At 44.5% G+C, this 288,358-nt stretch overlaps 2 protein-coding genes, 1 long non-coding RNA gene and 3 pseudogenes across 4 annotated transcripts; 5 read left to right on the top strand and 1 right to left on the bottom strand.

The window, feature by feature from the left end:
- Positions 1-67,980: 67,980 nt before the first annotated feature.
- LOC119533506 lies at positions 67,981-68,988 on the bottom strand. The gene is made up of 2 exons (XR_005216641.1): positions 68,842-68,988; positions 67,981-68,492 (listed from the first exon to the last, which is right to left on the bottom strand). It is a non-coding gene; the product is annotated as an uncharacterized LOC119533506 (long non-coding RNA).
- A 3,488-nt stretch (positions 68,989-72,476) lies between these two features.
- On the top strand, positions 72,477-123,190 carry ALDH1A3 (aldehyde dehydrogenase 1 family member A3). The gene is made up of 13 exons (XM_037832895.1): positions 72,477-72,635; positions 77,668-77,772; positions 79,722-79,862; positions 88,123-88,252; positions 88,583-88,644; positions 91,566-91,694; positions 93,576-93,689; positions 95,820-95,922; positions 98,428-98,612; positions 113,831-113,995; positions 115,089-115,246; positions 116,510-116,584; positions 121,269-123,190. Exons 1-13 carry the CDS (start codon positions 72,537-72,539, stop codon positions 121,339-121,341), a joined length of 1,539 nt encoding a protein of 512 aa, XP_037688823.1. The 5' UTR covers positions 72,477-72,536; the 3' UTR covers positions 121,342-123,190.
- Positions 123,191-125,115: 1,925 nt separating this feature from the next.
- LRRK1 (leucine rich repeat kinase 1) lies at positions 125,116-287,139 on the top strand. Of its 2 annotated transcripts, XM_037832893.1 has the most exons (34): positions 125,116-125,505; positions 130,170-130,389; positions 183,721-183,884; positions 202,944-203,115; positions 205,787-205,966; positions 206,382-206,530; positions 228,766-228,992; positions 230,075-230,202; positions 230,291-230,454; positions 231,995-232,132; positions 234,829-234,941; positions 235,604-235,680; positions 240,380-240,509; positions 241,338-241,450; positions 241,880-242,094; positions 244,673-244,837; positions 247,190-247,362; positions 248,408-248,528; positions 248,790-248,949; positions 249,530-249,806; positions 259,191-259,362; positions 261,538-261,701; positions 262,678-262,817; positions 264,641-264,890; positions 266,632-266,798; positions 267,654-267,851; positions 269,298-269,575; positions 271,416-271,610; positions 272,328-272,479; positions 277,450-277,567; positions 278,814-278,930; positions 282,173-283,014; positions 283,460-283,561; positions 285,554-285,731. In XM_037832893.1, the coding sequence occupies exons 2-34, from the start codon at positions 130,293-130,295 to the stop codon at positions 285,729-285,731; spliced, it is 6,036 nt and encodes a 2,011-aa protein (XP_037688821.1). In that variant the 5' UTR covers positions 125,116-125,505; positions 130,170-130,292. The 2 variants fall into 2 exon arrangements, with proteins under 2 accessions (XP_037688821.1, XP_037688822.1); XM_037832894.1 differs by lacking the exon at positions 125,116-125,505 and having other exon boundaries at positions 130,293-130,389; positions 285,554-287,139.
- Positions 140,288-141,263, top strand: LOC119530884 (annotated as a pseudogene).
- Positions 167,408-168,014, top strand: LOC119531553 (annotated as a pseudogene).
- Positions 168,687-170,618, top strand: LOC119531552 (annotated as a pseudogene).
- Positions 287,140-288,358: the final 1,219 nt, after the last annotated feature.

Raw genomic sequence — 288,358 nt, 5'->3', positions numbered from 1 at the left:
CAGGACAGAGAGACTTGGAGAAAGGTTCAGTACTAAAGAGATTCGGTATGGGTACAATAAAGGATATTAATAGAGAGAGGGAAAAATATGGCAAACATAATCCAAAGGATAAGATGGCCGATTCAAGAAATGCCTTCACGGTTTTAACGTTGAATGTAAATGGATTAAACTCCCCAATTAAAAGATATAGATTCGCAGAATGGATCAAAAAAAATGAACCATCAATATGTTGCATACAAGAGACTCATCTTAGACACAGGGACACAAAGAAATTGAAAGTGAAAGGATGGAAAAAAATATTTCATGCAAGCTACAGCCAAAAGAAAGCAGGTGTAGCAATATTAATCTCAGATAAAATGGACTTCAAATGCAGGGATGTTTTGAGAGACAAAGAAGGCCACTACATACTAATAAAAGGGGCAATTCAGCAAGAAGAAATAACAATCGTAAATGTCTATGCACCCAATCAAGGTGCCACAAAATACATGAGAGAAACATTGGCAAAACTAAAGGAAGCAATTGATGTTTCCACAATAATTGTGGGAGACTTCAACACATCACTCTCTCCTATAGATAGATCAACCAGACAGACGACCAATAAGGAAATTGAAAACCTAAACAATCTGATAAATGAATTAGATTTAACAGACATCTACAGGACATTACATCCCAAATCACCAGGATACACATACTTTTCTAGTGCTCACGGAACTTTCTCCAGAATAGATCATATGCTGGGACATAAAACAAGCCTCAATAAATTTAAAAAGATTGAAATCATTCAAAGCACATTCTCGGACCACAATGGAATACAATTAGAAGTCAATAACCATCAGAGACTTAGAAAATTCACAAATACCTGGAGGTTAAACAACACACTCCTAAACAATCAGTGGGTTAAAGAAGAAATAGCAAGAGAAATTGCTAAATATATACAGACGAATGAAAATGAGAACACAACATACCAAAACCTATGGGATGCAGCAAAAGCAGTGCTAAGGGGGAAATTTATAGCACTAAACGCATATATTAAAAAGGAAGAAAGAGCCAAAATCAAAGAACTAATGGATCAACTGAAGAAGCTAGAAAATGAACAGCAAACCAATCCTAAACCAAGTAGAAGAAAAGAAATAACAAGGATTAAAGCAGAAATAAATGACATAGAGAACAAAAAAACAATAGAAAGGATAAATATCACCAAAAGTTGGTTCTTTGAGAAGATCAACAAGATTGACAAGCCCCTAGCTAGACTGACAAAATCAAAAAGAGAGAAGACCCATATAAACAAAATAATGAATGAAAAAGGTGACATAACTGCAGATCCTGAAGAAATTAAAAAAATTATAAGAGGATATTATGAACAACTGTATGGCAACAAACTGGATAATGTAGAAGAAATGGACAATTTCCTGGAAACATATGAACAACCTAGACTGACCAGAGAAGAAATAGAAGACCTCAACCAACCCATCACAAGCAAAGAGATCCAATCAGTCATCAAAAATCTTCCCACAAATAAATGCCCAGGGCCAGATGGCTTCACAGGGGAATTCTACCAAACTTTCCAGAAAGAACTGACACCAATCTTACTCAAACTCTTTCAAAACATTGAAAAAAATGGAACACTACCTAACTCATTTTATGAAGCTAACATCAATCTAATACCAAAACCAGGCAAAGATGCTACAAAAAAGGAAAACTACCGGCCAATCTCCCTAATGAATATAGATGCAAAAATCCTCAACAAAATACTTGCAAATCGAATCCAAAGACACATTAAAAAAATCATACACCATGACCAAGTGGGGTTCATTCCAGGCATGCAAGGATGGTTCAACATCAGAAAAACAATCAATGTATTACAACACATTAAAAACTCGAAAGGGAAAAATCAATTGATCATCTCAATAGATGCTGAAAAAGCATTTGACAAAATCCAACATCCCTTTTTGATAAAAACACTTCAAAAGGTAGGAATTGAAGGAAACTTCCTCAACATGATAAAGAGCATATATGAAAAACCCACAGCCAGCATAGTACTCAATGGTGAGAGACTGAAAGCCTTCCCTCTAAGATCAGGAACAAGACAAGGATGCCCGCTGTCACCACTGTTATTCAACATTGTGCTGGAAGTGCTAGCCAGGGCAGTCCGGCAAGACAAAGAAATAAAAGGCATCCAAATTGGAAAAGAAGAAGTAAAACTGTCATTGTTTGCAGATGATATGATCTTATATCTAGAAAACCCTGAGAAATCAACGATACACCTACTAGAGCTAATAAACAAATTTAGCAAAGTAGCGGGATACAAGATTAATGCACATAAGTCAGTAATGTTTCTATATGCTAGAAATGAACAAAATGAAGAGACACTCAAGAAAAAGATACCATTTTCAATAGCAACTAAAAAAATCAAGTATCTAGGAATCAACTTAACCAAAGATGTAAAAGACCTATACAAAGAAAACTACATAACTCTACTAAAAGAAATAGAAGGGGACCTTAAAAGATGGAAAAATATTCCATGTTCATGGATAGGAAGGCTAAATGTCATTAAGATGTCAATTCTACCCAAACTCATCTACAGATTCAATGCAATCCCAATCAAAATTCCAACAACCTACTTTGCAGACTTGGAAAAGCTAGTTATCAAATTTATTTGGAAAGGGAAGATGCCTCGAATTGCTAATGACACTCTAAAAAAGAAAAACGAAGTGGGAGGACTTACACTCCCTGACTTTGAAGCTTATTATAAAGCCACAGTTGCCAAGACAGCATGGTACTGGCACAAAGATAGACATATAGATCAATGGAATCGAATTGAGAATTCAGAGATAGACCCTCAGATCTATGGCCGACTGATCTTTGATAAGGCCCCCAAAGTCACCGAACTGAGCCATAATGGTCTTTTCAACAAATGGGGCTGGGAGAGTTGGATATCCATATCCAAAAGAATGAAAGAGGACCCCTACCTCACCCCCTACACAAAAATTAACTCAAAATGGACCAAAGATCTCAATATAAAAGAAAGTACCATAAAACTCCTAGAAGATAATGTAGGAAAACATCTTCAAGACCTTGTATTAGGAGGCCACTTCCTAGACTTTACAACCCAAAGCACAAGCAACAAAAGAGAAAATAGATAAATGGGAACTCCTCAAGCTTAGAAGTTTCTGCACCTCAAAGGAATTTCTCAAAAAGGTAAAGAGGCAGCCAACTCAATGGGAAAAAATTTTTGGAAACCATGTATCTGACAAAAGACTGATATCTTGCATATACAAAGAAATCCTACAACTCAATGACAATAGTACAGACAGCCCAATTATAAAATGGGCAAAGGATATGAAAAGACAGTTCTCTGAAGAGGAAATACAAATGACCAAGAAACACATGAAAAAATGTTCAGCTTCACTAGCTATTAGAGAGATGCAAATTAAGACCACAATGAGATACCATCTAACACCGGTTAGAATGGCTGCCATTAAACAAACAGGAAACTACAAATGCTGGAGGGGATGTGGAGAAATTGGAACTCTTATTCATTGTTGGTGGGACTGTATAATGGTTCAGCCACTCTGGAAGTCAGTCTGGCAGTTCCTTAGAAAACTAGATATAGAGTTAACATTCGATCCAGCGATTGCACTCCTCGGTATATACCCGGAAGATCGGAAAGCAGTGACACGAACAGATATCTGCACGCCAATGTTCATAGCAGCATTATTCACAATTGCCAAGAGATGGAAACAACCCAAATGTCCTTCAACAGATGAGTGGATAAATAAAATGTGGTATATACACACGATGGAATACTACGCGGCAGTAAGAAGGAACGATCTGGTGAAACATATGACAACATGGATGAACCTTGAAGACATAATGCTGAGCGAAATAAGCCAGGCACAAAAAGAGAAATATTATATGCTACCACTAATGTGAACTTTGAAAAATGTAAAACAAATGGTTTATAATGTAGAATGTAGGGGAACTAGCAGTAGAGAGCAATTAAGGAAGGGGGAACAATAATCCAGGAAGAACAGATAAGCTATTTAACGTTCTGGGGATGCCCAGAAATGACTATGGTCTGTTAATTTCTGATGGTTGTAGTAGGAACAAGTTCACTGAAATGCTGCTATATTATGTAACTTTCTTGGGGTAAAGTAGGAACATGTTGGAAGTTAAGCAGTTATCTTAGGTTAGTTGTCTTTTTCTTACTCCCTTGCTATGGTCTCTTTGAAATGCTCTTTTATTGTATGTTTGTTTTCTTTTTAACTTTTTTTTTCATACAGGTGATTTGAAAAAAGAAGGGAAAGTTAAAAAAAAAAAAAAAAAAAGAAAAAAGACAAACAAGGGGAAAAAAAAAAAAAAAAAAAAGATGTAGTGCCCCATTGAGGAGCCTGTGGAGAATGCAGGGGTATTCGCCTACCCCACCTCCATGGTTGCTAACATGACCACAGACATAGGGGACTGGTGGTTTGATGGGTTGAGCCCTCTACCATAAGTTTTACCCTTGGGAAGACGGTTGCTGCAAAGGAGAGGCTAGGCCTCCCTGTATTTGTGCCTAAGAGTCTCCTCCTGAATGCCTCTTTGTTGCTCAGATGTGGCCCTCTCTCTCTGGCTAAGCCAACTTGAAAGGTGAAATCACTGCCCTCCCCCCTACGTGGGATCAGACACCCAGGGAAGTGAATCTCCCTGGCAACGTGGAATATGACTCCCAGGGAGGAATGTAGACCTGGCACCGTGGACGGAGAACATCTTCTTGACCAAAAGGGGGATGTGAAAGGAAATGAAATAAGCTTCAGTGGCAGAGAGATTCCAAAAGGAGCCGAGAGGTCACTCTGGTGGGCACTCTTATGCACACTTTAGACAACCCTTTTTAGGTTCTAAAGAATTGGGGTAGCTGGTGGTGGATACCTGAAACTATCAAACTACAACCCAGAACCCATGAATCTCGAAGACAGTTGTATAAAAATGTAGCTTATGAGGGGTGACAATGGGATTGGGAAAGCCATAAGGACCAAACACCACTTTGTCTAGTTTATGGATGGATGTATAGAAAAGTAGGGGAGGGAAACAGACAGACAAAGGTACCCAGTGTTCTTTTTTACTTCAATTGCTCTTTTTCACTCTAATTATTATTCTTGTTATTTTTGTGTGTGTGCTAATGAAGGTGTCAGGGATTGATTTAGGTGATGAATGTACAACTATGTAATGGTACTGTAAACAATCGAAAGTACAATTTGTTTTGTATGACTGCGTGGTATGTGAATATATCTCAATAAAATGATGATTTAAAAAAAAAAAAAAAACAGATTGGGGTTATGAATGTATAATTATATGATGATACTATGAACAGTTGATTGTACAGCATGGATGATTGCATGGTATGTGAATATATTTCAATAAAACTGAATTTAATTTAAAATAAGGTTATATATTGGATGTTCTTATTCATAGGACATTCTGTAAATGGCAAAACTATAGGGATGGAGAACAGATCAGTGGTTTCCAGGGATTAAGGGTGGACAGAGGGTGTGTCTATAAAGGGCTGGCACAGGGGAATTCTTTGGGGTTGTAGAATTTTTCTGTATCCTGATTGTGGTGGTTTGTCACAAGAACCTATACATATGTAAAAACTCATAGAACTGTATGCCAAAAAGTTAATTTTATTGTATGTAAATTAAAATGCTATGTATATGCCTGTACAAATTAAAATGTGCATATTAAATTATATGTGTATATATAATATTTTAATATACACACATATAGATACATTTAAAATTCCTAAAATTCATTATGTATTTTGAAACATTTTATCAATTGACTAGAAATTAAATATGTATATGAAAATTGTCATTTTAGAATACTTAATTGTACATAATTTATCGATGAATAGAGTCTGTAAGATTTATAGATATTTTTGTGGGTATTTGATGCCTAAAATTACAGTTGTCACATTTGTTGGATATAATTAGACATGGAACAGCATTTTACATTGCTTAGAGTAGGGGAGCAGGGAGGAAATGTCAGAGCTTTTCTATCTGGCTTAGAGTATAGGTCAAGCTGAGTGAAATCGCTATAGTTTTGTAAACTGCTGTTTGGGCCCAGGTTGTCCAATTATCTGGGCCATCAGGCCTCAGGTCTGGGTTGTCCATGGCGATAGTTTCTAGGGCCAAGGTCACGGCCTCGGCCAGTAAAGCCTGCACTGGTGTCAGGAGGCTGAAGCTGGAGAGGGAGGGAGGACAGGACCCTCCCCAGATATGCAGCTGCCTGCAAGGAGTTATTTGACCCATCCTGTTCAGGATATGCAATTTTTCCTTTCCTGAATGAGTTCACTACAACGTGGCATGAAGGAGATCAGTCTGAAATCCCAGCACATACTTCAGAATGAGCCCAGAATTTTGTAGCTGGAAGGCTCCTGTCCTGTCCTCTTCCCAACAGCATCTCCCTTCTCCAACAGAGTCCACAAAGAGGCCCCTCCCCAAACTGCTAGCACCTCGGGGCCAAGTCCAGTCGTATCCAGAGATGGTGGTTAGCCCAGGAGACTCCAGTTTTCTCACAGAGACGGCCGTATTCCTTAAAAGAGGATAAGACTCTTATCTTCATCAAGCCTTCATCAACTAGTTGGAGATGACTTGCCAATGTTTTCCCCTGTCCCCAGCAATTTACTGGGTGATTTGTAACTTGAACATAGTCCTGGCTTCTTCTGAGGACTGATAGAAAGGGCTCTGAAAAGGAGCTCCACTCCAAAACATCTTCTCTGTTAGGCTCCAAAAGTGCCCCAAATGCCCACAATATTTACCCTTTGGGACAAGTTAATGAAAATGCAGATGTTAGCTGGGATGGAATGACCCATTAAGCTATCCCACTAAGTGGAGGAGAGCCCTGTGGATATGAGACGGATACATTTTAACGTCAAGGAAGAAAACATATTGAGCTGAGGACTTTGGGGAGGTTCTAGCGAGGAGGTAGCACCCTGTACTGGGTGCCTGAATGAAGAGAAAGCAAGGGGTAGATGAGTGCACACCCCAGACTCCACCATTTTCACTATTGCTGTTACAAAGGTGGCCCTTCTCTCCCAAAGCATCTGTCAAGTCCCTGACTGCTGGTTTTGCACAGATTGAGTTGGGAAAACTGGTGTGGTTCCTGCTTCCTGGCAGCTAGCACATCAGCACAGACCACACCATGTCAGATAGAAATATTAGAAACAGACATCAATTAATAAACTGAGGGTTTACGTTTTTACATTAATAAAAAGCAAATGGGTCAGTGTGTTTGGTGGAGGAATGTGTGAGGAAGGAATTGTGGTGGGAAATCAACACCCCTTATCTAAACAATTAGAGGGAATTTCTTGGCGGGTATGTATCTCAGAAAAGGATTTCAGAACTGGGAGGAAGACCGCTTGAGTGAGCTGGCAAAGAGGAGGCATTCCAGCATGGACATGGCCTTGGGAAAAGGGTGGAACAGGAACAGAATGTGAAAAGATAAAGGGCTTGAACGTATGTGCCAGGTGGATACAGGCATGATGGGAGATAAAGGGAAAAACTAGAAAATATTTTTGCCCAGGGTGAAACAGGCTTCTGTCTTGGGCCTTGGACGTCCACTTGGTTTGTGATGCCCATCTCAGGTCTCCAGTTCCTCAAAGGGAATGCCTTCACGGAGGAACTGCCTCCAGGAGGCACAGCTCTCCTTGGACCTGGGATTCCAAGTCCTAGCAACAGTGGGTGGGGAAACTTTGCTGATTCATGCCCAGAAACATCCAAAATTCACACACATGGAGTCGACCGATGAAAGCATCCCTCCTGCACTAACACCGCCCAATCCTGTGGGAAGCTAGCCTGTCTTCCCTTCCTCCCTCAGGCACATGATTCTTCTTTCCTTTCCAGGTTATCTTTGGGGAACATTTTGAAGAATATGTTATTATGGAAATTTTCAAGTATAAGCACAAGTGGAGACACTAGATAAACCCACGTGTACCAATCACCAGCTTCAACAATTGATAAGTCACGGAAAATCTTGTTTCATCTACATCTTCCATGATTTCCCCATACAGAGTAGATTATTTCAGAGCAAATCCCAGGCATCATACCATTTTGTCTATAAATATTTAAATATTATATAAATGTATATCAAAAAAGTTAAGGACTTAAAAATAGTAGGTAAGTACAGTATCATGAGCACATCTCTATGTTTTAACAAAAGCTCTCAGAACCATCAAATACTTGGGCTTTCTCCTGAATCGTGAGGGCTGGAGCAGGTGAAGCAATAGCTGTGGGTCAGAGCTCAGGTTCAGAGTTCCAGGATGGGGCCATTCCAGAAATCTGACAGCCTTGCACGAATTCACTGTTTCAACTTTCAAGTCCCCTTCCTTTATCTACTCTTCTTGCTTTCCATCTCTAAGTCTAGCCAACAGAAAAAATCTGTCTATGGATATCCCGGATCCTTTACTTATTATCTGCCTGGGCTCAGGCAAGTCCTGGGTTAAGATTTTGAATGACAATTTTCTCATCCATGGAATGTCATAATAGAACAATCTTGTGGGGCAGTCTCAATCACTGAGGACAATATTTTCAAGCACCTGTTCAGAGTGGGAGCTCAGAATTGTGCCTCTGACTTTCATTCTGAACTTGATGGCATCTCTGGATTGTTGACTTAACATCTGACCTCAGCTCGTCCTCTGCTTACCGAAGACATGGCTATTTCACCTCCTATTGTTTTACTTTCAATCTTCCTATATCATTATATTTGAGGTATGTTTCTTGTAGACACCACATTTGGGTTATGTTTTTTAATCCATCCTACCAATTTCTGTCTTTTAATGGGTATATTTAGACCATTTACATTTAATGTACTAATTGGTATGTTCGAGTTTAAGTCTGCCACTTTATTATTTGTTTAGTTTGTTCCTCTGTTTTCCTTTTTAGCCTTCCTGTGAGTTACTGGAACATTTTCTGGGATTCCTTTATTATTCATAGGTAGTATTTTTGAGTGTATCTTTTTGTATAGTGTTTTTATGGTTGTTTTAGGTATTAAAATATACATACTAATCACAGTCTACTGGTGTCAACATTTTTTTTCACTTTGAGTGACTCTGTTTAGGTCCCTTTACACCCCCTCTTTTGTAATATAATTACCTTAAATATTTTCTATACATACATTGAACACTATATCAGATGATGTTATAATTTTTGCTTCAATCATCAAACGTAATTTCACAAACTCAACAGGAGGGTCATCTATTTTATTTTACCTTGTTTTAACCCAATTCAAGGTTACTTCTTCCTTCCTCATTGTCCAACTTTCCTTCTGTTACCATTGCCTCTCTGTTTGAAAAGCTTTCTTTAGTCATTCTTCTATGGCAGATCTGCTGGTAACAAATTCTATTCATTCTCTTTCAGCTTAGTATGTCTTTATTTTCTTTTCCTTCCTGAAGATATTTTTATTGGCTGTAGAATTCTGGGTTGACAGTTCTTTCTTCCAACTCTTGAAAAATGTGCCACTTCTTTCTAGACACCATGGTTTCTGTTGAGAAATTCACTATTATTTGACTTGTTGTTCCCCTATAGGTAACGCATCAGTTCTCTCTAGGTGCTTTTTCCTTGTCCTTAGCTTTCTGAAGTTTGATGATGATGTATCTTGGCATGCATATCTTTTAGTTTATCCTGTTTGGAATTCACTCAACTTCTCGAATCTGTGGGTTTATGCCTCTTGACAAATTTGTAAAGTTTTCAGCCATTATTTCTTGAAATATTTTCCAGGCTTTCCTTCTGTGGCTCTGATGACATAAATGTTAGATCTTTTGCTAGAGTTTCACAGGTTTTAGAGGCTCAGTTGATCTTTTTTTTTTTTTCTGTTTTCTCTCTGTTATTAGAATTGGGTAATTTCTATTTATCTGTCTTCAAGTTCACAGATTCTTTACTCCATTATCTCTTTTTGCCATTAAGCCCATATGATGCATTTTAATTTCAGTTATTGTATTTTCCAGTTCTGTATTTTCCATTTAGTTCTTTGATGTATCTTCCCTTTGTTGAGATTTACTATTTTTAAGATGTGTTTCAAGATTTTTTGTAATTACTTATTGGAGCATTTTATGATGGCTGCTTTAAGATCCCTGTCAACAAATTCCAAGATCTGAATCACCTCAGTGTTGGTGTCTGTTGACTGTTTTTTGTTTTTTGTCTTTTTTTTTTAAGTTCCATGCAATCATGTTATTTAAATAAACTGACCATACAGTTTATATTAGAAAGCGTGCTACAGGGAATATAAATTTTGTACCAAAGAAGCATCTCTTAAATAACAGTCAAAACTCAGGAATAGATGTGACTGCCGTAAAAGCTTACAATCTACGAATCTTTATCACAAGCCTCATTAAACACTCCACATTCCTGCATTGTCAATTGCCCAGTCTCTGTCCACATTCTATCCCCTAATATCTATGCTCTTGAATCCAATTCTCAACATTTGCTCATTATAGTTAGTTTATATTAGTGAGGACTTACAATATGTGTCCTTTCTTTTCTGGCTTATTTCACTCAACATAGCGTCCCCAAGTTTCACTCATTCCTTCTTGCAGCCACTCAGTATTCCATTGTATGTATATACCACAGTTCACCTTTCAGTTCATCCACTGATGTACCCTTAGGCCACCTCCATTCATTGAAAATTGTGCACACTTCTTTTTTTTTTTTTTTAATTAAATTCAGTTTTATTGAAATACATTCACACACCATACACTCATCCATGATATACAATCCACTGTCCACAGTATGATACCATAGTTATGCGTTCATCACCACAATCTATCTCTGAACATTTTCCTTACATCAGAAAGAACCAGAACAAGAATAAAAAATAAAAGTGAAAAAAGAACACCCAAATCATCCCCCCATCCCACCCCATTTGTCCTTTAGTTTTTATCCCCATTCCTCCATTCATCCATACACTAGATAAAGGGGGTGTGATCCACAAGGACTTCACAATCACACTGTCACCCCTTGTAATCTACATTATTATATAATTGTCTTCAGGAGTCCAGACTGCTGTGTTGGAGTTTGGTAGGTTCAGGTATTTACTTCTAGCTATTCCAATACATTAAAGCCTAAGAGGTGTTATCTATATAGTGCATAAGAATGTCCACCAGAGTGACCTCTCGACTCCATTTGGAATCTCTCAGCCACTGAAACTACTTCGTCTCATTTTGCATCCCCCTTTTGGTCAAGAAGATACTCTCAGTCCCACGATGCCGGGTCCACATTCATCCCCGGGAGTCATACTCTGCATTGTCAGGGAGATTTACATCCCTGGGAGTTGGGTCCCACGTAGGGGGGAGGGCAGCGAGTTCACCTGTCGAGATGGCTCAGTTAGAGAGAGAGAGGGCCACATCTGAGCAACAAAGAGGTACTCAGGGGGAGACTCTTAGGCACCATTACATACAACTTTAGACTCTCCTTTGTGGTAATGAGCTTCATAAGGGCAAGTCCCATGCTCAAGGGCACAGCACATCAAACCGCCAGTCCCAATGTTTGTGACAACATCAACACCACTCCAGGTGAGGATGTCCAACACATCCGCGCCTTCCCCCAGATCCTCGGGGCTGGGGAGGGGGAGGCTGTAAATATATTTTTTATTATCTGCCCAAATTACTCTGGGATGTGTCACTATTTCACTCCAGCCTATACTAACCTACCGTATCTCACTTCCTATTCAAAGTTCCATGCAATTGTGGTGTTTGAACAAATCGACTGTAGAGTTGTACCGTTGAGAAAATTTAGATCCTGTACCAAATAGATATCTATTCCCTTGGTCTCGTATGAAAGTTGAAGTTTTAAAACGCAATCAGTTTCAACCTTTACCCTTGGCCTGGCTTGCCCTGGTCTTAACCACACCTGCTTCATTCATATCACTAATTGAAGTCTGCGCTCTTTTTCAGCTTTTTTTTTTTTTTTTGACAGTGGCTGTATGCACTAATACTGACATTCATATCTGCTGAGCTCTAGCTTTGAGTTTCAGGTGTCTCAGATATATGCATTGTTCCAGAGACCAATCAGGTGATATGCTAGGGGATCAGCATCTCAAAGTTTAGAGATAGGCCATACAATTCAGGGATAGAGTTAACTGCTGTAAGAGCTTACAATCTAGGGACTATTACAATTATTGTGTCCATGTTAGGCTATGTTCTAAGATTCAATTCTGAGTTTACACATTGTAGTTAGTCCATATTGGTGAGGCATCATCCCTCTCACCATGTTTTCTCCATCACTTTTACTCCTATATATATATTTTCCTACAATTTTATAGAGTTATGTTCACATACCATACATTTATCCACAGTGTACAATCAGTTGTTCATGGTATCATCATAAAGTTGTACATTTATCACCACAATCAGCACTTGAACATATTGATTACTACAAGAAAAATTGTTTTTTTTTTTTTTAGCAATAAGAAAAAATGATAAAAAGAAAAATAACATGTCATACAATACAATATACTACTAAGGACAGCAAATAACACCACTACCAAGAATCCCATATTCCTCCCCTATATCCCCCTCTCATATACATTTAGCATTGGCATATTGCCTTTGTTACATTTAATGGAGGTATATTACAATGTTACTGTTGACCATAGACTCCAGTTTGCTTTGATTATGTTTTTTCCTGAATACCATCCCTTTTTCAAATTTCTACATGGTTGACATTCATTTGCTTTCCCACATGCAAAAACATTTTTATATTTGTATATTTAGTAACAGTCATTGGCCACTCCAGTTTTTACCACATTGTACAGTCCCAGTCTTTATCATCTATCTTTACCTCTGGTGTCATACATTCTCCTGTCCCACCTCTTTCAGCTTTACTCACAGACATCTTTGTTCAGTGTACTTACAATACCGTGCTACCATCACACAGTATTATGCTATCTATTTCTGGATCTATGCAATCAATCCTAAACATTCTGTAGTCCTTCAGCATCAAATGGCTGATCTCTGCCCTCTTTCTATCTCCTGGTCACCTGTGTTGTCAGCTTTTAACTCCCAATTTTGTTCATTAATGTCTGCTCATATTAGTGAGACCATACAGAATCTGTCCTTTTGCTTCTGGCTAACTTCACTCAACATAATGTCCTCAAGGTTCATCCACATTATTACATGATCCATGTCTTTGTTCCGTCTTACAGCTGCATAACATTCCATCATGTGTATATACCACAGTTCGTTTATCCACTCGTCCTTTGATGGACATTTGGACTGTTTCCATCTCTTGGCAATTGTGAATAATGCTGCAATAAACATTGGTTTACAAATGTCTGTTTGTGTCTTAAGTTTCAGTTCCTCTGAGTATATACCCAGCAATGGAATAGCTGGGTCATATGGCAAACCTATATTTAGCTTTCTGAGGAACCTCCATACTGTCTTCCAGAGTGGTTGCACCATTCTACATTCCCACCAACAATGAATAAGTGTGCCTCTTTCTCCACATCCTCTCCAGCACTTGTCATTTTCTGTTTTTTGGATAATGGCCATTCTGGTAGGTGTGAGATGATATCTCATTGTGGTTTTGATTTGCATTTCCTTAATAGCCAGTGAAGTTGAGCACTTTTTCATATGCTTTTGAGCCATTTGTATTTCCTCTTCAGAAAAATGTCTGTTCATGTCTTTTGCCCATTTTTTAATTGGATTGTTTGTCTTTCTGTTATTGAGATGCAGGATTCCTTTGTATATTTGGGATATTAAACCCTCATCTGATATGTGGTTTCCAAATATCATCTCCCATTGTGTAGGTTGCCTTTTTACTTTTCTGACAAAGTCCTTTGATGTACAAAAGTGTTTAATTTTGAGGAGGTCCCATTTGTCTATTTGTTCTTTGGTTGCTTGTGCCTTGGGTGTGAGGTCTAAGAAACCACCTCCTTTCACAAGATCTTTAAGATATTGCCCTACATTTTCTTCTAAGAGTTTTATGGTCTTGGTGCTAATGTTTAGGTCTTTGATCCATTTTGAGTTAATTTTGGTATAAGGTGTGAGATGGACATCCTCTTTCATTCTTTTGGAAATGGATATCCAGTTCTCCAAACACCATTTATTGAACAGGCTGCTCTTTCCCAGTTGCTTCAGCTTCACTGCCTTATCAAAGATCAGTTGTCCATAGATGTGAGGGTCTACTTCTGAACACTCAATTCGATTCCATTGATCAGTATATCTGTCCTTATGCCAGTACCATGCTGTTTTGAGCACTGTAGCTTTGTAATATGCTTCAAAGTCAGGTAGTGTGAGACCTCCCACTTCATTCCTCTTTCTCAAGACATTTTTGGCTATTCGGGGCACCTTACCCTTCCAAATAAATTTAGTTATTGGTTTTTCTATTTCTGTAAAGTAAGTTGTTGGGATTTGAATTGGTATTGCATTGAATCTGTAGATCAGTTTAGGTAAAATTGCCATTTTAACTATATTTAGTCTTCCAATCTATGAACATGGTATGTTCTTCCATTTCTTCAGGTCTTGTTCAATTTCTTTTAGCAGGTTCTTATAGTTTTCTATGTAAAGGTCTTTTGTGTCCTTGGTTAAGTTTATTCCTAAATAATTGATTCTTTTGGTTGCTATTGTAAATGGGATTTTTTTCTTGATTTCCTCCTCTTGTTGCACATTACTTGTGTATAGGAACACTACAGATTTTTGCATGTTGATCTTGTAGCCTGCTACTTTGCTGTATTCATTGACTAGTTCTAGTAGCTTTGCTGTAGATTTTTCTGGATTTCCTACATATAGAATCATATCATCTGCAAATAGTGAAAGTTTTACTTCTTCCTCTCCAATTTGGATGCCTTTTATTTCTTTTTCTTGCCTAATTGCTCTAGCTAGAACTTCCAGCACAATGTTGAATAACAATGGTGATAGTAGGCATCCCTGCCTTGTTCCTGATCTTAGAGGAAAAGCTTTCAGTCTCTCCCCATTGAGTATGATGTTAGCTGTGGGTTTTTCATATATTGCCTTTATCATATTGAAAAATTTCCCTTCTATTCCTATCCTTTGAAGTGTTTTCATCAGGAAAGGATGTTGAATTTTGTCAAATGCCTTTTCTGCATCAATCAAGATGATCATGTGGTTCTTCTGCTTTGATTTATTGATGTGGTGTATTATATTAATTGATTCTCTTGTGTTGAACCAGCCTTGCATACTTGGAATAAATCCCACCTGGTTGTGGTGTATAATTCTTTTAATGTGCTGCTGGATTTGATTTGTGAGTATTTTGTTGAGGATTTTTGCGTCTATATTCATTAAAGAAATTGGTCTATAATTTTCTTTTTTTGTAGTATCTTTGCCTGGTTTTGGTATTAGGGTGATGATGGCTTCATAGAAAGAGTTAGGTAGCTTTCCCTCTTCTTCAATTTTTTTGAAGAGATTGAGCAGGATTGGTACTAATTCATTCTTGAATGCTTGGTAGAATTCACATGTGAAACCATCTGGTCCTGGGCTTTTCCTTTTTGGGAGCTTTTTGATGACTGACTCAATCTCTTTACTTGTGATTGGTTTGTTGAGGTCATCTATTTCTTCTTGAGTTATTGTTGGTTGTTTATGCTTTTCTAGGAAGTTGTCCATTTCATCTAAGTTGTCTAGTTTATTAGCATATAGTTGCTCATAGTATCTTCTCATTATCTCCTTAATTTCTGCAGGGTCAGTAGTTATATTTCCTTTCCCATTTCTGATTGCATTTATTTGCATCTGCTTTCTCTTTTTTTTTTGTTAGCCTAGCCAGTGGTCCATCGATTTTATTGATTTTCTCAAAGAACCAACTTCTGGTTTTGTTGATTCTCTCTATTGTTTTCCTGTTCTCAATTGCATTTATTTCTGCTCTAATCTTTGTTATTTCTTCTCTTCTGCTTGCTTTGGGGTTAGTTTGCTGTTCTTTCTCTAATTCCTCCAGGTGAGCAGTTAACTCTTCAATTTTTGCTCTCTCTTCTCTTTTAATATAGGCATTTAGGGCAATAAATTTCCCTCTCAGCACTGCCTTTGCTGCATCCCATAAGTTTTGATAAGTTGTGTTTTCATTGTCATTTGCCTAGAGGTATTTACTAATTTCTCATGTAATTTCTTCCTTTACCCACTGGTTTTCTAAGAGGGTGTTGTTTAGCCTCCATATGTTTGTGAATTTTATGACCTTCTGCCTTTTATTTATTTCCAACTTCATTCCATTGTGGTCTGAGAAAGTGTTTTGTATAATATCAATATTTTTAAATTTGTTGAGACTTGCTTTGTGACCCAGCATGTGGTCTATCCTAGAGAATGTTCCATGAGCACTTGAGAAAAAAGTGTATCCTGTTGTTGTTGGATGTAGTGTTCTATAAATGTCCGTGAATTCTAGTTCATTTATCATATAATTCAACATCTCTGTTTCTTTAGTGATACTCTGTCTAGATGTTCTATCCATTGATGAGAGTGGTATATTGAAGTCTCCAACTATTATTGTAGAGGTGTCTATTTCTCCTTTCAGTGATCGCAGTGTTTGCCTTATGAATTTTGGGGCATTCTGGTTTGGTGCATAAATATTTATGACTGTTATGTTTTCTTGATGAATTGACCCTTTTATTAATATATAGTGTCCTTCTTTGTCTCTTTTAATTGTTTCGCTTTTGAAGTCTAACTTGTCTGATAATATAGCTACTCCCGCTTTTTTCTGGTTGTTGTTTGCATGAGATATCTTTTTCCAACCTTTCACTTTCAGTCTATTTTTGTCCTTGTGTCTAAAGTGAGTTTCTTGTAGACAGCATATAGATGGGTCCTGTTTTTTAATCCATTCTGCCAGTCTGTGTCTTTTTATTGGGGAGTTTAATCCATTTACATTTAGTGTTATTACTGTAAGGACAGTACTTTCTACTACCATTTTGTTTTTTGGAATTTATTTGTCATATCTTATTTTTTCCTCTCCTTTTACCTTTCCTGATAATCTTCATTTCTGCACTCTTCTCCAACTCTCTCTCTCTCCTGTCTTTTCCTATCAGCCTGGAGCACTCCCTTTAGTATTTCTTGTAGTGCCGGTCTCTTATTCACAAACTCTCTCAGTGTCTGTTTGTCTGAAAATGTTTTAATCTCTCCCTCATTTTTGAAGGAATGTTTTGCTGGGTATAGAATTCTTGGTTGGCAGTTTTTCTCTTTCAGAATCTTAAATATATCATGCCACTGTCTTCTTGCCTCCATGGTTTCTGCAGAGAAATCTGTACATAGTCTTATCGACCTTCCCTTGTATGTGATGGATCGCTTTTCTCTTGCTGCTTTCAGAATCCTCTCTTTGTCTTTGACATTGGACAATCTGACCAGTAAGTGTCTTGGAGTAGGTCTATTGGGATCTATTCTATTTGGGGTATGTTGTACTTCTTGAATCTCTAATTTTCTGTCTTTTATAAGTGTCTGCCCCTTTTCCCTTCTCTTCTCCTTCTGGGATACCCATAACACATATATTTGTGCGTTTCATGTTGTCACTCAGCTCCCTAAGACCCTGCTCATATTTTTCCATTTTTTTCACCATCTGTTCTTTTGTGTGTATGAATTCAAATGATCTGTCTTCCAGTTCACTGATCCTTTCTTCTGCCTGTTCAAATCTACTGTTGTGTCCCTCCATTGTGTTTTTCATCTCCTCCATTGTGGCCTTCATTCCCATGAGTTCTGCCATTTGTTTTTTTAAGTTTCTGAATTCTTCTTTCTGGTCAGCCAGTGTCTTCTTTATATCCTTCAGCTCTTTTGCTATATCTTCCTTCATATCATCAAATTTATTTAGCATTAGTTGCCTCCACTCCTGTGTCTCAGCTGAGCTATTAGTTTGTTCCTTTGGCTGGTCCATGTTTTCGTGTTTCCTGGTATGGCTTGTTATCTTAAGTTGTCTAGGCATCTGATTTTCTTGATTAGTTTATTTTGGAGCTTGTTTTCTGTCTTTTACCTAGTGGTTTTCTTGTTGGTTGGCTTTGTTCTCTGGCCTCTGTTATTCAGTTCAACTTATTCTAGACCTCTAACTTAGGTTCTATTTAGTTGATCAGAATTTTTCCCCTCTTGTTTTTTCTGTTTCTTGCTCTGCCTCTATGTAACCTTTTTGTGTGTGGGTCTCCTCAGATATGGTCGACCCTAGTCAGATTTTCCCAGTCTAGTGAGGCCCAAGTCTCATTGGGAGGGTGTGGAGTTTTCCTGAGAATGAGACCCTCCTATGAGGCCTTTAGAATTGGTGCTTTTCCTCTCCTGTCCAGCAGGTGGCACTGGCCAGCCTGCAGCTCCCCCACCAGTGTAAGGAGGTATGTAGACTTTAGTTCTCCTGGTGACTCTGATCCTGTCAGGGGCGTGGCTGACTGAAGCCGGAATCTGAATTCCAGCCCCTGGGGTCTGAATTCCCAGAAGGAGGACTGCCAGTTGAGCTGGACCTCCCTCCACTCTCCTAATCCTCAGAACTCCAGTTGTCTCTCAGGGGCACTATTCCCTTCTCCCCTCTCCTCTTTGGGGCCTCTCCAGGTAGATTCCTTGGTCAGCCTGAGTTGCCAATTAAAGACGGGGGTGGAGGCCTTCAGTAGTGAATACGGAATTCAAAGACACTGTGGGTACTCTGTCTTCCCCAAGCCCAGCCTAGACCCTCAACCTGGGCTTTCCGATGGAAAATAACCACATATATTACTTTTAGATTTAAAAAAAAAAAAAATAGAAAAGAAATCAAGAAAAAGAAAAAAGGAAAAAAAAAAAAAAAAAGAGTCTGTTTTAAAAGTCTTTCCCCAGCCTGGAAGTTTTGTCAGTGTCAGAATAGAGCATTTAAAGATATGCTTTGGGCTATTGTCTGATAATTACTCTCCAACCCCTTCAGTTCCACCCCTGCCGGGAGCTATTGAAATGCAAAAAGATAAGGGATCAGTGAGAAGCCAGAAGGGACAAAATGTAGGAAAAAAAAATGGCTTTTTTGGAGTCTGGGAATGGGTGCCTGCTTTTACGTGCTCCCACTTCTCAGAGCCCAGCCCTTCTTTAGCACCCCAGCTCCCAAAGTTAGTTAATTAATTTGTTAATTAATTCTGCAGTTGAGGCTGGGTTGAGCCTCCCTTCTTGCCCTCAGCAGATTGCTGTTTTTTGGTCCCCCCCCCCCCTTTCAGGGAGCCGGCAGCAAGACAGTCTGTGAGGTCTGGGTGGGGAGGGGCGCCAGACCCCTGGTCCAGGGAACTTACAGTGTTCGCTGCGATCTCAGCTTTTCCTCCAATTCCAAACTTGTGTCCAATGTGTGACTGGTTACTGGAGACCCCGAAAACACTGTTTCATATAGTTCTTGGGTAATTGCCAGCTGCTCTAGGGGAGAGACGAAATTCTGCTCCTCACCACTCCGCCATCTTGCCCCGCCCTCTGTGCACACTTCTGCCATAAGCATGTCTACTCATGTCCCTGCTTTCAGTGCTCCCAAGCATATACCAAATAACGAGGCTGCAGGATCACATGGCAACCCCATACTTAGCTTCCTGTGGAACCACCACACTGCCCTTCAGAGGGGCTGCACCATTCTACTTTCCTATCAACAGTGAATAGGGATATCTCTCTCTCCACCTCTTCTCCAGCACTTATATCTTTCTGTTTATCTTTCAAACAGTTTTATTCACACACCATGCAACCTATCTTAGTGATTTTCCAGTTGTGATTTTCCTAGTTCTTGGTATAATGAATGATTTTTCACTGCATCCTGAACACTTGCTTATTATGTTATGAGACTCAGGGTCCTATTTAAATCTTCTATTTTAGCAGACACTCACCCTTTTAAGTTTAGGTCAGCTCTGCTCAATTTGTGTGCTACCCAAAGGCCAATCTGAAAACTGAAGAGGTATTCCACACAGCAGTTCAATTCTCAAACTTTTCTTCATGTTCATTCTGGTCAGTTTCCCAAGTGGGTCACTTAGGGTTCTGCTCGGGGCTTCATACACAGGTTTAAAGAAATGTTTTCTCCAGCTCCCTCCTCTCTGAAGTCATCCCCTGACTCTCTAGTTGAGAGGGAGAAGAGCAGTACTTGCCACTTCTGGGTGTTGGGCCAGGAGTCCAGGCTCCCCACTCTGTCCCAGCTGACCATGTGGAGGATAGAGTGGACATCACCAGAATGGTTTCTGTTCTACAGAAAGTCCTTCTCCTGGTCTTTTGGCTAAAGAGAAAAAGCTTTTGCGGGGGCTTTTAAAAATCTGTACCTGACATTTCTGGGCTGCTCCAGTGCCCAATCCAGAACATATGGGAGGCCAAAGAAAGCCCAGGGAACTCTTCCTGCTGTCCTTCAAGTCCCAAGAGCCCTAACCAGTTGTCTTCTTCTTTCTACTCCTCAGAGTCCTCTTATGTGTGTTTGTTTATTATGTCCGGGGCTTTTAGTCATCTTTAAGAGGAATAATAGGGAGAAGTTAGCCTACTCCCTCTTGTCTGGCTCACTACCTATTGAGGACTTTCAGGAACAAGTCTAGGTTGAGCATCACTTGAGTGAGGGGGCCCCAACTCCTGCCTCAGATGCATTTTCCCTGCATTTTCCAGAGTCAGCAAACTGCTTCCTGACTTGGGAAGGCCCCTGGGAGTCTTGGAGCAATCCCAGTATACTTTCTAGATTCTACAGTCATGGCTGGAAACGACTCTGCTTGCCTGTCTGCACTCTGCCTGCCCCACGGTGTCCTGGGGAGGTGAGGGATTACGACATTGGCTCAACAGCTGCAGGACCATTGTCCCTTCCCCAGGGAGTGGAATTTTGTAGAAATGCCTCTCCATTCTCCCCTTGATTCCTAGAGTCTGCAGGAGCCAAAAATTAGGGAAATAAATCAGTCCCAGAGCTGCCATTTCAACCCTGTGAGCAGTTACTAACTTAAAAAAATCCCCCAAATCATTCTAAATACAAGTACCTCTACCTCTGACCCTAGAGGAGAAAAACCACACAGGTAAGTAGTAAAGGATTCATTGTAAGAGGGAAGGATCCTTTGAGATAATTATATCTTCTCACAGAGGAAACAATTGCCCAATTACCACAGATAATCTTTTGTCACCTTGTCTTTTTTTTTTTTTTTTTTTTTTTTAAGGTTTTGGATTTAGAAGTGAATTTCCCTAATATTCCATTTGGGACATCCAAAAATCTGCAGAACTTAAATCCTATAATTCGTAGATCATAGATGCATTTACCTCCAGGTTGACCTACCAGGAAACTGGAAGCTTCCACTGGGGAAAGTGCCCTCAGCTTCCTCAGCTGACAAGTCTCCCTTGAGGACAGTGACTCCCAGCTCACTTCCTCCACAGCTGCCTCTTTCGATACTGGCACTTGTGGGAATTCATTTTCTTTGACTCTGTCCATTCCCCAGGATTTCTCAAAAGTAACCACCCTAGGATTAGTGGTTACACAAGATCTTCCTGTTTGTGGCTTCGATTTATGAGACTGCATAAGATTTCATATCCTCTACACACTTAAAAAAAAAGTTAGGAGGTTACAGAAGGCAGCAGTAGAAAATGTGCCCTTTTTGGTGCAGATTAAAATCAAGATAGGAATCTTTTAAAAAATTACCAAAAAATACAATATAATTTCTAATCATCTCTTCAGCCCTTCAAGTTCTCCTTCATTCCTGGAATTTTATTCTTGCATTTGAAAGGAGATGGGAGGGGGTGGGCTTTCACCACCCTCATTTTAGGAGCATAACTGGTTTTCAGACTCTTGCTGGTGAACAATACCTCTCATAAACAACCTTGTGTTCCCTTCATAATCGATGTGAAACGGCACAGTTTCCAGTAACAGAAGAGTGAATTCCAGCACCAGGCTGGCAATACAGACAATTTGCCTTTGTAATGACATAAAATATGTAATCAGAGGGTAAACCTGGGCATGGGTAAACCTGGGCAGCTCAATCATGGAAATGTCCTGATTTCTGATTGTGCTATTTCGGGGGTTGTTACCTGGGGCTGTGGAGACAAGACAGGGGGCTCCAGACCACCAGTGACCCCCCTCTTCTCTCCTGGCCAGGCAGAAGGAGCAGATGCAGCAATAACCTGGCACTTCAATCTCTCCACCAGGCCACGGGGCACACGCCAAGGAAACTTGGGCACAGTTGCACGTGGACCCTGGGGACCCTGGGATGAGCTGGGAGCCTAGCCCCCGATGAGGCCAAGACCATCTGTTGAGGCGTGAAATGGGCATAGCAGCACCAGCTCTTAGAGATAAACCTTTGGGTAGAGGCCCCTCACAGAGCCGGGAGCTTTCCATGTGGTGGATGGCCCAGCCCTTCCCCTTCCCCTTCCCCTTCAGGCATCGGAGGGCTGTGCAAGGAGCTAAGACCTCCACGTGGGAACACTTATATGAAAACCAGAGGCCCACGTGATGGCTCAAAGCAACCGTAGGCACCAAGAGAATGGTAGAAATCACCACACGATTATACAGATCAGTACCTGCCAAAGAGCCCACGACAGAAAGTACACACCTGGAGGTGGAGGAAGCATAAGTGTGTGAGTGTGTGAGAGTGTGAGTGTGTATGAGTGTGTGTATATGAGCACGAGTGTGTTTGTGTGAGCATGGGTGAGTGTGTATGAGTACAAGTGTGTGTGAGTGCAAGTGTGTGTGTATGAGCATGAGTGTGAGCATGGGTGAGTATGTATGAGTGTATGTATGAGCATGTGTGTGTGAGTGTGTGAGTGTGTGTATGAGCATAAGTGTGTGTGAGAATGTGTGTGTGAGTGTGCGTATAAGATCGTGAATGTGTGTGAGTGTATGTGTACGAGTGTGTGTATGAGCATAACTATGTGTGTGTGTGAGCGTGTGTTGGGGCGGAGAGCAGACACAGGATTCTGGCTCCCAGCATTTCCCCAAACCCTCCTTGGTATGCACTCAGCTCCTTCCTTTGTGGGAGCCCTTTCTGGAGAAAGTTAGGTCAACTTTCAAGCAACAAGTGCAATAATTTTATGACCCTGATTTTCAGGGGGGGGGGGTCGAGCCCCCAAGGAACCTTTCCCTGGGTGCCCTGAGCACAGGCATTGTCCCTACAGCCCTGGACCGTTTAGCCGGGTGGCTCGCCCATGCATTTGGAAGAGGACATGGTGGCTAGGGCCATCTCAGCCCAGGCATGGCACCTCTTATGCTCACTCCGTCCTGGAGCCAGCTCAGGACCCAAGGACATGCTACACTCCTCTGCTTTGGACCTTCAGCCCTCCTGGCCCCACCCACTCCTGGCCGTTCTGGGGGCCTCCCCACCCTCTTCTGCATGGGATCCCTTGTGGCAGCTCCCACTCTCTGCCCCTGGTTCCATGCTTAGCTTCAGGAGAGGCAGCAGGAACCCAGGAGTGCCTACAGCTGAGCCTTAACTGCTTTGGAGAAGCGACAAGGAGCAGGGGAAAGGAGAGGGGAAATGTGGGACCCCCTCCTTGGACATCGCAACCACCGTCAGCAGGTGCCCCAGAGGTATCCAGCCTCAGACCGATTCAGGCACAGCTATCCCTATGGGTCTCATCTGAGAGCCAGTAGGGATGATGATGCAGGGCCAGGAATATCCCCAGGGGCCAAGAAGGAGGATGAGAGAAGTACCACCTGGGTGCCACCATCCTGGAGTGGGTGGAGATATCCTGACTGCTGTGGAATGGGGTGAGAAGAGGTCAGGCAGGGGCTGATGGTTGGTTCTATGGGAAGAGAATAGGGTGGAAGGGATGAAGTTGCAGGGAACCACCAATTTTCAGGTCTTCTCCCCACCCACCCCCCAACCCCAACCATGGGCCAGCTTCATGGGGCACAGAGAATTCTCAAGGAATTCATCTGCCCCTACCTGGCTTCTTTCCCAGAATTGGTACCAATCCTGAGAAGCAGAGGAAGCCCACACAGAGATCCCTGGGAAGTTTCAATAGCTCTGGGATACTCCCTAAGAATGATCTCCAACGATGCTGACATTTCAAAGGCTTCCCATGGATCTTGGATCCCCAACATGTAACTCAGGAAATGAACATATCTCAGACCCAAGCTGGATTTTTTCAATGTAGAATTTTGGAAAGTTCACAAAAATTATTTAAGCTTGTTTCAGAACATAAAGGTTTGAGTGCATTCTTTCCTTTTATATACCCAGATCAAGCAACTGGCTTTTAATGATCTTTCCTCCTACCTCCACTTCCTCTTCTGCTCTGCTCTGCTCTCCTCTCCTCTCCTCTCTTTTCTTCTCCTCTCCTCTCCTCTTCTCTCCTATTCTCTCTCTTCCCTCTCTCACTCCCTCTCTGGAGATTTCTCTCTCCCTCTCCCTCCCTCTCTTTCCCTCTTTCTTCATCATCCTCTCAGATTTACCTGTATAAAGTCTTGCAAAAATTATTCATGCAACAAAATTCTAGAAATTTAGGGTGTAAAGTTCTTAGATATGTCACCAAGTCCTGTGCCTGCATTTTAAGGGGTAAATAAATTTAGGCACAAATCAATAGTACTGAGCAAATAAATAATGCTTTGTCTCAGCTAAACACATTTCAGAAACCACAACACAAACCACCTACAAAGTGAGACTTAATCATTGTCTTACAGATGTTATCACATTGATGGCAAATTATACTAAGTGGCGTGTGGAGTGTAGCATTTTAGAAGGAACAAGAAAGAACATGAAATTGAACAAGTCTTGAATGACTGCTGTTTGATGATGGAATTTGCAAGGTAAAAATATCAAAGCCAAAGAGTTGGAAAGCGTAATATTCCAGATGAAAGACTTCAGTAGCAAAAAAATGTTCATTACTATAGCAAAGACGGTAACAAAGTACCATAGTAGATTGTCAGTGTTTGTTGAAAAATGATCAGAAATGCAAGAGTGAGTGATGGTTTCTAACTAATTATGATAATGAAGCATATATTGACGAAATGGTTAGCACCTGAAACAAATGATGTTTCATTCAACACGTGTCCACATGACTTGATGAGAAGAATCCTTTTCTCAGGGAGCTACTAGAGGATGTGTTCCAGAAAAACAAAGGAGAAAGTCAAGAAAGAGGAAGGCGTGGGTTCATAAAATGGGATCCAGTGCAGGAGAAGGAAAAGGGAGTTTGTAGGCTAAGGATGAAGGGAAAGCTGAGGCCAACAGTTGTGCAGCAGACCTAGGGAACTATCCACAAAGAACGGGGGCGAGGATGGGGGATTCCAGGAGCGAGCACTCCATCATGCAGTGATGTCCTGCAGCTGGGTGGTGCCAGCACCTGGGAGCCAATTGTTAAATATTTAGGGATTTTGCAAATCTGTGGTCATTTGAAAAAATAAATTATAATTTAATTATATAATTAATTAAATACATTATATTATGAATCAGAGGTAATAAATATTCCAAGTTCATTTCTTCCTAATTGTTTTGCTATGTTTTATTATTACCTATGTATTTTAGGTTCCTTATGTTTACTGTATCTGTATGGTAGAAATACACAATATGTGCTACTGAACATCTCTTCCCAACTCCATGTTCGTTGATGTCACATTGAGAGCTTGAAATTGGCCATGGAATTTCATCAGAATTGGCAAAAGCTAAAAATCAGGACTTGGTTTATTATTTTGTTGATTGTCTATACTTAAGAAAATAATGAAGCTATCAGTAATGCATATTAAACGTTAAAGTGTGTCATGTATGAAACCATTTCATAATGAATAGCATGAAAACAATGAGGAAATATTATTCCAGTATTCAAAAGCTAACATTTGTTAGAGACTATAGATAGCTGAATTAAATTAATATGAAGAGTACTTTCTATGATTATCTTAAAATTTATTTATCAATAAATGTAGAGAAAATTCAGATTAAAAATTAATGCAATATGAAACACAGGTAACAAATATGAGAAATTCTTCTAACATGTAGAAGTTAATTATGATTTTAAAAAATTTTCAGATCATACCAAGTGCCAGAATGAATTAGGAGGAAGAGATAAATTTTGAAAAGAAATAATGAATGAGCTTTTGGATTTTTGATAATCCAATTCATGAAGGAGAGTAAATCATATGAACACATTGAAAAAAATTATGTAAATTGCTTGCTGATTTGACAGAAAGTATCAACATTAATTAACATAACAAAAGTCATTATTTGCTACTAAGAAGGGAAACATTGATAGCAAACTGGGTAATGAGTCTTGTCAATGCAAGAATATTTGAAATTGGTCACTGCTCAAGTAAAATGGAAGTACCCTGAAATCTTACAGTTCACATGTTAATGACGCATGAGTTTTCCTAAACTTGATAAGAACCTAAATATTACATGGTATTACCATTGATGAACTGCAAAACCAAAAGAAAAATTTCCAAACTCCCAACAGTGATATTTTTTTTAGCCGTCCTAGAGGAAAGACTAATTACACTCTCCATTTTGCTATTAGAAAATAATATTATAAAATGATTTGTCATTTTATATAAAGAAGTAACCAAAGAGTATGCAGCCAAAAATAGTAGGAAAGTATGATTAGGGGGTTGCCTCCAGCAGTTTATTAATTTGAAAAGTTATATAACTTTTCTGGATTTTGTGATGTTTTGGGTATATGTCAACTTTATGAAGTTTGTAATTTGTTGTGATTTTTTTCTCATTCTAAATAAATATTCATCGTCGTAGCTAAAAAAAAAAAAAAAAGCCTAACCTATGTTTCAGCAAAGAAGTTGCTCGATCATTGGTTAGCAAATTATGTTCCAAAAAATTTCTTTGTTATTTCTTTTTTTTGTCTGGCTTATTAACATAAATGAAAATATCAACTAACAATCATGTAAAAACTATACTCATTCATTATGGATGCAAGAGTTCAGCAAAAACCAATGAAAGTGTTCTGTAAGAATCAATTGGCTATATGAAATCTACAATAAAGACTACTACAAATTTTATTATTAATTGGAAATTTGGGCCACATGTCATTTATATCAGTAACACTTATAATAAACTTGTATACATATATTTACACTGTATATATGTACACACACTGTTATTTCCAGAGAGCCAGTTGTTAAGCATTTACTAGCCCACCATAAGCCCTGGTGAAAAAATTATAAAGCTGGCAACTCACCTAGTATGTTTGCACTGAAAGGAGTTACATATTCTTTTGGAAGATTTGAGGAAGAATTAGTTTAGGTATATATGAAACTACGCAAATGATGAAACAAAAGAATTCATAATAATTCTCAACTCAAAGAAAAAACAAAAGTTGCCACAAGAAAGGAAATGTGATCCTGTCAGCTCCATGGTTTCACCTTGAATTTTTATATAGTCAGAAAAAAAAAGCATTGTTTACCTAAAATTTGAGGTGTAACTGTATGTTATTGATTGAAAGATGCACCATAATGAAAGAAAAAGTGCTGCCAATTGAGCTGTGACATGCTGTCCTTTCCCACGTTCTATTCTCAGAAATGTTAAAACCTGAAAAAAGTTCATGACCTGGAATCAATGAGAGGATAGGAGACAAAGAAAGGAAATGACTGTGTAACAGGAGGGATAAGAGAGCTGGAAAATCATTAGATGATGTTTACAACCAAAAATAAAAGATATTTTAATCATTATAAACATATTTCTTAAAAATATTGAGATAACTACTAAGCTGGGAATTGATGTGTTCTTTATAAGCTTTGTGGTATTAATTGTTTTAAATGTTTTGATTAAATAAGAAAATTAGATTTTTGAAATTACATGTTAAGTATCATCGTAACATCAATATTAGAAGAAAATCATGCCAAGCCCTCACTCCTTCTAACCACTTCATGGTTGTGGCTGGAGCTAGAACCTGACAAAACTAATAGATATTGGAAGTTGTCTTAGATTCCTAAGGCTACTGTAACCAAGTATCACAAACCGGGTGGCTTAAAACAACAGAAATTTACTGTCTCATGGTTCTGAAGGCTGACATCTGAATCAAGGTGCCAGCAGAGCCATGCTCCCTTCAAAGGTTCTAGGGAAGGATCCTTCCTTGCCTCTCCCTAGCATCTGGAGTTGGTCGGCAATCCCCAGCACTCCTTGGCTTGTAGACGCAGCATTTCAATCTCTGCTCCTGTTGTCACATGACCTTCTCCCTTGTGTGTGTCTCTGTCTCTGTGTGCAAATTTCTCTCCTCTTTAAGGACATCAGTCATATTGGATCTAGCCCCCCCCCCCCCATTCCAACTTGCCCTTGTGATGGTTTGGAGCTGTATGCACCCCAGAAAAACATGTTCTTAAAGCTAATCTATTCCTGTGTTGTAGACCCCTTGTGGGTGGGATCTTTTGACTCAGTTATTTCAGTTGAGGTGTGCACCAGGTGGGTCTTAAACCTCTTACTGGAGTCCTGTATAAGAGGATGAAAGACAGAGAAACACACAGAAGTTTAGAGAGGACACAAGCAGAAGCTCAGAAAGAAAGACACAGCAGCCAGAAGCTGAAAGCAACAAAATCCAGGAGAGAAGGACCAGCAGACGCCACCATGTGCCTTCCCATGTGACAGAGGAGTCCTGGATGCCAGCAGCTTTTCTTCAGGGAAGATATCATCCTGTTGATGCCTTCATTTGGACATTTTCACAGCCTCAGAACTGTAAGCTTATAAGCTAATAAATCCCCATTGTTAAAAACCAGCCCTTTTCTGGTATATTGCATTTTGGCAACTTTAGCAAACTAAAACAGATTTTGGTACCAGAAGAGTGGGGTGCTGAGATTGCAAATGCCAAAAATGCTGGAATAGCTTTATAAGTGGGTAAAGGGAAGATTCTGGAAGAATTGTGAGATGCTTGATGGAAAAGGCCTAGATGCCTAGATGCTTCAAAGAGACTGTTAGTAGAAATATGGACTCTAAAGATACCTCCAATGAAGCTTTAGACAGACATGATGGATATATCATTGCAAATTAGAAAAAAAGGCAATCCTTGTTTTAAAGTGGCAGAGAATTTGGCAAAATTGAGGACTGGGATGTCAGGGGGAAGGCAGAATTTGAAAGTGATGAGCTTGGCTAATAACCAAACTAAATGTGGGAAGTGCAGTCCAGCTTCTCCTTACAGTTTATAGTCCAATGTAAGAGGAAAGAGATAAGCTGAGAACTGAACTCCTGGGCACAAGGAAATCAGAAATTTATGGTTTGGAAAATTCTGAGTATCCAGGGAGCAAGTTGCTAGAGAGTGATGCTCCATGTGAGGGTTTAACCAGTCAGCCATTTCAGTGTGAGTCAGGATTGGAAATGCAGCTATCCAGAAATGATTGTCTGATGGTTGGGACCTCTGTGTGCTGCATGCAAAACTGACACGTTTTTTTGTGAGACCTGTATGAACTAATCACATCTTCAAAGACCCTGTTTCCAAATAAAGTCACATTCCCATGACCAGGGATGTGGACTTGAACATCTTTTGGGGGGGGAGAGGGGTGCAATTCAACCCACAAAAGATGCATTCTCTTCAATCTGGGTCCTCTTGAGCTCTGGATGTGGCCAAGAGTGCAGGCAGCCTGCCCCCACCAGAATGCTCTGTTCACCTAATGACATCATCTTCTGCTCCTTATTATCTCAGTAATTCTATCCACTCTATCTGCGCTTTCACTGAGAAAATAAATGAAAGCAAGGCCCTCTCAGTCCCCAATCCACTTAATTGTCCTGCCTTCACATTCTTTGGTGAAGACATAGTCCCCACATCTTAAACCTTTCCAGCGTGCATCTGTCTTTGGGTGGTTACTTCTGGAACGCAGGCCTTTGGAATTCCACTCCATTTATAAGACATATTTTATATGTTTCATATACTTCACTCCATTTGACCCCCACACAGTTGTTTTTCCACCCAAATGAGGAGCTTCCAGCCTGTCTCCTGAGAGGCCAACCTGGGCCTTCCCCCACACCCATGAGAGCCACTAGCTTCCTGGCCAACTGGGGAGGCTTGCAGAATGCCAAAGGAGGTGTGGGATGTACAAACAACATGCTGGTCAAATATGCAGTGATGATTTGGGGGAAGGACAGATGGGACAGGCTCACGGACATCTGATTGCCCTCAGGATCAGATGATACAGTCAGCAATTGGACGCTTTCCAGAAACTCGGAAGGGAGTCACCTGCAGTCACAAATCAACTCCAGAACCTTCCCTGGATCACATGAAGGCTCTGAAATAAACTTCTGACTCCAGCCAGATAAAGCCCCCTCCTCCACCATTTGCAGGGAGAATTACGGACTTTGTGTGGCATGCTTTTCATTTTGATTTATGACGGGGCCGTGCCCTTCTAACTGAGCCCTAACTTGGGGAATGACTAGTTCCTGGGCACTCTGGGCAGTCCTGTTCCAGGAACTCCCTCCAGGGTACCAAGGTGGCCTTTTCCATCCAACGTGTGTCAAGAATCAGATTTTAATGCTTCCTGTGCCTGGTAGCCCAGATTACTGGGGATGGCCACCATTTCAGCCTCCTGAAGCACGCAGGGTTCAGCCTGAGGGAAACTTGCAGTTACCAGCCAGCCTTTTCTCCCATCCAACAGGGAAAGCCAGGTCTTGCAGTGGAAGATGAAATCCTGTGCACCAATTTGTGATGCCAAAGCCATTCTGGGGTCTTGGAGTTTATACCAGCATTGCTGAAAGGCCTGTAGCTGAGGTGTGGAAATTGACACTCTGTGCCATGCACATTGGGTTACAAGGATCTTGGGCTAAGTGCACTGAGAACAGGGCTTGGTGCATAATAATTGCACCAATTGCAGTGTTAGTCTATATTTTAGCTTAATTACTTGTTTTTTAATTATTTGTGTTTTTTTTAAGTTACCTACAGTAAAATAGACTTTTGCTTAGTGTCCAGTTCCGCTACCCCCCACAATTCAGTTATAGAAGGGTTCCATCACCTCAACTCCCCCATGCTGCCCCTTTGTAATCAAACTCTCCCCACCCCCATCCTCTGGCAACCACTGATATGTTCTCTATCCCTCTAGTTCTCTCATCTCTAGAATGTCCTAGAAATGGATTCATACAGTATGAAACCTTTTGAGACTGGCTTCTTTCACTCACCGTAATGTCTTCGAGATTTAACCAAGTCATTGTGTGTGTCATCGCTGAATAGTATTGCAATATGTGGATATACAATGGTTTGTTTGTCTATTCACCCATTGGAGGACATTGAAGTTGTTTCCACTTTTTTGGCAATTATAAATAATGCTGATTTAAACAGTCATGGCCAAGTTTTTGTGTGAATGTAAGTTTTCATTTCTCTAGAGTAAATACTTAGGAATGTAACTATGGCTCATGTGGTAAGTATATGGTGAACTTTACAAGAAATTGACAAGCTTTTCCAAAGTGTCTACACCACTTTGCATTCCCAGCATTGTATGAGAGTGCCAGTTGTTCAGCATTCTCACCAGCACTTGGTATTGTCAGCATTTTTAATTTTAGCTATTTAATAGAGGTGTAGTGGTCTTTCCTCCTGGTTTTAATTTGCATTTTCCTAATGACTAATGATGCTGAACTTCTTTTTATGTGCCTATTTGCTATCCATGTATCTATTTTTGGTGACTTATCTGTTCAAATATTCTGCGCATTTTAAAAATTGGGTTGTTTGTTTTCTTTGTTGAGTTTTGAGAGTTCTTCATATATTCTAGATATAAGTCCTTTATCTAATATATGATCTGTAAATATTTTCTCCCAGTCTGTGGCTTGTCATTTCATTCCCGTATGAGTGTTTTTTGCATAGCAAAAGTTTTTAATTTTGATGAAACCCAATTTATGAATTTTTCTTTTCTTAATCATGCTTTTGATGTCATAGCTAAGAAATGTATGGCTAACTCAAGGTCATGAACATTTTCTCCTAAGCTTTTCATAGTCTTATATGGTCTATTTTGAGTTAATTTTTAAATAAGGTATGAGGCTTGGGTCAAAAGTTCGTGGTGGTTTTTTTTTCTTTTTTCTTTCTTTTTTTACTATGGTGTCCAATTGTTCCCATTGCTAGCCAATATTAATATTATTGTTTTAACCCTCTCTTTGTGTCAGTTTTTCTTTCTGAAGAGTACTTTTCTAAAACAAGAAAACCTATGTAAGATGGCCTACCCCTGTGTCTGGCATAGGGTTCATGGAAAAATAAGTAAATAAGCATTGGTTTAAAACCCACAGACTCATAGAAAAAACTGAAAAACAAAGCTAAATTCTAGACGAAGATCCATCACCTGAAATTAAACTCTGGAATCACAAGATGAAGTTTGCAACACTGATTTACAGCCACTGAAGAATAGCAATCACTGCCTTCCAAGCGGCCCCTCTCAAAACCCTTTTGGATAAGAAACCTCTTTGTCCTTATAGAAGCAAGGTTGGCCCCTCCACTCGTTCCAATCAGTGATCAGATTAGTCATAGTAACATGAATTGACTTCAGCAGAATTTCAAAATGGTCCTCCTCAGCAGTGGCGGCTAACTTGCGTGGGCGTGCGTGTAGACGTGTGTGCAAAAACAGGATGTGTGTAAAACACACACCTACCAGTCTTCAGCTGTGCTATTCCTCTCTGAGCTGCAGTCATGTGTACAATTTACCCTGGTGCTTTCGGGAACACAGAAACCCATCCAACAAAGAAACTCATTTACTTTCTGACATGCTTAATGTCCTCATTTAATGACCCTCTCCTATCACACTCAGCACCTAAATTATAGGGCAACCCAGGCAATTAAACTGTAGGATTTCAGACTGCACTCCTCTCAGGAGCTGGAGCCCAGGTCGCCATACAGCTGCCCTCCAGTGCTCACATGAGAACCAGCCTCGGAGGGAAGCTTTCATCCCCCGTGCAAGCTGCGAGCCCAGGCTTTCAATTAAAATAACTGTCTGCGCCACCTTGTTGTCCCAGATCACTGTCTCCTGGGACTTTCAGCAACAGGAAATATTATTCTGAACGTATGATTGCTCATGTTGAAGGCAAAAAATGTCTCTGAAGTGTTTATGTCATATAGGATCATTTTCCATAGTGGTCCATCGGGATGAAAGTAGTTAGGACCAGGATTTCACAAATGGGTCCCCAAACTTGCTCCTAGGCACAACTGGGCTCAGAGTGCAGTAGACTAGGCAGGTGAGCTTCTGTGATGGTTATGTTCCTGTGTCACCTTGGCCAGGTGATGGTGCCCAGGTGTCTGGTCAAGCAAGCACTGGCCTAACCATTACTTCAAGGACATTTCATGGCTAGTTAATAAACCAGAAGGCTGGTTTATTAAATCATCAGTTAATTGATTGCATCTGTGGCTGATTACATCAATGAAGGGTGTGACTCTTGCAATGAGAGAATTCAATCAGCTGGATTTAATCCAATCAGTTGAAGACTTTTAAGGGAGAAAGAGAGAGACAGCCTTCTCTTCTTAGGCTAGCCAGCGAAGCGTTTGCTGAGGATTTCATTGAACACCTTTATCGGAGTTGCCAGTTTGCTGCCTGTCCTATGGAATTTGGAACCATGCATCCCCACAGGTGTGTGAGACACTTTTATAAAATCTCCTATTTACACATAACTCCTGTTGGTTCTGTTTCCCTAGAGAACCCTGACTAATACAGCATGTAAGGAAAAGTGTGACATTACATCCAGGCATTAATTACAAATTAATTAAAGGCAAAAGCAAAATGCTGATGTCCAGAGCCTGCAGGCAAGACATCCAAGGAAAGAGTTATCACTTGATAACTTTCTAGGAAGCATTTCATAGCTTTGATCCAGTGTGTATTCAGTAAATAAAGAATGATCCCTGAATAAACAAGACAGTTGAAAATACAAATTTTTGACAAAATGAAACGTAATGTCACATTCTAAGACTGAGATCCCAGTTTGTAAATGTGGGAAACAAAAAAATAGATGTTTCAATGAGACAAAATAGAGAAAAACAGGTTATAAAAATTAGCACTCATAACAAGACAATATAGTTTAAAATCTTGTAATCTCATAATTTGATTTTCTAAAAATACATCAGAGTGAAAAGGAGAGCCTTCCTGGGAAAGCAGAAAAACTGGCAGGTAGCAAGAGTTCTGTATTTCCTGCTCCAAACTTTGCCTGATTTTATTCTGAATCCTCAAACTCTTTACCTGACTCTAAAAAGGGTAAGGTTGCTACTTTGGGGAAAAAGACTCTTCAGAAGCTATAGAAAAGCTTTAGTAATGATAGCCGTGATTTCCTTGTGGAATTATGGCCATCATTTGTCATATGATCTGGTCTTGCATGAATTAGTTACTCTTGAGCCTTAGTTTCCTCTTGTATGAAATGGGAATAAAAATTCCTGTCTTATATAGTTGTTGTGAGGTCTGAGATAACATATGTAAAGCATTTAGCAAAGGGTGCCTTGGCATACTGTGAAGAGTCAACAAAATTTAGCTAGTATTATTGTTATTATTTGATGCTACCTTGAAAACTTCAAATTGGGAAATGGTGTATTATCTTGTGAGCTGATGACTGATCTAATAAATGCCAACTCTAATTCCTTCTCTTTCCCTTTCTCTTTCTTACACACACACACACACACACAAATACACACACAATGCATAGAACTGACTTTGATTACAAGTCCTTAAGCACTAGAACACCTGATTTCTTTTGGCCAATACTTGCAAAATAATAGTAATCACTGTAAAATGATTATTAGTATTATCATTTCACACTGAACTTAAGTACTGATGGAATTTACAAGGGACATGAACAAGATGACCTGAAGTTCATACACAGCTGTGTTTGCTCTAAACAAAGAAGCAGGGGTGAAAAGAGAGAAAATAAAAAGATGCTACAGGGTTAAGGACAAGGGGGGGAAATAGGCAATGGACTCTACCCCTACATTTTGAGCTGACTTGTCTGAGGGAAACTCAGGCCATTTCCTCCACCAAGTGCTGGGAGAAACGCCATCAGCTGCCTGGCTCACAAGGCAATTTAGAGATCTTAATGGAAAACAACCCTCTGCCTGGTGCAATGGCAGCCTGCCGTAGTTGATAGCATGTAATACAAAACACATTTGTCATTTTTCCTTATACCTAAAAAAATAAATATCCAGGGGGCCGGGGAAGCTCCACTACAGTAATCTGCTTTGGTGATGTGTCTCGAGAAAGAATGCACACCCAAGGGCTGGCGTGAAAGATGTATAAAGCAATCAGCCAAGTGAAACAGCTAGAAAAGACCCACCACATTGGAATGGGTTGGAAAATGGCAAGTGGTATGGGTGAAGGAACCAAATGAAACCCTTGAGAATCATATCGTTTTATTCAGATTGAGTCATTGTGGCAAGATGGGGCGGGGTAGGGGGACAAGTCAAAATCCATTACGTAGGAAGCACACACAGCTATAGTCACCGTTTTATAGGTTTCATGAGAATGTGCATAAAAGCCACATTTCTGAATGATTTGAAGCAACACCTTACCCTTCACATCTTTGGCAGAGGAGGGAGGCATCTCCGATCGTAGAACTGCTGGAAGGCTCTTGGCCACTGTGGAAAACACAAGGGATCAAGTGGGGCCACTGTGATGGTCAAAGGATGGGGCAGGGGGCGGGGAGATTCACTGCCGTCTGTGGTGCCCCAGGGAATGCCAAGCTTGTCTCTCTTGAAGTTGTTGCCTGGATTCTCCATTTCCCTGGCTGGAAAACGAGGCTGAAAATGCTGCCTTTCCACTTAATGATTGAAGGGATGCTCTTGGGCATTCTTCCAAAGGGCCCATGTTAGTTCTGACCGGGACTCCAAGGGAAGCAGTGGGGACTGGGGGGAGGGGAGACAGTACTTGGCTTCTTCAAATACGAAATTCACAGGTTTAGGAGTGTATTTCATTACTCCCTTCTCCCCTTTATGATCTATATGTCTCTTTCATTAAACATCCCCCTCTCAAAAATCTTCATTGAACCTAAAATTCTAACCTATACAACCTTTCAAAATGACATGATCTAAATGTGCGCTTCCTTTCATTTAACTGAAAGCCTAGTCCTACCCCTGTAAATTGTGAAAGTAAAATAAAATAAGCCTGAAAAAGGAATTTCAGCTTTTTGAAGTGCAGGGAAGTATGATATGACCAAAAATAAAGAGTTTTGCTAAATCTGCTTTTGATTTAGCATGAATACTAATAGATCTACTAAGAATATTAATAGAGAAAAAATTAATGGTTTTTCAACTATAAAGGTGTGTTCATGTAATAAAGTAATTCTAATAGGAGTTGTTTATAGAAGCAAAAGATTCCAGAAGTTTTAAAAACTTTCTCTTAAACAAAGCTCAAGTCCAAAATGAAATAGAAAACAAAACTACAGAATATTACAAAATAAAAGAGAAAAATATATGTATCAGAGACTGTGGTACAGCTAAAACAATACTCTGAGGAAAATTCATAACCTTACATACTTAAATTAATTATATATGCACACAACTCAAAAAATTAGAGAGCAGTAAAATAAATCTGAGGAATAATAGGGAAAGAGTGATCAAGAAGAAAGAAGAAAACAGAAAAATTTTTAAATAGCCAAATAAAGAGAAAAAATAATTTGGTGTTTTTTTTTCAGAAAATAAGAGTAAATTTAATAAACCTTAATTAAACTAGTCAAGGAAGAAAGAGGAAAAAAATCACAAAAAGAAGGAAAAAATTGGAAATGGGAAAAAATCTTAGCTATAAAGGAAATTTTTTTAAATAATGAATGCTGATGCCACTCCACTCTACAAAAGTAAATGTGAAAACCTAAATGATTTTCTAAGAAAATGTAATTCCTGAAAATAAGCATCAAAAGAGATAGAAATAGAAATAAAACCATTTGCATAATATAAGTTTTTAAAATTATCAAAAAGTTATTTTCCCTGCTGATTTTGTAGATTAATTGTGCCAAGCATCTAAGTACAGATACCTTCACTATTGTTAAAACTACTATGTTTAAGGCTATGAATTTTTCTCCATAAAGAAAGAAGGAAATCTTTCAAATTGTATTTTATTTAAAAATTTTTATTTTGGAATACTTTTAGATTTACAAAAGAATTGCAGAGAGAGTGCAGAGTGTTCCAATATATCCTTCTCTTAGCGTCCCCTAATGTGAACATCTTATATAACCAGAGTACATTTGTCAAAACAAGAAATTAACATTGGTACAAAACCATTAACTACGCCACAAACTTTATTCAGATTTCACCAGTGTTTTCTCTAATGTCCTCTTTCTGTTCCAGATACAATCCAGGATACCACATTGCATTTAGAAAATTATTTTTATGGAGCAAAAAGTCATATATTTATAACAAAATTTGACAACAGCTCCCCAAAGAAAAAATAGAAGTCAATCTAACTCATGACTATAGTTCCAAAAGGTTCAATTAATCCAGCCATGCTATGAAAGAAAAATATACTATAGCCAACTGGAATTGAATCCAAGATGTGAGAAGGCTCCAACTTAGGAAATCTGTTAGTTTAACAGAGAGTAGGTCAAAGGAGAAAAACTAAATTATATTTTCCAAATATATTATATTTTATATAATTTCCAAATAAATTATATTTTCCAAATATATTTTCCAAAGATATAGAAAAGGCATTTATTAAATTCAACATAATTCATGATTTCATATCTTAAAAAAACAGAAACAGGTAATCACTTAAGATGATTTTTCACACACACACACCAGCATATTCTTAATAACAAAACACTGGAAGTACTTCTAAAGTCAGGAAAAAGGCAAGGATGCTCAGAATTACTACAATTATTTAAAATTATACTGGAATTACTAGCTAATGTAATTAGGCAAGAGAAATAAAGTGCATAAAATTGGGAAGAAAGTGTTTCATTATTTACATATAACACAATTGTATGCCTCAAGCACACACACACACAAGAATCAACTGAAAATGATTATAAGGGAATTTAGTAAGATTGTTGCTTACAAGATTACACAAAAATCCATAATTTTCTTGTATGCAAGCAAAAACTCACTGGAAAATATAATGAAAGAAAAGAATTTTAAAAAAATAGATACCAAGGAACGTAAGTGAAGACCAAAATAAGGGAAAATCTGATTCATTATTGGGTAGAGAAACTCAATGTTGTTTGATGGCTATTTTTCTCTAAATGAATGTGATCTCAAGAAAAATACCCTTGTTTAAAACAATACGAGTGACTGCTAACTTCACAGGGGAAAAATAAACATTTAAATCATCTACAGAAAAATTATGAAAATTCAATAAGAGAAGATCAGCCCTACCACATATTAGAATACCCTAAATCTGTAGTTTGATTTTAGTACACAAATAGTCAAAGACATTAGTGGACCTATGTAGTGAGTACAGAAGCAGATCAAATGCATATGGGACTTTAATATATGTTAAAAGCAATATTTCAAATCAGGGCAAAGGGGGGAGATTATTTAAAAATAAGCTGGGGAAAAAATACAGACCAAAAAAAAGAAAAACAAAAAAACAAAAAAACACCAGCAGACAAATAAATGAGTTGGGGCATCAGGGTGGCAAAATATAATGTAGCTTTCCTGATCTCATTCCACTTAACCAAAACCTAATGGATGATGGATCTTGCTGAAAATGCTTTGCTGTGGTCAGAGCTTGCAAGATGTCCTAAATGTCTGTGCTGTCTGAGTTGTATGACGGGAGCAGTGACCTGCAGATGGATGTGATGCCTGGCAAGAGTGACCTTCCTCAGATGGACAATAGAAGAGAATAGGGGAGTGACTGCACAGTTGGAAGAACAGGAAAAAGTTTCTGCAGACTGTTAAAGCCTCTTTTCAGGAACGTCCTGAAACATGTATGCCTTTGACTTTGTTTCTAATCCAGATTATTCTCCCTGCATTGGGGAAGATCTTTCATATCTGCTTCACAGTAAGGAATGGTTTTGCAAGAGTAAGTCATGACCCAGATAAACTGCCAACAAAAAGCCCACTGATATTATCTGTGTATTGAGAAAAAAAAAAAAAAAAAGCAAAATGTCCACCTTAGGACACAAGGTGTCTTTGAGTTATTTGGGCTGGAAGCCTATTGAGAAAAATTTGAAAATGCCAACTTTGTGAATCTATTCAAGCTATAGTTATCAAGCACTAATTATTTGTGTAAGATGGAGTTTTCATTATCTCAATAGGATGAACAAATGCCCCCAAAAATATATATCACAAATACTATATCTTAAAATGTGTTTCCAAGAACATCTGAAATTTTGTTTGTACATGTATCTTGATCATTTATAAAGCTACTATGATCTACAATTCAAAAGAATCCATGGTCATGAACATTTTAAAAATTAAGACCAATTTAAAAATAAGATGCCTTTAACAATGTTTCAAGTGTAAACACTAAAATGTATGTGAAAACACAAAGAAAAGAAACTATTTCTAACACCCTTATGTATTAGGGAAATTTTCTGTTTTGCTCCCTATTTTTCATTTAACTTGTCAGGCAAAAGATTAGTTGAACTTCATATTATGAGAACTCATAGTGAAAATTGTCAGTAAAAGGAAAGCTGTACATCTTGAACTAAAAAAAAAGACTTTATGAACAATTTTGCCATCCACTATTAAATGTTTTAAACTTGCAGAAATCCACTTAGGTATCTGATGTGTCCCTCTTCTCCTCTAATTAAAGCTTGTTATTCCAGCATTTGAGATAATAAAATTCCTTGTTCTGTGAAAAAAAAAAAAAAAGCTGATAGATGATGAGAGATTCAAACACACTTAAAAGATGGAACTGCCAAAATGCTAGACAAAAACTTGGAAACATTTTTAAAAATCCTCTGAATGTTTTCAAAAGGACCTTCTTCACAAGACCCAAAATCCTGACAAAATAAATAAGAGTTATGACTCTGCTCACATAAAAATCAATAATTTCTGTTTAGAAAAAAGTATCATAAAGAGAGTCCAGAAATAAATGTCAATCTGGAAGGGAATATTTGTCACAGATAGGATAAAGGATTGACTTCCATAAAATGAAATGATCCATTGAAATTCCATAAGAGAAGACAAATAGCAGAGGAAAATAAGTAATTTGTTATGTAAAAAGGAATACAAGTGCAGCCAAAACGCAATAATAATTAAATAAATTTGATTTAATGCAAAAGAATAAAACATAACCTTTCAAATTGGTGATGAAAAAGACAAGTTTGGTTTTGCATATCAGTTGATGAAACAGGATTTCATTCAACAACTGTGAAGGGCACAACTTCTTGGGAGGGAAATTTGGCAGTATTGATGGTTTGACCCAGTTGACCTGGGATTTTATCCTTCTGGATACTCCCAGAGATGTGGAAAGACATTAGGTAGAAAAGGGTTTTCTGCAACAATGATTCTAAGAGAAAAATGACCCAAACAATCTAAGTGGCCACCGGTTTAAGAGACTGGGTAAGTAAACTGTGGTACGTCCAGACAATGGGAAATGACATGGTAGTGAAAATGAATGAGGGAATGACACCATTTTTATAAAGGGGGGAAAAAAAGCAAAAGGAAACAAAATATTGTTTAGAGATTATTACATATGGAGGAAAATGATTTTTATAAAGCAAGAGGATCTACAGGAACCACTATGATTTGGGGCAGGGTTTGGTTCTGAGCTGGGTTGGTAGGGACAGTCAACAGTTTAGGTTTTATTACTGGGTCGATAATGACGGACTCCCTATATATTCTGTTGTATCTATCAAATACTATGTAGTAATTATTTTAGGAACAAGGCTGACAGCATTGGCAGTGGCCACGCACTTTCTCTGGGGTTGGAATCCTGGGTTGACATCTACAGGCTGGTAAGTCATTCTTCTTATGGGTTTTTATTTCTGCATCTGTAAAATGGACATAATAATTGTATCCACCTCATATGATTGTGGAGAGAATTAAAAATATATGTACAAGCATGGAGCATGGTATCTTGCATGAATAAGACCACAATAAGGCTCAGTCATTATTGCAGTTAAGGAATGACCTGCAAACTACGCCATGTGCAACATGCTCCATCTCTCCCTTTTCTGTAGAAGGTGGGGGAGCTCAGTGCAATATGAGCTCCTGGAATATTTGTGCCCACCCGAATCTGGCAGTAATGACCCTTCCAGAAAGGGGGACTCGACTGGGAAGTGAGGATGGGAAGGAGTCTTGGTTTTCATTGTACAGTTTGACATTTTTTTTCACCCTGTGTATATGAATTACTTTTTTAATTAAAACAAAATCTAGCGTTAAGGGCAGTTACAAGCTGAAAGAGTTCCTGCTCAGGCTAGGAGGAATTCTGCATGCTCACAGCCTTTCTCTCTGCCCAGTGATGCTTAAGCTATCATAATCACACCGCTTGATGTCATGCCAGTTCCCTGGTGTTGACAGACTTCAACTCAAAAGTCCCTTTATTAGACCTCGTCCCCCGGCAAAGCTTGCAAATTGCTCTGATCTTAGCAGACAAAGCCATCCCTCATTCTCGGGATCTCCAGAGTATCCTACACAATAATGTAAGAATTGGTGAAAATTACCTGAGATAAAATGTCCTTTAGAACATCAAAGTCCCTGATTTCCAGGCTGTAGGCTGCAGGTATGTGACAGGCTTGACAGGCCAGATGGACGGCACAGATAAAGCAAAAAGTGAAACTGTCCAGCCGCAGTGCCTCGTTGGATCTGGCACTAGGGTTTCTGTGACAGGGGATTAATGTTATTCTCGGAGGCGTGAGCACGGCATTTTGCTTTTACCTTTAAACCCAGGTAATCAGCAGCAGACACAAATCAGAGAAGGGGGCCCTTAAGCCCTCTGCAAGCTGGAAAGCCTCTCTCCTGCTGGGTTTGTTTAATTCTGAATGGGGTCGTTTCACACGAAAGCACAGATTTTTCCAGATACTTTGGCTAAGTTCTTTATTGCTGATTTTATTTAGGATGTGAGCCTTTTTCCCTTCTCACCATCAATCATCCTTGCACATTCAGGAACAATTGTGGCCTTACCTGTGTGGTTGTAAAGTCACCACTTTCCTCAACTGACGTAAGGATCATATATAAATAGCATAGCCCAGATGGAAACTTGCAGGCGTTATCCAAATAGCATACACACACAATCGGCAACAGACATTGGAAGTTTGAATATCCTCTTAGAGGGAAATGGTGGTCTCTTAGAATTCACAGAGACATTAACGCGCCAGTTTGACTGTTTTATATTTTATCATATAACAAAAATAAATGTGAAACATTTTATAATTAATCACTGGACAAAAAAAGATAGAGTTTATTTATTTATTTATTTATTTATTTATTTATTTATTTATTATTGAATCCAAAGGAATCTTGATGTGAGAATAATCTGTAAATGCCTCTGACCCCCCAATAGCCCTGGGAATTCTTTTTCAGGGCAATCAAGGAATAAAATCGACTGGTTCCCAAACAGTCAAATCCAAACCTGTACATTCAAGACGATGCTGGATGCCCTTTACAGTGACGAAGTTTTCTGATATTCTTGGAATTGCAAGTCCAGAAAACTCATTCAAAAAGGAATCTGATTACTTTTTTCATGGTGCCAAGACTCCTCTTCACTAAAAATGGTATTACCAAAGATGATTAATTTTTTGCCAGACCTGAAGATTTAGCATGGTTTTCAAGCATGAAACCCACCCTCAAAGAACAAAGATTTGCCACCTTGGAGGAAAGTTAAAAGAATGTGCCAATCATCCTGAGCCACAAAACGATCTGTTTTTCAACTTAGAAGACACATATTTAACGTTCATGAACTAGCCTCTCTCAGAAAGATCTTCTCTCTTTTCGTCACCTCCGTTAAGATTCAGCCAGGGCTAAATCTCTGGAGTAGAACCTCCATCTCAGAAGAGCCCTCCTAGCAGGACGACGTTCATGTTTTACATGAGGGCTGTGTGTTTCTCAGCATTGGTCTCCTGACTTAGGGGGACACTTGGGAGATAAGTGGTCCACAGTGCAAACAGCATGTTCCTCTGTTTTGGGGGCTCTGGAATCAAATCCAGCAAAAGGCTGAGCGGTGCTGGGATCTGGAAAGAGCTTAGTAAACTGCCTTGCCTCAGCCAAGCCACACTTAGCCATTGTCCCAAGGTCCTATGGAGTCACTTTAGAGGGTTCGAGTGACCAAAAGTTGTCCTGGTCCCCCATGCCTGACTCTGGCAGCCCAGGGAGGCCCTTAGACATCACCAAGGGAAGCAGGAGAGAGAGCCGTGCCAGAGAGGCGGGAGGAAGAAGGGCCTGGAAAGTCATAACTTCCAAAGTATGATTTAACAAGTAGCTAGAGAGCAAATTTCAAAGTGTTATATGTGACAGTTCCATGTCTAGAAACTAAAAAAAAAAAAAAAAAATTATGTAACAATTCAGTAGTCATAATCCTTTTTTTTTAATCCTATCTTGTCTGTTGCTACCCATCCCTGTCATTTCATCACTGTCTCAATCTTCAGGGATATCTGGGCAGTGACCACCCTCACTTGTTCATATCAAAAAGGGGTGTCAACGTTATGGGGAATGGGGAATGGGGATGCATCTGGTTGATGTTCTTGAAGAGGCTCCTGCCTCTGGGTTTTGGGACTTATCTGGCATAGGAGGATTTAAGTTTCTAAAAATTAAACTTAGTGAGTGAAACTTTCAAACAGTCTCAGATAGGGACCTGGGTTTTCTTTAATATTTTCGGGACTACTGTTGATTAGGGCTTGGCATAGTGAGCATTTGGAATGTCTAGATGGAGCTTGCATAACAGAAACCTCCAGGATAGCCTCTCGACTCTATTTTAAACTCACAACCTTTAAAGGAGCAAAAGTTGGGCATGCCAGAACCCACCCCTCAGCCCCCACCCCAACTGTGTATTTCAGAAGGACAGCAGGGCCTCAGGAATTACAAGACTGCTCTAGTTTTTGGTTCATGGTCAGGTTCACTTCTAAGACCCCAATTGGAATAACAGTTTACTTACCAAATGTAACTCTGAACCCAAAGCATCAGCAGCAAAATGCTGTCTTTTCCAACTTGGAAGCTGTTTACTTTACTTTCATGTTTCTTTCTTTCTATTGCCTCCAAATCACTCAGTTTCAGGAACTTGCATTTCAGAATGTTTAGCAATGTCTTCCTAAATAACTGAGGCACATGTACGCTTCTGATTCTAAACCTGTTTTAACAAAGAGAAGAGAATGATTATCTGGGGATGGGGTGGGGAGTGGAGGGACAGTGGCTGTGCCATCGAGTGGTCAATTATTATGCTTTACAAGTAACCCATGCTTCGTAGAATTTTCTTGATGTATCAAATATAGTTTTCAAAAGAGAATAAAGGGGAAAAAAAGAAATGCTCTTGATTCCTCTAAAATAAAAGCTGTTCTGTGACCACTGCCTGCACCCATTGCACAGATGAGGTAATTGAAGCACAAGGCCAAGCAGGCCACATGGCTGAGAACGGTCTGTGTGAGCCTGGGACTTGTTGCTGGCTGACGCAAAGCTGATATGCTTGCAGCTCAGCTGAACTCGCTTTGAGGGAACCAAGTATTGGAAAAACAGACCCGCTTCCTTTCAGTCAGTGACACAGTCTGTTTGTTTCTGTTTTTGTTTTTAGGCTCCCATTGCGGACAATTTCGAAAAGGTAAGTAACCTGTCAAACAGAACAGGATTGTGAACCAAACCTGGGACAAATCTTCATAATTAAAAAAAAATTTTTTTAAACAAAAAGGGTAAAGAATATAGGGGAGAAAACTGCACCTGCAATTTCGCTATTATACCTTAACAATTTTCTATTTTTGCAAGCTCTTTTACATTTTTTCACCTTTATTCTACTACACATGTAATGACAATGTATATATAATTTTACTGTCTTCTCTTTTAAAAAATGTTATGTCATGAATATTCTCCCCCATTTCTAGCATTTACTTGATGCTTCTTTTCTGAATACAAGTCTGTCAATTTGATCTATCGGCATTTGGCTTATTTTCTGCATTGCCACAATTACATGATACACTCTGATCAACAACTTTACACATAACTGTCTCTCTCCTATGATAGCTTAGGATAAATTCCCAAGGCGGACATTAATCAAACAGTATGGAACATGTCATGATCCCCAGTACATAGCACCAAATTACTTTTTCAAAGTTATTTGAAAAAGCGCCACCACCAAAATATCCTTTTTATCACCAGCTTGCCAACCCTGAGGGGTCTGGCTCCCAAATAATAGTAACTGGTTTGCCTGATCACTCACTTTTCAACATGTTACGTATTTTCTAAAAATGATTAAAGTGAAAAACAATAAAGCATCAAAAAATAACACGGAACTTAGATATGATTCTAGTTCTAGAACTTTCAAGCTCAGAAAGACCCAGGGGAGGAGGGAAAGGAGGAGGCTCTTCACCCTCATCCTTTGTTTAACACAAGAAAATTCTGAGACTCATTTGCCCGAGTCACACATCAGCTAGTAACAAAACACAGTGGACAAACTCCCCAGACCTGCCGATGCTGTCTCCCTGATGGGAAGCCCAGAGCACACGGGAGGCTCAAGACCTATTTATTTCCTTATCAGGCAAAAGCCCCTGAGTGAGTGGACCCCCGCTGCCCACCCCCTCACAAAGAGAAATCCACGCACAGTGATTTCCGGCCACTGGAATTAGAGTGTTAAAAAAGACTTTTGAAAGTTGCTGCAGACAGCTGCAAGTTCCTGGACCCCACTCCACTTGGAGCCTTCTCTCCTTCCTCCTCCAGTCCTGCCTTCTGGTTTTAATTAAGACCTTGGAACTCCCTAGCACAGATACAAGTCATTTAAAGAATGGCTTTCAAGTCAAATCTCGTAAGAAAAATGACTCTTGGTTTCCAGCCGCTAACTGTCATTAGACCCGCATTCGTCCCTGGGAAATTAGCAACCTAATTCTTTCCCCGGCTGTCATTTCAAAATGAAAAAGCATTCTTATTTGCCATTCAAGAAAAAGTACAGCAAGCCCAGCAGCAGGTGGATAAGCTAATGAAATATAATTAATGGTGTTCAACAGACTCTGGTTTCATATTTACTTGCATGTCTCTAGATGAGGCAGCTGGGTGATGAGTATCCTGCCATTCGCAACTGCACTGCCCATGCAACATGCAGGTGGGTCTGTGGTCTGCATATGATGCAGAGAGACGTGTGTCTCAAAAATGACCTCAGTGTCCCCAGGGTTGCTCAGGGCTGCCTTCCTGCTGAATACACTGAACTAGTACAAGATATCCATTCCACATAGGGCTCAGAGGAAACCTACTCTGTATATATCTGGGTCTCCTAACAGAAACTGAGAGCCCACATTTTCTGATAAGTGAGGCAGTTTACAGGTATTAATGTAACAAATCCTCTGCTACTCTCCCTGATAAGGAAACTGAGGCTGAGAGTGGTATGCAGCCCACCCGAAGTTGATGGGGGAGCTGAGGTTTGTATACGCTGCTTTTAGGGGGGTTGTCATTCCGGCTCAGCTTCTCAGGCCCCTCCAAGAGCTCCTGCCAATGGCATTTAACCTGAATCCAATCGAGGATGCCATGAGAATAACAGGCAGACATTCTACAAGGTAGCTGGCTGCATCTGTTTAAAAAAAAAAAAAACAGCCAAAGCTATGGGGAAAAGTGTACGAGTGGGGAGGGGGAGCAGGATGGCTGCTTTAGATTAAAGAGGCTGAATAGATGTTACCTATCTCCTTAGATGATACTATAGTACAGCAGATATTATAGTTCAATAATAATACTGTACTGTTAGTTTTAAGTGTGATGACCATGCTGTGTCATGTATAAGAATGTCCTTAATTTCAGGGAATGCGCGTTGAGGTCTAAAGACCTTATGAGAGAAGGATCATGGAATCTGCAACTTGTTTCCAAATGGTTTGGCAAGAAGGCACACCCATGCAGAGATAAAGCAAATATGGAGTACTGTTAACTAATAGTTGAATCTTGGTGGTGAGTACACACTGGTTCATTGTATTACCTTCACCTTTTCTGTATGTTTAAAATATTTTCTTAATTAGTTGGGGAGAAAATAGATGTGGCTGGTAATTATTTTGGAATGTGCTGACTAAAAAGAGACACACAACCACAAACTTAGAATTTTAGGACCAGAAGGAACAGGAGATATCCTAGAGTTCAGCATCATTCATTTTAAAGATGAGACAAGTAAACATATTTAATAACAGTTTAAAGCAACATAGTGTTAGAAATATTTCCACAAAGAGCTTATTTATCCTATGAATGGTCTTGATCATTTTGATAAAGTTGAAAAAAATAAAATTTAGATGATCCAAATATTTTACCAATCATTTTCTAAATGTTTAACAATGGAATAATACTAATGGATTATCGAACAGGAAAAAGGGGATTTGTGGATTCGACACATGTTACAAATGAAAGTGAAGGGCTGGAAGAAAGTGGGAGCATTCAGCTCCCACAGATTCGAGTTTCATTCTTCATGATTCTTGCGGTGGGAAGGCAGAACATGTTCCAAAGCCAGGAAAAGGAGACGGAGCCAGGGTGGGATGTGACGGTTTTAAAGAGTACTTCTGCTTTCTTTCCATCAATGCCTCAAGCTGGGGTAAGGAGCTCTGGGAGGCAGGCTCCAACGAGGATGGGCCAAGGCGCCTTCTCCGCAGTCATCAGCTGGGCATTCCTGGCTGCCAGCCTTTTCCACCTGCCGGATGTGCTCGTGGGGTCTGTGCAGCATCCAGGGCTCATGCCCACCTCGAGGACCAGGGTGGACAGAGGAATGAGCGGCAGGGATCTGCAAGTCATCTATAATGCCACGTCCCCCGTCCATCTCTCCATCATGCTCCTGAGCGCTCCCTAAGCCACCTCCCCAAGCCCCCTTCCCCCCCACTCCAATGACTGCCAGTCACCAGAAGGCGCCCAGCTTGGCAGCTCTGGTCCCCAACAGATGCACTCCAAGGAACGGGGAAGCCAGACATAATGGCTAGAACTGTTAGCTCACCCCATAGTCGTCACTCAGATATTTTAAAGCTCCCCGGATGCTGTCCCAATTATGCCTCTGAGAAATTGCCCAGGGGCATCTCCTGGAACGGGGGCAAGAGCCAAGCTGACGGCTTGTAGAGTCTGCTCCCCAAAGTTTCTCATTCCTTCCACGTTTCACTGCTTGGCCTTTGGGCAGCTAGAACCAGCACTTCAAGAGTGTGTACATGAATTCCTCGTCAGATCTAACCACTCTCACAGTATATTTTTGTGTTTCCTAATGCTCTTTATCTTAGATACGATCTAAGCCAATAAATTAGGTTTTAAGCCATTCATGCACATCATAAGCTAGATATTCAATTATAAATTTGCATTCATGTTAAGTGACATCCCTTTATTAATTTATATTAAAATATAAAAATTTATATTAAAATTAGCTAATTTATATTAAAATTGATATTAAAATATAGATTTATTTAATTGATACAGATGCGATATAAATAAAAATTCCTGGAAAGATGTGAATTAGTAAGAGATGTTTACAAAAACCGACAGGTATTCTTTCAGTCACCACGGATACATCATAATATTATTTTCTGCAGGTACCAAATACTATAGCAACCACCACCAACAAATTTGTAGCAATTAACCTTGGGCACTTAAATATTGAATCTAGTTCTGTTACTTAATGGTCTTTCTTCAGGCTTTAGAGGTGCACATTAGGAATCTCCGGAAAGATGAAGTCGGATGGAATAAGGCTTTCTACATTTGGGGCATTTTACTTAGTAAGGCCAGCAAAACTTCCAGGGCTGAACCTGACCTTAGGAGGTGTCAGGGCCCGGGACGCCTCTCCTTCCACATTCTTTCTGCTCAGAGGGCTGAATGCGGACCCTGGGAAACGGGCTCTCACTGCTGCAATAACCAGCTGGGGTCTCCATCCCCATCCCCCTGTCCCCACCCCCTGCTTTGAGTTTTCCCAGTTACTATATGAATCAAATTACGGGCACCTCTGATGGGTTTCCTGTGAAATAACAGATCTAACTGTAACCAAATATTACCATCTCGGAAAAACCTTATGCAACCAGCGAGGACTCTTCGTTCTCAGGCAACAGAGAAAAAAGCCTCTTTGTTTTGAAGCTGAACACCTGGAACACGTTATCCCGGGAGGCCTTCCCCGGCCCACGGTGGAGCGGGGCTCCGGACGACCGGGTCTCACCCCCGTTTGCAGAAGGCCATCCCGCCCAAAATGCTGCCTCCTGGTTTATCAGACCCCTGTCCTTCATCAGACCACTGACCTTGCAGGCTCCTGGATACAAGGGGCAGAGGGTGTCCTTGACCAGCATGGACAGATGACACTTGCGAGAACCACAGAAGATTCCTCCCCTCCCTTAAGGAGACCAAAAGAGAAAGGGATAAGGGTCCTGGGAGATAGGAGCCTTGAAATCTACCCTCTTGTCCTTGCCTGCTGTCTTGGAGCAGTTAGTACTGGATAAGAATGTGGCCGTGTTTCTGTGGGAATAGCGGGCATTTGGCATGGGACCAATCAGTGCACACGTCTGTGGATGGCTTCTTTTGGAACCCAGTGAAATTCCACATTTCCACCTCTGCTACAAAACATTTACTTTCCAGAAGAAATTCTTGCATTATTTCTTTTATCTGTACACCAAGGCTAATCTGGGCAATCCCAGGGAATGCAATGCGGAACATTTTGGAAACACATCTCAAGGCTGTGTTAAGGGGCCCAGGAACCTGTCGTTCCTTCAGGTCAGGGATGTGGACCCAGGATCTAAGTTCTTGCCAGAGGAAGGAGAACAGGAGCAGCTCACTGTCAGACAGGACCAGGGAGAGCCTTGAGACAACTGTGGACTTTGGTTCTCAGCATCTGTGTTCGTAAGATCCAAATGCCAATACAGCTTTTCAAAGATAATATCCCATCTTTGTTCATCTTTTTCAGTCTTATCTTAATAAAGTATAAGGTCCTTGCTGGAAGGGACCAGCCCTTGGGCATCTGTGGGCCTCTCCAACAGGGGTCAATCCATACACTTATCACATGGTGTGTGCACTCGCTGAGTCCCCGGGGATCTTGAGGAGATGCAGATGGTCACTCAGTAACCGGCTGAGGGCTGAGGTACCACTTTTCTAACAAGGTCCCAGCAGAGGCTGATGCTGCTGGTCCAGACCACACTCTGAAATACAAATGGATGACATGATGATCGTTATTTACCTGCAGAGCAGGTGATTGCCATATCCAATAAAATTCCCCATTTTTGACTCTTGAGTATCAAAAACAATTGCATGAACATAGCTTTTTTTTTTTTTCCACCAAGTCACAATTGAGGGGAAAGAAGTACAGTTGTATCCATGCCCTAATTCTTGTTTCATCCATTGGGTCAGCTACATGTGAATATTTACAAATAAACCTAAGTGACTAATCAGCCATCAAGCTGTCACAGACCTTAGATGGTGATTTGGGAAATCAAAACTGAGAAATGCACACTATTGACAGAAAGGCAGAAACAGCATTAGCAATGAGCTACGGATATTTTAAATAATTTTTAGAATAAATTTTAACGATAAATATTACGTCTTGCTAGATACACAGATGTGCTTTGAGAGGGACAGAAAACCAGCTAAAGCCACGCTGAAGGTTGTATCCTCTGTACGAAAGCAATTGGGAGTCTATGCCTGGTTGCCCCTTTGGAAATGCATGCACTTACTTCTGATCTGTCAATAAAGGGCTCTATCTGTGAGCAGAATGTTTCCTTAAAATCATAGGAGTGCTGCTGATGATCTCCTGTCCAGTTTCCCGTTTCAGGGAACTTAGTATGTTTTTACTCACGTAAGCCAATTTCTCTAGCAATATGCAATTCAATTGCTTCCTCTGGCTTTCAAGCAAGTTTAATTTACTTGATTAAAAGTATGCCTATGTTCATTCACTGTGTCTTACAAGAGCCAGGGAGAGACGTGAATGAAGAGTTTTCCTTTGAAATAAAATAGACAGATTTTGTTTCCCGGTGTTTCCATATCTACCTTCCTTGCTTTCTTGGTTTTCATGTAGTATCCGATATCATAGAAGCTGGCAGCAGAGCTATGTGGAAATGCTTTTGACGGGGACTCATTCTCTGGGGCTGGAGGCGTAACATATATTTTACAAGAACAATGAGAAATCAGTTAGGGATTCACTGTTCACCGTCCCCTTGGAGAAGTGCTCTCTGGCATAGAAGTGGAAGTGGCAGGTAGATGACTAATCCATAAAGCCCTCAAAAGAAAGAAAAGCAACTCCCGTTTCTTGGGATTTTCTGTCACTAGGATCTCTTTCACAAAAAGAGACTTTCATAAAAAGTCAGCAAAGAAAAATGAATCCAATTGCCCATACTCTTACACAAGAATTAAACATTTCATATTTATTTCGTATTTATATCTTTCTGAATAAAATATATGCTGGGGATTATTTTTACCACGAAGTGCCAAAGTTCCGTAAGCAAATACATAATTAGATATTTTTAAAATATGAAAGGTATTTATAACTTACATCCACATATTTAGTTTTATTTATCCAAAAGATTGAAACTACATTTTCTTGGATTTGTTCTTTCTTTGGTTTCTGGTTAAAATATATAATTAGGCATATTTTTAACATACATAATACTCCTGAGAAGACAGAGAAGCTATCTTCTTGAAACTTTAAAAATATTGCTAGGAAGCTGTCTTCTTCTTTTCTTTTTTTTTTTCCCCAAGTTCAATAGCTTAGCTATTCGCTTCCTGTTTCCAATAGCCAAGGTAATTAGACCATAATGAGATCTCTTTGCTTGGAAAATGACATCTGAAAGTTGAAACTATTTGAATACTGCACAAAACCGCAACTCAGAGGAGAGGGGGCAGGGATGGCCTTCTCTGGAAGGGGACGGGGGAGGATGCAGGCTCTATGACCGAAATGTCATTTCCCCCTAAAATTATTTCTTCCTGGAGAGGCTCTAAAGCCCAGACGGTGAAGTGACAATTTGTACTGTTTTCCATAGAATGATCAGTAGTTCTTCATTGTTCAGGAAACATCTCTGAAAGTTCAAAAAGAGCCAGAGCTTCCAGGAAACCTGTGTACCCCTTATTTTTAAAGACATAATGCATGCAGTAAAGTGCACACATCTTAAATGTATATTTTAATGAATTCGTTTTGTTGTTTTGTTTTTGCTTCTGCTGCCTTTTAAAAAAAAATATTTTAATGCAATTTTATTGAGGTATACTCACATACCATACAGTCCATCCAAAGTATACAATCAGTGGCTCATAGGATTGATGAATTTTTCACCTGTGTATATACCTTTGTAACCACCACCCAATTCAATAAATAAAACATTTCCAGCCCCTTGAAGATCCCCTTGGGCCGTATCCTCTCAACACCTCTCCAAGGGCAGCCACTTATCCTGACTTCTGTCCCAACAGGCTAGTTTTGCCTGTTCTTGGGTTTCACATAAATGGAAACATGAATTAGTCAGTATTTCCTGCTGGTCTTCATCCCTCGAGGTTATGTGTCTTGACATATCCATCCATGCTGCCATGTGTTGCTGGGCCCCTGCATTTTCTGGATAGACAACAGTTTATTTACCCAGTCTACCTTTCTTGGCTACTTAGGTGTTTCCCATTTGAGGCTATTGGAAATGAAGCTGCAATGAACAACCATCTTGCCTATGGCTTCGGGTGGACATAGCATTTGCTTTTCTTGGGCATAAATTTAGGAGTGCAATTCCTGGGACATCGCATATGTGCAGTTTCAACTTTGGTGGATCCTGCCAAATGGTTTTCTAGCATGGTTGTACCGACTATCACTCTCAACAGAACTCCACTCACCTGTTTGCAGATGGTAACAAGGGGTCAGTCTCATCACGGGGAGCAAATTCTCAGCTGTTTCCAAAAGGCAGGACACAGAGATTAAACAGCAGGAAAGGTCAGAAAAAAGAATTGAAAAAGAAAAGAAAAGAAAGCTACCCCCACCCTCCCAAGGGAAAGAACTGGTCCAGGCCAAAGGGCTCTGGCCAGGGTCCTGGAGCTTCTCTGGCTGAAGGGTTTTGACCCAAGTCGGTTGGGGAGTGGGCAGCGGTGACACTGGCTGGTCACCTCATGCCATCAGGACTTTGAGCCACGTTGCCCAGTAAAGGGTCTCCCTGGACAAAGCCAGACTTTCTTGGGGCCAGGCTCTCGCCAGTGTCCTCCAGCCTGGTTCTCAGCCCAGTTAAACATCACTTATGGGACTTGCCTTCTTGATCCAGTAAGACCCCCGCAAGTCCTTCTGGTTTGGGCCAAATTCCATACGCTCTCCTTTTCCATTACTTTTTCTAATTATTAAGCAAAAAGTAAATACTGGCTCCAGCTCCAAGGAAGCCTGCTGCCTTGTGGCTAGCACTCCCCAACCTGCAGTGTGGCCTGCTGCTATCTGTGCATCCTGCCTGCCTGCTGGGAACAGAACTTCCCTTACTCTTCCCGCTGCATCCAGACCATCTAAGGAACCCAGAAGGACTTGGGGACCCAACACCATCCCTCCCCCCAGCAATACCAGAAAGAAGGAGATGGAGGTTGGTAACGGGACCATAGTCCTAACCAACAACTTTCCTGAACAACCAGTGCAACATCATTTTTAAAATTTTAATATTCTTGCTGCCGCCTCTCCAAACTGAGACTCCACCACTGATAGGTGCCATGTGGACCATTAAAGGTGAGTTTGGGTGCCCTCCCACCATGGGAGGCAACCCTTGCCCATTTCATGCCCAGCCTCGTGGCTCCCTTTGTTGACTTCCTGCTTGTTTTCTCTTCAGAACTTCAGCTTCTTCCTCTCCATCCCCACCACTGACTGGTTGTGTTTACGTGAGCCAAGATGCTCAGAAGACTATTGGCTCTGAATATTCAACTCAAAACTCAAAGACATGCATAATCTTTTGTCACTTCCCTGAAACACAAAGTTGTTTCCTGCCCTGGAAAGCTTATATGCAACCACTCAGCTCTTGAGAGAACACAGCTGTTGGCTCACCTTCTGCACGAAGCCAACAGAGCAAACCCGCCAGGGACAGGGAGGAGCTGGGTTAAGCCAGAGGAGAGGTTAGGCAGACTTCTGGGGCTTACATGCTTCCCTCTTTCTCTCTCTTTGTCCCTCTTTATCCTGAGACTGTTTTGGAAGATTGCACTCTCCTCCTCTCATCCTCCTCCCAGTTGGAGAGGGACAGGGACTGAGAGAGAGGCCGGAGCTACAATTCAGGGGTTGGACTAACTAGGCTTGCAAGCCTACAAATCAGTTCCCAATATCCTGACAGTTAGGTGGGGAGCCTGGGGAGGTTTGGTGGTTTCAAGGTATGACCCTAGATTCTTCAACAATTAGGTAGAGCCTAATTCCCCTCTGTTTCACTGGGAGCTGGACTTAGCGATTTGCTTTCCATGAGTAGAGTGATGCCGATGTAAAGGTGTGTGGCTTCAAAGGCTGGGTCATAAGAGGTGCTGCTTGTTGTTTCTCGCTCTCTCTGTCCCTCTCTTGGATCACTCGTTTTGGGAAAAACCAGCTGTCACACTGTGAGTACACTTGGAGAAGTCCACATAGTGAAGGACCGAGGCCCCTAGCCCCAGTCAGGCCTTCAGATGAGACTGCAGCCCTGGCCAACATCTTGACTGGTGACTTCCCAGGAGACTCTGATCCTGAATCAACAAACAAAGCCACTCTCAGGTGAATGAACCTCAGAAACTGAGCAAGAAAATGAATGTGCATTGCCTTAAGCCACTAAGTTTTGGGTAATTTGTCACATGGCATTAAATAACTGAAACAGGAGGTTATTAGTGCTATTTACCAAATACTTCTAGTTCTACAGTCCAGAAACATGCTGGGATGACATCTCTCTCCTCCTTGGGAGGTAGGTATGTATATATAACTTGCTTTGGTTAATGAGATGTGAACAAGACGGATGCCTGTCACCTCTGAGAAGGCTCCTCAGGAACTAGCACACTGGTCACCTTCTCTCTTTCTCCCTCTAGCAAACTAATGCGTGGTGTTGCCGATAATAAGACAATGCTCTGTTGACTCAGGGCCCGGAGTGAGGGTGACGTGGTGCAGAGCTCCTAGCTGACCCACCATGGACATGTAGCAGAAAATCTTTGTTGTCTGAAGCACCTGCATTGTGGGTGTTTGTTACTGAGGCATGACCTAAACTCGACTGACTGCTACAGGCTAGGATTCACGAGGATCTTCCTGTCCTCCACCCCCATCTCTTCTTGCTCCATCAGCCCAAGAAAGCCCACATCTCCACCAAGCTCAGCAAGATTGCACCCTTAATGTGGGATCCTTGTCGTCTACTCAGGGAACGGCATACAACCCCCCCACATCCAAACCCAGGGAAAGAGTCTAGAAACTGGTGGCAGGACTGGGCTTGGTGCCACATTGTCACCATGTTCCTGTCATTTAAAAGCTTACATGTGAGCTAGAGGAGTGTAAGGTGTTAACAGCCCACGCGAGCCAGTTCTGAAAATCTCACAGTAAACACTGATTGATCCTCTGCTTTCTTTTCTGCAACCATAGAGAATTTGGGGAAATTACTGTCTGGCCACCCAGAAAACAAAGGCCGGCTAGGATTTGTTTTATTTTATTTTCTTCCCAGATCCATCCACAGCTCCCCAAGGATCCGGTGTGGTTTTGTGCTTCCTCCACGCCTGTTCTGGGCTCCCACACACACCCCGCCCCTTCCCCCGGCCCCTCTTGGCCCCCTCAACTGTCCTTCTCTTCCCCCCAGTCTCTAGCTCCAGCCTTCTCATTAGGAAGTGTTAGAAAGTCACTGGAGTGAGAAATGAGCCTGCGAAAGCTCCTTGTCCTAATTAAACTTCAACAACGAGAGTGACAAGAGGCGACGGGGAGGAAACTGGGTGCCACCAAGGTCTTAGCCCCTGCCCAGGCCAGGGGGACAGGCCTTTGTCCTGCAGAACAAAAGCCACTGTTTGCATGTGCTAAACCTCATCAAACCTCATCAGGCCCAGGTGCAAAAGCCCACAGCCCGGATGCCACGCAGGCTTCTGCCACCTTCCCGTGCACTGGCAGGCCCCCCAGCCGTCAGCCCTAACCCGGGCAGAGGCCCCACATCAAAGCCGCACCTCCGCCACTGCCAGATTTGGCTCTAAAATGCATTGTTGTCCCAACTTCCTAGGCTCAGCCCTGGCCTGATCAACTAGGACGCAGAGTCCCCCGGTGGCACAGTGGGTCCTGGCCACTGTCGTTAATGAGGTAGGAAGGCTGAACTCGCCACTCGGCCGGGACTCACATAAGCACATCAAGCCGCTGCTTTGGAACAGAGCAAGCTGCCCCAGAGCCCATTTCCCTGGAAGCAACCCAAAGCACAGCTTCCTGGAAGAAGGCAGAATGGTGCCCAGTGATCCTGCCCTTTCCCAGAGCTAAAGCAGCTGCTCCAGGAGCCATGGCCCTGTGCGAAAGTGGTTTGCTGATGGCCGACAATGGTTTCCACCAGCCACGAAAGAAGCATTTTCTCTCCAGCATCATTGTTTCCAGACTGGCCAAGCCAGCTAGGGAGGAGAAGCCAGACATGGGAGATTGTCTCCCCCATCGTATATGGCCAGGCTAGCAGTACAGGACCCCCCGGCAGCTCCTGGGGTCTCTGGTTATCTGGGAGGTAGTGGACATGGGTCCTGCTTGATGCACCCCTGCATCTGGGCAGGGGCCACATCCCTGGAGCAGGGAGAGGACCCAGGAGGCAGCTTCCTGGGGCACCCACTACCCCAGATGAGGACAAAGAGCAAATCAACTCTGAATGTTCCCGGGAAACTCTACCTCAGTGCCCCTGAAGATAATAAGCTTGCTGCCTACCTGGGGCGCTAGGTAACCACCTCTGTCTCTGATACCCACTTCTTTCTAGTCATTGCATGGTCCCAAGGTTGTGGGGTAGTTCCCCAGAGGGGGCTGAGACTGGAAGGAAGCACCCTGCTCACCCACCACATTTCCCCACATTTGTCTCTACACACTCTCTGTGTGCTGAAGACCTGAGTCAAGGGACAATGGGCCCAGGGAGCCCAGCGGTGAGCGGAAGGAGGGCCTGGAGGGAGAGTGGAGTCAAGTATGCAGTGAGAGAGAGCGGGAGCCTGGAAGGTTCTGTGCTGGTCTGTGGCTGGTGTGCTCCATGCTGGGGGTGGAATGGGAGGTGGGAACGTCTCAACGGAAGCTGCATTCTCTCCATCTTCCTGGGCTGTGTGTTTGGGGGCTCCTGCTGCATTCACTGGGCCACCAAAAGATGGAAAAGGTCCCAAGATTCCTGAATGACCAAGGCATGGCCCCCATCACCAGCGAGGAGACCTACAAGGAGCCCCCAACCATCAGCCCAGGTGGGGTTGACCAAGGGCTCCTTCAGAGGTTCAGAAGATGGCCCAAGGGAGAGGCAGAGGGGAAGGCTGGAAGCAGGAGGAAGGGGAAAATTCCTGAAAGGGGTGCCCTCCCTCGGGCCTCCAAGGTGAGTAGGATTTTGTAGAGAGTGGAATGGAGAATATTCAAGGCAAAGGCTTTGCTCAAACTTTGCTTATAAAAGGGGCACATGCACTTTCTCTCTCCCCTGCAGTGAGTTAGCCCATCTGCCAGCTCTCCAAGCCTTGGAATCCCGGAAAACCAGGATTTTTCCCCGTCTCTGAGCAGACCAACCACCACCACCACCACCCATTTTGCCATCTCAAATAATACATGCTGATGCTGAAAATGAAGACTTCCTGTAGTGGAAACCAAAAGGTCCCACTTCTGCAGATGACTCTTGGACACTGGCAAGCATGAAATCACTGGATAGGTATTTTGTTGTGTGTTTCTTTTTAACTGTATTTTTTTTTAAGTGGGGTGGGGGGCCAGAGGGTGGATGCACTAATCCCATCCAAGAAATACCTTGGCTTGGGCTCAACTAGCTGCAACTTGCAAAAATGATTTAATGTCATGTCCGACTGTTGCCTATTAAAGCAACGCAGTGCCTTAGAGGAGACGAGAATCAGCCCCGATACCGATGACTCAGACAAATGTAAAGACTCACGGCTCACTTTCCAAAGGAGCAATAAGAAACACGTCGCTCCATCTGCAGAGCCACCCGGACCTCTAATGAAAGTGTATAAATAACCTTTCCTTCCCAGATTATGATTCTACCACCCTCCGCTTCCCTTCCTGAGCCACATGTTTCTACACAGCAGCTGTGGGAGGGAAGGGAGCTCGTGGGAGAAGGAAGTCTTTCGGAAGGTGCAGCGGGGCTGCGTGGTAACCGCGTTGTAGAGTCAAATTGCTTCCCAGTAAACCCGAGTTTCCGATGCTCCCTGGTCAGGGCTGGTGGGGAGGATTTGGGGAGTGTGTGTGCACTGGGTGCATTGCATCCTGAGCTGTGTGGCTGTGCAGACCTTTCTGGTGGACAGTGATCGGGCACTCGGCCCACGGCAGATGTGCTGGTGTCTGGAGCCAGGACGGAGGGGGCCACGGAGGGCCTGAGAAACCTCGCAAGGTAACCACAGGCGGAAACCAGAAAAATGAAGCCCTTCTCGCCAGTTCCAGAAGACGGAGCTGACTTAAAATGCAGCTCCATTCCTTGAAGTGGGTTTGGCAGGCCCACGTGTTGAAAGGACAAAAGAAAAAAAAACCGTCATGTTTTACATCTGTCTGGCCTGTATATCTAGCTGAGTTCCCCACAGACCCTTTCACAGGCTGAATTGGTGTGTGGGAATAAGAAAAGGAATGTAGAGTTAAAATATGGGCCCAGAGTGAAAGAGGTCCTCATTTTAAAGTGTCGTTTCATGCATTTATGATGCTAAATCAGCCAACAGGTGGTAGTGAGCTGGTTCCTCTAAGAAGCTGCCAGAAATCTCACGGCAGTAGCCTCTTGGGTCGTTGCTTTGGAGGGTCACTGTACCCCTCACCCCAATAGAGGAAGAGGAAGAATATTCCAGAAACTCAGCTCCTCCACTTTCCTTGGTACTCTACTCTGCTCTTGGGCAAAGAGTAAAAACTCGCTCAAACCCAAACATGAATGGGGAGACCAGCTTTCATTGCCAGGTGGATGGGGAGTTTTTAACAAGTTTTAACAAGTCTTAAGCTAAATAAATCTCCTGCTAAGCAGATGAGGGAATTATATTTAGGACAGGCCCCAAACTGGACTCCTGTCAGTTTCTTGGAGGCTGCATGAGATTTCTTACCTCTGGGCTCTATGTACAGGCTACATCTGCTCACTGCTTAATTGACTTCCACTTTTTTTTTTCTGCTTAGAAGTGTCACTTTCCTGGGGTGGCCTTCTGTAATCAGGAGTGGTCCCTGTGAGAGAAGCCACTAGTTGCCGACCAATATTTATTCCCTCCTCCTTCTTTCCTAACGGGACCCTGTATTGTCAGAGGCAGCAATAAATCCAGCCACAAAACCACATTTCCCAGCTGTGCAGACATCTGTGGCCAACGAGACGTAAGCAGAGGACATTGGGGAGCTTCAGAGAAGGTTCTTCAAAAAAGGGATAATTAAGCCAGGAGGCAGACTTTTTTCTCTTTCCTCTTGGAATGTGGCCATGATGGCCAGCACTCCAGCTGCCATTTTGGGTCCAACAGGAGGATGGAAGTTACAGGTTAAGATGGCCGAGTGGAAAGAAAGACAGATGGTGTCAGGCTTTCTGACGAATGACTGAGGAGTGGTCATGCCATCCCTGGACTTCCATCTCCATACTTCTTTTAGGTGAAAATAAAATAAACATCTCTCTTCTTTTAGTGACTGTAGTTTCCAGTCTTTGTTATAAACCTAACTGACCACTCTCCTCTCTGGACTTTTCCTTACCATTTTCTTCCCACTTGCAATTTCTCAGCCTTTGTCTGTATTTTCCCCAGCTCTGTAAGAGCTGAGAGATCAGCAATGTGCCTGCTCTGTTCACCACTCGAGTCTTTCGATGCCCAACTTGGAGTCTAGTACATAGTAGCAGCCTCATAAATGATGTTAAACAAGATACCTCTGAAATACAGCTCTGCTTGTGAGTAGGCAGACTTGGAGCCCCTTTCGACAGATCTAAACAAGATTCCAGGATAGAGGAAGCCAAGGCCCACAAAAGGTCGGCATCTAGAATGATTTGGGCTCAAGTGGGGCAAGCCACCTATTTATATTTTTACAACAATAACTGCTATTTCTAAGCTCAACAGATGCTTTTTCCCATTCTCCAGGTGCTGTATAGGCAGCTGCCATTTGACAGTTTGCTACATGACAAACTGCCCCCAAACTCAGCAGTTTAAAATACCAGGCATTTTTATTATTTTTCACAATTCTAAGGGTTAATGGAGGCTCAGCTAGAGAGGGATCTTCAGCTGGTCTCGTTTGGAGCTCCTCATGCAGCTACAGAAAGATGGCGGCCGGGGCTGGAACATCCAAGATGGCTCCACTTCCTGCCTGGCGCCTCGGCAGCCATGGCTGGGAGGCTGGGCTCAGCTGAGACATTGGGACAACTGGGCATCTTTCTCCCTGGGGTCCCAGGGACTCTCCCTCTCCAATGCCTCTCCACATGGTCTTTCCTGAGGGACAAGTGGACCTCTTACGTGGTGGCTCAGGGCCACCGAAGTACAAAAGTGGTAGCTGCCTGGTCTTCTCGAGAGTTAGGCCCAGAACTGGCCCAGTCGCTTCTGCCTTGTTCTGTAGTTGAAGCAGCAGCTGGGCCAGCCTGTGTGGATGGGGACCATGTGAGGGTGTGAGCACAAAGAGGCAGGGCTGTGGGGGCCCTCTTTGGGGACTGGCTGCCACACCCCACGAGCAGCCACGATCATCCCTATTTCACAGGTGACGAGGAGGTATTAGTTCCCTGGGGCTGCTGTAACAAAGGAGCACAAACTGGGTGGCTTAAAGCAACACAAATTCATTCGTTCACAGCTCTGGAGACTGGAAGTCTGGAATCAGGGTGTTGGTCGAGGCATGCTCCTCTGAAACTTGTACAGACGATGCTCTCCTGGCCTCTTCCAGCTGCTGGTGGTTTGCTGCAGCACTGCAGTCTCAGGCTCCATAGCCACATGGCCTTCTCCCTCATCTGTCTGTCTCTCTGTCTGTGTGTCCAAATGTCCCTCTTCCTATAAGGACACCAGTCCTATTGGATTAGGGCTATCCTAATCCGATTTGACCTCATTTTAACTAATATCTTCAAAGACCCTTTTTCCAAATAAGGTTGCATTCATGCACCAGGGGTTAAAACTTGACCATGAGTTTGGGTGGGTGGCAGTGCATAATTCAACCCCTAACAGAGGCTGAGGCTGAGAGAGGCAAGAAGGATCTCCCGAGGTCACACACGCCACCGAGGGCAGGGTTGGTGCCCAGGCAGCTCCTCCAGCCCACCCAGCCTCAGACCAAGGTGTTGGAGGGCAGAACTCAGTCCAAAGTGCCCATTGTCGAGGGCTGCATGTGCCCTGAGTTTTGTACCTGCCGGTTACAGAAGAGAGGAGGCCCTGGGGAAAATGTTGCCAAGATGTTGCGTGACTTGACAGGGCAGCCAACACGAGGGGCAAGTCCACCCACAACCCCGTCCACCCACAACTGCTGGCTCTGTCTGTACACTCCCTCGCATTCTTTCAAGGGTTCTGCTCCGTGTCATTGACACAGATCCAAACTTATTCTACCCACTCCTTACCCACCTCACCCTCTCCTTCCTCAACCAGGAATTTCCCAACTGAATCTCTGCAGGTGCAACCGGAACCAGGGGTCCTGAGGAGGTGATGAAACTTGGGAGGGAGGAACTTGAAGGAGCCCCTCAAATAGGCCCCCACAAACTTGAGCCTTTGTCCACTGGACACCCTTTTTTTTTAATTTGTTGATGTTGAAATTTGTATGTATTTATTTAATTTTATTTTCACAAACACTTTCCTTCCCCTTCCCCACCTCCCCCAGTAACCTCTAATCTGCTTTCTATCTCTGCCAATTTGCTATTTCTAGACATCTCTTACATGCAACATCATATAATATTTGTCCTTAGGGGCCTCACTTATTTCACTGAGTATAGTGTTTTCCAGGTTCTTCCATGTTGCAGCCTGGCTCAGAACTTCTTTCTTTCTCATGGCTGGATGATCTTCCATGGTGTGCATGGACCCCATTTTGTTTCTCCATTCATCTGCGGATGGACACTTGGGTTGTGTTCACATTTAGGCTACTGCAAATAATCCTGTTGTAAACATCGGTGTACAAGGATCAGTGTGAGACCCTGTTTTCACTTTCTTCAGGTGTATACCTAAGAAGTGGGATTGCCCCTACATCTATTTTGCCAAATATGTGCTGGTTTGAATGTATTGCGTCCCCCAAATGCCATTATCTTTGTGGTCTTGTGGGACAGACCTTTTGGTGCTGGTTAGATTTGCTTGGAATGTGCCCCACCCAGCTGTGGGTGGTGACTCTGGTGGGATACTCCCATGGAGGCGTGACCCCACCCATTCAGGGTGGGCCTTGATCAGTGGAGCCATATAAAACATGCTGACTCAAAGAGACTGGACGGAGTGCAGCTGTGAGTGACGTTTTGAAGAGAAGCAAGCTTGCTAGAGAGGAACGTCCTGGGAGAAAGCCATTTTGAAACCAGAACTTTGGAGCAGACGCCAGCCACGTGCCTTCCCAGCTGACAGAGGTTTTCCGGACACTATTTGCCATCCTCCAGTGAAGGTACCTGATTACTGATGAGTTACCTTGGACACTTTATGGCCTTAAGACTGTAACTGTATAGCCAAATAAACCCCCTTTTTATAAAAGCCGATCCATCTCTGGTGTTTTGCATTCTGCAGCATTAGCAAACTAGGACAATTATTTTGGGGACACAGTTCTCAGAGAATGGGCCTAATAGCTCAGCCTTCAGGGTAGGGCAGGAGGGAGAACATAATCAGAGTGATGGCTTAAGGAAGTAACCTGTGATCGTCATAAAAACGTAGTTTGGGATTTGGTTTGTTTTCTTGTACAAGCCGGTACTTTCAACAGCAACTGGTGTTAGGGTTGAGCTTAAACTTTTTCATGCCACCAACAAAAACACAGTAATGCTATTGTTTTTTGCTGTACTTTTCCCCCCTACGAATGGGATTGTTTTTGTTGGATGGGAAAGTTACCAAAAATAAGCTCCTTCAATCACAAACCTTAACAGAAAGGAAGTTGCTAGAACATTTTCAGGATGAGACAGAACTGTAGATAAGTAGTAGCTGTTACAGATAATGGTACACTACACTCAAGTTTTTATTTGTATTTAATGCATAAAATAGAAAATAAATCCAGCAAACTTGAGGAGAAAGGGTCAGTTTTTCTATTGGTCTCTCTGAATAGAGTCTAAGCAGAAATAAGATATTATAGCCCATAGCTGGATGCTGGCTTTAAGGAAAGCAATAGTTAAAAAATATTTTCCCTCTTGAGAATCAGCATTGCAAATGCATTACGCCCTAAGTGACAGAGCCACAGGGCTTCCTAAGGGTAGGAAAGATGGAGGGAGGCAGGTTGGGAACTGGGGACAACTTTCTAAAGCACCTTGGAAAGGGAGCGCTGCTATTTGCTGACGGCTTTTATTTTGCAACCAACCCATAAGCAAGACACTACCTGTTAGTAGCTGAAGGCATGCCTATTTTCAGCTATGGAGTCTGGAGCCATTTGGTCTTGTCCCAAGGAGTCGTTTATCTTTAAAGCACCTGCTAAAAATGCCTTTCCTGTTTGCTGCTGGGGGACTAGGAGAAAGGGCAGATCCAAGGAGGACCATGTGCCTTTGCGACGTGTTCAGGGCCAAACCTCGCCAGTCCTTCAGCCCCAGCGCAGTGTGCAAAGGCCTTGCACAGCCGGGAAGCCAGGACTTACCGGTGCCTTCAGTACACTTGCGCCAGTGTTGCCTGCTTTTATTTTGCCAAAGTGGGGTGACAACACAGAAGCCCAAGCATTTATCCTTGGGTTTTTCCCCTTTTAAAAAAAATATTCCCCAGACCCAGGAATACCACTTCTCGCCTCTGTCCCTTTCTCTCCAGGTTGGTATAATATCTTGAATGGATCACTAATTATTCTACATGGACATAATTATTTTCCCATCTAAGTTACAAACTCCTTCAGAGTATATACCATGTCCTATGTTTCTGCAGCCATGGTACCTAGCTCATAAAATATTTTTTAACAGAGTTGGACAGTTAGTTCAGGAATGGCCTTCACTTGTGGAAACGAGCGTCTCCAGGTTAGGGAACCCAGTCACTCTTCTCCCCAACAAGGGGGGTGGGATGGGGTCCTAATGTTACTTTCTGGTCAAGGTCAGGGGCCTTTTGCTCAATATGGAATGGAATGGAATGGAATGGAATGGAAGGGAAGGGCAGAGAAATTCTTCCAGGAAACCTGAACACAAGCTGGAATAGAAATAACTATTGTCTCAAGTGGAAACTGAAGTATGAGGAATGAACAAGAAAAGTAAGGAATATAGCATAGTGCCATGTCGCCCTTTCGCTGAACCCCTTCCAACGGCCTCCCCACCCACTTTGAATCAATTCCACCCACCCTACATGGCATCAGGAGCCACCACATCCAGGGCCATTTTGCCTGCTCACCAGGACATGCAATAATCTTGTTTCTACCTCAGGGCCATGGCAATTGCATCTGCCTCTGCCTGGAAAATTTCTCCACCAGATCTTGGCATGAATGAGCTCTTCTCCTCTTGAGAAACTCCTTATGAGAGGCCTTCCTGACCAGACGGTCTAAAGTAGCATCCCATTTCTCCATCAAAACCTCCCTTTCTTTTGTCTTTACAGCACTTACCATCCCTTCTCTCTTTATTTGGGACCTTCTCTCTTATTCACACTGAGCTCCCAGTGCCTGACTTCCAGTAGGCAGTCAGTAAATATTTGCAGAATGAATGAATGAAGGAATGAATCTCATTGAGGGGAAGATGTTTGCACCAGCCCCTGTCTGTCATCACTGACCCAAGGCAGTTTGGTACCAGGTATCCCCAGTGACCCCCAAATTATTCAAAATACAAACAACCATTATTATATTTGGTGCATTCACCCACTGGGAGTTGGATAATTTATTACTGGGTCTGCAGTAGATGCATCAAGACGAATGCACTTTTTAAAACAAATTCAAACGTGGCCTTGGGTTGGTGCAATAAGAATGAGTGCTATTTGCTTTACTATCCATGCCTAGGACAGTTGGAGATGAAATAACATTTTCAGCAGTTAGCCTCACATTTTAGACCTGGAAGAGACCTTATAGATCATCAAAACCTATTTCTTTATTTACCAGGTAAATCCACTCTGGAATAGGAGGGCTAGAACCAAAGAGTTTGTTCCAGAACCGAGTTAATGGTGGTTGAGCCAGGACACGGTCTCCCATCCTGGGATGAGCTTCTTCCACACTGGGTGAAAATGCACGAGCTTTGGAATATGCCACCACACCCTCTTGGTTTGTCTCCTGCAAGAAGAAGTGAAGGTCATTCCGTGTCTACGCTAAAAAGAGAGACAGAGGAAAACCAGCTCTAACATATGACTCATGAAACAGGAGGGAGAGAAAACAGTCAGGGCAAGGCCCAGCTTTCAGGAGCCCCAAGCCAGAAAGGTTTCTAGAAGGAGCCAAGGAGATGCCTATAATGTTCGGGTGAAGCATAAATATAGGTGAGGGGCATTTGTGTGTGTGTGTCGGGTGGGGAGGGTGGTCCTGGAGTCAGTGAGAGAAGGGTCTGGAGCAGCTGAAAGCCCCTTCTGGAACAGATCAGGGAGAAGACCAATGAGCAGGTTTCAGAAGGGCACAGAAAATGCCCACCTTGGCCAGGTGGAGGAGCCTGTCCCCCTAGCAGGAGGGTCCCAGGCAACATCAAAGGGGCACCCACCATACACCAGGTAAGGACTGACCCTGTCACATCAGTGATCTTATCCAGGTTTCTCAACCTGTGGGGAAGTGCAGATGGGGAAACTGAGGCCAGGGGAGTTTAGATTTGGAGCTGGAGCCCTACCCAGTCTGTTTGCACCAACCCAAGGCCACATTTGAATTTGTTTTAAAAAGTGTATTAGTCTTGATGCATTCACTGCAGACCCAGTAATAAATTATCCAACTCCCAGTGGGTGAATGCACCAAATATAAACAAGTATAAATTATACTTGTTTATACTTTGGCATAAATAGAAATCTATTTCCTGTGGTCTCTTGGCAAATGCCCACCAGAGGGTCCCTGGCCTGGGCAAGGGGGCAGGAAGGGATGAGAGTCAGTGTGGGCACCTAGGGATGCCCCAGCTGGTGGGTGTCTGACCAGACCCCCAGGGGCAGGCAGGACGGGACTTCAGGAAGGTGCTTTTCTCAGCTGAAGTACGAGTTGGGCAGCGGCGGTATCTTCTTCTGTCTCATTGCCAATATGCTTGGTGTATCACATCTGCAAGATCATTCATCCTCAACACCCTCAACTCAACACCCACAAAGGTCAGGCCCAAGTTCTCCCTGGGCTGAGATTCGCACCCCAATCTGCCTGGCCTCCACACAGGTAGACCCTTTGGGCTCATTAAGAAGAGACAGAGCGTTTGTGGGCTGGCCTGGGCACACGTCACCCATTCTAGCATTGTATCCACGGCTTGACTGAAGTATGGGGCAACCAGCCTCAATAAACTTTTACAATGGCATTTCTCTGTAAGTTGGGGAATGCCACAAAGTTCAGTGGCAACTTCCTACTCAACTTTGTCCCCTGACATCTAGCGGTACACCACAGAAGTGCAAGGTGCAAGCAGGTACAAAGGCTGCTGCTTTATAGGATAAAAGAAGGGCCAAAGTTAATACTAGCTGAAGAATGCACGGGATTTAGAAGATGGACATTTAAGTTATTAAAGTCTATAATTCTATGTTTTACTGCTAGTATGTATGCTTACTTACTATCACTGGTGGGAAATACACTATATCCAATCCATTGTCCCTTAATTGATGTAAACTACATTTGATAATATAATGCAATACAATATAATACAATACAATATGACGTAAACTACATTTGATAATAATATATGATATAACACAATATAATACAATATAATTTAAAAAATAAAATATAATATAACTCAATGCTTGCACACATGTTCAATAATGAAAAGCATTATAAATTTGAAAATACTGCAGGTCATGAATGATTCCATTCCCCTGGGGATAGGGGTTACGTTTTAGGATTATCATAGTGCCATATAAAAAACTAGATGAAAATGTACATAAATATGTTTCCCATCTGTTATGCCTAAATATATGACAAGATGTGCTTTTTAGAGACTTTCTGGTTACAGGGAAAACTCGGGAGTGTTTCCTGAGTAGCTTTCACAACACAAAGGCACAACTACAAAAGGAACCCCAGACCATCTCATGAAAACACATATTTTAACCACTTCCCTACCCTGCCCGTCTCCACCCCACGGTTCAAGTAACAGTAAAAATTCAAGGGGAGATTCTTCAATAATTGATGTTCTTTGACAGCAAGTCCAGCCGAAGGGCAGGGAAAGCTTGAAACTGTGGGGCTCAGCAAGATGAATCCAGCAATGGCTCACCAAACTTGAACATACTCAAATTATTTTTCAAACACTTGGGGTTTGGCAAAATGCATCTTGTTAAGCCCCCTTTCCCGACATTTTTATACCCATGTGGATTTCAACGAAAATTTAATATGTATGTTTCTGATTCACTGAGGCTTCACTCAGCACAATTGTTTAGTGAGAGCCACTTGGTGTCCAAGGGTCTTCCGGAACTCTTTCTTTCACAAGCCCCTTTCAATGATTTTCTTTCTAACCAGGAAGTGTGTTTTGCCTGGAGTAAACTGAACTCAAACCCCCAAATGATTCAAGTTTGGTTCAAAGAGGCTTGGAAAGTTTGCAAACAACTTCTCATGTCACTGAGTATGCCCGGTGGCGGTATTGAGAAGAGTGGCATGTTACAGGCAAGATGCAGTGATTATATAGGGTGACATGTGGCATATGTCAAACAGAAAGTCTGGTGTCTTGCTGCTTGGATTGAAGGACAGCCGGTGCAAGCATTCTCCAGGTCTGAGTGGTCCCGGGACCTGTGCAACCACATCAGCCCTCTGAGTGCTGGCACTTTCCTCCATAGACTCAAAGGCACAGCACTGACAGCTTACCCATGTGAGCAGCTCAGAAAGGCACACCACCTGCCCAAAAGGGCCTTGGTTCCCAAGGGACTCTCATCCTTGGGTTGAACCTCACTACCCAACATAGGCCATGGAAGTCGTGGAGCCAGCATCATGCATCCCATCCCAGGGTGAGTTTTTTCCTTGATTTTTTATTCACTACAAAACTGAGCACGTGTTCAGAGCACTTAATTAAGGTCAAAATAACAGAGGTGGTGACAAGAAGTTTTTGTTATATTTTTTAATGTCCTGCCCTTTTTGTACAAAGATGACATAATTATGCCTCTTGAGTTTAGAAGTTTGTTTTTCTAGTCATGGTGATGGGGCAGGGTTTAAACAGCCAGCTGTATCACTTAGGATTAGGTTCAGTTGCACATTACAGAAAGCCCAAACAGCAGGCTTAAATAACAAGGGATTTTGTTTGCCCTCTGTTTACATGAGACGAAGCCAGGGAAGGAAATTTGGGGCTGAAAGGGTGGTCCAGAGTCAGCAGGGACCCAGACTCTTTCTATGTCTCTGTTTCAACTTCCTTACCATATACCTTCCATTCTCAGAGTTACTTCATAGTTGCAAGAAGGCTGCTGGAGCCCCAGTCCTCATGGCCATGTTCCAGGCAGCAGGAAGGAGAAAGAGAGGAAGGGTGACAGCATGTTTGCCTCTCAGCTGACTCTGCCTCGTTGAAAGAGCTTCTTTGGAAGTCCAAAGCAAAGACTTCTGCTTATATCTCAATAGCCACCTCTGTTTGAAAGAGAAGCTGGGAAATAAATTATATTTGAGACACATTGCTCTTTTCAATAATATGGGGTTCCCCTGGCAAGAAATAAGTGAAGAATTGGGTGGTCAACCAGCTGTCTCTACCTCGCACGCCATGCTTTTTCCTGGCCTTGCCACAACTCTCCAACTCTAGGAATTATTGGGGGAAGGCAGAGCCCGCAGGAAACACTGGGCAGCCGTGAACCATCTGGCCATGTGTGTGCGGCCTTGTCAAGACCCAATACACAAATAACTGGATTAACTGGATGTCTACCTCTTTGCTTTGATGTATTGAGTTCTCTATGTGCTTCTGCCTGGTCTGAATCTGATTTACCTCAGATGAAAACTGCATGTGGAAGATCTTCCCTCAGGGCCAGAAAGGACCAGGGGCTGAAGAAAAGCAGCTGAAAGAAGCAGTGGGGCAGCCACATTCTCTCTGCCTTTGTTGGATGTCCGTGGGCTCGTCTTCCTCAGGCTTGGGGTGTTTCTGCAGCAAAGCAGGTCCATCTATACGTAGCCTGAGGACAGAACAGTGCAGGAGCAGGGAGGTGCTGGACAGATCTGCACGTAGAGTGAGGCTGGCTGTTTCCCTATTCAAGTCAAGTCTGGGAAACTTTGGACCATTCACATGAAACACAGGTTGTCCTTTATTGATCCTGGCTGGGGAGGTAGTCACTGTGAAGTCAGTCTTCCCTCGCCTCAGGGGTGCCCATCACCCCCATTTTATAGTTGAGGAAATAGAGGTTAGGCCACCCGCCCTGAGTCACCCAAGAGCCCACATCAGAGCCGCAGGATGGGGCAAGCCTCACGGGCCTCCCTCACCTCAGAGAACCCCCTCACTTGACGAGCTCTCTGTGGACAGGCTCAGCACATCCAGGCCCCAGAGCCAGGCCTCAACTGCTGGACGCTGGGAGCAGCCTGTGGAGGGGCAGCTCCTACTGGGCCTTGGCCTGATCCTGCCATGACAGAGAGGGGAGTCCAGGAAGGTTAGCTGGCCCCAGGGACTAGGGGACCGTAGGCCCACACCAGGCCCAGGTTCCTCTCAGCTGGGCCTAGGTACCAAGCTTGGAATAAAGTGAAACAAAGTGGGGGCTCCATTTCTCATCATCATCAGCATTGTCAACATCATTAATGACATTTGCTACAGGCCTCAGCATCTCCCACATATATTTGTAGATTTAAAAATGGATTTAGTTTGAACTTTGGGTGTGTGTGCGTGGGGGGGGCGGGCCGGTGTATGTGGCTTCTATTCTTTGTCTTTTATTCATGCTTATTTTTTATTGAGTTTAATAAACAAACAAGCCCTCAAGATGAAATCTTTTGCACACAGATAATTTAGCATGCCAAGAAGCCAAGCAACAGGCAGCAGCAGTACCACAGAGCTGAATACAAGATCAAACTAATTTTTCACAATGACATTAGCAAGAGTAACCATCGCCCAGGGAGGGCTCCCACGAACCTGAGAAAAGCCAGGGAAATTTGCTGGTTTCCAAGAAGAAATGCCCACTGAGGGGAGCCAGTCTCCAGGGCTAATAGGTACAGGGCTTTACAGTTTAGAAAGCACACGTTCACACCTTGCTTGAACCTCCCCCAACACTGTAAAGTAGAAGTAAGATTATCTTGCAGAAAAGGAAACCGAAGCTCAAAGAGATCAAGTGAATAAGCCACAGGCGTGGAGCTAGGATGGAGGTCAAGGTTGTGGTAGAATGGGGCTAGGTCCTCCAACACCTTAGATGCTCAGACAGCCTCAGGCCACCCCAACACCCAGTGACCCACTGTGGGCAAGAATGAGTCCTTCCCCCTTCCCCAGCTCCTGTGGGATGCTACCACCCTTTTGCACCCCTCAAGCCTTTTGTACCATCACGGTGTTCCACGCTGCTGGACGAATTTGGGGCCACAGGACCCCTAGGCACTCACCTTGGTGAAAGCAAGATGCACTACTCACCGCCACACAGTTGCTTCCTCCACGGGCAGTGATTCTGGGGCAAGTATCCACATGCCTCTGTTTACTCACCTGTGAAATGGGGAGAAGAGCATCTTATCTTCATCCCTCCCTGTGAGCCAGGGGGCCTGCCGAGCAACCAGATGGTGGGGATCCAAGGCAGCTGACTGGTCTAGACAAGCCTGGAGCCAGGCACCGCCTCCTGCCCCACTCTCTGGGGCCTCCTCCCCTGACAAGGGCTAAGGCTGAGTGTCTCGCTCTGACCTCAAGCGCCTGGTATCACGTAGGTGTCAACAGGAGGAGCTGTAGGTGAGGGGGACAGAGTCACTGCAACAGCCCCCAAAGCGAGATGCCAGGGTTCCACGAGGGTGTCTGTGGGGTGAGGGGAGGTGGCCTCCGTTCCCACTTCAGAGCCAGGCAGGTGGCAGAGGCTGTCCAACTTTGAGCAAAGGGGCTTTGCTCTCTTACTCTCCAAGGGCAGAGTTCTAACCCCACCCCATTTATCCCACCATCAACCCAGCGACTATTTAATTAAACAACACAGTTCCCTCTAAAGCTTTTTTTTTTTCCTTTTAAATCCCTGACGTATGTTCAGCCCCAGGATCCCATATAAACACTTTAGATGGGAGTTCCATTTGAAAAGCTTTTCTAGGTGCAGCTTTTTGGTGCCTCACCAGCTTTGGGACCCTGACTGCAGGGAAAATCTGCTGCCAGGCCCCGCAGGTCCTCTCGCTCCCAGGCATCAGGACGCTGGGGCTCCGCGTCCAGCCAGGAGTGCTGGCGTGAAACATCTGCCCAGGTGTTTCCAGGAGACCCAAAAGGAGGTCATGGGGCAGGGCAGCATTGCTGCTGGGTGTCTCTCCCAAACCCCGAAGAGACACCCAGCAGCAATGCAGTGAGGACAGAGAAGACAGACATCCAAGCCCCCAGGAAAATAAGTAGTGCCCGCCTTCCCCCCAGTTGCCCATCACTTGGGCATTACTCACAAAAAGAGATGTCTTCCATTAAGGGGACTGAAGGGGCCGCTCCTTGCTGGGGATTAAACCACCCTTGTCGGGAGAGTTCATGCGCCAGGTCGTTGTTCCTGGGACCTGAGCCGGCTTGGGACCTGGGGCAAGTCCCTGGGTGGTGGTGGAGCCTGGGCAGTTGCTGGTTCGTGCCTCTGGGAATCTATGAGCAACCAATGCGCCAAGAGCCTCAAGTCTTAAAAACAATTAGCTGCCAAGATGGCATGCACTTTTTGTTGTTGTTGTTGCATTTTTAATTGCGGTATAATGTATGCATTTCCTAAATCAAAATAATTGCATTCCAGGGGCCCAGGCTTGGAGGGCGGTGTGCGCCTGTGAAGGCCAAAGGCCCAGCCCCGCCGGGGCTCCAGAGCCGGATGAAGGAAGGAGCCGGCACTTTTCTTTCGTCTTTTGCCCCGCTGCGTGTTAAGTCCCACCGGGTTGCGGGGAAATTCCAGGTGTGGTGCGGTGGCGTGAGGCCTGCAGAGAGCACCCGGAGACCGGACGCTAGGCCGAGGCACGCGGGGCAGGGGTGCAGCGCCAGCCCACCAGGACCCTGACCCGGGGCTTGGCGCAGACCCCCGGCAGGCGCCCATTCTCGGAGCGCGCAAGGGCGCAGGAACGACAGCGGGGAGGAGGCGGCAGGTGCCGCGGGACTGACCCGCGCGACCGCGGGGACAAAGCCGGCCGCTGCGGTCCCCGCGCTCCATCTCTCTGCCCCGGCCTGCTGGCCGAGCCCCGGGACTTCCGGAGCCCGGGCGGCACTTCGGGGAGTTCGTTCCAGGGCTTCGGAGCGGACGGCACCAGGCGGGCGCTGCAGCCAGCACCCGAGCTGGGGCGGGGGGTGGCCGCGCTCTCTCAGGGGCGGCGGGCGGGTTGGGTGAGGACGAACCGCCCCCTCCCCTCCCGCCCTCCCTTCCTTCCTGCAGCCAATTAGACAGCCCCCTCGGGCGGGAGGCGTGGGGCGCTTCTTAAGGCGGCGCGGTGCTGTCACCCCGCGAGCAGGCTGCGCACCGCCCAGGCCCGAATCGGCGCGCCGCACACTCGGGCGCCACGGCCGGCCGGGAGCGCGGAGAAGGTATGGCCACCACCAACGGGGCCGTGGAGAACGGGCAGCCCGACGGGAAACCGCCTGCCCTGCCGTGCCCCATCCGCAACTTGGAGGTCAAGTTCACCAAGGTGAGGTGGGCGCCCCTCCCACCCGACGGCTGGCTGGCTCCGCATCGGCAGCCTTGCTCCCTCCGGCGGGCCGTGGCCGCTCTGGACTGGATAAAGGGCCGCCACCCGGGAGCCCCGCCGCTCGGCCGCGAGGGGTGCCCTGTGCCGCCCGCTGCGCGCTCTCGGTGGACCCCGCGGCGCTCCCGAGAGCGAACCTCTTTGCCCCGCCGGCCTTCCCAAAGCTGCGCCCATCGCGGGGTGTCCCAGAGGTGGGGGAGTGTGGTGGGTGAACCCGCGCCCCGGTCGTCGACCGCGGGCTCTAGAGGGGCCCAGCGATCCGCACCCCCGGCGGGCTCCGGCGCTCGGAGTTTGAGAGCCGGGCGAGGGAGGCGGCGCAGCGCTTCGCGGTGCCAGGCGGCAGCCGGGCGCCGCCCCGACGTGCCCTGCACGACCCGCTTTGAGCGCTGGCAGAGGTGCGCGGCCGACGGTGGCCCCGGGCGCGGTGGCTTCCCCGCAGACTCCCGGGGAGGGTTTCCGCGGCTGAACCGATCGTGCTTCGGGACGCTCAAAGGGTGCCCGGGAACGCTCGGAGACGATGGACCACATCAGAGAGTTGCGGTTGGGAACATGTCATCTGGAGCTACGGGGGAAAATCTTTCGGTGCTTAGCTTGTGCCTAGGTTAGCAGTAGAAGGTGTTCACTTGATTTAACTATCCTGGAGCTCAGAGATCCTAGGTGTTTACGGACAAGGAGCACGTTCCCCGAAGGTCTCAGATCTGGGCTTTTGGAAGCCGCGGGTAGCAAGGCCGGAGCACCCGGGCCTCCTCGCGTCGCGCAGAAACGGGGCTCTGGGTTTTCTACCCTGCGGGTCGGGAGGCGGGAGCGTGCGCTGAACTGGGAGAAACTCAGCTACCTGGGACAGAAAAGAAGACGGTGAGGGCCCGGGCCGGCGGCTGGGAAGCGCGGCGGGAAGGACGCCCGAGGCTGTTTGGGGGCGCGCTATTTGCCCTGGGCCTGGATGGGGACATTTGGGGAGCCAAGGCTGAGAGCCGCGTTGGATTCACTCTGCCCAACTTCAGCTCCTCTTGGTTTTGCATCCTAGCCATAGCCCCTCCCCAACGCCAGCTGACCCAGCACTTAGAGAATTCCTCCATCAATTTTAGCTTCAAAAGTAGCAATTATGTCTCTCAAATAGTTTAATCAAGTGGAGAAAAGTCGCAGGTCGCTCTGTGTGGCCTTCAGATTTTGGTCTTTTGGCACTTAATTCCCAATGTCGGCTGCTCCTCTGATCATATGCCATTTAAATTAACCGTTTTCAGAGGACTGTAAAGGCTGCAGATTATTTTTATAATGTAGTTTCCTTAGTATAGACTTCCGAGAGAAAATCCCAACCCAGATTCTGGGAATGGTGACGATATTACCTTAATTTTTTTTTAGACCCAACACTGTGATGTTAGGGCTATTGGTGGTGGTGGTATTATTCTCTGTTTTTTGCTTTATTTAGTCTTTTAGGTTGTTTTTGTTTTTATCTACATAGAAATGAGAAGGGAACTATATTACTGTTCTTTTACTTTTAACCTTCTTGAGTCCTATCAGAACAATCCAGCCAGGTAGGGAATGTTTTGCCCCTTTCTCTATGATTCCTTATGACCCTTTAAAAGTCTAACTGCAGCCTTAGGCAGGAGGATCTTAGAAGATGCTCAGAGTTGTAAGTGTCTGTTGTCTCCAAGGGTCCCCCTCTTTGTCCGTTGAACAGAACTGGGTGTGTGATTAAGGCTGAGGCAATGCAGTGTGATGGATGGGCCGGTGAGCCCGGGTTCTTAGGGGACCCCCAAACAATGATGGCACCAGGCCCTGTTCTCCTCACCTGTGTCCTTGCTCCTGGCCCTCCTCCACAAACCCCCTCCCCACCTCACAGCCCCACAGACACACAGCAACTGTGGAGCCAGGGCAGCCGCTGTGGCCAAGGGTGGGCAGCCATCTCCCCAGCTCACAATGTTTCTGGAGCCTCTGGCTGGAGAGGTAAGGGAAAGAAGGCCAAAGAAAGAAGCAGGAGAAAAAGAACTGCAGAATCTAGGCCTGGGACAGGCAGTCAGCAGGGGTGGCATGTGTAAGCACATCATGGCCTGTTATTTTTCAAAACTGTCTCACAGTGCTTCTTGCTAATGGCAGATACACCAGAGATGATGAGTCTGCATAGCCCTGGCCTTGACAGTGCCATTTCCCAAGGCAGGCTGGCTTCCAGAAGGACAGCTTTGTCCAAGCCCCTTTATTTGGTCTCTGTTTAACACGGGGCTCTGTCAGGTTAGGCTATGGGATTCAGGGGGCATGGAGGGTCCCCCCAGAGATATCTGAGATCACACCCCCTTTCCTTTCCTTTTCCTTTCCTTTTAAAATTGCTTCTAGAAGCAGAGATTCTTTTTAAGGTTTTATGCTCCATTGAAACACCTGTTTTAGCATCTCTTTTATGAAAAATGAAATCTCCCCAGATCATCTTCTTTGAAAGCTCCTTTATCAACAGCCTGAAAACACACCTTCTTTTGAGTTTAGTTGAGCAGCCTGAATGTCTGGTGGAAATAATTGGAGGTGGCGTCCACAGAATTCATTTGTGTGAGCTCCAACCTCACCTCCACTCCGGCAGCAGCCATCCTCGGAACAGCTGCAGTTTTCTAGCTCAATCCTAGGCCATGTCATCCCATTTCCTTAGGTAAAATGTGAGTTCCTCCCCAGCTCAATATAGCTTCCTTTCCATAACTCTATAAGGTATAAGGTTTGCTTCATATAAATTCACAAGTCAAGGGAGACAATCCTTTTGCAGATCCTTTATCTTGATTTGGGGTCCAAAAAAATACAGCCTGCTTTTGGCAGGCCACCCTCACAGACCCATTCCTTATTTATATTTTGGTTTGGTTTCAGTGGAGAGAAAATCAACAGTAGAAACCACTTACAAAATTACTTACTCATGTGGTACAAAGAAAAAAGTTTGCTAAATTAGAAACATTGTGATGGGAAAATGTGGCTTAAGAGTCAAGCAATCTTGAATTTTTTTTATGTTGCTGGTTAGAAAGGACCACAAATCAAAGTCACAAAGGACCAAATAATTATTTTTTTTGGAGGAGCAGGCTTGGAGATGAAGTCTTAACAGAATAACAGATATCTGATCGTTGTAATCTGTTTCCATCCCCCTTATTTATATTCTCGGCTGCCACCTTCTCATTTTTCCCTCCCCCGTGGAATGGATATCAGGAAGGACCCTAGAATCAGCAATTTTCACTGACAGTCTCTATTATCTAACCCACGAAGTTTCATCTTCCTCCAAATGGGTCTTTCTTGGCTGCCCTTTCCTCCTGGCGCTAACCTCACTCCTCTTCTCCGCTTATTAATTTCTCACTGTTACCGAGTGGTTACTTGCTGGATGGCAAAAGTGAACTCCTGGATTTGGTTTCAGCTGGAAGAATAAACCTGTAATTGTAGCCTGGCCTTTTCCTCATGCACTTCCCTGGGAGGCCCTGGCCTCGTGTTGAAGACGCTGAGTGTCCAGAAGTTGAGTGGGTACATCCCACCTGGGGAGCGTTGCCCTCAGCTGTGGATTCCAAACTGAGGAGGGTGGGCTCTGCCTGCCTGCCCACCCAGAGCCTGCCTTCTGAGTCAGACCCCACTGGATGCGGCCTTCCCAGCTTCCCGTGGGGAGTTATCAAAATGGGTCGGCTCCCAGATGGGCTTCCTTTCTGATGGGCTGCGGAGATGGTGCAAGGAAGCCCATTACAGAGAACATAACTAGGCCACCCACTCGCTGAAGTGGTGCCCCTCTGTCATCTGTCATCGTCGGGGAGTCAAGTGCTCCAAATGAATAAAGATCACGGTAATTGAAATTAGCCTTTGTAGTGACACGATTCTGTATCTGCACGATTTGGAGAGAAGTAAACTAAAACCAGTGGATATAGAAATGGGATCTGATGAGCTAGTTCTGTAGTTAGACATCACTGACTGCTTTTTATTTGATGGGAATGCTTCTAAAGTGTGTTTTCCTTTTTGCACGGCTGGTGTCTTTCTGATCCTGTAACAAATGGGGCTGGGATGCCAGAGTCCTCCCAAGCTGGTGCAGCAGGAGGACAGTGTGTCTTCTCATTGGGCATCTGAGACCTCTGTCCCAGTTCTTTTCCAGAAGCCCTTCTCTCTTTCAACGTGATTCTGTCAAGGCAGTTAGGACTTAAGAGTAAACCAAGAGTAAATAGTACATACATTTCAGGGAGTGGACTTAGGATTCATTTTAGTTTGCTCACAATGTCTTTCTTTTCTTAACTGTCTCCTTCTAGCTGTGCTCTGGATAACTGAGGGTCCAAGCTAAGCGCTTTTTGTGGATTGATTCTTGGATCCTGCATGGGAGAGGTTATTTGCTATATCTCTTAATATAACCTGAAAACTTTCAAATCCAGATATTTATGTTTGCCCACCAACATTGGCTTTTAGAAGTCCACCCTGCTTAATCAAGCCCAATGTGAAATAGACATTTTAAAGAGAATGGGGGGTGGGGTGGGGTGCTGACATGCGTTAGTGAGGACTAAAGGGTTGGTCACAGCCTTGTCTAAAGCTGCTTGCATACCCTTCAGGGGCAGGCAGATTGGCACTTGATGTGTGTGTATGTGTGTGTGTGTGTGTGTGTGTGTGTGTGTGTATGAACCTAATCTTCCTACAAACTCTGTGAGGGTGTGGGGTTCGATTTACACCCTTTATGTAACTCAACTTATTAACTCTGTGAATCTGTATTATTGCTTAAAAAAATTAAAACGTTTTAGCAAAAATTCTTAACGACATTAACTAATTCTCTGAAAATGCATTTGACGTCGGGAGACTTGAATTCCATCCTCAGTCTTTTCCAGGTTAGCCCCGTGATTCCAGGCGGGCTCCTTCCCTCCAGGTCTGCTCTGCAGAGCTCGGGGTGGGGAGGAAGTGCGCAAGAAGTCGAACAAGACGTTACCTCAGATCCTGAACATGTTAAAATTAGACCATTTTGATTTGAACCTAATGCACTCCCTTTCTCTTTCTTGGTTAGATATTTATCAACAACGAATGGCACGAATCCAAGAGTGGAAAAAAGTTTGCCACATACAACCCTTCGACTTTAGAGAAAATATGTGAAGTGGAAGAAGGAGATAAGGTGGGCCCCCTCCCCCGCCCCACCCCACCTAAGTAATTTAGTTACAGAGAACTAAGGGGTAAGGAATGGTTTGGCTTAGCTACAAGACAGACTGGCCCACACTCGGGCTGGGCCTAGGCTGGTCAGACACGCAGCCCAGCATGGATCAATTACAACGGCTCCGCTGCAAACTTCAGAGTCACTATCCTTCAATAAATGTTTCTTCATCTGTGAGGATGACCTCAGCTCTTCTCGTCACATGACCAAAAAACAAGGTTTTTATCAAGTTTTTGAAACTGGAGGTGTTAAAGAATCTTTCCAGGAAACATTTCCGGCTCATATGTTTCACAAAATGCAGCATTCCTGTAGGAGACACTTAAAATTATAGGTATGTGTGAAGGATAAAAGGCCAGAGCACCAGGTGATGTGGGGATAATAAAGTCAGGGCATCGCCAGATTCCTTTCTGGCCGGCAACTTAAATGATCAACGAAAGCTATAGTCTTTATAATCCTATTTGAAAGTGCCGGGCGTATATTATCATCTAGAAGCTAAGGGACTTCCAGGTGTGTCCTGTGTACATTTCAAGGCCACAAAGGATGTTTTGAATGTAATAGTCATCCCCTCGAAGGATGGAGGGGAAATGTAAACCTCCCCTCGACCACTTATTCTCAGTAGGTGCGTCGTTAATGCTGAACGTGGATAGGGTGAAGGACCAATATGCAAAATGTTATCCCCCCAGCAGTGGTTTTAATGTTATCCCCCCAGCGGTGGTTTTACAGGTGTATAAGCAGGCAGCAGTTCCACCTGTTCAGAACCTCCTCTGAGCAGCACCTTGTGCCAAGCTCTGTTTTCAAAGGGGGTAACACGGAGGGGCTCAGATGAAGTTTGGTGAGAGTGGAGGGTGGGTGGGGAAGTGTTGCCGAGTGGGATTCCGAGTTGGGGATTCCTGAGTGTGCATACACAAATGTCAGGGGTGGGGGATTTCTGTAGTCTGCACTACTACCAGACCCCCCTTCCCTGCAGTTGGAAAGGGCCTGGCAAAGCCAGCCTCCAAGCCATAGCCTGGGACAAGAAATTCAAGGCCCCAGGATTTCCTTTGCTAAAGCTTCTACTCACCCCACAAGCAAGCTTTGGAAGAACTCTGGGGTGGAAATTTTTTAAGTTTTATTAATTATTATTTTTAAACAACCGAATCTAGGCAGGTCTCTGATAGTTGTCTTTTAAAGAAAAAAGATCGGTGTGGTTTGAGGGAGTCTGGCTCCTGACTGGGCCCAGCACCCATGCCCACCTCTGCAGGGGAAGAGGCTTATCAAGGTTGGTGCTCAGAGATTAGCCTGTACATTGCTCACTGGCCAACAGAGTCCCAAAACCATTTTTCTGAAAATCAGAATTGTGATGTGACTCTAAAGAGCTCTCACTTCTTTCCTTTTAAGAAGAAGGTTCTATTGTAATTACACTATCAGTTCACAAAAGATGTGGTTCCTTGTCTATAAAATGGTGCAGTAATTCTGCCCACACAGGATGACGGGAGGCTGAAGGGAGAGAAGAGTCTATGAAACTGTCCTTGCATCTACTTTCCTATCTAGCCAGTTCTGAGATGGAGGAAGCCCTCAATCCTCCCATTCTCATGAGTGGAATGCAGCTCTCAGCTAGAACAAAATGTAAAGACAGCCATTTCCCATTTAATGGGTGAACTGTGTGGGGTTTTGCCTGCTTAAGCCGAGCTAGCTAGTGGAAACATCTTTCCAGACTTGGGTCACGCAGAAAAATACTTACAGTAGGTGATTTTACAATATTGTTAAATGCTTTGATAATCAGAATGAACATTCGTGCTTCTAGAAAGATTTCTGATATAAAGAAGGGGTACAAAATCACCTGAAAGCCCCCAACTCTTCGAGTGATTTTGCAGACGGCCCCATGGAAGGACTTCCCAGAGCTCACTGACCCTCCTGTCATTTGGGTCCCACAGGCCGACGTGGACAAGGCAGTGGCGGCCGCACAGGCCGCCTTCCAGCGGGGCTCGCCCTGGCGCCGGCTGGATGCCCTGAGCCGCGGCCGGCTGCTGCACCAGCTGGCGGACCTGGTAGAGAGGGACCGCATCGTCCTGGCGGTGAGTGTGCCCACACCCGGGTGTGGAGGAGAGATGGAGGGTGCTGGTTTGAGGTGGTGGGTCTCGTGGGTTCTCTGAGGTGCTAGCTCCCTGATGGGAGGCACGCATCCTCACCCCTGAACTTCATCTTTGTCACCTTCGAATCAGACTCCTGTCCCCTGCAGCCCAGCTTCTTAAACAAGAAGTTGCCTGTAGGAGGTTCTCAGGCAGCAGCCATGGACTGGGTTATTTCCCATACATTTATGTAGTCAACCTTTTTCTTTTTGTTAACTCCTCCCTTTTTTTATTAACTTTATTTATCAAAAAATTAAAAACGTACCTCCCCTTATGTTTTATGTAGTCAACCTTTTACTTTACATTAACTCCCCACCCCCTTTTTTTTAATTAACTTTATTTATAAAAAAATTTAAAAAAATAAAAAAAACTTTTCCAGATAAAATAATACAAAGAAACAGGAAAAACAAATATCCTGATATAACTTAACTCCCTTTTAAATTTAACTTCACTGTGTGACAATATTCATGAAACCACAGGGCTACTTATACTTTTTTCCAGTACTCATTAAAATAAATGTCACACACAAAAAAACAGAAATAAATAAATGCCACCACTTAGCCTAAGGGAAAAATGCCCCTGTATGACGTAACATCATCCCGTCTCACCCCTGAACTGGGAAGTGGTGGCTGTATGTGGAGGGGTGGTAAGAACACAATAATCTGGTTATTGGAAATCTCAGGCTGTGAAAGACCTGGGTTCAAATCCCAGCTCTGCCCCTTACTAGCTGTGTGTCTTTGGAAATGTCATTTAGCCTCTCTGAGCATATATGTCCTCATGTAAAATGCCACTTGGAATCAATGTCTAAAATGGTTGTAAGAATGATACTTTCAGAATCCTTAGCATAATCCCTGGCATGTAGTAAGTGCTAAATCGAGGACAGCTATCATTAGTATTAATTATAGCAATGTTATCTCCAGCTACCTGCCCTCCTGGCCAGTCCTTTCTAGGAACCCTGGGTCCTCAGGTGTAAAATGGGGATACTAAGTTAGTCCAGCTCATGAAGTTGGGTTGCTTCTGTGAGATGAGCTATGAAGACATTTCTAAATTTTAAGTGCTTGATGGGACCCTTGGACCTTCCTTTGCTCTTGAGGTGAATGACCAGAGGAAATCCCAGGGCCTTTGCAACCTGCACATGCAACCCTTGTACGACTCAGGCTCCTTAAAAACTTGCTCCCAACCTGAGACCCAGTTTATAGGGAAGGGAATCTCCATTTTGGTCTCTGATTTGGAAAAACGGTTCTTTCTTTTCTTTAGCTGAGTTTGGAGACAAACAATACAGTGACCACCCGTTTGAAGGACGGTGTTAGCCAGGACAATGAAACCACTTTGACCCTGATTTTGTTTCTTGAGTGGGGGTGGGGTTGTGGAGTGTGGAAGAACTTTCTGGAACTCTCCGGAACTCTCTGGAACTCTCTGGTGCATTTCCCCGAGGGTGAGTTGGCACAGAAACCTGAGCTCGCCTTCCTTCCAGTTAGCCCCTCTGGCATGTTTCCCTGTATCATGGTGAGGGTAGCATCCTCCCAGACTAAAAGGGCTTCTCTCCATCAGCCCCTGGTTTCTTCCTGCAAGAAAAGCCAGCCTCAGCTCTCAAGCTGCTAAACTGGCTTTTTCAAAAACATTTCTGTTTTCACCCAGCATGAGCTCATCAGCCTGCAATGTCCGTGTGGACTAATAACACGCTGGAGAGGATGTGCCCTGAGCACCCCTCCCCACCCTGTCATCAAGTGCCAGTATCATCTTAGGAAACAGTGGCTGGAGAGCCACCTTCCTTTTCAGCCAGTCCCCTTGCCCTCGTGCTCTGTGCTGTGATAGCCAAAGTGTTGCAGGAAGGACTCAACCTAGCAAATTGCTGCCCACGGAAATAAGATCCAGCTCTTTGCCACAACATGAAAGGCACAAGAAGGTTATGGGCAAATGTGGTTTTCAAAAACCCCCTGACCACATCATAGGAAGGTGCCCCTCACTTTCCACCTTGAGATGGTTTCCCTGCATTTTCACACAGGAAAGTGCCTCTTCTGGTCGTATTCTCCTGCTGGGTCAGTGGTTTTGACAGACCTGGGTATTTATTTCTGTGTTCAGTGCTTGAAAACAGATGTGGGGGATTGGGCAGCCCTGGCTTTCGCTCCCTGTTCCCAGCCTCCAGCAGCTCTTTGGGTTCTCCTTTTCAACGTGACCATTTGCAACCCTCTTCATTTTAAGCCTTGTCCTGCAGGGTGTGGCTTGGCAGGTTCACACTGCCCTTTCCCTTCATTCTTTAGGATCGGATGGTTATTAATTTTACGGAAGGTACATTAGGGGTGACTGTGATTTATTTATGGTTGAGCTACAGCACTTTTCCTTTTTAATTGTGGTAACATATACAACACAAAAATTCCCATTTTAACCATTTTTAAATGTACAATTCAGTGGCATTAATTATATTCTTAATGTCGTGCAGCCTTCACCACCATCCATTACCAAAACTTTTTCATCACCCCAAACACAAACTCTATACCCATTAAGCAGTGACTCCCCCTAACCTCTCCCATCCCACCCCCCAGCCCTTAGTAACCTCTAATCTACTTTCTGTCTGTATGAATTTGCTCATTCTACATATTTCATACAAGTGGATCTTTTGTGTCAGGCTTATTCACAATATCTTTTTTAAAAATGTCTTTTTAATTTTTTTTCTTTCTTTCCTTTTATTTCCACAATACTTTTCTAAAAGATGACTATCCAAACAATAGCTACCACTCAAGTTCTCAGGTTTGATTCTGTGTACTCACCTGTACATCCTTATTTTCTTCTTAAAAGAATTTCCTGTCTATCACAACCTGGGTTTTGCTTGGACAGATTCCCTAAAACAAAACCTGGCAAATTCAAACTGTCACTCCAATAAGCAAACTTGCCCTCATTAACAATAAAACACAGCCAAGGCTTGTTGAATGCTCACCGTGTCCACCGCCTGCTCCAGGCACTTGAGCTGCAGTATCTATTACCCCATTTCAGAGATGAGGAAACTGAGGCCCAGGGAAGTTAGGTAACTTGCCCAAGTTTACCAGCAAGAAGAGGTGAGCCAGGATGGGGGCAGGATGTCGGCTCCAGGCCTGCACTCACCAGCAGTCCTCTGCCCGTCATTCCCTTGTCCCATCCCAGGAAAGGACTGAGAATAAACTCATGGCTCCCCCCGACAGATAGGCAGATATTTCCAGAGTAGCCCAGTCCTGGAGACCATTTGGGGTTATTTACCATAGTTTGTTTCCCCGAGGGAAAATAAAAGGACTAATTTGAAATGCAAATCAGTAGGAGCCAAAAGTCCAGTGTATACTGGAAGTCACACTGTCCCACCTCAGTCCCTGGGCAGCATCTACTAGGTCCACTACAGACCTCAACATCATCTTCTCCAGTGTCCCCAAATAAGGGTTGCCAAGCCCTCGTCTTGCGCCAGGAGGGAAGGTGACGGTCAGCATGCTAGCTATTACGATCATCACATTTTTTCACACGTGCACAGCACTGACTGCAGGCAGGTGCTCTTGTTAGTGCTTTAAGTTTATCATTTCACCCTCACAGTCACTCTAGGAGGTAGAGTTCCCATTATTATGCTCATTTTACAGAGAAGGAAACTGAGGCAGGGAGCAGTACAGGGAATTGTGAACCGCTGACCCACTGGGGTCCAGGACAAGGCTCTGGGCCTCTATGAGCCTCAGTTCCTGCTCTTAGAATGGGAACAGTGAGGTCAAGCCCAGTGCCAGGACTTGCAAGAGTGAGATGAGACGTCCCCAAGCATGCAGGCGGGTGCGTGGCAAATCCCTCGACGCCATCTCATTCCTCTGACTCCCACAAGCATGCTGCCTGGGGCTGCATATCAAGGGGGCCACTTCCTGCAGACATGGGTGACAGGCAATGTCAGGGCAGGGCACAACTAGGACCACTTGTCTGAGGGACAAAGGGGTTCTCTTCCACCCAGGCTGGAAATAGAAAAGAATCCCTGCCATTGAACAGAGGCATTCACCCTGGATAATCACCGCCCTTGCCGCGGAGGGAGGCTTGCTCAGTTCCAACCCAGCATCCGGCTGATCGGGGCAAGGGGTGCCGCGTCTTTTTGCTGGCAGCGTGCCCATGCTGGCCCTTGGTCACTCTTTCCACGGCCATACCAGCCCTGGTGGCCAAGAAGGACCAGCCCAGTTCTGCCTGTTCTCCTTTGTGGGAAGGGAGATGGTTCTGGGCAGCAGGCCCTCTGTCTGGCCATCCCAAAGCCAGCTAACCTTCCCAGGGCTTACCGAGAATGCACAGCCCACATGGCTGGGTTGTACAGCTGAAGCATCAAAGTTAAAATGTGTTCCTTCTCAGCAGTTGCTTCCAATGAGCCCCGTCTCCATCCACGTGGTCCCTCGTGCAACAAACAGTCCCCACTCTGACTACCTGCCTGAGTGCTTTGAAATACAAACCGGTTCTTGCCCATCTTCACCGATCTTAATTTAAAATGCAGTGTCTTACTATGACTGTGAAGTCCACAGAGCTATTTTATCCTAGGGCAATGTCCTCTCCCCATCCCCATCTTTAACAACCCGATGGTTAAAAAGAAAAGGAAGAAGGAGTTCTGGAAGATGGTGGCATAGAGAGGAGTGGAAGCTAGTTAGTGCCCCTGGAACAACTAATAAACAACCAGGAACAGCTAGTAAATAATCGGGAATAACTGCAGGGGGACAATTGTGACTGTCCACTCATCGTACACCAACGTGAATTGAGAGGAATGCCTGAGATCACAGCATGAAATCTGTAAGTAAAAACTGTGGACCCAAGCTGAGAGCCCCCTCCCCCACAGCAGCCCAAACTGCAAAGCCTTTCAGTGCTAGAGAGCACACTCTCCAAGCAATCAAATATAGCTCAGCTGAGCTCCAGCAAGCATGGACTGCTCAATACAAGCTACGAATCCCCAACAAGCAGACAGAGGCTTTTGGTGACAACTGACCTTGGAGAGCCGGAGGACAACTGTGAGAGGGTGGGGGAGCTCAGAGGACTAGGTGCTGTCTCTGGCCAATGGGTGAAACTGAGGGTGGCCTTCAACTGGCACTGAAGGGGGGATTTCTGTCCCTTTTTCAGCTCAGTGGAGAAAGCCTCAGCCATTTTCAGTTCCCAGTGCTCTGACCCAGACAAAGGTGGCGATAGCACAGTCAGAGAGACTATTCAAATGCTAATGACCTCTCCCTAGGGGGTGTATCTTCCCTAAGAGGAAAGAATTGGTGCCAAGCTCTACTATCTGCCTTCCATTCAGAACCAGACCCCAGAGCCCAGGGGAAAACAGCCACAGGCCACACCTCCTTACACCAGTCTGGAGCTACAGGCTGGCAGGCACCACCTGCTGGGCAGAAAAGCACAGTGACTTGAGGCCTCGCAGGGTGCATCAATATTCTAAGACACACCCTCAGGGAAACCTGATACTATTGCCTCCTTCTAGACCTGAGCCCTTTCTGGTCTGGGAAAACCTGGTTGGGGTAACCAAGGAAAACCAGGTGCCTAGACAACAGAAAACTACAACCTACACTAAGAAAAATAAAGTTATGGGCCAGTCAAAGGAATAAACTTACACTTCAACTGAGATACAGGAATTTAAACAACTAATGCTAAATCAATTCAAAAAGTTTAGGAAAGATATATCAAAAGAGATGAAGCATATAATGAAAACACTGGGCGTACATAAGGTACAAACCGGAAGTTCGAAAAAACAACTGGCAGAATCTATGGATGAAAGGCACAACACAAGAGATGGAAGATGCAATGGAGACATACAACAGCAGATCTGAAGAGGCAGAAGAAAACACTCAGGAACTGGAGAACGAGGCACCTGAAAGCCCACACACAAAAGAACAGATAGAGAAAAGAATGGAAAAATATGAGCAATGTCTCCAGGAACTGAATGACTACACGAAACACAGGAATGTACATGTCATGGGTGTTCCAAAAGAAGAAGAGAAGGGAAAAGGGGCAGAAGCGATAATAGAGGAAATAACCAATGAAAATTTTCCATCTCTTACAAAAGACATAAAATTACAGATCCAAGAAGCACAGTGTACCCCAAACAGAATAGATCTGAATAGGTCTACTCCAAGACACTTAATAATCAGATTATCAAACGTCAAAGATAAAGAGAGAATCCTGAAAGTAGCAAGAAAAAAGCAATCCGTCACATACAAAAGAAGCTTGATAAGACTATGTGTGGATTTCTCAATAGAAACCATGGAGGCAAGAAGGAAGTGGGGTGATATATTTAAGATACTGAAAGAGAAAAACCACCAACCAAGAATCCTATATCTGGCAAAACTGTCCTTCAAATATGAGGGAGAGCTTAAAATATTCTCTGACAGACAATGACAGAGTTTGTCAATTTTGAGAGATAGTAGCACAGCAATATAAGTACACTGAAGAAAGATGACTGTGAATATGGTTGAAGGAGGAAGGTTAGGAGCATGTGGGACACCAGAAGGAAAGAGGAAAGATAAAGACTGGGACTGTATAACTCAGTGAAACCTAGGTGCTCAACAATTGTGATAAAAGGTACAAATATATTTTTACATGAGGTAGAACAAATGAATGTCAGCATTGCAAGGTGTTATAAATAGGGTGCGATGGGGGGAAAATACAATGAATGCAAACTAGAGACTATAATTAACAAAAAAACATTGTATTATGCTTCCTTTAATATAGCAAAAGCAATATACCAACGCTAAATGCATATGGGGAGGGGAAACGGGGGAAGGGTATGAGACTCTTGGTATTGGTGATGTTGTCTGACTCTTAATCCTACTCTAGTTTAATGCTATGTTTCCTTTTGGTGCTTCCTATCTGTTATTTTTTTCTCTCTCTCTTTTTTCTTTCTCTTTTGTCTCTCTGCCTTCTTTGACTCTTCCTCCTGCTTTGTGGAAGAAATGGAGATGTTCTTATATAGATAGTGACGATGGTGGTGAATACATAAATACGTGACTATACAGGGAATCATCGATTGTTTACTTAGGATGAAATGTATGGTGTGTGAACAAAACCGTCTTAAAAAATGGGTTGATGAAGAAATCTTGAGGGCACTATATTGAGTGAAATAAGTCAGACACATGAGGACTAATATTGCAGGGTCTCACTGATATGAACTAATTATAATATGTAAACTCTATAGACATGAAATATAAGTTACCAGGATATAGAACGAGACTAAAGAATGGAGAGTGGTTGCTTATTATGAGCAGAATGTTCAACTAGGGTGAACTTAAGTGTTTGGAAATGGACAGAGGTGAGGGTAGCAGGTTGTGAGAATAACTAACAGTGCTGAAAGGTGTGTGAAGGTGTTGGAAAGGGTAAGCTCAGAATCACACATGTCACCAGAAGGAAAGTTGGAGGTTAAAAGATGGGAATGTATAAAACAGTGTATCTCATGGTGGACAATGTCCATGATTAACTGTACAAATATTAGAAATCTCTCACATGAACTAGAACAAATGTATGTCACTGTAACTAGAAGTTAATAATAGAGGGGCATATAGGAAAAAATATATACCTATTGCAAACTATATACTACAGTATCTTAATGTTCTTTCATCAACAGTAACAAATGTAGTCTACCAATGCTATGAATCAATAATGGAAGGAGGGTGGTTAGGGATATGGGAGGATTTGAGTTTCCTTTTTTTTTTTTTTGTCTTTATTTCTCTTCTGGAGTAATGAAAATGTTCTAAAAATTGAAAAAGAAGCTTAATTGTGGTGATGGATGCACAAGTGTATGATGGTACTGTGGGCAATTGATTGTACACTTTGGATCTTTGGATAATTGTATGCTGTGTGTGTATATATATATATATATATATATATATATATAGAGAGAGAGAGAGAGAGAGAGAGAGAGAGAGAGAGAGAGAGGGCAGCAAGGCAAGTAAAAAGAAAAGAAGGACAAGGGTTTGGAAGAAAGAAAAGAAAGAAAGAAAGAAAGAGGAAGAAAGAAAGGGGGAGGGAGGGAGGAAGGAAGGAAGGAAAGTAGAAAGAGTGATACAGCCCGTGTGGCAAAAATTGTGGATCTGGGTATTTGCATGGAGGTGGTGGTGGGTATGTTGGAGTTCTCTATATGGGTTTTGCATTATTTTTGCAATTGTGCTGTAGTTTGAGATGATTTCAAAATAAAAATTTAAGAAATAAAAAAAAGAAAGTGGTGTCTGAAACGGTTGCCATCTGGATATTGCAGACCCTGGAGACGATGGATACGGGGAAGCCGTTCCTTCATGCCTTCTTCATCGACCTGGAGGGCTGTATTAAAACCCTCAGATACTTTGCAGGGTGGGCTGACAAAATACAAGGCAAGACCATCCCCACAGGTAAACCAAAGCAGGCCTCTCCCCTCGGGTGGGGGTCTCTTGGGGTTCTGTCTTCTCCTTCATCCAGGTGGTCCTTTTGGAAGCCCTGTGGGTCTTTTCCCCCCAGGGCACCCTTCCCAGTCCCCCCAAAGGGTGCTGTGCCCATTACTTTTCTTTCTAAGGAAATTCCCTTCCAAATTTGATTTAAAACCCCTTTTTTGTATAATGGACAAGACTTGGCACTATCCTGCTGTGGACTTCTCAGTTTCTTGTCTTTTTGCCACTTAAAATTTGTAACCTGGGTTAATGCACGTGTGTTTTTCTCGCCCCCACCCCCATCCTGTCTTGCAGATGACAATGTGGTTTGCTTCACCAGGCATGAACCCGTAGGCGTGTGTGGGGCCATCACACCCGTGAGTATGCACCTTTTCTAAATAGATTCTAAATAGCCCTACCCTGTCTGCCCACCCCTGTGGCCTTTGGAACCAATTTCTAGCATGGTAGGATTCAGTGGTGCCAGCAGTGATTGAGCATTTCCTCTGTGGTGTGGAGCTTGGTTCTGGGGGAATAGCAAGATGGCTGAGCCCCCATCTATGCCTGCTCTTGAGGGGATGGTTCAAAGGAACCAGAGATTCCACCAGGAAGGATCAGAAAAGGCCAGCAGCCCTAGGGAAGTGATCTCTTAACCGGGCCTTGAAGGATAAAAAGACTCGTTCAGCAGGAAAAAGGGGTTTCCAAGCAGAGAGAAAGAGCATGGTCTACGTGGGAAGAAATAGCAGGTGATCTGAGTGGGGCCAGAGCTTAGGCAGGGAGAAAAGTGCAAAAAAGGGTGAGCACAGGTGTCAGGCATTGCAGGAGCAGCTCCCTGGGGGCCACGGGGAGCCTGGCAAGTGCCTCGTGAAGGATCTGATGCTGCCATGGCTGCAATCAATGGCTGAGCGGGGAGCTGAGAAGATGGCAGCATGAAGGATGGACTGGAGGGAGCTCGGGGCCCTGCTGTCCCTCCATCATGCTACACACCAGGCATGACATTAGGGCTCTGGGTGCTGAGGTCAGCCAAGTGGAAGGGCCCAGCTGAACAGTGAGTGGATTTGAAACCTTTTAGGTGACCAAGTTGGTAGAGTTTGTGGCTAATTGGGTGCAAGGACTAAGTCCTGGCTGGAATTGGGTGGATGGTATTACTCTTTGACGAGATGGGGAAGACTGGGGAGAAGCAGGTTGTGGGGGGAGGGGGAAGATGATAGTAATTCTGGGCACATGCAGCAGAGAAGCCAGGGACTGCCAAGCAGAGGATGGCATTGGATGTTAGTGTATTTGGGCCCCAGGCTCAAGAGAGGGGTCAGGGCTGCAGCTGCTGTTGGCAGCGGTCAGCCCAGAGGTCCCCGTTGAGCCAGGTGAGGCAGTTGGGGGAGGAGGGCCACCCCAGTAGGGGTGTGGGCTGTGAGCCAAACCCCACAGAACTCCAGAGAACCCTACTGGGAAATCTAATCACTTACAGTCGGTGGCATCTGGGGGATGGAATACATTTCCAGAAGGAGACTGTTGGTTCCTGGGGTCAAACCCTATATGGAAATTAAATAAAATAGGGACTCCAAGGTATCTCTTGGATTTGCTCACCTAGAGCAGTTTCAGGGGAGTTTCAGGTGCAGCCAAAGCCAAATTGTTGGGGTGTACGGAAAGATAGCTGGGCAGATGGGTACAGCTCTTCTAAGAAGTTGCAATAAAGAGAGAAGAAGGGAGCTGCTGGAGGAGATGGAGGTCAAGGGAAGGCTGTGTGTTTGTTTGTAGGGTGCTAGAGATAATGGTATTTAGGTTCTGGAGTCGGGGGTAAAGAAGGCCTCCCAAACACTATTGGGGAAATCCTAAAATAATTATTGTGTTCTCCGAGCATATGGCCTTGGTAACAGAGCTCTGTGTGTGTTATCTACTGATAGGAATCCCCGGCAGAGCTGGGAGAGGGAGTTGGGGGACAGGTGTGAGTGGGGGAGCCTCCACCTGCACCCCAAGGTGCCTGCCTGATGCCAGTCGTGCAGGTTTGGGTTTGTAGATCATGTCTTCTGTTTAGTCTCCTTGCAGCATAAGGAGCCAAATGGAGGCTTTTGGGGGAACTGAGGGACAGTCAGAATCAAGCTAACAGCTTTTCCTGGAAGTGCTTGGTTTCGTCTCGGGCAGCAGCGAAGCCTGGAGGACACAAGCATGGACTTGAACCCTGGCTTCACCCCGTGCCAGCTTGTGATGCTGGGCAAGTGACCTCAGCCTTACGTGCCTCAGTTCCCTAGTCCATAAATGGGGGTATTGCTACCTCGTAAGGGTTTGCAGGAATACAATTAGTTAACTTTTTGTAAAGTGCTTAGAACAGTGGCTGACACATTATGAGCCCTCTCTCAGGAAGGGGTAGTTCCTTATTCTTGTTGTCACAGTGATTTCAGTGTCCTCAATTCTGCAGTTGAAGGATTCCCCAAAGTGTATTTCACCAAACAGTACAATGGGGGGTGAGGGGGTAGGGATGGAGTTAGTATTTATCTGTAAGGACAGAAAAAGATCTGGTAGCATCAGAGTTTGGGAGAGGCGGGGCTCCTTCCTGCAGGACTTGTCAGAGCCTTTAATATGCTGATGGAATTGTACACATCCGAAAGGGGAAGGTGGTGCCCCCACAGCAGACTCCTCTTTGCAAAGGCTTCCTATTAACATCTCCCAGAATGTCATCTGGGAAGCACCGGACAGGAATATAATTCCAATCATTGTACAATCCCAGGTGACCATCTACACCCATCTTAGCATCCTAGGGCCACTGTCCCTAACAAAGTACCACAAATAGTGTGGCTATAAACAGCAGAAATCTATTGTCTCAGGCTGGAAGTCTGAAATCACACTCCCTCTGAAGGTTCTAGTGGAGAATCCTTCCTTGTCTCTGCCGAGCCTCTGGTGTGTGCAGGCTGTCCTTGGCTTTTGGCTGCACCCCTTGAGTCTCTACCTCCATCTTCACATTTTCCCTTTGCATGTGTCTCCTCTGTATGTTTCCAAATCTCTCTCCTCCTTATAAGGACACCAGTAACTGGATTGAGGGCCGAGTCTACTCCAGTATGACTTCATCTTAATCTGATCACATCTTCAAAGTTCCTATTTCCAAATAAGGTCATATTCACAAGTACCAAGGACTAGGACTTCAGCTCGTCTTTTTTGGGGGAAGGACGTAATTGAACCCACAGCATGGCCCAAAGCAAGGCCACGGAAAGCACGCATCCTCCACGGAGGTTCCATTGGGCACCTGGGACAAGGGGCGGTGCGTGGGGTGCAGACGCGGCCCCCCAAGACCCTCTGTGCTCTGCCTCAGTGGAACTTCCCCCTGCTGATGCTGGTTTGGAAGCTGGCACCCGCCCTTTGCTGTGGGAACACTGTGGTCGTGAAGCCGGCGGAGCAGACGCCCCTCACCGCCCTGTATCTCGGCTCTCTGATCAAAGAGGTAAGATGTCCAAAAGGAAAAAGTGACGTGTGGTTGGCAGCATTCCCACTCCTAGGAAGCAGGCCCCTGAGCCGAGATCAAGCTGCCCCGTGGATGTTGCCGGGTGTGGCAGGGCCGGCCGGGGACCAGCCGAGTGGCGAGGGAAACTTTCCCTGTGTCTTCATTGGCAGTTGTGCTTTTTCCCTCCTGCATCACGTGCTCACTGATCTGGAAGGAACTCTCTTCTTCCCAGTGATGCTAATGAGGATACTTATCTCTCATTTTGGGCTCAGACCTGTGGTTTAGGAGCAAATGTTTTGTCTAGAGAATTTGCAGGAAGAAATACTTGAGAGGTTCCTTGGGCTTTGCAAATTCACTGTGGATAAACGGTCCATTTTTCTCCTGGGTGGGGTAACTGTGCCAGCTCCGTTGCAGGGCTCACCCCAGGAGTCCCCTGGACAGAGCTCTCTGCTTGCAGGAGACTGTCAGCCCCACCCCGCCCCCACCCCCAGCCCCCAGGCAGCCACAGCTCTAGGGAAACAAGCAGCCAAAAAGGCCTCTTCCTTCCAGACTCAACAAGCAACAGAGTTTAGACATTCTGTTGCCAGATTGCATGCCCCAAAGACAGAGAAAGGGACAGAAAGCAAAGGGGGATGGAGAAAAGATGCATTCTTTTCCCTTCTTAGCGGGCCTCAGATGTACATCCTTTATGCTGAGATCAAGGTTGAAATAGCCAACAATTGACTGATTTCCCACTTTCCTCTGATCAGTGTTCTAGAATGTGTTAATTCACATTAATTTGACTCACGTCTTCTAGTATCACCACTGCCTAAAAACAGAGTCTACAAGGACAAGTAACCTTGTTTGAATCACAAGTAATGTCAAGCTGTTTTACACACTTGCCGTGCTGTCAGAAGTTAAAACAAGCAGCAAGACCTCCATTCCCATTTATGCAGCAGATTTATTTTCCGGTTTCCAGGAGTGTTGCTCAGACCTCAAAGGAAGTGCAAAGGAAATTTCCAGATTTCGGAATCCACCTAACTGGGCAGTTGAGGAGCTTTCCTCTAACCTGCAACTGGAAGTGATTAATCTGCCATGTAATGACATGGTAAATGGCAAATAACAAGAGATGAACCTAACAGAGTTCTGTACATGCCTTCCAAGTGACGATTATGCTAGATTAAAATCATCTGCTTGTGGGTCCTATCGGACTTTAGCAGGACCTGTCTTCACGAGAAGATAATTTCAAAGATGAAAGGTGTAAAATCTCATTAAAGATCAGTATTAACAGATAGACACACAAACTAGCAGCTAGAAAAACTAGACTCAAGCACCATGTCCTAAAATCTTGAGTTTCCTGAAAAACTGGAGATGGTGGGATGGGAATGTGTTTTAAGTGACTCACTGGGAATGGAGAAAACAGCATCCCCGCCTTGTTGGTTTTGTGCGTGCTTGTTGATAACGAGGCCTCCTTGTAAGTGCACAGCACAGGACTGGGAATGCAAAACTCAGGGAAACGGCAGGGGCTTCCTGCAGGAGGTGTTGGTTCTGGGAATTGCATTTTGTGAACAAGCGAAGAAGTTTGAAGGAGTGATGCCTTGTCAACATTCAGGAAATCGATGGGGTGGGTTATAAAATAAAAACAGATGCTGGGGAAGGGTATATGGCAGGTGCCTCTTGAGCATTGGGGTGGTGACTAGGCACCCCCGTGATGGGGTTCCTGCATATGGGCTCACTAATCCCTCTGGGGTTGAACCTCCCTGGAGCCCTGGGGTGGCTGCACTGGCCCGGCTCAGGCTTCCCAGGGATGGCAGGTGTCCAGGGCTCTCAGTCCCCACGCGGGTTTGTGGCTGATGCCACGTCCAGCCCTGCCCTTGAAACACCATCTCTGTTTCTTCCCAGGTTGGGTTCCCCCCAGGGGTGGTGAACATCGTGACTGGATTTGGGCCCACGGTGGGAGCAGCAATTTCTTCTCACCCTCAGATCGACAAAATTGCCTTCACTGGGTCGACGGAGGTAAGCCTTCTCACGGGCTGTTGGAAGAAATGACATTGCTAGGTTACTCCAGACCCTTGTACTTTTCCTTTGAGAGGCCCAAGTATTATTTTTTCTTCTAAATCTGGCCACTTTTTAGTACAGAATGACCAGTAAAAAAAAATCACTGGTCCAGTTGCCAAACAAAACAGATATCTAATAGAACTCAGAAGCCTTAGAAGAAAAGATTGGTAGGTAAGATAAAATAAACATGTAAGGCATCCATATGGCAGACAACCTCATAAGCAAAGTTAAAAGATAAATAACCCACTGGGGTAGAAACAGCTGTAATATATGCAGCTCTCCAAGGTTTCCTATCCTTAATATGTAAAGTGCTTTTCCAAATCAATAAAAACAAAGATAAAGCAAGTGGTGGGAAAATGGGTAACTCAAAGAAGAAAAACGCTGCTTCACCTAGTTCCCTGGTAATCAGGGAAATGAAAATTCAAATGTAAACCAATTCTTCTTGCATTTGTGGCATTATTTTTAAGGAGAATGGGCTTTTCTTCTGTACTTAGAACAGAATAAGTTCTAAGATGTCCCCACTCCTGTCCCAGTGTATTCCAACCAGGAGCCTGCACCACTCCCGCAGCCCTAAGGGAACAGAGATGCTGCAGCCCTTGGGCCAAGCCCCATGGGGTGGGTGCCTCTAGAGCCCATTATCAGCACTGGAACCCCACGTGTGGTGTGGCTGGCATTGGAATCGCCGTGGGTGCCAGCAGACGTGCCGGGCAGCAGCTCCACACCTGGTTCTGGGCTTGGCTGAGAGATGGAGGCCGAGAGGAGCAGCATCCATCCTGTCTTCTCACTGGCAGCAAAATCGTGCCCTCCCCTCCCCTTGCCAGGCTTCTCTGAGAGGCTACTTCTGGAACTCTCTCGGCTCCCAGCTGGGGCCAGCCAGGTGGTGCACTCACTCAGTGGCAACATCACGGAGAAGAAAGTAGCTTCTGCGGCACCAGGGCCTGTTCAGCACTAGCCAGAAAACTTCGTGGGGATGTTTTCCCACCCAAGGTCACTCTGCTGCATTTGGCTGCAAGATGTACCATCCGTAAATCTCGAGCCTGTGGCAGCCTCGTTTGGCTTTTGTTGTGCTCCTTGGGGACAGACAGCATCACCATTGATCTAGTCCAGATCTTGTCCAGGCCTCCACCCAAGAGACTGGTGACTTTAAAATGTACCCCACCTTGTTTTTGTGGGAGCTGGATCAGATCTGGAATGGCCCAGCCCTGCCTGGGACTTTGTCTGGCTCTGGGCGCCAGTGTCTGCAGCTGTTGAACAGGGGTACTGGAGCGGGGCAGACTTGGAGAGCTGCTATAACGAATTCCACAGGCTGGTTGACTTAACCCCCAGGACTTTATTGTCTCGCTGTTCTGGATGCTAGCAGTCCAACATCAAGACATTGAAAGGGTTGTGCTTTCTGCAAAGTCTGTCCTATGCCAGTGGTGGTTTTTGCTGGCAATCTGTAACTGAGCTCTGCTCCTATCACATGGCCGTCTGTCTCCACAGCATTGTCTCTCTGCTAATTCATAGTGCTCCAGTTCTCTCCCCCTGCCCCACTCTGGGGGCACATCTTAGGGTGTGTTTCCAAAGAATTGGCTCCTTCTTTTCCTTAAGGTCAGCTTCCCTTGCTGTCTCCCTAATTCTAAGATCACAATGAAGAACCACACAGAACCACGTCCCCTACTGGGCCGTTAGAGTTTCAGATGTTACCAGCAAGGGGTAGAAGAGGTATCAGGGTTCCTTGGTACCTGGTGGGCTAGGAGGGGCTGGCAGCCAGGACGGGTGGGCTGTGGAGTAGGGAGTTCCTGAGGTGGGGTCTGCAGCTGCTCTACCACCAGCCAGCTGGGTGGGCCTTGGGCAAATCGCTTGGCCTTCTAGAGGCTCCCACCTCATGCCCATCCATGGAGCTAGTCAAACCAGGGATTTTAGAGCTGAGGTCTGATCTGCGAGGAGAGGCTTCCTTCCCTAGCGTCAGGTCCCAGGAGGCCGGGCAGAGGGGCGGGGGTGGCCGAGGACACAGGGCACCACGAGGGGCCACCCTTCCAGGAGGCTCATGGAGAACATCTGCTGGCCAAGTCCAGGGTTTAACTTTCCCTGTTTTCTATCCTGAAGGTTGGAAAACTAGTTAAAGAAGCCGCCTCCCGGAGCAACCTGAAGCGGGTGACGCTGGAACTTGGAGGGAAAAACCCATGTATCGTGTGCGCTGACGCTGACCGTGAGTTCCCAGTCTGGGTTTTGCTGGGGCTTTGGGGGAGCCATGGATCCCTCTCCCCTTCCATACCCAAATAAATCTGAAGCCAATTTAAAGACACACACACACACACACACACACACACACACACACAGAGTAGGGATTTTTTGGGGGGTTGTCCTGCCTTCAGCTAACCATCCACATAGGCAGATGGAGAACAAAACGCCAACGTCCTCGCTGATAAAAGAGTACACTGGGAGTGGGGCACAGCTGAGCTGGCAGCCAGAGGAGCTGTCTGTCTCTGCTTCTCAAGAGTAACTTTACCTTCCCTGTCCCCACGGAGCTGGGGCCATGAGGAGCGGGTCTGATTTCCTCTCCAGAGTCCCCCGCGGGGGTGAGGTGGGTGGGATATGGGGTGGGGGAAGGAGGAGATGCCCAGGGGCCCCCTCTCACAGGCATTCCTTGTTCTCCTATCCCCGTGGCAGTATTTTCCTATAGTGGTTTCCAACTCTCCAAAGAATTAAGATGTTTCTTCTTTGTCTTGGGCCTGCCAAATCAGAGGTGGGCAGTGGTAGCTGACCCTTCAGAATCCCTTCCTGGCCTGGAGGACTGTTCTCTCCCACCATCACCACTTGCCTGGCACAGTAACACTGCCCAGCAGCTGGGGGCAATTCGGGTCGTGCTAGAGCCACGTGATGCAATATTAAAATCCGTGTTATTCTTGGCTGCCGTGTCCAGAAGAGGGAAGAAAGGGCCACACCAGCCATTCGTTCACCTGTTGACAGGGTCATCAATCAAAAGGTCAGACTAACAGAGTCCTTAGCCTTAAAGAATATCCTCTCCCACCTGCCCACTGGTACCAGAAATTCCTTTCATGGAGAACAAAGCCTTTCACTCAACATTCAGATAAGGTTATAATTGCAAATATCCCTGAGAAAAAGGAGCCTGGTACAATTTCTTACTAAAGTGTAAATGACTGATATGATTCCTTTCCTGGAAGCTGGCTTTCAGTGGGAGAGTGGACTGGGTGAGGATACAAGCCAGACAGGACATAGAAAAGGAAAGCTGGGCATGTAGACAGACTGCCCATTTCTTCCTGGGTTAATGTGCCCTTGGAAAAGCTCCTTTAGCATTGCTAATGGTTTTCTGGAACCACATGGAGCAATCTGGGTGTTTCCTCACCGTGACCCACATTTGGAGTCCCAAACTCCATCCCAAAGTGCCAGGACTCCTGCTTTGCATTCTTGTGCCACTATATCTGGGTGCCACAACTGTCCCCAACTCATCCTTTTTTCCTGCCAGTGAGAAAAAAACTGCAGCTAAAACACAGGACCCGTTCCATCTGGGGGCTGGTTTTACAAGGGTCATAAACACTCTCGGCAGCCATCTCCTACTCCTCATCTGGGCAGTGCCAGGCCACAAAATTAAACCCTGACATAACTAGCACCCCAGGCATGATATCAACTGTAACAAGCCACTATTCCCCTGCCACCGCAGCCGCCACCCCTGGCTCCCAGTCACGGGGCAGGAAATGAATTAGTTATATTGGAAGAGGGGCAGTTTCAAGTCGGTGCCCGGCCACGGGGAGGGTGGGGGGCAGGGGGGTCAAGAACCGTATGACGCAGTCCTGCTGCCACATCAGCTTATACAAACAACCCTGCAGAACCGTAACAGCCTCCTTCCCAAATTTGAGGGCAGAATCCCTCTGAGCTGCTCCAAGAGTGCTACTGAGCGCCAGCTGGGTCACCTCCCAGCACCCAGAGCCAGCCCCCTGCCCTGGGGACCTTGTCTTTGGCCCGTGCATTTCTTAAGCAAGCAGTGGGTGTGTCTAGGGGAGGGGTGACATACTGAAAGACCCAGCTGGTGGTCAAGCACTGGAAGTCCCCCTACAAATGCAAACACCCTCCCTGTTACCTTTCTTATCCTTTAAGCCTATCCTATAAGCACCCTCCTATCTCAGTTTTAGTAACTGAGTATTCCTAAAAGCTATGAAGCTGGTTTTAATTAAATGTCTATAATTCAGATTCAGCCCCCCTCAGGCAGAATCAGTGCCTCTTTTTTTTTTCTTTAAACACTTATAAGTCATATATGGTGTCACATTACTTAATAAGACCTTTCTTTCACTTGAGGCGGAAAATTTGGGCTTCTTTAAAAAGTTCTCTCCAAATGGCCTCCATCGATACTTTCCGGAGTTCATTCTATAGAACATTAGGAAAAGACGTGAGGCTTTCCCATCGGTGCATATGGGGACTGCTAAGACTGTTGGCATTCATTAGCCTATTGAAGACACTGAGAAGTCCTGCAGTCAGGGGACTGATTGGGCTGCCGAACTCACTAGACCTGAGAAATCCTTTTTCTCATCCTCTCTGTTTGGGAGATGCCGAGAGCCAAACTTCATTTCCGAAATGCAGCCACTTGGGGGCCAGTTTTCCTGTGTGGGCAATTAGGAGCTGCAGCTGCAGCGGGGCCAGGCCTGCCTTAACGACTTAATGGTTTCCTCTCTCTGCCTGCGCTCCCCCTCACCTCCAGTGGACTTGGCAGTGGAATGCACCCATCAGGGAGTGTTCTTCAACCAGGGCCAGTGCTGCACGGCTGCCTCCAGGGTGTTCGTGGAGGAGCAGGTCTACGCTGAGTTCGTCCGGAGGAGCGTGGAGTGCGCTGAGAGACGGCCCATCGGGGACCCCTTCGACGTCAAAACTGAGCAGGGGCCCCAGGTAACTCACTGCTCCTGACGGGGCTGCAGCCATGGTGCTGGCTCATCTGGGCTGAGCCCCTCATGCCCTCGCAAAGGGGGACAGCGCTGCCTTGCCCTGCATTGGAGGCTTTTGCTGAGTTGCCACTCAAGGGGGCAGCCCGGTCAGGTTGCCATGGAGTCAGTGAGACAGGGCTGGACACAGGTGCTGATGTGCAGTATGGAGGCCTCGGGAAGAGGGTGCTATTCTCAGTCCCTAATGCCATCTACCTGCAGCCTCCTGCTCTCTCCCAGTGCCTTCCTTTTTCTCACCCACCCCCAGCCCCAAGCGAGGGTTTCAGGTAGAGTCCAACTTACCTGGATGGTCTCCCTGAAAAAGCCGTGGTCCTCTTCTTTCTTTATGAGGTCCCTGCTTGGCTGGAGGGCAGCAGAATGCAGGGACAGAGGCCTTTGAACCCACATGGACAAAGCAACTCCCAGAAACTGGAGAATCCGAGTGTAGAGGGTTCAGGGGTGGGGATGGGGGTGAATCTCCAGGCAGTAGGAATGTGTCCCTGGAGGTCTGGTTTGGGAAACCAAGGTCAGGATGAAAATGATCATAACCACGAGAAAATTAATAGTCTCTTTTAAAAGGTGCATGCTGTATCACTTTCTTCCTAATTATGAAGTACAGTGGATGGATAAATATTTAAAAGAGGGCAGCCTGACCTGCCCATGCATTATTGAAATGGAGCTCGGCAGTGATCCACTTTGCTTTTCACCCAAGTGCTGCCCAAGCGGTGAAGTGACAAGTCCCATGTCCAAGAGTCCTTGAAGGGAGCTTGACACTTAACCCATCACAGCTCTCGTGCATATTTACATGGGAAGCTGCAGATCTGAGTTCAAATTCAAGTTCTGCCACTTGGCTCCATGACTTTGCAAAAGTTGCATGATCTTCTTAAGCCTCAGTTTCCTCATCTGGAAAATGGGAATGATTGACTAATATTATGATAATTTCATGGCAATTAGGAGACACTCAGTAAGGGTAGTTTTTATTTTTTAATGGGGTGGGGGCATATAAATGACAGGGGTTCCCCAATCTAGATAGCAATGAATGAATGTGCATTACTTGTGACTATATCTGTCAGGTCTGGCTCAGCCATCCTGCGAGGACGGTCTGGCTGGGGGTGGTGAAGGACCACGTGGGAACAGCTTAGGTCTCTGGCCCACACGTTCTGTGGCTCTGCTGCCACGTGACCCTGGTGCAAAAGTATCTCTGCTCATGGCCTCCAGCCCTCATCTCCAGTTGCTGCCTGTCTGGCTCGACTGCAAACCCAGGGCCCGCTGGCTCAAAGGTTGTCAGGCTAATAGCCATGGTTGAATTTCAGATCTGAGTGCAAACACGACCACAAGTCATTATCAAATCCACTGTGATTTTAGGCTAGTCCAGAATCAGCGGGAAATATATGAGCTGCCCCCTGTGTTAAGGAAACCCTTTTGTGCCCTCATTATTTGTAAGTCTATTTCCAAGGATCCGGTCTGGAATTTTAAAGCCAGATACACAAATCCCTTCCAAAAGAGCAGATCCAAACAGAACGGGTGTTGATTTCAGCAGTGCTTTTGATGCTGTCGCTGAAAGTCCTTTTGAAAGCTCACTTAAGCCGTCTAACCTCAGAATATTATTTTAGGACACTGTTGGATGTTTTTCCCCCCAAAGTGCTTTTTCATCTTCAGTAATAAGATTTTACTCTGGGAGGACTTGCAGCTGTCTAAATAGTCCTGTCTGCCTCATGCCTGTAAAACAGCTAACTGACCTAGATCGGTGTACAGTGGAAACGAGCCACGCGCTCAAGCGCTCCAAAATCGTTCAGGTTTATTTGGCAACTCAGCAACGAGATGCGTAAACATTCTGCAAGCCACCTGGCCGGCCGGTGTGGGATCCAGCATCCTCGCCGTGGGAGCCGAGTGCAGCCCTCGGGCCCGGTCCTTAGAGGGCTGTGTTTCTCTGTTGCTGGTGCCGTGCCCTGCCCCGTCATCTCGCTTTCTGGCAGGTTCTCCTTCCTGCACCGTAAGGCACCCGCTGAAATGTAATGGAGGGTTATTAAATTTAAACAATGTGTTCATACGGACTCACCAGGGAGAGTTTAGTTTGGATATGTGGGGTTTCCACCGGAAGTCCAGTGCCACCTGAAGAACAGATCGACGCTGCAGCAACCCCATCTTACAGGGGGACTGTGACTGGTGGCCACTTATGTCCTGTCCCCTGCAGTTTGGTGAAGCCCTTCAAGTTCTTGCATCCTCCGGGGAGAAGAAAAGAGGCTCAGCAACACCTGGGACTTTTAACCCATGACTTGGTCCACCCACAGAAAAGTTAAAGAGAGCCTTGAGATATTATTGGACCTGTTACAATTGTTTCAATTACTTTTTTGAGCGGAAGTGCATACACATGGCTCAAAATACCTAACGTGATGAAAGGTATATATTGAAAAGGCTCCTTCCCACCCTCCGGTTCTTACTCTCAGCCCCATAGGTAGCTCATGTTCTTCGTTTCCGCCTGTCCCTCTGGAGTTTCTTCATGCGTATACATGAAAAATATGCATATGCATGCAAATATGAATATGCATTCTGATTTCCCTCATTATTTTTACACAGAAGGTACCATGATATCTGAACCATTTTGCACCTTGCTTTTTGTCCCTTAATGAAAAACTTGATGAGCTTTCCATACAGTCCCTAGGAACCATCTGTTTTCATTCTTTTTCACATGCACCTAGAAATCCACTGTATGCATCCACCATAATTGATTTCAATAATGAGTATGTGGGTGTGTGCTATTACAGTGCCACAGTGAGTATGTCATTTCATGCATGCGCAAGGAAATCGACAGGACAGAATCCCCAAAGTGGGATTGCCAAGTGGGAACATGTCCTGAATCTCTATAAGCATTGCCAGATTTCCTTCCGCAGAGAATGAACCAATGCCCAGTCCAAGCAACAGTGCCTAGGTTTGTCTGTGTCTCGAGTCTTACCAACAGAATGTGCCATCAAACCATTAGAGTTTTGCCCATCTGACAGTTAAAAATATCTTGGTAAGTTTCAATATGCATGCATCTCTTATGATGAGGAAGGTGGAACATCTTATCTTCTGTTCAAAAGCCACTTGTATTTCCCTTTCTTTCAATTGTGCATTTCCTTTGCATATTTTCCTTGTGTATTGTTGGACATTATTCTTGTTAATTACAGGAACACTTTACAGACTAGAGAGATTAGCTCCATTTCTATGATATGCCTTGTCAATATTTTTTCCCAGTTTATTTGTTTTGCCCTTTGACTTTGCTTATCATGTTTTTGCCCTTTTTTTTTCATAATCAAATCTTTTTTCCTTTTTGGCTTCTGGATTTTGAGTTCTAAAAAGGCCATCAACCCTCAAGTTTGCAGAGGGATTCTACTACCAGAAAATTTGAAACTTTCCTGGTTACATGTTTCACAGTTCAAGCTTTGCTCCACTTGGAATTTACCCAGATGTAAGGTGTGAGGTATTGATCCAAGGTGGGATTTTTAAACTGGATCCATATTTCATGTGACGTTTAGGGGAGGGCCATGCATGGGTTTGTGTTTTCCCCTCCTCTCCTTCCTAAGAAACCAGCCTTCTCCTTGGGGACAATCAACCCACATGCACCATTGGGTTATTTGGTTTTTTAATTGTTTTTATTAGAAAAGTTGCGGGTTTACAGAACAATCATGCATAAAATACAGGATTCCCATACACTACCCCACCACCAACACCTTACAGTCCCGTGGATCATTTGTTACAATTAATGATAGCACTTTTTTGTAATTGAACTGTTTTTCTAAATAGTAGTTACCTTTGTTACAACTGATGAATGACTGTTAAGATAGTACTATTAACTATCATCCCTAGTTTATATTAGATGTTTTTTTCCCATATGCCATTCAATTAACACCTTGTATTAGCGTAGTACATTTGTTATAGTTCATGAAAGAACATTCTTATACTTGTACTATTAACTATAATCCATTGTCTACAATAGGGTTCACTGTGATACACAGTCTTATATCTTTTAAATTCTATTCTAGTAACATATACATCCTAAGGTTTCCCCTTTTAACCCCATTCACCTATACAGTTCAGTGCTGTTGATTACACTGACAATAATGTGCTACCATCACCACCATCCGTTTCCAAACCTTTACCAGCAGCCTAAATAGAAATCCTATACAAGTTAAGCATTAACTCCCCCTTCTCTAACGCCAATCTGTCTCCTCATAACCTATATTCTACATTCTAACTCTATGAGTTTTCTTATAATATTTAGTTCATATCAGTGAAATCATACAATATTTGTCCTTTGGTGTCTGGCTTATTTCACTCAGCATAATGTCCTCAAGGTTCATCCATGTTGTTGCATGTGTCAGGACTTCATTCCTTTTCACGGCTGAGTAATATTCCATCACATGGAGCAATTTTGTTTATCCATTCATCAGTTGATGGACATTTGGGTTGCTTCCATCTTTTGATAAGTGTGAATAATGTCACTATGAACATCAGTACGCAAATACCTGTTGGGTCCCTGCTTTCAATTTTTCTGGGTATATACATAGTAGTGGGATTGCTGGGTCATACAGTAGTTCTATACTTAGCTTTCTGAGGAACTGCCAAAGTATCTTCCATAGTGGCTACACCATTTTACATTCCTACCAGCAATGAATGAGTGTTCCTATTTATCTAAATCCTTTCAACACTTGGAGTTTTCTGTTTTTTTTTAATAGTAGCCATTCTAATGGGTGTGAAATGGTATCTCATTGTGATTTTGTTTGCATTTCCCTAATGATGTTAGGCATCTTTTCATGTGCTTTTTGACCATTTGTATATCCTCTTTGTAGAAATGTCTATTCAAGTCTTTTGCCCATTTTTTAATTGGGTTGTTTGGTTGTTGTTTTTTTTTTACTGGTAATTTGTAGGATTTCTTTATATATTTTGGATATGTGGTTTCCAAATATTTTTCCCCAACTGAGTAGATTGTCTTTTCACTTTCATGACAAACCCTTTCATGCACAAAATATTTTAATTTTGAGGAGGTCCCATTTATCTATTTTATTATTCATTGCTTGTGCTTTGGGTGTCAAGTCTAAAAGACCGTTGTCTAACATAAGAAAATAAAGATGCTTCCCAACTTTTTCTTCTAGGAGTTTTATAGTCCTGGTTCTTATATTTGGGTCTTTGATCCATTTTGAGTTAATTTTTGTTTATGGTGTGAAATAGGGGACCTCTTTCATTCTTTTGCATATGGATATCCAGTTCTCCCCACACCATTCATTGAACAGACTATTCTTTCCCCATTAAGTGGACTTGGCAGCCTTGTCAAAAATCAATTGGTCATAGATGCAAGGGTCTATTTCTGAATATCAATTCAATTCCATTGGTCAATATATCGATCCTTGTGCCAAGACCATGCTGTTTTGACCACTGTAGCTTTGTAATATGCTCTCAAGTCCCAAAGTGTGAGTCTTCCAACTTTGTTCTTCTTTTTCAAGATGTTTTTGGCTATCTGGGGTCCCTTACCCATCCAAGTAAATTTGGAAATTGGCTTTTCTATTTCTTCAAAGTAGGCTATTGGAAGTTTGATTGAGATTGCATTGAATCTAGAAATCATTTTGAGTAGAATTGACATCTTAATGCTATTTAGACTTCCAGTCTGTGACCATGGAATGTCCTTCAATGTATTTAGGTCTTCTTTCATTTCTTTTAGCAATGTTTTGTAGTTTTCTGTGTACAAGTCTTTTGCATCCTTGGTTAAATTTATTCCTAGGTATTTGATTCTTTTAGTTGCTATTAAAAATGGAATTTTTTAAATGATTTTCTCTTCTAGTTGCTCATTACTAGTGTATAGAAACACTACCTTTTTGCTTGTCATTCTTGTACCCCCACCAATTTGCTGAATTTGTTTATTAGCTCTAGTAGCTTTGCTGTCGATTTTTCAGGATTTTCTAAACATAGGATCATGTCTTCTGCAAACAGTGAAAGTTTTACTTCTTCTTTTCCAATTTGTATGCCTTTCATTTCTTTTTGTTGCCTAACTGCTCCAGCTAGAACTTCCAGTACAATATTGAATGACAGTGGTGACACTGGGCATCTTTGTCTAGTTCCATATATTAGAGGGAAAACTTTCAGTCTTCCACCATTGAGAATGATGTTAGCTGTGGGTTTTTCATATATGCCCTTTATCATATTGAGGAAGTTTCCTTCTATACCTAGTTTTCTAAGTGTTTTCAATCAAAGAAGGATGATGGGTTCATCAAATGCCTTTTCTGTGTCAATCAAGACGATCATATGGTTTTTTTCTGTACATTTGTTAATGTGGTGTATTGCATTAATTGATTTTCTTGTGTTGAACCACCCTTGCATACGTGGGATAAAACCCACTTGACCATGCTGTATAATTCTTTTATTGTGCTGTTGGATTTGGTTTGCAAGTTTTTTTTTTTTTTTTAATTTTGAAATAAATTCAAAGTTACATGAATAGTTGCAAAAACAATACTAGACCCATACACAGAATTCCATCATACCCTGACCCCCCTCCCCTGATAGCTCAATCCACCAACTTTAACATGCTGTCACATCGCTATTTTTTTCATCTATTGCTCTGTCTTCTGAACATATGAGAGCTAGCTGCACACATCCTTGAACATACACTATAATTCACGTATGTACTTCCCATGAACAAGAACATTCTTTTATGTAATTCCATTAAGTGCAGCTAAGAAGTATAAGAGATTCAACAATGATACAATGCTTACATTCTATATTTCCTTTTCCTTATGTCTCAGCTGTGTCCCTTCGAGCCACCTGTCTTCCACCCTCCAATCCCATCCAAGTTCATCCTTAGCATTCAATTGTCATCTAGTTAGACTGTCTTTTTTTTTTTTCTTTTTTCAGTTGTGGAAACATATATACAGCCTAAATCTTCCCATTCCACCCCCTCCCTAGCCTTCCATTAGTGGGATTAATCACATTTAGAATGATGTCATGCTCTTTCCCATCATCCATTACTAGAAATTTCCCTTTACCTCAAACAGCAACCCTACACTCCTTTCTTAACTCCCCATTGTCCCTTCCCCCATTTCTCTTAACCCAAACTCTACTTTTCATCTCTATGGTTGTATTCTCTGATAATTTATTTGGGTTTACTGTAGGGCTTAAAATTAACCTCTTAAATCTCTATCAATCTTGTTTTTCTTTGATACCACCTTCACTTCAGTAGGGCACATAAACTATGTTCCTATACTCCTTCATTCCCCCACCTTTATATAGTTGTCTAAAATTACATATTTTACATTGAGTTCAAAACCACTGATTTGTCCTTAGAGTTTGTGTATTTTTTATCATGTAGGAAGTAAATAGTGGAGTTATAGTTCAAAAATTATTGACTTCTATTTGTATTCCGTTGTGGTTGGAGAATGTTCTTTGAGTATATTCAATTTTTTTGTTTGTTTGTTTGTTTTTAATTTCTTGAGGCTTGTTTTATGTCCCAGCTTATGGTCCCTTCTGGAGAAAGATCTGTGATCACTAGAGAAAAATGAGTGTCCTGGTGATTTGGGATGTAAGGTACTATATATGGCTGTTAAAATCCTCTATATCTCTTTCTCCTTTCTTTGTTTCTCTGTTGGTAGGGCTTCCTTTAGTATCTGAAGTAGGGCAGGTCTTTTATTGGCAAAGTCTCTCAGCATTTGTTTGTGAAAAATTTAAGCTCTCCCTCAAATTTGAAGGAGAGTTTTGCTGGATAAAATATTCTTGGCTGGAAATTTTTCTCTCTCAGAATTTTAAATATGTCATGCCACTGCCTTCTCGCCTCCATAGTGGCCACTGAGTAGTCACTACTTAGTCTTATGTTGTTTCCTTTGTATGTGGTGAATTGCTTTTCTTTTGCTGCTTTCAGAATTTGCTCCTTCTCTTCAGTATTTGACAGTCTGATCAGAATATGTCTTGGGGTGAGTTTATTTGGATTTATTCTATTTGGAGTTCACTGGGCATTTATGCTTTGTGTGTTTATATTGTGTAGAAGGTTGGAGAAGTTTTCCCCAACAATTTCTTTGAATACTCTTTCTAGACCTTTACACTTCTCTTCCCCTTCTGGGACACCAATGAGTCTTCAGTTTGGACGTTTTATTTTATCTATCGTGTCCCTGAGATCCGTTTCGATTTTTTCTATTTTTTTCTCCATTCTTTCTTTTGTTCTTACATTTTCTGTTCTGTGGATTTCTAGGACACTGAGATGTTGTTCCGCTTCCTCTAGTCTTGTATTGTGAATATCCAGAGTCTTTTTAATTTGGCCAACAGTTTCTTTTATTTCCATAAGATATTCTATTTTTTTATTTACTCTTGCAATGTCTTCTTTATGCTCTTCTAGGGTCTTCTTTATGGCACTTATATCCTGGGCCATGGTCCTCTTGATGTCCTTTAAATCCTTTGCCATATTTTCGTTCTTCGATTGTAGTTCTTTGATTAATTGTGCGAGGTGCAATGTTTCTTCCGAAATCTTGATTTATGTGTTTGGAGCTGGATTCTCCATATCGTCTGGTTTTATCATATGCATTAAGATTTTCTGTTGTTTTTGGCCTCTTGGCATTTGTTTTGCTTGATAAGGTTCTTTCAAGTTGTAACAAAAAAAAAGGATATCGATCTAATTTTTCAGAGACACAGTTTGGTGACGTACACTTTCTCTAACTAACCAGCAGATGGCGTCTGTGAGTCACCTATATCCCTCAAGTCAGTTCTCAACCTTTTTTTCCACAGTGTGTGGGGAAATGATTCTTGTAGGTTCAGTTGGAGAACTCAGTTTGGGTGTGTTGCTGGAGCCGTCCACCCTGAATGTGGGGTGTGTGTACGGGTGGCCAAGGAGGAAGGGCAGTTCTACTGTTCAAATCTCCCAGGTTCCAGGAGATTCAAGGCTGCTGCAAGAGTCCCAAGCCTTCACCCCAGTTCAGCCCCAGACCATTTCCCCCACTGTCCCACAAACCACCAGACTTGGCGTAGCACTCCTGGGTTCCCCTAGCGGATCCCCCCTCCCAGCCGCGCTCCTCCAGGAGCTCAGCCGAGGGAATGCCACGCTATGTCACCAGTGTGCACCATCCCTCAAGGGAAGCCCTGGGCCGCTGGGCTGTGCCGCGGGGTTCTCAGCTCGTTTCAGAATGCAGAATGTCTGAGGCTGTCTTTACTGCAATGCCTTGCGGGCTGAGAACAGCTGATGTTTTCTCCACAGAGAGAGAGCGAGGGACAGAAAAACTCCCAGGTTCACCCATCAGCCAGAGATCGCACCCAATCCTCTGGGCTCCCCGCCCTGAGACAGATATGTCCCCCGATTCTCCCAAGTTCAGTTGTCACCAAAAGCCTCTGTCTGCTTATTGAGGATTCACTGTCTGTATTGAGCAGTTAATATTAAAACCTCACTTGGAGCTGGGCTGAGAAAGTGCGCGGCGCGGCTTCCGTGAGGGAGGGGCTCTCGACTCTAGGTTCTCAGCTATCAGTGCGGGTCTGCAGTTTTACTTACAGATTTTATGCTGTGATCTCAGGCATTCCTCCCAATTCATGTCGGTGGATGTTGAGTGTACAGTCACGTTTGTCTCCCCGCTGTTATTCCAGGTTATTTACTGGTTTTTTGTTCATTTATGAATTGTTCTGGGGGAGACTAAGTCTTCCACTTCTTTCTATGCCACCATCTTCCCAGAATCTGGTTTGCAAGTATTTTACTGAGGATTTTTGCATCTGTATTCATAAGAGAAATGGGTCTATAATTTTCTTCTACTGGCTTTGATATTAGGGTGATGTTGGCCTCATAGAATGAGTTAGGTAGTATTCCATCCTTTTCAATTATTTTGGAAGAGTTTGAGCGGGATTGGTATTAATTCTTCTTGGAATGATTGGTAGAATTCACTGTGAAGCCATCTGGTGATGAGCTTTTCTTTGTCAGGATGACTGATTAAATATCTTTACTTGTAATTGGCCTGCCAAGGACTTCTATTTCTTCCAGAGTCAGTGTAGCTTGTTTGTGTGTTTCTAGGAATTTGTCTAATTTGGTGGCATACGGCTGTTCATAGTATCCTCTTATGATCCTTTTTATTTCTGTGGAGTCAGTAGCCAGTGCCCCCCTCTCATTTCTATTTCATTTATTTTCATCTTCTCTCTTTTTATCTTTGTCAGTCTAGGTAAGGGTTACCAATTTTACTGATCTCTTCAATGAACCAATTTCAGTTGGTTTTGTTAATTCTCACTATTGTTTTTTACTTTCAGAGAAGTTTCATTTATTTCTGCTCTAATCTTTTTCTTTCTTTCTACTTGCTTTGGAATTAGTTTGCTGTTCTTTTTCAAGTTCCTCCAGGTGTGCAGTTAGGTCTTTGATTTTAGTTCTGTCCTCTTTTTTAATGTAAGCATTTAGGGCTATAAATTTCCCTATCAGCACTAACTACACTGCATCCCTTAAGTTTTGATATATGTTCTCATTTTCTTTCAACTGGAGATATTTACCAATTTCCCTTTCAATTTCTTCTTTGACCCTCTGATTGTTTAAGGGTGTGTTATTTACTGTGCTGGTTTGGGTGTATCATGTCCCCCAAAACACCATGTTCTTTAATACTATCTTATGAGGCCAACGTATTAGTGTTAATTAGGTTGGAATCTTTGGATTAGGCTGTTTCCATGGAGATGTGACCCACCTAACTGTGGGTGATACCTTTGATTAGATTATTTCCATGGAGGTGTGGCCCTGCCCATTCAGTGTGGGTCTTGATTAGTTTACTGGAGCCCAATAAAAGCTCACAAGCAAAGGAAGCTCAGAGCTGCTACAGTTTAAAGAGACTTCTTGGAGAATGCCATTTTGAAATGCAACCTAGGAGCAAGGAGATGCCAGGTACATGACTTCCCAGCTAACAGAGGTTTTCCAGGTGACATCAGTGTTCTCCAGTGAAGGTACCCTACTGTTGATGGCTTTGTTTGGCCATTTACATGGCCATAAGACTGTAATTTTGTAACCATATAAACCCCCTTTATAAAAGCCAATCCATTTCAGATGTTTTGCATAATGGCAGCATTAGCAAACCGTAACATTTACCTTCATATATCTGTGGATTTTCCAGTTCTCCACCTGTTACTGATTTCCAGCTTCATTCCATTATGGTCAGAGAAGATGCTTTGTATAATTTCAATCTTTTAAAATTTATTGAGACTTGTTTTGTGACCCAACATGTGATCTATCCTGGAGAATGATCAATGTGCACTTGAGAGGAATGTATGTATATCCTGCTTTTGTGAGAACATTGGACTGTATTCAAGTTCTCTGTTTCTTTATTGATCTTCCATCTAGATGTTCGGCCTATTGATGAGAGTGGTATATTGAAGTCTCCAACAATTATTGTGGAGGTGTCTGTTTCTCCTTTCAGTTTTGCCAGTGTTTGCCTCATGTCTTTTGGCGGGGGGGGGGCATGGTGGTTAGGTATGTAAACATTTATGATTGCTATATCTTCTTGGTGGATTGCTCCTTTTGTTAATATATAGTGTCCTTCTTTGTCTCATGTAACAGCTTTTGGCTTCAAGACTATTTTGTCCAATTTTAGTATAGCTACCTCATCTCTTTTTGGTTACTATTTGCATGGAATATCTTTTTCCAACCTTTCACCTTTAACCCATTTGTGTCTTTTGGTCTAAGGTGAGTCTCTTGTGAACAAAATATAGTTGGTTCATGCTTTGTTATCCATTCTGCCAATCTATTTATTGGGGAATTTAGTCCATTAACATTCACTATTATTACTCCACAGGCAGTACTTACTTCAACCATTTTGTCCTGTGGTTTTTGTATGTCATATCTTCTTTTTTTTTTTTTTTTATTACTCAACCTACATCTATAACCTACTAATTTGAAAAGATACAACTTAGCTTCAATAGCAAGCACTTTCTCATCTCCCATGTCCCTCTGTTCCCCCTCTTTATATTGTTTCTGTCCCACTTTACCACTTTATATTTTGCATGTTCATTATCAGGAAATATGCCTTTTTCTTGTTCAATTGCATTGTGACTCATAGGAATTAAAGGGTACAGTTGTACATTGAGGAGACAGTGCTATTGAGTTTTGCATTTACCCTCTTAGTTACCGTTACTGATGATCTTCATTTCTTCACACTAGTCCAAGTCACTCTCTTGTCTTTTCCTTTCAACTTTAAGTATTGCTTATAGGACAGGTCTTTTGTTAATCTGTGAATATTTTAAACTCTGCCTCATGGTTGATAAGAATTTTTGACTGACAGTTTTTCTTTTTCAGTACCTTAACTGAAAGTGAGAAGTACTTGCTTTCTCACCTCCATGGTTTCTGATGAGAAATTGGCACCTAGTCTTATTAAGGATCCCTTGTATGTGACAAATTGCTTTTCTCTTGCTGCTTTCTGAATTCTCTTTATCTATGGCATTCGACATTCTGTTTAATATGTGTCTCAGTGTAGGTCTGTTAGGATTTATTCTGTTTGGAGTGCATTGTGCTTCTTGGACATGTACATTTATGTCATCTATAAGAGTTGGGAAATTTTCTGCCATTATTTCCTCAAATATTCTTTCTGCCCCTTTTCCCTTCTCTTCTCCTTCTGGGACACCCATGATGTGTAGGTTTGTACACTTTGTGCTGTCACTCAGAACTCTAAGACACTGTGCAATTGTTTGCATTCTTTTCTCTCTCTGTTCTTCTGGCTGAAGGTTTCTATTGTCCTGCCTTCTAGTTTGCTGACTCTTTCTCCTGCCTGTTCAAATCTGCCTTGTATGCCTCTAGTATTTTTTTAAAATATTTTTATGGTGAAATATAACATATATTCTAGTGTATTTTTAATCTCTACTATTGTGCCTTTCATCCCCATAATTTCTGTTAAGTTTCTTTTAATACTTTTAAATTCTTCTTTATGCTCACACATTGTCTTCTTAATATCCTTTATCTCTTTATGCATACTTTCCTTCATCTCTTTGAATTGGTTTAGGAGAATTGTTTGAACATCTTTGATCAGTTGCTTCAAATTCTGTGTCTCCTCTGATGGTTTAATTTGTTCCCTTGACTGAGCTATATTTTCCTGTTTTTAGTATGGCTTGTAATGTTTTGCTGGTGTCTAGGCATCTAATTATCTTGCTGAGTTAACTCTGAAGGTCAGTTTCTCCCTTTTGTCTAGAGTTTTATTGTTGATTGGATTTGTGTTAAGGCTCTTCTTTGCACTTGATCCAACTTATTCTAAACCTTTAGAATAGCTCAAGTTTAACTAATCAGACTTTCTCAACTCTTCTTCATCTGATTCTTGCCCTGGATATGTAGTATAATTTTTAAGATTACACTTTTTGTGTAATTGTTTCACCTTCAGGAGATATTTTCCTTTCCTTTGTTCCTTCTCCAGGAATCTTGATCAGTTCTGTTTGTTTTTGTACAGAATTTTCTCCCTGTGCGGAATTTTCTCCCCAGCTCTTATGATTTGTTTAAATTCTCTCCCTCATTCAGTGCCCCATTTTCCTTACTCTTTTCAGTTCTGGGGCCCTTCTGTCTTATAGCAGTTCAGTTTAACACCCCCCTTTTTTCCCTTTGTGAGGCTTCTCTGCCTCAGATTTATTCCCCATCAGGGTTTCCCACCCCAGGGAGCCATATGGGGTCAATCCAGAAAGATAGGTCACTCTGGAAAAAATCCATTTTGCATTTAGGTGGTCCAAACGACAGTTACAGGATTGCGTGAGCACACTTCTTGCCAGCCACAGTCTCACTGCAGTCTCCCCTGACCCTACGAGAGGGCCCTTTTGTATTCAGCCCTCCCCAGCAGCTTGTGTTCTGCTCTGGGTCTCAGTGGCCTTGGGTCCCTGTGCCGGCATGTGTGTGGGGTTCTAACTCACTGCTGTGAGTGGTGTTATAGTCTGTCCCTGCAGTGGGAGGTGGGAGGGGTCCCAGCCGCTGCCTCTGAGTGACCCCCAAGCTGCGCGAGACCCAGTGAGGGGGAGGGAAAATGACCAGCCACAAGTCCAGGATGGAAATTTCATACCTGGTATTTTTATTTTCTTCAATTCAGCATTTGTGGAGTCCTTCTCAAGTTTCTACTGTCCTCCAGAGTTCTAAGCAAATGGGATTTGTCCTTTTATTATGAATCTCTGGGGAGGATGTCTTACATTGCCAAGATGACATCCAGAACCTGTAATCTGCAACATTGGGTTTTGCTTACTTTTTTACTTTAAAATTGTTTCAATGAAACTAATATGTCTATCTTAAGTCTCAGTTACAGTGCACCTAACCGAGTGCTGTGTCTCCCAGCCAAAGAGGAGGGGATGTCATCTGGTTCATGATAAAGAATGGGGCTTCCATGGATTTCAGGAAGAAGGGGTGGCAGGGGTGGCAGAAAGAGCACCTCCTTCCTTGAGCACAGTCTCCCAAACAGGTGCCCCTTTGACACCTGGTTCGTTACCATGTCAACAGCCCAGGGGTTAGGCTGGGGGTGCCGGGCAGACTCCAGCCAGGGAGACCCTCAGACAAAGTGGCAAAGGAGGAGTCTTTCTGATGAGCTGCTTTCCCACCAACCACCCTCCACCCCTCCTTGAAGCTCAGTCCACTCCGTTCCCAGGGGGTCCTGAGTAAAGTGGTCAGCTTTCCCTCTCACTTTCCTCTGCACCGTGAACAGAGAATTCCAGCCACCGTTACCCTAATCCATGGTGCCAGGTGAGCAGGGTGAAATACCTGGCACCCAGTTAAAGTTGAATTTCAGAAAAACAACAAATAGGGTTTTAGCATACATATGTCCCAAATGTGACATGGGATATGCTTATCCTAGAACATCATTTGTTGTTTATCTGAAATTCAAATCTAATGGGATCCTGCATTTTTATGCACTAAATCTGGCAACCCCGGGGGATGCAAAGAGTTGAGGGAGCAAAGGATGTGACCAATTCAGATCTCATTTAACCCATGGATTGACTTTAACATGGAGAAGGGTCAGAGGTATGAGTAAGCTACAAACCTAGAGCAGATAAGCATATAATATCTCTCCATCCCTCCCCTATACCAAAGACCCTAGATTCTGTCCATTGTAGGAATATCTGCATCCAAGAAACATTCAAAACATGAATTGGGACTTGGCAAGAATATTTAGGGCTGGGACAGCTGACCATTTTGAAGGCCTTTGCAAGTAGAAAATGACCACCACTGTCCAAAAGGGAGCCTGGCTCTACTTCCTGTTTTTTGTTTCACAGATTGATCAGAAGCAGTTCAATAAAATCCTCGACCTGATTGAGAGTGGGAAGAAGGAGGGAGCCAAGCTGGAATGTGGGGGCTCAGCCATGGAAGACAGGGGGCTCTTCATCAAACCCACCGTCTTCTCAGAAGTGACAGATGGCATGCGGATTGCCAAAGAGGAGGTATGGGGGGCTTCAGCCAAAGCTCCTGGTCACAAGGTGGAGTGCTGAGCTTAGTGGGGTGGGCCTTCCACATGGGAGTTCCTCTCTAGGGCCCAGGGGTCTCTGAAGTCCCTTCTCTTGTAGCCTTTTCCCTCTCCTTTGGGGTCCTTAGAGAAGCCACCTTGCCCCCTGCTCCTGGAAGACCCCGGAGATGGTGTAGCAGGTGCAGAATTTGTCAGAGCCCTCATTTCCACAATTGCTTGCCATCTCTGGGGGCATCCATCCCTCTTCGGTCTTCTAACCCTTCGTGAGGGATCACGCAGCCTGTATGACGGGCTATTGCCCCCTGTAGATCTTGCCAGAAATGGAGCCACGGATTCAGGGCTCAGAGCTGCTTCCAATCCCCCAACTTGGTGTCCTCAGGCCCCTGAGCCACAAAGGAGGTGGCTTAAAACAACAGAAATTGATCATCTCAGAGTTCTGGGGGCCAGAAGTCAGAATTCAAGATGTTAGCAGGGCTCTGCTCCCTCTAAAGCTTGTAGAGAAGAATCCTTCCTTGCCTCCTCCTCACTTCCAGGAGTTGCTGGAAATCCTTGGCATTCTTGGCTTGTAGATGCCGTGCTCCAACCTGAGCCTCTGTCATCACATGGCCTTCTGCCCTGTGTCTGTCTCAGTCCAAATGTCCCTCTTAAAAATCACGTTGGATCAGGGCCCACCCTAATCCAGTTTGGCCTCATCTTAACTAAGGTGTTGCTTAACTAAGCTTCCAATGGAAGCTTCCAAAAGCCATGTCTTCTGTGTACCCCTAAGTGCATGGGTTACCCCAAGACTTGTGGGCATGGAATTCTCAGAAGGCCTGCTGCCAGCGAGAGGTCTTAAACCTGGCATACATTTTTTTTTTTTAATTTTCATTCCATTTTAATCCTTCCCTTCAGATTCCAAGTCATGCTGCTAAAAAGGTCTTTGGGTATACATTCTTCTCCAATCATTGTTTTTCACGCATGTAGTTGCTTTGGGTATATGAAAAAGGTGTAAAACTAAGGAGATGTCTGCTCAGAACATGCATTTTCCATTGGAACATGCCTGTCACTGCCATTCTTGCAATTAATCATAGATTTTTGGACCAGTGCAGCCAATACTGAAGTTCAAAAATATTGAAGAAGTGATCAAAAGAGCCAATAGCATTGAATATGGACTCACAGCAGCCGTGTTCACAAAGAATATTGACAAAGCACTGAAACTGGCTTCTGCATTAGAATCTGGAACGGTCTGGTGAGTTGAATCTGGGCGTGCATTGGCTTTCCCGATTCGCTGGCTGGCTAGCACCATTACTTCTCTACAACAGCTAGTGTCTGTCTTAGTTTGCTACAGCTGCTCTGACAAATACCACACAATACTGGCTTCAACAACAGGAATTTATTGGCTCACAGTTTTAGGAACCAGAAGTCCCCAATAAGAGGCTGGCAAAGCCATGCTTTCTCTCTGAGTCTGTCATGTTCTGGTGCTGGTTTTCCACAGTCCTTGGGATTCCTTGACTTGTATCTGCCTCCATCACATGACGATGTCCTTGGTTTCTTCCTGTGGCTTTCTCTGACTGATGGTGTCTGAATTTCCTCTCTTTATAAGGCCTCCAGTCACGCCAATTAAGATCTACCTTGATTCAATTTGCCATATCTTAACTAATAATAACATCTTCAAAAGGTCCTATTTACAAATGGACTCACACCATAGAAATGGGGATTAAGATGGGAACATATCTTTTGTAGGGTCATGATTCAGTCCCCCACAGCTTCCAGTTGACTGGTCTATTACAGGCCAAACACTCCTGTGAGCTAAGGGGCTTTGCTCAATCCTCATGACCACCTAAGGTGTCTTATTATCTCCATTTTACAGATGAGGACATCGAGGCACAGCGAGACTGAGTGACTTGCCCAGGGTCACACAGCTAGTACATGGCTGGGTGTTCCAGCTCCAGTACCCATGAACTTGACTCCCATGTTGGACTGTCTCTCTGACTTACCTCCTCTGCCTTTATTTTTTATTCTGATTATAAAAGCAGAGCATACTTATCTGCAAAGTATGGGTAATAGTCCCTGCCTCGCCAATATTCTGCAGAGTACATATTGCTATCCCCATTCTACAGATGGTTGAATTAGGGTTCAGAGAGGTTGATCAATGGGCCAGAATCCTATAGCCAAGAAGCAGGAGAACTTTGAGGTCAGGTTTGTCTAATTTTAAGGCTAATTCTTATTCCCCTATACCATCATTTCTCCCTTTTCTTCTCCCCTTCTCATTCCATTCCAGTCCCAATGGAAAGCTCTATACTTAAATATATTCAAATTAAATATACTCTTGTTTCTGGAAGAACAGAAAGGCAGAAGTTGAAAGCACACCATGTTCTATTTATTGAAATGCTTACAAGAGGCCATTTGTTGGGCAACACTCTGCATCCAGCACCTAAAAGCTGGTTTCCACAAACGCTCATGACCCAGTGGGTATTCAGGTATTCGTGAACATCTTTTATCCTTTTTCTAGGATCAACTGCTACAATGCTATCTACGCACAGGCGCCGTTTGGCGGATTCAAAATGTCAGGAAACGGCAGAGAACTGTAAGTGTTGCCGTGACTCTGAGCCCACTGGTTGGGTGAATAAAAGATCTTTTGGATGTGCAGGGGGCCCACTTGCCTTCACCTTCAACTCTTGTGAAAGCTGGTAGTCCATTCCCTCTGGGGCTGGCTGCATCTCTCTCTTCCTCTCTTCCCCCACTTCTAGCCCTCCCACCCTCATCTTCCTCCCACTCCACTTCAGGCCCCATGATCAACTTCCAGCCTCAGCTTTTGTGTCATCCTAGGCACCCATCACACTCGGGGATGTACAGGAGATATGGCATATACTCGCTGGATGAAGATACAGGGAGAACTGAAAAAGTACACCTTTTGCCTGATGTAGGATGTAATGACTCACACAAATCCCTGCCCTCTGCAAGGAATTGAGGCTCCCTCCCAGGTCAGGCTCCAGGCCTGTCTGTTTCAGCTCCCTGAGCCTACCCGAGGCTCCCAGGATGTGCTGTGGGGAACTCTGGTTCCTCCTCGGTGTCCCTTTGGGCATCTTTGCAACATTCCTGCTGGACCAATGGAGCTCTATCAATTTGTTCAAACTCAGCCTGTCCCCCTTCACGTTTCCTTTCTGTCTTGCCTGTTACGACAATGTACTCCATGGTTTTATACTAACTGATGGGTCTTCTTGTATCTGGCCCAAGATAAAAGGCCCAGGCACAGAACTGGTTTGTATGTTCCAGGGTGGACCTGCTGCGGTTTCCAGCCAGATGCTGGCTAGTCTCTCCCCATGTCCCTCTTAGTGGTGCTCGGTGTTTGTGGACAAATAGCTCATAGGGTCAGTCATCCCAGGGAGCCATCTGTGACGATGCCCCAGGGCCTTCCTGGGACATTTCTAGTGGCTCAGAGTTCTTCCTTTTATTTAAACAGTTTGTATTAATTATATACAAAGACATTACCTTGAACTCGTTTGTACATCTTCCAATGAGAACAGACTCAAACTCTTCCCCTTGGCATGGATATCAGTGGAGACTTGGGGCAGCTCCTCTTTGGATTCTTAGATGTTAAAACAGAATGGGGCTGGCTTCCATCCCCGAGCTAATGACTTTGACCAGTTTCCACGGACCATGGCTCCCTTCCCCTATTCCAGTCCTTCTTTCTTGTGCATTCCCGACTCACGGCAAAACACCCCCATGGCCATCCGGAGGTCCGAGTACAGTGTGTCCATCGGCTCCTCCTTGCAGGGAACTTCAGGAAACTCTTGGCCCTATACAAAAACCTCCCCACAGTGGTTCATTTCTGCTTGCGTTCTGTGAGCCTCAGTGCTAGGACCTATTCACACCTGCGGGTCAACAGCTCTCTTTCACCACCTCAGTGCCCCCTTTCCTGGCACAGAGCAAGCCTCGGGGAACATTTCCTAAACATGTCCGATGTTTAATCCTGCCAGTTAGCTGCACTTGGGACTTTTTCCAATGTCTCTCTTTGCAACTCTTGGCAGATATTTTCCTGATAAAGTATTTTAAAATAAATTCACAAGGAGGCTGGAATCTGACTCAAAACTGACTTCAAAACAAATTTCCCTTTTCCATTGTCTCTCATGAATGCCTTCATGTTGCAACGCAGTTCCCCCTTTGCTAGGCTGGAGTGCTGTGGGGTGGATTCCATGGTTTTCCCCATCTCCAGCCACCCACCCATGGATCCTCCAGGATCCACTCCTACACAGGCCTTAGGAGGAGGCCTACAAGCACCCCTTATCCTGGGTGTTTTGTCTTCTGAGCTCTTTGTTTGCTTTATGATAATAAGAGCAATACTCACTGTAACAAAAATTCCACACAGGAGACACATGGGAAGTCCAGGTCTCCGTCCCCTGACCCCCAGCCTGTCCCATTTGTTAGAGGTAGCTACCGTTCGGTCATTCATTTCTTCGTTCATCTTTCATTCATTCGGCAAATATTTTTTGAGCATCTTTGACGTAGCAAACACGATGCTAGGCTCCAAGCACACAGCGAATAACATAGACACCAGTTCCTGAAATCCCAGTGCTACTGGCAGTCTGGAGAGGCTTAACTGGAGAAGGGCAGGGCTCACAGATGCGTTTGAGCACCAAAAGAGATGAGATTGGGCAAGAAGCCAGTGAAAAGACATCACAGTGGGTTAAAGGATTGCTGTAGGAACTCGGACTAGACAATGACTATGGGAATAGAAGACAGGGAGCCCTGGATGTAATTCACTCTACAGGAATGATTTATTGCTGGATATTAGTTATGTCTAATTCAACATGATTTCATCACCTTGTTTGCTTTGCTTTTCTTTGCTAAATTGATAAACTATTAACTACTTTGAGTTTTTGCAATGGGACACTCACTTTGAAAGTCTTTGGTGCATTTTCTATTATAATCTACATAAGTATGGGTATTTTTTTCTGTTTTCAAATGCACTGGGATCAAACTACTCATACTTTTCTGCAGCTTGTTTTTTGCCCTCAAGAATGGATATTGGACATCCTTTACATTCTTCCATCTTTTTTATTGATGGTTTCCTGTGATGGACTTTGTGTTACTTTGGAGGGGTTTTGCTGTTACAAACAATGCTACAATATACTTCTTTGTGTATAAATCTTTATGCACATGTGGGAGATTATTTTCAGAATCAATTCCTAAAGTTGGGTAATCTGCCACTTGAAAAATGGGCTCACCACTCTTTTGGCTTGCATTTCTTTAACTGTGAGTGTGCTGATCACCTTTTTCATGTTTATTGCTAATTTGTATTTCTTTTTCTGTCCTTCTCATATACATTGTTGATTGTGTTTTTCTTATTGATTTATTAGAATTCTTTGTATATTAAGGAAAACAGTGCTCTGTCTCTTACACAGTGTTGAAAATGTTGGTTTTTTGTCGTCTGTTTTTTTTAGTTTGTCATTTGTCTTTGGGTTTTCTTTTAATGGAGTTTATGGCTGTACAGAGTTGAATTTAGCAGACTGTTTATGGCTTTAAATTTAGTGTTATGCTTAGAAAAAATTACAAAATAAGTCACCCATTATCATGGATTTTTGAACTATTCATTTTAGGAAACTGTCTAACAATTCCAATGACATATTGATAGTAAAATAACAATAACGCTTTCTACCATTCACTTTCTAATTTGTGCACAGTAGGTGTTCTACATGAACTATCACTAATCATTGTAAATGGAAGGCAGCCACGGCATTCCCATTTTACAGATGATGAAATCAAGACGCAGGGAAGTTACATAGTTCTAAGCCAGTGTTTTCTGAAACTTGGCAATGTTTCAGAATCACCTGGAGGTCTTGTTAAAACACAGATCTCTGGGCCCCACCCCTAGAGTTTCTGATTCAGTCAGTGTATTAATTTTCTGTTGCTGCTATAACAAATTACCACAAAATTAGTGACTTGAGCAACACAAGTTCTGTGTTTCAGTGGCATAAAATCAAGGTGTTCGCAAAGCTATTTCTTTCTGAGGGCTCTTGGTGGGAGTCCATTTCCTTACCCTTTCCAGCTTCTAGAGGCCACATCCACTCCTTGGCTTGTGGCCCCTTCTTCCATCTTCAAAGCCAACAAACTTGCATCTCTCTGACCTGGCTTCCCTTGTCCCATCTCCTGACACTTCTCTTCCGCTTCCCTCTTCCACTTTAAAGGAACCTTATAATTACAGTGGGCCCACCCAGATAATCCAGGATAATCTTCATTGAAGTCAGGTGATTAGCATCCTTAATTGCATCTGCAACCTTAATGACCCCTTGCCATGTAGACTAACACATTCACAGGTGCTGAGGGTTAGTTAGGAGGTGGACACCTTGGGGGAGGGGTCATTATTCTGCTTACCACAGTGGCTCTGAGGTAGGACCCGAGAATCTGCATTTCTAGCAAGTTCTGAGGCTGCCCATTGCACCACAGTTTGAGAACCACTGGTCCAAGGAATGAGATGGATCAATCTCAGGTCCTTCTAGCTCAAGAGTCTCAAGTGGCCACCTCTACTTCCACCTCTTTTCCTAAACAAGTACACGTTTTTATTACATAAGAGCAGAGCAAGTGCCGGAGAGGCATTTAAATCTATCAGAAGCCACCTCTCGGCTCTGGGAGGGGATGCTGCTCCAAGGTGGTCCATGATGCCCGAGAAGGGTCACCTGGGCTCCACGGCTTAAAAAAAGGAAGTATACCCAGGGCACTAACTCAAAGGCTGTGGTTTCCCTTATGTCCAGTCTCTGCTCACATTCCCTCCCACCCACCCCATCCCAGGCTGGCCTCACTCTTCCGACAGCTGGTCCCAGTTGTGGGATCCAAGGCCAATGCTGGGAGCTCCATGTTCCTGCCACCCCCATGTCCTTGGGCCTTGGTCTCTTCTTTCTCTTCAAATGGCTCCAAATTGGCATCTCAAAATGATAAACCCAGTGAAATTTTTCTCCCCAGCTCCCCTCATTCACCCATTCCCCCTCCCAGGGAACTGGCCTTTTTTTTTTTTTTTAAATCTCTTTCACTTTTCAAAGGGAAACACTTAATCCTGAATATTTCAAAAGCATTGTCCTCAAAAGATCTGATTTTTAAACTTCGGTTGCATATCCAGTTACTTAAGCTTACTAATGTCCAGGCATTTCAACCTGTTGCATAAATTCCAAAGTACCCAATAGAGGAGAATAACCCATACAGTACTTGAACACAGTTTCTACGGAAAGGGTGAGGGAAGTGCCCATTTTAAACATTTCTCTTTTCTGCCATCACAGAGGCGAGTATGCTCTCAGCGAGTACACGGAGGTGAAGACTGTCACCATCAAACTCGACGACAAGGACCACTGAAGTTCAGGCAGATTCCTTCCTTAAACATTTGACAGCTGAATGTGGCAGGGCTACACTTGCCGAAGAAAAACAACTACATTTCGGACTTTCCCGGGATGCTTTCTCCTGGAAACTTTAAATCAACTGGATTCGAATGATTTCGTTTTCCTCTGACACTATTTTATTGGTCTAGCTGGGGACGCCCATAGGTGTGTGCAAGCCTGTGGCCTTTGTCTGGGAATAGAGCATTTGGCCATTTCTATCTTCCCCTTTTAGACTAGGTCTCAGGGGACAGTGACACTGCTCAGGGTGTTGTTATTAGGAAGTGGTATTTGAAGTGTCCAGCAATGGCTTAAAAATGCTTTGCTGAATCTGACCACAGTAAGAATTTGGAAAAACTACCCCCATGGTCTGCAAGCCAGGCTAACTTTGGGGTCTGCTCAGTCTTACCTGCCCATAGAACAAACACTTCCTGTTTCTGGGGTAAGGCTGGACAGTACCATTTAGTGGGAAATGGATTAGCACTAACTTAAAACAAACAAAGAAAAGGGATCGTGAGGACCCAATTTGGGGAGCTCTGGGGAAGCTCATATAATGGAAGGTTGCAGAAGGCTGTGGGTGCATGTGGATCTTTGAAGACTGATGGTAGGACTCAGCTGAAAACCAATACCACCTTTGCAATATACCAGATCAACAGCCCAAAGCACTTACTCTAAACACATATCATTGACTATCTATCAAGGCACTTTCGTAGGCAAAACAATTGTTAGAATCACCTTTGCTGCTAAGAATCCAATGCTCTGACACAACAAAAGCATAGCAAATCTTCCAATAACTGTCTCACACTTTACAAAAAAATTAGAGCCATAACTCACTTTTACAGGTTATGCATTTCTGCCACATTCATTAGTGGTTTTTGATAAGCCTATGTACTCTTCCCTTTTTCCAGTTTGGTTATGCATTTTAGGTTTAGTAAAATATACACAACTGTAAAGACTGGTGTCATGATATGGCCCTGTTTTTTAAAAGTCCTGATTGGATATTAATTTTTGATTAGTCAACAAATAAGGCATGGATCCCATGGAGGAACGGGGTCTCCTACTAAATCGAAGTGGACTGAGTACTTCACTAGCAGGTTGTGGAGTTGTTCCTGTTGTGTTTTCAAATCATGTGCAATTCCATCTGTTTTAACTTGGAAAACCGAGCATGTTTCCATATAGCTTTAAAAAAAAAAGAAAAACCAAACTTTATGTTATTCAGGTGCTTTTACTCTTACTAACTAGCACTTTTCTAATTGGAAAAATGGTACTTATGTTTGAGAATTAAGTTGAGGGAGGGAGGCCAATTATAAAATTAAGTTCAATATCAGAACCAGTTTGTGTACAAAGAAAACTATGTACGAAATAGGGTTTTCCTCCTTGTCAGAAATAAGCAATACGTAATTCACCTTCTCTCCATCAGTTAGCATGTATACTACCGATGACTTGTTAAATCAGGATTTTATTTCATACACTGAATTTTCAGGATTTTATCTCAAGTAACTATAGACACTAACCTTGATTTTAATACATTAGAGGGATCTTATTCTTTCTTTGTACAATAATGCCTTTAATATGAAATGCTACATTATTTATAATTGGTAGAGTTAATGTATCTTTTTATAGTTGTAAGTACACAGAGGTGATATATTTTACCTTCTGTAATATACTGTATTTAGAAATTGAAATCTATATAGTGTTAGATTTCACTTCTTTAAAGGTTTACCCCTGTGATATGGTTTAAAACCTTATTGGCCTGGGAATTCTGATCCTAACTGCAGATTGAGTTCGCTGATGGAACAATTATCAAATAAAATCGGGTTTTTGAGAAACTTTATGCTTTTTCATTTGAAGACCAAACCCATTTTAATTCTGTGGCTGACTGTTCTCTTTCCTGACCTTCTGTACAAAATGGCCTGTAATAAAGAAGTACCAATAACTTAAGAATAACATTACATTTGCTCAACTGATCGGGCCTCACACTTTGCCTGTGTGTGTGAAACCCACTGCTATGGGCTTTGGCACTGACCAAACAGGGAGCTTGGCCTCTGTGTCTTAGTTGGCTAAAGTTAGGCTGCTCATCTAAGCTGAGTCTCTTTATAATGTAAGGTGATGATGAGTGTGGAGAGTTGTAGGGATTCTGGCATGCACATTTAGGGAAAACGTATCCCCCTACTGTGTCTGTTTTTTGTCACTTTCTCCACAAGGAGCTAGGTGTTTGGGTTTAATTTACGTCAAGTTTCCAAGACTTCTAACCAAGAAGCCTCAGTCACCGAGTCGTGAGTTGACGCTGAGGCTGGATCTGGAACATTCCTTATACTTGGTTAGGCCCACCAAGCTCAACCTGTGCATTTGACTTCAAGAATCCAGAACACCCTTGCCACGTATTGGAGAAGCACAGCTCCCTTAAGAGAAAATTTGGATCAGGTACTTAGGAGAGGGGTCCTTCCAACCTGAGGTGATGACAGTCTGCGTGAAATGCTGAGCAGAAAACGCTGAGGGCCGGGCGTCAGCCGGAGTCAAAAAGAAGGAAAAAGGGATCTTAACCGACCTTTGTACTTCAGATAAGAACCTGGGCGGACTCGCGTCCAAATGGATGGAGTTCAATAGTTGGAAAAAAACAACTCAAAATGGGACACCCGTGTGTCGAATGTTCCTTCTGCTTTTCACCTTGGGACATTTTCTAGCCCGCGTCCAAGCTCGTTTATGAGGGAAGTCGAGCTGCCCCTATCGGCATACTCGCCTGTCCCCCTCCAGGGGTCTGCCTGGGACTGGGCTGCGCTTCCCCAAGGGGTCGCTAGGTGGCGGGGTCGCGCGCGGGGGAGGCGCCGTGCTCAGTACCGCGGACGCCACGCCCTGCAAATTATTAGGGGCTTTTCGGTAACAGCAATTCTGCTGGCCTTGCATCCTGGTATTAGACGCCGGTGAGGAAGATAGGATTGCAAAACTGCACCCGCCTTCTTGGAAGAGCGCCCGATGGCGGGAGGGTCGGAAGGGCAGCCATCTGGGGACAGAGCCAAGCTGCCCATGTCCCTTCGCCAGACAGCCAGGGCCCTGTCCAGTGAGATTCGTGGCGCTTTGCCCATGTGCTTTGCGCTAAGGCCGGGGGAATGTTCCGGTCATTGTCCTCCACGAGAGGCGCGCAGGATGCTTATCCTTCCAGGGTGCTTATCCTGCCAGGGTGCAGAACGATTCGCTTTTTCTGAGCTCGCTTCTCTTTCCTCAGTGGGCATGAATGTGGACAAAAATCGAAGGCCTGCCTGCCGCAAGGGCGTGTGTGGGTGCCTTAGTGTTTCAATGGGTAACAAACATCCTTACAAAATTAGGTTGCAGTATAATCAATTGCCCACATCGCACCGTGTTTAACCTACAAATTTAAAAAGCAGACAGTTAAAAATGATTCCTCAAATAGCAACATCTTTGCAAACATCCACAAATTAAGGTAGTCAGTTAAGGTGGTGGAAAAGGTGCAGCTTGCAAAATGTTAGAACTTTAAAAAAAATACCTATTTCTATACACCCCTGTAGGCAGATTGCACGCACACAAATGAATTTCCCTGGTATTTTCAACCTTTGCTTCCCGGGAATATGGCCAACATTGAAGTTCAAAGTTAATCCGGAGATTTTGCTGCTGAGCGGAGCAGAGGGATCACGAAAACGTGGTTAAGCCAAGAAGGAACTGATTTTGTCGCCGTGCGTCCCCGTGTGTGTTACGCAGAGTCCCCAAACCTGAAGGAGGGCCTCATTCAGGAAGGTCCCTCGGGCCCGGTCATCTCCTGGGGCTGGGCGCAGGACGTTTGATCACCTGTATTTGACGGCTGGGGGAAACTGAGGCAGGGCACCAAGGGGTCGGCAGGTCCGCATCCCCGGGACCAACCCCGGCGGCGCCCCAAGCCTCGGAACGCCGCGGCCTCTCCCCGCGCTCCTCGCGCCGCCCTCCCGCCCCAGGATTGAGGAAGTGCGTCTGGTCCCGGCCGGGCCCCGGCGCGCCGCCCGAGGCGCGGGGGGCGGAGGGCGGTCGGAGCGCCAGGCCCGGCCCGCTGGCGTCCCCTGGCCCGCCCCGGGAAGCCCCGGCGCCGCGGCCCAGAGTGCCCGCGCCCCTATGTCCGCCAGCCCGCCCGCCGCCGCCGCCGCCGCCGCCGTCACAGGTAAGCGCGTCCCGGCTCGGCCCCGCGCCCCTGGCGATCGCCCCGCCCTGACCCGCGCTCGGGGGTCCGCGTGGAGCCTGGTCCTGCGCCCGCGGGCCCCGCGCTCGGGACGGCCGCATGGTCGGGGACCCGGCGCCCTTATCCAGGGGCCGCGTTCACAACCCGAGGGGCTCCCGGGGCGCGGGGACAATCGTGGGCGTGGCCCCGCTGCCTGGGGCTCCTCGTGAACCCTAGCCACCCCGCGGGATCCCATGGAGGAGTGTGCGGGGCCCAGGATGGGAGTGTCCTGCCCCCCCCGCATCCCCGCGCGGGACAGCGTCGGGGCGGGGGTAGAGGGAGCAGCGACAAGAAACAAAAGTAGGAAAATACACCAGGAAGGCGTCTCAAGGGCTCCTCCGCCTCTGGAGAAAACTCCTCCTTCAACTTGGAGCGCGCGTGTGTTTGTGAGTGTTTGTGAGTGTGAGTGCGAGGGTATTGGAAGAGACTGCCCCGGTGGTGGCCTGGGTGATGCGGGACGACCCAGCGCGTCTTTTACTGTCCGCAGAGACAGGGACTTCCTGGCTCAAGGACCCAGTCTCTGGCCAGATATTCAGACCAGCCATCCTCTCTGCAGGCGACCTCCCCAGCCACCCACCTCAGGGGCGGTGAGACGAGTGCAGCTCCTGGGTGCGGGGAGGGCGCAGAGGGGTGGTGGGAGATGGTGATGGAGAAGGTGGGAGCTTTTTTGGTGGCCAGCCAGACCTGGCCCTTCGCAGTGTTAGGTTCAGGCACGAAGTTTTTCCTCCCACAAACACAATTTCTAGTGTGGCTCCTGCAGGGGGTTGAGAGGTAGAGAAACAGGGAGTGTGGCCATGTTCTTAGGTAGCCCCTCAACAAATGATTAAACTGTTTTTAGGTTTTGCCACTCACATGGTATCAAAGTACCCAGGGCATTAAAGGGACTGTTGGCATATGCACAATTTAATAAACGTTAACATTAGCATTTTGTTTTCCTTATCTTTGTGTATGTCTTGGAAGAATAAAAAAGTAAGTTAATACCATGCAAACCTCACACCTGGTAAGTTCTTAAAGGAGCTCTTGGTGTCAGCCAACCCTCTTCCTCCCTCCAGGCTAAACACATATCAGAGAGTGGCTCCGTCTCAACTTGGTTGCTCAGACTGGACGGACCCCTAGGAGTTACCCTGGATCCCATTTTCTCATGCCTCCTTAGGATCCACTCAAGAATGTGTCCTGGGTCCGTCCACCCTAGTCCAAGATGCCAGCTTCTCTTTCCTCTAGGATTGCAGTGGTCTACCCTATGCCACTCCATTTCTAGCAGCCAGAGTGGTTTTTAAAATAATAGCTGAATGAAATTATGTCGCTCCTCTGCTTGGGAACCTTCAGTAGCTTCCCCTTGCAATTCACATAAAATCCCAAAAACTCCTTCCCTATACGCCTACATCTCAGACCACTGTTCCACTGTCCCCCCAGCCACCCTGGCTGAGCTCAATCCCCAGTGCAGGACTCTGCATAGCTGTCCCCTGACTCTTGATGAGGTTGAAGCCTCAGAAGGTTTCTGAAAGCCTGCCCTGGGCACCTTGCCTAAACCCACCCTCATTCTCTCTCACACCCCTCTCTCTGTGCCCTTCTTGCACTGACCACTGCTTGTGTATAATTTCTTTATCTGTTCCATTTCTCCTTTAATTACCTGGCTGTCCCCCATGTTGGCTTCCTGAGGTCAGAGAGTGTGTCTAACTTGCTCTTTACTGAATCCCTGACTCCTAGAACCCTGCCTCGCTCAGGAAGTGCCCAGTGCCTTCTGGTGACCTGACCAAATGGTGAATGGCACAGCCTTCTCTTATTTGTGGCTTTCAGGCTCCTGGGGTGCTTCTGTTGCCAGACCCTTGGATGCTCCTCTAGGATTGACAACCATATACTTCTCCTATCTGCAGCTCGATGATTATTTTGGTGTTCACAAACCTGTGAAACCATGGACCAACCATTGCAGCCGGGATTTTGATTCAAAAAGGAGCTGGACTGTGTTAGCATTTCTAACATGATTCATTTGCAAGTGTCTTGCAACTCTTTGGTAGTGGCAACCCTTTCCAAGTCTCGTGAAAGAAGATGGTTGTCAGGGGTCCAGGGTCTCTTGTTTCTTCCCTGTCAGAACTTTATAACAATAATTTATTTGACTTCCTCCCCACCAGCTGTAAGTTTCACGAACTCATGAAGTTCGCGCCTCACAGAAAGGGCTCAATAAACATCTGTAGAATTAATAGCAGCTTTCTTTTTTTTTCTCTTTCATTAAGTATTTAGGTTTATTCACTAATGCAAGTATAAAAAGTTGGCAAATGGAAATTGGTGACAATTTTTAAAAATGACCAGGACAATTATTATTTCAGAAACCCTCTTGAAGCTTTCCTTAGAAGGTATACATCATAATGAAAAGAGAAAAATTATAATTTATGACTACAATTTATTGCCCTGGAGTGAACTCAAAAGAAGCAGGAGGAAACAAAGATCAGTTTGAGGGCAAAGATTGAGCAAAACTTGTGTTACCTCATCTTAAAACTTCTACCTTAGAGTGTAAACAGATGTACAAATTATAATTAAAAAATGCTCCAATGGCAAAATCCTCCATTGGTAAAGTGATTTTCAAAAGGAAACTGAAAATGAAAAAGGGAACAAAATGTGCTGGGTGAGAGTAAGCTTAAAATATTTTAAAGATCTTTTTTTTAGCTTAAAATATTATATGGTTCAGACATTTCTGTTTCTAGAAGGAATGTCTAGCGTTTGGATTTTTGAGATGTTGCTGGGTATATTTGATAGCTGTTTTAGAGACATGTTGGAAAGCAAATAGCAACTGTGCTTCTCAGTTTTCTGAACATTACATGTGTGCTTTTTGGAGCCCTTATTTTGAAACACAGGTTCTGTCTTGTTTCTTCCCCTGGTCCCCGTCTCAAGTTGATTTTCCTAATCAGGTTTTGCAATTTGTAAGACTGTAGCCATCTAAATTTCTCCGTGGACTTTGCAGCCTCTCAGAATTGAAAGGCAGGTGTTTCCCACACACAGTTCCTCTAGACCTTTTCCTCTTTGGTTCAGGAGGATGGCAGTTCATAATGAGCAAGGCCACTGATGCAAGACATTTCTAGCTCTACTTCCCCCCTGCCTTTAAGGGGAGTCATTCAGCTTCACCAACAAAGCTGAGTCCTAGAGTCCAGCCCACCTGGGCCAGGTGCCCCAATTTCCAGGCTTTTAAGTACAAAATTCCAAGCGCTGTCAGCAGCCATGCCCTGCACCTGATCACTGCCCATCCTGTTCGGGTACCTTCCAGGACCCATTCCCTGGGAGACTGAGCATCTGCCCTACAGCATTTATATTCTGAGCTTGTTAATCAGAGGGGATGTGGGAAATTCTGCTGGCTTCCGCATCCTCACAGTATTATCGCAGATAATAGCCACCCCTAGCCCTGCTGTAAAAAGTGACTGCAGAAATTGATCTTTGTGAATTCTCACAACAACCACCCTGCCAGATTGCCTGGGCAGGGGTGTGTGTTTGTGTGTTTTACAGCTGAGGAGACTGAGACACCCATAAGCTTCAGTTTGAGGTCACGCATGTGTGACAGAGATACTCTAAGCCTTTGACATCCAGACTGTGCTTTTTCCTTTACATATTGTCTTGTGACACTGATTTTGAGGGGTTTAAATATCACTATCCATTCTGGCGTTGTCTGTCTTAGAGAACACACACCAGAGTTGCTAATTATCTCCTACTTCATCTATAGTCAAGATTCTATAAAAACATTAATAGAAGCACATGCTTGTAGTTCATCTAGTTTATGCCATGCCAGGCCTGAGCTCAGCCTGGATCTTGCCCTCAAGAGCCCAATGGCCCTTTAATCACCGTAGCGAATGGAGACTCATGTCAGCACTTTGCCTCAGCAGTTTCCATCACAGCCTCGTTAGTCTTACTAGCTTTCTCTTAATCTAATTTTGGGTTGCTCAACCTTGGAATTATTGACATTTTGGACTGAATGATTCTTTACTGGGGCTCTGTCCTGTGCATGATTGGATGTTTAGCAGCATCTCTGGCCTCTAACCACCTACAACTCAATTGTGACAACTAAAAATGTTTCCGGACAAGGCGAAACGTACCTTGGGAGGCCAACATGTCTAGGGCTCCTGTCTTTTAACTGCTGAAGTGTAGACTGACTTGGCTTCATAGTCAGTAACAATTCCTGCAGACCCTCTTTGGGAACGTTGCCTGACTGCCCTTTGTGATTAGGTGCCTGCACACCTCTGGGCTTCTAGAAAAGTCTTCCCCAGGCAAAGAGAGGGCCTTGAATTGTGCCCAACTGTAAGTGTACCTGCCCACTCCAACCAGAGTGTAAGTCCCTTGGGGGCAGGGACCATCTCTAGTTATTTGGTATCACTGTCCCTAACAAAGGACCTGACTTCATTGCAAGTGACAAGGAACAAGGAACCCTCTACCCTTAAGTATTTTACAGTTGGTTTTGGTTTCTTCATGATTCTTCTCAGGTGAGTTGTAGGGGTTGTGAAGAATGTTGCAAAGGAGAGGGAAAGTATCAGTTAATAAATATAAACGGCAAATATTTGCAAGGGCATGAGAAGAGACTTGACGATTAACAAAAGCTTTCTGATTTCATGATTTCTTCTCACCACCAGAACAGGGAAGCTTCCAGCTCAGCCACAATTTTGCGTGTCCATGCCTAAACCGCTCCACGGGCAGTGGCGGCGGCGGCGGTGACGGTGGGAACTGACCTCAGGGAGCAGCTGCTGCGAGGGCGGATGGCTGGCATGTCGTGGCGACCACCCAGCATGTACTGGTGTGTGGGGCCAGAGGGGTCAGCCGTGTGTCCAGGACGCGCCATGGAGACCCACAATGGTAAGTCGGGGCTGCCCATCCCTGCCTGGGCACAATCTGCTGCTTGTCCTGTTCTCACTCTAGGCTTCTTAAGAACAAGGGATGTTCAAGCAAAGGAAATAAAATGCCCCTTATTTGATCCTTTTTCACTGTAAAATATATCTCAGTATTCTCACTTAAGTTCTAAACCTTAAGGGACCATGGTACAAAAGTTGTTGTAGACCCGAAGATCTTAAGAATTGCAGTGTCACTGTGTATTGATTATAAAGATTTTTTAATGGGGATTTGGTTTAGTTTTCCCATTATAAAAATAATATATGCTTATTGACGAAAACTTGTATAAAAAAAAAAAAAAGAGAGAGAGAGAGAGAGAGAGATTGGGGAATTGAAAAAATCACCCAGAGTCCCACTACCCCAGACACAAACACAATTGACATCTTGCAATGCTCTTTTCTACTCTCCTTTTCTGTGCTTAAGGGATTTTTGCTGTAACTTTATTCTACTGATACTAGATACAAAATTTTGTATCTTGCTTTTTTCTCCTAACTTTTTTTTCAATTTTTCTTTAATTAGAGAAATTATGGGTTTACAGAACATTCATGCATAAAATACAGGGTTCCCATGTACCACCCTATTATTAACACCCTGCATGGGTATGGTATATTTGTTACAACTGATGAAAGCACATTTTTATAGTTGTATTATTAACTATAGTCCGTGTTTTATGTTAGGGTTTATGGTTTTTGTTGTACAGTTCTCTGTTGTTTTTATTAAATTTTTATCCTAATAACATATATACAACCTAAAATTTCCCCTTTTAACAATATTCAAATATATAATTCAGTGCTGTTAATATATTCACAAATATGTGCTACCATCACTACCACCCTTAGTGGCTTTTGCCACTAAGCTGATATACCTTCCAGGGCACTTTGAGCTGCGTTAGCCCACGCACTATTCCTCAAAGCTATCCAGAGGGGTGAGGGTGGTAGTGGGGATGTTAGGTCCATTTCCATTATCTAAGAAAGCCCCATGGGTGATTTCTGCCTGTTTCCTTCCTGGTCAAGATCTCAACTACTGCTTCCCCTTCCCTGCCCACAGTGGATCACTGGGAAGCTTCTAGAAATGCCCATGCCTGAGTACCACCCAGACTGAATGGGCAGCATCTGAGGGAGGTGGGATGGAGACATGGAATTTTTTTAAAAGTTCCTTCCATGGTTCAAATGTGCAGCTGGGGTTGAAAATCAACTGGTCTAAATGGTTTCAGTCCCCTCAAGAGACACTTCTCAAATTGTAAAGTGTGTGGGACTCCCCTAGGGGTTTTGGTGAAATTTGGGTTCTCATTTGGTGGGTCTTGGGGCATGGGAAATCTGGGTCTCTAACAGACTGGGGGTGGGGGGTGCCGACACCATTGGTCCATCCCCCACTCTGAGTGTCTGGGCGAAGGTGATGACTTTCTGAGGTCCTCAGGGATCCCGATGGATTCTTGCATGGCCCAGGGGTCCGATGGGCCAGGGGTTCTGGCACAAGTTTCCTGGACAGACTCGGAACCAGCCCCACCTCCTGGCTGCACGTTGGGATGGTAGGATGGCCATCCCCAACTTGTAAGATGGGGATACAAGCTCAAAAGCTGAGGCATTGACACTGCCCCAGCCCCCAACATTTTTCCTCAAATGAACTGAACTTCAGCCTGCTCCTGGGTGATTCCCTTTCTTCCTGACAGCTTGTGGTCACCAGACACCAGAAGGAAAAACAGACTTAGAAAAGGCTCTCTTTTTTTGGTCCCAGGGTCCCCTTTCCCCAGTGGAATCTCAGACCCCCTGCCTTCCCTGTTGTGAATAAACCACCCTCACAAGGGATGAGAAGCCAAATGGGATTTATACAAGCCCCCACTGGGTACTGTTCTGGGTGCTGGGATTTGGGGGAGTGTTTCCCAGTGAACCCCTGACCCTGGGTGGGGGGGCATTTCTCCAGGCACCAAAAATATAAACCATGTAGTTGAAGCAAATGAGGGAGAAGTGGCCTGAAATACATTGGCTCGGCATTAAGGAAATTATAATGATAATTGAATCCTTGTAAGAAATCCTATGGGGAAAATAATGATTTATGCCCAAGCTCCACAGGTGGTAGCGATAGGGCTGAGCCTGGGGGCTGAGCCTTGGGAACCCCAGGGATTAAACCCTACAGCATCCACCTCTTGCTGGGAGTGGACTGTTCCTGACCTGTGCAGCCCCCTGTTCACTCCCTGAGCACATGGGGAGGGCGAGGAGCACCCACCCCCACTGGCCTGTCCTTTAAAGGGGAGGCTGGCATCACCATGGGGACCTCCACAAGCACTGAGAAGGCTAAATCCACTGCAGACCGGATGAATCTCCTTAGGGAAAGCAATGGGCACTACATATTGAGGTCTTGTGTAAAGCACCAAGGGAAGTTCATGACTGTGTTCCCTTTTGGGGAGTGGGGAGGGGTGGGGAGAACCTTCTGGGCCTCGCATGGTGTGGTACAGACTCAAGAACCTGCCCTTGGGGTTGGTCAGGCCTGCGTTCATTTCTTAGTGCTGAGTGACCTTTCTGAACCCTGATGCAGACAGACACCCCCAAAATCTCTGTAAGCATTTATCTCTGGTGCCCAGGTCAGCTGGCAGGGGTGGAGGCTCGGCTGCACGCTGCAGTCTGCACCCTGATCCTCACCACTCCAGCAGGCCAGGGTGGGCAGAAAAGCAGGGAACTAGGCTTAGCATGGCAGATGGTCACCTCTGCCCAAAGGCCATTAACCAAAGCAAGTGACCGAGCCCACATGAAGGGGTGGGGCACCCTCCCTCCACAGGAAGGCCAAGGCCAGGCTGTGGGTGCAGAAGGGATAAATGTGGGTGCCAGTCATTCAGCTGACCAGGTAGTATGTCAGGGGGTTCCGATCCTTTTTAAAAAAGCATTTGATTTTTTAATGTATTATATTATGTTACATTACATTATATAATATATAATTAAATATACTATGTTATATTTTATTATATATTGTACATTATATTATATATTGCTTTATGGTACATTGTTCTGTTGTATTATATATTGCATATTACACTGTTACATTAGATTATTTAATTTATGCACCACTCTTGCATTATATTACATTATTGCATTGTGTTTTATTTCTTTTCTTTCTTTCTTTAAGCAGCCAGGGCAACCTTTTCTCAAAGAAGTCTTACCCAGTCTATGTTATGGTAACAGTGGAGGTGCTTTGATGGACAGTGACGAGGGGATGGGAATTGTGAACCCCAAAGTGTCTCTCCCTTGACCCCAGAGTTCTGAAGAGCCTTGTTTTCCAAACACCCAGTCTTGGATTTCATTTTTACGAAATATAAATATATGCACCAAGACCACAGGCAGGGGGCAAGGGACACTCATGTGACAGTCTGTCGCCATGGCTGTGGGTTGAGATAACACCTGAATCTTGAGCCCTTTGCTTGTTTGTGGTTCCTGCAATGAGCCTGCATTTCTTCTTCCTTTCCTTTCCTTTTTTTTTTTTTTTTTGAATTGCTTTTGCCATCATAAAAATAGTATCGCAATTTATTTATTTTAAAAATTGTTGCTACTTTAAATACTGATATTTTGTGATTATGATGAGCACCTGCTGTGCTCACAGCCAAGGGCAAATTCACTCCAATGCGCCTCTTCTCACCTTGGTTTCTTTCTGGAACAAATGGGGAGTATTTGACTAAACGAGCCTGCACCTGAGCCTCCCTCGGGCCCACCGTGAGTTGCAGCCTCAGTGGATGAGCTGGATTTATTTGATCCATCTTTTCCTCATTCCTCTTGAGCTCACCCGGAGCCCTCCACCCCTCACCCCTAAATCCACCTGTCCTCGCCCCGGAGAAGACTCCCCCAGCCAAGGAACATTGACTGCCAGAGGAAAACAAATTACACTCAAAGAGAAATTTCTAATGTAGGGCGGCTGTCTCACCTTTTAAAAATACCTGGAAGATAACATACTTTGGAAATGGTAGACTTCCTATTATATTTCCAAATATAGTTTAGAAAAAGATCCAGACTTTATTAAAACACCTTTTTTGTTTGTTTGTTTGTTTACTCTGGGAGTTTTTGGTAATGGTATTACATATATATATTTTTTAATTTGTATCTTTCTGAGCCCCTACCTGATGTGATTTGCATAGCCTCACCTCCTGTTTGTTTAGAACGGTTAACCCTTTCAAAGCCCATGCATGTGTGAAACTTTCCCCAGCTACAGTGTGGTGCTGGGATGCTCAGCAAGGAAAGCAACTTAATTTCCCAGGAGGGTGTGTCCCAACCTTGATCTGTTTAGCACTGTCAGCAGACAGATGGCCTGCAGTGCGGGAGGAGCTTTAGAAAGCTTTGATGGGTTTAGGATGTGCGAGTTGACAACACCGCGATAAATGAAATCTAGGCCCATGCTGCCAACCATAAATGAAATCTAGGCTCATGCTGCCATCTGTTTTGACAAACATGTCATTAAACATTCCAAGTTCCTGTGATTAAACAAAACATAGGATCAGAGTGGAAAAACCTGCCCTGCCAGCTGAGATGAGGCACCAGGCAAGTATGAGACTTGAGAAAGCAGAACACTTGCACAAGACTTTTCTGGAAAGTCGGGGGTACAGTTTGCTTTGGCGTCATCCAGGAGGGAGCTCTGTTTGGGGGGGCCCTAGCTTCTCAGCACACTACCTTCCACTGACCCGGCATACTGGGGGCAGGAGCTGTTGAGGCGGAGAAGGAGCATTCTGGAGGGGCTTCAAATCCCAGGTTTTTATATAGCTACTGCCAATGTCTCTCTCCTTCTCCGTCTTCTCCTTCTGCTTTTCAGACCTGTATTAAAAACAACTTCTTGATATAAGAGCCAAGTGGTTTGCTTGCTGAGAGGGCACTCTTCCTGCCTTCCAGAAATAAAAGTAGGAAATGGGCTGAAATAGGAAGTGCCCCTTCATCCTTGAGCATGCTTTCTTGGTGGGCCACTTTAAGAAATACTGCAAAGAATAGATCCGTATATATGAATGGCAGTTTAGAGTGTCATTACCAGCCCAGATCTTTAAACTGTACATGCTACTGGTGTCCCCATGGCACCTGCTGGGTTAAGTTCTCGCCATGGGAGCAGGAGGGGTGGACAAGGGTTTTGCTGCGATGGGGACTAGTGTCAGCAGGGCGCCCCCCTCCAGCCTGGCTGCAGAAGCAGCACTGGGACTCTGCATAACGAGCATCCACTAGCAAATCCCCTGACTGAGTGAGGGGAAGGTAAGGGAGGCCAAGTGGCAGAGCCAATGATAGCAGACCCAGCCGTCGGTGTCCATCCATTGACAGGCAGCTAGCACAACTGTGCTTCATGCCCACAGAGCAGAACTGAACTGCAGGAGCTCAAGGTTGTAACAGATCTTTTAACATTAACCTTCATCTGAGATTTAGCTCTTCCCGAAATTATTTGTCCAGAAGAGGCTTGCTTACTTCTAGCAATGGGGAGCTGGCTACCTCTCAAGCAGTGACAGCTTTCTTTGGACACCTCTGTTGAGAAGCTTCTGCTGTGAAAATTTGTCTTGTTCTCATTGTGTCTACTTCCCCCCACTTTGGCTGATCAGAATCCGTTAACCCCCTTTTTGACATAACTAAAAGCAGAAGCATTGCCTCTCACTGTGGGTCCCGTTTTATGCTGAGTAAACCATGCCCCTCCCTTCAAGAGCAGGCAGCCTGCAATGCAACACATTCCACCTGGATATCACCTGAGCTCTTGCACCTTAGTCTTTGGACTAATGATCGGCCACGGCAGGCCTGGGCCCATGGAAAATGCCTCCCACCCCCCTCGGTCCACCCTGCTGTGGGCAGGCTCTCAGAGCAGTCCACCCCATCCCCCATTTTAGTTGACCAGAGCCTGCAAATAATGGCTCTCCTGACTTATTTCCCTTTACATAGGGTCTGGGGATGGTGGGAGGAGATAGTCAGGGGCAGGTGCCCCCCCCCCCCACACACACACACACACGATGGCCCTGCTACTTGCTGGGATGCAGCCTAAAACCACTTAGCATGTGTTCAGTGGCCAAGAGATTTTCTTTCCTCTGAAGAGGTCAGGGGATGCTATGAACACATGCCTGGGTCCTGGTGGACTCTGAGCTTGCAACTGCCTCCCATGTGGGCAAGGGCTGGACAGGGACAAGTAGTTTCACCCACCTGCCGGTTTCCTGTCAGACTTTGAAGGAGGCATAGTTAGGGGGTCTTATGAAATGCTTTAGCTTTGTGGGAATCAACTTCCCTCCCCTTGATAACATGTAACTCTAAACTGTAGTGTATGAATTCATGTACATTTTTCGGAATGCTGATAAATAAAAATAGGGAGCTACCAACATTCTTCAGAAGTCCTTCACCATCCCTGCTGCCCTGCCTTCAGTTTGTCCAGATTCTGCTTAACCGCTCTGCTATTTGTTGGGAGACATTTGTCATAAAGAAGACAGGAGTGGGTGGTCCAAAGAAATCTGTCATTACTGGTAGAAGTGCAGCCCCAATTCCAGAACCATTTCCTCATCTGTAAAACTAGGTCAGTGGCCAAAAGGGGGATGCAAAATGAGACGAAATAGTTTCAGTGGCTGAGAGATTTCAAATGGAGTCGAGAGGTCACTCTGGTGAACATTCTTATGCACTATATAGATAACACCTCTTGGGTTTTAATATATTGAAATAGCTAGAAGTAAATACCTGAAACTACCAAACTCCAACCCAGCAGTCTGGATTCCTGAAGACAATTATATAATAATGTAGATTACAGGGGGTGACAGTGTGATTGTGAAGACCTTGTGGATCACACTCCCTTTCTTTAGTGTATGGATGACTAGAAAAATGGGGATAAAAACTAAAGGACAAATGGGGTGGGATGGGGGGGATGATCTGGGTGTTCTTTTTTCACTTTTATTTTTTATTCTTATTCTGATTCTTTCTGATGTAAGGAAAATGTTCAGAGATAGATTGTGGTGATGAACACATAACTGTGTTGTCATACTGTGGACAGTGGATTGTATACCATGGATGATTGTATGGTGTGTGAATGTATTTCAATAAAACTGAATTTAATTGAAAAAAAAAAAAAAAAAAAAAAAACCTAGGTCAGTGGTTCTTTATGTTCTAGCTAAGCTGCCAGAATGCAATATACCAGAAATGGGTTGGGTTTTTCAATGGGGATTTATTAGCTTACAAATTTACAGTTCTAAGGCCATGAAAATGTCCAAATTAAAGCATCAAGTGGAAGATACCTTCTCTGAGGAAAGGCTGCTGGCACCCGAGCTTCCTCTGCCACATGGGAAGGCACATGGCAACATCTGCTAGTCCTTCTTTCCTGAGTTCTGGTTTTGATGACTTGTCTCCAAATGTCTCTAGGCATTTCTCTCCCTCTTCCTCATAAAGGACCCCAGTAAAGGGATTAAGACACACACCACTGAATGGGCTGGGTCACATCTCAATTGAACCAAAAGGTCCCACCCACAATAGGTCTGCCCCCACGGGGATGGATTAAGAGAACACCACCTTTTGTTGGGTACATAACAGCTCCAAACCAGTACACCTGGCTACACATAGATTATCTGGGAAGCTTATGAAAAATCTGGATCCCTGCCCTCCACCCCCAAGACCTACTGAATTGGAATCTCTGGGTTAGGGTCAGGGCATCAACAAAATTTTTAAACCTCCCCAGGTGATTTTTGTTTGCAGCCAGGGTTGAGAACCATTGACCGTGGAGATGTGTGACAGGATCCTGTAAACTGTAAAATCCATTGATGTCCCACTCTGTGCCTGGCTCCGTGTGGGTCCGAGGCATCATGATAAATGCACCAAAGACCAGAAGGAGCCCAGAAATTTGGGGGGTTGTCTTCGGTGTGGCTCCATCACAAGGTGGATAAGAAGAAAAAATAAGAGTGGTTGAAGCTTTTTCTCAATGACAAAAGGGCAACATGTTTATTGGGCAAGAGCAGGTAAATAAAATCCAAAGTCAACCCATTGAGAATATTGTCAGTGCTACTAGAAAATCTATCCTCAGAACTTGAGGGAAGATAATGCTAGTGGAGACAGTGAATCGTGCTGACTGAAGGTCGGTTACAGAAGGGGAAAGCCAGGGAGACTTCCCAGGACTGGAGTCAAGAGAAGGGAGTAGAGGCAGAACAGCCTCATAAAGCAAAGGGCAAATTCCAAACACAGTTGTCTCATGGAATTTCCATGCACTGAGGCTTTCGGAGCTCAGTCAGCCACGGGAAGGGTTTGTCAGTACCTGACCCTAGACTAAGAGGGAATGAGGCCAGTCGATGCTCACAGTTTTATGTAGGGTTTTATGGTGATATGTGCAAGATCATAAAAATGAGCAAAGAAAGCATCCCTCTAATATCATTAGATCCATTTTCTAGCTGAATAAAGCAAATTGCAAAAGAAAAATCATCTAGACTTAATTTAGACATTTGGGGAAATATTATTACTGCAGGTTGCCAGATTAGATTATTTTGTTTCTATTCTAGAAGAAACAATCTTATAAGGTCTGACATCAATTTTGAGAAATATATAACAAGTTTTATTAGGAGAAACTGACTCAGAAAAAACAAAACCAAAATAATTCAAAAAAAAAAAAAAAAAAAAAACAGAGCTGTGCATCTGTAACAATAGATTTCCTGAGCTCATAACCCTGATATATAATAGAAGGAATCACACATTAGTGAGAAATTATCTTTCCAACTGTAAAGACTGTTGTAAGGTTGTAGTACATTCTGATAACTTGTGCCAGGGCTGTATCATCCTCCCAATGGACAGGACACTGGCAGGTGTGGGTTTAAAATCACCTACCCGGTCATTTCTGGAGAACCAAGAACAAAAATAGCAGAATTTCTGTGGCACTTTGAACTTTTCAGAGAGCTAGAGATATTTAAGGCATTGAAAAATTGCAGCCCATTATTTTAAATATAGAACCATGTAATGATGCAAATTCGAGGTTAGAATTCAAGTACCAATGGACAAAAATGACACAGTACAGTTCCTTCTCTGTAGCTCATTTTGGACTTCGGATAGCTGAGCGAGATTTGAGAGCCTGTTGGGCTGTCATGGGTGGCCCAGGGTGGCCCACATCCTGGGTTAGAGGTGGAGGACTGGGGCGAGGTGGGGGGGAAGCAGCCTTCAGGCTGTTTTCCCTCCCCAGCTGCCAGGCTCAAAGGCTCCAAGTGGACAGCTGCAGCTTTCCCTGTGCAAACACCACCAGCTCCTCTGGGTTCAAAACCCAAAAGCAAGCAAAGAGCCTCTGACTGACAGTGGGCAAGGAGCATTGTCTTTGTGCCCAACTTTTCCCTAAAAAATAAGAAAAAGACTATTTGTGTGCACATAGTGTCACAGAAAATGTAAATGATATGGAAAAAGGCACAGCTCTCCCTGGCGCCCCTTTCTGCCCTGCCCATAAGTGAGCACTGCTTACCCAGTGCGTCTCCTTCTCAAAGTACACACACACACACACACACACACACACACACACACACACACACACGTACAATTCTTTTTGTAGGTCTTTCTCTTTTTGCACACATGGTATTCAATTGTTACATATTTTTGTGCACCTTTTTATTTGAGTTTTGTCTTAGAGCTCTTGCCCTGTGCATCAAATTTGATCACGGGAATACAACAGTTTAATCAAGCCCCTCTTGAAGCGCCTTTAGATTCTCTCCACATTTTGCAATGCACTGACTACTCCTGCAGAGGCCCCAGCTGAACTGTGCGATCAAAGACTGATACGCACTTGATAATTAATCAGTGTGGGATGGCGTTGGGCCATGTGTGCGTGCTCTGCTACTGCAGCTGCGCGCTTGGGAATTGGGTGCGTGCCTGTCCCTGGCTGGGCAGGGAGACAAGCCAGGTGCCCCTCTCGGAGGCTGGAGAGCCCTGGCTTCATGGGGGTTCCCTCTTGGCCGGTGGCTGGGATCCCGGCATCGTTGGTGAACAGAGTGTGGGACAACGGGGTGCATTGTTGCCGGGCTCCTGTTCAACCTGCTGGTGTCCATCACATTGTGATCCTCAGCAAATGCATTTATGTGCACCGCGGTTTCCCCAGTGTGAGCCTCGTGCACTTCCTGGTCACCTGATTGGGCTTGTACGTGTGCCAGAAGCTGGACATCTCTGCTCCTCAAAGTCTGCCACTCTCCAAGCTCCTCCTCCTGGCCCTCACCAGCACCATAGCCACCTATCATTTAGCCAAGACCATGACCACTGTTGGTGATCATAGCTTTCCACACCATCTGCTGCAAGAAAACCTTCTCCACCAGACTAAAGCTCACACTGATTCCTGTAACTTTAGGTGTCATCGTAAATTCTTATTACGATGTGAAGTTTAGTTTCCTTGGAATGGTGTTTGCTGCCCTTGGTCAAGTGTGGGTAGGAGCCAAACAGCATGAACTGCAAGTAAACTCAATGCCACTACTGTACTGCCGGGCACTATGGTGTTGGCCATGCCGTTGGTTGCTGTGCCCTTCTTTGAGCCCGTGCTTGGAGAAGTAGGAATATTGGGCCCCATATCCATTTCTGTTTTGCTTGTGGTGCTGCTATCTGGGGTGGTAGCTTTCTTGGTGAACTTAGCAATTTACTGAATCGTTGGGAACATGTTACCAGTCACCTACAACATGTTTGGACACTTGAAGTTCTGCATTACATTATTTGGAGGACATGTTTTATTGAAGGACCCACTGTCAGTTAACCAGGGTCTCGACATCTTATGTACTCTTTTTGGCATACTCGTTTCTACCTGTTTTAAACTCAGCAAACAAGAAGGAAGTAAAAGTAAAATGGCACAACATCCTTAGTCGGATTTTTGTGGAGAAGAGGAAGGTGCCCCAAGAAGATAAAAAGAAATTGTTAAGCGTGCAAGTTACTTTCATGGAAGCAAAAAATAATATAGTACAAAATTCATTGAATGATGGTTTGCAAGAAGTAACACAAAGGAAATTTTATGCATAAATACGACTTTTCATTTTAGAGTAACTTTTTAAAAACAATTCTCTAAAGTGAATATGATCCATGCTTCTTTTCAAAGATGATTGTATGAAGTAAATAGGATGCTTTGGTTATACTAAAGGAAGTATATGGAAATTAAAGTTCTATAAATAATGTCAAAGGGATTAGTATTACTGTACCACAAAAGTTATGGTTTTTAACTGTTCTTTTCTTTTAAGGAAGGACATATAGGACTCCTCTATTTGCTAGTAGAGGGTTTCCCAAGGGAGATCTGCTATAATTTTGGCCAAACTGTTCAAGTCAGAATTTAAATCTGACCTCTTTTAGTAGGATTAGTTGAACTTCTCAATTATTTCATTCATAGAAAGCAAAGTATAGTAGAGAAGATGACCAATGAGAGAAAAATCCAATTCTAAATGTTCTATTTTTCTAGTAGAAAATTGATGTAAGAGGTGAATGTTATTCAAACAAACAAACAAAAAACCCCACAGTTTTTATAGATATTTATAAAAATATCTATAAAATATTTTTGAGCTTCCAGTGAACTCTAGAACCTATGTATGGAGTTTGAAACCAAAATAATCCTATGTTTAAACAACTCAAAGACAAGACTATAGATGAACTGAACAGTTTTCTTATTTTCATGGAACTGCTTTCCCAGCCTCTTGAGCATTTCATATTGGTAATTTCTTAATTCCAGCTCCCTGCCACCACTTCTCACCACACTCCTTTGAGGCATCCATGGAGCTTTCTTTGGCAGTTAGGGATTTGGGGTGAACCATTTGCAGCCTTTCTAAGGTGACTGGGGAAAAATCTTTTGCAGCAAGTCAGGCAAATGCTATGCAAACACTAAGCAGAAACATGGTGAAAATATGAGTCAAGATTTGAAAGAGAAGTAGATAGACAATATTTAACTAGTTTCATGTGTTTTTACAGGGGTAATTCTCAAACACAGGTATGGAGGGAATACTTGTGTGGTGGTTTGGAGCTGTATGTCCTCAAGAAAAACATACCCTTAAACCTAATCCATTCCTGTGAGTGTGAACCCATTGTAAGTAGGACCTTTTGATGAGGTTACTCCAGTTAAGGTGTGACCCTCCTCAGTCAGGATGGGTCTTAATCCTTTTACTGGGGTCCTTTATAAGTGAAATGAAATTCAGATGGAGAGAAAAAAGCCAAGGGGAGACATTGTGGGATTGAGAACATCTTCTTGACCAAAAGGGGGATGCAAAATGAAACAAAATAAAGTTTCAGTGGCTGAGAGATTCCAAGTGGAGTCGAGAGGTCACTCTGGTGGATGTTCTTATGCTCTATATAGATAACCCTTTTTAGGTTTTAATGTATTGGAATAGCTAGAAGTAAATACCTGAAACTATCAAACTACAACCCAGTAGCCTTGACTCTTGAAGACGTTGTATAACAATGTAGCTCACAAGGGGTGACAGTGTGATTGTGAAAACCTTGTGGATCACATTCCCTTTATCCCATGTATGGATGGATGAGTAGAAAAATGGGGACAAAAACTAAATGAAAAATAGGGTGGGAGGGGGGTGATGATTTGGGTGTTTTTTTTTTACTTTTAGTTTTTATTCTTATTTTTACTTTTTCTGGTATAAGGAAAATGTTCAAAAAATAGATTGGGGTGATGAATGCACAATTATATGATGGTACTATGAGCAACTGATTGTACACCTCGGATGATTGTATGATATATGACTATATCTCAATAAAACTGAAAGAAAACACAAAATACAAAAATGAATAAGTAGCAGATTACCTAGAAATAGATGTATAAGTGTATGTTTGTCTATTGTTAATAGCTAGACTAAAAACCCTTGATAAATGCTTTCAGATTTTAAAAACCCTCTCACCTACAGAGAGCACCCATCTTGTCCAATCCAGTTTTGTTTTTAGGTCAAAAGAGTTTTGTTGAATTATACATTCAACGTATTGGTGGAGTTAGGACACTGCTTTTTCCCATTAAAAATTGGAGATTGGAAGGGAGGATCCTAGATCCAACATGTGGAATAAATGTGATTTTTATAAGATCTTTAAGGCAGCCCTTCAGCCTCTGACACTATAGACTGAAACTACTGAAAACTATTTCTTTGTGATACTTTAACTGATTCTTTAGGAATGAAGAAGAAAAGTTCTAATCATCAGATCGTTGCCTGCGGATGTGAATTCCTTTGACCCTCTTAGGGCTTGCATCAGTAGATGTGCTGATATGATTATAGTGGTGGAGCTGTTCATGATCACATTGAAGATACACAGAAGAGTTGCCTAAGTTCTTTGTTAACTCAGCGCTTCATTCACAACTTACTTTAATTACATGGCTACGTCTATGCCACGATTCCAAACATCTGGTTAAAACTAAAGAAGAAAATAACCAGTGTCCAAATGTTTAGCTTGTGGTTATGTAGGCAGGAACACCTGTGCATTAAACTACTTATTTTATCCAGAAACAAACAAACAAATGAAGAGCCAAGGGAAGCAAGCAGCTGAAGGTCAGTGGAATCCGGAAGAGAAGGCAGAAGAAGCCAGAAGAGGCTGCAAAATGCACTGCCACGTGACAGAGGAGCCCGGGACCAAGGATGGCCCGCAGCCAGCCCTGGATCAGTCTTTAGGAAGAAAACATTGCCTTGATGACACCTTGATTTGGACTTTCTCTTAGCCTCAAAACCATGAGTTAATAAACTCCCATTGTTTAACCCATTGCATGGTATTTGCTTGAGCAGCCAAGAAAACTAAAACAACATGATTTCTACCTCAGGAAGTATAGTGCCACATATTTAATTGCAAAATGTTTGCTTCCAATCTCTAGACATTTAAGCATTAAAAATAGTTGATAACCTCTCACAACAAATTGACTGAGGCAAACTATCCTTATTGTAATATGTCTTTCCTAAATGTTATTTATAAATGTGAAGCGAGAAAACAACTTTTATCAGGACACAGAGTCATGTGTATAAAACATACCTTTCGAATTTTTTCCTGGCCTGTTTAAATGAGATAACTCACTGATTATCAAACTGTAAATAAAACTTGGGGCCACTTGGGGGTCTGTTTTGGTTTGCTAATGCTGCCATTGTACAGAATACCACAAATGGACTGGCTTTTAAAGAGGAGATTTATTAGGTTACAAATTTACAATTCTAAGGCCATAAAAGTGGCCAAACTAAGGCATCAACAAGAGGATACTTTCACTAAAGAATGGCCAATGGGTGTCCGGAACATCTCTGTCAGATAGGAAGGCATGTGGCTGGCATCTGCTGGTCCTCTGCTCCCAGGTTGTATTTCAGAATGGCTTTCTCCAAAATGTCTCTCCGCTTCTGTCTTAGCTTCTCTCTCTCAGCTCCTGTGCCTCCTTTCTTCTTTCTCCTAGGGCATTTCTCTCTGTGTCTGGGGGTCCTCTTTTAGCTTCTCCAGGGCAAACTCTGGGCTTCATCTCTTAGCTTAGCATTTCCAAAATGTCCTTCTGTCTGCATCTCCAAGCATCTCCAAGTGTCAGCATCTGTGTCAGCTCTTAGCTTCTCTCTTAAGTAGTCCAGTGAACTATCAAGACCCACCCTGAATGGGTGGTGTCACACCTCCATGGAAATAATTTAATCAAAGGTCTCACCCACAGTTGGGTGAGTCACTTCTCCATGGAAGCATTCAATCAAAAGGTTCCAACCTAATCAAAAGACTAATAGGTCTTCCCCCATAAGATTGCATTAAATAATATGGCTTTTCTGGGGGACATAGTAGATCCAAACCAGCAGAAGGTCCATAATACAGAATAATAATAATCAATGTAATACATACCATGGTTAAAGAATGTTCCAGTTGCTAATGCTGCCATTATGCAAAATACCAGAAATGGACTGGCTTTAATAAAGCGGGTTTATTTGGTTACAAATTTACAGTCTGAAGGCCATGCAAATGTCCAAATGAAGGCTTCAACACAAAGTATACATTCACTGAAGGAAGGCCAATGGCATCTGGAAAACCTCTGTCAGCTGGGAAGGAACGTGACTGGCATCTGCTGATCCCAGGTTGTGTTCCAGCTCCACTCTCAGCTCCTGTGCTTTCTTCAAAGTGTCTCTCTTGGCTGCAGTGCCTCCTTCTGTCTGAACAATTTTATAGGACTCCAGTGATTCAACTGAGACCCACCCTGAATGAGTGGGGTAACACCTCCATGGAAATTACCCAATCAGAGGTCTTGCCCACAGTTGATTGAGTCACATCTCCATGGAAACAAAGGATTCTAACCTAATCAACACTAATACGTCTGCCCCCACAAGATTGCATTAAAGAACATGGCATTTTTGGGGGACATGATATATCCAAACCGGCACAAAGAAGCAAGTAGCACAGAAAGGATTATAAGGAAAAGCAACAAATGCTGACCCCGGTGACCAGTCCTCAGAGGGTCTTTATTTCTGTTTCTAGAATGTGCCTGCACCACTCTCTTGCTGAAACTGTTGAGACAGCATCTGCCATGGAAGATGGAGATTTTGTTCACTTTTGTACCCGCATTTCCCTGCTGCCCTCTGCATTTAGTTATGGCACAATATTGACACATTTATAGGTTGCATTTGTGACTCATTTATGGGCAGTATCTTCCTATCTCTCTGATTTGTGCCAGAGACTCACTGTCTTAGTTTGCCAGGGCTGCTATAACAAATGCCGCAGGCTGGAGGGCTTATTTTCTCACAGCATGAGATAGCATGTCAGCTGATCATGCTTTCTCTGGAGTCTGTAGGGTTCTGGTGGTGGCTTGCCGGAAAGCCATACCTCCATCTCTGCCTCCGTCACTTGGCCGTCTGTCTCCCATCTGTCTCCTACTGACTGTATCCAAATTTCCTCTGCTTATCAGGACTCCAGTCATATTGGATTCAGGCCCATCTTGGTTCAGTTTGAACTCACTTGAAGTAAGAGGACCTTTGAAGATCCTATCTACAAATGGGTTCACAGCCATGTGACCAGGGTTTAGGACTTGAACAGGTCTTTGGGGGGGGGTCATAAGTCAACCCATAACTCAGTATCAACCGTGTTCCATTCTTTTTTACCTCCACCCCCCTTCCACCTTCCACCCGAACTCTGCTTTGAGCCCTTATTTAGCTGGAGCACATGAGCAAGAAAATTCCTAAGGGTTTATGTGAGACACATGGAAGAGACTCCATGTGCCGAAAGCATCTTCCTTTTGTCCTCCTCTGTGATCTAAAATGGAATTGCCTCCCTTTGGAACCTGGGAGACTGTGCTCTCTTGTCCTGCAATGTGGTTTGATTCTCTCAAAGCTTTTAGGATCCTCCCTGAAAACTCATAACCAAACATCTGGGTAAGGTTCTTTTTTCATTCATGCTGCTGGGCACTGGGTAAACCAGACTGCTTTTTCCTTTTAGCCCTGGAAAATTCCTTATATTTCCTTTGATAATTTTTTTCTCTTCTGCTCTCTCTCTCTCTCAGCTTGTTTTTCTGGAACTTCTGTTAGTTAAGATACATGTGCTTATCTTTTCTCTCATGTTTTCCAGCTTTTTTTTTTGTTAAATTTTGAGAGATTTCCTTGACTTTATCTTCCAACCCCTCCCATACTTGAACTTTTTATTCTGGGACTCATTTTTAATTTTCAAAAGCTCACTCTTGTTCTCAATGTTTTTTTTTTCTTTCCGTTGCATCTCTTCCTGTGTTACGTATGCAATATTTTCTTGAATTCTTCTGAAGATGCTAATTGGCATTTATTCTATTTTATTTTTGTTGTAAGAATTGCATTATCTTCTCAGCTAATTTTTATTTATTTTAAAATGTCATATTAATTTCTTATAAAATCACCCTTCATGTGAACTCCAGATAAACCTATAATTACATGTTTCAAAGCATTATTAGGGAAAATTTGCAATCAGCTGTCCTTGTAGACAGGGTGTGTACATAAATATCATGGAAAGCAGCTTCCAAAGGTTAGTCAACAAAACAGAGGGCAGAAAATTTTTTTTTTCCATTGGCATTTATTTTTGAAGTTCTATTTAATGGCCTGCATTATCAGTATTTCTCTAAGGCTTGGCTTTTTGTTTGTCTTTATTTATTAATTCAGTGTTATTATTTCAACAGCTGTCAAGCATCTTTTTGTGACGGGCACTGTTCTAGATCTAAGGACGTAGCAGGAACGGCTTCTGCTCTGGTGGGGCTTCTTAGAAAATCAACAACAGAGAACAGGGAAAATCGCAGAGCAATGCTTGATGTAGGTAGAATTACAGCAAGGGCATGTGCCAAAGAGGCACCATGTGACTATTTTTAATTGTTACTGGGTAAAATCTCTCTGAGGAGTTGCCATGGAATCTCAGACAGGCTCCATAGACCAGAAGAAGAGAGCCAGGGAAAGAAGGGAAAACGAGAGTTTTTTTTCAAACAAACTGCTGCTCAAAAGGACAGAGATTGAATGATATACCCAGCCATCTTCCCGTACTCCTTCATTCATGCCAGAGCCAGCTGCCGATGGGGTGCTGGGATCCCCAGGCACATGTCCTCGTGGTACTTACACTCCTGCACACTGTTTACATCCTCACACTGCGGATGGGGGTGTGCAGGATATACACAGGCGCTCTACTGTCAGGAGTGTAAGGGGCAGGGAACGGGATGGAGAGTGACGGGTAGGGCATTATTTTAGTTTTAGATTGACGTTGGGGCACGTCCTTGCGGAGGTGGCATCTGAGCAGAATGCAGGGAATGGAGTGAGGAAGCCAATCCCATCAAGCCAGGGAAATGGCACTCCTGGCAAGAGCACCAGCCAGTGCAAATGCTGGGAAGTGAGAGTGAGCTCGTCATGTTGAGTGACAGCAGAAGGGCCTGTGAGGAGCGAAGGAAGCACTGCAGGCTGGAGAGCAGAGGCTTTGTGCGAGGCATGGCTTGGACCTGACTTGGAGAGTGATGGCAGCTCTGGAGATAGGGCATGGGGCATATCCAGGATAGTGGGGCAGGAGCTGGGAGAAGTTGACTGTGAATATCTTTTGAAATATCTTTTGAAAGGAAAGCTATTGGGACTTGTTTAGGTGTTGGCTTCAGACAACATCTTACGATTTCCCAGAATTCCGTGGGTCAGGATTCTGGGCAGGGCTCAGCCAGGAGGCTGTTCTGCTCCAGATGACCTTGGCTGGGTCACTTACTCGCTTCCTTCTGGAAGGTCCAAGAATGGCACCTCGGTCCCTCCTCCACTGTCTTCTCTCTCTCCACACGCTCTCTTATCATTCAGACATCCAGCAGGATGAGGTCTAGCCCAAGCTCTTTACAGCATAAGGGTTGAATTCCCAGAGTTTAGAAGCAGAGATGGTCAGGTTTTCACAATGCTTTGGACTGGGACTGCACAGCATTGCCCATCCAAACAAATTGCAAGGCCAGCCTGGACCCAGTGTGGGAGGGAAATGGTGCCACTGCTTGATGGGAGGATTGACAAAAAGTCTGTGGCCATCTTTTATGTTTCACTGAGACTTGATAATGGACTTGATATGAAGAGTCAAAGAGAAAGGAATTAAGGACATGCCTGCCACCCTGATTTAACAAATGATGCTGTTTTGCCAATTTTGCCAATTTTTGCAGATATTGAGCCCACCTTGGACCTTTCTCTGATTATTGCTCACTTCAGTCCCCAAAAAGGGTCATTATTCTGAAGTGAGCTCAAATCCTTTGCCATTGTTTTATACCATTACTAAATACATGCCTGTCCATAAATAGATAAGTATTATTTCTGTCTTGTTGGGCCATTCACCTCTGAGCTGCCACTTGTTGTGCAAGAGGTTGGCTTGAGTTCCACAGTGTTGCCCACCTGGCTTAAGGAAGAGGCTGCATTGAGAGAAAGGAAATCACAAGGCCTCAGCACAAAAGGGTTGTTCATGGTCCCCGGCCTCTCACTCTCTTACAGGGGGGTATGCCAGGGCATCTGCTGGACAGGGTGATCTGGTCCAGGGAAGGAACCCCACCCTTCTGGGTCTCCCTTTTCTGTGGGCTGTCCTGTTAATGTGTTCTAGAAGCCAGGAACGTCTGGATTGTGGGGGCCAGCTGCTTATAGGGGGAAGCTTGGGGCCTGTGCTGGTTTGAAACTGTTATGGACCCCAGAAGAGCCATGGTCTTTTAATCCAGTCTTGTTGGGTGGGACCTTTTGATTGTTTCCTTGGAGATGTGACCCACCCAATTGTGGGTGGGAACTCTGATTATATTATTTCCATGGAGGTGTACCCCCATCCATTTAGGGTGGGTCTTGATTAGTTTACTGGATACTTGAGAGAGCTCACAGAAGAGAAGGAGCTCAGATACGGAGAGAGACATTTTGGAGAGAAGCTAAGATATGTAGTCCAGAGTTTGCCCCTGGGAAAAGCTAGGGGCTGATACAGACCCAGATGCTTAGAGATGCAGACAGAAAGGCGTTTGGAGATGCTAAGCTAAGAGATAAAGCCCAAAGTTTGCTCCAGAAGTGCTAAGAGAGGACCCCCAGATGCTTAGATGCACAAGAGCTGAAGGAGCTAAGAGACACAGAAGCCCAGAGACACTTTGGAGAAAGCTATTTTGAAATGCAACCTGGGAGCAAAGGACCAGCAAACAACAACCAAGTGCCCTCCCAGCTGACAGAGATGTTCCGGACACCATCAGCCTTTCTACAGTGAAGGTGTCCTCTTGTTGATGCCTTAATTTGGATACTTTCATGGCCTTACAACTGTAAATTTCTAACTTAATAAATCCCCTTTATAAAAGCCAATCCATTTCTGGCAGCTTTAGCAAACCAGAACAGGGTGTATGGGATGTTACAGTACCCCTTGCTCAGGGGTGGGAGCCACTAGAGCCACAGGTAACTGAGCTTGTGTGCTTTCCCTTCTTCTGGGGGAAGGGAGTGTCCCTCAGGCCCCAGCTCGCTTATTGTCCAGTCAGCTGGTGTTGGGAGAGGTGATGGGGGTTGGGGGGACCGAGGTCACTTTATGGCCACCTTGCCTCTTGCAGAACAGTTTCCATTTTTAAAGTGTTAAAATGTTTTCTCCCATGCTAATCTTTTTTGCAACTTTCTTTTTCATTCAACATGAAGTTTGTCCAATATAGAGGTTATATTTTCCAAGAATTTGGATAATATTTTTTGCCTATTAAAATGTCTAGGTCTGGTGCTTTTTGGTGGATAGGTCTTTTTTTATTTAACTACCAATTCAATATCTCTAAAGGTTATAAGTCTGTTTAGATTTTCTATTTCTTCTTGAATTAATATTGGCAACATATTTCTCTAGAAAGCCATTTGTTTAATCTAGATTTTTCAAATGTGTTAGTATAAACTTCATAATGGTCTCAGGATTTTAAAATATATTTTAGCATTATTTTATTTATTTTTAATAGGTAAATCATGTACTTGATATAAAATTTAAAAGTTACAGAGGGAAGTACACTAAAAGGTATTCTGTCCCACCCTCTCACTATTCTAGTTCCCCTCTCTTCCAAAGAATCAGAGAAAATAGTAAGTTCCCCCTTTTTTTGTCTCTGAAACCATACTTTTTTGAGCCAAGAAGCAATTTTTTTTTCCCCTTTTCATACATTTTTAACCTTGGCAAAATGGTGAAATGTTATTTTTTTATATTAATTGTTTTTTCCATTTTTCATATTATGGAACATTTCAAACACATTACAAAAAGAGAGAATTCTGTAAAAGTCCCCTTTTACTCATTGCCCAACTTTCAGCAATTATCACACTCCACCAGTCTTGAGTTATTTATATCCCTTTCCCCCCTCTCTCTAAACTATTTAGACCCCAATTCCAGACTTTCTATCTTAAGAACTCTTAAAAAAAATATCATTTAACATACATTTTAACATATATTCAAATCATGTATATTTAACATACATTTTTTAAAATAAAAAATGTTTCATTAATAACATCAAATATGTAGACAGTATTCAGATTTCTCTGATTGCCTCATATTTTGTTTTAATAGTTGACTTGTTCGAATCAGCACACTCAGGCCACTCACTCAGTCTTTTCCTTCTCAGTGGGGATGGGGGATGCTGATACCAAGTTTTATCATGAACCAGGAGATCCCAAAGTTGCCCACACTCCCTTTAAACTCAGTGACTGGGATACTTGTGTTGGTGTTTTGCCCTGAGCATTAATGTGAGGCTACTACAAGACATTTGGGCTGCCAGATCTGGCAAGCCCTTGCCTTGCACAGATATTGTCACCATCATCGGCTCACTTCCCCTTCAAGACTCTGAGGCTCCAGGTGGGCCACTGGGGATATGCCACATATTTTCACCACACTTCCAATGAGACTGTATCCTTGGCTCCATAAGCAGAGTACATCCTTTAGTTTTATTTTGTGTGGGGGTCTTGGGGGATGGGTCTCCTCCCGCCGGTCTGTAGCCTGCCCTGCTTGCTGGTTCTATTGGTGGCATTTGATGCTTCTCCTTTATGGTGTTGATCTTCCTCAAATGTTTGTGGGTTCCTGGTTGGATGTTGACCTTTCTGTTTGAGATCCCTCCTTAGCTGTCAGAACACAGCATCAGTTTCTGCAGCCCGATGAAAGGAGGCATGGGGACTGTATCAGCTGTCCTTGGGTACACTGGGAATATGTCTTCTGGGCAGGGGGTTCATGTTCCCACTGGCGGTCACCACCACTAGATGTTCCAAATGGGCAGACCCCTGGCCCAGGCTGGAGAGGGGCTAAAACATAGGGGTCTGCCCACTCTTATGTCCCCTTCCCCACAGGACTCCTGCCAGTAGCTCTGGAGACCCTCCTGCTTCCAGTGAGCCCCCCAGCAACGGGCTTCTTTGTATTTCTTGATACATATTTATAATTTCTAAGGATTTGGGGCAGGAGGTGATGACTACAGCCTGAGCTCAGTCTGCTACCTGATTCTGTCTTCCAGCATTTCCTGGGCATCTCTGAGGTATGCATTTTGCAGAAAGAACTAAGTGATGGTGTCAGGAACATGGGCTTTGCAGCTGGAAGGAGCCGGCTTCAAATCCCAGGGCCTGCCACACAGTAGGTGTGAGATTCCGAGCACTTGTTTGACCCCTGGGACTCAGTTCTTTCATTTGTGGCACAGAAATGGCTAAAATCTATTTGCAGATTCCTTAGCGTCACACTAAGTGTATGTGCTAGCTGGTCCTGCATTTGACATTCATTTCTTTCCCTGTCTATTCTGTGATGTTGGGCAAGTTAGTTAGCCTCACCTGGACTTTATGTATTTCTGTTAGTGAACATGATGATAATATTATGATGATAAAAATGGAAAAGCCTTGAATTTATTTCATTCCAAACCATTGGAGGCACATAATTTAAAACGTGGCTAATCATTTAACTCACTTCCCAATGAGTGTTATTAGCCAAAGTGTGATGACTCCTGATTTAATCATTAAAATAAATTGTTTGAATTAAAGTTGTTTAGTTGAAATTTTAATTGAAAATGTTTTAGTTAGAATCAAAATATTTCCGTACTACATCTTCAGAATGTCAAGGTTTTTTCCCAACTTAGCAAAACATGTATGTCTCATAGAAGAAAAGGCCTGGTAAAGCTTGAAGTATTATGATTGATGCGTAAACAGGGGTAACGATGTGGTAGAAAGAGCCTCCCCCAGTGCTGTGGATAGTTGAAGGTTGAGCCATGGAGAGTCGTGAGGCCTCTGGGGCTTGCAGTGGGCTGGTGGTGTAGGGCTGGTGGGAGCTGGGGGTTGCTGGCCTAGATGATCCCCTGGCACCTTCAGGCTTTCAACTCCAGATTCTCCCTCAGGCCCTGCTGATCAGCTTGAAGTGCTTTTGATCCCTTTTGGACAAGTACAGAATATATGTTTCCCCTGGTTCCATGGATAACTCAAAATATACTTAAAAACTTGCATAGACTTTCCAGGTGTGTCCTAAATAGGGATCACATATAGAGACGTCCAGCCCTAAAGAAGAAGTCTGTGTAAAATGCACTAATTTCTGTCCTTAAAATGGGGACATAATGTGATTAACTTGTTTTACTCCACTGGGGTGCCACAGCTTGCTAAGGAATTACTTTCTGCCATTGGTTTGTAAAATCTGAGTTAGGGAGGCAGCAAAGCTTGGTGGTTCAGAGGAAAATTCTGGAGCCCAGGTGCCCCAGTGAGAAACTGGGCTCTGCCTTGTTGTAGTCGTTTAATCTCTCGTGATTTCCTTTCTTTATCTGTAAATGGGGATAAGGACGAGTAGCTGAGTGTATTACATGAACTAATCTGTTTCCTTTGAACACTTACCAGAAGAATTTTATATTTTCTTCCTCCCTAAAATTTCTGCCAAACAATGGATTTCCATCTTTGTTGTTATTGCCATGTATTCTACAAATTTAAATAAATAAATAGTAGTTTAAAGGAGTTGCAAAGATAAGTGATCCCGAGCTTACTTCTTTTGCTGAGTTCAATCTTAGAAAATGTCACTTTTTTCTTGGTTTCTTTTTTCTCTTGGTTAAAAATAGGTTCAGTTCCCACCCACATCCCACCCCACTCCCTGACCTTTTTGTGACCATTTGGTTGCAGTCGATCCAAGAACATCACGCAGTGTCTTTCAAATGTTCAGCCTCAGGCTTTCTGAAGTGAGCGCCTCGGACGCGGTCACGGAAAAATCGTGAAGGGGGCAACGAGTGGGGTCAAGGTGAGCATGGGGCCATGGCAGGCGTTGTTTGTGGTCACTGAGGATTGTGGAGCTCCTCACTTAATAATCAGAATATCATTTATTAAAAAGAGAGAGAGAGGAAGAGCGTGGTCCAGCCAGGGTTTGTACTAAATTGAAGGAGTCAGAGCTGGTGCAACTCGGCTGCACACTTCAAAACCCAGCTGGTGAGGAGGGCAGCTCCCAAGAAATGTCAACAGAGCCACCAAAAGAAAAGTTTAGCTTCTCTGACCTTTTGCCTTAGGTCAAAACAGGGGAAGCAGGTTTTCACTTCTCTTTTAAGCACCTTCTTTTAGAGGGATGAGCTGTGTTCGTTTTAACCCTCCAAAGGCAACATGGTGATCACCCACCCGTTCCGTTCTCCTCAGATTCACCCGTTAAATACATCATGTCTGAGGGCCGCAGTGGGGCTGCATCTTCCTTCCTTTTCTTTCCACGGACTTGCTCATGGATTTGAAGCCAGATGGCAGTCCCTGCATGGAGGCAAAGCAGCTGGATTCAGTTTATGCTGTTTGAACTCAAGGGTGTGTCTCTCGTCTGAAGACATGCAGAAGAAAAAGCAGAACACATGACCTCATATTTTTTTCCTTGCCAAGATTTTTAAAATTTAGTTGTTGCACACATCATACGGTCACTCAGTTCAAAACCCCTAAGTACCAAAAGTGTGAAAAATCTCCCACAGCCCCCTGCAGTTCTTAGATTCTCATATACTTCCAGGATTTCTTTCTTTGTATACAAACAAAACAAATATAGATTCTTAGTTTTCCCCAGAAAAACAGTTTGTACACAAATGCAGCCCTGCCAACTTGCCTGTTTTCTCTCCACACATTAATACATAAAAGGTGTCATCACCATTCTTTTGACAACTACATAATTTTTGGTTGAAGGGATATACATCCATTTACTTAAGGAGTCCCCTCTTTTTTTTTTTTTTTTTATCATCATTTTATTGAGATATATTCACATACCACGCAGTCATACAAAACAAATTGTACTTTCGATTGTTTACAGTACCATTACATAGTTGTACATTCATCACCTAAATCAATCCCTGACACCTTCATTAGCACACACACAAAAATAACAAGAATAATAATTAGAGTGAAAAACAGCAATTGAAGTAAAAAAGAACACTGGGTACCTTTGTCTGTTTGTTTCCTTCCCCTACTTTTCTACACATCCATCCATAAACTAGACAAAGTGGAGTTTGGTCCTTATGGCATTCCCAATCCCACTGTCACCCCTCATAAGCTACATTTTTATACAACTGTCTTCGAGATTCATGGGTTCTGGGTTGTAGTTTAATAGTTTCAGGTATCCACCACCAGCTTCCCCCAATTCTTTAGAACCTAAAAAAGGTTGTCTAAAGTGTGCGTAAGAGTGCCCACCAGAGTGATCTCTCGGCTCGTTTTGGAATCTCTCTGCCACTGAAGCTTATTTCATTTCCTTTCACATCCCCCTTTTGGTCAAGAAGATGTTCTCCATCCCACGATGCCGGGTCTACATTCCTCCCCGGGAGTCATATTCCACGTTGCCAGGGAGATTCACTTCCCTGGGTGTCTGATCCCATGTAGGGGGGAGGGCAGTGATTTCACCTTTCAAGTTGGCTTAGCCAGAGAGAGAGGGCCACATCTGAGCAACAAAGAGGCATTCAGGAGGAGACTCTTAGGCACAAATACAGGGAGGCCTAGCCTCTCCCCTGCAGCAACCGCCCTCCCAAGGGTAAAACCCATGGCAGAGGGCTCAACCCATCAAACCACCAGTCCCCTATGTCTGTGGTCATGTTAGCAACCATGGAGGTGGGGTAGGCGAATACCCCTGCATTCTCCACAGGCTCCTCAAGGGGGCACTACATCTTTTTTTTTTTTTTTCCTTGTTTGTCTTTTTTCTTTTTTTTTTTTTTTTTAACTTTCCCTTCTTTTTTAAATCAACTGTATGTAAAAAAAAGTTAAAAAAAAACAAACATACAATAAAAGAACATTTTAAAGAGACCATAACAAGGGAGAAAGAAAAAGACAACTAACCTAAGATAACTGCTTAACTTCCAACATGTTCCTACTTTACCCCAAGAAAGTTACATAATATAGCAACATTTCAGTGAACTTGTTCCTACTACATCCATCAGAAATTAACAGACCATAGTCATTTCTGGGCATCCCCAGAACGTTAAATAGCTTATCTGTTCTTCTTGGATTATTGTTCCCCCTTCCTTAATTGCTCTCTACTGCTAGTTCCCCTACATTCTACATTATAAACCATTTGTTTTACATTTTTCAAAGTTCACATTAGTGGTAGCATATAATATTTCTCTTTTTGTGCCTGGCTTATTTCGCTCAGCATTATGTCTTCAAGGTTCATCCATGTTGTCATATGTTTCACCAGATCGTTCCTTCTTACTGCCGCGTAGTATTCCATCGTGTGTATATACCACATTTTATTTATCCACTCATCTGTTGAAGGACATTTGGGTTGTTTCCATCTCTTGGCAATTGTGAATAATGCTGCTATGAACATTGGCGTGCAGATATCTGTTCGTGTCACTGCTTTCCGATCTTCCGGGTATATACCGAGAACTGCAATCGCCGGATCGAATGGTAGCTCTATATCTAGTTTTCTAAGGAACTGCCAGACTGACTTCCAGAGTGGCTGAACCATTATACAGTCCCACCAACAATGAATAAGAGTTCCAATTTCTCCACATCCCCTCCAGCATTTGTAGTTTCCTGTTTGTTTAATGGCAGCCATTCTAACCGGTGTTAGATGGTATCTCATTGTGGTCTTAATTTGCATCTCTCTAATAGCTAGTGAAGCTGAACATTTTTTCATGTGTTTCTTGGCCATTTGTATTTCCTCTTCAGAGAACTGTCTTTTCATATCTTTTGCCCATTTTATAATTGGGCCGACTGTACTATTGTCATTGAGTTGTAGGATTTCTTTGTATATGCAAGATATCAGTCTTTTGTCAGATACATGGTTTCCAAAAATTTTTTCCCATTGAGTTGGCTGCCTCTTTACCTTTTTGAGAAATTCCTTTGAGATGCAGAAACTTCTAAGCTTGAGGAGTTCCCATTTATCTATTTTCTCTTTTGTTGCTTGTGCTTTGGGTGTAAAGTCTAGGAAGTGGCCTCCTAATACAAGGTCTTGAAGATGTTTTCCTACATTATCTTCTAGGAGTTTAATGGTACTTTCTTTTATATTGAGATCTTTGGTCCATTTTGAGTTAATTTTTGTGTAGGGGGTGAGGTAGGGGTCCTCTTTCATTCTTTTGGATATGGATATCCAACTCTCCCAGCCCCATTTGTTGAAAAGACCATTATGGCTCAGTTCAGTGACTTTGGGGGCCTTATCAAAGATCAGTCGGCCATAGATCTGAGGGTCTATCTCTGAATTCTCAATTCGATTCCATTGATCTATATGTCTATCTTTGTGCCAGTACCATGCTGTTTTGGCAACTGTGGCTTTATAATAAGCTTCAAAGTCAGGGAGTGTAAGTCCTCCCACTTCGTTTTTCTTTTTTAGAGTGTCTTTAGCAATTCGAGGCATCTTCCCTTTCCAAATAAATTTGATAACTAGCTTTTCCAAGTCTGCAAAGTAGGTTGTTGGAATTTTGATTGGGATTGCATTGAATCTGTAGATGAGTTTGGGTAGAATTGACATCTTAGTGACATTTAGCCTTCCTATCCATGAACATGGAATATTTTTCCATCTTTTAAGGTCCCCTTCTATTTCTTTTAGTAGAGTTATGTAGTTTTCTTTGTATAGGTCTTTTACATCTTTGGTTAAGTTTATTCCTAGGTACTTGATTTTTTTAGTTGCTATTGAAAATGGTATCTTTTTCTTGAGTGTCTCTTCAGTTTGTTCATTTCTAGCATATAGAAACATTACTGACTTATGTGCATTAATCTTGTATCCCGCTACTTTGCTAAATTTGTTTATTAGCTCTAGTAGGTGTATCGTTGATTTCTCAGGGTTTTCTAGATATAAGATCATATCATCTGCAAACAATGACAGTTTTACTTCTTCTTTTCCAATTTGGATGCCTTTTATTTCTTTGTCTTGCCGGATTGCCCTGGCTAGCACTTCCAGCACAATGTTGAATAACAGTGGTGACAGCGGGCATCCTTGTCTTGTTCCTGATCTTAGAGGGAAGGCTTTCAGTCTCTCACCATTGAGTACTATGCTGGCTGTGGGTTTTTCATATATGCTCTTTATCATGTTGAGGAAGTTTCCTTCAATTCCTACCTTTTGAAATGTTTTTATCAAAAAGGGATGTTGGATTTTGTCAAATGCTTTTTCAGCATCTATTGAGATGATCAATTGATTTTTCCCTTTCGAGTTTTTAATGTGTTGTAATACATTGATTGTTTTTCTTATGTTGAACCATCCTTGCATGCCTGGAATGAACCCCACTTGGTCATGGTGTATGATTTTTTTAATGTGTCTTTGGATTCGATTTGCAAGTATTTTGTTGAGGATTTTTGCATCTATATTCATTAGGGAGATTGGCCGGTAGTTTTCCTTTTTTGTAGCATCTTTGCCTGCTTTTGGTATTAGATTGATGTTAGCTTCATAAAATGAGTTAGGTAGTGTTCCATTTTTTTCAATGTTTTGAAAGAGTTTGAGTAAGATTGGTGTCAGTTCTTTCTGGAAAGTTTGGTAGAATTCCCCTGTGAAGCCATCTGGCCCTGGGCATTTATTTGTGGGAAGATTTTTGATGACTGATTGGATCTCTTTGCTTGTGATGGGTTGGTTGAGGTCTTCTATTTCTTCTCTGGTCAGTCTAGGTTGTTCATATGTTTCCAGGAAATTGTCCATTTCTTCTACATTATCCAGTTTGTTGCCATACAGTTGTTCATAATATCCTCTTATAATTTTTTAAATTTCTTCAGGATCTGCAGTTATGTCACCTTTTTCATTCATTATTTTGTTTATATGGGTCTTCTCTCTTTTTGATTTTGTCAGTCTAGCTTGGGGCTTCTCAATCTTGTTGATCTTCTCAAAGAACCAACTTTTGGTGATATTTATCCTTTCTATTGTTTTTTTGTTCTCTATGTCATTTATTTCTGCTTTAATCCTTGTTATTTCTTTTCTTGTACTTGGTTTAGGATTGGTTTGCTGTTCATTTTCTAGCTTCTTCAGTTGATCCATTAGTTCTTTGATTTTGGCTCTTTCTTCCTTTTTAATATATGCGTTTAGTGCTATAAATTTCCCCCTTAGCACTGCTTTTGCTGCGTCCCATAGGTTTTGGTATGTTGTGTTCTCATTTTCATTCGTCTCTATATATTTAGCAATTTCTCTTGCTATTTCTTCTTTAACCCACTGATTGTTTAGGAGTGTGTTGTTTAACCTCCAGGTATTTGTGAATTTTCTAAGTCTCTGATGGTTATTGACTTCTAATTGTATTCCATTGTGGTCAGAGAATGTGCTTTGAATAATTTCAATGTTTTTAAATTTATTGAGGCTTGTTTTATGTCCCAGCATATGATCTATTCTGGAGAAAGTTCCGTGAGCACTAGAAAAGTATGTGTATCCTGGTGATTTGGGATGTAATGTCCTGTAGATGTCTGTTAAATCTAATTCATTTATCAGATTGTTTAGGTTTTCAATTTCCTTATTGGTCTTCTGTCTGGTTGATCTATCTATAGGAGAGAGTGATGTGTTGAAGTCTCCCACAATTATTGTGGAAACATCAATTGCTTCCTTTAGTTTTGCCAGTGTTTCTCTCATGTATTTTGTGGCACCTTGACTGGGTGCATAGACATTTACGATTGTTATTTCTTCTTGCTGAATTGCCCCTTTTATTAGTATGTAGTGGCCTTCTTTGTCTCTCAAAACATCCCTGCATTTGAAGTCTATTTTATCTGAGATTAATATTGCTACACCTGCTTTCTTTTGGCTGTAGCTTGCATGAAATATTTTTTTCCATCCTTTCACTTTCAGTTTCTTTGTGTCCCTGTGTCTAAGATGAGTCTCTTGTATGCAACATATTGATGGTTCATTTTTTTTGATCCATTCTGCGAATCTATATCTTTTAATTGGGGAGTTTAATCCATTTACATTCAACGTTAAAACCGTGAAGGCATTTCTTGAATTGGCCATCTTATCCTTTGGATTATGTTTGCCATATTTTTCCCTCTCTCTATTAATATCCTTTATTGTACCCATACCGAATCTCTTTAGTACTGAACCTTTCTCCAAGTCTCTCTGTCCTGTCTTTGTTTCTCTGTAGGGCTCCCTTTAGTATCTCCAGTAGGGCAGGTCTCTTGTTTGCAAATTCTCTCAGCATTTCTTTGTCTGTGAAAAATTTAAGCTCTCCCTCAAATTTGAAGGAGAGCTTTGCTGGATAAAGTATTCTTGGCTGGAAATTCCTCTCACTCAGAATTTTAAATATATCGTGCCACTGCCTTCTTGCCTCCATGGTGGCTGCTGAGTAGTCACTACTTAGTCTTATGCTGTTTCCTTTGTATGTGGTGAATTGCTTTTCTCTTGCTGCTTTCAGAACTTGCTCCTTCTCTTCTATGTTTGACAGTGTGATCAGTATATGTCTCGGAGTGGGTTTTTTTGGATTTATTCTATTTGGAGTTCGCTGAGCATTTATGATTTGTGTATTTATGTTGTTTAGAAGATTTGGGAAGTTTTCCCCAACAATTTCTTTGAATACTCTTCCTAGACCTTTACCCTTTTCTTCCCCTTCTGGGACACCAATGAGTCTTATATTTGGACGTTTCATATTATCTATCATATCCCTGAGGTCCATTTCGAGTTTTTCAATTTTTTTCCCCATTCTTTCTTTTATGCTTTCATTTTCCATTCTGTCATCTTCCAGGTCACTGATTCGTTGTTCAACTTCCTCTAGTCTTGTACTATGAGTGTCCAGAATCTTTTTAATTTGGTCAACAGTTTCTTTAATTTCCATAAGATCATCCATTTTTTTATTTAGTCTTGCAATGTCTTCTTTATGCTCTTCTAGGGTCTTCTTGATTTCCTTCGTATCCCGTACTATGGTCTCATTGTTCATCTTTAGTTCTTTGAGTAGCTGCTCTAGGTGCTGTGTCTCTTCTGGTCTTTTGATTTGGGTGCTTGGGCTTGGGTTATCCATATCGTCTGGTTTTTTCATATGCTTTATAATTTTCTGTTGTTTTTGGCCTCGTGGCATTTGCTGAACTTGATAGGGTTCTTTTAGGGTTTGTAGACCTATTGAAGTCCTTATCTCTAATTTATCAGATCTACAGCTTTGTGGAGTACACTTTCTCTAACTAACCAGCAGGTGGCGTCCACGAGCCACCTGTTCTCCACAAGCCAGATCTCCCCTGCTTAGCCTTTTTGGTGAGTGGGGGAGTGAGTCTTGTGGGGCCCAATTGGTGTACCAAGCTTGCGTGTGTAGTTGGTGTTGCCTGCCCTGTATGTGGGGCGTGTTTCTGGGCAGTCGGGGAGGGGGGGTGGCCCTAACAATCAAATCTCCCTGATGATCCTAGAGTTTTAAAGCTGCTGCAATAGTCTAATCCTTCAGTTCAGTCCTGCCACAGTTTGTCTCTGCCACTGACCCACAAGTCTTTGGTATTGGCGTATGGCTCCTGAGACTTGCAAGTGGGCCCCTCTTCCAGGCTGTGCACCCCGGGTCCTCTGTTGATGGATGACTGTGCTATGTCACAGGTGAGTGCCGTCCCCCCAGGGCAGTTCTGGGCTGCTGGGCTGTGTAGGGAGGCTCCCAGTCTGCTCAAATGATGGCTGAATGGGGCTTTGTTAATTCACACTGCTCCACCTTCCCAGCTCTGGGACATTCAGCTGAGGTTGCAGGGAAGGCTAATGTCCACGCCCAGTTTTGTGGTGTGTGCCTGTTATTTAAAGCACTTCCGTCACACTGGGTTGTCTGGGGTAGCTCTGGGCTATGGGGCTGGCGATGGGCAGGAGTGTTTCCTGTCCACCAGGATGGTGGCTGTGAGCGGACACCCCCCTTTTCTTGGGAAGTTGTGTTGTTTAGTGAATTTTCTCAGCCACTGGATTATTGCCTTTTGTCTCAGAGCTCTCTTAGTTCTGCTCTTAATTTGATGTGCCCAAATTGCAATTCTTTGAAGCTTTCTGTATTGAGCTTCTTAGAGTAATTGTTTTAGAAAAAGCAAAAAGGATTTAAAAAAAAAAAAAAAAACGGCCCTCCTCAGAGATCTAATGGGTTATTGAAATGCTAATAGACAAAGCAACCAGGGCCATTAAGGAAAGGTGCACAGGGCAGAGAGATCAGCTTTGCTTCGGGATTTGCATATGCGCCTCAAGGCCTGAGCTCCGCCCTTCCCCTTTCTGTGTTCACCAGAACTCCAAAAATCCTCCGCTTTTATTTTGGAGTTTTTCGTGTTGTTTTTTTTCTATGCCTGTCTCCTCTCTGCTGGGCTGGCTGCTCTCAGAGTCTCTGGTGTCTGGTCTCAGTCTATCTATGGTTGGAGTTTGAATCAGTAGAATGAGTTTTCGTTAAGAGCAGCCACTGCAGTTCTCCCTTCTCCTTCCCGGAGCTGACAGCCCCTCCTCCCCCGGGACTGAGCCTGGCAGGGAGGGGCGCGGGTCCCCTGGCCTCAAAAACTTACAGATTTCGCTGATCTCAGCAGTTCCACGTTTTCATGAGTGTTGTATGAAGTATGCCCAAAGACAGATTGCTCTGTGGTGTCCAGTCCACGCAGTTTCTGGTTTTTTGCCTACTTTCCTGGAGCAGTAACTAAAACTTACAGCTCACCAGTCTGCCATCTTGCCCCGCCTCAAGGAGTCCCCTCTTAATAGGCGTTTGGACAGTTTCTAATATTTTGCTATGACAAATAATGCTGCCGTTATCTTTTTACATGTGAAAAGGTGTGTCTGTGAGATAAATTCCCCACAGTGATGGGTGAAAGGGAATATGCTTTTAAAAGTTTGGCTGTCCCTTGAGGAGCCTGTGGAGAATGCAGGGGTATTCGCCTACCCCACCTCCATGGTTGCTAACATGACCACAGACATAGGGGACTGGTGGTTTGATGGGTTGAGCCCTCTACCATAAGTTTCACCCTTGGGAAGACGGTTGCTGCAAAGGAGAGGCTAGGCCTCCCTGTATTTGTGCCTAAGAGTCTCCTCCTGAATGCCTCTTTGTTGCTCAGATGTGGCCCTCTCTCTCTGGCTAAGCCAACTTGAAAGGTGAAATCACTGCCCTCCCCCCTACGTGGGATCAGACACCCAGGGAAGTGAATCTCCCTGGCAACGTGGAATATGACTCCCGGGGAGGAATGTAGACCCGGCATCGTGGGATGGAGAACATCTTCTTGACCAAAAGGGGGATGTGAAAGGAAATGAAATAAGCTTCAGTGGCAGAGAGATTCCAAAACGAGCCGAGAGATCACTCTGGTGGGCACTCTTACGCACACTTTAGACAACCTTTTTTAGGTTCTAAAGAATTGGGGTAGCTGGTGGTGGATACCTGAAACTATTAAACTACAACCCAGAACCCATGAATCTCGAAGACAGTTGTATAAAAATGTAGCTTATGAGGGGTGACAGTGGGATTGGGAATGCCATAAGGACCAAACTCCACTTTGTCTAGTTTATGGATCGATGTGTAGAAAAGTAGGGGAAGCAAACAAACAGACAAAGGTACCTAGTGTTCTTTTTTACTTCAATTGCTCTTTTTCACTCTAATTATTATTCTTGTTATTTTTGTGTGTGTGCTAATGAAGGTGTCAGGGATTGATTTAGGTGATGAATGTACAACTATGTAATGGTACTGTAAACAATCGAAAGTACAATTTGTTTTGTATGACTGCGTGGTATGTGAATATATCTCAATAAAATGATGATTAAAAAAAAAAAAAAAAAAAAAAAAAGTTTGGCTGACATTGTTTGGCAGTTCCACCAATTTTTAACATAGAGTTACCATATGTTTTGGCAATTTCACTTCTAGGTTTATACCCATGAGCTCTGAAAACATATATCCACAGAAAAAATTTGAAAACAAATGTTCATAGCAGCATTATTTGTAACAGCTAAAAAGTGGAAACAACCCAAATGTCCAACAACTAATGAATAGATAAACAAAGTGTGGTATAGCCATACAATGGAATATTATTCAGCCATGAAAAGGAGTGGAGTGACTTCTGGTTTGGGGCAGTGGCGGTGGCAAGAATGGCAACGGATCAGTGTAGAAAATGGCAGTGGTGCAGCAGCTTGGGCTTCTCCCCTCGGTGTTGCATTGGGCTTGAGGCTCACCAGCCTCATTTGTGCGCCCCGCTTGCTCGTGCACTTTACACACAAGAGGGTTGGAAGCTAAAGCTATGAAAGATGTAGATAGAATTCTATGCAGTGCCAGAACAGATAAAGCCCAGTGTCATCCAGCCTCAGCCTGCCAAGTCTAGTAACGACACTTCCACAGCAACCCATGCTGATAACAGTGCCAAGCGAGCCATAGCCAACAATCAGCAGCAGCTGCCACAGGTCTTGCCTCAGTATCCTCTGGAAGTACCACCACGATTTTAGAGGGGTCGGCATTTTCTTGGGGACAGCAGCACACCTGGGATCTGCTATGAAAGTGTTCCACAGCCATCAGAAAGCAGGGCTTTAACAAATCAACAGCCACAAAATAACTGAGAGGTGCAGACCAGCAAAATCTGGTTAGACCCAAACCGCAATACATCAGGATCCCAGTCTGAAAATTCCCAGCAGGGGCCTGTGTCCTCTGCAAGTGACTCCAGCACAAACTCTGAAAAAGAAGCCTGGCCCTCGGTTGCTGGCAGTGATCCAGAGTTGGCTTCCGAATGTAGGGGTGCTCATGCCACCTCTGGTTCTGAAACAGAGAGAAACACCACTCTCCTGGCTTCAGGGAGCATGGGTGGTAAAAAAGATGCCTTAGGAAAAGCACTGGGCTTGGATCCCAAAACAAGTTTGCACTCGGTGGCAGCAGCGGTAATGAGGACCATGGAAGGAGTCCTGGGCCTTGGGGTTTCTCCCATGGAGCCACATAAGCACATGGCACGTCTCTGCAGATGCTCCTGAAAGCCAATCAGAAAGTAGCAGCAATAGAATGAATGCTTGGGGTACTGTAAGTTCTTCAGCAAATGGAGGGTGTGCTGATTTGAGACTGTTATGTACCCCAGAAAAGATCATGTTCTTTTAATCCATTCCTGTGGGTGTAGATCTATTGTGGGTGGGACCCTTTGATTGGATTATTTCAGTTGAGATGTGACCCACCTTATACAAGGTGAATCTTAATCCTCTTACTGGAGTCTTTCATAAGAGAATAAAGAACACACAGAAAACAGAAAGAAACACACAGAGAAGATAAGAGAGACAAGGACACACAGAAACTGAGAGAGGAAGCCACTGAAGCCAGAACCTGAAGGCGACGAAACCCGGGAGAGAAGGACCAGCAGATGTCACCATGTGTCCGGCCATGTGACAGAGGAGCTGAGGATCACTGGTAACCAGTCTTCAGGGAGAAGGTACCATCCTGCTGATGCTCTAATTTGGACATTTTTCTCGGCCTCAGAACTGTAAACGTGTAAGCTAATAAATCCCCATTGTAAAAGCCAACCCATTTCTGGTATATCGCATTCTGGCAGCTTTACCAAACCAAAACAGAGGGTTAAATCCAAGCCCTTTGAATTCAGCTAGCATTTGTGGTGCCTGGATGGTATTAGAAAACAATGAACTTGCCCTAAAAGGGCCTATAGGGAGTGAGAGTTTGGGCATCAATATTCAGTGCAGTACCATAGGCCAAATGCCCAAAAATCAGAGTATTAGCTGTAAAGCAGGTGGTTCTCCTACCCCTGGCACCTGGGGAAGTCTTCAGGAAACTTGAGAATCTGAAGTAAGTGGTACAGAGTTTTCACTCAGTGGTCAGCCTCCAAATATTACCACTGAAATGACTGGACAGATAACACTACTAACTTTACGACCTCTAGTTTACCAAACCTCATTTCATTACAGAATAATAAATGCCTAGTAATACAGGGGCCTGGCTGTGAGCCCACTGAATCATCCTCAGACACAGTCTCCACCGTTATGAATGGCACTTCCATTTCTCACCTTACGATGGAGAGTTAAAAAATGGAGGCTCCCTCGGTACTACATGGGGTGACAATGGGTCTATTAACTCTGGAGACAAATGTTCAGGCCCTAATGGCCAAGCTGATGGTGACACTGTGAATGCCACTCTAATGCAGCCTGGCACAAAGGGGCCTGTGGGCACTAACTCTTAACACAAATAAAGGAGGAGGTGTGTGGGAGTCTAGGGCAGCAAATTCCCAGAATACATCATGGGGATATGGAAATGGGGCAGATTCTGGAGGAAGTTGAAGAGGATGGGGAGCCTCTGCACAGAACACTGGCACTAATATACCCAGCATGGGGTGGAACAAACTGCCTAGCAATCAGCATTCCAATGATGGTGCAAATGGTAAGAAGTTGACAGATGGATGGGTGTCTGCTGAGGAAGGGGATCAGGGTTCTGCCACATCTCAGACAAAAACAGTGTGTGGGCCAAACAGGGTACAGGGGAGAGTGAAGGTACTACAGAAAGCATTGGATGCCTCGAGGAAAAAAAGGTAGAAGAAAAATTGATCAGCACACGTTACTCCAAAGCATTATAAACAGAACTGGCTTAGATCCATGTGTCCTATCCAACTCTGGTTGGGGACAGACTCCTATTAAGCAGAATACTGCCTGGGACACCGAAACGTCCCCTAGAGAGGAAAGATTGACATTGGGACAGAGGCTTGGGGAAGCTCTGCAACATAGACTGTCAACTCAGGGGCATATGTAGACAAGACCAACCCTAACAGTAACAATTCATCATCTGATGGGGTGGGTACATCCCAAACCTACTCTGAGGTGGAGTGATTCCAAAGGCTCAAACTTCCAGAAGGGATGAGAATATGATTCTGCTGCTACAGGGATGGTCAAGAGCAATCAAGGAGGGAATTACAAAGAGGAGAAGTCTGCATGGAATGGTTCATGAAAGAACAAACAGGGTGGGGTGATGGACAAAAATCAAACCAAGGGTGGTCTATTTCTGCCAGTGATAAGGGGAGAAACTTCAAGGCACAACCATTGGGGTGAGGCTGATGAGAAGTCCAACTCAGGAGGTAGTGGCAGTGACAGGTCCATTTCTGGTTGGAATGAACTTGGTAAAACTAGTTCTTTCTCTTGGAGAAATAACATAAATCCAAATAATTCATCAGGATGGGATGAATCTTCTTCCCAGGGATGGGGAGACCCTCCAAAGTCTAATCAGTCTCTAAGTTGGGGAGATTCATCAAAACCAGTCCAGTTCTCCAGACTGGAACAAGCAACAAGATGTAGTTGGATCATGATGAATCCCACCAGCTACAGGCAAATCTCCTGGTGCAGGCTGGCTGCGGGGACCCATTCCAGCCCCAACAGAAGAAGAAGAACCCACCAGCTGGGAGGAACCATCCCCAGAATCCATGCGCTGCAAAATGGAGATTGATGATGGAACTTCAGCTTGGGGAGAGCCAAGCAAATACAACTACAAAAATGTGAATATGTGGAACAAAAACATCCCAAACAGCAGCAGCCATTCAGACCAGCAAGCAACAGGTAACATCAGCTGCTACCATTTGCAAGTGCCATCTCGAACAAAGAGGCAAGCAGTGGCTCTGGCTAGGGGGAGCCCTGGGGAAGAGCCTTCTATTCCAGCCACAAATGTGGATAATGGTACTTCAGCATGGAGTAAACCCACAGATGATGGTCCCAGCTGGAGCAAACCCACTGCTGCAGCATCCAGGACCTCCACGTGGGGTCCCAGCTCTCTTGGTCCACAGGCGTTAAGCAAATCTGGACCAAAGTCTGTGCAAGGTGGCTAATGCGGTGATGTTGTGACATTGCCTGGAAGTCATCCCATTGGCCAGAAAGAGGAAGAAGATATAGAGATTGGAATGTGGAAAGATAATTCATCTCAAGAGTTTAGCATCTTTAAATTGGCCACATGTTCACAGAAAATGTCATCAAAGGGAATGCTGAAAAGTGGAAACAAAAAGAAGAAACATGGATAAATCCTTCTGTTTAACAGTTTCCAAATGTCAGTTTTTTTCAGGAGACTCCCCAGAAGAAAATCTTCAGAGCACTGAGAAGTACCTTTCTGGAGAAATGTTACAAGGCAAACAAATGGAGATAGATACATGTAGACTAAATATTGGTGATTACAATTGAACAGTTGGGAAAGGCCCTTGATCTCAGCCTCAGATTTCCAAAGAGGCTTCCACGGAGCATCCTTATTTTGATAAGAATGGCAACCCCAGTGTATTTGGTGTTGGAAACCCAGAAGCACAACCCCAGGGCATGCAGCAGCCTCCAGCACAACCTCTTAGTTCATCTCAGCCTCATCTCTGTGCTCAAATGCCTTCTCCATCACTCTCCTCTCATGTTCCAATTTGGTTGCTGAAGTGTGCACTCAACAACAGTGGCCTGAGTCCACTCTTTGGCCTTCAATAGGTAGCCATGCTGAACCAGCCATCCCAATTAAACCAGCTTTCTCAGATCTCCCAGTTACAGCAAAAGGGCTCAGAGTTAGAGAAGCATGACTTCTGGTTACCAGCAGCAATGAGACCAACAGGGCTGACCTCTTAGTGTGCAGCAGCAAATGATGCAAAAGTCTCATCAACTTGACCCAAACCTGTTGGTGAAGCAACAGGCTCCACCATCTCGGGAGCAGTCACTGCATCAGCCAGCCATGAAATCCTTCCTTGAAAATGTCATGCCCTACACTATGCCTTAGTTGCAAAAAGAGCCATCAACAACAAATGCCTTCAGCAGCTTCCCTATACTCAAACTTGAATGTAAATATAGATATGATCAGTATTAAACAGCCACTGACAAGACTAAGGAAGTGGACCACAAGGGACAACATTTCTGTGAATACGTCTTTGGATCAAAACTCCAGCAAACATGGTGCTACTTCAAGTGGTTTCAGGCTGGAAGGATCTCCATTTGTCCCTATGCCTTTATGAACAGTTGTGCTTCACCAACCAATCTTCCAGGATCCATAGGAGATGGCTGGCCCCATGCCAAATCACCCAACTTCTCTAAGCAGTGTTATTTGGCCATCAGTTCCACCCTGGTGAACTGTGGAAAGGTTATCCAAAAAATGACCCCAAAACTGACCCTTACGTCACCCTTAATCGTGTGTGGGAAGTTGACTACCACAGTTGAACACCACACTGCCTTCCACTAGTGCCTGGACATCCATCCATGCCTCCAGCTACAACGTTCCCTCCAGCAGTACAACACAAAGCACTTCAGCCAGAAACAGTGATTCTGAATTGACATGGTCTCCTGGTTCAGTTACAAAGCACCTCTCTGGCTCATGAGCTGCAGAAGGTCGCTCTGCCACCTACAAGCATCACTGCTCCATCCCACCTGCCCCCAGGACTGACTGGTCCAAAGCCACCCTTGTCTACATGGGATAATTCTTCCCTTCATGTAGATGGAGGATTGGGAAATTGTGATGCCATGCATACCCCAGGTTCCAACCGGGGTGAGAGGAGCTCAGGGAGAATTACAAATTGGCTTGTTCTAAAAAATCCAATACCCCAGATTGATGGCTTAATTCAGCGTACTCTGTGCATGCAGCATGGCTCACTGCAGTTCCACCTGAACCTCCCACCTGGAAGCACTTTGGTCTATTTCAGTTCAGAAGTAGAGGTAGTGGAGGCACAGAAGTTTCTGCACATGTGTATATTGAGGAACACTACTATTCTTGCTAAGTTTGCCAGTGAATACAAGATCAGTCATTTCTTTGCACAAAGTGAGTCTCTGACCCCCTTCTCCTGGCTGGCAGTCTCTTGGGTCCAGCCAGAGCTGGCGGGATCCCTCAACTGCTCCCACTCATTCTCCAGCTGACCCATCTCAGTCACTGGAATGGTCGGGCACTAATGGCACTTGTTTCCACAAGCCTGTGGGGTCCTTCAAGCAGCAGTGACCCCTGGGGAATTAGCAGCCCATCCCCCATGAACGCTTTTCTTCCTTTGGACCTCCTGGGTAGGGGTGGAGAGCCCATGTAACGGTGTCAGATGCACACTCATAAACCATGACCTCAAGATGCGACAGAGAGAGCACTAAGCTGGGCTTGCCACCTGCAGCCAGGGGCCACCTGTAGGAACAGCTGTCTTCTGCACATTTACCACTTTGTTTTCCACAAAACGTATCAGTTTGAATACTTGAATCCTGCAGCCCAAGTAGTGCCCTGCATGCTAACAGTACAGAATGAGCTCACTTGTGTATAGTCATCATGCTTAGCCTTTGGAGTCTTTTTTTTAACACACACACCCCCCATTATTTTTTATTTTTTGCAAAACCATTTTTGGGGGTTTGATGATATATGAGCTTTTAACCTTGCACTCAATGATGCTCTGGCAATCACTTATCAGCAATAAGGGGGGTGGGGAGTGGTAGCTGTTCCAGTGTAAATGTTTACTCAAGGATGTTGTGAAAAGGTGTGCACCCTCTACTATGTCTTGATGTCTGCACACCTTATTATGGTTTTGTGGAGTTTAAAAGATCAAATTATGATACTGACTTAGGATTGTTAATGAAAGCATAGCACCAGTTTTTTTCATATTGTAAAAGTAAAGAATTTCGCCCTGCACTTTGTATAGGCTTTCCATTTTGTTTGGAAGATTCCCACATTGAACCTTCTTGTATACAAATTTTTTTGTTTGTTTGTTTTCTGAAAAAAAAATGTTACTCTTCCATCATTAAAAAAAAAAGATACCTTAAAAAACAAACAAAAAAAAAAATGGAGGATTTAAAAGATGCTTTCTATCTCTGTGAAAAAGGCCATGTTCTTTTGTTTTTCTATTCTTTTCCTAAATCAAAGGAAAACCAGTTTCCTAGTTTCAAAAAAAAAACAAAAACAAAAACTTGTAGTTCTTATAGGTAAAATAGAGGAAAAAACCCATAACTTTTAGCACTGATACTTTATACTGCTCTGTTAAAGAATTTTCTCTGTCAAAAAACAAAACAAAACAAAAAAAAAAACACCCTTAAAGCTAGAGTTTGACATTTTGCTTTCAGGTGCTGTCTTTTTACTAATGAGTGGTGATGGTTTGCTAATAATCAACAGGTAATAATTTTTTATAATCCCATCAAGCGGCTCTATATGTTTCTGCTCTCTTATGACTGTGTTAATGTCTGTTGACCCTTAAAGCCAAAATCAGTAACTGTGTAACCAAGGTATTGGGCTTAAACAGCTGTTCATTGTATAAAGAAAACATTTAAAATGTTGTTACAAAACTAACAAGTTGCACCGTTTTGAAAATTTCTTCCTTTTTTTTTTTGGCCCACAAATCAAATGGTATTATAATAGCTTGCTTAGCCTCAGAGAGACTAAACAAGAGGGAAATTTTCAACAATACAGAATTTGCCATCATTTCATTGCCTTGATTCTAACTGTGTTCTAAAATGCAAAAGTAGTCAGTGGCTTTTAACTGTTTACAAATAGAATGTGATTGTAAACTGTACAGTTTGGTTGTGTTTGAATTGCAAAAAAAAAAAAGAAAAAAATGTGCTGATGTCTGTGACCAAGTGGATGAACCTTCAAAACAAGCAAAGTGAAACAAGCCAATCAGGAAAGACCATATATGATATTCCATTTATTTGAAACATCCAGAATACTCAGCTCTTTAAAGACAGAAAGTAGATTAGCAGTTGTCAAGGCTTGGGGGAGGGGAGAATGGGCAGTGACTGCTAATTGGTATGGGGTGTCTTTTTAAGGTGATGAAAATGTTTAAAAATTAGACAGCAGTGAAGGTTGCCCAAACTCTGTGAATATACTAAAAACCACTGACTTGTACAGTTTAAAAGAATGAGTGCAATGCTCTATGAATTCTATCTCAACAAAGCTGTTATAAAAATGTGGTCAAATTTATCCATCTTTCATTGCTACTTGGTTTGGAATCACAGCTAAGAGTGTTTTCACACTCCCAGGTTAAAAAAAGGGATTCACTCATGTTTTCTTCTAAAGCTTATATCATTTTATTTTATTTATTTATTTTTTTTACGTTCATCTCTCTGGTCCACTTGGAATCATCCTGCTGTGTGGCATGAGGAATGAATCTGAGTGTATCTTTTCTCCTGTGGATCTCCTGCTAAATCAACACCATTTAATAGCTCGTGCTTCTTGTAGGGACTGATCTGGCTGAACCTGGCTCCTGCCTGGACCCCTCTCTCCTCTAAGAGGAGACAGTTAACATCCAATCCTCACATCTTTCCCTGGGGAAAATATATTGTTTGTCAGGCTTTTGGTTGCCTACAGTTTTTATCACCGTAATTATTCCCATCAAGGAGTTTTACAGTCCAAGACTCCAAGCCTTACCTCCAGGATTTTGAACTGCATCAACCATAAAGCTTGCCCATTACTTGGGAATATTATTTATTTGGCATTTCCTGTGCTTCTACGCAAGAGCTTTTAACAAGATTTATTAACTGAAGTGAACTCTCAGGCCACCATTTGAATGGCTGATCTCATTGAGCAATTATATTTATCTAGAGACTTCTAAGGTTCGACAGTGTTTTAAGCACTTTACATATTTTATCCATCGGATCCCTCTGAGGTGGGGACTGTGATCTCTTGTTTTACAGAAGAAGAAAGAGGCACAAGGGGCCCAGAGCTGGGGAGGCAACTGAGGGAGAACACACAGTCATACTTCCTGGTGCTTCCTGGCTGCCTTGTTCCAGAGCTGGACTGCTTCCTCGGGAGTATTTCTGGAGCCATAAGTTCCCTGTGCATTTAAAACCTCCAGAATATTCCATTGAATCAGTCTAGACTTTGAGCTGGGATGAACTCTACAACCACTGCGTCGACGTGGCCAAATTCACAAGTGGGGTTGGGAGGCGGAGGGTCTCTGCCCCAAATAAAGCAATTCTTGGAAAGCGGCTGCAGTCACCCTTCTCCTCTTTTACTGGGAGAATTCTGTGCCCCTGTGGCCACATTAAACGATACTGCAGATGGGCAAGATTTTAGGGGAACCCGTTCCTGACGGGCAAAAAGTTCAGAAGGGTCGACGAACTGAATTCAGGAAGTTCTTAATGAGCACCTGCTGTGCTCAAGCTACAGCTCCGGGAGCACGTGGCTGAGCACATGGCCGTGAGTGGGTCCAGCCTGCAGGCTCCTCCAGGCAGAGCAGGAGACGGACAGGCTCACGCACAGGGAGACGACCAAGGCCAGCCACAGTTGATGCTCAAGTGCAGTGCAGTGCAAGCGAGCAAGGAGCCAGGGAACCTGGTGGGAAAGTCCCCAAGTCCTCCCTGGGGAGTAATGTCTGCTGGGACTGGAGAGAGGGGGAGAATTTTGATATGTAGAGAAAGAATGAGGGTTCTTGCAGCTGGAGGGGCACAAGAGCCAAGTCCTGTGGATGAGTCCTCGGAGTGCGAGGAAAGAGGTCAGGCCCTCTGGAGATAACCCCCATTTGTGTGCCAGTCCTTTTGGGGAGGAGGAATTATGCACTGAGCAGTATCTTTGACAGCTGCCATTTTCTTTTACAAGAAGATGGTAAGACTCAGACATTTTAAACACTTGCCAGCAACTATACCACTATTAAATAGCAGAGGTGGGACTTGAACCCAAGTCTTCTCTTTCGAAGGAGAGTTCTAATCCCATCCCAGCCCTCTGTGTTATAGCACAGACATTGATCAAGGGTGCCCTTGGAAAGATCTTGGTGCCTCATTCTAAATGTTCCCACCAGATTGAGATATTTTCTTCCTTCTGTTATACCCATCTTTGCTAAGAATTTGGATTCAGTCAGAAAAATTTACTTTGCTAACCTGAAAAGTACATTCTTAGAAACTATTCTTTCATTATAGTGGCAACAGAGAAATAACTGAAGAATAGAGAAAAGGGGAGAAAAAGCTCTTCAAATTCCACCATGTAAGAAAAACTAGTGTTAGCCTTTGGGGACTTCTCTTGTTGTCAGTTTTCCTGTGTGTGTAGTTGTTGAGTGCTTCCTGTTGTAGCATTTTAGCATGCAGTCATTGCACTGTATTTGCAGTAGTTATGATCTATTAAGTCACCCCGAGCACTGAATTAGTGAACACTGAACCACTGCTCCTGGGGGAATACAGGGTTGGGTTCCTGCCAGCCTCTGGTGAGCTTCTGGTCACAACAGATTCATCAGTCAGTCAAGACATAACCTTGTTTTACGTGTGTATCTGCTCAAGACACTTTGTTTAATACACATTGTCAATTCATTAACATTGGACCCATAGCCAACAGCACTGTAACTCAGACCTGAGCAAAGCTTCCCTAACCCATGTATTTTGTCCATTAGGCACATCAGAGCCTTCTTGTGCTTAGGAATGCTAGACAGCCCTTCAGCACTACTCTCGGAGTCCAATTCAAACAGCGAAACCACCAACAAAAAGCACAAAAATGAGGAAAATGTGGCACCAAATTGACCACTCAAGGGACACTTGTTTATAATCTGAGAGCTGAGACAAGAGGGCAGAGCATTGCCTTGCTCAACCTCAGCTGGGAATGTGCACAGCGAGCAACTCAAATTTTTTTCGCCAGTCTGTATGTGTCTGCAAATGATGGCGACAGCGCTGCGAGAGTCGATTTGGGGGTTACTGAGGCATTTTGGCAAGTGGGTACATTCACAGATACAGGATCTGGGAATGATGAGTGACTCAATTTCATAATTACCCTAACTTCCATTCTTTGCTGTACTAAGCAACACTGCAGCCAGCATCTTTATTGCTTTTTATTATTTTTATTTTTTATTTTTTTGCGTAATGCTGTTTAAATGTTTAGCTTTATTCCTCTGGGATCAATTCCTCAGAAGCAGGTTTTCTGGATCAAGGTGCCCTAACCTTTCCATATTTATAACTACAGCCACTTCTGCAAAGATTGGGAATATGACTAATTTTTAAAAATACACTTTGGATTGTACAATTTTATAAAGAGGCTATGTAAAAGAGGGCCTAGCTCAGCACATATTAGGCACTTAATATTTGTGGAATGAAGGAATGAGCAAATAAATTAAGTTTGGGAAGAGGAAATAAATCAAGAAAGGGATTGGTCTCTGCAGCTCTGCATTACTGTTTTTCTCTTTCTCTGCTGCAGAAAATTCATAGAGGAATTGGTTTCAGTTTCCTCTCTGGTTTTTCAGTCTAAGGAAGCAGGATCATCTCACCTTTTAGTTCCCAAGTCCTTGCCATATACATTATGCTGCTAGTAAGTGTCTCGTGTATTGTTGGGAGTGCACAGCTGGGATGGAGGTGGGATCAGACTTTGACCTCAGGAGCTGGGGCTCAAGGGTCAGCTCTGCTGCTGGGAGTGGGGTGGGGCACCAGCTGCTCTAACCAGGTGGAGAACTGTTTGCCTCATCAGAGAGCAGTGGTGAGGACACCTACCTCCAGCAGTTGCAGGAGAAAAGCAGGCAAATGCAGCACGCCTTCCACAGCACCTGCCAGCACTCCACCAGGGGCACCAAGTACTGATGCACTATTATGCTACATTGTTTTATTTTAACTTTTAAAATCTGAAACACCTGTGCCAATTATTGTTCCAAGAGATTTTCTTGCGCGCCCTGTCTCTCTCTCTCTCGTTTCTGCGAGAGTGACTGACACAAGACTTGATGTATCTAGGAGTGAAAAGTTGCTTTGCTTTAGGTAATACCATCTAAGAACTAGTTCATTAAACTAGGTTGAAAGCAGACAAGTTTTTGGTGGGTACATTTTTTTCTTTTAGTATTTTGTTCTTTATTTCAAAAGCAATAAAAGTTCAGTGCGAAAAAAAAAAGAAAAGAAAAGGAAAGAAAGAAAAGAAAATCACAGCAAAACACAAATAGAAAAAAATCACCTGTCAACTCAAGGCAACCACTGCTATCATTTACATGTATATGCCCTTCAGGTCTTCTTTCTAAACAGAGAGGCAGACTCAATTTTCACAAACAAAAATAATAAACTCTACATGCTCAATAGATACCTACTTTTTTCCAAAGCATTTTCTTAAATGTCAGAGATAATTTTGCTTTGTTATGAAAAAAAAATTAATCAATATAATTCACCCACCTGGACTAAATTCTTTCATTTTGCATAGTTTTCAAATGTTATCAATCTGGTGTTGTGTGTTATGTATTTTTTCCACAATGTTTTACGATCTGTCTCCCATAGTCTACTCTTTTTAGAATTTATTGTACTAAGTATTTTTCCATGCTTCTCCTTACTCTATTATTGTCAGTTTTAATGGCTACATAAAGTCCCTCATTTTGCATTAGCAGGAGGTACTAAATTGGAAGTTCAGATTCTCTGAGCTCTGGGGTTACTGCTTCCAGTCTCACCTCTACCGCTTACTAGCTCTATAACCTGCTTCTGACACCTACTTCAGAGGGTTCAGAGACACGACATTAGTCGATATAAGTAAAGGACCCAGTACAATGCTTTTACAAAGGCTACTCCCTAATCCCCTGATGTTGGCCATTTATCAGGTTGGCAGGTTTCCCGCTCTGCTGGTGCAGCTTCATAGCTCAGGAGTGTATCTTTTTCTTTGTGTCACATTATTGCTGCAGGTAAATTCCCAGGAGAGAAAACTGTGGGTGAAAAAGCAGACACCCACCCCCACATCCCCAGTCTGGTGATCTGTTGTCCTGTTTCTTTCTGAAAGAGACCTACATTTCCAAAACTTCCAGTGGTGAAACATACAGACTTCACCACACTCTGGCCAGCACTTTAATTCTTTAAAATTTTTTCACTCATTAGGTAGCCATCACATGGCATCTTATGATTACTTTAACTGTATTTTTTATTGCTAAAGAAAATAACATTTTAATATTTAATTTCCCCCCATGTGACCTATTTGTATATATCACCACCCACCCCCCTTTTATTAACAAAAATCCATGTATAATGATTTGGTGAAATTATCCACAAAGAAGTTGTAAGTCTCTGCTGTGATTAATAGAAGTTTTCCTATTACAAAAAGCCCTCGACCTCCTTTTTTGTTTGTTTCTTTTTTTCACTGTTCTGTGCATGCTTTGAATAGGGCCCCTTGCAAACGCCCCCAGTATTTTGCTTAATTTTCTGATGGTGGCTAGGTCCAGTGGCCAAGCACGATGGGAGTCGAGCTCCAGCCATCTGGAGTGAGCAGTTCCCACCGCGAGTCACACGGTCACCTCCCCTCCCCTCCACGCCCGCCAACCTCTCCATCCTCACAGAGACATAAAGTGTTGGGTTTCACCGTAATGTAATGACCTGGAGGTGAAAACTGCTGCTGAGGCAAAACCTCGACAGTGATATCAGGGGAGGAAAGAAGAGTCCTTCTAGCTGAAACCTGGTAAACGGGGGGCCACGGAGGGCGAGACCCACCCCCAGCCCTCCTGCCAGGGCCAAGAGGTGGCAGGTCCTGGAGGGACGGCCCCTTGCCCAGGTATTTTGCCACCTGGGCACTCCGTGGAGGATGGTTTAACAATCATGACCAGGTCAGTGGCATTCTGACTGTAGTTTCGTTTGTTCTGCAAGGAACTATGGGTTGATATGTTTTTACTCTTCTCTACTCTATTGATGGAAGGGAATGCGAAAAATTCTGGGACATGCAAAGAAAATGTGAGTGTCTTTTCTAGGCTGTGCAGAGCATGCTGCACATTTTGAATCGGCGGATAGCATTCACCTTCCGTTGGACATGTGTTCTTTTGTGGGGATGAGAAGTTGAATAAATACAAGTCTAGAACTTAGAATTAACATGCCTTTCCTGTCACCTCTGCATTGTCCTAGATTTGCAGAAGAAAATGTAGAAGCAGAATTTTATTCCAGTTACTTGGACAGGAGAGATGACTTAATAAATACTGTTCTAGAAGAAAACGTGAGAGTGTCTCCTAGGGTCAAAAAGAAAGAACAAGCTCAGAGAATTGACACAAAGAGGACTGTTTTATCGATGTGCCCAAAGACCACAATGAATGAGGTTTTTACCGTCAGACTCTACGCTCTAATACCCACGAAATTCTGTTTTCCTTTCCCAAAATACAGAACAGAAAGAATAATTGCCAATAGTTTTTCTGTAATCTGAATAATTTGTTTTTGTAAAATAAGAATTATGGAAACGATATTATTGGTGACTAAAAACATTTCTGCTAGAAATGGCTGCCTGTGTGAACCATACAATGTTATGGAAAGGATTCCTTTATGAATAGAATATTAAGTTAAAAGTGATTATCAAGGACTAAATGATGTTCTGGTTCTACAGGTTTTAAAATATTTTGTGTATTTTCTTTTAACCAAATACTTCTTGACATAATGAACCTTAATTTGCCATATAACCCATGTCCAGCACGTTTAAAAACCAGGGTAAATTAACTTTATCACCAAATAGGAATAGGTTCACTTATCTTCTCACAGCTTATCATAAATGTTTCTTGTGTTTTTGAAAAACTGTTCATGTGCTGAATCTGCAACCATAGCCATTTATTAAGTGTATATTTTCCCCTCACTAGTTCCTACTTCTAATTGACTCTTTCCTAAAATCAAACAAGCAACACCCACCAAACCTTGAAAAAAGTGAATCTTAAAAAAAAGGTTTACCCATCTCCTCCTTTATTAGTTAAATACCTACTTAGTTAAGCACTTAATTTAGTACTTAGCATATTAACTTTGTGTTGAAAGCAAGATGTCTGTTTTTAGTCAGAAATATCTCTATCTATATAAAAAGATAGAGATACAGAGATATTGATGGAATTGTCATCTCTATATGAAAATGACACATTATAATTTAGAGAAAAAAATGAATAAACTTTAAAATTTTGAAATAAAACCATTCTAACATTCTACCATTATTTTGCTACTGTTTATAACTACTTGTTTGAGACATTAATATTTTACAGAAATAGAGTAAGTTTGGGGGTGTTAGATTTTTTAATATGAAGTTTAAACCTGTACGAGGAAAATCTTGACAGCTGAGATATTTAACAATATACGAGAAAATAATTATGGACAATGGTTGATGAATTACACACATATAACTGAATAATCTCAAATAGTATATGTACATTTCCCTGTATTTCAAGTTGAAATCAAAGGGCACCAATTGTGAAATGCAAACTTGAAGTACTTTCTGAAAAACAATTACTCTAAACATATTTACCTCTGGGGAGAAGCATCTTATGGTAGTAAAAGGGATACTTCTGCCTTTTCTATGATACGTTTCTGTATTGTTTAAATGTCTTTCAATGAGCATGTGTTCTTCTATAACTTGTGTAATTTCCTTAAATTTTTAATTAAAACAAAGTCATATAATTCCATTACAGGGAATGTGGGGAAATAGAGGAGTGAAGAAATGATTCTATTTTTAGCAACCCTCCTTCACCCCTTAATTACCATTGTTAGCATTTTTTCTTTCAATTTAAATATATGATTTAATATTTTTTGTGTAAAGCTGCTGTCTTTATAATTTCAGGAAATTAAATGAGACTGACAGATTAAATTAAATGTATGTGCATTAACTTATGTTTTCCGGTAATGTCCTTCCACCAGTTTAACTGGATGGACCCCAATTCATGGGGTCAGTGAGGTGGATACGTGTTGTCACACCAGATTCGGTGATCAAAACTGAAAACACAGCAATGTTGATAAAATACAAGCGCAGATTCTCAGTTCTTATATTTAAGCTTCTTATATTATTTACACCATGTGTTTTTTAAAAACTGAGTTAATGTAAAATCTCCTTTGTCATTTCATATGCACCCTATTAGCTAGGTTCCACCTTCTCTATGTCACTCACAGTTAGAGGTTTAACTGTTTTTATGAATGTTCTAACTGGAATAGAAGAGGTTGCTTTATACCTGCTCATGCACACATACAGAGAAGCACACCCACACCTGCTTGCCTCTCAAAAGACAACTCTACTGAGATCAGGCAGATACTTGTTTACTTCGGAAAGATGAAGACTGACATAATTAAGTGCCACCTTCTGATGGACACTGCTGCAGTTGGTTCTCCGTCCTTGCTGCTGCTAATGGTCTGGCTCCCTCCCCCCATTCTCGAATATCCCAGGGTCTCTGGCTGTAAATAATTAATGGAGAGTATTAGTGTGTATTGGGAAGTGAAGCCGCCTTATTCGCATATATAATCACTTACTCACTGAGCCATTTACTTATTCCTCTTGCTGAAAATACACAGTCAAAACGTAATAATCTCCATTCAGACGTAGCCATCCTGCACTGCGTTTCAAGAATGATACAGATTGCATGTGATGGTCATGCATTTATGTGGATTTTTCAGAAGGGTTGCCTTAGAATGAGTTAGAAAGAGCCTGGGTGGTCTTAACGGCCCTTTCTCTGTAAACAGCTTGGCTTTGCCTTTTGACAAAGGATTTTGCTGCATTGGTAGTAGAGCTCATTCGGTATATCATATGGTGGCTGCATTTGAGATATGATGTTATGACTCATGTTTTCTCCCAACAATTTATTACAAAGACATTACAAATATGCAGTCAAGTTGAAAGAAATGAACCATCCACCCACCAACTAGAGGCTACCATGAATGTTCTCTGAAATTGCTGCATCACATTTCTATCCATCTCATCCATCTCTTTATCCATCCATCAATCCATCTAATTTTTAGTATGTTTCAGAGTTAGTTGCAGACATTTGTACAGTTTACCCCTAAATACTTTAGCATACAAGTTATTGACTTAAGTCCAACATTATTTATGGGTTTTGCAGATAAAATTTATGTAGAGTAAAATGCACAAATCTTAAATAGACTATTTTGCATTTCTGGCAAATGCATACACCTGTGTCATGAAACCACCATCAAGATCTAAGACCATCAACCCAGGAAATTCCTCACACCCCTTCCCTGATAATCTTCACTGCCTTTCCCTTCCCCCAGGAAATGCTGTTCTAATTTTTTTCACCGTAGATTAGAACATCATATAATGGAATCATTTTTTGTGCAAGATTTCTTTCACTCACCATAGCGGTTTTGGGTCACATTAGTCATTTCTTGTATCAGTAGTTCATGCCTTTTGATGACTGCATAACATTCCAATGTTTGACTATCCCACAGTTGGTTTATCCATTCTTCTGTTGATGGGCACCTGAGCTGTTTCCAATTTGGAAATGTTATGAATAAAGTTGCTGTGAACATTCTTGTATAAATATTTTTGGATGTGGGCTTTCATTTCTCTTGGGTAAATATCTAAGAATGGAATTGCTGATCATAGAGTGGGTGCATGTTTAGTTTTATAAGAAACTTTCAGAACTTTTCCCAAAGTGGTTGAACCATTTGGCGGTAAAACCAACAATGTATGGACATTTCTGGTTGCACTTCATCCTCACTAAGTATGGTCAGTCTTTGTTCATTTTGGCCATTCTGGTAGAAGTGTAGTGATGTCTCCTTGTGGTTTTAATTTGCATTTCCCTCATGACTGATGTCATTGAGCCCTTTGAATATCTTCCTTTTTGAAGTGCCTGTTCAAATTTTTGCCTATATTTAACCAGATTGTGTGTCCTTTTACTACAGAGGTGTAGGAGTCCATTATATATTCTGGATACTAGTCCTTTGCCAGGCATGTGTTTTGTATTTTCCCCCAGTCTGTCACTTGCTTATTCATTTTAAAAATATGTCTTTTTATGAACAGAAATTTTAAAATTTTATGATATATACTTTATCACTCTTTCTTTTATGGCTGTTGCTTTCTGCATCCCATCTAAGAAATGTTTGCTTATTCTCACGCCTGGAAGATATTTTCCTGTTTTCTTCTAGAAGCTCTATATAGTTTGGGCCTTTGTGTGTCGATCCATGAACCATTGCAAATTAATTTTTGTATATGATGAGAGGTAAGGAGTCAAGATTTCATTTTATTCAATATGAATATCCAGTTGTTCTAGCATCATTTGTTGAAAAGCCTTTGCTTTTCGCAATGTATTGTTCTGGCATCTTTATCAAAAATCAATTAGATGTATCATTGTGGGTGTTTTGCACAAATCTCCACTCTGTTCCATGGATCTACCTGTTTATGCCAGCTTTATAGGAAGTCTTCAAGTCAAGTAATGTGACTTCTTCAACTCTCTCTTTTTCAAGATTTCTTTGGATATTCTAGGTCCTTTGCATTTTCACACAAACTTGAAATTCAGAGTGTCAGTTTCTACCCATAAAAAATCCTGTTGGAATTATGATTGGGATTGCATTGACTCTATAGATCAAATTGGGGAGAATTGACATCTTGACAATATTGAGTCTTCTGTGGACATGAGACGTCTTTCCATTTATATAGGTCTTCTTTACTTTCAGCAGTTTTAGAGTTTTCAATCTTCGGGTTTTGACCATTTTCTGTTAAGTTTATTTGTAAGTATGTAGTTTTTATACTATTATAAATAAATTTAAAAATATTTATTTTCCAAATGTTAGCCATGATCGTATGATTCACTTTTGAGATGGGACTATTTGGACACCAGCATTGCTCTGCATTTACTTTTTTAAGAGTAGGCTAAAGCCTGTTTTACTCATCCATTCAAAGAGATAACATAGAGGTCGCATGGCTTTAGCCCCAGCCTGAGAGCTGGGAGACCCAATTTCAGTCCCAGTTTGCCAGTTACTAGCCATCTGAACTTGGCCACGGATGATAGAATTCTCCCCCCCATTTTCACCATCACTCAGCACAATCCAGATTTACGTCCCCATTCATTGCAGTCTTTTCCATGATATCTAGAACATTATTAACTCTGGTTCACTAACCCCTTTGGAAATCTGGCAGAAGCCTTGAGTTTTCTCCCCAGAAAAAGGTACACACACACACACACCAACTTTTGTGTTCAGTGTCAGGATGTCAGGGAACCTTTTGGGGGCCCTGATTATGCACCCCTATTCTGGAGAGGGAGCTCAATGAGGGTGGGTGCTGACCTCATATCCCCAGCCCCGGCACCATGCTTGGTCTACCCCGTTGCTCAATAAATGCCCTGAGTAGCAGCTTGGATGGCCTTTCCTCCAGGGCAGCACCAGGAGCTCAGTTGTCCTGGAGGATCCTGGACCTTCCTCCTCCCATCACAGGCCAGTGTCCACTCTTGGAGACCAGGAACACATTCACAGCAAAGCCAGCGGTGTTGACGGATGCTCTGGACTGGTTACACCAGTAGACAAAGAGGTTCTTGAAGCCCAGCTTCACAGGGGATGGTCAAGGGTCAGAACACTGCATGTTTGAGCAGGGGGAGCTATGGAATGAAGAACCACTGACTCTAAATCCCGGACTCTTTGTGGGGTTTTCTAAGCCAAGAGGGGCTTGGAGAGGTGTAGAGCTTTCCACCCACTCAAAATTGGACCTGTCTTTCTCTTGCTACTCGATGCTGTCTCCCCCCAAAAGGACACATCAGCAGGAGTGTTTTCCTGGGACCACCAGCCTCCCACAAAAGCCCGTGCACATCCCCTGTGAGGTCAATCTGGCAGTTCCCTACAGGTGCCCACCTCTTATGCCCCAAAACCTCTGCAAGAGGCCATCTCGCTGCAGAATCCTCTGGAGCTGTGCTCGGCTGACAGTCTAGCAGCTGCACCAGTCCCGCCCTCGGGAAGTCACCTCTGGAGTTGACGCAGGAAGTGTCCTCCATAAGGTTTATGGACCCTGGGTCTGGGGAAGCTTGGTGATGGCCGTGTTCCAAGGGGACCCCTTTCTCTTCTTAAAGCCTCCCCCGCCCCACCCGGGCACTGTCACAGGCAGCTGGTCCTTCTGCCTTCCTGCCCTCTGACTCACATAAGCATGCCAGCAGTGACGGGATACCGTGTCTGTTTCCTCCCCCAGGGGCCACGGACATGGGCAGCAAACTGTCCACGACAGGCAGCAATGCCTCCGTCCGCTTCCCCAGGATAGACGGCATCAACACTGCGTACAAGCGGGGAGACCCCAGCGAGGCCCGGGCCCTGGTCAGAGAGGCCTGTCATGAGAGCCTGTCCCAGCTGGAAAAGGTAGGAGGCACTGCTGCTCGGCATTGGGGATCCCGGCTGGATAACCGGGAAGGTGCAGATGAGTTTATGGTGATCGTCAGAATCGTAATGGAGATACTTTGTGTTCTGGAAGTGTATGTATTTACACTTTTTTCTTCCACTATAGAAATAGTGCAGGTATATGGGAGCTCTGTATTTTATGTGTGATTTTTCTGTAAACTTACAACTTCTCTAATAAAAATAAAGGAAGAAAAAAAACAAAAAAGAAAATGAAAATTTAGAAAATATAAAAGTAGAAAGCAAAGAATAAAAAACCAAATGTATTCTGAATATAGTCAAACAACCCCCCTTCACAGTTTGGTCTATTTCTTTCCAGTCTGCTGGTTTGGGCATAAGTCTGTTGATGACATTGTTGTTGCTTTTTTTAATATAGATACTATCATATTGTGTATATATGGTTTTGCATACTGCCTTTTAAATATAACATTTTACCAAGAATTTTCCATGTGATTATAAATTCCTTCTGAATGTCACTGCTCCAGTTTGCTAAAGCTGCCATTATGCAAAATACCAGAAATGGATTGGCTTTTATAAAGGGGAATTATTAGGTTACAGATTTACAGTTCTGAGTCCATAAAAGTGTCCAAATTAAGGCATCAACAAGAAGACACCTTTACTGAAGAACAGCCAATGGCATCCAGAACACCTCTGTCAGCTGGGAAGGCACATGGCTGGTGTATGCTGGTCCTTTACTCCCGGGTTCTGGTTACAAAGTGGCTTCATCCAAAATGTCTCTGGGCTTCTGCCTCTCTTAGCTTGTCTCTCTCAGCTCCTATACATCCTTGCTTGTTCTCCCAGGGCGTTTCTCTCTAAGTGTCTAGGGGGTCCTCTCTTAGCTTCTCCAGGGCAAACTCTGGGCTTCATTTCTTCTTTTATTATTATTAAGATTTATTCATATACTATATAATCATCCAAAATCCAAAGTATACAATCCATTGAACACCTTACCATCAAATAGTTGTTCATTCATCACCCCAATCCATCTTTTTTAACATTTTCCTTGTGCCAGAAAAAGTGAAAGCAAGAATTAAAAAAACAAGAGTAAGAACAGAACACCCAAATTGTCCGCCCCCATTCTTCCTTTAGTTTTTGTTGTTGTTGTTAGTTTGTTTGTTTGTTTTGCCCCCGTTTTTCTCATCATCATTCCATAAAGTGGACAGAAGGGAGTGTGGTCCATGTGGCTTTCCCAAACACATTGTCACCCCTCATAAGCTACATTTTTATACAATCGTCTACAACATTCATGGGTTCTGGGTTGTAGTTTGACAGTTTCAGGTATTTACTGCTGTGGGCTTCATTTCTGAGCTTAGCATCTCCAAAAGTCTTTCTGTCTGCATCTCTGAGTATCAGGATGTGTGTCAGCTCCTGAGCTCTCTTAAGGACTACTGTAAACTAATCAAGACCCATCTTGAATGGATGGGATCACATCTCCATGGAAATAATCTAATCAAAATATCCCACCCTCAATTGTGTGGGTCATATCTCCATGGAAACAACCTAATCAAAAGGTTCCATCCTACTCAAAAGATTAATGAGTCTGCTGGAAGACGATTGTGTAACAATGTAGCTTACAATGGGTAACAGTGTGATTGTGAAAACCTTGTGGATCACACTCCCTTTATCCAGTGTATGGATGGATGAGTAGAAAAATGGGGACGAAACCTAAATGAAAAATAGGGTGGAATGGGAGAGGTGATCTGGGTTTTTATTTTTATTTTTATTTTTACATTTTATTCTGATTCTGATTCTTTCTGGTGTAAAGAAAATGTTCAAAAATAGATTGGGATGATGAATGCACAACTATAAGATGGTACTGTGAACAGTTGATTGTACACCATGGATGATTACATGGTATGTGAATATTTCTCAATTAAACTGAATTTAAAAATAAAAAAAAAAAGACTAATGAGTCTGTCCCCACAAGATTGCATTAAAGAACAGGGCTTTTCTGGGGGACGTAATAGATCGAAACCAGCACAGTCACCTTCGAAGGCTGCGTGACATTCTGACTGCTGTTGTTTACCAGTCATTCCTCCTGGTTGGATATTTGGATTACTTCTAATTTTTTAGTAATGGAAAAATGCTGTTTTGACTATTTTTGCATAATTCTTTTATTTTAAGTCTATTTTTAAAGCATAGATCCACAGGAATTGAGAGTGTAGGGATGAACATTTTTAAAGTTTTGAAGCATGTCAAACTGTTTTCCATAATTGTTGACAAGAGTAACCCTCCCACCAAGAATGCGTGAGGGCTTCTTGCCACGTCTTACCTATGGAAAGATTTTATTGATGTTTTATTTGCATTGTTTTGACCAGCACAGACTTACATGTCTTCATTAGTTTCCAATAGTTCATCTCCAATAGTCAGAAATGATTCACTTCCTAAACCTCCAGTCTGTTCTCAGAGGTGTAAGAGATCTTTTTGTTGGTGGTGAGTACAGCGTGCTTGGGAATCATTGAGAAGAGGGCATTTTGGATTCCTCCGATTATGAATTCCTAGTGGATATGGCAAAGGGCCGCCCCTTCTGGGTCCAGGAAGAGCAGGGCTGACACACAAGCAGGTCAGGACCATGGGCTCCTTGGGTGGGCGTGGGGTGATCCCAGGGGGGTGGGCCTGTGGACAACAGACAGAGCTGGAGCCTGTGCTTCCCTCGGTCAGTAGGGTGCCTGGGTGCACACAAAGGGCCCACACACAAACTCGAGAGCACAGTGCCTCTCGTTGGCTGCCTTCTGTGAGCTGAGTTCCTTACAGATATCAGCTCCCTTTATACCTCCCACAAGGGCATTTCGGGACGTTGTAATCATCCCCATTTTATTATGAGGAAACAGAAGCTCAGGGTAACCAATTAACTTGTCCTGGTAGGTGGCAGAGCCAGGATTCAAACCAGCATCCACTTGGCACCAACATCTGGGTCCTCTTCCTGACTCTTTGGTGGAGAGTTGACTTGTCCCTGGACCTCCTGTTGTCCTCAAGGAGTCCACAATCTTGTGTGGAGCTGAAGATGGGTGGATGGGGACAAGGAGGGGCACAAACAGATACATGATGGTTTTGGGAGTATTGGAAAGAGTCCAGTTCTTGCTTGTGGAGGTGATAACCAATGGTATACATTGTCAAAATTCATCAAACTGCACCTAAAAAGGGTGAATTTACTGTAGGTAAATTATACCTCAATAAACCTGATTTTTTTTTTAAAAGCCAGGGGAGAGCATATGTTCAACCCCAAATGTTTGATAAGCTCAGTAAGTGTCCCTGACATCTTCAGAGCAAGGAGCCAGCCCTGCAGCCTGGGCAAGAGAGCAGATATGGAGATGCCCTGGCAACCCCCAGAGGGTGATGGTGTGAGGGCCTCCCAGTGTAGGGGAGCAATAAAAGCAGAGAGCCAGGGTGTGCAGACCTTAGGCAAAGGCAGAAACCAGGCCTGCGGTGGGTTTCCCTCCACATGGGCTCTCAGGAGCATTCAGGAGATTTAAGAATTTTTTCTGTGTGTCCTTGATTCCATAATCCCAGGCTTGCATTTTCAATTAACTTTTAGAGTTTGGGCCCATGTCTGAAATGTCTTCCACTAGGTCCCTCATTGAACATTTAAGGGGTTCTGAGTGTCAGCCCTGGGGAGAGAGTGATGAATGGCAAATAGCCCACAACCTCCACCTTCATTCTAGTGGGCATGAAATCAACCAAGAAATCCTGCTGGGGAAAGGGCTGTGACAGGTCGAAGTGGGGACGTGGAGGACATCTGGCTCTGCTCTGGAGTGTTCCAGAAAGCTTCCCAGCAGAAGTGACACCTAATCCCTTGAGCTCAGGTGGAGGCAGGATGGGAATGGCCAAGGAGCCAAAGACTATGTCCCTTTTCAGGAGTCATGAATCATCCCATCTGACCTGGAGCAAAGGATTCAGGCATCAGCAGGAGAAGTAGGAAAGGGGAAGAGGAAGATGAACCTGAAGAGCCCAGGGGGCTGGGATTTCATCTTGAGGGCAAGAAGAGCCATCAAAGGGCATGGCTTGGAAATTTGAGAAATGTCGCTCTGGCAAGTATTTGAATAAAGGAAAACAGCACCGTGACAGCAGGTCTCTTCTGTCTGGCAGTCTTGGTGGTGGCAATTCAAAAGCAGGAAAGCGATAAGTGATTGACTGAAAGAAGATAGCGTCATGGAGAGGAGTGGAAGCTAGTCAGTCCTCCTGAAACAACTAATAAACATCCAGGAACAACTAGAAAATAATCTGGAATAACTGTGGGGGGACAAACATTCCCGTCCATTCATCATACAACAACCTGAATTGGGAGGAATGGCCAAGATTGCAGCATAAAATTTGTAAGTAAAAACTGCGGACCTGAGCCAGGAGCCCCCTCCCCCCACAGCCCAATCTGCAAGGCCTCGTGGTGCTAGAGAGAAGCACTCTCTGAGCAAGCGAATATAGCTCAGCTGAGCTCCAACTGGGGTTTTAATTAACAAATGTGGACTGTTCAATACAAGCTATGAATCCCCAACCAGCAGACAGAGGCTTTTAGTGACGACTGACCTTGGAGAGCTGGAGGACCTCTCTGGGAGGGAGGGGGAGCCCAGAGGACCAGGTGCTGTCTCTGGCCGATAGGTGAAACTGAGGGGGGCTACAGGCTGACTCTGAAGGGGGTCTTTCTGCCCCTTTTTTGGCTCAGTGGAGAAAGCCTCAGCCGTTTTCAATTCCCAGCGCTCAGACCCAGACAAGGGTGGAGACAGCCGAGTCAGAGACTATTCAAATGCAAATGAACTCTCCCCAGGGTGTGTATCTTCCCTAAGAGGAAAGAGGCAGTGCCAATCTCTACTACCCACCTTCCATTCAGAACTGACCCCAGAGCCTGGGGGAGAACAGCCATGCACCACACCTCCTTATACCAGTCTGGAGCTATAGGCTGAGAGGCGCCACCTGCTGGGTAGAAAAGCACAGTGACTTGAGGCCTCACAGGGTGCATCAATCTTCTAAGACACCCTCAGGGACACCTGAAACTATTGCCTCTTTCCAAGACCTGAACCTGTTTCTGGTCTGGGAAAACCTGATTTGGGTAACCAAGGAGGCCAGAGAAAACTACAACCTACACTAGGAAGGGCCAAGTTATGGCCCAGTCAATGGAACAAACTTACACTTCAACCAAGATACAGGAATTTAAACAACTAATGCTGAATCAATTCAGAAAGTTTAGGGAAGATATGGCAAAAGAGATGAAGTGTATAATGAAAACACTGGACTTACAGAAGGTAGAAATTGAAAGTTCAAAAAAACAACAGATAGAATCTATGGAAATGAAAGGCACAATACATGAGATGAAAGACACAATGAAGACATACTACACCAGATCTCAACAGGAAGAGGAAAACACTCAGGAACTGGTGAACAAAGCACCTGAAAGCCTACACGCAAAAGAACAGATAGAGAAAAGAATGGAAAAATATGAGCAATGTCTCTGGGAACTTATGGACAAAACAAAATACAGTAACATACATGTCATTGGTGTCCCAGAAGGAGAAGAGAAAGGAAAAGGGCAGAAGCAATAATAGAGGAAATAATCAATGAAAACTTCTCATCTCTTATGAAAGACAGAAAATTACAGATCCAAAAAGTGCAGAGTACCCCAAACAGAATAGATCTGAATAGACCTATGCCAAAACACTTAATAATCAGATTATTAAACATCAAAGATAAATAGAGAATCCTGAAAGTAGCAAGAGAAAAGTGATCCATCACCTACAAAGGAAGCTTGTGAAGACTATGTGCAGATTTCTCAATAGAAACCATGGAGGCAAGAAGGAAGTGGGTGATATGTTTAAGATACTGAAAGAGAAAAACTGCCAACCAAGAATCCTATATCTGGCAAAACTGTCCTTCAAATATGAGGGAGAGCTTAAAATATTTTCTGACAAACAGACAATGACACAGTTTGTAAACAAGATACCTGCTCTACAGAAAACACTAAAGGAAGCACTGCAGACAGAAAGGAAAAGACAGGAGTGAGAGGTTTGGAAAACAATTTTGGGAGATAGTGGCACAGCAATATAAGTACACTGAACAAAGATGACTGTGAGTATGGTTAAAAGAGGAAGGTGGAGGCGGGGCAAGATGGCAGACTGGTGAGCTGTATGTTTTAGTTACTCCTCCAGGAAAGTAGGTAGAAAGCCACGAACTGCGTGGACTGGACACCACAGAGCAATCTGACTTTGGGCATACTTCATACAACACTCATGAAAACGTGGAACTGCTGAGATCAGCGAAATCTGTAAGTTTTTGCGGCCAGGGGACCTGCGCCCCTCCCTGCCAGGCTCACTCCCCTGGGAGGAGGGGCTGTCAGCTCCGGGAAGGAGAAGGGAGAACAGCAGTGGCAGCCCTTATCAGAAGCTCATTCTGCTGATCCAAACTCCAACCATAGATAGACGGAGACCAGACACCAGAGAATCTGAGAGCAGCCAGCCCAGCAGAGAGGAGACAGGCATAGAAAAAAAACAACACGAAAAACTCCAAAATAAAAGCGGAGGATTTTTGGAGTTCTGGTGAACATAGAAAGGGGAAGGGCAGAGCTCAGGCCGGAGCTCAGGCCCTGAGGCACATATGCAAATCCCGAAGAAAAGCTGATCTCTCTGCCCTGTGGACCTTTCCTTAATGGCCCTGGTTGCTTTGTCACTTAGGATTTCAATAACCCATTAGATCTCTGAGGAGGGCCCTTTTTTTTTTTTTTTTTTTAATCCTTTTTTCTTTTTCTAAAACAATTACTCTAAGAAGCCCAATACAGAAAGCTTCAAAGACTTGCAATTTGGGCAGGTCAAGTCAAGAGCAGAACTAAGACAGCTCTGAGACAAAAGGCAATAATCCAGTGGCTGAGAAAATTCACTAAACACCACAACTTCCCAAGAAAAGGGAGGTGTCTGCTCACAGCCATCATCCTGGTGGACAGGAAACACTCCTGCCCATTGCCAGCCCCATAGCCCAGAGCTGCCCCAGACAACCCAGAGTGACGGAAGTGCTTCAAATAACAGGCACACACCACAAAACTGGGCGTGGACATTAGCCTTCCCTGCAACCTCAGCTGATTGTCCCAGAGTTGGGAAGGTGGAGCAGTGTGAATTAACAAAGCCCCATTCAACCATCATTTCAACAGACTGGGAGCCTCCTACACAGCCCAGCAGCCCAGAACCGCCCTGGGGGGACGGCACTCACCTGTGACATAGCACAGTCATTCCTCAACAGAGGACCCGGGGTGCACGGCCTGGAAGAGGGGCCCACTTGCAAGTCTCAGGAGCCATACGCCAATACCAAGGACTTGTGGGTCAGTGGCAGAGACAAACTGTGGCAGGACTGAACTGAAGGATTAGACTAGTGCAGCAGCTTTAAAACTCTAGGATCACCAGGGAGATTTGATTGTTAGAGCACCCCCCCCCTCCCTGGCTACCCAGAAACACACCCCATATACAGGGAAGGCAACACCAACTACACACGCAAGCTTGGTACACCAATTGGACCCCACAAGACTCAATCCCCCACTCACCAAAAAGGCTAAGCAGGGGAGAACTGGCTTGTGGAGAACAGGTGGCTCGTGGACGACACCTGCTGGTTAGTTAGAGAAAGTGTGCTCCACAAAGCTGTAGATCTGATAAATTAGAGATAAGGACTTTAATTGGTCTACAAATCCTAAAAGAACCCTATCAAGTTCAGCAAATGCCACGAGGCCAAAAACAACAGAAAATTATAAAGCATATGAAAAAACCAGACGATATGGATAACCCAAGCACAAGCACCCAAATCAAAAGACCAGAAGAGACACAGCACCTAGAGCAGCTACTCAAAGAACTAAAGATGAACAATGAGACCATAGTACGGGAGACAAAGGAAATCAAGAAGACCCTAGAAGAGCATAAAGAAGACATTGCAAGACTAAATAAAAAAATGGATGATCTTATGGAAATTACAGAAACTGTTGACCAAATTAAAAAGATTCTGGACACTCATAGTACAAGACTAGAGGAAGTTGAACAACGAATCAGTGACCTCGAAGATGACAGAATGGAAAATGAAAGCATAAAAGAAAGAATGGGGAAAAAAATTGAAAAAATCGAAACGGACCTCAGGGATATGATAGATAATATGAAACATCCAAATATAAGACTCATTGGTGTCCCAGAAGGGGAAGAAAAGGGTAAAGGTCTAGGAAGAGTATTCAAAGAAATTGTTGGGGAAAACTTCCCAAATCTTCTAAACAACATAAATACACAAATCATAAATGCTCAGCGAACTCCAAATAGAATAAATCCAAAAAAACCCACTCCGAGACATATACTGATCACACTGTCAAACATAGAAGAGAAGGAGCAAGTTCTGAAAGCAGCAAGAGAAAAGCAATTCACCACATACAAAGGAAACAGCATAAGACTAAGTAGTGACTACTCAGCAGCCACCATGGAGGCGAGAAGGCAGTGGCACGATATATTTAAAATTCTGAGTGAGAAAAATTTCCAGCCAACAATACTTTATCCAGCAAAGCTCTCCTTCAAATTTGAGGGAGAGCTTAAATTTTTCACAGACAAAGAAATGCTGAGAGAATTTGCTAACAAGAGACCTGCCCTACTGGAGATACTAAAGGGAGCCCTACAGACAGAGAAACAAAGACAGGACAGAGAGACTTGGAGAAAGGTTCAGTACTAAAGAGATTCGGTATAGGTACAATAAAGGATATTAATAGAGAGAGGGAAAAATATGGCAAACATAATCCAAAGGATAAGATGGCCGATTCAAGAAATGCCTTCACGGTTTTAACGTTGAATGTAAATGGATTAAACTCCCCAATTAAAAGATATAGATTCGCAGAATGGATCAAAAAAAATGAACCATCAATATGTTGCATACAAGAGACTCATCTTAGACACAGGGACACAAAGAAACTGAAAGTGAAAGGATGGAAAAAAAATATTTCATGCAAGCTACAGCCAAAAGAAAGCAGGTGTAGCAATATTAATCTCAGATAAAATAGACTTCAAATGCAGGGATGTTTTGAGAGACAAAGAAGGCCACTACATACTAATAAAAGGGGCAATTCAGCAAGAAGAAATAACAATCGTAAATGTCTATGCACCCAATCAAGGTGCCACAAAATACATGAGAGAAACATTGGCAAAACTAAAGGAAGCAATTGATGTTTCCACAATAATTGTGGGAGACTTCAACACATCACTCTCTCCTATAGATAGATCAACCAGACAGAAGACCAATAAGGAAATTGAAAACCTAAACAATCTGATAAATGAATTAGATTTAACAGACATCTACAGGACATTACATCCCAAATCAACAGGATACACATACTTTTCTAGTGCTCACGGAACTTTCTCCAGAATAGATCATATGCTGGGACATAAAACAAGCCTCAATAAATTTAAAAAGATTGAAATTATTCAAAGCACATTCTCTGACCACAATGGAATACAATTAGAAGTCAATAACCATCAGAGACTTAGAAAATTCACAAATACCTGGAGGTTAAACAACACACTCCTAAACAATCAGTGGGTTAAAGAAGAAATAGCAAGAGAAATTGCTAAATATATAGAGACGAATGAAAATGAGAACACAACATACCAAAACCTATGGGATGCAGCAAAAGCAGTGCTAAGGGGGAAATTTATAGCACTAAATGCATATATTAAAAAGGAAGAAAGAGCCAAAATCAAAGAACTAATGGATCAACTGAAGAAGCTAGAAAATGAACAGCAAACCAATCCTAAACCAAGTACAAGAAAAGAAATAACAAGGATTAAAGCAGAAATAAATGACATAGAGAACAAAAAAACAATAGAAAGGATAAATATCACCAAAAGTTGGTTCTTTGAGAAGATCAACAAGATTGACAAGCCCCTAGCTAGACTGACAAAATCAAAAAGAGAGAAGACCCATATAAACAAAATAATGAATGAAAAAGGTGACATAACTGCAGATCCTGAAGAAATTAAAAAAATTATAAGAGGATATTATGAACAACTGTATGGCAACAAACTGGATAATGTAGAAGAAATGGACAATTTCCTGGAAACATATGAACAACCTAGACTGACCAGAGAAGAAATAGAAGACCTCAACCAACCCATCACAAGCAAAGAGATCCAATCAGTCATCAAAAATCTTCCCACAAATAAATGCCCAGGGCCAGATGGCTTCACAGGGGAATTCTACCAAACTTTCCAGAAAGAACTGACACCAATCTTACTCAAACTCTTTCAAAACATTGAAAAAAATGGAACACTACCTAATTCATTTTATGAAGCTAACATCAATCTAATACCAAAACCAGGCAAAGATGCTACAAAAAAGGAAAACTACCGGCCAATCTCCCTAATGAATATAGATGCAAAAATCCTCAACAAAATACTTGCAAATCGAATCCAAAGACACATTAAAAAAATCATACACCATGACCAAGTGGGGTTCATTCCAGGCATGCAAGGATGGTTCAACATAAGAAAAACAATCAATGTATTACAACACATTAAAAACTCGAAAGGGAAAAATCAATTGATCATCTCAATAGATGCTGAAAAAGCATTTGACAAAATCCAACATCCGTTTTTGATAAAAACACTTCAAAAGGTAGGAATTGAAGGAAACTTCCTCAACATGATAAAGAGCATATATGAAAAACCCACAGCCAGCATAGTACTCAATGGTGAGAGACTGAAAGCCTTCCCTCTAAGATCAGGAACAAGACAAGGATGCCCGCTGTCACCACTGTTATTCAACATTGTGCTGGAAGTGCTAGCCAGGGCAATCCGGCAAGACAAAGAAATAAAAGGCATCCAAATTGGAAAAGAAGAAGTAAAACTGTCATTGTTTGCAGATGATATGATCTTATATCTAGAAAACCCTGAGAAATCAACGATACACCTACTAGAGCTAATAAACAAATTTAGCAAAGTAGCGGGATACAAGATTAATGCACATAAGTCAGTAATGTTTCTATATGCTAGAAATGAACAAACTGAAGAGACACTCAAGAAAAAGATACCATTTTCAATAGCAACTAAAAAAATCAAGTACCTAGGAATAAACTTAACCAAAGATGTAAAGACCTATACAAAGAAAACTACATAACTCTACTAAAAGAAATAGAAGGGGACCTTAAAAGATGGAAAAATATTCCATGTTCATGGATAGGAAGGCTAAATGTCATTAAGATGTCAATTCTACCCAAACTCATCTACAGATTCAATGCAATCCCAATCAAAATTCCAACAACCTACTTTGCAGACTTGGAAAAGCTAGTTATCAAATTTATTTGGAAAGGGAAGATGCCTCGAATTGCTAAAGACACTTTAAAAAAGAAAAACGAAGTGGGAGGACTTACACTCCCTGACTTTGAAGCTTATTATAAAGCCACAGTTGCCAAAACAGCATGGTACTGGCACAAAGATAGACATATAGATCAATGGAATCGAATTGAGAATTCAGAGATAGACCCTCAGATCTATGGCCGACTGATCTTTGATAAGGCCCCCAAAGTCACCGAACTGAGCCATAATGGTCTTTTCAACAAATGGGGCTGGGAGAGTTGGATATCCATATCCAAAAAATGAAAGAGGACCCCTACCTCACCCCCTACACAAAAATTAACTCAAAATGGACCAAAGATCTCAATATAAAAGAAATTACCATTAAACTCCTAGAAGATAATGTAGGAAAACATCTTCAAGACCTTGTATTAGGAGGCCACTTCCTAGACTTTACACCCAAAGCACAAGCAACAAAAGAGAAAATAGATAAATGGGAACTCCTCAAGCTTAGAAGTTTCTGCACCTCAAAGGAATTTCTCAAAAAGGTAAAGAGGCAGCCAACTCAATGGGAAAAAATTTTTGGAAACCATGTATCTGACAAAAGACTGATATCTTGCATATACAAAGAAATCCTACAACTCAATGACAATAGTACAGACAGCCCAATTATAAAATGGGCAAAAGATATGAAAAGACAGTTCTCTGAAGAGGAAATACAAATGGCCAAGAAACACATGAAAAAATGTTCAGCTTCACTAGCTATTAGAGAGATGCAAATTAAGACCACAATGAGATACCATCTAACACCGGTTAGAATGGCTGCCATTAAACAAACAGGAAACTACAAATGCTGGAGGGGATGTGGAGAAATTGGAACTCTTATTCATTGTTGGTGGGACTGTATAATGGTTCAGCCACTCTGGAAGTCAGTCTGGCAGTTCCTTAGAAAACTAGAGATAGAGCTACCATTCGATCCAGCGATTGCACTTCTCGGGATATACCCGGAAGATCGGAAAGCAGTGACACGAACAGATATCTGCACGCCAATGTTCATAGCAGCATTATTCACAATTGCCAAGAGATGGAAACAACCCAAATGTCCTTCAACAGATGAGTGGATAAATAAAATGTGGTATATACACACGATGGAATACTACGCGGCAGTAAGAAGGAACGATCTGGTGAAACATATGACAACATGGATGAACCTTGAAGACATAATGCTGAGCGAAATAAGCCAGGCACAAAAAGAGAAATATTATATGCTACCACTAATGTGAACTTTGAAAAATGTAAAACAAATGGTTTATAATGTAGAATGTAGGGGAACTAGCAGTAGAGAGCAATTAAGGAAGGGGGAACAATAATCCAAGAAGAACAGATAAGCTATTTAACGTTCTGGGGATGCCCAGAAATGACTATGGTCTGTTAATTTCTGATGGATGTAGTAGGAACAAGTTCACTGAAATGTTGCTATAGTATGTAACTTTCTTGGGGTAAAGTAGGAACATGTTGGAAGTTAAGCAGTTATCTTAGGTTAGTTGTCTTTTTCTTACTCCCTTGCTATGGTCTCTTTGAAATGTTCTTTTATTGTATGTTTGTTTTCCTTTTAACTTTTTTTTTCATACAGTTGATTTGAAAAAAGAAGGGAAAGTTAAGAAAAAAAAAAAAAAGAAAAAAGACAAAAAAGGAAAAAAAAAAAAACAAAAAAAAAAAAACAAAAAAAACGATGTAGTGCCCCCTTGAGGAGCCTGTGGAGAATGCAGGGGTATTCGCCTACCCCACCTCCATGGTTGCTAACATGACCACAGACATAGGGGACTGGTGGTTTGATGGCTTGAGCCCTCTACCATAAGTTTTACCCTTGGGAAGACGGTTGCTGCAAAGGAGAGGCTAGGCCTCCCTGTATTTGTGCCTAAGAGTCTCCTCCTGAATGCCTCTTTGTTGCTCAGATGTGGCCCTCTCTCTCTGGCTAAGCCAACTTGAAAGGTGAAATCACTGCCCTCCCCCCTACGTGGGATCAGACACCCAGGGAAGTGAATCTCCCTGGCAACGTGGAATATGACTCCCGGGGAGGAATGTAGACCCGGCATCGTGGGATGGAGAACATCTTCTTGACCAAAAGGGGGATGTGAAAGGAAATGAAATAAGCTTCAGTGGCAGAGAGATTCCAAAACGAGCCGAGAGATCACTCTGGTGGGCACTCTTACGCACACTTTAGACAACCTTTTTTAGGTTCTAAAGAATTGGGGTAGCTGGTGGTGGATACCTGAAACTATTAAACTACAACCCAGAACCCATGAATCTCGAAGACAGTTGTATAAAAATGTAGCTTATGAGGGGTGACAGTGGGATTGGGAATGCCATAAGGACCAAACTCCACTTTGTCTAGTTTATGGATGGATGTGTAGAAAAGTAGGGGAAGCAAACAAACAGACAAAGGTACCTAGTGTTCTTTTTTACTTCAATTGCTCTTTTTCACTCTAATTATTATTCTTGTTATTTTTGTGTGTGTGCTAATGAAGGTGTCAGGGATTGATTTAGGTGATGAATGTACAACTATGTAATGGTACTGTAAACAATCGAAAGTACAATTTGTTTTGTATGACTGCGTGGTATGTGAATATATCTCAATAAAATGATGATAAAAAAAAAAAAATCAATTGTTTTATTGTATACTAACATGAACACATGGAAACCTTGATTAAAGATGTAATATCATTCGCAATTATTCAAAAAATGAAGTATTTTGGTGCAAATCTTACAAAATATGTATAGGATTCGCTTGCTAAAATCTAAAAAAAAAAAAAATGCTGATGAAAGAAATCAAAGATCTAAGTAAACGGAGAGATATTCCATGTTCATTGATTAGAAAATTCCAACATAGTAAAGATGTCAGTTCTCCCCAAATTGATATACACTTTTAATGCAATTCCTACCAAAATCCCAGGAAGATACAATTATTCTAGAATTTATATGAGAAGGCAAAGGAACTACCAATAGCTAAAATAATTCTGAAAAAAGGATGTAGTGAAAGGAAGTCCCCCTATTTCAAGACTTATTATGTAGCTACGGTAATTAAGACAAGGTAGTAATGGTGGAGATTTAGACATATAGCTCAATAGAACAGAATAGAAGACACAGAAATGGACCACAGAAATATGTCCAACCAATTTTTTGACAAAGATGAAGAAGTAATTCAATGGAGCTGGACCAATTGGATAGCCGTAGGCCAAGAAGTGAACCCCACACCTTATACAAAAATTAACTCAAAATGGATCACAGATTTCATTTTAAAATTTAAAACTTTCAGAATATAGGAGAAAATCTTTGGGATCTAGGGCTTGGTAAAGAATTCTTAAACATGATAAAAAAAAAAAAAAGGACTATCCATTTTTAAAAATGTATAAATTGGACTTCATCAAAATTAAAACCTTTTTCTCTGTGACCAACCATGTCAACAAGATGAAAAGACAAGCTATGCACTGGGAGAAAATGTTTGCAAACCTCATACCTTACACGGAACTCATAAACTCATATATAGTATATATATATATACAACTTTCTCAAAACTCAACACTAAAAATTTTTTACTTCAATTAGAAAATGTACAAAAGGCATGAGGATACATTTCACTGAGGAGAATATATAGATGTCAAATAAGCACCTGAAAAGATGTTTAATATACCAGTCATTAAAGAAATGTGAATTACAACTATGATGAGATATCACTACACAGCTATTAGAGTAACTAATGGAGAAAACAGTAACAAGACCAGATGCTGGTGAGAATGCAGAAATACTGGATCTAAATGGATTAGATAGATAGATAGATAGATAGATAGATAGATAGATAGATAGATAGATAGAAAAAAAGGGCAGGGAGGGAGATGATAGAATACAAATGTGGCAACATGTTAAAAGTTGGTGGATCTGAGCATCTGGGTGGGGGGAGGTTGGAGTTCTGTGTATGGGGTTTGCATTATTATTGCAACTGTCCTGTAAGTTTGAAAGTATTTCAAAATAAAAAGGTTTTTAAAATAAAATAAAATGGAACCTTTAAATTGGGAAAAAAACAAGAAATAGAAATACTGACTCTCTCATCCATTACTGGTGGGAATGTAAAATGGTACAGCTTCACTAAACTTACACTTACCTTATGACCTGTCAGGTGTACTGCTGGACATCTGTGCCAGAGAAAAGAAGACTTATGTGCACATAAAAACCTGTACTTGATGGTTCATAGCAGCTTAATTTGTACTAGTCCAAAGCTGGATGCCACCAAAATGTCCCTCAATAGAAGAACTGTTCAACATACAGTGGAATACTTCTAAGCCATGAAAAGGAACAAGGTATTGAAATTTGCAACAACTTAGATGGATCTCAAGGGCATTAACCTGAGCAAAAAAGCCTGTCTCAAATATCACATTCTGCACAATTCCATTCATGTAACATTTTCAAAACGACAAAATTCTAGACATGGAGAACAGAGGAGTGGCTGCAGGGGTTAGGGATGGCGGAGGGGCAGGGTGGGTGTGACAGTAAAGGTGTAGCACTAAAGTTCTTGGTGGTGATGGAACAGTTCTGTACTGACACGAATCTACATGTGTGTCAAAATGACAGAACCATACACACACATCATACTGACGTCAAATTCCTAGTTTTAATATTACACTCTAATTACATGAGCTGTAACTATTAGGAGGAGGAGCTGGGTGAAGGGTACACAGGATTACCTTGTGCTATCCTTGCAATTTCCTGCAAATTTATAATGATTTCAAAATAAAAGGTTAAAAAAATAATAAGTGAAGTAGAATTCCATTTTTGTAAAGTTTGAAAACTGGCAAAACGAAGCTGTGGTGTTAGAAGTCAGGATGGAGGTCACCCCTGGTAGATGGTGGCTGAAAGGGGGTATGAGCGGATTCAGGACGCAGGTAGATCCTCTCTTCCTTGTCAGCCTGCTGGTCTCAGAGGTTTGTTCCGATGAACTGTGACAATTCATCAAACTAAACGCTTATAATGTTTGTACTTTTCTGTAGCTATGGTATATGCCAGTTAAAAGTTATAACACATTAAATGGAAAAAAAAGCATTTGGCTTAATCTGGGATTATCTGTGGATGTTATATGGATAAACATGTTCTGGAGGGTTCTGTCAGAGCTATAAAGAGTGGTTTCTTTCACAGAGGGGCATTGCAAGGGGGAAACCTACTTTTTATTTGGTACTTGTCTATACCGCTTAAATTAAAATATATACTTTAGAGCCTTTAGAGTCTGTGGTCAGAGAGCCAGCCCTGACCCTTCCTGGCTGTCTGGCTTCCGCTTGGCCTCGGTTTAGCTGTTGGGACATCACATACCATCTTTGAGGATAGGGCTTTTAAGTCTTTTGCCGGCTGGAGTCTAGACAGCTGTTAGTTTCATGTGGTGAATCATTTAATCAATCACTGCGGCATTTCTCCATAATGCAAGTGCTTTCCTGGAATGGCAGGGCCCCTGGGTCCTGCCCTGGGCAGAATGGAAAGCAGGGAGGTTTTCTCTTCTGATCATATTGAATGTGACTCTCTTCTGTCCTCCAAATAAATTCCAGACCCTTAGATTGTCCTTTACCTTCCCTGTCGGATGTACCTCCCAGCCCAGGCCAGTCAGTGTCTCTCCTCTGTAAGAATCCTGCCTTCCTCCAGGCCCCACATTTTCCAGGCAGTCTTGGATGGAACGAGGAGAGCATGGGCTTTGGAGCCAGAGAGAATCCAGTTCAAATCCTGGGTGGTTGTGTGGACAATGAACTCCCTAACCATGGGCAAGCTCTCATGTCCTCATCCTTAAGATGCAAGTGCTGATATATTCTTGCAGGCCTGTTGTCAGGATTGAATGTGACCATCTAAGTAAAGGACTTGGTGCAACATCTGACACGTGGTAAGAGCTCAATAACTATTGGTTCCCTGGGTTCCATTTACCCATCCCTACCCATTCAACCCCAAAACCATCTCCAAAGACACTCACTTGTTTTTTATTCTTTTCAGCACTTAAAATACGCTCGCTTTTGGCCACTTTATGCATAAGCCCAACTCAAGCTAAATTCACTTAGACCATAGATGGCCCCTGGCATCCTCAGTGCTCTGCCCAGTTTTGCACGCACAGTAGGTCTTCAGTCATGTTAGCAACTGTTTCATTTCAACTCAGGTTCCGCATCTGCCTCTTTGAACACTGTTGATGCCCAGACGAAGGGGAAGCAGCCACATTCCAGGAAGAATGAAGGTTTCAATAATGCAATCAGACACTTCACAAATCAACCCGGCAGCCATCTGAGCACCATTTTTGAGGAGCCAGGGAGCTCATAAAAAGTCAGGGCCGATATCACAGTCCACAATAGCCACTTACTGGCTGTATGATCTTGGGCAAGTTACCAAACCTCTCTGAACTTCCCTGTCCTTTTCCATATAAAGTATTGATAAACTGCCCACCTCATAGAGCCTGTGCATCCCAGGATGGCTAAGACACAGTAGGAGTTCAAATGTCAGCCCCCTTTGCTCTCTACCCTTTTCTTCCTCTAGACCACCAAGTCAAGAAGCCCACTTCATGTTGCCAGAGGGTTACAGATCTTTGGAGTCCCCTCATCTGCCACCTCTTATTTATGGATATTTGCAGGATGGTCCTTCAGAGAGCCTGCTGTTTTCCCTCTTCCCTAGATTCACTCAACATTTATCAGTGCTGATTAATGTTCGATTTGCTAATGCTGCCATTTTGCAAAATGCTAGAAATGGATTGGCTTTTATAAAAGGGGTTTATTTGGTTACAAGTTACAGTGTTAAGAGTGTCCAAGGTAAGGTATCAGCAGTAAGGTACCTTCACTGGAAAAAGGCCATTGGCATCCAAAAACGTGTTAGCTGGGAAGGCAAGTGGCTAGCATCTGCTTGCTCCCAGGTTGTGTTTATCAAAATGGCATTCTCCAAAATGTCAGCTTTCAAAGGCTGTCTTCAAAATGTCTCTATAAGTTGCAGCCCTGAGTTCCTTCTGTTTGTCAGTGTTTTATATGGCTCCAGTGATTTAATTCAGACCCGCCCTGAATGGGTAGGGTAGCACCTCCATGGAAATTATCCAATCAAAAGTCTCGCCCATGGTTGATTGAGTCACATCTCCATGGAAACAATCAAAGGATTCCAACCTAATCAACGCTAATACATCTGCCCCACAAGATTGCATCAAAGAACGTGGTGTTTTGAGGGACATAATACATCCAAACCAGCCCAATTGAGCTCTTGCTCTTTGGCAGCTGAGATAGTCATGTGGTCCCTTGTCCCCAGGAAGTTCAGGGTCAAGAGCAGCACTGTCCAGTAGGAACGTAACACAAGCAATATAGATCCTTTTAAATTTCCTAGTAACCATACTAAAATAGTTTAAAAAAAAAAGGTGAAATTAATTTTAATATATACTTTATTTGACCTGACTATATTTAAAAAAATCGTTTCACCATGTGATCAATATAAAAGTTGGTGATGAGCTATGAGCTATTTGACCTTTTTTCTTTTTTCTTTTTTTTTTTTTTTTTTTGTTACCTTCTTTGAAATCACTTGCATGTTTTGCACTTTCAGCACTACTCATTTTGGGTGAGGCATGGGGAGGGCTCACATACCGTACAGTCAAGCTTTCCAGTTACTCACTAACTTGGTGACACATTTAAAATCAGTTCCTTCAGAGGTTCTGTAGAGGCCTTGCCTCATTGAAACCCTGTTCTGTTTCAACCAGGGCCAACTTCTGAGTGTCTCGGCATCCTATGGGGACCTGGAGATGGTGCGGTATCTTCTCACCGAGAGGCAAACTCAGTTGCCAACAGAGCCCACCGATGACAACCCAGCCGTGGTGGCAGCGTATTTTGGGCACGCCACAGTGGTGCAGGAATTGCTTGAGTCCTTACCAGGTGAATCACAGGGTGTGAGCTCCTTACCAGCTCTCGGCGGGCCCTCTTCTTAGGTTCAGGCAGGCTTTGGGGGACCTTCGCCTCCAAAATGCTTCTTCCTTCAAGCTTTCACCAATTGTGAGACCAAGAAATTGGGGACATCCAATTGAGGCTCCAAACACCATGAAAACTGCCTGCCTAAAGCAGCACGACATCCCACATCTCACTCCCCTTAACTCATGAGATGAGTTCCCTCACATTTGATAAAGAATATGGATATATGTTGTTTTTTAGTAGCAATTCCTTTTTTCCTCTGGCAGACTCAGGGTGTCCTGGTCTCTCTTAATTTACCATGGTGGTCTTGGGTCAGTGATATTGTACAACTCAGGCAGGCATTACTACAGTTCTGTGTTGAGGCTTCACCTGGTCTCTCCATGTTGGAATTTGGATTAAGGGCAGCCCTGGCTTCATCAGTGTGAACCTCCACGCAGTTCCACAGAGCCCTGGGCTTGGTTCAATGCCCTTCGGTCGCCATCTTGAAGTTTTTAATAATTTTTTTACTGGGGGCTCCATATTTTCATTTTGCAGGGCTCCACACATTATGTAGCCACCCTGCTAGGGGATGTCCAACTGCTTGCTTTGAGATGGCCGTGGGCTAAGAGTTTGTCCCAAGACTGTTCCCCCCACCACCACCACCACCGTGTGTCATGGGCAGAAATCAGGGCAGTTTTAGAACCTTAGGATGCAAACTGGGTCAGGCAAGACATGGGAGGGCAGGAAGGAGTCTGGAAACCCTTGAGGATCCCGAAGCCAATTCCCTCTTTTCTGGGATCCCCAAGATTAGCTTCTGTCCCAGCCAAAGAGTCTTCTCCAACTGACTCACTCACCTAATGGAGCAGCTAGCTTCAACAGAGCATTTGCCAAGGACAGGGCAGCCCTAAGAACCTAAGAGGCACAGAGACTTCTTAAAAGGTGGTCCCAGCCCTGTGGTGGCTCATGGTCAAGCAGGGGAAATTGAGGCAGGAGTGAGTAACCCTGAAAGGTAATCGTGTTGGAGTTGAGGTATTTGCACAAGGAGTTCACATCAGAGAATGGTTCTTCTCTGGGTTGGGAAGATGGGGTCTTCAGAGGGAGGGACATCTGAGCCAGGCCTTGCAGGGCAAGTAGAAGTTCACTTGGCAGACAAGCGAGGGATGGGCTTGGGTTGCCTCCTTTGGCAGAGCTGGGAGCCTACCAGGACCTCAGCATCATTTTCAGCTGCACCCAGGGCATCCTATATTTGGCTCAATTCGGACAGAGTTGGGGAGAATTTAACTGAGTCTAGAACATTGAGCTGTGCCCTGTGGGAAGTGCAGAGACAGACAAAACTGCGTGCCGCCTGGGAATTCCTAAAGTGGAGGAGAAGATGGGGCTATTGTCAGGAATAATATAAGATGAAGACCAGAGAATATATAAGAGACACCTGGAGAATGAGGGAGGGTTCCGAGAAGAGGAAACGAGAGGTGTGTGACTTTTTAGCGATGGAGGGTGCTGCCTTTGAAGTACATCTTTATTAATTCCTAGAATCTCTACCCAAGCAGGGGTGGAGAGGAGGAGGAGTGGTAGAGACCAAAATGGGGCTCTATCGATTTTTCAGTCAATGGAGAAGTGATGCTTGTTAACACCTGCTGCAGCCCAGGCACTAAGTCAAGTGCTTTCTGTGGAGGATTTTTAACTCCTGCCTCTCTGACCTCACCTCCACTTCCTGGTCAATTTCCTATTTGGAGAGGCCCCATTGAGAACACTTGAGTTCCCAAGGACTTTCCGCCTCTGGAAATGAGACAGTGTTTTGATGCAGATGGAAGTGTCAATGCCAAGGATGAGGTCACTTTTCCATGGCAGCTGGATCCAAGACTCTGGGCTATTTTGAACTTGAAGATACTGTGACAGTTCCACCCATGCTGTCCCTGTTCATTCAATGCCCTTGGTTTCACCTTGGAATCAAGTAGGTGGTTCTCTCAGGGAGTTATCCTCAGAGTTTGGGGACAAAGAGTGTAGATCTATTTCTTTCATCAAAGCTTTTTTTTTTAATTTTGGAAGTAATACATATAGAATACAGATAATTTGGAAATGCGGAAAAGTGTTAGCACTCTAATCACAAAGCAGCATACCATCATGAGGTAGCATTTTTTGAGCCAAGTGCATGACATACATTAAATTTAGGAGGATGGGTGTTGTTATTCCCATTTTTCCAATGGGTAAACTGAGGCAGAAAGCGGTTAAGAAATTTGTCCAAGAAAATTGTCTAAATTTACACAGCTAAAATATTTTAACCCTAAGCTGTCGATCTCCAACGTGTGATGCTACTCTAAAGGTGTGTGTGTGGGGGGGTGCATTTCAAAATCCCTCTACTGAGGGATAACACTGCAACACAGGGCCAATTCTTTCTAGCCTTATTTCCCCACATGCATTGTTCATACAGCTAAGATTGCACTGGGTATACTGTTTTGAATCCTGCTTTTCTTCACTTGGCTTCTCAAGGGCAGGTGGGTTTATAACCTGATGTGGGAAACATCATGTATGTTTTGGAGGATCCGTTCCAGAGACACTATTAATGGCACAGAAGTGATTTTCAGCTGGACACAGGATAGCTTGAGTTTATGGGTGGTTGAAAGTTTGATCAGACCCTCTTTGACCTGCGCTCTCCTGCCAGGACCCTGCAGCCACCAGCGGCTGCTGAACTGGATGCTGGCACTGGCCTGCCAGCGAGGCCACCTGGGCGTCGTCAAGCTCCTTGTCCTGACACACGGGGCCGACCCGGAGAGCTACGCAGTCAGGAAGAATGAGTTCCCTGTCATCGTGCGCTTGCCCCTGTATGCGGCCATCAAGTCAGGTGGGTCCTCCCCGGCCAGGGTGTCTGTGGTGGGTTTCTACAGCTGGTGTCGAAAGCCATGGCCGTTTGGAGACACAGGACGCCAAATGCATCCCTGGCTCTCAATGGAGACAGGCCACTCCTGTTTTCTGCTGTTCTCGGTTTCTTGTTCAAAATATCTGTACCCTCCCTCGTTCTTCCCCAACCCCCGCTCCTGAAAGGGGATTCCGGTGAGAGGAACCAACTGTGGTTTTATGAGGCACCCCAAAGGGCAGAGCCCCACAAGAAATTCTCTTACTAACAGGAATTTGATGCCTCAAAGGAAGTGATAGAGAAGTGCTACTAGAACAAGTCTATTTTTAGTTTCCGTCTTGCACATTAGAGTCTGCCATTTTGAACAATTGGTGACATTGCCCTTTGGTTTTTGCTCCTTTAGGGAATGAAGACATTGCCATTTTCTTGCTTCGTCATGGGGCCTTCTTCTGTTCCTACATCTTACTGGACAGCCCTGAACCCAGCAAACGTCTCCTCAGGAAGTACTTCATAGAAGCCAGCACCTTGCCCAGCAGTTGTTCGGGGAAAACGGTGAGTTCTCACAGGCTGCAGCCTGGGGATCTCAGCTCTGGGCCCTGTACACTTTGTCAAAGCTTTATTATTTTATCCACCCCCCCCCAAAAAAAAATGGTCAAATATGTCATCCTTTTTAACAATTTCTTTGTAAATTTTATTAGATTTTTCAATTGCAAAAGTAATATGCATACTTATTCTAACAAGTGAAACCGTTGAAAGTTGTAATAAAAATTGCTAATTTGCACCCCCCGCCCCAAATAAACAATTTAACAACCTGGGAAGGAGCTTATTATACCTTTTCCCATACAAAACATAGGTAGGGTTGAGTTTTTAGTTAGTTTCTCATTTATATTGCATTGTATGCATTTGCTGTAAGTTGGCTTTGACAAGTCAAGGGCTCCCTTAACATCAGTTGATGGGCGTACAACTCATTATTCTTTTAAATACCTGCCTTAAATCTCTAGAGTGAATGTAGCTGAACTTATTCAGCCCCTCTCCTACTGGTAGACATTCAGACTATTTTTGCATTTTGCTCCTTGTAATATAACCTGATGTGCTGGTGCATTTACTTATTGAGATCAAAGTCTTAATAGTTTCCCGCTTTGGGATCACTTCCCCAAAGAGCTGGAGTGATTCACACTTTCACCAGCAGCCTCCGAGAATCTCCATGTGCCCATCCCTTGACCATCATTAGATATTTATGAGCCTTTAGTTTTTGTCAGTCTGATGGCTGAAGGTGATAGCTGCTATTTTTAATTTCCATGTTTTTACTACTAATGAGATTGAGCATTTTTTCATGTTCATTACCTGTTCCCTCTGTGTAAATTGCCTGTGAACATTTGTTGATTATTTTCGCTAAAGGGCTGTTTGTCTTTTTCCTCTCACATTGTAGAGGCTTTTTATATATTAGGGATCTAAAGCCTTTGTTTATCATACATGTTGCCTATATTTTTCCCAATCCATTATTTTTCTTTTGTCTATCTGTTACAGTAGCAAAGAATATATAATCCAATATGTCTCTATTTTCCTTTATGGCATCTGAGTTACACATGTAGGATTCCACCCCAAATTTATATAAATATTCTCCTAGAGTTTCCTGGAATATTTTAATAATTTTATTTCTTACAATTTATGCTTTATGTTTTCTGGAATTCATTTGCCCTTTTAGATGGAAGGTCAGTTATCATAGCACTGTTTTTTAAAATAAAGCTTATTTTTCCTCTGAGTCGCTATGCTACCAACTGTCACTTTTTCCAACATATACTTGGAAACATTTTGGACTTCTCTGTACTGATACGCTGGCCTCTGGGTCTCTTTTGCCATACTGTTTTGATTACAGGCACTTCATTTAAATTTTACAACACTTTAAATGCAAGTTCTCTGCTCATTACTTGTCTTTTTTCAAGATGTCTTGACTGTTATTAGACATTTGGTCTTCCATTTAGACCACTTCCCACGGTGACTCTATTTGTGCAGCTTTTGCTTTATGTTCTTCAATGACATTTTATAGTTTTCTTCATAAAGATCCAGGGCCTGTCTTGTTTAATTTATTTGTGCCTTTTATATTGTTTTCACCACTGTTTGAATGCAATACATATAAATTTTTCCCATTTCCATTTCCAACCTGATATTACTGGTATGGAGAAAAGCTCTTTTGTTTTTTTTATGTTTTATCCATCCCTTTACCAACTTCTCTATTAATTCTCATAGTTTTGAGTAGATTTTCTTGTGACTTTTAAGTATATAATCAAGTCATCTACAAATTCAGAATAATTTTGTCTTTTTCAACACCTATAAAGCTTATTTTATTTCATGTCTTATCATATATATCACTAGAAATTTCAAAAGTTGAATAATCATGATGTTAACGGGTATCTCTTTTATTTCTGATTCTGAGGGAAATTTACAATTGGCAATTTATGGGCATTTTCTTAAGTTTTTGATAAATAGACTATTGTTATATTTAGGTCATCTCCATGTATTCCTTTTTGCTTAGAGTTTTTATTAGGAAAGGTTGCTGAATTTTGTCAAAACCTTTTGGCAGCTATTGACATATTTGCATAGCTTTTCTACTTTAAAATGAGTTATGAATTATGATGATAGATGTTGACTGGACCTTGAATTCCTGGAATAAACACTAATTGTTTTGTGTGTATGTGTTTAACTGCTGAACTTGACCTACTGATATTTTATTTATAATTTTTACATCTATATTATTTATAAATGAATTGGTCTATAATCTTACTATTTTTAGGAAATTGCTTTTAATGAGGTTTTGGAATAATACTAGGCTCGCTTTACAAAATGATTCAGGGAACTCTCCATCTTATTATGGTCTGGAGAAGTTTAACAGGAATTATTTATTACTAAAGTTAATTGTCCTTAACTAACTTAGTAGTCTGGAGCGTTACCTCTTTTAACTTCTTTTGAAATCATTGGTCAATTCAGGTGGTCTGCTTTCCCTTTTGTGAAGTTCGGTAGACTTTATTTTGGTAGAAAATCATCCATTTCTTTTAGATTTTTGGATTTGCTGTCATGATGTTGCACTTATGCTTTTCTCATAATTCTTTTATTCTCTTCTGCTTCTGTATCAGTAAGTTATATTTCCCTTTTCATTTATGATGTAAGATAGTTTTACTTTTCCTCTTTTTAACTTAATCAGACCAGCCAGGGGTTTCTATATTTTAATGGTCTTGTTGAGGAACTTGCTAGATTTTGTTTATGTTTTCTTTGATTTGTTTGGTTTATTATTTCATTGATTTTAGCTTTCATCTTCAAGTCTTGGTTAATGGAAGGCTCTGGCATGAGTCTTCCTGGATCTAATCTAAGGCCTTCATCTAGCCCTTTCACCTCTCTGTAATTCGGTTTCCTCATTTGGAAAACAGAAAGAGCAACTGGTTTCAGAGTGATGCTTGACAATTAAATGTGATGATCTTTGTAACATGCAAATGTTGCCAGGCATTGTAATGTACTTATAACGATGCCTAGCTAATAGCTAACTATTGTTGTTCTAGTTCTTTTTCTGATTTCTGGAGTTGAATATTTGTCTATTTGCAGTCTTTTCCCCCCAGTTTTAGCTTGTTGATTGCATTATTCAAGTCCTCTATGTGCTTCCTATTTGTGCTGGCTTTCTTTATCAGAATCTGAAACACACTCACACACACACACACACACGTGTGTGTATATATATAATTTCCCGATTTTTATCTAGTTCTTATTTTTCTACAAGTTTTTGCTTCATATATCTGGTTTATAGCTTTCATTACCCATAAATATCTATTTTCATTATATAAAATACCCCTTTAATCTCGTGACTGCTTCTGTCCTTGAATCAGGGTTTGTCTGATGTTTATGTTGGCTTCTTTTTCTTTGCCTTGTATAAGTTTGCCTGGCCCTTCATTTTCAGTTTTCCTTCATCTCTGTGTCGTAGACATTGCTTGAAAACAGCACACAGCTGGATTTCATTTTGTAATCCCAGCTAAGGGTATCTCTTTGAAAGAGGAATTTACCCAATTCACCATTGTGTGGTACCCATTATTGGCTTAGTCTTGCCATCTTATTTCATTATATTCATTGCTATTTCCTTTTTTCCCTTTCCTTATTTTTGCTGGTTTCCTAGTGTTAAAGAATGCTGATATTCTACTTTCTGTACCTCGTTACCTCTCTGTGCCTTGTTTGGTTTTCTCAGTTATGAAATAGGATCATATAATTATATGACAATTATAGTCTCTACTCTGAGGGCAGCTGTGCACTTAACACAATGGCTGGCATGCAGTAAGCACTCAATAAATACTAGCTAATATAATTGTTAGCCTCAAATTGCAAAAGCAAGCAGCGATCACTTGACCTTACATTTTTTAGGGCTGAGTTTTTTTCCTGCCACTCCTTGATTGTATTTGATCCTCACAACCTCTTGGTAAGAATTTCAGAGGACATCATCCATCTTACAGATGAAAATGTCGAGGTTTAAAGACAATATGTGACTTGTCCAAGGACAGCCAATAATAAACACTAATAAATGCTAAGAACAAAGCCTGAGTCTCCTGACTATGGGGCTTTTTTCCATCTCTTGATTTGTGAACTGCCCCTTATTAGCTCCTTGTTTCTCTGCCTCTGTAAAGGCTGCACATTGGGATCCCCTGGGAGCTTTGAAAAACCCCAATGTCCGTGCCACACCCTACACCTATTAAATCTGAACCTCTGTGGGCAGGACCAGGGCACCAGTCATTTTTAAAAGTCCCTGGGTGATTCCAACATGCACCCACAGTTGAGAGCCAGTGACTTAGATTTTCTTGGCTTACGATGAAAAGCAGAAACGGTTGGCATCTATGTCGGTGATTTTTTTCTGCATGAGAGCCCCCTGCTATGTTTGCCAAGATGGGCCTTGAGCAAGAAACGTGATGATTACATTTCATAGATGAGAAAATAAAAAAGTGGCAATGATGCTTTTCTTCTCCATGGCTCTTCCGGGTAGAGTCAAAAAAGAAAATGAAATTACTCTTCAATCTGAGTCAGAAGGACTCGTTGGGCTTCCCCAAAGCAGGTGGTATTTTATTAAAGTGAATTCCAAAGGCAAGTACCTTGGAGCGGGGGGTGTCTGGCTGCCCCGTGATCTCCAACCCATAAATAGCGCTGGAGGTTCCTTTCTGTGCTGCTGGCAGAAGAGAGGGACACTGCCCAGAGGGAAGGAATGGCCACTCAGGAGCCAGAGGTAAGTGCTCCTGCCTTCCAGGTGTCCAGAGGGATCGAACTGACATTTGTGGTTCAGAGCATGAGAGAGCAGTCAGCATTTTAGAAAGTACTTTGCTAACATGTATATATAGCCTGAAAACTCCATGGACTTTGATTTGCAACAGTGACCTTGTTGCAATAAGAATACCAGGGTGGTACTTGTGTGGGTGGGGAGGGGTTGCCTCTCCCAGGGGTTAGTCACGTGCCACATGGTGCCCTTCTAGGGTGGCTGTGTTGCATTTAATTGTCCTTATGTCTGTGCTCTATTTCCACACCCAGCTAGTTGGCTCCGTGAGGGCAGGGACTTTGCCTCTGGTGCCCTGTTGATGGCTTCCTTGTCATACACATTTTGTTTGTTTGTTTGTTTTTTCATTTAATTGCCATCTTAGCAGAAGTCCTGCTGGTCCAGATTCCGCAGCACTTCTGCACGTCAGCTTGCTGGAATCTAGCTATGCTGGCAAAAGGGGACTGCAGAGAAACCCAGTTTTATTTTCCGGGGCTCCCTGTTAGCAACTGACTCCTGAGGTTTTGTTGATCTTTGGGTAAGCAGAGTTCAAGAGGCCACCGTGCATGGACTAGCCCACTCGGACACACTTGTTGAAAAACAGAAGTAGAACAAAATAAGAGTTGGCCAGAGATGCCTCCCTGGCCAGCCAGTGCACCTTTTAAAAGCTGCCAAGCTCTCTCCTGACCCTTTAATGTGATGGCTGGGGTTTTGGGTGAATATCCTGTCAATGTTTAACTCAGTTGCCGTGAGTAATAATGCTTTGATGTTATTTCACACCAGAAAGGAGCGGGAAAATGCAGAAAGCCAGGGAAGACTTAACCAGGTCCTGGAAACCATGGAGTTTGTCCTCCTCAGCAGTTAGAGGGTCAGGCCAGAGGGCTCTCTAAGGCTGTTTTGTTTTGTTTTTTTAATTCACTTTTATTGAGATATAGTCACATATCACATATCACGCAGTCATCCATGATGTACAATCAGCTGCTCACAGTACCATCATATATTTGTGCATTCATCATCCCAATCTATTTTTTGAACATTTTCCTTATACCAGAAAAAGTAAAAATAAGAAAAAAAAAAAAAAAAGTAAAAGAGAGCACCCAAATCATCCCCCCCCATCCCACCCTATTTTTCATTTAGTTTTTGTCCCCTTTTTTCTAATCATCCAGCCATACACTGGATAAAGGGAGTGCAATCCACAGGGTTTTCACAATCACACTGTCACCCCTTGTAAGCTACATTGTTATACAATTGTTTTCAAAAGTCAGGGCTACTGGGTTGCAATTTGATAGTTTCAGGTAATTATTTCTAGCTGTTCCAGGACATTAAAACCTAAACAGGGTTATCTAGATAGTGCATAAGAATGCCCACCAGAGTGACCTCTTGACTCCGTTTGAAATCTCTCAGCCACTGAAACTTTATTTTGTTTCATTTCACTTCCCCTTTTTGGTCAAGAAGATGTTCTCAATCCTATGATGCCGGGTCCAGGTTTATCCTCGGGAGTCATATCCTGCGTTGCCAGGGAGATTTACATCCCCGTGAGTCTTTCTGGGGCTGTTTTAATTGTCAAAGTACACTAGAGCTTAATTTTGAAAAAACCCAATGGGGAAATTATTAATTTCCTTTTAAATGTCCCTAATGACTCCAAATCTAGCAGCTAACCTTAAAAGAGAGGAATATTTATGATTAATAATAATAATATTATTATTACTTCTTGAATCTGCTCTGGCATAGGTAGCTTAAAACTTCATGGTGATCCACTATCCATTCCCTGTGTCTTTGTCCGAGCATAACAAAACATGTCCGAGCACGTTTCTGGAGCCGAAGAGGCCCTCCCCCGTCTGCATGAACTGGGGAATCTGAGAATCTGCATTTGCGGGTGAGCAGCCCGTTGAGTCCGCTGAGTGGGTGGGGTGCTACTTGAGGGGAATGCCTGATGGCCCTTGGCTGTCGGCCCTTCCTGAGGGACAGTGAAGGCTTCTGGGAGCCTCCTTTTCCTAGTAGAGGCCTGACATTTGGTTCTAAGGTCTCATGCTTTGCAGAGCATTTCCGCATCCATCACCATCTTCTTGGTTTCCTTGCAACCTCCTCACAGCTGGTAGTGCCATCTCCACTTAGCAGACGTGGGAACTGAAGTTCTGAGTTCCCAGGTAAGGGAGTGGTCTCAACTCCCCAGGGACTGTTCTTTGCACCACCCACTCGTGTGCAAGGGAGAGACATGCCTTTCCCCTGCTCCCTGTAAGCCATGAAATCAAATTCAGGATTGTGCCATACATTTTCCACCAATTCCACTTCTCTTGTGCCCTGATGAGGAAGTTGGCAATCATTCTATCCCATTTGTCTATTTTCTCTAGTTTCCAAATAGCAAATCTTTCTTGTGCTGGTTTGGAGCTGTTATGGACCCCAGAAAAGGCCGTGTTCTTTTAATCCATTCCTGTGGGTGCAGACCTATCATGGGTGGGACCTTTGGCTTAGATTATTTCAACTGAGATGCGACCCAGCCCATTTGCAGTGGGGCTTAATCCTTTCGCTGGAGACCTTTATGAGGATAAAAGACAGAAAAAACTGAGAGCGCTCAGAGAAACACCCCCAGAAGTTTGGAGAGAGCTTAGAGAGAAAAAAGCCCCCAGAGGAGCTGAGCGAGGAAGCCGCTGGAACCAGAAGCCAAAAGCATCTCATGACCCAGTAGCGAAGGACCAGCAGATGCCGACCTTGTGCCTTCCCATGTGACAAAGGAGTCCCAGATGCCAGCAGCCTGCCTTCAGGGAAGGTGTCATCCTTTTGATGCCTTAATTGGGACATTTTCACAGCCTTAGAACCATAAACTTGCAAGCTAGTAAATCCCCATTGTAAAAGCCAACCCATTTCTGGTATATTGCATTCCAGCAGCTTTAGCAAACTGAAACAATTCCCATTTATCATCCCTTCTTTCTATTCTTTACCTATCCACGGTGAATAGTTCATTCTTCCTAGAACTTGAGAATTGATGGGGGCAAGGAATCAGGTGGTACCATAAGCGAGCAAGTGTGTCACATAATTTTTCAAGTGGTTTTGTCCTACTAGGTTTTAAAATACGATACAGAGCCATTTAAATGTGATATAAACCATTTATATCTAGCTGAAAATGGGGAAAATGATTACTGAAATAGAGACTGAAGAAATATTAAAACTATCTTTTGAACTCACATGAAAAGCTAGAAAACAGAATTAAAAAAAAGAATAAGAGAATAAGAATAAGAAGCAACATTATAAAATGCTGTTGGAACAATTGAACGTCAGTGTAGAAAATTAGATTCTTAATGATAAAACAGATAAATTCCCAACAGGTAAAAAAGTTAAACATTAAAATATCATCAGGTGATATATATATATATATATATATATATATATATATATATATGTAACTATATATATATTTAAAAGCACATTTGTCCCAATTAAAAAGGAGATGATTACATTTCAAATTTTTAAAGATATATAAAGAGGTATAAAGATATGTAGTCAGAAATAAGATGAATGTACTTAAATATTAAATCAGAAATATATATATGGTAAAATAAAAATTTAAATAGAAGTATAAAGAGAAAAACAGTAGAAAATACAGTTTTTAAAACACTGACAAAAACTTAAATCCAAAACAGATCAATGATACAATGATAACATCGGCAATTGAATTTAACTCAGCCAGAGTTTACAGAGCGCTTCACCAGCAACCGAGCCAGACCCACAGCCCCTGCCGTTGTGTTGCTCACAGATTCCTTTCCAGAGAAGTGAAAAGCAATGAACAGTTCATCTACACGTAAGAAAACACAAGCTGTAAATCAGGGCATGGAAACCTCTTCAGCCTTATTGGCTATTAAAGCGATTTAAATTAAAAAACACTTGGAAGTACTGCCATAGACCTGTTAAACCAGGAAAAATAAATACGAATACTGAGTAAGACACTTGGCAGGATCACTCAGAAATGGGCACACACTACTGCTTCGCTGCTGGCACTGTAAATTGGTTCCATGTGTGTGGAAAGTAATTGGCATCGTGTGACACAAGCTATAAAACTATTTTCCCCCTGGGAACTGTTCTGAATTTGGTATTTCCTTTCTGAAAGATACCTTTAGGACATAATTCAAGAGAAAAAAATAATTACTATAGAAGCTGTCAAAGCACTACTATTTGTAAGAAGGAGACACTGGGGGGAAAATATGCAGGGGTGGGGGAAACAGTCCCATCCCTGCGGTGTCAGGAGGGTGATGCCTCAGAGCTGGGGACACAAGTGCCTCCCCCCTCAGGACAGGCTGGAGCACTGTTCCAGGACCCCTGGAGACTCTCCATACCTTAGCCCACGCAACATCCTCAGAAGGCCTTCCCTAGTCAGCACGCCTAGTCAGTGCCCCCATTAGATCTCTCAGAGACTCCTGTCTGTTTTATTCATAGCACTTAACAGAGTTTGGGCCTGTCTCTGTTTGGGTGATGTTTTTATTTAATGTCATCTATCCCACTTGGCTGGAGGTGTCCTGAAAGCAGGGACTTTGGCTGCTTTTGCTCACCTTGTGTTTGCCCCTCAGTGCAGGGCCTGGAGCAGGATGGATGGATGGAAGGCATGTTTGGATGGATGGATGGATGGATGGATGGATGGATCGATCGATGGAAAGCATGGTTGGGTGGATGGATGGATGGATGGATGGATGGATGGATGGGAGGGAAGGAGGAACAGATGGAAGGAATGGATGATGGATGGAAGATGGATGGAAAGCATGTTTGGATGGATGGATGGATGGATGGAAGGAATGGAAGGAATGGATGGATGGATGGATGGATCAATGGATCGATGGAAAGCATGGTTGGTGGATGGATGGATGGATGGGAGGGAAGGAGGGAAGGAGTGATGGATAGAAGGAATGAATGATGGATGGATGGATGGATGGGGATGCATGGATGGATAGATAGAATGGGTGGATTTATGAATGGCTGGATAGAATGGGTGGAGGGATAGATGAATGGAAGAAAGGAGTAAATGGAGGGCTAGATTGTTGGAATTTTACATGTGAAGTAACCTCCTGTCCATTTGCATAGGACTTCATAATTAACAAAACATTTTGCCAAACATTCTACTTTAATCCCGTACACAACTTTTGAGGTAGAAATTTTTATCTTTATTTAAAAGTTAAGGAAACTGAGGGATCTCTTAAGAGTAAATTAAGTTAACTTAGTTAACTGCAGACATGGTATTTTAATTTCTTGCTTTTTCTTTTTTTTTTTTTTCCTCAAATAGCCTTTGGCGAAATTCTTAAGTCGAAACTAGTTATGGGAGATTTCTTGTAAGCTTCCTATTTTTAAAAAAAGGATGACTGTAATACTGTGGGAAAAAAATACAGCATTGGTCAAAACCAAACAAATGAACAAACCTTTCCTTACCTATCTTCAATGGTTTTAGTGAAGAAAGAGTGATAAATTCTATTAAATACCTTTTGGTATTTGATTAAAAGAAAAGAATAAGAAAGTGGGCCACTTTGTTTACTTTTCTTCGCAGGGTGTGTTGATGGTTTTCTCTAAGTGATGCCATTGTTTTCTTGATGAAGACTGAACTTGACCACAGAACTTAATTCTTTGAGCGCAGCTGTTGAATTCATTAGAAAAGATTTTGTTTCAGTGTTTGCATCCGTGTGCATACACATAATTGGCCTAGAATCTTAATGGCCTTTGCAAAGCAACCAGTTTTGACTAACAAAATGAGCCAAGTCCTGTATTAAGGCACTGTTTATATAACATAGGAAGTATTTGTTCTTTGAAAGAATTGCTTTAAGAAAAATTATATTGAATTAGGGAAATTCTTTATTCTCCTTATTTGTCTGTTTCTTGCACATTATTTTGATTTCTCTCTTCTTGTGTCACATTAAGAATTTGCATTTTTGTAAGTAAATTTTTTATTTCAGCATAGTTATTTGGCCTGTCAGTGAAAGCTGAGGATATCTCCCATAATTTAAACATGATTTTCATATTAGTGTTTATATTGGCATTTCTTTCCCAGGTAATTCAGGTGTGTCTTCTTTTAAAGTTCTCTCACTGATTATCAATGTTGGTTTTTTTTCCTTCAGAAAACCCTAGAATTGGTTTTATTTATCACCTTCGTTGTTTTTCTTCATTTTGGTTTTTCTATTCTTAGCCTAATTATTTTCATTTTCCTGCTATTCTTTTAGCTTTTCCTTTCTAAATGGGGTGGGACTAGTTTATTTTGTTTTCACTTTTTCTTTTACATCATGATGGTGAATCAGTGTTGTGCTTTTTCTTTTCCCTTACTGGTGAACTGTGTGCGTTGTTCCAAACAAAATATTCTGTTGTGTATTGGTTTTTCTCTAAAGCACATTTAAAAGGGTGTTTCAATGTCCAAATAATCGGACACAGTTTAATTCTGCTTTCATTATTGATTCTAACTTTACTTTGCCTTTGTCTAAATACAAGATATGCAGCAGGCTTGCTTTTTTTTTATTCACTGTTTTCTTTGTATCTCATAATTTAATTAATGTATGTGGTAAGTTTATGCATTGTTTAAAACAATTCATTTCTTGCACCTTACCATTTGGTGGTCTCCCAGAGTTATTTTAGAGCATAGCTTTATAATTCCTCTATTCATTGTTTGCAGTTTTGATCTGTCATAATCTGATTCTTGCATTTTTGTTCAGTTTTCTCATACACATTTTGTCCCATGCTTAGGACATAAAGATTTAGTATCATCGTATTTTTGGGTGGTTGTGTGGCTTTTGTCATCATTTAGGTGCCTTGGTTATCTCTTCTAAGGCCTTTGAAATTGCTCTTGTCAACTCTTTTCCTGTCTGTCAAGGTGAAGGTGAGCCAGATTGCGCCTTGGGTGTCTGAATTGCAATCCTGGGTGTTACTGTAGAACAGATCGCCTCCCTGGGGTTCTTTATGTACCAATTGTGTCCAGCCTTACAGAGTTATAGGGAGGATCAGTTGAAAGAGTGAGTGTGAAAGTGCTTTGTGTGCAAGAAGGTGTCACCATCATCACCACCCAACTGCCAGACTCTTTGGCGTTGAATGTGGCCCCTGGAGGCCAGAGTGTTGTGTTTTGACTGCTAACGCTTTTGGTGTTTAGCAGTATTCTTCCTACTTCTCTTTCATGTTATAATACACCATCCTAAGTTTGTTTGCATTGTATTGGCAGCTAACCAGGACTAATTCTAACATTTATGATATTTTTAGCTGAAATACTTTTCCCAAAACTGATTTCATTTTGTCTCTCATTCAGTCATTTTATTAACTGTGTAAACCCTTCCGGGGTCAGAAGGAAGGCTGTCCTCTCCTTTCTCTCTCTCTTCCCCTTCTCCCTTTACTACTCTCAAGTCCTGTTCTACCACAGAGTCTTCACAGCCTTTATCTAATGAATGACTGTTTTTACTGTCATTGTCCTTGTCTTTTTATTGTATTCCTAATCTGCTTATCTCTAGCAGGCGTATTTTTGGCATTCAGGAATCTGTGCTACTTCCTTTTCCTTTCTGGATCTGTGGGGCTCCATTCATGGGATGTTCCAGGCTCTCAGATCTTCTGCTCCTCACCTCACTTGACCCATTACCAGCCTTGTGGCCTCTCTTCCCTGTCCTTGTCCTGGGTACATCCCCATAAGCTGCCTCACCTTCGCCAGCAGAGAGCCAGTCACTGTCCACCATCCTCAGCCTCCCTCTGTTTATCAATGACCTCTCTCTTCTTGAGAGCCTGTCTTTGCCAGAGTGTAGGGACTAGGGAAGTAGGTGTTTGCAAGTCCCACATCAAGGGTTTCTCCCAGGAGCCAGGAGGAGGCTCAAGTTGTTCTTGTTCCCTTATAGCCTCCATGTGCTCGAGGAGACTGGGATGAGCCAGGGTGGGCTGGTCAACTTCTGGGTTTCTGGCTCCCTGTAGCACCTGGCCTGCTCTGATGGTTTGGGTTGCCACCAAGCATCTACAGACTTGTAATTTACCCCCCAGTTTGTTGGCATCAGTGCACAGATTCTTTCCTGCAGCCATTACTTCTGAGCTTCTTCATTTTTAGCATTGCTCTTGGCAAGAACTTCGAGCCCACTTGTTGCTTTTGCAGCTTCCCCGAGACCGTTTGGTTGTTCCTTTAGTTCCTTCTTGTTTCAAAATGTGTGTGCTAGTTATGTCTCACCAAAAACCATATGTGCCGGTTTGGATGTATTATATCCCCCAAAACACCATGTTCTTTGATGCAGTCTTGTGGGGGCAGATGTATTAGTGTTGATTAGGTTGGAAGCTTTTGACTGAGTGTTTCCATGGAGATGTGACCCACCCAACTGTGAGTGACACCTTTGGTTTGGGTGTGACCTCTCCATTGAATGTTTCCATGGGGGTGTGGCCCCACCCATTCAGTGTGGGCCTTGATTTAATCACCTGGAGTCATATAAAAGAGTTCACAGACTCTATAATTTTTAATTTTGACAATCATGTTTTTAATTTGAAAGAGGTCTTTCTCTCATTGCTTCTTTGGAATAGTGATCTGTTCTTGTTGCATTATCTTCTGAAATCTCCCAAAGATTACTGATAAAATATATTTTATGGGGTCTTCTCTTCCTTGAATTAAATGTTTCGTCCAAAAAAAAAAGAGTTCACAGATAGAAGGCCCAGAGCAGCTAATTTTGGAGAGCAACTGCAGTTTAGAGAAACATTTTGAAGATGGCTGACAGTTGAAAGCTGACACTGACATTTTGGAGAATGTCTTTGTGGAACACAACGTGGGAGCAAACAGATGCCAGCCACATGCTTCCCAGCTAACAGAGGTTTTCTGGATGCCAATGGCTTTTCTCTAGTGAAGGTGTCTCGAGTGGTGCCTTACCTTGGACACTTTATGGCCTTAAGACTGTAACTTTGTAACCAAATAAACCCCCTTCATAAAAGCCAATCCATTTCTGGTGTTTTGCAAAATGGCAGCATTAGCAAACTGGAACACCATATTCTTTAATGCAATCTTGTGGGGGCAGACATGTTAGTGTTCATTAGGTCGGAATCCTTTGATTGAGTGTTTCCGTGGAGATGTAACTCAACCAACTGTGGATGAACTGTTTGATTAAATTATTTTCATGGAGATGTGGACCCCACCCACTCAAGGTGGGTCTTGATTTAATCACTGGAGTCCTATAAAAGAGCTCACAAACAGAAGGACCTCATTGCAGCTGAGAGAGACCTTTTGGAGATGGTTGCTGAAAGCAGATTTTTGCTGACACTTTGGAGATGGTAGCCCAGTGTTTGTTCTGGAGACGCTAAGAGAGGACAAAATGCCACAAAAGCAATATTTTGAAGAATGCACAGGAGCTGAGAGAGGAGCTGGAACACAACCGGGGATCAGCAGATGCCAGCCATGTGCCTTCCCAGCTAACAGGTTTTCTGGATGCCATTGGCCTTCCTTCAGTGAAGGTATACTTGTGTTGATTCCTTAATTTGGACATTTTCATGACCTTCAGACTGTAATTTGTAACCAAATAAGCCCCCTTTATAATAGCCAATCCATTTCTGGTATTTTGCATAAGCAAACCGGAACAGTGTGGTTCTTGTTTTACTTGTTGCTTCAAGAAGACACCCTCACCATCACCCCAGGAATCTCTGCCTAACTATTAAAGGAAAGGCTTGGGTTCCCACAGGCCATGGATTCATGAATCTATTTTTAAACCTCCTCTGTGTCTTCCCCTATTTTAACTTTTGTGACTTAATTGAATAGACATTTATTGACTGCCTAATAAATGGGGTTTACAGTCTGCAGGAGGAAGATTCTTCCACGATTAACCTACGTCAGCCAGTGTTGACCAACTGATAGGAATGAGTTGAGTTGGGGAGAAGAGCTGTAAATTCTGCTCTGTAGGGTCAGGAAAGACCTAGCGAGTGGTAACGTTAGAACTCCACTCTGGTGTGGCTCTTGTCCAACTTACAAAATCTTTTTTTTTTTTTATTAGAGAAGTTGTGGGTTTACAGTACAGTCATGCATAAAATACAGGGTTCCTATGTACCACCCTATCATTAGCACTTTGCAAGGGTGTACACAGAGCATTTGTTCCAAATGATTATAGCACATCTTTATGATTGTACTGTGAACTGTAGTCCACAGTTTAAACTTAAGGTTCCCTGTTTGTGTAGCACACTTCCATGGATTGTTTTTAAATTTTATTCTATTGCCATATATACAACCTGACATTTCCCATAAGGAAAATCTTACCAAGGTGTCCCTGCCCAGCCTTGTGTGTGTTGCTGGATCCAGTTGCCAGCCCACATCTCCGAAGGTTTAAGCCTGGTTGAAAGCATTGTATAGTCCAGCCCTTCATTTAACAATTTTCTCTTCAACCAAAAAGGGTTGAACCAATATAAAAATATAAGAGGTGTCATGGCGACCTGGTGGCTCATCCACCTCAATGTTTTACCACCAACAGCATCAAGAGGTATTGTGAAAAGGCTGGTAATTGCCTTCCTGGACCGCAGCCTCCATCCCAGCACAAGGAAAACCTTCTTATCCAGAAGCATTCTACCCTGGATAATGAACCAACTGTCGTTAAATACAGTGCATCCTCCTTAAAACCATCAGATTCTCCCAGGACTTAGGGAAACAAGTCATCCCACGGTGGTTTCTGGGGAGCGCTTTACTTTGGCCTGAAATATAAAAGGCTGGTGCTTGAAGGCAAACACAAACAAACCCCCTGTTGTTGGGCTGCCTCGTTGGACTGATGGGTCCCTGCAACCAGCTGTCTTTAATTTTGCAGTTCATTGTTCATGGATTTAATTATCCAATTGCTGGCTTCTCTCCCCAAGAATCATGTTTATCTTGATTCTGTTCGGACTAAACACAAATAAGCAATGAAGTCTTCGGGGTTTGCTGGGCTATGTTTAGATGTCGAGTGCACTGTGCATGCAGGCCTTTTAACGGTGCAGCCTCTCCCCTCTTGGTAGACGCATGGGCACCCTGCAATCTTTAGGCATGAAAAAGAAAATAATTTTTGTAAATGAGAGTTTTCAAACTAACCCATGACCAGGTATAAACCTTACAAGTTTTTCAACTTCCATTCTGCCCAGAAATCATTTTGCAAATGTGTCTACATTCCGAGTGTGTCATCTTGATGTTTTCAAACTTCTGCTTTTTCTGCTTCTCCTAGGACTTGAGTTTATCATATTTCAGCCCTGAAGAAACTTGGGTGGGTGTAAGACCTAGAAAGAGCTCAGTTCTAGAAACTGGAAGCATCTGCTTTCTACTCTGCCTCATGCCTGGGGAAGTCAGTGGTGCACACAGGCACTCATTTCTTATTTACAGTTTTCCTCCTATAAAATGATTCCCCAAAGGAAGCCCATGAGCCTCCCCTACAAGAGGGCTTTTTTAGCCCTGTGGTCAACATAGCATGCTCACAGGCCATGAAGGGCAAGAAACTAGAGTTAGGGCGACCAGATACTCACATTCTACACGTGTACACACCACACAGCATGCATGTGCACACACAGACCACGGACATGCAGATGCATACACACTCTATGCCTCACACATAACACATGCATACACACCCACATGCACACACCACATGCATGTGTCCACACACACATACACACATTACACAGGCACACATGCACACAGCATGCACACACACACACCATGCATGCACACACACACCACATGCACACAAAACATACTGTACACACATGTACACACACAACACACGTACATGTGTGCACATGCAATCACATGCATACATCATACACAGGCACACATGCACACACCATGCATGCACACATGCACCACATGCACACACCACATATACACACATGTACACACATGACACACACGTGTGCTCATGCACATCACATGCACACATATGCACGCACCACACACGTGCACACACATCCATTCACACACTCTCATGCACACCCCTTTCTTCTGTGCACCTCAATTCCTGACAAAATGGTTTACACACAGCAGGACTCAGGAGAAATTTACCAAATGTCTGAACAGAGAAGTTGAGCGAGATGGCATACTGCTATATAATGGGATGGCAACAAGTGCCCCGCTGGGAGAAGAGCATCTGGGTGAGGAAAGCTGTCCTTGAGCCCTGGTCTGCAAGAATAATAGGATTTAGGCAGGAGGGAAGGGCTATGAATTCCAGGAGAGAGGAAACCTGAGCAGGGTGCAGAGGCCAGAGGGTTTTTTTTCCCCTTAATCGTGGACAGAATGGGAAGACAGAGAGCAGCCCCACCTAGTTTACTGACCTCATGACAGCCACCATCGAAAAAAGGCCAGTTCTTAAGCTTGGGACTAAGCTTTGGCAAAATCTCCCTTAGCCCCAGACCCAACCGACATTCCCATTGCCCACTGCATGCTCCTATCTCAGCCCCTTCCACATTCCACAGGAGCAACCGCACCCAGCGGCGAGGCTATGCCCTCCAGGCCCCCCGCACCTTGGAGGGGATTTCAGAGTTGGGTCATCCATTCACCGAGAGCACCCTGGTTCTTTATGAACCGAAATCTCGTTGGCGGTTTCAGCTCCACCTTGGGTCTCCTGCTCCAAGAGTGTGCCCCATGCCCCATTTCCTTTTCTTTTTTTTTTATGCAATTTTATTGAGATATTTTCACATACCATACAGTTATCCAAAGTGTACAAATCAGTAGTTCCCAGTAGCATCTTACAGTTGCACATTCTTCACCACAATCCATTTGTTTTGTATTTTTTTAATAGAATACATATAATATGCGGAATATAATACATAGAAGTGATACCTTTACAAGTGCAATTTAACAAGTAGTTAGAGAGCAGATTTCAAAGAATATTATGGGTTACAGTTCCACAGTTTCAGTTATTTCCTTATTGTGAAATATAACATATATGCAAAAAGGTGATAACATTCAAAGTACAATTAAACGAGTAGTTATACAGGGAATTTCCAAGAATGTTACGGTTGCAGTACCATAGTTTCCGTTTTTTAACATTTTCATTACCAAAAAAAAAAAAGAATAAAAAGAAAAAGGGAAGTTAAAAAGAACACACAGAACAACCCATTCCCCCCATCCCCTCCTCCCCCAATTATTCATTTACTTTTTGTCCCCATTTTTCTATTCATGTGTCCATATACTGCATAAAGGGAGTGTGAGCCACGAAGTTTTCACAATCACATGGTCGTACCGCATAAGCTACAGTTCAACAGTTTCAGGTATTTCCTTTTCCTATTCTAATACACTAAAAACTAAAAAGGGATATCTATATAATGCATAAGAATGCCCTCCAGAATGACCTCTTGACTCTATCTGAAATCTCTCAGCCAATGAAACATTTTTTGTTTCATTTTTCTTCCCCCTTTTGGTCAAGAAGATGTTCTCAATCTCACAATGCCAGGTCCAGGCTCATCCCTGGGAGTCATGTCCCATGTTGCCAGGGAGATTTACACCCCTGGGAGTCATGTCCCACATAGTGGGGAGGGCAGTGGGGCATTGAGTTTGCCTGCAGAGTTGGCATAGAGAGGGAGGCCACATCCACACAACAAAGAAGTTCTCTGGGGTTGACTCATAGGCCCAGTTATAAGTAGGCTTGGCCTCTTCTTTGCAGTAACAAGCTTCATAAGGGCAAGCCCCAAGATCGAGGGCTCAGCCTTCCAAGCTGGTGGTCCCCAGTGCTTGCAAGAGTATCAGGAATTCCCCAGGTGGGGAAGTTTAATATTTCCACATTTTCCCCCAGTCCCTCAATGTGCCCTGTTTTCTTTTATCCAGAACAAATTGTTATCCCCTTGAACCAGCTGCTAACAGAAATGCAGACAGCGTCTCAGTTTAAATGATCTAGACCAGGAGATCGTGGGGAGGTGGGGAGACATGAAGGTGGGTGAGTGGGGTGGAGGCAGAGGGTAAAGGTGAAAGTCCACCAGGGGAAGAAGTTCAGGTGTTCGGCTCCAAGTGTGGTGGGGAGGCCAGGAGGAGGTGCCTGGGGGTTTTGAGCAGATCTGGATGTTTTAAGATGCCCGATCTGATTAGAGGTGTGCAGAATGGATGGAGTACAGGTCCCAGAGGCTTGAAACTCTTTAACACATACATTTCTTTAGTGTCTGCTGTGTGCTGGGCATGATGTGGCACTGAGGAGGCCACCAGACCGCACTGGAGGCATGCACAGTTGGATACTGGGGCCACGAGGACAGCCACACTGCCAGCCTCTGCAGAGGAGGCAACCCTGGGGCTGAGTGGAGGCAGTGCCAAATCAGTGGGGAGTCGAGCCGGTCAGAGCCTGAGAAGGTATCCACCCCCACTGCCAACTTGCCCAAGGCCCCCTGTGGAGTTAGTGACGCCGAAGCAGAGCCCCTGCTCCTTCTGCAGTTGAGGCGGCAGCTCTGGACTCAGAGGACACACCGAGGACGTGTCAACTTGCCATTCTGTAAGGACAGCAAACTTAAGCTGGTCTGTGTTGGAAGCCTGGAGCTCATCTAGTCCATCTACATAATTGGCTCATGTAGCAGTAAACAGAGATTCTTTTCCGTTGTTTCGATAGTGGTGCAGAGGTTTATCTATAAGACATTCAATAGGCACCTAAGATTCGTTGTTTAAAATCAAAACCCAACCAGCCTCCTTTCCCTCCTGTCTTCAGATGCCATTTCAGTTCAGGATCTGAACCACTGCAGTATTTAATGTCCGTATGGCCGCACAGGGTGAGTGGAGAGAGTCATGTTACATTCTGAACACCTTGGCTTTGTGTCCAGCTGTCCAGTCCTGGGCCCCAGGGACCTGGGTGCATCTCAGGGACCCCAGGAAGGAAGGCAGCCAGGCCCCGAAGAGGGTCTTCTTTGGCTTGACCTCGAGAAGACCCACATGCTGACCTTTCTCTTGAACTGTTCTTGAATTGACTCTATCGTGCTCATCCCAAGGCTGCCAAAGGGATCTCCCCCTCGGCCCCTTGGGAGGCCACAGTTCACCACAGAGAGAATTCAGAAGTGACTGGACATCACCTGGTCCAAACCACTTACTTACCAGATTAAAACCGACAAAAACAAGGTAAAGAGTGACACAATTATGACTTACAGAAGGGCTAGGAAGAACCCTTTGTGGCTGGGTTTGAATTGGAGGAATCGCAATGCACTCGTTTTAAAGACATAGCTGTGTCTGATGAATGGGCCCAAAGCAAGGACATCCCAGCAGCCATGAGCACACCCAACTCCCAGATCATGGTTTCTAAATACCCTCTTTCACTAAAGGGAATCAGCTGATTCCAGAGCTGGAGCTTGGAGAGTACAAGGGAAGACTGGTACAACTTGCTTTGCCAGGAAGCAAGGACGTGCCCCACAACTGTTAAGGATTTATCAAAGGAGCCCAGGAGCCAGCTTGATGCATCTTCCACTGGCCAAATTGGGGATAACTTGAGCCTCAAAAGGAATCATGGTAATAATACTTTGAATTAGAAAAACAATCTGTGAGTCCATTGTGATAAATGGGGGGAGGGAAATCCCTTCTGTACAGAAGAATGCCAGGTGATATCTGTAGAGGGGAATTTACTTTTTAGAGAACTTCCCACTTTGCAACCACTGATGTACTGATTGATTGATTCAAGCCAGGATTAAGAATGGATGCTGAACCCAGTTACTGGATGAAATCATATAGGAAACAGGATATTTGCTCAGTCTCAGAATATCATCCCCACAGACCAGTTATTAATAACAAAAAGTCGAATGTACCTTTGCATAAGAGAGTCCACTAAACCAAGTGATCACAATTGGCCCCACCATTAAGGGGATAACTTGATAGCAGGCGCCCCGTGGGGTGAGATACAATGGGACAGACTCAACGTTGGGTGGGATTTTTGCCAAAGATGTTTACCATGAATCTAAACTTTAGGAAACAATCAGGTACATTCAGATTGTGGGGTATTGTCCAAGACAACTGGACTGCCTTCTAAAGGGCAATGACAGTAGTGGCATAGAAAGGCTTGAGGACTCTTATAGATTAAAGAAAAGTAAGGAGACCTGACAACCGAATGCAACAGGTGACTCGTGACTAGATCCCAGATAGCGCCACAGGGTAGTTATAAAAGACATTTCGGGGACAATTGGGAATGCTTGAACATGGACCATAAATTCAGTAACACTGTGTCAATGCTACAAAAATTATATGGTTGTTTTGTGAGAAAATATTCTTGTTCTCCAGAGAGAGATGCTGAGGTATTTAGGGGTGAAGTTTCACAATGTCCATAATTTACTTCCTGTTGACTCAGCAAAAAATAAAAAGTGTGTGCTTTGTATGCTGTGAGTAGAGAGGAGAGAAACCAAATGTGGCTCCATATTAGCCACTGGTGAATTTCTAGGGGAAGAATATATGGGGATTCCTTGCATACTAGTTCAGCTTTACAGCAGTTGAGAAAATTTTCAAAATAAAACATTGGAGGATAAAAAGTAATCACAATAAAACAGGTCCAGAGGAAGAGAGTAACTAGCTTAAAATAACCAGCTGAGACTAAAACTCCATTCTCTTGATCCCAAATCCAGGATGCCGTCACCTGTCCCTCTTCATCCAGACAAATGGAGAGACAGAGACAGAGGCCAAAAGAGTGGACAGACAGACAGACAGAGAGGTAGAGACACGGTCCATCATACCCCCATTTCCAAGACTAGATAGAGCTTTGGGGGTTGTAGGCGCAGCCTTTGCAAAACTGGGGACTTAGCTAAGGAGGAAATAAAGATGAGACGCGCGCGCCTTCTAGCGGCCAGATGAGGAACTCTCTCCGCGGAGGCCGATTGCCAGGGCGACCTTACCCGACGGGGTCGCTGTCTTTCCCGCAGTCCCCGCCAGGTTGTTATATTTTCCCATTTGCGAAGCACTAATTCTTGTTTATATTTCTGCTTCTCTAATTTTCCGATGTGGATTTCCAGTTGCGTTGGGGAAACCAACCAAAGAGCAGACTTCCTCCCCCAGAAACCTAAAGGAGCCAAAAAGTCCCTGCTGATTGAGAAGAAAGGAAGATATCCTGCTCGTGTGTATTTAACCACCCCATGCCTGCAAACTGCTGGCCTTTCTGTCCCTTTGGCAAGCAGCCCGCCCACGAGGCACCAAATGCGCCGCTTGTCCCGCGCAGCCGCTCTCTTCGCTGGGAAGAGAACCCCAAAAGGAAGGCAGGAGACCCAGGTGTGGGTCTGCAGCCGCCTTCTCCAGCCTGGCTGAGGCCCCTCCAAGCTTGCGGGTGTCCTCCTCTGTACACGGGGGTGTCGCCGCTCGGGTGGGGCTTGAGAAGCTTGGTAAGGGGGCGGGGCTCAGCCGCTTGCTCCCCCTGGAGGCTGGAAGGTGAATTGCAGGAACCGTGCGGCGATTACCTGTGAGACTCAGGTAGGTATAGGAATAGGTAGCTCCCCTGTGCCGGCCACTGCGACAGGTGAAGAGAGAACAAGATGGGCATGGTCTCCGATATCTTGGGACCTCCAACTGAGACAGCTGGGCAGACACACTTGGATAAATAACTGCTTCATTCCCATCCCCTGTTGGCCCTGGACTTACGTCCACGTGTGCTTCTCTCTTCTCTCCACCTTCCAGGCGCTTCGTGTGAAGTGGTCCCATCTCAAGTTGCCCTGGGTGGATCTTGACTGGCTGATCGACATCTCCTGCCAGATCACCGAGCTGGACCTTTCTGCCAACTGCCTGTCTTCCCTCCCCTCCGTCATTCCCTGGGGGCTGATCAATCTCCGGAAGCTGAACCTCTCAGACAACCACTTAGGGGAGCTGCCCGGGGTGCAGTCATCAGACGAAATCATCTGTTCCAGGTGGGTCTCACCAAGCGCAGGTCCCCAGAGTGGCCCAGCAGGGCTCCCTGGCTGTATCTTGTGTTTTCAAAAATAAATGTTCTAACTCAATTGGAGAAGGAAGTTCTCCCTGCCAGCATGCAAGCTTAGGGGAGCAAGGTCACTATCTCCTTTTCAGATGAACACAGAGAGATCTGGGGTGGGGTAGAGGGGCCGGTCTGGCCCAAGGCTGTGCTGCTCACTCACGGCCGAGTGGAACTTGCCTTGTCCGAGATGCCCACTCGTGGTCCTGCACCCAGGAATCAGAGCAGGAGGTGGAAAGCTTTCCAGGGCCAGTGGTGGCAGTGGAGCCAGGGACACCAACACCCTCTCCATCTCCTGGGGAGAAGACAAAGTGAGAAGTCTTCTTGGAGAAAGGGCTAACTCTGTAGGATCTGGCAGCAGGTGGGCAGTGTGGGCGCATCCTGCCACATTTTGCAGGAGATCTCGGGAAGGGGCCTCAGGTTGCATGGCAGGGGAAGGGCCTTACCTTCATTGATTGATTTCTGAGATACACAAGCAAGGCATCATTCTGTAAAGGACTTGAGCTGATTTTAAAAGCTCAGGTTCTAAGTGAAGAGAGAGGAGTGTTGGAAAGTGCTTGAGGGTCAGCAGTGACGTTAAGATTTTAAAGTCAAAATCTTAAAAAGCAAGTGCCCTCCAAGAGGGTTTTCCTAATCTGGGTGGGATGGATGGGTTGCAAGGTTCTGCAAGATCAAAGTCACTGCCCAGCCACCTCTCCAGAGCCTTGGGAACCTGCTGATTGTGCTTTCACATAAATAAGAGGTTTTCAGTCCTGATTCATTGGCAAGATCAGGCCCATCCATGAGACATTGTCTATGCTTCAGTCTTCCTGGATTTGATTTTCTTTTATCTAGACAGCACACGGTAACAGTTCATCAAATGAATAAAAATCACAACATGCTCCATTTTCAATGCACGCTACTTGGCCTTGTGCCAAGAGGAGAAGAAAAAATATCTCTCTGTGTTTATAGACAAATATTTGAAAGTGGTGCTTTACCTCTTTCTTCTGACGACTTGACTTCCTTCTTCCCCAACCACAGGCTACTTGAGATTGACATCTCTAGCAACAAACTGTCCCATCTCCCACCAGGATTTCTGCACCTCTCAAAACTTCAAAAACTGACAGCTTCAAAAAATTATTTAGAAAAATTATTCGAAGAAGACAGTGGTATGCTTTCTCTCCCATAACCTGAGTTAATTTGACATTTTCTTCATGGTAGAAATATGTTTACTAATTAATACCTTTCTCCTCCCAGCCACGAACTGGATTGGTTTGCGGAAACTACAGGAACTTGATTTATCTGACAATAAATTGACAGAGCTCCCAATGCTGTTCCTTCATTCTTTCAAGTCGCTCAGTTGTCTGAATGTCTCCAGAAACAACTTGAAAGTGTTTCCGGATCCCTGGGCCTGCCCCTTGGTTAGTATCTGTTCTAGTTTGCTAATGCTGCCAGAATGCAAAATACCAGAAATGGACTGGCTTTTAGAAAAGGGGGTTTTTTTGGTTACACAGTTACTGTCTTAAGGCCATAAAGTGTCCAAGGTAACATGTCAACAATCGAGTACCTTCACTGGAGGATGGCCAATGGCATCCGGAAAACCTCTGTTAGCTGGGAAGGCATGTGGCTGGTGTCAGCTCTGGAGTTCTAGTTTCAAAATGGCTTTCTCCCAGGACATTCCTCTCTAGGCTTCAGCTTCTCTCCAGAATGTCACTTTCAGTTGCTCTTGGGGCGTTTGTCCTCTCTTAGCTTCTCCGGAGCAAAAGTCTGCTTTCAAAGGCCGTCTCCAAAATGTCTCTGTAAGCTGCACTTTCTCTCTCAGCTCCTGTGCATTCTTCAAAGTGTCCCTCTTGGCTGTAGCAAGCTTGCTCCTTCTGTCTGAGCTTATATAGTGCTCCAGTAAACTAATCAAGGTCCATGCTGAACAGGTGGGGCCACACCTCCATGGAAAGTATCCAATCAGAATTATCACCCACAGTTGGGTGGGGCGCATTTCCACGGAAACAACCCAATCCAAACTTTCCAACTTATTCAACACTAATACGTCTGCCCCCACAAGATTGCATCAAAGAACATGGCTTTTCCTGGGGGACACAATACATACAAATCTATACAGTATCATACAGAAAAATAACGAAAATTGCAGCCTGCTCTGCTGCTGTGTTAACCCCACAGAGTTCTCTTGTCTACGTCGTCTCGTCTCGTCTCCTGCGCAGTGTAGGCAGGTGGGAGGTGAACATCTGTCAGTCCGCAGACAGCAGGGTTAGGGGTCTCAACAGGTAACGCAGCTCAAAGCCAGCCCACCTGGCCCCAGGCTCAAGATTTCACCTGGCAACACCCACAGACACACACAGCTTCCGGCAGTTAGGGCTTGTGTCGCTGGCACAGGACGAGTTCTGTCCTAAAGGAGGGGCTTCAGTTATTTTAGGACAACTGTAACATAAGAATAAGGGAAAGAAGAGGAAATGATGTGCATTCAGGGCACTGCCAGTTAAACGGGCTTTTTTGTTTACTTGTTTCTTGGAAACTGTTAAAACAGATGGAACAACATAAAGAATGTTTGTGTTCTCTCGCTGTTGGTTTGAAACCTGGAAATTCTCCATCTCTAGAATTAGCATTTCCAGTCTGACCGTATGTGTGTGGGAAACTGGCTCCTCTCTAGAGCAGGGTCCTGAATTGTTCTATTATTTCCCAGGACAATGTGCCGGATGTTCTGGAATAAAGGAAAAGGACTATGAGGTGCCTTTGTCTGTCGTCAGGAAACTCCCTTCCAGTGCCTTCCTTGGAGCAGGGATCAGAAAAACCAGGACACAGAGTTTCTAGCCTCTTAATTAACACTAAATCTTACTCGTCGTGAAACCTTCTTTTAATGTCCAATTCAGAAACTTTTGCTTTATTCGGCATCACGTAGCCTTAAAAGAGCTCGTTCGTTTCTCATTCTCTTTGTCCTCACATTTCTAGAAATGTTGCAAAGCATCCAAAAATGCCCTGCAGTCTCTGCCAGACAAAATGGCTGTGTTCTGGAAAACTCACCTGAAGGACGTGGATTTTTCAGAAAACGCACTAAAAGAAGTTCCCCTGGGACTTTTTCAGCTTGATGTAAGTCTGCTCTTGCTTACTTTCTCCCTTTCGGCTTTTGGGAGAAAATCACTCCAGACTGCTGTGAAATCAGTGTGCTTCTGAGACAGATAGAGAAGGGCTGTCTTATCATATTAAGTTAAAAGGGAGGTCTAGTAATTTATACCCGTGCTATGATTTTGACTGTTAAAAGTACACGTGGTTGTAAGCAAAGATTGGAAGGAAATGTACAAAATGAAAACAGGTGTATGGGGGTGGTGGGGCAATGGGATTTTATCCCCAAGGCTTTAATGTTGAAAATTTTAAGCACAGCAAAGCCCCCACCCCCTCCCCTTTGTCCTTACCCTCCCTGGCTCCATCCCTCGTGGCTCCTGGCTGGGCCCAGTTGATGAACCCAGGGGAGTGCTGTAGGGGGGACGTAGTGACCTGTTTTCTTGCCCCCAGTGTTCCCCTGGGCACACCTTTTCCCCTTGCAATGTGTCTGTCCTGGACTCTTTCTTTGCCCTGAGTGTGCCCAGGTGTTCTGGTTTGCTAATTCTGCCCGTTATGCAAAATACCAGAAATGGATTGGCTTTTTAAAGGTGGTATATTTGGTTACACAGTTACAATCGTAAGGCCATAAAGTGTCCAAGGTAATGCATCAACAATTGGGTACCTTCACTGGAGAAAGGCCAATGGCGTCCGGAAAACCTCTGTTAGCTAGGAAGGCACGTGGCTGGTGTCTGCTGATCCTGGGTTGTGTTCCAGCTCCTCTCTCAGTCCCTGTGCATTCTTCAAAATGTTGCTCTTGGGGCATTTGTCCTCTCTTAGCTTCTCTGGAGCAAAAGTCTGCTTTCAACGGCAGTCTTCAAAAATGTCTGTCTCAGCTGCAGCTCCTCTCCAAAATGTCACTCTCAGTTGCTCTCCAAAATGTCACTCACAGCTGCTCTGCATGTGGACCTGTGTGGCTCTTTTTACAGTACTCCAGTGATCCAATAAAGACCCTTCCTAAATTGGTGGGCAACACCCCCATGGAAATACTCCAGTGACAGGTCTTGCCCACAGTTGATTGAATCACATCTCCCTGGAAACACTGAACCAATAGGTTTCAACCTAATCAACACTAATAAGCCTGCCCCCACAAGATTGCATCAAAGATAATGGTTTTTTGGGGGACATAATACATCAAACCAGCACACCAGGCCACCATGGCTTGGGGTCCCCACCTCCCCAAGCTATCTTATAGAAATCGCTGAACAGTGAACCAGCCCTTGGTGGAGAGCTGGCGACAGACCCAGGCAGTGGGCGTTGGGGGCTGAGGCCTGAGTGCCCACCACGGAGCCCTGGTGTGCCCCGATGCCTTCAGAAAACACTCATCGGTCCCCTGTTCTGGGGCTGGCCCTGAGCCCGTAGCGATGAATTTGATCCATGTTCTGCATTTTTTGCATTGGGGGGTTCCCAAGTGCACAGGTGGAAAACAGAGACAGGTGTGCAAACAACCCAAGGTAACAAAGCACCCCCCACCCCACCCCAGCTTCAGCCCCCAGGCTGGGGTGGGTACCCAGGCGCTGGGGAAAAGGCCCTTTCCTGAATTTACTTCCAAGGAGCTTTCTAACCCCCAGGAATCCAAGTTCTGCACCTCTGCTCTCTCTACCTCAGTGCAGATAAACAGCCCCTGAACCCCACAGAGAGAGGCCCTAAGCTCACGGCCCCCGCCCCAGCTCCATGCTTGGAGGAGAGCCCCCCTCAGTTGCCTGCCTTGAATCTGTGTTCTCTTACTTCACCCTCCACCTCGCAGACTTAGCTTTCAGGTTTCCATGGTGGCACAGAAACAGCAAACCAGGAGGGAAAGCACCTTGTCCCAGGCCTCACCACTCTGGAGTTGAGGGGCAAGGGAAATCACTGAGGGGGCATGTGCCCATCAAGGGGCCAGTTGGGGGGATTTGGGGAAGAACTTGCACCTGCCAAGGGGCTAGGAGTGCAGGGGAAGCCCATGTCCCCCTGGGGCCTGGACCGTGGCAGAGCCTCAATAAAAAGGCAGTGGACAGGCTGGCTGGAGGTGGCACCCAAGGCAGACAGGGGTCAGCCACCTTCGACCAGGGAGACAGGAGCCATGCAGACAGCAGAGTTTAATGTCAGGCATCAAAAGCCTGTTCACCTGCCCAAGGGGGGACAGTCAGTGGCAGTGCCCCGAGTCATCAAAGAAAGGGTTACCTGTATTCTTGTTAAAGAAAAATGTGTCAGAATCCCAAGGGAAAGCCTTGGTGGGGAGGCCTTGTCCCCGAGTCTCCAGGGTCTGGCCTTATGGTCCCTGGGACGGATGTGGTCCATTGGTCCAGTCCCAAGGGTGACTGAGGGGTCACCCTGCCCCACCCAGGACCCCCACCCAGGCCCTCGAGGTCACTGGAAGGGGGTGCGCCCAGCATCCTCTGCGACCATCAGAGTCGTTCCTAGGAGAGGCCCACGGAGAACTGTCCCTCTCAAGAATCCTTAAAATCAAGAAGGACTGGACTCCAGTCTAGGATAACTACCCCTCGTTGATTTCCAGGGGAAGATTAATACCTGCTATAGGTAAATTGCTACCTCTTGCTTTTCTTATATAATTGAGTGCATTTTAAGAGACTTTGGAACCCCCTATACCATTGGAATCTTTGTGAAGGTGAGTCTGTTCTAAGAATTTGGCAAGCTGACTTTTCCTCCCGTTTGTACTTGATGCCACCTCTGCCTCTCTCCTTCAGACCCTGATGTTCCTGAAGTTACAGGGAAACCAGCTGGTGACACTTCCACCTCACTCTAAGTGGACCTGTAGGCAACTCAAAACGCTGGATCTCTCCAGAAACCAACTTGGGAAGTAAGCAGAGGTGCCCTGGCTCCCTGGCGAGTTCTGCCATGTGCTTGTGAACACATCCTGGGGACCCTCGGGGTGGTGTCTTTCCAGTTCTAACTTTTAAAGACTCCTGTAGAATCTGGGCTCTAACTTCTGTTCAGAAGTTTTTGCTAGTGACTAACAAAAATGGAGATAGATGCGATAACATACCTAAGAGTAAACCCGCAGAGCCTTCCAATAAAATATGAAAAAGTGGGGATGGGGTCCCCGTTGGTCCTTTGGGAACCAGCCATCCCAGTTCATTTGCTGAAGGCTGTGCCTGTAGCGTCTCAGGAACGGATGCCCCAAAGAGAGCATCCCTCCCTGAACGGGGCAAGCGTAACACCCTCTGGAATGCACCATTGGAAAGTGCTGTTACACACCTACCTGAAATGGAAAAAGCTCAAGAATGGAAACCACCAGTCATGCCCAAGTTAGGTCATCATCTTTAAATGTTGGTCATTTTTTTCCAAGAGACTTTTAGAGCACTGGAGTTGCAGTGAGCAAGCAGCGGCTGTCTGCCCTGACATAAGCCGCTGATGGAATTTTCTCCCTGCTTTCTGGATGCGTTGGCATTATACCATGGCAGCCAAATTAGTAATGTCTTTCTCATGCTTTCTTTTTGACGCCCCTCCCTTTCCCCACAGAAACGATGACGTGCTGAAAACAAAGCGTATTTCCTTTTTCACCACCAGAGGCCGCCAGCGTTCAGGGACTGAGTCAGGTGAGTGTGTGCGTCTAGAGATGGAGGAGTTACGCTTGTTTTCTACTCCAGCCAAGGGGGAAGGGCTCTTCTGTTGGACTTTCCCCTTCACTGCTCTATTGAACCACCAGAAATGTCCAGATGTGAGTGGAGAAACTGGAAGTGAGCTAGGTCCATCACTCACGTCTCATAGACAGCATGCAGATATATCTCAAAGCCCCCTTCCAGCCTGGAGTCCGAGGATGCTAGTGGTTACCTGTGTAGAGGATCTACAGCTCGCCAAGGGCTGCATTAGCTTCTTTACACATGTTCGAGTCTTTCCCGAATCCTCGTGACATGAGGTGTGGATCGCAGTTTCCCATTTTACAGATAAGGAAACTGAGGCTCGGAGGGGTTGATGGGCTTGCCCAAGGTCCTGTGGCTGCCCGTCCTTTCTGCCTCACTGGGGTAGCTTGTAAAGGGAACACCTGGGAACACAGCCACCCTCGCCCCTGCCGGCTCTCCAGGCTGGGCTGGGCTTCTGGAGCAGCCAAACTCATCAGAAAGAGAACTTTCCACAGTGTTTCCATACTGGCCACATGACAAGGGCAGTTCAGCAGAGAATATGTTGGCTCTCTAGGAAGACCAGTTCTTCTCAATCATTATTTTTAGTGATGTAGGAGGAAAGTCCTTCTCGTTAAACCACTTGCTCTCCTTTTTAACCTGAAGCTAAGACTTAAAAAGCCAACCACACTTGCAGAATTATCCCTCAGGATGGCTGTCACATAAAACAGGACTGAATATTTAGGTCCTTTTAAATGTATGTAACAGCACTTTCTTCTTTGTCTTAATAGATCTATGTCAACAAGTGCTCTTTTAAAAAAGAGGGTGTGAGGTAGGGATAAAAAATGCCCCAGGGACCAATACACATTTGCAGAAGGTAAACTAAATACTCTGGCTGCCTATTGAGCTTTATCATGAACTTGGGTGCATGTGTGTATACATATAATAGATGTATATATCAGTCATGCACGAGTGTGTATGTTTATATATGACTGAAAAGTAACACAGCAATGGAACAGAAAAGGGAGTCCAAAATAGACCTACGTAAATATAGGGATTTAACACATGACAAAGGTGGCATTTCGGTTTAGTGGGAAAAGGGTGTTTTATTGTTTTTTAATAACTACTGTTTAAATAAAATAGTGTTTTTAATAAATAATTGCTTATCCAGCTGGAGAAAAAACTACCCTAGAACCCCTACCTTACATCAATTACAAAATTGCCTGTGTGGGTAGCAGGTTTAAATATAAAAAGAAAATAATAGCATTTAAGAGAATGTGTATGTAATGTAATTTGAGGGGGGGTTGATGGTGGTCGTTTTAAAACTAGCTTGGAAATCCAGAAACTACCACAAAAAAAAAAAAAGAAAAAAGAAAAGATAGAAATCAGTGGCTTTTAAAAATGTCAACGCTTTGGTCAGTAAAAGGCATTCCAAACAAAGTCATGCCAACAGAGTGAGCAAAAATATTTGCAACACAAACTGTTGCAACTCAGATTGGCTTAAGTCCCTAATATCCAAAGAATTCTTACAAACTTATTAAAAAAAAAAAAAAAAAAAAAAGACAGTCCAAATAAGAAAAAAAATAGACAGCAGAGATAAAATAGTTCACAGAAGAGGAAGTCCAGACGGCCAAGAAACAAATGAAAGGGTACTTTACCACACCCTAGGGAAATGCGATTATGACTGGTCCTTTTTAAAAATGAAGGGGCTTAAGAATTTAGAAATTGAGTCCAGACACAGAGATTTCACTTGGAAGGAAAGAGAAATAAACACTTTCTGCTCTCTGGTGCCAGACGTGATGATGGGTGTGAAAAGAGTTGCTGGTATGGCTCAAAGTTGCAAGCCTTTTATGTTTGGGTTGACCAGAAGCATGTCTCCAGTTTCGCAATGCAGAACCTCCTCTAGGACACGGAGAAGTACATGGGGATGTGGAACCATCACTTAGTGGAATCAGCCACTCCTGGAAGAGGGGCTCTCTCTCCCTTGTGAACCCATCAAAGAGCAAGGTCAACCGTACACAATGAAAAATATGCTGTAGGAACATTGACCAGTGTTCTGGAAAATGATTTTGGTGGCAGCCTGCAGGAGGGTATCTGGGGAGCTCGGCTGAGTGGGCCACACCTCTTGGAAGGTTCTCTGGCAGAGGCAGACTGTGGCTTTGACATATCACAAAGCCCTCTTGATTTTTCAAATGTAGTCTAGAAAGTTGAGACCCACACCTCAAGTGAAAAAAAGTGGGGCCCCTTGTGACCCATTCCCCTTAGGAGGGCCATTCATCGTCTTACAGCTGTTGACCCATGGGTAAAGAACTACCTATAAAAGATAACTTGTTTGCCAGTGGATAGCGAAGTTCCAAGTCAATTTATGTACATCAAGTAGTCAGGTTTGTGCAGTTGGCTCGTCCAAAAATAATTTGGATGGCTGTTTTTACAGTAAAATTCAGACTGGCAGAGTCATAAATAACTTAAGGATAAATAATTACGGTTCATAAATACCTCAAGCTGTGTCTCTTCAGTCCAGGTTTTTCTAGTTTTCCTCACTGGACCAGGAGGTGTCTAACAGGTGTTGCCTCTTGTTTGCAGTGGTAATTCCTTATTCCATCTGGCTGTTACTTAAAGAGGCTTAATAAACGCCAAGGCAAAACTTTAAAATTGTAAAGCAGAGAGGCCTGGTGTTCAGAATGTGTTCTTGGGGAAGAAAGTGAGACTTTCTTGGTACTGATTTCTTTAATGAATATGTGAATCAGAGCAGGCTAAGGTTGACCATCCCTTTTCATTGAGGACGGGGAGGGGAGGAGAGCAGAGGGGAGGGGAGGGGAGGGGAACCTCTGTGAACATTTTTTCATGGAACAAGGTCCAATGCAGAGCCATCTTGAAAAGTCTGCTGCACCTTCATTCCATCAGGTTCACTGCAGTGAATCCATTTACACCCTGTGCCATAGCTGGGAAGAGTTTCCAGGAGCCAGTTTTGGTATTCTGTTATCGTCCCTTCCAGAACATTCTGTGAGGCCAGGTTACGCTATTACCATTGACGGCACAGCCACATCTCTGGAGAAAAGCCAGCACTCGGGAGGAACTGTGATGAAAGGCAATGGAACATTGCTTGAGCCCAACAAAAGAACCTGGGCTTTTCTATCTTTCGTCCTTGGCAGTGGGAACCCGAGCAGGAGAGCTTGGAGGCCTCCGTTTTATCTTGAGTTCTCCAAGCTGAAAGGGATTTGTGAGGGCCTGGTGTCCTGTCGCAATCTCCCTGCCTTAGGAGGATAAAGACATTTCAGAGAGCCGGCCGAAATCCAACCCTGAGATTTCCATCAGCGTGCATTTCCAAAGCTCTCCCCCACATTCGTTCTCAACTCTAAATGCTCTGTGCCAGTGGCAATGGCAGATTTGATTTGCTTTTAATGGTAAACTCACAATTAGATTAATTAACAAAGTCTCATAAGTATTAAAAAATTGGCTTGTTTTTCAGAGAAAGTATAAAAACTTAGCCCGTAATATTATTATTATACCAGCTAACTTTTTTAATGGAAAAACTAATACATATACATGGTCAAACAGAATTTTTGAATGGTAACAAAAGATGTGTGATGAGAATTCAGTCTTCTTCTTCTTCCCTTTCCCAGAGGCAATTTCACATGTGTCTCTGATCACAATAGTGTGTGTATAATGTTCATATGTAACTCCCATGTGTACTTGTGTGCTCATAGAACACTGCATGTGTGGTATGTATGCATGTGTAGCATATCTGTTTGTATGTGCTGTGTGTGAGTGCATACATATATGCACATGTATGTGCATTGTGGTGTGCATGTGCATGTGTGCACATCCTTTTGGGCACACAGATAAGCCTCCTCCGTACATCAGATGCTGCACCTTCCTTTTTCCAATTCACCAAGAGCTCTTGATTATCATTTCTCATCCATGCACGAAGACCTGCTCCATTCTTTCTAATAGTTGCGTATTAGTCCATTATCCGTTTAGCCTATCCTCTGCAGATGACACAGAGGTTTTCCTCTATCTTCGCTATTGCAAACATTGTGCCACTGAGCATCCTCATTCTCAGGCCTTCACCACATGTGCAAGGGTGTTGGTAGGATAATTTCCTAGAATCGGAATCACTAGGTCAATGATACAAGCATTTTATTTTCATAGATTTGCCAAAATGCTGTCCGGAGGCTGTGCTAATTTATATACCATATTAGTTTCTAAGGGATGCTGTAACAAAGCATCACAAACTGGGTGACTTAAAGCAAGAGAAATTTTTGTCTCACAGTTCCGGAGACTAGAAGTCCAAAATTAAGGTGTGGGCAGGGCCATGCTGCCTCTGAAACCTGCAGGGGAGATGCCTTCCTGGCATCTCCCAGCTTCTGGTGTTTGCCAGCAGCCCTCAGCATTCCTTGGCAATCTCTCCCTGCTGTCACTTCTTTTAAGGACACCAGTCTTATTGAATTAGAAGCCCGCTGACTCCAGGATAACCTCATCTTAATTCAATTAATTCCATATGTAACAACCCTATTTCCAAATAAGGTCACATTCGGAGATCCTGGCGGTTAGGATTCAACATATCTTTGTGAGGGCAACACACAATTCAACCATAACACGCAACCCACCTCATCTTCAAGCCACGAGGCCAGGAGTCCTTTCCAAATGTCTGGTCTGTTTTGCCTTCTCCTTATAGGCTGTGTGCTGGAGTTCCCGGCCTTCCTAAGTGAGTCTCTGGAAGTCCTTTGTCTGAATGACAACCAGCTGGATGCAGTCCCACCCTCCGTGTGCCTACTGAAAAGCTTGTCAGAACTCTACTTGGGAAAGTAAGTACATGGCACAGAAAGCCACATGGCGCCTCAGCCAGGAGGCAGAACGCTCTCCCACAAACCATCAGAGATGCAGAAGCCAGGGAGAAAGAAGCAATTATTTTACCAAGAGGCAGTAGTGGGCTTTGCAGAACAGGGTTTGGTCAAGAAGATAGGGGAGCAGAGGACCAAGGAAGACAGAGTAGCGATGCAGTAACACGTGGTGTTTTGTTTTTAATTTCCAAGGGGCTTTATTTAACCTTTAAAGAAGAGATTTGCATGCTTTTCCAAAAGGACAGAGAAAGAACTTACATACAAATTTTCTAAAGTAAATGCTGAAAGGAAAAGGGAGGGGGGAAATATCTCGCGTGATATGCTTTTGCTCCTTGGCTTGGGCTATGATGAGAACTACTCACACATCCATCCATTCATTGACCAGGTGTCCACTGTGTGCTGAGCCCTCCCAGGGGTTACAGAGAGCATGCAATAATCGATGAAAATGTAAAATAATCCAGGCTACTCTGCATTTCCAAGAAGAGGTAGTGATCATCTTGATGGTAGTGTAATGAGTAGAAGAGACCGGAAAAATTAGGGGAGGGACCCCAGCTATAAGTAGGAGGGATTTGCAGAAGACAGAGCTGTTGTTTTGACCACTAACTTTCCAGGAGAAGTCCTTTGGCATAAATATTTAAGTGGAACACTTGAAATAAGGGCCCAAGATGTCAGGCTTGGGGTGCAGGCTGTCTGGGGCCCTGGCAGGCCACAGAGGCTGACGGTGCTTGTGTGTGTGTGTGTGTGTGTGTGTGTGTGTGTGTGTTCTCTTGTGGTGGGTGTTCATACCCTCAGTAATCCCAGCCTCCAAGAGCTGCCTCCTGAGCTGGGGCAGCTGGGGAACCTCTGGCAGTTGGACACTGAAGACCTCACCATCACCAATGTGCCCGCAGAGATCAGGAAAGAAGGTAGTACAGCTTCTGTAGCCCTGTTTTCTTAGCATCACCTCCTGGGAAAAACAACTCAAGTCCAGCAGTTAAGTTCCTGGGGTGGGAACACCAAGATGGCCCCAGGGAGCCCAACTCAGGGTCCATGTTGGGGATAATTATCCAGAAAGTCGTAAGTTACTGAGGATCATTGGACCAAGAGTGACCAGGTGTAAACCTATCTGTGATGGATGTTTTGGGTCCTTGCACTTTAGGGTGATGAGCATTTGGGGTGGTGAGTATTGCACCTTCCCTCCACCAGACCCAATTGTCTTCACTTTTCCCCATTACAACACATAGGAAGTGTCCCATTATGATGGAACTCTATTCCCTAAGAGATGGGAGCATGTTCATGTTCATGTCACAGGTTATGGGTGGCAGGGACTTTCCCCCCTTATGGTTTCTGCCCAGGCCCCAAGGCAATGCTGTCTTACCTGCGGGCGCAGCTGCGGAAAGCGGAGAAGTGCAAACTGATGAAGATGATCATCGTGGGTCCCCCGCGCCAGGGCAAGTCCACCCTCCTGGAGATCTTACAGACGGGGAGGGCCCCCCAGGTGGTGCACGGCGAGGCCACCATCAGGACCACCAAGTGGGAGCTCCAGAGGCCGGCTGGCTCGAAAGCCAAGGTCAAGGATGGTTGGCGTGCAGAGTTCCTGTGGGTGGGAGGGAACCCACCCTGGGCCCCTTGGTCTCTCCTCCCCAGGGAGCCCAGGATTTTCTCCACAGGGGGCCTGAGTCCCAGGATACCCAACTCCCAGAGGGTGTGTGTGCTGTTTCCAACCAGCTCCTGCCAGAGGCAGTGAATCGTTTCTTATCATCAGCTTGTCGCTTTTCTTTTATGGTTAAGTTGAGGCTCTAGGCCAGTGGCCCTTATTCCTGGCTGTTCATGAGGTTCCCTTGGGGAGCTTTTAAGGGCAGTGATGCCCACGCCTGTCCATTCCTGTCCCCAAATGTTCTGATTGGGATGCTCTGGGTCCGGTTCCCTCCCCAGGGTTGAGAACCACACTGATTTAGGTAATGAAACACACCAGCATGTACCCCGTAACAAGAAGACCCAGCAAGCACCCCTGGAATGAGTTCTCTATCTTCTCTGAGAATCCCCTCAAATTTTGAAAACAAGTTTTTAAGCCCTGTCTAAGCTGAATTCTTTTGGTGAACTATTAGTCCTCCTGTTTTCCATTCAGGACCAGAAATGAAAGTGAAATTGTTCTTCCACTTGAAACAGAAAACAGACACTGTGGAAAATTGACAGGCTTTTTGTCCCTGGAAGATGGCACAGAGCAGTCAGCTAGTTCTCCAAACCGCATAACAAGCATGCCAAGAAAATGCCTTCCTTTATCTAATGCCTTGTTTGCACAGTGTCGCCTTGTGATTACATGTGGCTGCACAGGGATCCGAGATCAAGAAGGCCGTTTCACTGTAGAAAGCTGAGGCCTTAGGAGACCATGTCTTGCTCGATTTTCCTGGTCGCTCCCATCACCGTGGCAGCTAGAGATGGGTTTTGCTGCAGTGTCTTTCACCCAAAACCACTTTCCAAATCAGGGAAACCCAGTTTAAGCAATTAGGCATTTAAGCTGAATGTATTTTCGGGAACTGCTCCTCTAAAGAAGGGGGGCCTGTCTGTTTGAACTGGAACAGCCAAAACAGTGTCTCAGGCATTCCCTGAGCACCCAGGAGTGAACCCAGCTAGAGAAGCAGAAAGTTGTCGAATGTAACCCGATCTTCTGGAATCTCTCCTGCTTTCCTTTTTAGACAATTATTTGAAGTCATTTTCTTCCCACTGTTATTTAGCAAATGGTTGTCCGAGGCCTGAGGTGGGGATTCGTATTTCTATTTTTCCAATCCCTTAGCCTCCATTGCTTTCTGCCGTCATACAGTTTCCCCTTTGCGAATTGAAGGAGAAGTCCCTGATCTTATGAACACAGAGCAGAACTGGGCCGTCTGCTCTGTAACTCTCTGTGTGGCTGGCTTTTAGCCCGTTGAGAACAGCCATCCGTTTTGATTTTCCGACAGAAAGCCGGTCAGCATGCTGTCTCTGGCAGACCAAAGCATAGCATCAGAGAAATGATTTCTTGCTACAGAAAACTGCAGGCTTAGCCTTTCAGGCCAGACTCTGACCTCATAAAACGATAGAGAAACCAGTTCAAACAGCCTTTCCCGGCAGCCCGACAGCTAAGCTTTTGTTTGCTTCCCACGTCGGGGGAGTTTCCCACATCCTCGGTGGGTGGCGTCCCCTGACCTCCGGGAGCTTGGAGACCCGCACAGATGGAGTTTAAACCTTGGTACCCGAGGCTGAAGAGTGACATCAGCACGGGGGCTTCTGGGGGCCCCAGATGGGACTTGACCAGTGCTCTCAAAAGTTCTGCAGACACCGATAAACACAAAGGCTCTGTTCTGGTTTGCCAATGCTGCTGTTTTACAAAACCCCAAAAATGGATTGGCTTTTATAAAGGGGGTTTATTTGATTAAAAAGTTACAGTCTTAAGGCCATAAAGTGTCCAAGGTAAGGCATCAACCATAGGGTACCTTCACTGAAGGATGGCAGATGGCATCCGGAAAACCTCTGTTAGCTGGGAAGGCACGTGGCTGGCATCTGCTTGCACTCAGGTTGTGCTTCAAAATGGTGTTCTCCAGAATGTCAGCATCAGCTTTCAATGGTCATCTTCAAAACATCTCTTTAAACTGCAGCAAGCATCTGGGTCTGTGGAGCTCTTTTTAAAGTACTCCAGTAACCAGTCAAGACCCACGCTGAATGGGTGGGGTGACACCTCCATGGAAACAATCCCATTAACAGGCCACACCCTAATCAAAGGTGTTACTAGTCACATCTCCATGGAAACAATCAAAAGGTTCTAACCTAATCTACACTAATACATCTGCCCCCACAAGAACATGGCATTTTGGGGGACATAATACATAATACATAATACATCCAAACTAGCACATCCAGGGCCTGGTCCCTCTGCCACTCGCTTAGCAGTGGACAGAAGCCCCCAGAAGTCCACCTCCGAGCAGGTGGACACCGTCCCTCTCTTCGTTCACTGATCCCCGAGAGAAACAACAGGGCCTGTGAAGCCTCTCTTCTCTCATGTATTTTTCAGGCCCCCAAGGACAGAATTAGAACCGAACAGTTATCTGTATTTGATTTACTGAAAACTTGACTCCTAAAATGCCTCCCTCTTGCCGCCCTTGTGGCTCAAATAGGTTGAGTCCGTGGAGTTCAACGTCTGGGACATCGGCGGCCCGGCCAGCATGGCCACGGTCAACCAGTGCTTCTTCACGGACAAGGCTCTCTATGTGGTGGTCTGGAACCTGGCGCTGGGGGAGGAGGCCGTGGCCAACCTCCAGTTCTGGCTGCTGAGTATCGAGGTGAGCACACGCCAGCCCTTAAGTTCTCAGACAGCATCGGAGGGTTCCAGCCGCTTCTCTAGACCACCCCCCTTTACTGAGGAAAGATAGACTTGTGTTACAGAAGACATACTTTGCATTGTTTTTTAACCAAAAAAAAATTTTTTATTATAGCAGTTGTAGGATTACAGAAAAATCATGTGGAAAATACAGCATTCTTTCTGATATACCCCCCTACACACACACACACACACACACACACACACACATAGTGTTCTCTATTATAAATATTTTGCATTCATTGGTACTTGGTTACAGTTGATGAAGCAGTATTTTTATAATTATGCTGTCAACTTTAGCCCACTGTTTATATTAGGATTCACTCTCCAGTTGTGCAGTAAATTCTAAGGGCTTTTTTTTTTTTTCTGTGTAGTAACATATACAACCTAAAATTTCCCTTTATATCCCTTTTCAAATATACACTTCAGTGGTGTTAATTACATTCATGAAGTTGTGTCTCCATCATCATCCACTGCCAAAACTTTTCCATCATCCCAAACAGAAACTCTGCACTAATTAAACATTAACTCCCCATTCTCAACCCCCACCTGGCCCCTGGTAATCTGTATTGTACTTTCTGACTTCATGGATTTGCGTATTCTGCTCATAAAATAGTTGGCCTTTTGTGTCCGGCTTTTTTCACCCAGCATGATGACTTCAAGGTTCATCCGTGTTGTTGTATGCTTCAGGACTTCATTCCTTTTTATGGCTGAATAATATTCCATTGTGTCTATACTACATTTTGTTCATCCTTCATCTATAGACGGAAACTTGAGTTGAGTCCACCTTTTGGCAATTGCAAATAATGCTGCCATGATCATCAGTGTGCACATATGTGTTCAAGTCTCTGCTCTCAATTCTTTGGGGTGGATACCTATAAGTCAGCTTGAGGCGTCATATGATAATTCTGTGTTTAACTTTCTTAGAGTGGCCAAACTTTTCCACAGTGGCTGCATCATTTTACATTCCCACCAATTGTGAATGAGTGTTCCTGTTTTTCCACATCCTCTCCAACGCTTGTTATCTTGCATTTTTTTAATAGTAGCCATTCCAGTGGCAATGAGATGATATCACATTGTGGTTTTGATTTGCATTGACTGTGAGCGTCTTTTCATGTATATCGCCCGTTTGTATTTCTTCTTTAGAGAAATGTCTATTCAAGTCTTTTGCCCTTTTTTAAATTGGGTTGTTTTTCTTAGGGTTGTTGAGTTGTCCAAGTTCTTTATATATTCTGGAGATTAAACCCACATATATAGTTTCCAAACAGTTTCTCCCATTCTGTAGGTTGCCTCTTTACTTTCTTGATGAAGTCCTCTGATGCACGAAAGTTTTTAATTTTGATGAAGTCTCTCTTGTCCATTTTTTTTCTTTTGTTGCTCATGCTTTGGGCGTGAAGTCTAAGAAACCATTGCCTACCACAAGGTCCTAAAGAGGTTTCCCTGTATTTTCTTCTATGAGTTTTATAGTTTTAGTTCTTACATGTATGTCCTTGATCCATTTTGAGTTAATCTTTGTATATGGTGTGAGGTAGGGGGCCACCATCATCCCTCTGTGTACGACCATCCATTTCTCCCAGACCTTGTTCTCCCTGTGTCTCAACGTGCGTGGGCCTCTGAGTTGCTGCTGTGGTGACTTCAGAAGTCAGCGACCACAGCGGGAGGTGCACGGCTGAAGTGCTGCTGTTGGGTGGCTTTTACACCATGCAGGACTGAGCATGAAGGAGGGGTCCAGACTGCAGTACCCCCTTTTATTATTTTTTTTTTTTGGTGTATTTTTTTTTTCCTTTGATTCAGGTTTTGTGGAGTCTCTCTCCAAGCTCTCGAATTCCAAGCAGGGTTGAATCTGCCCTTTTATTTAGCTGTCTCTAAGGGGACACGTTGCCAGTGATGACTAAGGCTGCCACCTTGATCACACATTCCATCCATCCTGCTGTCTGTCCAGTGAAGCCTGTGGCATCCTACTAGGCCTGATGGCTGTGGATGCTTTTATTATCTTTTTATTTACTCATACTTCTCCACCTTTGGATGCCAAAGGGGAGCGGGACTCACTTCCCCAAGTATCAAGATGGTATTGCTTCAAGCCCTTCAGCTCGGGGGGCTGGTGTGATGTCCTAAGGGACCAGAGATTCCTGCCCCTGGCCCAGGAGCCCTGAGCAGCCACTGTGGGGTGTGGCCCTATCCCCGCAGGGTCCTGCACGCTTGTGCACGGGGTCCCGCGACCATGGGGTGCTGACGCCCCTCAGATGCATAGCGGGCCTGGAGGGTTTGCAGCGGGTGGGTTGCAGGCGTTCAGCAGTGGGGTTCTCTCTCACAGGCCAAGGCCCCCAACGCAGTGGTGCTGGTGGTGGGGACCCACCTGGACTTGATCGAGAGCAAATTCCGCGTGGAAAGGATCGCGACGCTGCGTGCCTACGTGCTGGCCCTCTGCCGCTCGCCCTCGGGGTCCCGAGCCACGGGCTTCCCCGACATCACTTTCAAACACTTACAGTGAGTGCCCCCCATGTGGCCCGGGTGGCTGGCCCTGGCTGATTCGTCCGTGTTCCAGGAGGACACCTGAGACCTGCCCTCGGAGGCTGGAGATGGGGCTGCTTGGCAAAGGCAGCCCCTGGGCCACCAGAACAAGGAAGACAGGGCCAGCAGACCCCCCCCCTGGGCTTCTCCTGGGCCCCTCTCCAGCTGCAAGGCCCTCGCTGAGGGTGCCCAGCTCCCACAGGACCAGGGAAGTCCCTCCCTGCCTCCTGCCACGGGGCACTTGTTATTCACTCAGTGAGAACCAGCCCCAAGGGTGGTCCCAGGCCTTACGTGGGGCTCCAGACACTCACTGAGTGGCCTCATACCCAGCGATGAGTCCAGGAGGGGCTGAGGGTTGGGGGGTGGGCATGGGCGGCAGCTGCCCTGGGCTTGAACTTTACCTTGCTCCTGTCTGGGCTCACAACCACCCTGCCGGACATGGGGATGGACTATTGCACCCACGTTGCCAGTGATAAGACTGAGGCTCAGAGAGTCAAGGGAGGTTCCCAGCAAGAGCCCCCTTGGGTGGAAGGCATGCATGGCTGCGGCCACATGGGTGGCTCTTGGGTCCTGGTTCTTCCCTATAGGTGGAGTCCCTGGGTGTTGGTGCATGTGTCAGCCTGGGGCACCAAGCCCTGGCACGGGAGGCAGGGATGGCATTTGGGAACTCCTCAGGGGCCCTTAAGAAGCCCCTAACACTGTGGTAATAGGGGCACTCGCTCCAGCTCAGACCCCTGGGTCAAACCTCAGTCTGCTACATCCCAACTTGGTTCCTGGGCAGCCACACTGTACCTCTTATCCTCAACTTTCCTGCTCTGTAAAATGGGCATATTGGGAAGACAGACCAAAAGGGTGCCCAGCATAGTGCTTTGCACTAAATAAACCCATAATAAATTCCTTGTGTCCATTTTTCACATGTTCTCTAGACAGCCCAGTGTCCCCCTTGGAAAGACAGCAAACTGAAATGCTTACTCACCAGAGGTGGGTGCTGTGAGTAAGCTCAGATCTTTCCCACACACAGCGAACTATCCTGTAAGAGCCTGGAAGGCCAGGAGGGGCTGCGACAGCTGATCTTCCACGTCACTTGTAGCATGAAGGCTGTGGGCGACACCATCAGCAGCCAGCGGCTCGTGGGGAGGCTGGTAGGTGCCTCCATGGCTCAGCGGGTTAAGCCAAGGGAGCTGGTTCCCCGTGTGTTTGGGAATCTGCACTTTTCCTTTCTCTTTACTACAAAACACATGTGCTGGGTCATCCGTCCCAGTGGTTCCAAGTGTGAGCAGTTTCTGGGGGGAAGGGAAGGGATGGGCAGCAGCGGTGGGAGGGGAGGGGCCTGGGGTCTGCCTGAGCTGGCCCTGGTGTGGCAGGGGGAGGGGGAGGCCTCAGAACCTGTCCCCCACCCCCAGATTCCCAGAAGCTACCTGAGCCTCCAGGAGGCCATCCTGGCCGAGCAGCAGCAGCGTGGCCAGAAAGACGACGTCCAGTACCTGACCGACAGGCAGCTGGAGCAGCTGGTGGAGCAGACCCCTGACAACGACATCAAGGACTATGAGGACCTGCAGTCCGGTGGGCTGGAGCGGGATCTGGCAGAGGGAGGGGATCCCAGGCATGGCGGGGAGCAAGGGGGACACGGGAAGGTATGGGCAGAGAGGGTCAAGAGCCCCAAGGGAAGGCGGGGTCGGGCACTGCACGTGCAAGAAGCCGAGTCTTCCACGCTTAATAACTCTACCTTAACCCCTGGCACAAGCAGATATTTTTTCAATGGGAGTACAAAGAACTCATCCTTGTTTTCCTGCCTTCCGTCCACTTCTCTCCTTTATCCCTCCCTTCCTTCCTCTCCTCTTTCCTCTGAGACAGAGAGAGAAAGAGACCCATAAGATGTACTTATGGACAAAATAGACAGGTCTCCATCCTCAAGTGCTCCCTTGGGGACACAGAGGTTGAGCCACCTGGTACCCAGTTCGTTGTCTGATGGTCACGTTAAGGAGAAGTCACAGGGTCCTCTTAGAGGAAGTGCCACCAGGCAGCAGACCCAGTTCTAAGGGTCTACATGAGTTGGGAGTGCTGGCTTCCTTCTGGGGAGGATTTGGGATCCAACCCCCTTGGGAATGGGGTCCCCCCGCCTTTGACGCTGCTTCCTCCGCAGCCATCAGCTTCCTCATCGAGACGGGCACCCTGCTGCACTTCCCGGACACCAGCCACGGCCTGCGGAACCTCTATTTCCTCGACCCCATCTGGCTATCTGAGTGTCTGCAGAGGATCTTCCACATAAAGGCCTCCAGGTCGGTGGCCAAGAACGGCGTGATCCGAGCAGAGGACCTCAGGATGCTGCTTGTCGGGACAGGCTTCACGCAGCAGACGGAAGAGCAGTACTTCCAGTTCCTGGCCAAGTTTGAGATTGCCCTGCCCGTCGCCAACGACAGGTGCGGCCGCACACCGGGCTGGGCGGGGGGCTCCTTGGAGGAAGGAGGGGGCGTCTGGGCCCACTGGGGGCATGCACAAGATTTCCAGAAGTCTGTAGCTCCCCACTTCCCAGGGACAGAGATGGAGCAGGAGCAGGGGGCATGGGGGGGCCCTCCCTCCCATGCCACGGGCATCTCTTTCCAGTGCGTTGAAACAAAGTCCAATGATTAAAAAGGTATAGGAAAACATGCAAGAATGGCACTAAAAAATCATCCCTTTGGGGGTTCACTTTGTGAGGGGTTTGACTGCTTGGTCATTCATTGAAGAAAAATGGAGTAAATGACCTAGATGTGCATGCTAGTTCAACAGCCCATCTTCAAATTGCTCTATGGCGTTATTAACTCACAGGAGCCAACATCGTCCTCTACTCCAAGGATGGATGGTTGTGAGGGTCCTGGGGGGGATCTCTTTGTACAGGGAGGCAGCATTCTGGACATGGTCTGTTGTTGCTTCCTTCTGAGGACTTTCCTTGGGTCTGTAAGGTGCCTGGGTCTCCTGGGACCTCTGGGAACCACCCCTCCACCCCAACCACGAGTTGGATCCTTGGCCCCTGTACAACCTCCAGCCACATGGTGGTCCTACCTCCCCTCACCCCCACCTCCAGTGAGTACCCAGGTTCTCAGCTGCTCTGCCTCCTCCAGGGCATCTCGGGGCAGAATCACCACACCTCCAGCAGGGACCCCTTGGAAGGTGTACTCGGATCTCAGCACAACACGTAGAAGACCGTCCCCTTTTCTCCTCTCCTGATTGGTCCCCTTCAGCTCTCCCCTGACTGCCCCAATTAGGCACCTGCCCAGACTCAAAATTCCTCCCTATACCCCTGACTCCCTATCCTCAACCCACATCTCCACTTGATGGCATCATCCCACCCCCAGTTAGAGGATTCTGTTGATTGGTCCTTTCTTCATCATACCACTGACTTCCTTTTTTTTTCAGTTGAGATAAATTTTACCTACAGTGAAATGACCAGATCTCAAGTGTCCCAATCAGTGAGTTTTGACAAATGCATACACTGTGCATCATCACCGGCACCAAGGCATACAACATTTCTGTCACCCCAGAAAGTTCTCCCAGGTCCTCTTCCGGGCATTCCCCATCCTTTAGAAGCAACCACAGCTCTGATTTCTATCGCCAGAGCTTAGTTTTCCCCGTTCTTGAACTTGATGTAAAGGGAGTCAAACAACATGTTCTCTAACTGGCTTCTTTCATTCAACCTGATGTGTTTGAGATTCATCCATCTGTTGTGTGTATCAAAGGTTCATTCTTTTTGTTGCCAAGTAGTTGACCATTGTGTGGCTTTATAGCGATTTGTCTGTCCATTCACCTGTTGATGGACATTTGGGTTGTTTCCAGCTTTAGGCTATTATGAGTAAAGCATCTAGAGTCTTTTTAAGTCTTTCTGTAGACATATGTTGACATTTCTCTTGGGTAAATATTAGGAGCAGAATCGCCAGGTTCTAGAGTGAGTGTAGGTTTAATTTTATAAGAAACTACCAACAGTTCTTCCAAGAAATTATATCCTCTAGTTGTTCTGTCTCCTCTCCGACATTTGTTGTTTGGTGGTCTTTTTAATTTTAACTATTCTAAGGGATGTGAAACTGTATCTCACTGTGGTTTAAATTTTTTTTTAACTTTTTCTTTTGAAATACTTTCAAACTTACAGGACAGTTACAAAAATAATACAAACCCCATATAGAGAACCCCAACATACACCCACTCTCTGCAGATGACCCAGATCCATCAATTTTAACATTTTGCCATATTTTCTGTATCATTGTAGCTATCTAGCCATTATTCTTTCATTCCATCTATCCATTGATCTGCATATCTATCAATCCATTTTCTGAACACTTGAGTGTATGTTGTATACATCATTCTTCTTGAACCCTTAATACTGCCATGTGCATTTCCTAAGAACAAGGATATCCACTTACGTGATCACCTTAAGTGCAGTTATCAAGTTCAAGAAATTTAACATTAATATAAAGCTTACAATCTGTATTCCATTTTCTTCATGTGTCCCAATAATGTCCTTTTAAGCCTTCTCTCTCCCCTTGTTAGACCCCATCAAATGTCATATATTGCCTTTAATTGTCAATGCCTCTTTCTTTTTTCTTTCTTTTTTTTTTTTTTTTTTTTTTTTTTTTTTTTTTTTTTTTTTTTTTTTTTTGCTGTGGGAACATGTAGACAACATAAACTTTCCCATCTCAATCACTCCCAAGTATGCCATTCAGTGGGATTAATTACATTCACTATTTTGCTGTACCCTTACCACCTTCCATTACTAAAACTTTCCCATCTCCCCCAAAAAGAAACCCTACACCCATTAAGCATTAAAATCCCATTTCCCCTGCGCCCCTCTCCCCCACCCCCACCAACTATACTCAGTTTCTGTCTCTATGAGCTTGCCTATTTCCCATAATTTCTTTGTAGTCCCCATAGGACTTAAATTTAACATCCTAAATCTATAAAATCTCAATTGCTTTGATACCAGTTAAACTTCAGTACTATACACAAACTGTCTTCCAATACCCTCTGCCCCCCACTTTTATGTAGTTCTTGTTACAACTTACATGTTTATATATTAGGAGTCCAAAACCACTGATTTTTCATTATATTGTTCTGCATTTACCTTTTAGATCCTGCAGAAAGTAAAAAGTGGACTTATGAACCAAAAATACAATAGTACTGGCATTTATATTTACCCATGACATTATTCTTACTAGAGATCTTTATTTCTTCATGTGGCTTTGATCTGTTTTCTATTGTCCTTTCCTATCAACCTGCAGAACTCTTTTTTTTTTTTGCCAGAACTCTCTTTAGCCTTTCTTATAGAGCCAGCCTAGTGGTGACAAACCCCCTCAGCTTTTTTTTCCCTGGGAATATTTTAATCGCTCCCTCAGTTTTGAAAGATAGCTTTCCAGACATAGAAATCTTAGTTGGCAACTTTTTGCTCTCAGTACTTTAAATCCCACTGCCTTCTTGCCTCTGTGGTTTCTGGTAAGAAACCAGCACTTTATCTTATTGAGACTCCTTTGGAGGTGACATGTTGCTTCTCTCTTGTGTTTTTCAGAATTTTCTCTTCTCTTTGGCATTTGACTGTTCAACTATAATATGCTGTAGTGTGCTTCTTTTTGGGTTTATCCCGTTTGGAGTTTGTTGAGCATATTGGATATGTGTATTCGTGACTTGCATTAAATTTGGGAAGTGTTCAGCCATTATTTCTTTGAATGTTCTCTCTACCCCTTTCTCTCTTTCTTCTCCTTCGGGGATTCCCACAATGTATGTATCAGTGCACTTGATGGTGCTTACAGGTTCATCAGGCTCTTTTCACTTTTCTTCATTCTTTCCTCTTTCTGCTCCTCTTTTCAATTGTCTTATCTTCAAGTTCACTGATTCTTTCTTCTGCCATCTCCATTCTGCTGTTGAACCCTGCTAGGGAATTTTTAATTTCCCTTGCTATTGTCTTCAGCCCTGTTTGAAGGGCTGTTTGAATTATGAATTCCTTTTCACAATTTTCATCTCTCTACTGGTATTTTCTTTGTGTTTAACTATCATTTTCCTGATTTCCTATAGTTCTTTGTCAATGTTTTCCTTGGCTCTTTGAACATAATTAGAAAGTTTTTTTAAAGTCTTTGTCTGGTGTGTCCCAGGTCTGGTCCTCATTGATAATTTCTAATGCTTTAATTGTATCCTTTGCATGGGCCTTCTCTTCCTGTTTCTTTGTAGGTTTTATGATCTTTGGTGGAAATCTGGACATTTTGATATTTTACTGTGTTATTTCTGGAATTCAGACTTGGAGGCATCTGTTCCTTAAACTTATATCCAGCTAGTATTATGGCAGAGCTTTCCTGAATGCCAGGAGGTAACACAGAAAAAGGAAATAGGTAAAGCACTTTTCTTGGTCTTTGCAGATGGACCAGCAGGATCACTTCTTCAGGCCACTTCTTTAGAGACTAGCTCCAGGCCAAAGGGTAGGGATCTTCCTGATCCCTTCCTTTCTGCACATGCATGTGTGTGTGGCCCTAGGAATTCACACACACACACACACTTACACTGATACAGATCTCCCGTCTTCTCTAGGAAAGTGTTTTTCCTCACTATCCTGGGCATGGCACTGTGTGTCCTACAGCCAATATGCACGGCAAGTTCTGGGACAGCAAGTCCCTCGGGCCATCACCAGGCAGATGGGGCCAGACATACATGTGCATCAGAATGTGCATGCAGTTATTCTGCTCCCAGACTTGCATGTGTACCAGAATGTGCATGCGGTTATCTGCTCGCAGACATGCATGTGTACCAGAATGTGCATGCAGTTATTCTGCTCCCAGACATGCACGTGTACCAGAATGTACATGCGGTTGTTCTGCTCCCAGACATGCGCGTGTACCAGAATGTGCATGCGGTTGTTCTGCTCCCAGACATGCGCGTGTACCAGAATGTGCATGCGGTTGTTCTGCTCCCAGACATGCACGTGTACCAGAATGTGCATGCAGTTATTCTGCTCCCTCTGGAATGAGGACCAGAGATCCACGCACTGGGAGTATGGGCTGACTCCACGTCAAGCCGGTGAGGTGACAGGGAAGGGCCAGCCAGTGCACTGGAAGACCCTACCACTTTTAAGTAGCCTTTTTCTTGATTTGGCACTTGCCCTTTTACTGTCGTCCTTTGTTTTCTGGTGCTTTGAGAAAGATGTTTCTGTGAGTTCTTAATGGTTGTTCAAAGCTTCTGTGGGGGGACAGAGCCCTGAAGCATCTTACTCCCCGATCTTGATCAGCTTGGGTATCTCTCTGTGTGGTTTTAATTTGCAATTTCTAATGATTCTGAGCACCTTTCATGAGCTTATCAGCCATTGGTATATCTTCTTTTGTGAAGCGTCCATTCACGTTTTATGGTATTTTTTAGTTGGAATGTTTGCCTTTTTATTAGTTATTTGTAGGAGTTCATTACATGTCCTGGATACAAGTTCTTTCTCAGATACATAATTTGCAAATATTTTCTCCCAATCCATGGCTTGCCTTTTCATAGTAATGAAGTCTAACGTATTAATTTTTTCCTTTTGTGGTTAGTGCTTTCTGTGTCTTCTCTAAGAAATATTTGCTTACACCAAGGTCTTGTAGATCTTACGTATTTTTTTCTTCTAGAAGCTTCATAGTCTTGCCTTTTACTTTTAGGCTTATAATCCATGTCAAATAAATTTTGTCTATTATGTGAAGTAGGGTCAAGATCCACTTTTCTCTCTATGTTTATCCCAGTTGTTCCAATGCCATCCTTTGAAAAGACGTTCCTTTACTCCATTGAATTACCTTGGCTCCTTTATCTAAATTCAGCTGACCATCTGTGTGTGCTTTATTTCAGGACTTTCTATTCCATTCCACTCATCTATTTGCCTTTCCTGTGCCAACATCAAATAAGACTGATCATTGTAGCTTTAGAATGAGACTTGAAACCAGTTCATGTAAACCCTCTGTGTTCGTTTCTGACTGCCACTGTAACAAAATACCAAGAATTTGGTGGCTTAAGACTACGTGCATTTACTCTCTTACAGTTCCGGAAACCAGAAGTCTAAAATCAGTTCCACCAGAACTGATTGAAATCAAGAAGTTCAGCGGGCCATGCTCCCCTTGGAGACCCTAGGAGAGAATCCATTTTCTTACCTTTGCCATCTTCTAGAGCTGCCTCCTTTGCATTCCTTGGCTCGTGGCCCCTTCCCCCTTCCTCAAAGCCAGCAGCACAGCATCTTGTGTCACTGGCTACATGGCCTCCTTCTGTGTCACATCTTCCTCTGCCTCCATCTTCTAAGGCTCCCTGTGATTGCATTTAGGCATACCTGGATCCTTGGGACAGTTTCCCCATCTCAGAATCCTTATCCAAACCCCATCTGCAAAGTCCCTTATGCCATATGAGGCAACATTTACAGGTTCCAGGATTAGAACTTGGCTATCTTTGAGGGCCTACCATACCCTCCAACTTTGTTCTTCTTTTTCAGGATGACTTCTGTTATTGTAGGTCTTTTGCATTTCCATCTAAATATTGGTATCAGTGTGTCTGTTTCTATCTAAAGGCAATATAGTTATGCATGATTGTTCTGTAAGCCCACAACTTCTCTAATAAGGCAATATTGATAGTGCATCAAATCCAGAGATCAAAGAGGACTGGCTCCTTAACATATTGTCTCTGAACATGTTTTATCTTTCCATTTATTTTGATCTTTTTTGAAATTTCTCTCCATGATGTTTTGCAGTTTTCACTGTTCACATTCTGGGCATCTTTTTGTTAAATTTATTTCTACGTAATTTATATTCTTTGTTATTATAAATGATATATTTTTAAATTTAAGAATCTCTAAAGAATACAACTATATTCCCCTCCTCCACCATGAAAACATATGTTTTCATATGTTTAGCTTCTACCTAGGTTATAAGACCTGCAATACTGTGTTATCATTTTTGTTTGAAGCAATTAAACAATCAATAGCCTTTTATGAAATTAAGAAACAATATGTTTACCATTTGTTTTGGTTTGCTAAAGCTGCCAGAATGCAGTACACCAGAAGTGGGTTGGCTTTTACAATGGGGGTTTATTTATTAGCTTACAAATTTACAGTTCTAAGGCCATGAAAGTGTCCAAATTAAGGCATCAACAGGATGATACCATCTCTGAAGAAAGGTTACAGGCTCCTCTGTCACATGGGAAGGCACATGGCAATGTCCACTGGTTCTTCTCTCCTGGGTTTCATTGCTTCAGCTCCTGGTTCCAGTGGCTTCCTCTCTGAGTTTCTGTAGATCCTCTCTTAGCTTCTCCAGGGCTTTTCTCTATGAGCTTCTTTTGATTTTATCTCTCTGCTTCTGTATGTGTCCTATCCTCTCATAGAGGACTCCAGTAAAAGGATTAAGACCCACTTTGGGTCACATCTCAACTGAAATAATCCAACAAAAAGGTGCCACCAACAGTAGGTCTGCACCCACAGGGATGGACTAGAAGAAAATGGCCTTTTCTGGGGTACATAGCAGCTTCAAACCAGCACACTATTTCTGGTGTGATTCATTCCTTCCTGTAGATCTGAGTTCCTTCTGATATCATCTCCCTGCAGCCTGAAGAATTTTATAAAGTTCAGGTCGGAAGGCAACACATTCCCTCTTTCAGATGCAACTTCAGTTTATATGAAAACATCTTTTTTTCTCTCTCATTGTTGATGGATATTTTCCCTGGATGTAGAATTCTGGGTTGACAGAATTCAGGGTTTTTTTCTCTCAGTTCTTTAAAGATGTGATTCCATTGTCTTCTGGCCAGGCAGGGGTCTTCCACCCCAAACCCACCCTAAGGGTCCTTCTGACCCTGTGCTATACCCCTGCTCGTGGGGCCCTGATCACCCAGTGTGAGCCTCTCGTCCCACCCTGCTCAGTCATTTCTAGAAACCTCCTGCCTACCAAGGGCTCTCCTACCGTCCTCCTGTGGCTTTTCTGCCTCTCGACTCCTCCACCTGTTAAAATCTTTCTGCCCAGATGCCCCAGGTAAGCTGTCGGGCCCTTGGCCTTGGACTTAGCTGCGCACTTCTCTGCCTCCCCTGCCTTGGCACGTACTCCAGCCACAGGGTCAGGCCCATGGAGGGCAGGGGAGAAGCAGAACGGCCACTCAGTCTCACTGGCAGGGCTGCTGATTCTGGGAACTCGAGCCAGACCCCTTGTAAGTTTCTATTTCATTTTCCCTCCTTCAGATTCTCACTGCTGAGGCCTGGTTTTCATTAACTCTTGACTGTTGTGTTCTTTCCTCCCTCTATCACATGTGCTGCTCACTGCCAGGATACAACTTCCTGGGCAGCCAAATCTAAAAGCTCCCACCCTGGGGTGGGAAGGGCAGACAGAGCCTGTGAGTCAGATGCCAGCTGGCTGCTCAGTCCCAGGGCCTCCTGGTCCTAGTTTCAGTTTCAGCCATTTCCCTCATCTGACGCTGGTGTTGGCCAAGCCACCCACCACAGAACACCATTACCAACCTGTTCCACAACCCCAGAGCCCCCCAGAAATGCCCAGCAGAGACTCCTGGGCAGCTGGCTTGTACCCTGCATGGCCAGCCCAGAGAAGTCTTGGTCTCAGAGAACTCTTGGGAGCCTGTCCTGAGCTAGGGTACGAGGGGTGCCATGAGTGGGTTCCTAAAACGAGAAACCCTAAAGAGGAATCCAAAATCCACACAACTCCCTCATACCACAGCCCAGCGGTGTCCTTGGCTTTGAGGCATAAAAGCTGTTGACGAGGTGGGACAAGAACCACAGCACAGCCTCCTTTCAGGCTCTCGGCACCCCTGCAAGGACAATACCTTTCTCTTCCCATATCACGGGGGAGAAAGCAGGAATCAGCAAGGTGCAGCAGGCAGCTCAAGACAGAGCACATACAAGGGTCATGGCTGGAGTTCAAGCCTGTGCACTTCACCAACCAGCCTGTAACTGAGTTTTCCTGGTAAAAATATTTTAGGGGCTAGCTTTCAGAAAGTTCTAGAAGACATTCATTGGGCCTGAGCTGATTTATGCTAAAGGCTTAGGAAAGCTGAGGCAAAGCCTTTGTTGAGAAAAGGGTTCAGCCTGTACACAGCCAGGCTTGGTGCCCCTGACTGCTCGTGGAGGGGCCCAGGGCCACCCCCCAGAGCTCCACAAGCACAGATGGATGCTGGTTTTCAGACCAACTCTTTGAGGTATTGCTCAGGTTTCCGCTGTAACTGTTTTAAAATGACAACAGATGTGGACTCCTCACTGACAGAGCAAATCAGCATTTTTATGATAAGCAGGAGTGTTTTCCTGAAACATCCCTCTCATGCACAAATGGCCTCATTCTAACTTTTAAGGCCAATTGTGTTGTCTTGACTGGCCAAGAACAATAAATAGCTCCGGAGGCCCAAAACATTACTCTGGCCCCAATATTGACATTGTCCTTGGAACTTAGCAGCTGTATTTGTTTTTCCTCCACCAAGCAAAGCTAAATTTTAAGCAGTTCCCCAATCACAACCCAATTTAGGAAGAGTCGACTCTGATTCGCTCTTTTCTGACATTTTTTATGACCACAGATGTCTTCAAGATATGTTTCTCCCCAGGGCATCACTCTGGCTTCTCTCCTAGAAATGTCGATAAATATATTCGGTGTGCCCCATCTTCGTTGTCCCTTGGAGCATTTATTCTCAGCATAGAAAACACCTTGTCTTTCTAAAATTAAAATTTTGCAGGCCCCGGGAGGAAGGAGTGGAGGCAGCCCCAATGTTGCAGCAGAGCCTGCCCCAGCCCAAGTTGTCTGCAGGGTCAAGGCCCCGGCTGAGAACTTGGGCTGCAGGCTCACTGGCCCCCCTTTGATGTGTTCCAGCTACCTCCTGCCACATCTCCTTCCATCCAAGCCAGGGATGGACACCCACGGCCTGCGGCACCCCACGGCCAACACCATCCAGAGGGTGTTCAAGATGAGCTTCGTACCCGTTGGCTTCTGGCAAAGGTTTATAGCCCGCATGCTGATCAGTTTAGCAGAGATGGATCTCCAGGTAGCTGCAGCTCCTGCTCGTGGGGGGTGCTCTTTGCTGGTGGGAGCCAATCCAAGGCCAAAGCTCCAGTCTCCTGGAGCAAGGCCACTGCCCTAGGGAGTCACGGCCAGCTCAGAGCGAGCTGCCCTCTCTTCTCTGGGCCTGGGACTCCTCTGAACCCAAATCAGTGCCTTCCTGCCTTAAGTCAAACGCTCTGTTTTAGAGTTGTGGTTCGCAACATTAGCCCACATCAGAATCCCCTGGAGTGCACAAACTGGCGGGTTCTCCTTGAGGTTCTGACTCCAAAGGGCAGAGAGGGGCCCAAGAATTTGCATTTTTAATGGTTTCCCAGGTGATACATTGCTGCTTGGGAGCCACACCTGGCTTTAGACCTCTGGCCCTGCCACCCTCTCTGTACCCTAGAATCACCTGGGGAGCTTTTAAACGTGAGACACAGACCATTTACACCAGAATCTTCAGGTAGGGCAGGGACATCAGTATTCTTTAAAAGTCCTAGGTGATTCCTGTGTGCAGCCAGGTTTGGGATCCACTGGGGCAGATCTCAGATTTGGTTTGGTTAACAGAGGCTCTCACCCAAGGAGTTATTTTCTGTCGGGACACCTGGAGTTACTGAAATGGGTCACGGCCATTGGTCAAAGTTAATTCCGTGCAGGACCTTATCACAGAAGTGTCATTTGTCTAGGGCACTGGTTCTCAAAGTGGGGTTCCTGGGCCAGTGGTGGCAGCCTCACCCCTTTGTTATAAAGGCAAATTACCTTTGTTATAAAGGCAAATTCTCCAGCCCACCCCAAACCCCCTGCATCAGAAACTCCTGGGATGGAGCTCAGGACTCTGCTTCTAAAGACCGCCAGGGAATTCTGACACGCTGTACACGTTAAGAATCATGGGCGTAATATCCTGACTGTGAAATAATCATTGAAGTCTAGATGAGTTTCTTTTTTTGCCGCATTCTCATTAGATGACCCTTACTGGCTTGTAACTTCTTGGCTAAACAGATAATTCTTTGATCTTCCCATTTTGCTGAAATTATTAAGAACAAATCAATAAATGCAAGAGGCCAACAAGCATAAATTTTGCGGCACATGCTGGCAGCCAGCGAGCTCCCTGTGTAAAGCCAGGACAAGGGGTTTCGGTTCCATCCCTCTGCCCTGCCTTTGAACCCTTCCTCCCGCCTGGGATTCTCAGTGGGAGGTCAGTGGAGCACTCGGCAGGCATTGTGTGAGGCCTGAGCTCCAAGAGGGGTCCAGCGTGGAGGGGGGCTAGCGGCCCTTCCCAGCAGCATCCCTCCCTGGGAACGAGGAGAGAAGTCCTGTGGACATGCAGATGGTTGGCAGGGAGGCGAAACGACAAGGTCATCAACAGGATGCAAACACAAGCAGCCGTGGGCTGCCACTTTGCACCGATGAAATTGGCAAAGAGTTAAACCACACTGCAGGTCCAGGTATAACGTGGTGGAATCATCTCCTCAGTCTGTACCCAGAACCTTTAAACATTCAGCCCCTTTGTCCCAGCAATCCTACTGCTACAAATCTGAACTGAGGAAATAATTTGAAATCAGAGAGAGCTTTGTACTTTTGCGTGTTCATCACCACGTATTTGAGGGAGCAAAAGACTGGAACCAACTTAAGCATCCGAACATTAGGGAATGATTCAGCAAATTATTATACCTGTTAGAATATTAAGCATTGTAAAAAATGAATATTCATAATAAATTTAGAAAAATGAATATCCATAAGGAGTTTTTTTAATGGCATTGGAAAGGCAAAGTTTAAAAAAGTATCCAAAATTAGAAGTACAATATGGCCTCCGCTGTTTTTAAACATATACGTATATAGAAAAACACCCAGAAAAAAATATACTAAAATGATCTCTTTGGTTCATGTTAAACTGGTGTTTTCTTATCTTTTTTTTTTCTTTATTTCCCACATTTTCTAAATAAGCTTTTGTTTGTAAAATCAGAAATGGGGGTGGAGATTTTTTAGAGTAAAGCTATTTCCAGTCCTTTGGGGAGAATGTGTTTCCGTAGGGAGCATCCTGGAGACCCTTCGGATAACGTGGCGTTGGATTTGGCAGCAGCGCCGAGGGCGGTGGGAAAGTCTGCCATCATTGATCAAGACGGGCCCGGCGAGCGAGGAGCCCAGAATGCTTAAAGAGGATCTTTTCTCTGTCTCTCAGCTTTTTGAAAACAAGAAGAACACCAAAAGCAGGAACCGGAAGGTCACCATTTACAGTTTTACAGGAAACCAGAGAAATCGCTGCAGCACGTTCAGAGTGAAGAGAAACCAGACCATCTACTGGCAGGAGGGCCTTCTGGTCACCTTTGACGGGGGCTACCTCAGGTAGAGCTTTCTGGGGGCCCCTGGCTGGGCAGCGTGGGGGACCTTGCTCCCACCAGGGCTCCTTGGGCCGGGGAGTGCTCGGCTGTCTGGGGGTGCAGACCTTCGGCTCTCGAGAGTGCAAGCCCTACCCCCAAAACGTCCCCAGAGGACCCCATCTCCTCACCCCCCTACACTTCCACATGCCAGGGAAGCAGGGGGCATCTGGAGGATGAGGGAGAAGGCTTTGGGGCGGGAAGGTGAGGGAGGACGTGGGGGCCGGGCTCAAGAGTGAGAGCCGCCCCGGCACCTCCCACAGGTCACCTAGGACGGACGTGCAGAGGCCCCCCAGCCATCCAGCCCCACTTCCACCTACTAAGAGAAGCAACCAGGCCAGAGAGGGACATTTGGACACCCCAGTACCCTGTGGTCACCTTAATCCCACTCCATAGAAAAAATTCAAAACTTAGCTCCCTTATCCTTTTTTACTTTTTGGAGAAGGAGAGCCATAAAGTCGGCTCAGCAGACTGAATAAATGATAAACATAGGCGATAACTTATTCCACATTTACAATGATTTTTTTCAAAATGTTCTTCAGCTCTGTGAGAAGAAAAGGAAAAATGGGAAATTAACATTTCTCAAGGGCCTGATTTGGGGTACTCTAGGTGCCCAGTGCCTCCATATATATTTTCACTTAAACCTCCTGGTTGCCAGCTAACAGATCAGAAAACTGTGGTTCAAACGGGTAAAGAATCTTCCCCAGGGCCACACCCAAGGGGCAGAGCTGGGACTCCAGGACTCCACTTCTCGTGATGTTTGCTTCCCCATATTTGAGGTGGGGGCGGCAGGGAGGCCAAGGACAAGGCAGAGGCTGCACACAGGGACTGGAACCGGAGGCCGCGGTCTCCCCTCGGCAGTCCTGCCAGGCCCAGGCCCCTTTGGATCCCCGGGAGCCTCCAGGTCAGATCCTATGGGCTCCTTTTCGTTTCTTGGGTTGCAGCGTTGAGTCCTCCGATGTGAACTGGAAAAAGAAAAAGAGTGGCGGAATAAAAATCATTTGCCAGTCAGAAATGAGGGACTTCTCAGCGATGGCTTTTATCACAGATCATGTCAATTCCTTGATGGATCAGTGGTTTCCCGGTAAGAGAATGTTCTGGAACCCAGGCCTCGTTCATGTTAGTATTCCTTTGTAAATCAGGGTGGGGCTCCTTCTTTGGGGAAAAAGAAATCCCAGTGGAAGGAAACGGCCCTTAGCTGGAGCCCAGCTCTGGGCAGGGGTGGGGTGCGCTGTGGGGACCGATGGGGGCTCAGAATCCACAGTGAAGGGGGGAGAACCGCACCTCCAGCCGCCAGCCGTGTGTGAGATGGGACGACCGCTGCGTCGTGGCCCAGGTACACGCTCAAGGCGAGCCCTGAAGTTGTCTCTAGGCACTGAGGACAGTGCAGCTCACATCTGGGGGAGCCTGCAGATGGAGATTTACCCATTGTGGGGGTAGGAGAGAGATGCATCTGCCGAGGATATCCGATTCCTTCCCTGCCCAACCCCACCCCCACCCCTGGGGGCGGAAAAGAAAACCCTCACCGCCCTTCTGGGATACTTATGATCCATTTCTTCATTGATAGTTTATCCCCCCAAAATGCTTACCCCATCCCCACCCCTGGAGATAGCCAAACCTCTCTCACCACCTTCTGATCCACTTCTTCCATTGATAGTTTACCCACCAAAAATGCTTTTGAAATGAAGCAGTCTAGGCCCTTTGTTTCGATGCTCAGGATCCCGGGGTGGAGATAAACTACCCCAGGGCCACTGTGGGGAGCGGTCTGCAAAGAGGAGGCCGTCTGGGCTATGCTGGAACGGCCCGGGGAGCCATCTCCTGGCCCAGCGGAGACGGGTTCGGAACCCCGACTCCGCCACCCGCCTGCTTAGGAAGCCCAGGACCCCTGCGTCCAACGCAAGGCTGTTCAGGCCCAGTGCAGGACGCAGTCTGGTTGCACGTTCCCGAGGCATGTGGTGCACTTGGAGTCCTCCGGGTATCAGTGGGAAGGGGGACTTAAGGGTCAAAAATTTTAGAAAGCAGCCCACTGAGAAGATTGCCCAGTGTGTGAGTCACGGGAGTTTGAGGGATCCTTGGCCAAGGGGGACCCCTGAGATCTTATGAACGCTTTGGGGCACTTCTGACTCCACGTCAACCAGTGGTTCCCCACGGCAGGTGCTGGCTGCACTCTGGTTTGGCTGGTGGGCTCATTAGACAGTCACAGTGAGCAGCCCGACCCCAGCCCAGGCAAACCCACCAGCCCCCAGGCTCCGCACAACCCCAGTTCCTGCCAGCAGAGTGGGTCCCACACAGCATGGGGGTGCCAGGTGCACCCAGAAAGTTCCAAGCGTCCACCTCCTACCCTGCACACCACAGGCCTGGGCTCGCCCTGGAGCACGTCCTGTCAGAGTCATGTGAGAGTGGCTGCAAAAACGCCCAGATCTCGTCTGTGCTCATTTGTGCTCATTTTTTCACCTGCATCGCTCTTCTAGAAAGGATCATAGTGATTACACACTTTCTGTGTCCGGGGTACGAGTGTCTTGCACACCGGTGGTCATTCAGAAGCTGGAGTTCGGTGGTTGGAGCACGAGGTGGCTCAGACCCAGCCCCCAGCATCATGTGCAGCCCCCAGGCCGGCTGTGCATCAGGGGCCCACCTCCTGCCAGCCCCCTCCATCGTGCCCACACAGGGTGCAGAGCACCCAGGGAATGCCCAAGGTCTCCCTGACCCCTCCCTGACCTCGGCCCTCCGGATCAACTATAGCTCTCCAAAAAGGAGCCCCAGGGGTGCTAGTCGGAGGCTCAGCCCCTCCCCCTTCTGAGAAAGGCCCAGGGGCCTGGGGCTGCACTGGGGCTGGAGGGAGCCGGCTGAGGGGCCATCCTGCAGCCCACCCTGGCATGACCTAGGTCTCGCTCTGTCCCCCTGTAGCCCTGACGGCCACGGAGAGTGACGGGACCCCGCTCATGGAGCAGTACGTGCCCTGCCCAGTCTGTGAGGCATCCTGGGCCCAGCACACCCACCCGAGTGAGAGATCCGAGGGCGTGCAGTACTTCGACATGGAAGACTGCGTCCTCACGGCCATCGAGCAGGACGTCATCTCTTGCCCCCAGCACCCGGACCTGCCCGTGCCCCTGCAGGAGCTGGTCCCAGAGCTGTTCATGACCGACTTCCCGGCCAGGTGGGCGCCGCTGCTCTGCCTCCAGCCCTGGCACACAGGTGCAGGTCGAGGGGCTGCAGCCCCCTGAGTAGAGGCCAGACAATCCCCCCAGGAGACCCCGCCAGGCCCCGGGCTGGAGCTCACACCCCACAGCGGTCCCACCTCAGGGGGCAGCAGCGGGTCCAGCCTCTGCGGGCAGCAGCGGGTCCAGCCTCTGCTCCCTGCCAAATCGGAGGTCCATCCTGGGCACCCCCAAAAGGAAACCAGGCTGTGTGGTTTTCAGCTTCGAAGGCCTGTCAAGGGCAACACACATTGGGGGTGGGGGGGGGGCATCCTGGAACCCCTGCACTTTCTGGCCCTCAAATTAGCTACAGCTTCTCTCTGCTGCGCTGGCCCTCCCTTCTGACTCCTTCCTCACTGCCTGCTACTTAGAAGGAATAGGTCAGCTGGCCCAGGCCTCTCGGTCAGGCAGGAAGGGGGAAGGGTCCCCAACCTACAGCCCCATGTCCCTTTTTTGGAAAATGCTGTCCCTCTAACCGCTGCCCCAGTGCCGGGCATTTGAGGCCCCTGAATCTTTCCCAGGGTTGATTCCACCTGTACTAATGGAGGGTGACAGCAGGGCAGCATCACTGCCTGGAGGGGCTCCAGGTGAGTTGGAGAAAGTCTGAGCAGCTGCAGAGCCTGCGCCTGAAAGGTGTGGAAAGCAGCTGCCTCTGCAGGGGGTCGGCTGTGAGGCCAGAGGGGCTCAGCCACAGGGGTTCTCCTTTGCCCCCAGGTGGGCCTCAGCACAGCAGGGAGGGGCTGAGAGGACAAGCCTGTACTGCCTTTCCTTCCTCCCTCCCTCCTCCCCTCCCCCCTCCTCCCCTCCCCCCTCCTCCCCTCCCTCCTCCTCCCTCTCTCCTTCTCTCCCTCCTTCCCTCCTTTCTCCTTCTCTCCCTCTCTCCCTCCCTCCCTCTTTTGCTCCTTGCTTTGCCTTTTTTGGCCTCCTGTTTCTGAAGAGAAAAGAGGAGGCTCAAAGAATACAAGATAATAAGGATTTACGGATGGGAGTGGGCTGGATGGTTTCACGGGGAAGCCCACAAAGGGCGTGCTGCGGCCTGGCTGCCGGGTGGCCTCTGAGCACCTGGAATGCTCCAGGCCCCTCCCTGATCCCAGGCACCCCGAGGCTCTTACCCTAGAACCTCCAGGCCCACAGGGGTCTGCAGAGAAAGCCCAGGGGGCCCAGGAGCTACTGGCAGCATTTCCAACAGTCAAGCTCGTAAATCTCGCTTTTACCTGGGATTAAAATGCACAAACCAGTGAGAAAACTCACTGCCCTTGGGTGAAATCTGAGCCTTTGACGTGGAGACACTGAAAACAGTAGCAGTTTATATTAATAAAAAGAAATAGAGAAACAACTCATCTAGCAGTAAATAAAATTCCGTTTGCTGATGGAGACTAGCTCTCAAAGCCTTGCATCTTTCGGAGGAAAGTACTCAAAGGGATGCTTTTTCTGCTTCCGTTGCTGCCTGTGGCTTGCCCCTGGGCCCATCAGCCATGGAACGGATGAGGCAGGTCCTGTAGGGACCCGTTTCTCAGATGAGGATACTGAGGCTTGGCGAGGCTGCAGAGCCCGACCCTCCCAGGAAGCGGGAGCCCCTCTGTTAGGAAGCAGACGACCACGCACAGCCTCGCACCGCCGGGTTCAGGACCCGCTTCCCCCCGCTGTGGGCCCCTCCGGGGGGCAGGGCCGGAGCTGAGCCTGGGGCTGTGTCCCTGGCAGGCTCTTCCTGGAGAACAGCAGGCTGGAGCACAGCGAGGATGAGAGCAGCGTCCTGGGCCAGGGCGGGAGCGGCACCGTCATCTACCGGGCACGGTACCAGGGCACGCCGGTGGCCGTGAAGCGGTTCCAGATCAAGAAGTTCAAGAACCTCGCAAATGCCCCAGCAGGTAAAGGAAGCTGGCGCAGCCCTCCTTCTGTGCCTGCAGGTTGTTGGGCAGGAGCCATGGAGGTGGCGGGTGGGAGGGCCACGCACCCACGTCGCCTGTCTGGGGAGGATGTGACTTTCATTCGCTGAAGCTGATGGGAAATGCAATATCCCAGAAATGGGTTGGCTTTGATGATGGGGATTTATTAGCTTACAGGCTGACAGTTCTGAGGCCGTGAAAATGTCTGACTCAAGGCATCCACAGGCGATATCAGGACTCCCTTGTCACGCGTCGAGGCCCACAGCAGCGTCTGCTGGTCCTTCTCTCCTGGGTTTTGTTGCTTCCAGCTTACGGCTGTTCTGTCTGTGGCTTTCTTTCTGAGCTTCTGTGTCTTTTTCTCTCTGAACTGCTCTGGATTTTCTCTCCCAGCTTCTCTGGGGCTTTTTCCTGTGTCTTCTCTCTCTCTTTTATCTTCTTCTAAAGGACTCCAGTAAGAGGATTAAGGCACACCTTGAATGAGGTGGATCCCATCTCAACATAAGTTAAACTTCTACTGACCGAAAGATCCTACTTATGGGTCCACACCCACAGAATGGATCAGCTTTGCAAACATGCTTTTCCAGGGTACATACAGCTCCAAACCACCAAACTGGCCCAGTCACGGTTCACGGGAATGCCTCGGCCATGCCATTTGGGGACAAATTTTGGGCAATACCGTGTGCAACCCCCAATGTGCCAAGTGCCATGATATTTAAACCCCAGGCTGTGTGGGGCCCCTGAGCCCCCCCATGAGGCAGGTCCAACCTTGGCAGCTGCCCTGGCACCCCCACATGCACCCTCCTCACAGGTGCCGACGGCCGTGCTCTCTCCCCGCAGATACCATGCTGCGGCACCTGCGGGCCACGGACGCCATGAAGAACTTCTCAGAGTTCCGGCAGGAGGCCAGCATGCTGCACGCCCTGCAGCACCCCTGCATCGTGTCGCTTATCGGCATCAGCATCCACCCCCTCTGCTTCGCACTGGAGCTGGCCCCGCTCGGCAGCCTCAACACCGTCCTCTCTGAGAATGCCAAAGGTAGCAGCGGGCAGAGCATGCCCGGGTGTGGGTTTAGGGCCACAGGGCCTCAGCCAGCCTGGCTCCCCGGGGTGTGCAGACAGGCACCTGGCCACGTCTGTCTAAACCCTCTGGGGTGGCTGTGGCAAGGCTGGAGCGGCTCACAGATCAGGGCCAGAGAGGTCCAGCTCCTAGCTCCTGGCTGGCTGCCATAATCTGGAAATCGAGCGTCCAGTGGGGCAGCCATCCACCCTCGCTAAAAGTCCGAGATAACCTCCCATCAGTTTTTATCGTATTTCAATTTTAAACACACACATCCACCCTCTCTAAAATTCTGAGACGACCCCCCCGTCAGTTTTTATCATATTTCAATTTTAAACACACACGTCCACCCTCGCTAAAATTCTAAGACAACCCCCCCATCAGTTTTTAGTATATTTCAATTTTAAACTAAATTTTTAAATAATTTACCTTAAGAAATGGGTAACTCAACTCTGGAGAGCTGACAGAGAGGGACAGAGGTAGCTAGCTGTCTTTTGACTTGGGAAGAAGAAATGCTTTTAAAATCGATCATTTTTTTTATCTGATGTGGATTAACCAACAGAGGACAAAGTAGAGAGACATCCAGATATGTTGAAATTGCGATTGAGAGGAGAAATTTAAATTGCTTAAAAGAATGAAAAAAAAAAATCTATGTTGGCCCAATAGTGATGATGAAATTATCCTCACAGTAAAAATTAAAGAACTATAACATCACGTAAGAACGGCCATCAGTTACTCATAAAATGAATGACATCATCTAGTTTCTGGCAAACAAGTCTCAGGCCTTTGATGTTTTGTATTTTCATGACAAAAGTGCTCATTTGGGGATTACAGTTGGGTTTGGAGAGACCTTTGACAAAGCAACATGTTTTCACCCATGCCTTGGTGTGTTTTTTTTCCTTAATAATTCAATTTTATTGAGATATATTCACATACCATGCAGTCATACAAAGCATACAATCAATTTGGTATGTTATTTTGGTGTTAAAAAAATAAAATAGTTGCTCAGTAAAATTTAAGTATGTTTTCCAGAAAAGGTATGTTTTTAAGAAAATCAATCATTTTTCCCTCAATGAAAGGGATTTTTTTTCTTTAATGAGGTTGATAGTATGGCAACTGTGGTCTGAGATGAACTCTAGGAATTGTGAATCCTTACTACTGTTATAGTGAAAATGCCAGCATTCCAGGTGTGAGCTACCAAGAATAAAGCTATGTGGACAGACCTTTTTATCCCAAATAACATTGCACTTAGTAAGCTCATTCTCTGTGCCTTCTGGCCTCTAGCACAGAGAATATTGAGAATATGTCAGTATCAGAGAAAGTATATGGAGAATAATTTGGAAAGAATAATTTGGAAAGGGAGACAGTTGCTATAATGATAATTTAATGGGTTGTTTTGTTTTGTTTTGTTTTTGGCTTGCAAAGATTCTTCCTTTATGCCGCTGGGACACATGCTCACCCAAAAAATAGCGTACCAGATTGCCTCCGGCCTGGCCTACCTGCACAAAAAGAACATCATATTCTGTGACTTGAAGTCGGACAACATTCTGGTCTGGTGCCTTGACATCAAGGAACATGTCAACATCAAGCTCTCCGACTACGGAATCTCCAGGCAGTCATTCCACGAGGGTGCCCTCGGCGTGGAGGGCACGCCCGGCTACCAGGCCCCCGAGATCAGGCCTCGCATTGTGTATGATGAGAAGGTACCCGCCCTGGCCCCCACGGCTGGGCCCACCCCAGCCTAGCCCCACCCTGCAGGCAGCCCTGCCCAGGCTGCAGCCAACTGGAAGTCACCCACAGCTTCATAGCCCTGCGTTCCCCTAGCTTTCCTCCCTCGTGTGCTCGACGAGGAGCCTTAGCTCCTCCTTAGCTTCAGGAGCAGTGACTTAACCTCAGGATGCACAATCCATTCAAAGACATCCATCATGCAGGCTAAAAACACAGTGAGCAAAGAGTTCAAGACGTCACAGGGTCTAGATTTGAGTCCCAACTCTACCATTTAAATGTGCAAAATGGAGAGAGAAAACCAGCCCCACAGGGTGCTCAGGAAGTGCCAAGGAGAGATTGTAGAAGTTCCTGGGTAGGGTTGATAAAGGGTCCTGGGCCATAGGTGCTGACCGCAAGGTTCTGGGTAAATCCAATGCCAGGGATGGCCAAGGCAGCATTGCCCAAGCCAGGAGAAGAGATCAAATTCTGGCAGAGCAAGTGAGGACCCCTTGGTGGCCACATGGCCAACCTCAGCTGAGATGATGCCTAAATATTTATCATCCTCCCTGACAACTGTTTGATGAGATGCAGGCAAACAGACAACTTGAAGCCATCTTACAATGCATGTGTTGCATTTAGTGTCAGCCCTCATTAATTAATAGCCCAGGATTGACACATCCCTTGTCTATAATTCCTTATGATTTGGTGATTTGCGGATGGGTGAAGGATTAATTGTTTTAAAAATGACCTAAGCATGTGCCAGTTAACTAGGTACCTGTGGCTATTGTTCAGGATAGAAAAGACAAACCAGAGCAACAAAAGTCAGGACTTCTTCATAGCAGGTGACTTAGCCAAAGCACTTTGTATTTACCTTGAAACTAAAATCCTAATATGAACCTTCACATTGAAAATCCTTAGCTCTATCTTAGCTATTTTCCTGCTACAAAGTTATCTCTTGACACTGACAGGGGCCTGTGTAATTCTTTCCTTGTTGGGGAATTAGAAGAGACAACATGTTTTGATCTAGGAGACACTCCCCCTTCTTTATGTTTTGCATACACAGCTCTCCTAGTACTGAGCATGTTACACTAATAGCCTTTGTTTTCCTGCCTTGATACTCAAGGGTAGGGACATGGCATCCTTAGAGCCTTTACTCAGTGCTGGACAGTTAGCAAGTTCTCAATTAGTGTCTATTAAATGGATGGATGGATGGATGGGTGGATGGATGGATGGATGGATGGATGGGAGGATGGATGAATAGATAAGAGGTTGGATGAAAGGAGAGATGGATAAATGGATGGATGGAAGGATGGATGGATGGGAAATGGATGGATGGATGGACAGAGGGATCGATAGAAGGATGGTTGTATGGATGGATTGGTGGATGGGAGATAGATGAATAGATGGATAGATGCATGGGAGGTTGGATGGATCGATGGATGGATGGAAGGATGGATGGATGGATGGTTGGGTGGATGGTTGGGTGGATGGATTGGTGGTTGGGAGATAGATGAATAGATGGATAGATGCATGGGAGGTTGGTGGATGGATGGTGGGATGGATGAATGGATAGAAGGAAGGGATGCTTAGAAGGAGGGATGGATGGGATGATTGATGGATAAATGGACAGAACGACGGGTGGTCAGATAATCAGATGGTTGGACAGATAGAAATGAGTGGTAGATTGGTGGATGGATTGATAATGGTCTCCTTTTAGGCAAAGACCAGTATTTTCCTTGTCTAATGGTATCTCCCTTTTCTCTCCATATCAGGTCCAGCTTGCAAAAGCTGCTGGGCCTTGGCAGGGGACCTGATTCCACTTACCTCTCTGCCCAGGTAGACATGTTCTCCTATGGAATGGTGCTCTATGAGTTGCTGTCAGGACAGAGGCCTGCACTGGGCCACCACCAGCTTCAGATTGCCAAGAAGCTATCCAAGGGCATCCGCCCCATGCTGGGGCAGCCCGAGGAAGTGCAGTTCCATCGGCTGCAGGCCCTCATGATGGAGTGCTGGGACACCAAGCCCGAGAAGGTACCTTAGGGGCCAAGAGTCAGGTGGGCCAGGGGCTTCTTCTGCTGTCATTCAGGTGGTGGGTCTCCAGAGTGTGCTGTGTGTAGCTGGCAGCCTGCTCGCCATTCACTAAGGGTCTGGAACAATTGCAAGTGACCCTTCCCTGCTCACTGCTCCTAAGTTATCCAGTCTCCTTCTCTTTATGTGCATGACACTCTAAGGAAAAATGAACTTTCAAACCAACCCCCCCCCGAATTTCTGTCTTATGTCATCATGCAAATAAACAGAATGTACCAGCCCCTTTTATAACAACATCAACACCGTGCCAGAGCAGAGAATATGAGTATCTCTTTTTACAGGAATGGGGGGAAATGTTTTTACAGGAATGGGGGGAAATGCTTGCTCATGAGAAGCAGGGGTTATGTTGCAGTTTTCTGGAAAAGGCTAGTGGTGTCAAGGTTAAAACTCATGTATCAGATTAGTCAGCCTTAGTGAATTAATGAATTGGGAGTAAGTGAGGTCAAAGGAAAGTTTCTTGCAAGATGGTATGTCCTTGAGTGTGGGTGTTGGTGTGGGGGCATTAGGCTAATTGACCGGCTGAGTGTCAGGTCCCCATGGCCAGTGAGAGCCCGGAAGGGTTGGTTCCTGCCATCCTTCAGCCCCTCATTTTGGGGCAACCTTGAATGATCTGGGTGTGAGTTCCCCTTACTCACGTCCTGGTACCCCATCTCCCCTCAGCGGCCCCTGGCTGTGTCCGTGGTGAGCCAGATGAAGGACCCCACCTTCGCCACCTTCATGTACATGCTGCCATGTGGAAAGCAGACGTCGTTCTTCTCATCCCAGGGCCAGGAGTACACCGTGGTGTTTTGGGACGGCAAAGAGGAGTCCAGGTAATCTCCTAAGCCCCACAGTGTCCCGTGCGTGTTTCTGAGGGAGAAATAGGCAGTACAGGGTCAACGATGGCCAGGAGGACAGTTGTTTCCTTGGACAGTGGGGTGGAAAGCGTGGTTGGTGTCTGCACATCTAGACCACCCTTTCAGAGTTTTCTGGTTAAGAGGAGCAAAGGAAAGGGTAGTATCTGCCAGATGCTTGTGGGGTCCAGCAAGGGGTTTGTTTTAAGATGGAGCTATTTGCAGCTTAATTGTTTTAAGAATAACATAAGCGTGTGCCAGTTAACTAGGCACCTATGGCTGTTATCCAAGATAGAAAAGACAAACAAGAGCAACAAATGTAAGGGCTTCTTAATAGCAGGTGACTTAGACAAAGCATCTTGTGTTTACCTTGAAACTAAGATTATAATTTGAACCTTCACACTGAAAATCCTCAGCTGTATTTTAGCTATTTTCCTGCTACAAAGTTATTTCTTGACCCTGACATGGGCCTGGATAATTCTTTCCTTGCTGGACGTTTTTATGACATTAAAATTAGAGGAGACAGCATGTTTTGATCTAGGAGACACTCCCCCTTCTTTGTGTTTTACATACACAGCTCTCCCAGCACTGAGCATGTTAAGCTAATGGCCTTTGTTTTCCTGCCTTGTCTTTATAGTCAAGGGTAGGGACATGGCATCCTTGGAGCCTTTACTCAGTGCTGGACAGTTAGCAAGTTCTCAATGAGTGTCTGTCAGATGGTTGGATGGATGGATGGATAATGGATGGATGGATGGATGGATGATGGATGGATGGCTGGATGGATGGGAGGTTGGATGGATGGATGGATGGATAGATGGGAGATTAGATGTTGGTAGAGGAGGGAGGACAGTTAGTTTTTGGAGTGAAGGCCCTGAATAAGTAAGAGGGGAAGGAGACCCAGAGAAAAAGTGGGAGGGTTCCCTTTAAAATAAGAGCTCATGAGGGGTGACAATGTGATTGGGAAAGCCATGTGGATCGCACTCCCCTTTGTCCAGTGTATGGATGGATGAGTAGAAAAATGGGGCAAAAAAAGAAAAAACACCCAGTGTTCTTTTTTTACTTTAATTGTTCTTTTTCACTTTAATTTTTATTCTTATTACTTTTGTGTGTGTGGTAATGAAAATGTTCAAAAATTAATTTTGGTGATGGACGCACAACTATATGGTGGTACTGTGAACAACTGATTGTACACTTTGAATGACTGCATGGTATGTGAATATATCTCAATAAAATTGAATTATTTAAAAAAACAAAAAAAAAGAAAGATTGTGGGTGTTCCTTCTAAGTGCATCTCTTTTCTTAGTGAAGCGGCAGGAAGGATGAGAGTGGGGAGGAGGTGTCAGATATTTGAGGAGAAAGGAGGAAATACAAAACAAGCATGAAGGCAAGGGGAAGTCCAGTGTGATTGCAGGTGCACTGAAGCCCACTTGAGGTTAGAGGCCATGCATTTGCAGTGAGACCAGTGAGCAAAGCTATGGGTCTTTCGCCAGCCACCTTCCACTACCCCACATGGTGGGAGAGGCAAGGAGGTTGGTTTTAAGCAGAGTCGGGCTTTTGCCTGGAGGGAGAGAGAAGGACGGGAGTTGAGGGCATTTTCAAGGGAGTGAATTATGGAGATGGACCATGAAATCTAAGGGAGTCTGTAAAATGGTTGAGTAGGGAACGATGGAAATTATCAAAAGATCCTGGGTCTTGGCACAGTACAAAAAGTGTTGCAATTTGGGGTACTTGATGAAGCCGTAAAAAGTAGGAGATTGTGGTCAGACAGTAGAATGACTGACACAGAGTTTGTGGAAGGGGTGCAGCTCCTAGTAAAGACAAGATTTGGGGTGTGACCATGGGTGCAAGAAAGAGAGGGAGGTTGCAGGTCCATGAGGAAGGAGTATTGGGAGACAGTGTCTAAGACGATGAAAGCCCCAAGAACCCACCATGCAATGGGAGCCCCTTGAGTCTGGCCAGGAGTCATCTTTCCCGTCTGCCCAGTGGGATCCCTTCAGAGATAAGACAGCACAAGTCATGTGCCACTGAGCACAGGGGCAAACATTTGCAGGTGGTGAAAGCAGAGAAGGCTGGGATGAGATGAAACTGGAGCCATACTAAGCTGTTTTCTTGAGATTAGTCTTTGTGGAGTTTGCATCAGATTTTTATGGGATGGGCGGCTCTGACACAAGACAGACTCTAAGAAGCAGTGCTCTTGAGAGATAAACCTTTCTAAATCACAGCAATGGACTCTATGTTCCTGATGGGATAGAGACTAAGGACAAAAAGCAAAGCCAAAAAAAAAAGTGTGTATATATGTGTGTGTGTGTGTGTCTATGTGTGTGTGTATATATATTAAACTATTTTTGGAAATTATATTGTTGGTGGTAGTGTTGTTATAGTTATTTTAAGACATTGTTTCTGATTATGTGGTAAAACTAGTAAGTACTTACATTAAGTTTATTGAAAACCATAATTTTCATCATGGGGGAAAGGGAAAATAGATACAAGATAGGGTAAGTTAAAATCCTGTCATTCTCAATTTAAGTTGCATGAACTCATGATGTGTTTTATCTTTAGGAAAAATAAACTCATATAACCTAGCTCTACCCATTAGAATGACCTAGAAACAACCACTAACCAAGATAAAGGATTCTTACAAATCAATGAAAAAAATACCAAAATCTTAATAGTAAAATAGTCAAGGAACCTGAGTATTCTTTGGAAAAGGTAAACAGAGGGTAATAAACATATTTTTTATTCATTTGTAAAATCATTAAACATTTTAATGAAACCTGTTCAACCTCATTAGTAAATTAGATATAAAATATGTATAACATTGACTTTTAATCCTATTTAAATGGAGAGACACGCTTCACTAGATTTCTTTGTAAAGAAAAATCACATCTCTGAATGCAGCTGTCAGCGGTCAACTGAGGGATAATATGGGTCCAAAGAAATGAAGGCCAAAAGAGTTCTTTGTAATTTTAGTAATAAATATGATTCCTTATATATGAGACTTGATTTTTGTAACCATAATTGATGGTGAAGTGTTTACAAACTTAGTTATTTGTGGGAAATATTCGCCAGTGAAGCAATGGAACCATGAAAACATAAGAGCATATACATTTAAGAAAAAAAAAAAAAGGTTCAAAACCAAAATAAGTCTGCAAAAGAAAGAATGTGGAATTAAAAGCCAATGAAAGCACTTATTTAATGTTTCAAATATAAACATAAGAGCTTTACAGACTTCTTGTAAAGTGTTACCTCAAACTGCTAAAACTAAAAAAAAACATACAGTATTGCTAAGACACGAGTGAAAGGGTCCATCAAACATCTTTGCTTGGAAATTTTTGATGAATTTGTAGCAATGGCACCAAGTACCACTTTAATAAACATATTTTATTTAACATTCGAACCTACTAATAAACAAAGAAATGTAAAATCATCCTGCAACTAGCCTTTTATTATTTTGTCCATCATACTGGCAAAGTTTTTTTAAGACACTAACCAGGCTGCTGAGGGCGTGTCATTCTAACTGGTGAGCGTGTAAATTTGCACGTCCATCGGAAAAACAGTTTGTCACTCTGGATCAAGGGCCTTAAAGATGCTGACACCCTCCAACCGGTAGCTCCACATCTCGGAAGTCTGTCTTAAGGAAATCCCAGGGTGCTCACGGATGATTCTAGAAGGGGCGCTGCTCTGTTGGCCTGGTGATGATGTAACTATTCAGTCTGACAGACTCACGGAGGATATCTACAGCAATTGTTCAGGGCAGAGAAGTCTCCACTCCTGAGATAAGGGAAAGGCCTCTTTCTGGTTCCTATGAAGGTTTCTTAAAAGCTTGCCAGCAGCCTGACGTAGGACTCGCTGATAGGGTGATTCTGCCCCAGAGCAGAAGGGAAACGATATTGGGGGTTAGGGTGAAGGAGTCCCCATCAATTAGATGTGATGTTCTATTCATTAAGGAAGGGAAGGAGGGGGAATGGAAGGAGGAAAAGCAGATAAACAGGATACAAATAGGACAAAATTCTCATTGAAGGAATTATATTATCCTTTATGCTTTTCTATATTTTCAAAAATTTTCAAAGTGAAATGTAAAGCTACTTATAATATCCTAATTTAATTTTTTAAAGATATAGAAAAAAGACTGGAAAAGTAGGAAAATGTAACTATGAAAAAAATTCTCCTTGCTATTTTTTTTCCCTCATTTTTCCATCATCTGCAAATATGTGTGTTAGCCTTCAATGACGACAAAGGTTTCCAAAATTTGATGGTGGGAAAAAACTTTAAATTGAACACTCCTTATGCACTAATTTAACTAATTCTCTTAGATGGAGGAAAAGACCTGTGTGACTTGGGGTGAATAACTTACTCCCCACAGCTAGCTTCGGTTTCTCCTTCTGTGCAATGGGCCATCATACAGCCGCCTGGAGAACAGTGGAGGTGTGGGGGGCAGTGACACTGGAGGGGGAGCCGGGGCCCAGGGCCACGCCTGGTGAGCCACTTCCAATAATGGCAGCTTCTTGTGGGCTCTCAGAAGTCCCGTTTGAAGGTCCCCTGCCCATTCTCCTCTGAAATCCACCCACCTTGCCCTTAGCCTTGGTGTTGACCATTCTCCCAGCAAAGGGCTCCCTGCCTTCCCGGAGTGGGAAGGGGCGGGTGAGGCGGGATATGGTCTGGGAAATGGGGAGTGGCACAGGTAATGGACCAACTCCCAGTGCCCCTTATTCAGGCTGGGACAACTCTTGGTGAACCCAAGGTGGCAAACAGTGGCGATTCTTTCTTCCCATCGGGAATGGCCCTTCCCTGCCTGAAATGTCCGAGCACTGTCAGACAGGCAGAACCAGGCTCTAAGCCCCAGGACCCTGAAGATCCGTCCTGGAGCCCAGGCGTCCTCCCTGGACTTGGGGGAAGGAGGGACGTGACCTCCAGCCATGCAAACTGACCACGCCGCTTTGCATTTTCAGGAACTACACAGTGGTGAACACGGAGAAGGGCCTTCTAGAAGTTCAGAGAATGAGCTGTGCGGGGATGAGGCTGAGCTGCCAGATCAAGGTCCAGAGCTCACTGTGGACTGCGACCGAGGTGACCTTCAGTGGGGAGCTCGGGGTGGGGAGTACATTTAAGAAATTTAAGAAATATAGAATATTTGAAAGAAGAAAATTTAAATTGCCTATAATCCATCAGAGTAAACCACTATTGGGATTTTGGGGACCTATCCTTCCAGAAGTTTCTGTGTGTGTGTGTGTGTGCATGCATATTATAGACAATGACACCCAGGTAAATGAGTTCAGATAAACAATGAATAAACAAGGAATACATTTTTAGCATCCCCCAGCCCAGCTCATTACCCATGAGACCCCCAGAACAAAACTCAGCCCAGGATGGGGACCCAGCACCCTAACTCCCAGGCCTGGAATCTGAGCAGGGAGGAGAAGCCCAGCGGAATGGTGAAATGACTGGATTTGCAGTGACGCCACCGGGTCCATGCACCACAAATCCCCTCAGCTCTGAAGGCCTCTGTGTCTTCACGTCAGAGAAGTCACGGGAAGGCTGGGGGCCAGGGGGTAGGGGGGCTGTCTTCCAAGAACCCCGAGAGGAATGCAGGAAGACAAATGCCCAGAAGCTGCTGGTGGGGAGCTGAACCTGTGCAAGCTTGCTGGATGGCGGTTTGGAAGTATTGTTCAAATGCATCACAGAAAGCTCTACAGTCTGTTCATCCCTTGGCCTCAGCCATTTCAAGGAAATAACCAACACACGTGCGCACACACATACACACACATCTATAAAAATGCTCGTCCCAGAATAATTTATAGTAGTGAAAACACAGAAACAGACTAAACATCTAACAGCAAGAGATTAGCCAGATTAAGATACGTCAAGGGACAGACAGCCAAGAGGTGCTAGAATGTGCTTCTCTTTATGGAGTGGGTAAGGATACAGGGCTCTGCCCGCTATGTACCATTACGTGAAAAGAAAAGTGCAAACAGCATCATGGTGAACTCACTTTTGTCTATAATATGCATGCACACACACACACAGAAACTTCTGAAAGGATAGGTCTCCAAAATCCCAATAGTGGTTTACTCTGATGGATTATGGGCAATTTAAATTTTCTTCTCTCAAATATTCTGTATTTCTTGAATTTTCTACAAAGAACAGAAATAGGTATGTGAGTGACCAAGGTATGTGAGTGACCAAGCAGAAAGCCTCAAAAGAGGGTACTTTTTAGGCACAAAAGGAATTGCCCAAACTGAGTGTACCACCTCCCCTAGGCAAGGCCAGGCGACTTCCAAACCAGCTCTCACCACAGCCTCGTCTGCATCCACAGGACCAGAAGATCTACATCTACAGCCTCAAAGGCATGTGCCCCTTAAATGTGCCTCAGAGGGCCCTGGACACCCCGGCTGTGGTCACCTGCTTTCTGGCAGTCCCTGTCATCAAAAAGGTGAGGGGGTGGGGGAATGGATGGGCAGGTCTGAAGTCGCTGTTCCCAGCTAGGATCAGCCTAGGGGTGGGGTGGGGGGAGGGAAAGGAAAAGAGGGGGACCAATCCAGTCCCATACTCTTAGGCCACCAAATCCAGGTCAAAGCCAACCTTAGAGAGTAGGAAAGAAAATTCACAGCAGCCCTGAGCCAGTGCTCAGAGCTTAGTGCTCTTTCCAGTGTGTGAAAACCTGCACAGCCGGTGAAACTAAAGGATAAGTGGAGACCTTGCTGTCCACATGCAAATGCCAGAGCCCACCCCACCCCCCCATGGTGGTGAAATGTCTGCCAAAGGTGCAAATGCACCGTTGCACACATAGCCTCTTCCCTTTGTGATACTAGTGGCCACCCCTGGGGCAGCTGGCTCTGCTTACCCCCATCTCTGCCTTCTCTCCAGGGCTCACAGGCAAACCCAGACCCCAGCCTCCATGTCCAGTAGGATGCCCCAGACTCCTCTCCCCCACCATCCCATGGGTCCCTAAGTTCCAACCTCCAGGCACACCATCCTCTGCCAGCAACAACCTCTTTGCCACAATAACTGCTCTCGGTTCTCTCAACCAGCTGCAGTGAGCCCTTCTCTGGGATGCCCCACCCCCTCCGAGTCCCACAGCCACTGAGACATCTTCCCCTGTCCCCAGACTCTACCCACCCTCCCACCCTCCACCGTGCTCAGGCTCCCTGTTCACACTCTCCTTACTCTGTCTGCAGGGAGGTGCCAGCTTTGCAAAATACAAGGTCTTTACTCATAGTAAAGCACTCAAGGAGTGTTTATTGGATGGATGGATGGATGGATGGATGGAAGGATGGATGAATGGAAGGAAAATAAAGGAAAGAAAGGAAGGGAGGGAGGAAGGAAGGGAGGAAGGAGGGAAGGAAGGAAGGAGGGAAGGAAGGAAGGGAGGATAGATGGGTGGGAGAATGGATGGATGGATGGAAGGAAGGAAAGAAGGAAGGAAGGATGGATGGATGGATGGATGGATGCATGGAAGAATGGATGAATGAATATTCCCAGGCTGAGAATTCCATCTAAAGAAACACGGTGCTACTTTGTCATTTGTCAAAACATGTTGACCATCATCCTCCTGTTCAGTCTTTTCCGTCTGTAAAATGGGAATAATAAGAGACTGTGGGAAGAACCTTGAGGCCTAATGGGCCTGGTGCCTGCCCAGAGCATGCACTCGCTAAATGGGAGCAGTGCTATTTTTGCTGCCCAGCGGTAGTGAAATATATGAGCTCTTCTCTTCTCTCCACCTGGTAAAAAATAAAGTCTGAAGCTAACCTTACAACTGTTTCTGTCTGTGGTCTCACTCTGGACATGGCCTGCCCCAGAGCGCAGAGAACACAACACAAAGCCTCATTTCAGGCCATTGCTGGCCAGGCCCGGGCACCCCCTCCCACCCACGCCACCAGAGGGAAGAAAGCCGACTCTGTGCAGAGCCTACCTGTGCAGGGTGCCCGCCCCGCCACAGCCAATGACGGCAGCTCCCTGCCTGCTTGCACGCACACGCACACACACACACACACACACACACACACACACAGCCCTGCCAGGCTGGGCCGGCAGCTCTAGATAGAGACTCTGCTCCTGTTTGCCTTGGCTGCTGGCTTTCATGAAAATCCCGCAGACGGAACTCGATAAGCAACTTAGGGTTTACTGATCTCATGGTGAGCTCGAGGCTGGGGCACTGCCCTGCCTTGGACAGTCCGCCCTCCCTGTGTCCCCCCAGTTCCCAACAGCAAGGCTTTCTGTCCTTCACCCATGCTGGCACAAGGCCTGGCTCCCTGCCTGCATCCCAGCTCCTCTTTTGTTCTTCTGAGCCCTTCCCCACCCCAGCCCAGCTCCGCTGTCTAAGCTGTGCCCCTGATGAGCTCAGCCCAGCAGCTCTGGGGAGTCCGTGGGGTGAGGTTGAGCTTTCAGCACTGTCCTTGCTCCTTTGACCTCTGCCCCATGACCTCCGGGGACTGGAGGGATCTCAAGCTGGATGGGGAGACAGGGGCACCCAAGGACCTCATCCCCACCAGCCAGTCAGCCGGCATTTCAGCATAGATGCAGTAAGGCTGGGAGCACGAGCGTGTAGTGAGTTAGAAGTGCCAACACGAGTCTGTTTAATTCTTCAAGAATTCAATGCTCAGCAAACACGTGCCCGCTACGAGGTGCAGAAAAACCACGTGGCATTCCAGGGTCTCGGGAGTGAACAAGACTCTGCCCCCTCCCATGCCAGGACACAGTGGTGGGCATGCCGGCGTGGTCCTGCCCTGTTGGCACACTGTCCAGAGGGAGGGAAGCAGGCGGGAAGCAGTGAGCGAAACACCCCAGCCTCAGAAGGGAACCCTTGCTGAGAGCTTGGTGAGGTCCCTGAATAGAAGGCGGCTCCTTGCTGTGGGCACCACGAGGTGGCAGGCCACCAAAGGATCACATGCACCCCTGCCGTGTCCCATGGCCGGACTCTTCTGTGGCGGAATCGTGTACTGCTCAGGGGCAGCAGGACAAGGTAGGGCTCTTACGGGCCTGGTCAGCACCCACCCAGGGGCGTCATGTCTGGACACTCCTGCTGGCAGCCCCTCATCCTTGAGAGAGCCTTTCTCCGGAGCGTAGTGGTAGACACACATTTCTCTTTCTGATCCATGATTTGCAAATATTCCCTCCCAAGCTGGAGCTTGCTCTTTCATTTCGATGAAATCTAACGTATCAATTTTTTTTTTCTTTTGCAATTCTTACTAGGAAATATTTGCTTACTCCAAAGTCTTGGAGAGCTTCTTACTTCTTATATTTTGTTCTTCTAGAAGCTTCCTGGTTTTAATTTAGTTTTAGGCCTATAATCCAGGTCAAGTTAACTTTTGTCTGTGGTGCAAAGTAGGGGGTCAAGACCCATTTTCTTAAATACATTTATCCAGTTGTTCCAGTCTTTTCCAGCTGTTGAAAAGACTTTCCCTTACTCCATTGAATTTTTTGGCTCCTTTCTCAAAATTCAGCTGCCCAACTCTGTGTGGGCTCTACTTCAGGACTCTCTATCCTGTTCCACTAATCTCCGTGCCAATCTTGTGCCCACAGCAAATGATACTGATTTTCATAGCTTTAGAGTAAGACTTGAACTCAGGGAGTTGGTGGAAAGAGCATGGCATGGAGGTGCATCTCGAGCCTGCTGCTTCTCCCCTGGAACGTGCCAGAGGAGAGGACTCACGCTACCCCTGTCTCGTCCTACAGAATTCCTACCTGGTGCTGGCGGGCCTGGCTGACGGGCTGGTGGCTGCATTCCCAGTGATACGGGGAGCCCCAGATGACAACTGCTCCTACCTGTGCTCACACACAGCCAACAGGGCCAAGTTCAGCATCGCCGACGAAGACGCACGGCAGAACCCCTACCCCGTGCAGGCCATGGAGGTGGCCAACAGCGGCTCTGAGGTCTGGTACAGCAACGGGCCGGGCCTCCTGGTCATCGACTGCTTGGCCCTGGAGATCAGCCGGCGGCTGGAGCCCTACTTGGCACCGTCCACAGTCACGTCCATCACCTGCAGCTCCGAGTGCCGGGGGGAGGAAGTGGTCTGGTGCCTGGACGACAAGGCCAACTCCTTGGTCATGTTCCACGCAGCCACTTACCAACTCTGCGCCCGCTACTTCTGCGGAGACCCCAGCCCCCTCAGGGACGTGTTTCCGGTATGCCCACTGGTGGGGCCTGAGACCCTGGGCAGCGGCTGTGCAGCTGGCCCGAAGGAGCCCGTGGGGGACGGCATCGCAGACGTGAGCATCATGTATAGCAAAGAGCTGGGCACACAGATCCTCACTCACCAAGACTCGCTGACCGACTACTGCTCCTTGTCCTCCTACTCCTCATCCCCGCCCTGCCGGCCCGCCGGGTGCCCTGCCAGCCTGCCCAGCTCCCCGGCCAGCTTTTCCAGCGTGCCCTTCTCCACAGACTACGAGGACGAGCTCAACGTTTATTCCAACCAGCCTGGACACTGCCTGACCCCTGTGGATGGGGACGCCTTCAGCCATCACCTGCAGGCTGTGAAGATCCTGGCTGTAAAAGACCTCATCTGGGTGCCCAGGTACGTGTCCCGACAGTGCAGACGGGCAGACGGGCCCGTGCCTGCTGACCGCTCTTGCTTTGGTGGGAACCCCTAAAACATTCTTAAAGATAATGCTGAAATCCACCAAGAGCTGTTCTTCTATGAGCGTGTTTTTCCCCCTGTTTTGGAATCTGGAACCATCTCTTCAGCAAATGTACTAATAGCTGCACTCACACTCATCTGCCTGGTGGAAAGCTAAAAAAGAGCGACAAAATGAGCAGGGCCAGGTGGCCACGGTCCACTGTGATTAAATTTCCTACTGGGAAAGTTTTTCTCGGCCTCAGCTTTGGTGCCCTTGCGGTAATGTAATCCGTCAGTGGAGACAGCCCATTCGTAACCCTGCTTTTACTGCACGCCAGGTCCTTTTCCCCAGGGGAGACCAGCCATGGACCAAAAGCTTCCCTTTTCGGTCTTGATTTCCTAGGCGTGGTGGAGATATTATCGTCATCGGCCTAGAGAAGGAGTCGGGGGCCCAGCGGGGCCGCGTCATCGCCGTCCTGAAAGCCCGAGAGCTGACTCCGTATGGGTAAGATGGAGGAACGGCTCCTCCAGGGACCCCAGGGGGGCCATGCATGCCAGCTCCGCTTCCCTGGAGCAAGGACATTAGGGATCCAAAGCTCCATCGCCGTTTCCCTGCAGAATGCCTTTTCTGCCCTTCTTTTCCCTCTACCACTTAACATCAGCATCCTCCAACTTGCCAGAAGGTAAAGAAGACACCAGATGGGGTCAGCGAGGTGGCCTCTAGGGGAGCAGCAAATACTGGCCAAAGCTGGGGTGCCCTGTGCCCCTCTGGACCAGGTGCCCCACTTGGGGTTCGCCTGTAGGTTAGAGTTCAGCTGCAACAGGAGGGCCCTTGCCGAGTGCCCCAAACTGCCCGTCTAACTGGGGGCCTGATGTCACAGGCACCCCCCCTCCCAGTGCCATCGCTGAGCTTGGAGTCCCCGCTGTCCCCCTCCTGGGCTCGACCAACCCTCCCTGGGCAGCTGCTGGGAGATATGGGCCCAGGATGGCCTGCCTGGGACCCAGTGTACAAAACCAGGGAGATGTGTGGGACTTGGGGGATGGTGGCCGCTGGACAGTGGTTCCTGGCATCCACCAGCTGCCAGTAGCACTTCTGTGCCTGGCTTTGACTTCCCAATCACATGCAATCAGTCTTCCTCATGAAGACCCCCTCCATCCACACGCGTGTGTGCCTTGGAGCACTCCCACCGTGCACACCAATCTGTCTCTTCGTGGCGTGCGTTCTCACCCCACCTGCCTGTGTGTAGGCGCGATTGTGTTTCAGCTGGAGCAGGAGAGGGGTGGAGAAGCCCAGAGCAGGGCAACGACAGGGGAAGGGTCGGGGTCCTTCCACCCCCTTGCCCCCCGGCATCGAGCTTTCCCAGCGAGTCACCCGGGACAGTGGCCCTGGCCATACAGGTGACTGGAAGCAATATCTGGGTTTGCCTCTGAGCACGGCTGAGTCTGTGTAGGGCAGCCTTGGGCAGGCAGCTAAAGATCCCAGGTCAGCCAAGCCTGCTGGCCATTCGTGCTCTTAGTGCTCGCCTGGTGTTTTTTTCTATTTATTCCCCCGAAGCCACATCTGAACCAGAGCCAGGCATACTCACTCCACAGAGAAGAGGCCCCAGCAGCCTGATCCCACCAGCGTTTTGAGATGCTTATTCCCTCAGCAAGGAGTTAACAAGTGCCCACGACATGCAAGGCCTTGAGGGAGCCAGAGGCAGGGAGGCCAGGCAGTGTCTGCGGGCATCCGATTCACATGGGGACCTGAGGGCCAGGCTGGGTGCTCCCCGAGGACACCCTGGTTCAGGTGGTGACCTTGGGACCAGGCCGGGTGCTCCCAGGGTCATCCTGGTTCAGGCGGTGACCTTGGGGCCAGGCCAGGCATGCCGGGCCCAGGAGGAGGGGGCTGCAGACTGCGTGCCTGGTGGGCTCCAGAGAGACACCACCCAGGGCCAGGAGCCACAGCACATCCAGTATCCACAGAAAGAAAGGAGCACACACACAGGTCATTCACAGCAGTCCACAACCTCAAACCGAAAATGCCAGTAGAGAATGGCTCTCCACAGCAGGTTGGTCTGTCTGATATATTGCCATGTTTTCTAAGCATGTGGCAACTTCAGTGGGAGAGGAAGAATCATACATGAGCTGAGAGGCAGGGGAACTGACCAAAGCTTAGAATCTGCCAAGGCCCATTCACCTGCAGGCCTTCAGGAGTCGGTGGCATTTCCTGGACACTCTGTCACAGAGAACGCCTGCTCTGATTGGCATCAGTGGGCCCCCAAGGAGTCAGTCCCTTAGGACATGGCCTGTGAATGAGAAGGGATGCCCACAGCCCTTCACCTTTGCCTACAGGCCGGAGCACCAGGGAAAGCCGGTCGGCAAAACACATTGGTAGGGCCGGACAGGAATGCCAGGGTCCCCTTCTCTAACCGGGCTCTCCCCTCCCTACAAGGCAAAGGTCCTGGCCCAGCCTGGAGGGGCCCCAGTGGTTTGCTGAGACCCCCTCTCTCCACAGGGAGCTGGTGGACGCAGCCGTGGTGGCGAAAGACATGGTTGTGTGCTGCTTCGAGAACGAAAATGCCGAGTGGTGCCTGGCTGTCTGGAGGAGCTGGGGCTCCAGGGAATTCGACATCTTCTACCAGTCCTACGAGGAGCTGGGCCGGCTGGAGAACTGCACACGCAAGAGGAGGTGACACCACATGGGGCAGACAGTCCAGGCTGTCGGCCTCACCCCCCCGAAGACCTGGAAAATGGATAGAGTTCTCCTGACCAGCTTGCTGCTAAGACTGCTGGGGAGTGTGCAGCTGGGTGGGTGGTGGGCTGGGGTCCTCCCATTGCTGATTTTACAGCCCAAAGGGAGGAAGGCAGCACTGGGTGGGGAAGTGCCTCTCCCTGCCTCCTCCACCCCCCTTCCAGGGGTGGGGTACGGGGTTCCCACTCTGGGCTGGGCCTTCCCATCCGTGTTCAAGCCCCAGGTCCCGGATGGAGTTACACTAGAAGCTCTCAGCTGGGTAGCAGTCGGGGACAGGGCGGGAGGAGGGGTGACCCCTGCCACTCCTGCAGTGGCTCCAGCAAATTTCACAAGGCTCTGCATCCCTGAGGTGGGGCCCAGCTGGGACAAGCTGAGATCAGATGTCTCCACCCAGTGTGAGAAACTCACCGAGGCCAGATCCTTGGCCAACCCGGGGAATGAATGAGTTCCTTTAAGTGCCACGGCCGGAAAGCCCAGGACACCCTCTCAGCTCTTTACTTTCTTTTCCAGCTGACAAAAGGAAGGAGTAACTCCATCAGCAGGCTGTCAGAATGGGTCTTGTGTTTATAGCTATGTCAAATTAACATAGACGCAGCTGGAACACAAACCCTGTTTGTTTGCACATGATAATCTTGTTTATCACTTGAAAAAATTAAGTAATATCTCGGTGGTTAGGTCTGTAGTGGTGAAATCACATCCTATGGGGCTCATGCCAAATTATGTCTCAGCTAAAGATTTACCGCACACATGATCAGCAGAGTATAGAAAGCTAAATTGTTAATGGGGGATTTATGTGTATGCATGAGAACAAATTTTTTTATATATAAATAACACGTGCACACACACGCACTCACACATACCCACCTCTTTATCAAGTGTTGCCGTTTGCAGCTACTTAACCCAGAACAGGAGTTTGATTGTGCTATTGCACTTTGGTTCAAGCTGTTGACCCTTTTCTAAAATCAAAATAGGAAAAAATCAAACTGACATTTCTCTGGGGTGTGCAGGCAGCTGTGATTCGTTTATCTGGAAATAAACAGTCTCCCTTAAGAGAGACATCTTGGCCTCTGTGTTTACTGAAATGCCTGTGGTCACAGCCAGGCTGCTCCTACTCAGGTCCCACTCACTGCCCGAGGTGGAAATAGGCAGTTGCATCTTGGACTCCCAGTGGGAAGTGAGAAGGAGACATTTGTGTGGAAACCGAGGAAAGCACTACAAAGCGGAGGGACCTGCATGTGCAAAGGTCCTGCGGCAGCAACTGGTCTGCTGCATGGATGGGCTGGATGAGAGGCTGGTGTGGCTGAAACATTGTGAGCCACAACTGGGGGGGCACCAGTGCTGGTTACAGAGCTGAGGGGTTGAGGGGAAGACGTGGGGAGAGGAGGAGGGGTTCCGAGGGGCTGTGCTGAGTGGGATAGCCATGACCCATCCGGGGCATCGAGGGGAGGTGCTCACCACTGGGGCCGTCCCTTAGGTGTCGATCAAGATTGCAAACATAAGTGTTCTTTGACTGAGCCACTCAAGGAACTGGTCCTGAAATATCTGTGAAAGTGCCCAAAGTAGAGAACAAAGCTATTCTTTGCAGCATTGTCTATAATAGCCCCAAGCAGGAAACAGCCTAACCCTCTGTCAGGACAGAAGTCATCAGATTCTTATATATTCAAGCACGTCACACCACGAAAGAAGGGGGCAGTGCCAACTGCTGATCTGAAATGTTCTCCAAAATAGAATAAATGTATTATTTTAAAAACACACACACAAAAATAAAACCAACATGCAACACAGTGTGTATAGAGGTACCATATGTGTGAAAAAAAAAAAAAAAATGCCGTGCAGATACACTTGTTTGCACATGGCAGATACCCAGAGGGCACGCGAGAATCTGGAGAAGAAAACTGAGGGCTGGGAGAGAATGGGCCCTTCAGCATTTGCTTTACACCCTTCTTGCTGCCTGGAATTTTATACCAGGCTTTTGGTGAAGATAAATGCCACCTGTGGAGGGTCTCCTCTCCTAGACACCCAAGAAAGATGTACCTTGGCTGATCTCCAACAGTAAGCGGGGGGCTCCCCTCTGCCCCCTCCCCAGGCCTCCCCTTGAGGGAGGGCAGACGTGTCAGGTCCTGGGGGCAGGGCCGACTCCCCCAACATCTGACCCCATGGTCATTGCTGAGCCAGAATGGGCCCTGGCTGTCTTTGGGGTGCAGGCCAAGAGCCCCAGGGTGAGGCTGGGGACTGTCGAGGGAGCTCAGCGAGCTCCTACCACATCCTCTCTTGCTCTGGTGTTGGGAAGACGTGCAGAAAAGCCGCAGGTTTCAGGCCCGGCTCTCCCCAGCAGGCAGCCCCATGCCTTCTCCCTCCCGCTCGCCTTCCTGCTGCTGGGGAAGCTGCGGCCTCTCTGAGGACCACCGCCGCTGTCCAGGGCTGGCCAATGGCTCAAACGTACAGGGTCTCTGCCAGATCCAGCCCTACCCGGGGAGCATGCCACCCCCGAGCCCCTGCACAGCGGGGCTCGGACCACTTCCTGCTTTCCCGTCGTCCTGCCACAGAAAGCTTTTGGTGAGTCCCAAA

Source organism: Choloepus didactylus, chromosome 4 (genome assembly GCF_015220235.1).
Source record: "Choloepus didactylus isolate mChoDid1 chromosome 4, mChoDid1.pri, whole genome shotgun sequence".
NCBI classification, from domain to species: domain Eukaryota; kingdom Metazoa; phylum Chordata; class Mammalia; order Pilosa; family Megalonychidae; genus Choloepus; species Choloepus didactylus.
Note: the sequence above shows the minus strand (reverse complement) of the source record. Positions and strands in the feature narration are given on the sequence as shown.

Excerpts from the sequence above, each read along its gene's own strand:
- ALDH1A3 (XM_037832895.1), top strand. The coding sequence starts at position 72,537 with ATGGCCACCACCAACGGGGCCGTGGAGAACGGGCAGCCCGACGGGAAA. Across the intron at positions 113,996-115,088 it reads TGCGGATTGCCAAAGAGGAG|ATTTTTGGACCAGTGCAGCC; the intron begins GTATGGGGGGCT and ends AATTAATCATAG. Across the intron at positions 116,585-121,268 it reads TCAGGAAACGGCAGAGAACT|AGGCGAGTATGCTCTCAGCG; the intron begins GTAAGTGTTGCC and ends CTGCCATCACAG.
- LRRK1 (XM_037832894.1), top strand. The coding sequence starts at position 130,293 with ATGGCTGGCATGTCGTGGCGACCACCCAGCATGTACTGGTGTGTGGGG. Across the intron at positions 235,681-240,379 it reads GCGTTCAGGGACTGAGTCAG|GCTGTGTGCTGGAGTTCCCG; the intron begins GTGAGTGTGTGC and ends TTCTCCTTATAG. Across the intron at positions 271,611-272,327 it reads GGGACACCAAGCCCGAGAAG|CGGCCCCTGGCTGTGTCCGT; the intron begins GTACCTTAGGGG and ends ATCTCCCCTCAG.